The 207,500-nt window shown below is 41.2% G+C and overlaps 2 protein-coding genes across 2 annotated transcripts; both read left to right on the top strand.

Moving 5' to 3' along the window:
- The first annotated feature begins 51,835 nt into the window (after nucleotides 1–51,835).
- LOC133544571 (sodium/potassium-transporting ATPase subunit alpha-1) lies at nucleotides 51,836–107,126 on the top strand. Its single transcript, XM_061890053.1, has 23 exons — nucleotides 51,836–52,000; nucleotides 52,225–52,335; nucleotides 64,673–64,732; nucleotides 71,521–71,622; nucleotides 71,702–71,803; nucleotides 71,865–71,978; nucleotides 72,775–72,909; nucleotides 72,985–73,102; nucleotides 74,921–75,189; nucleotides 75,261–75,569; nucleotides 76,799–76,933; nucleotides 78,737–78,929; nucleotides 81,500–81,675; nucleotides 83,856–83,992; nucleotides 85,805–85,955; nucleotides 86,020–86,188; nucleotides 86,267–86,421; nucleotides 89,111–89,234; nucleotides 89,338–89,483; nucleotides 89,584–89,714; nucleotides 95,642–95,743; nucleotides 98,223–98,314; nucleotides 106,949–107,126. Exons 1-23 carry the CDS (start codon nucleotides 51,989–51,991, stop codon nucleotides 106,975–106,977), a joined length of 3,072 nt encoding a protein of 1,023 aa, XP_061746037.1. The 5' UTR covers nucleotides 51,836–51,988; the 3' UTR covers nucleotides 106,978–107,126.
- Nucleotides 107,127–119,983: 12,857 nt separating this feature from the next.
- LOC133544570 (sodium/potassium-transporting ATPase subunit alpha-1) lies at nucleotides 119,984–172,012 on the top strand. The gene is made up of 23 exons (XM_061890051.1): nucleotides 119,984–120,183; nucleotides 148,816–148,929; nucleotides 149,182–149,241; nucleotides 152,712–152,813; nucleotides 152,904–153,005; nucleotides 153,092–153,205; nucleotides 154,450–154,584; nucleotides 154,658–154,775; nucleotides 154,875–155,143; nucleotides 155,214–155,522; nucleotides 155,870–156,004; nucleotides 156,075–156,270; nucleotides 156,341–156,516; nucleotides 156,593–156,729; nucleotides 156,891–157,041; nucleotides 157,134–157,302; nucleotides 157,379–157,533; nucleotides 157,605–157,728; nucleotides 164,170–164,315; nucleotides 164,384–164,514; nucleotides 164,593–164,694; nucleotides 164,773–164,864; nucleotides 171,664–172,012. The coding sequence occupies exons 1-23, from the start codon at nucleotides 120,172–120,174 to the stop codon at nucleotides 171,690–171,692; spliced, it is 3,078 nt and encodes a 1,025-aa protein (XP_061746035.1). The 5' UTR covers nucleotides 119,984–120,171; the 3' UTR covers nucleotides 171,693–172,012.
- The last annotated feature ends 35,488 nt before the right edge of the window (nucleotides 172,013–207,500 follow it).

Genomic DNA, 207,500 nt, shown 5'->3' with positions numbered 1-207,500 from the left:
TTTTGGTCGCTAATAAAAAAGTCTTGCTTGTACCGGAAGTAGCAGACGATGTGCGTGTTATGTCACGGGTTGTGGAGCTCCTCACATCTGAACATTGTTTACAATCATGGCCACCAGCAGCTAGAGCGATTCGGACCGAGAAATTGACAATTTCCACATTAATTTGAGTGAGGATGAAAGATTCGTGGATGAGGAAAGTGAGAGTGAAGGGATAGTGTTTTAGTGAGATTATATGGTCGTACCTGAAAGTCGGAGGGGTGTGGTGACCGCCAGTGTCTCCGAGGGAAGCCACGTTTCTCGACGTGGGCTGAGATATTTTTTTTCCCTTCACGGTGTAAGCATCCGACGGTCGGGGGCGGCCGGTGGGAAGAGGCAAGAGAGTCCGCAGCTGCAGAAGGAACAACGCAAGCTCTCCGCTCATGTCTACGGTAAGAGCCGACTTATTACCACCATTTTCTCACCGAAACCTGCCGGTTGACGTGTGGTAGGGAATTATGTTCGCTTGACCGCTCTGTTCCATAGTAAAGCTTCACCTTCGGGAATGTAAACAAGGAAACACCGGCTGTGTTTGTGTTGCTAAAGGCGGCCGCAATACACCGCTTCCCACCTACATCTGTCTTCTTTGACGTCTCCATTATTAATTGAACAAATTGCGAAAAGATTCAGCAACACAGATGTCCAGAATACTGTGTAATTATGCGATTAAAGCAGACAACTTATAGCTGGGATCGGTGCAGGATCAAAATGTCCGCTACAATCCGTGACGTCACGCGTCATCATACGCGTCATAAGAGCCGACTTATTACCACCATTTTCTCACCGAAAACTGCCGGTTGACATGTGGTCGGGAACCATGTTCGCTTGACCGCTCTGTAAAGCTTCACCGTCATCGTTCGGGAATGTAAACAAGGAAACAAAGAAACACCGATCGTGTTTGTGTTGCTAAAGGCGGCCGCAATACACCGCTTCCCACCTACGTCTTTCTTCTTTGACGTCTCCATTATCAATTGAACAAATTGCGAAAAGATTCAGCAACACAGATGTCCAAAATACTGTGTAATTATGCGATTAAAGCAGACAACTTATAGCTGGGATCGGTGCAGGATCAAAATATCCGCTACAATTCGTGACGTCACGCGCACGCGTCATCATACGCGTCATAAGAGCCGACTTATTACCACCATTTTCTCACCGGAACCTGCCGGTTAACATGTGGTCGGGAACCATGTTCGCTTGACCGCTCTGTAAAGCTTCACCTTCATCGTTCGGGAATGTAAACAAGGAAACAAAAAAACACCGGCTGTGTTTGTGTTGCTAAAGGCGGCCGCAATACACCGCTTCCCACCTACATCTTTTTTCTTTGATGTCTCCATTATTCATTGAACAAATTGCGAAAAGATTCAGCAACACAGATGTCCAGAATACTGTGTAATTATGCGATTAAAGCAGACGACTTATAGCTGGGATCTGTGCAGGATCAAAATATCCGCTACAATCCGTGACGTCACGCGCACGCGTCATCGTACGCGTCATAAGAGTCGACTTATTACCACCATTTTCTCACCGAAACCTGCCGGTTGACATGTGGTCGGGAACCACGTTCTCTTGACCGCTCTGTAAAGCTTCACCGTCATCGTTCGGGAATCTAAACAAGGAAACAAAGAAACACCGGCTGTGTTTGTGTTGCTAAAGGCGGCCCTAATACACCGCTTCCCACCTACATCTTTCTTCTTTGACGTCTCCATTATTAATTGAACAAATTGCGAAAAGATTCAGCAACACAGATGTCCAAAATACTGTGTAATTATGCGATTAAAGCAGACAACTTATAGCTGGGATCGTTGCAGGATCAAAATGTCCGCTACAATTCGTGACGTCACGCGCACGCGTCATCATACGCGTCATAAGAGCCGACTTATTACCACCATTTTCTCACCGAAACCTGCCGGTTAACATGTGGTTGGGAACCATGTTCGCTTGACCGCTCTGTAAAGCTTCACCTTCATCGTTCGGGAATGTAAACAAGGAAACAAAAAAACACCGGCTGTGTTTGTGTTGCTAAAGGCGGCCGCAATACACCGCTTCCCACCTACATCTTTTTTCTTTGATGTCTCCATTATTAATTGAACAAATTGCGAAAAGATTCAGCAACACAGATGTCCAGAATACTGTGTAATTATGCGATTAAAGCAGACGACTTATAGCTGGGATCGGTGCAGGATCAAAATATCCGCTACAATCAGTGACGTCACGCTCACGCGTCATCATACGCGTCATAAGAGTCGACTTATTACCACCATTTTCTCACCGAAACCTGCCGGTTGATATGTGGTCGGGAACCATGTTCGCTTGACCGCTCTGTAAAGCTTTCACCGTCATCTTCGGGAATGTAAACAAGGAAACAAAGAAACACCGGCTGTGTTTGTGTTGCTAAAGGCGGCCGCAATACACCGCTTCCCACCTACATCTTTCTTCTTTGATGTCTCCATTATTCATTGAACAAATTGCGAAAAGATTCAGCAACACAGATGTCCAAAATACTGTGTAATTATGCGATTAAAGCAGACGACTTATAGCTGGGATCTGTGCAGGATCAAAATGTCCGCTACAACTCGTGACGTCACGCGCACGCGTCATCATACGCGTCATAAGAGCCGACTTATTACCACCATTTTCTCACCGAAACCTGCCGGTTGACATGTGGTCGGGAACCATGTTCGCTTGACCGCTCTGTAAAGCTTCACCGTCATCGTTCGGGAATGTAAACAAGGAAACAAAGAAACACCGGCTGTGTTTGTGTTGCTAAAGGCGGCCGCAATACACCGCTTCCCACCTACATCTTTCTTCTTTGACGTCTCCATTATTAATTGAACAAATTGCGAAAAGATTCAACAACACAGATGTCCAGAATACTGTGTAATTATGCGATTAAAGCAGACGACTTATAGCTGGGATCGGTGCAGGATCAAAATGTCCACTAGAATCCCTGACGTCACGCGCACGCGTCATCATACGCGTCATAAGAGCCGACTTATTACCACCATTTTGTCACCGAAACCTGCCGGTTGACGTTTGGTCGGGAACCATGTTCGCTTGACCGCTCTGTAAAGCTTCACCGTCATCGTTCGGGAATGTAAACAAGGAAACAAAGAAACACCGATCGTGTTTGTGTTGCTAAAGGCGGCCGCAATGCACCGCTTCCTACCTACGTCTTTCTTCTTTGATGTCTCCATTATTAATTGAACAAATTGCGAAATGATTCAGCAACACAGATGTCCAGAATACTGTGTAATTATGCGATTAAAGCAGACGACTTATAGCTGGGATCGGTGCAGGATCAAAATGTCCGCTACAATCCGTGACGTCACGCGTCATCATACGCGTCATAAGAGCCGACTTATTACCACCATTTTCTCACCGAAACCTGCCGGTTGACATGTGGTCGGGAACCACGTTCTCTTGACCGCTCTGTAAAGCTTCACCGTCATCGTTCGGGAATCTAAACAAGGAAACAAAGAAACACCGGCTGTGTTTGTGTTGCTAAAGGCGGCCCTAATACACCGCTTCCGACCTACATCTTTCTTCTTTGACGTCTCCATTATTAATTGAACAAATTGCGAAAAGATTCAGCAACACAGATGTCCAAAATACTGTGTAATTATGCGATTAAAGCAGACGACTTACAGCTGGGATCGGTGCAGGATCAAAATGTCCGCTACAATCCGTGACGTCACACGCACGCGTCATCATACGCGTCATAAGAGCCGACTTATTACCACCATTTTTTCACCGAAACCTGCCGGCTGACATGTGGTCGGGAACCATGTTCGCTTGACCGCTCTGTAAAGCTTCACCGTCATCGTTCGGGAATGTAAACAAGGAAACAAAGAAACACCGATCGTGTTTGTGTTGCTAAAGGCGGGCGCAATGCACCGCTTCCCACCTACGTCTTTCTTCTTTGACGTCTCCATTATTAATTGAACAAATTGCGAAAAGATTCAGCAACACAGATGTCCAGAATACTGTGTAATTATGCGATTAAAGCAGACGACTTATAGCTGGGATCTGTGCAGGATCAAAATGTCCGCTACAATCCGTGACGTCACGCGTCATCATACGCGTCATAAGAGCCGACTTATTACCACCATTTTCCCACCGAAACCTGCCGGTTGACATGTGGTCGGGAACCATGTTCGCTTGACCGCTCTGTAAAGCTTCACCGTCATCGTTCGGGAATGTAAACAAGGAAACAAAGAAACACCGGCTGTGTTTGTGTTGCTAAAGGCGGCCGCAATGCACCGCTTCCCACCTACGTCTTTCTTCTTTGACGTCTCCATTAATAATTGAACAAATTGCGAAAAGATTCACCAACACAGATGTCCAAAATACTGTGTAATTATGTGATTAAAGCAGACGACTTATAGCTGGGATCGGTGCAGGATCAAAATGTCCGCTACAATCCGTGACGTCACGCGCACGCGTCATCATACGCGTCATAAGAGCCAACTTATTACCACCATTTTCTCACCGAAACCTGCCGGTTGACATGTGGTCGGGAACCATGTTCGCTTGACTGCTCTTTAAAGCTTCACCGTCATTGTTCGGGACTGTAAACAAGGAAACAAAGAAACACCGGCTGTGTTTGTGTTGCTAAAGGCGGCCGCAATACACCGCTTCCCACCTACAGCTTTCTTCTTTGACGTCTCCATTATTAATTGAACAAATTGCGAAAAGATTCAGCAACACAGCTGTCCAGAATACTGTGTAATTATGCGATTAAAGCAGACGACTTATAGCTAGGATCGGTGCAGGATCAAAATGTCCGCTAGAATCCCTGACATCACGCGCACGCGTCATCATACGCGTCATAAGAGCCGACTTATTACCGTCATTTTCTCACCGAAACCTGCCGGTTGACATGTGGTCGGGAACCATGTTCGCTTGACGGCTCTGTAAAGCTTCACCGTCATCGTTCGGGAATGTAAACAAGGAAACAAAGAAACACCGATCGTGTTTGGTGTTGCTAAAGGCGGCCGCAATACACCGCTTCCCACCTACGTCTTTCTTCTTTGACGTCTCCATTAATAATTGAACAAATTGCGAAAAGATTCAACAACACAGATGTCCAGAATACTGTGTAATTATGCGATTAAAGCAGACGACTTATAGCTGGGATCGGTGCAGGATCAAAATGTCCGCTACAATCCGTGACGTCACGCGTCATCATACGCGTCATAAGAGCCGACTTATTACCACCATTTTTTCACCGAAACCTGCCGGTTGACATGTGGTCGGGAACCATGTTCGCTTGACCGCTCTGTAAAGCTTCACCGTCATCGTTCGGGAATGTAAACAAGGAAACAAAGAAACACCGATCGTGTTTGTGTTGCTAAAGGCGGCCGCAATGCACCGCTTCCTACCTACGTCTTTCTTCTTTGATGTCTCCATTATTAATTGAACAAATTGCGAAAAGATTCAGCAACACAGATGTCCAGAATACTGTGTAATTATGCGATTAAAGCAGACGACTTATAGCTGGGATCTGTGCAGGATCAAAATGTCCGCTACAATCCGTGACGTCACGCGTCATCATACGCGTCATAAGAGCCGACTTATTACCACCATTTTCTCACCGAAACCTGCCGGTTGACATGTGGTCGGGAACCATGTTCGCTTGACCGCTCTGTAAAGCTTCACCGTCATCATTCGGGAATGTAAACAAGGAAACAAATAAAAACACCGATCGTGTTTGTGTTGCTAAAGGCGGCCGCAATACACCGCTTCCCACCTACATCTTTCTTCTTTGACGTCTCCAATATTAATTGAACAAATTGCCAAAAGATTCAGCAACACAGATGTCCAAAGTACTGTGTAATTATGTGATTAAAGCAGACGACTTATAGCTGGGATCGGTGCAGGATCAAAATGTCCGCTACAGCCCGTGACGTCACGCGCACGCGTCATCATACGCGTCATAAGAGCCGACTTATTACCACCATTTTTTCACCGAAACCTGCCGGTTGACATGTGGTCGGGAACCATGTTCGCTTGACCGCTCTGTAAAGCTTCACCGTCATCGTTCGGGAATGTAAACAAGGAAACAAAGAAACACCGATCGTGTTTGTGTTGCTAAAGGCGGACGCAATGCACCGCTTCCTACCTACGTCTTTCTTCTTTGATGTCTCCATTATTAATTGAACAAATTGCGAAAAGATTCAGCAACACAGATGTCCAGAATACTGTGTAATTATGCGATTAAAGCAGACGACTTATAGCTGGGATCTGTGCAGGATCAAAATGTCCGCTACAATCCGTGACGTCACGCGTCATCATACGCGTCATAAGAGCCGACTTATTACCACCATTTTCTCACCGAAACCTGCCGGTTGACATGTGGTCAGGAACCATGTTCGCTTGACCGCTCTGTAAAGCTTCACCGTCATCATTCGGGAATGTAAACAAGGAAACAAATAAAAACACCGATCGTGTTTGTGTTGCTAAAGGCGGCCGCAATACACCGCTTCCCACCTACATCTTTCTTCTTTGACGTCTCCAATATTAATTGAACAAATTGCCAAAAGATTCAGCAACACAGATGTCCAAAGTACTGTGTAATTATGTGATTAAAGCAGACGACTTATAGCTGGGATCGGTGCAGGATCAAAATGTCCGCTACAGCCCGTGACGTCACGCACACGCGTCATCATACGCGTCATAAGAGCCGACTTATTACCACCATTTTCTCACTGAAACCTGCCGGTTGACATGTGGTCGGGAACCATGTTCGCTTGACCGCTCTGTAAAGCTTCACCGTCATCTTCGGGAATGTAAACAAGGAAACAAAGAAACACCGGCTGTGTTTGTGTTGCTAAAGGCGGCCGCAATACACCGGTTCCCACCTACATCTTTCTTCTTTGACGTCTCCATTATTCATTGAACAAATTGCGAAAAGATTCAGCAACACAGATGTCCAAAATACTGTGTAATTATGCGATTAAAGCAGACGACTTATAGCTGTGATCGGTGCAGGATCAAAATGTCTGCTACAATCCGTGACGTCACGCGCACTCGTCATCATTCCGCGACGTTTTCAACAGGATACTTTGCTCGAAATTTAAAATTGCAATTTAGTAAACTAAAAAGGCCGTATTGGCATGTGTTGCAATGTTAATATTTCATCATTGATATATAAACTATCAGACTGCGTGGTGGGTAGTAGTGGGTTTCAGTAGGCCTTTAAGCCGTCTTCGTACTGAAGGAGGAATGGAAAAGAACATTTGTGCTGTTTTCTCACCCACAGTTGGTTTGTTGCGTGATATCGCTGCTGACCACTGAGTGTGCACGGCCATTTTGCTGCGAGGCTACCATGGAAACCTCAAGTGTCAGTTTTACTTTAATGCAGGTCATCTCTTACATTCAGACTTTTCAGATTTCGATTGCACTGCAGATCTTTTGTTCATTTCCACTCCAAATCCAGAAATCCGTTGTTGATGAGGTACGGCCCCACAAGTGTGCTTTCAACCTTGGGCCGGTTTGTCTCTGTGCGATATAGAAAATGTCTATATATCAGGGGTGTCCAAACTTTTTCCACAGAGGGCCGCACACAGAAAAATGTAAGCATGTGGGGGCCATTTTGATATTTTTCATTTTCAAACCATAACAAAATATATGGATTTTTTTTTTTTTATCCTTAGGGCTTCTGGGGAGCATAGAGGGTCTCAGTCACTAAAATGTTTAAAAATAAGTCAAATTATTATTATTTTTTTATTTAATGCTGACAGTAAATCTCTATATCAACTTGAGGTTGATATAAAGTAAAACAAATAAGGTTTTATGCCTTTTCTGTCAAAGACAACTTTGTTTTTTATAGTAAAACTGAAATATGCAGTATTTAGATGGATGGATGGATAAATTGATAGATAGATAGATAGATAGATAGATTATTGATTCCTTCAGGAGAGTTCCTTTATTTAGCAATTAAAGCCCTCAAAGATCAATAATGCAGGACACCATTGATTTTAATTATTTAATATTTTTGAGTAATCACAGTGAAAAGTTAAATAAAATCATACTAAATATATTTGAAAACCCAAAAGGTCCCCACTCATAAAGTGATGCATTTTTATTATTATTTTTTTCACTTTTAACACTTAAATTTCAAGATCAACTTCCGATATATCCGTCGATTTTAAGTTTGAACTATTATTTTGTTTGTTTTATGCTCTTTTGTCAAAACTTTGATGTTTTTATATGGCAACCACACAACATATGTAATATTTTTTCCACATAAAGCATTTTAAAGTGATAATTTCTAAGTAATAATTCATTATAACATAGATTTTTTTGTCCTTTTTTTTTGAGCAATGGAAAAAAAAAAGAAAATAAAGACAAAAGGAACAAAAAAACTGCCTGCATGGCAGCTTTGTGTCAACATTGCCACTTTTTTCTCATTAGATTTCCCCTCATTCCACTTTTTTTAAATGTATTTTTTTAATTTTTGCAATACTATCAATTTTGCAAATTTTGCAAATGTTGCAGAATGTGTGGCGGGCCGGTAAACGATTAGCTGCGGGCCGCACTTTGGACACCCCTGCTATATATGGTAATACGAGAAAAAGAAGGTACAAATCTGGTAACAAATGAAGAAAGAATTAGTTCCCAACAAAAACAGCTGCCGGTGGTTTGGCTGTCGAACCGACAACCGTAATTTGTCAAGTGTGGGGCAAAAGCATTGCTACAAAAAGTAGCATTACTGCAAATATGGAGCATCACTTGAAAAGTCACCTGCGAGAGAATGAAGAGTGCTTTCTCCGCATGTCAACATCTCAGTTCGGAGGCACACGCCCACACCATCAAAATGCTGATATTTGAAAATGCGTGTGAACGACTCTTGCCGTCGTCGCTCGGGTTCAATGGACCACCCAGGAAAGACAAGCTTGAACAGTTTTGACTCTTGTTTATTCTTTCAATAAACTTCAATTCCGGTCGGGTCGCTTTTCAGCTCCTTCTCCACTGCTCGCTTCTTGGTCGCTTTCTCCGTCTCTTGTGTGCTCTTTGGCGCTCTTGTTCTTCAGTCGCTGCTGCAGGCTCTCCAACTCCTTCTGCCCTGAAATCTCCTCCTTCTCCCCTTTTATATACTGCAAGGAGATATGTTGATTGTCTCCGGGTATGCGAGCCACGCACCTGATCTCGCTCGTAGCGTCGCTCTCCGCTCGGTCATTATCTCCGCCTCCTTGCCGCCATCTTGGGCCGGGCTCCAGCGTGCCCTACCCTGCTGCTCGTTCGCCGGCTCCGCCTCTCCACAATGCGATATAGAAAAATTACAATATCGTGATATTGGTGTATACGTTCTCACACAGTTGCTTTTAGCTGCTGGCATTACACTACAGGCTCTTTCCTTTGTTGTCACTCCTTCTCACAGACTGCACTTTACATACGTCACATAAGTATTCGCCCTCACGGAGCAGAGAGGTAGCGGCATGGGTAACGTTAGCTGTGATGCTAGCGGAGCCGTGCGAGTGGTAATACGAGAGAGAGAGAAGGTGCAAATCTGGTAACAAATGAAGGAAGAATTAATTCCCAAGAAAAACAGCAGGGGGTCCATCGTCTGGCGGTGGTTTGGCCTCAAGCGGGAAGATGTCAAACAGACAACCGTAATTTGTCAAAGTGTGGGGCAAAAGCGTTGCTACAAATAGTAGCATTACTGCTAATATGTAGCATCATTTTAAAAGCCACCCACTACAGAATGAAGAGTTCTTACTCCGCATGTCAAAATCTCCATTTCCAGATCAACACCGTACGAAAAAAATAGTCAACAACAGAAGGAGATAATGTCCGCAGGAACCTACCACATATTTGATGTCCTATTATGCAGCTCATTTTTATTTGACAGTTATTGAAATATCTTGTGTGACATCATGCACAAAAGTGCACTTTATTTGTTTTAAACTATTGTAGTGGTGTTTTGTACAAAATAGTGCACTTTGATTTAGTGTTGTTTTGATATGTCACCTTAGTGACATCATGCACAAAAGTGCACTCATAGCTTGTTTTAAAATGTCCCTGACAATCTTGCACTTTTTATGTTTGTGCCGCTGCTTAATAACTGTGTAATAAATACAGTTTTGGTCAATTGACTTAGTTGTGGTTTCCCTCTCTGCATGAAAGTTTAAAATTAGCATATATTAATTCAGTAAGAACCAGAATGTTTTAATGTAGACATATAAAATCATCATACTGCTGTGATTATATGTATCAAGTGTTCATTCAAGGCTAAGGCAATATATCGAGATGTATATCGCGATATGGACGAAAAATATCGAAAAATTAAAAAAAAGCCCTATATTAAATGTGATATTTATTAACTAACTGTGTTGACACTAATAATAGATTTTACTATGAATATATTTAAACATTTACAGTTAACACATGTGATCGGTTTTTGGTATCTGCCCATGTTACTCGTGGATGATTGGTATTAGAAATACTAATCAAATCTTGATAAAAGCATAAAACCTCGATCAAAACATCCCGAGTCTGGAGTTAGTCTCACTGACATTTCTCAACGGTGTGGACATCGCTTCTCTTTCACCATCGTAGGCCGGACCTTGTTGCCGGGCAACACCGCCCAGCATCAAAATGTCCACTCTGTACAAGCCAGATGCAGCATAGCCGCGGTCAAAAGTTTACATACACTTGTAAAGAACATAATGTCATGGCTGTCTGGAGTTTCCAATCATTTCTACAACTCTTATTTTTGTGTGATCGAGTGATTGGAGCACATACTTGTTGGTCACAAAAAACGTTCATGAAGTTTGGTTCTTTTATGAATTTATTATGGGAGCAAATCTGCTGGGTCAAAAGTATACGTACAGCAATGTTAATATTTGCTTACATGTCCCTTGGCAAGTTTCACTGCAATAAGGTGCTTTTGGTAGCCATCCTCAAGCTTCTGCTTGAATTTTTGACCACTCCCCTTGATAAAATTGGTGCAGTTCAGCTAAATGTGTTGGTTTTTTTTTCAACATGGACTTGTTTCTTCAGCATTGTCCACACGTTTAAATCAGAACTTTGGGAAGGCCATTCTAAAACCTTAATTCTAGCCTGATTTAGCCATTCCTTTACCACTTTTGACATGTGTTTGGGGTGGCTGAAATGCTCTCTGGGAGCGCATGCCAGCAGGGGCCAGTAGAGGGGGGAGGAATCCCGCCTAAGTCCAACACGGCAGAAGGGCCTCATGTGATTGCATTGTCACTATTAAAACTCAAATTGTATTCATATATTGTCTTTACTTATAACTGCCTGGAATACCATTTTTTTTAATTTTTAATTTATTTTTTTAATCAGCCGTCTCACCTAACCTGAAGTCTTCTGGCTCTTTCCTCCTTTGAAAAGCCTGCAGTACTAATGTAGGCCTATAATTAAAATATGGTTTCATGTCATGAAAAAGGGAGTTTTTTTTGTGTCGGTGCACTAAATGTAAGTGTATCTTGTGTTTTTTCTATGTTGATTAAAAAAAAAAATAATAATAAAAATGATAAAAACTTATTCTGCGGCCCGGTACCAACCGGTGGTTGGGGAACACTGGTATACAGAGCCAAACAATAATCATTGGGTACGAGTGGCTTATAAGCTCACCTTTGTGCATTCACGCACAGTATAAAACGTTTGGTGCACAAAATGAGACAAAGAAGGAGTGGAAGATTTTTCCACACTATTCTGAATTCTAGAACTGCCAAAATTAGTAGTACAAAACCATTTTTACCAAATGCTCTCATCAGTGAAGCATACACACATATTAAACACTAGGCTTTCTAACAATTGGGAAGGTTTGTGTCATGTGAATAAAAAAACATACCAAAACAATAAACAAATTTCCCCCCATATTTTTCTATTTTTAATCTTTTTTTAAAAATGCTCCAGGGAGCCTCTAGGGCGGCACTAAAGAGCCGCGCGTTGTTGACCCCCGGGTTAGGTTGATAACATTATAGTATCAAATTACTCAGTCTCGATATTTTTCAATGCCCGGAAATCAATAGTATACAGAGCCAAACAATAGTCATTGCGTACGAGTGGCATATGAGCTCACCTTTGTGCATTCACGCACAGTATAAAGCGTTTGGTGGACAAAATGAGACAAAGAAGGAGTGGAAGATTGTCATGTTTGTCCTCAAACAAAAAACATACTAAAACAATTAAATAATTTCCTCCCCGTCTTTTTCCATTTTTAATCTATTTTTTAAAATGCTCCAGGGAGCCTCTTGGGCGGCGCTAAAGAGCCGTGGGTTGTTGACCCCCGGGTTAGAGTGATAACATTGTAGTATCAAATTACTCAGTCTAGACATTTTTCGATGCCCGTAAATCCATAGTATACAAAGCCAAACAATAGTCATTGCGTACACCTTTGTGCATGCACGCACAGTATAAAACGTTTGGTGGACAAAATTATTCAAAGTAGGAGTGGAAGATTTTTCCACACTATGGTGAATTCTAGAACTGCCAAAATTAGTAGGACAAAACCATTTTTACCAAATGCTCTCATCAGTGAAGCATACACACGTATTAAACACTAGGCTTTCTAACAATTGGGAAGGTTTGTGTCATGAGAATAAAAAACATACCAAAACAATAAACAAATCTCCCCCCATCTTTTTCTATTTTTAATCTTTTTTTTAAAAAATGCTCCAGGGAGCCTCTAGGGCGGCACTAAAGAGCCGCGGGTTGTTGACCCCCGGGTTAGGTTGATAACATTATAGTATCAAATTACTCAGTCTTGATATTTTTCAATGCCCGGAAATCAATAGTATACAGAGCCAAACAATAATCATTGCGCACGAGTGGCATATAAGCTCACTTTTGTCCATTCACGCACAATATAAAACGTTTGGTGGACAAAATGAGACAAAAAAGGAGTGGAAGATTGTCATGTTTGTCCTCAAACAAAAAACATACTAAAACAATCAAATCATTTCCCCCCCATCTTTTTCCATTTTTAATCTAATTTTTTAAATGCTCCAGGGAGCCTTTAGGGCGGCGCTAAAGAGCCATGGGTTGTTGACCCCCGGGTTGGAGTGATAACATTATAGTATCAAAGTACTCAGTCTAGACATTTTTCGATGCCCGTAAATCCATAGTATACAGAGCCAAACAATAGTCATTGCGTACACCTTTGTGCATTCACGCACAGTATAAAACGTTTGGTGGACAAAATGATACAAAGTAGGAGTGGAAGATTTTTCCATACTATGGTGAGTTCAAGAACTGCCAAAATTAGTAGGACAAAACCATTTTTATCAGATGCTCTCATCAGTGAAGCATACACACATATTAAACAGTGGGTTTTCTAACAAATTGGGAAGGTTTGTGCCATGTCGAACAAAAAACATACCAAAACAATTAAAATATTTTTCCAACATTTTTTTTCCATTGTCAATCTTTAACAAAAAAATAAAAAATGCTCCAGGGAGCCACTAGAGCCGCAGGTTGCATGTCCACAACTGGATGTTAACTTTATAACTTTTGTATTCACACAATTGCCAAAGCTCATTTATGCAGGTAGGATGGCTCGGCGAGGAGAATTGAACAGACTGTGTTTAAAAAAAAAAAAAAAAAAAAAAAAAGGTGGTTGTAGTGTGAGTTTAACTCTTGGCCAACGGCTCTGTCTGTGTGTGTGTTTGTGTTTGTGTTTTTAGTTTACAGAACTCCAGACAGTCTCCTTTCTTTCTTTCATTTTAGAATACACACCATCCATAGTGTTTGCGTGTGTGCGTGTGTTTGTGTGTGTGTGTGCGTGTGTGTGTGTGTGTGTGTGTGTGTGCGTGCGTGCTAGTAGTTTTCCATGAGGGAAGCTTGCAGGGCCCAGGGGGAAAGTCTTGTACAGAGGGGAGGGGGGGGGGGGGGGGGGGGGGGGGGGAAGTTGGCAAAGGAATTTTCAACTTCTGTGTGTGCAGTGCATTGCGTATTTGCGTGCGCGTGTGGAAATGTGTTACTATCGAAATGAATAGAAAACAGGAATAATAAAATATGCTTTTTGCAGCAGAGTGGAAAAGTCCAACCATGCTATGCAATGCCTGTGTGCAGGAAATGACTGGGTTATTGAGCAACTGGCCACTGAAGTCACCCCCCCCCCCCCTTTTTTTTTTCTTCTGACATTTGGCAGCAGTGGAAAATGTATAACTTACCGTAAAAAAGATAGAAAAACTACTCAAGACGAGTGAGCACCGGACGTTGAGATGAGAGCCCAGTACAAATAGGAATGACATCACAGAAAGGATGACGCTGGACACAAGAGAGAAATGAGGGCATGTTAAAGACATTCGGACACAGAAAAACACGCCAACCACGCTAAAGTTTTCCTCGAAACAAATTTGTGGACTTCGGGCCTGATTTATCCATCCATTTCTACCGCTTAACGTGGACCCCGACTCAAACAAGTTGAAAAACGTATCCAGGTGTTACCATTTAGTGGTCAATTGTACGGAATATGTACTGTACTGTGCAATCTACTAATACAAGTTTCAATCAATCAATCAATCAATGTCCCTTTTGGGGTCGCATTCAGCTGCATTTGGGTGGAAGGCGGGCTACACCCTGGACAAGTCGCCACTTCCTCGCAGGGCCAACACAGATAGACAGACAACATTCACACTCACATTCACACACTAGGGCCAATTTAGTGTTGCCAATCAACCTATCCCCAGGTGCGTGTCTTTGGAACAAAGTAACAGAAACAAAAATGGTTTTACAGTTATGGTGTATTTTTATTTGATCAAATTCATGAAATTGGCCTAGGAAGTAGGGTAGTCTTGATATCAATATTTTATTACCGGTAACACCATGTTTCTTTTTTGAGTGTATATATGTATGTGAATGTATGTGTCTATATGTGTGTATATATATATATATATATATATATATGTATGTGCAGGGGTCTCAGATACGCGGGCCAATTGCGGCCGGCGAGACATTTCTTTGCGGCCCCCGCCTTAATATGAAAGTTTATTGTTAGTGCAGCCAGTGAGTTTTATCTAAATACCGCTTGACAGTGTTGTGTTATTTGGGTCCAAAATGGCTCTTTTAATGTTCTGGTTTGCCTACCCCTGCATTGGTGGAAAAGCGGCAAATGAGTGAAAGCGACAGAGACGTTGCCATGGAGATGAGGGTTTTCTTACGTGCCTGTCTGCAGTCACACCGTGTCACCTGTCCGTCAGTAATAAAAGTCCCTGATAACCTGGACCAATTCAAACCGTTATTTTATTTTTATTTTTTAATTCGCATTATCTCACATGATGAACACTACATATAAGACGTACTATCATACTTGCCAACCTTGAGACCTCCGATTTCGGGAGGTGGGAGGTGGGGGGGGCGTGGTCGGTGGTAGGGAGGAGGCGTAGTATGGGGGCGTGGTTTGGGCGGGAGCGTGGTTAAGAGGGGACGAGTATAATTCACCAACTCGAGTATTTCATATATATATATATATACATGTATATGTATATATATATATATATATATATATATATATATGTATGTATATATATATATATATATATATATATGTATGAAATACTTGACTTTCAGTGAATTTTAGCTATATATATTTATTTTATCATATATAACTAAAATAAATAGTTGAATTTCAGACGGCACCTATCAAATACACAGTAATAAAAACACATTTGTTCTACTTACTGTACTGTGCTTGCTGGTTACTAAAAAAAACAACAACAACACTTACCTTTCACTATTTGAGTAACCTTTGTTCTGCCATTTGCGTACTGGCGAGAGTCACTTGCCGTCAGGTGCACAACACCACATAAATCGTTGGCCAATCAAAAAGCAACCCCATAACGCTATAGCCAACATTCACCAAGAGATGGCAACAGACAACATAGAATCACTCTATTACAGATTGCGTCGCCATGGCTGTAACTTCCTCGTTCTTCTGCTTCGTCTCCTTGTGTGTGCTTTTTATTAAAATCCGTAGATGTTGTAACGTGATTGGGCAGGCAAACTGTTTGTATAACAGGAAAGCGGACGTGAAAACAGGCTGTCCCCACTCATGTCCGCATGGAGCTGGAGGGGGCGTGAATTTCGGGAGAAAATTTCTTCCGGGAGGTTTTCGAGAGAAGCGCTGAATTTCGGGAGTCTCCCGGAAAATCTGGGAGGGCTGGCAAGTATGAGTACTATACTATACTATATGACATACTATATGACGGCGGATAACACTCCGGGAGCTGTCACTTTTTTTGCGCTCGCTATCCCTGTACTTTCCCGGCTATTATCTGCCAACCGCCGTGTTGCTGTAGGGAGGAAAAGCGGAACGACACACATTGAGAAAATAACCTTAGTCTCCGTGGGTCGGCTAAATACAAATATATTCCACAACCCCAAACATGTCTTTTTCAAAGCCTGCAGTAAAGAGAAAGGTTTGTGATGAGCAAAGACAATTCCAGGAAAAATGGGAGTTGCCATATTTCTTTGTTGAGCACAGGAACACCCCGATGTGTCTTAATTTGCACAGAGAAAGTTGCGGTGCACAAGGGATACAATTTGAAACGTCATTATACAATGACGTATGCAAAAACATTTTTAAGAAAACTTTTCTTGCGGCTCAGCCTCACCCAGACTCTGCATCCAGTGGCCCCCGGGTAAATTGAGTTTGAGACCCCTGACTTAGATGAAGATATTGTATTTGCTCAACACTTGGCGACAGTTTTACAAACCTGTTTCCATATGAGTGGGAAATTGTGTTAGATGTAAATATAAACGGAATTCAATGATTTGCAAACCATTTTCAACCCATATTCAGTTGAATATGCTACAAAGACAACATATTTGATGTTTAAACTGATAAACATTTTTTTTTTTGCAAATAATCATTAACTTTAGAATTTGATGCCAGCAACACGTGACAAAGAAGTTGGGAAAAGGTGGCAAAAATTACTGATAAAGTTGAGGAATGCTCATCAAACACTTATTTGGAACATCCCACAGGTGTGCAGGCTAATTGGGAACAGGTGGGTGCCATGATTGGGTATAAAAGCATCTTACATGAAATGCTAAGTAATTCACAAACAAGAATGGGGTGAGGGTCACGACCACTTTGTAAGCAAATTGTCGAACAGTTTTAGTACATTTCTCAACCTTGCTATTGCAAGGAATTTAGGGATTTTACCATCTACGGTCTGTAAAATCATCAAAAAGTTCAGAGAATCTGGAGAAATCACTGCACGTAAGCGATGATAGTATGGACGTTTGATCCCTCAGGCGGTACTGCATCAAAAACTGACATCAGTGTGTAAAGGATATCACCACGTGGGCTCAGGAACACTTCATAAAACCACTTGTCAGTAACTACGGTCGGTCGCTACATCTGTAAGTGCAAGTTAAAACTCTACTCTTCAAAGCCAAACCCATTTATCAACAATATCCTGAAACGCCGCTGGCTTGTCTGGGCTCGAGCTCACCTAAGATGGACTGATGCAAAGTGGAAAGGTGTTCTGTGGTCTGACGAGTCCACATTTCAAATGGTATTTGGAAACAGAGGACGTGGTGTCCTCCAGAACAAAGAGGAAAAATAACCATTCGGATTGTTATAGGCGCAAAGTTCAAAAGCCAGCATCTGTGATGGTATGGGGGTGCATTAGTGCCCAAGGCATGGGTAACTTACACATCTGTGAAGGCACCATCAATGCTGAATGGTCCATACAAGTTTTGGAGCAACATATGTTGTCATCCAAGCAACGTTATCATGGACGCCCCTGCTTATTTCAGCAAGACAAGTGTTACAATAACGTGGCTTTGTAAAAAAAGAGTGCGGGTACTTTCCTGGCCTGCCTGCAGTCCAGACCTGTCTCCCATCGAAAATGTGTGGCACATTATGAAGCGTAAAATACGACAGTGGAGACCCCGGACTGTTGAACGACTAAAGCGCAACATAAAACAAGAATGGGAAAGAATTCCACTTTCAAAGCTTCAACAATTAGTTTCCTCAGTTCCCAAACGTTTATTGAGTGTTGTTAAAAGAAAAGGTGATGTAACACACTGGTGAACATGCCTTTTCCCAACTACTTTGGCATGTGTTGCAGCCATGAAATTCTAAGTTAATTATTATTTGCAAAAAAAAATTAAAAATTATGAGTTTGAACATCAAATATGTTGTGCATTCAATTGAATATGGGTTGAAAAGGATTTGCACATCATTGTATTCTGTTTATATTTACATCAAACACAATTTCCCAACTCATATGGAAACGGGGTGTGTACCTCATTCATCTTTTTTACCGACGTGTGCATTGACCTGGTCTTTCAGGCAACCAGGATCATAATTCATGCATGAACAATGCGATTCATTTTTTTGTTGTTGTGATTAATCGGATGATCTCATGCTTCAATAGCCAGGCAGACTTCTATAAAGTGGCACTAAATGCTGGCGTGGGTGTGGTCACGCATCTAATTATCTGACTGGGAGGGTCCGTGTCTCAAGTGTCCTTTTCCAAGGACGAGCAGACATCTTGCTCCCTCATGTGCGGAGACTCCGCCTCCCACCTGTGCAACCTCCAACTGACCTTTACTCAACTTGCCTCTGACAGTTTGCTACCATAGCAGTGTTAACAATTGCAACAAAGTTTGTCTCGACGCACAAAAGCTTACAATGTCACCATTTTGGTCGGCTTATCCATGTGGACGTTTTTAAAGGCCTACTGAAACCCACTACTACCGACCACGCAGTCTGATAGTTTATACATCAATGGTGAAATATTAACATTGCAACACATGCCAATACGGCCTTTTTAGTTTAATAAATTGCAATTTTAAATTTCCCGCGGAGTTTCATGTTGAAAACGTCGCGGAATGATGACGTGTGTTTGTGACGTTATTGGTTTGCGGGGACACATAAGCTCAACAAAAGTCGTCTCTTTTCATCGCATAATTACACAGTAATTTGGACATCTGTGTTGCTGAATCTTTTGCAATTTGTTCATTTAATAATGGAGACGTCAAAGAAGAATGCTGTTGGTGGAAAGCGGTGTATTGCAGCTGTCTTTAGCACCGAGACACAGCCGGTGTTTCGTTGTTTGTTGTGAAGCTTTAACACAGAGCGGTCAAGCAAACATGTTTCTCTATGTCAACCAGCATGTTTTTGGATGGGAAAATTGTGATATATATATCTTACCGGAGACATCAGTGGATTATGCGTCCTCCTGAAGTAGCCGTCAAAAAAGGCAGTTGTGAGCTTGGCTCCTCGGCTTCTCTCTGAGACACTGCCGTGGTCACCGCAGCCATCCGACTTTGAGGTATGACTTTACAATCTCACTAAAACACTATCAAAACAATAAGCAGATAAGGGATCTTCCAGAATTCTCCTAGTAAATGTGTCTTATTACATCTGTAATGCTCACACTGCCGCCGCCCGTAGCCGTCGCTTTTTTTAAAATTTTTTTTTTTTTTTTTTTAGTCCTTCACTATCAATATCCTCATCTAAGAATCTTTCATCGTCGCTCAAATTAATGGGGAAATTGTCGGGATCTTCCAGAATTATCCTAGTAAATGTGTCTAAATACATCTGTAATGCTCACACTGCCGCCGCCCGGAGCCGTCGCTTTTTTTTTTTTTTTTTTTTTAGTCCTTCACTATCAATATCCTCATCCACGAATCTTTCATCCTCGCTCAAATTAATGGGGAAATTGTCGGGATCTTCCAGAATTATCCTAGTAAATGTGTCTAATCACATCTGAAATGCTCACACTGCCGCCGCCCGGAGCCGTCGCTTTTTTTTTTTTTTTTTTTTTTTTTTTAGTCCTTCACTATCAATATCCTCATCCACGAATCTTTCATCCTCGCTCAGATTAATGGGGAAATTGTCGGGATCTTCCAGAATTATCCTAGTAAATGTGTCTAATTACATCTGAAATGCTCACACTGCCGCCGCCCGGAGCCATCGCTTTTTTTTTTTTATTATTTATTTATTTTTTTTAGTCCTTCACTATAAATATCCTCATCCACAAATCTTTCATCCTCGCTCAAATTAATGGGGAAATTGTCGGGATCTTCCAGAATTATCCTAGTAAATGTGTCTAATTACATCTGAAATGCTCACACTGCCGCCGCCCGGAGCCATCGCTTTTTTTTTTAATTATTTATTTTTTAAGTCCTTCACTATCAATATCCTCATCCACAAATCTTTCATCCTCGCTCAAATTAATGGGGAAATTGTCGGAATCTTCCAGAATTATCCTAGTAAATGTGTCTAATTACATCTGAAATGCTCACACTGCTGCCGCCCGGAGCCGTCGCTTTTAAAAAAAAAAAATATATATTTTTTTTTTAGTCCTTCACTATCAATATCCTCATCCACGAATCTTTCATCCTCGCTCAAATTAATGGGGGAATTGTCGCTTTCTCGGTCTGAATTGCTCTTACTGCTGGTGGCTCACAATATAAAGAATGTGAGGATGTGAGCAGCTCTACAACCCGTGATGTCACGCGCACATACTTCCGGTTAAGGCAAGGCTTTTTTATTAGCGACCAAAAGTTGCAAACTTTATCATCGATGTTCTCTACTAAATCCTTTCAGCAAAAATATGATCAAGTATGACACATAGAATGGACCCTCTATCCCCGTTTAAATAAGAAAATCTCATTTCAGTAGGCCTTTAAGGACACGTGTAACTCATTCGCGGTCTTCAAAGAACACTTCTCTGACGAGTACTTCTGATCTTTGACCTCTGCGAGGGCATAGGTACCGCCCCTGCAATAAAGCGCATCACAGGGAATCTTGGTGTGCAGGGAACCGGACTCATTGATGAGATTTTATGAAGCAAACACACTATAACGCTCGGCAGTCCACACAAATGCATGCACTGATTGCCAGACATTGGTTTTTTATTGCTTTTCAAGACATCAGCATTGACACACCTGCACTCCAGCAGCTAGATGCATACATTTCAGCCTGCAGGCTGTGAAGTAGAATGGACTAACCTGTTAGACCAGGATGAGCTGCATTATTAATGAAGGCAACAAGAAATATATTTTACTAGTGATTGTGGTAACGTGATAGTCACTACACTTGTTTTTTCTCACAGGAGGGTGAGAAGGTGGGAAGTTTTCATTTCTAACCCTGTCCACAAGGTCCAAAGTGAAATCATTAAGGAAAACAAAACTCCATAGCAAAGCACATATACATATTAAAACATACATCTCCAGATATCTAACAACAGAGGGAAGGGAGTGCGGGGTCATGGTGGTAGGCCGCAGCTCTCAGGCGCTGACCATCCTTTTATCAACCCCATGGAATTAGCGTTGAGGGCTAGGATAGGATAGGTCTTTATTGTCATTGCACAAGTACAATGAAACTTTGTTTTCAGCACAAACCCGTTCAAGATTAGACACACAAAACAGTGTATAGGGTTACAGAACAGGAACGCTGATGGGTGGCCACAAGGCGCCCCATAAAAGATGGGGAAAAGGTAAAACCATGTGGAAGGATGAGTAAAAAAATAAAATCCAGACTTTAGGAGCCCAGTCTGGAGTGGGAAAAAAAAACCTCCACAGCAAAGCACATTTACATATTACAATATACATCTCGAGATATCGAGCAACACAGGGAAGGAATGGTGGTAGGCCGCAGCTCTCAGGCGCTGACCATCCTTTCAATACCCCTATGGAATTTGGGTAGAGGGCTTGGGTAGGGTAGGATAGGATTGGTCTATATTGTCATTACACAAGTACAACAAAACTTTGTTTTCAGTACAAACCCGTTCAATATTAGACAGTGTATAGGGTTACAGAACAGGAACGCTGATGGGTCGCCACAAGGTGTCCCGTAAAAGATGGGGAAAAAAGTAAAACCCTGTGGAAGGATGAGTAAAAAATTAAAATCCAGACTGGGCCCCCTTTAGGGGCCCAGTCTGGAGTGGGAAAAAAAAAACCTCCATAGCAAAGCAAATTAACGACGCCCTGCGCGAAACCATTGATAACATAGCACCGCTAAAGTTAAAAAAGGCTCCAAAAAAGCGCACCCCGTGGTTTACAGAAGAAACTAGAGCTCAGAAATTATTATGCAGAAAGCTGGAACGCAAATGGCGCACGACTAAACTTGAGGTGCACCATCAAGCATTTAGTGATGGTTTAATAACTTATAAACGCATGCTTACCTTAGCTAAAGCTAATTATTACTCAAATCTCATCCACCGTAATAAAAACGATCCTAAATTTTTGTTTAGTACGGTAGCATCGCTTACCCAACAAGGGACTCCTTCCAGTAGCTCCACCCACTCAGCTGATGACTTTATGCAATTCTTTAGTAAGAAAATTGAAGTCATTAGAAAGGAGATTAAAGACAATGCGTCCCAGCTACAACGGGGTTCTATTAACACTGACACGATTGTATATACGGCGGATACTGCCCTCCAAAATAGTTTCTCTCGTTTTGAGGAAATAACATTAGAGGAATTGTTACAACGTGTAAATGGAATAAAACAAACAACATGTTTACTTGACCCTCTTCCTGGGAAACTGATCAAGGAGCTCTTTGTATTATTAGGTCCATCAGTGCTAAATATTATAAACTTATCACTTTCCTCGGGCACTGTTCCCCTAGCATTCAAAAAAGCGGTTATTCATCCTCTTCTTAAAAGACCTAACCTCGATCCTGACCTCATGGTAAACTACCGACCGGTGTCTCACCTTCCCTTTATTTCAAAAATCCTCGAAAAAATTGTTGCGGAGCAGTTAAATGAACACTTAGCGTCTAACAATCTATGTGAAACCTTTCAATCCGGTTTCAGGGCAAATCACTCGACGGAGACAGCCCTCGCAAAAATGACTAATGATCTATTGCTAACGATGGATTCTGATGCGTCATCTATGTTGCTGCTCCTCGATCTTAGCGCTGCTTTCGATACCGTCGATCATAATATTTTATTAGAACGTATCAAAACACGAATTGGTATGTCAGACTTAGCCCTGTCTTGGTTTAACTCTTATCTTACTGATAGAATGCAGTGTGTCTCCCATAACAATGTGACCTCGGACTACGTTAAGGTAACGTGTGGAGTTCCCCAGGGTTCGGTCCTTGGCCCTGCACTCTTCAGCATCTACATGCTGCCGCTAGGTGACATCATACGCAAATACGGTGTTAGCTTTCACTGTTATGCTGATGACACCCAACTCTACATGCCCCTAAAGCTGACCAACACGCCGGATTGTAGTCAGCTGGAGGCGTGTCTTAATGAAATTAAACAATGGATGTCCGCTAACTTTTTGCAACTCAATGCCAAAAAAACGGAAATGCTGATTATCGGTCCTGCTAGACACCGAACTCTATTTAATAATACAACTCTAACATTTGACAACCAAACAATTAAACAAGGCGACACGGTAAAGAATCTGGGTATTATCTTCGACCCAACTCTCTCCTTTGAGGCACACATTAAAAGCGTTACTAAAACGGCCTTCTTTCATCTCCGTAATATCGCTAAAATTCGCTCCATTCTGTCCACTAAGGACGCTGAGATCATTATCCATGCGTTTGTTACGTCTCGCCTCGACTACTGTAACGTATTATTTTCGGGTCTCCCCATGTCTAGCATTAAAAGATTACAGTTGGTACAAAATGCGGCTGCTAGACTTTTGACAAGAACAAGAAAGTTTGATCACATTACGCCTGTACTGGCTCACCTGCACTGGCTTCCTGTGCACTTAAGATGTGACTTTAAGGTTTTACTACTTACGTATAAAATACTACACGGTCTAGCTCCATCCTATCTTGCCGATTGTATTGTACCATATGTCCCGGCAAGAAATCTGCGTTCAAAGGATTCCGGCTTGTTAGTGATTCCCAAAGCCCAAAAAAAGTCTGCGGGCTATAGAGCGTTTTCCGTTCGGGCTCCAGTACTCTGGAATGCCCTCCCGGTAACAGTTCGAGATGCCACCTCAGTAGAAGCATTTAAGTCTCACCTTAAAACTCATTTGTATACTGTAGCCTTTAAATAGACTCCCTTTTTAGACCAGTTGATCTGCTGTTTCTTTTCTTTTTCTTCTATGTCCCACTCTCCCCTGTGGAGGGGGTCCGGTCCGATCCGGTGGCCATGTACTGCTTGCCTGTGTATCGGCTGGGGACATCTCTGCGCTGCTGATCCGCCTCGACATCTCTGCGCTGCTGATCCGCCTCCGCTTGGGATGGTTTCCTGCTGGCTCCGCTGTGAACGGGACTCTCGCTGCTGAGTTGGAACCGCTTTGGACTGGACTCTCGCGACTGTGTTGGATCCATTGTGGATTGAACTTTCACAGTATCATGTTAGACCCGCTCGACATCCATTGCTTTCCTCCTCTCTAAGGTTCTCATAATCATTATTGTCACAGACGTCCCACTGGATCATTATTGTCACCGATGTCCCACTGGGTGTGAGTTTTCCTTGCCCTTATGTGGGCCTACCGAGGATGTCGTGGTGGTTTGTGCAGCCCTTTGAGACACTAGTGATTTAGGGCTATATAAGTAAACATTGATTGATTGATTGATTGACATATTACAATATACATCTCGAGATATCGCGCAACAGAGGGAAGGGAGTGCGGGTACATGGTGGTAGGCCTCAGCTCTCAGGCGCTGACCATCCTTTCATCAACCCTATGGAATTTGCGTCAAGGGCTAGGATAGGATAGGTCTATATTGTCATTGCACAAGTACAACAAAGTTTTTCAGCACAAACCCGTTCAAGATTAGACATACAAACAGTGTACATGGTTACAGAACAGGAACGCTGATGGGTCGCCACAAGGCGCCCCATAAAAGATGGGGAAAAGGTAAAACCATGTGGAAGGATGAGTAAAAAAATAAAATCCAGACTGGGCCCCCATTAGGAGCCCAGTCTGGAGTGGGAAAAAAAACCTCCATAGCAAAGCACATTTACATATTACAATATACATCTCGAGATATCGAGCAACACAGGGAAGGAATGTTGGTAGGCCGCAGCTCTCAGGCGCTGACCATCCTTTCAATACCCCTATGGAATTTGGGTAGAGGGCTTGGGTAGGGGAGGATAGGATTGGTCTATATTGTCATTGCACAAGTACAACAAAACTTTGTTTTCAGCACAAACCCGTTCAATATTAGACAGTGTATAGGGTTACAGAACAGGAACGCTGATGGGTCGCCACAAGGTGTCCCGTAAAAGATGGGGAAAAAGGTAAAACCCTGTGGAAGGATGAGTAAAAAAATAAAATCCAGACTAGGCCCCCCTTAGGAGCCCAGTCTGGAGTGGGAAAAAAAAACCTCCATAGCAAAGCACATTTACATATTACAATATACATCTCGAGATATCGAGCAACAGAGGGAAGGGCGTGCGGTTGCATGGTGGTAGGCCGCAGCTCTCAGGCGCTGACCATCCTTTCATCAACACTATGGAATTTGCGTCGAGGGCTACGATAGGATAGGATTGGTCTATATTGTCATTGCACAAGTACAACAAAGTTGTTTAAGAACAAACCCGTTCAAAATTAGACATACAAACAGTGTATAGGGTTACAGAACAAGAATGCTGATGGGTCGCCATAAGGCGCCCCATAAAAGATGGGGAAAAAGTAAAACCATGTGGAAGGATGAGTAAAAAAATTCAATGCAGACTGGGTCCCCCTTAGGAGCCCAGTCTGGAGTGGGAAAAAAAAACCTCCATAGCAAAGCAAATATACATATTACAATTTACATCTCGAGATATCTAGCAACAGAGGGAAGGGAGTGCGGGGTCATGGTGGTAGGCCGCAGCTCTCAGGCGCTGACCATCCTTTCATCAACCCTATGGTATTAGCGTTGAGGGCTAGGATAGGATAGGATAGGTCTTTATTGTCATTGCACAAGTACAATGAAACTTTGTTTTTAGCACAAACCCGTTCACGATTAGACACACAAAACAGTGTACAGGGTTACAGAACAGGAACGCTGATGGGTCGCCAAAGGGCGTCCCGTAAAAGATGGGGATAAAGGTCAAACCCTGTGGAAGGATGAGTAAAAAAATAAAATCCAGACTGGGCCCCCTTTAGGAGCCCAGTCTGGAGTGGGAAAAAAAACCCTCCATAGCAAAGCAAATATACATATTACAATATACATCTCGAGATATCGAGCAACAGAGGGAAGGGAGTGCGGGGTCATGGTGGTAGGCCGCAGCTCTCAGGCGCTGACCATCCTTTCATCAACACTATGGAATTTGCGTCGAGGCCTAGGATAGGATTGGTCTATATTGTCATTGCACAAGTACAACAAAACTTTGTTTTCAGCACAAACCCGTTCAAGATTAGACATACAAAACAGTGTACAGGATTACAGAACAGGAATGCTAATGGGTCGCCACAAGGCGCCCCATAAAAGACGGGAAAAAGGTAAAACCATGTGGAGGGATGAGTAAAAAAATTAAATCCAGACTGGGACACCTTAGGAGCCCAGTCTGGAGTGGGAAAAAAAACCCTCCATAGCAAAGCACATTTACATAGTACAATATACATCTCGAGATATCGAGCAACAGGGGGAAGGGAGTGCGGGGTCATGGTGGTAGGCCGCAGCTACCAGGTGCTGACCATCCTTTCATCAACACTATGGAATTAGCGTTGAGGGCTAGGATAGGATTGGTGTATATTGTCATTGCACAAGTACAATGAAGTTTTCAGCACAAACCCGTTCAAGATTGGACATACAAACAGTGTATAGGGTTACAGAACAGGAACGCTGATGGGTCGCCATAAGGCGACCCGTAAAAGATGAGGAAAAAGGTCAAACCCTGTGGAAGGATGAGTAAAAAATACAATCTAGACTGGGTTCCTAAGGGGGGCCCAGTCTGGAATGGAAAAAAAAAAACCTCCATAGCAAAGCACATATACATATTACAATATACATCTCGAGATATCAAGCAACAGAGGGAAGGGAGTGCGGGGTCATGGTGGTAGGCCGCAGCTCTCAGGCGCTGACCATCCTTTCATCAACCCTATGGAATTTGCGTCGAAGGCTAGGGTAGGATAGGATTGGTGTATATTGTCATTGCACAAGTACAATGAAGTTTTTCAGCACAAACCCGTTCAAGATTAGACATGCAAACAGTGTACATGGTTACAGAACAGGAACGCTGATGGGTCGCCACGAGGTGTCCCGTAAAAGATGGGGAAAAAGGTAAAACCCTGTGGAAGGATGAGTAAAAAATTAAAATCCAGACTAGGCCCCCCTTAGGAGCCCAGTCTGGAGTGGGGAAAAAAACCTCCATAGCAAAGCACATATACATATTACAACATACATTTCGAGATATCGAGCAACAGAGGGAAGGGAGTGCGGGGTCATGGTGGTAGGCTGCAGCTCTCAGGCGCTGACCATCCTTTCATCAACCCTATGGAATTTGCGTCGAGGGCTAGGATAGGATAGGGTAGGATTGGTCTATATTGTCATTGCACAAGTACAACAAAGTTTTTCAGCACAAACCCGTTCAAGATTAGACATACAAACAGTGTATAGGGTTACAGAACAGGAACGCTGATGGGTCGCCACAAGGTGTCCCGTAAAAGATGGGGAAAAAGGTAAAACCCTGTGGAAGGATGAGTAAAAAAATACAATCTAGACTGGGTTCCTAAGGGGGCCCAGTCTGGAATGGGAAAAAAAAAACTCCATAGCAAAGCACATGTACATATTACAATATACATCTTGAGATATCCAGCAACAGAGGGAAGGGAGTGCGGGGTCATGGTGGTAGGCCGCAGCTCTCAGGCGCTGACCATCCTTTCATCAACACTATGGAATTTGCGTCAAGGGCTAGGATAGGATAGGATTGGTCTATATTGTCACTGCACAAGTACAACAAAACTTTGTTTTCAGCACAAACCCGTTCAAGATTAGACATACAAAACAGTGTACAGGATTACAGAACAGGAATGCTAATGGGTCGCCACAAGGCGCCCCGTAAAAGACGGGGAAAAAGTTAAAACCCTGTGGAAGGATGAGTAAAAAAATAAAATCCAGACTGGGCCCCCCTTAGGAGCCCAGTCTAGAGTGGGAAAAAAAACCCTCCATCGTAAAGCACATATACATATTACAATATATAACTCGAGATATCGAGCAACAGAAGGAAGGGAGTGCGGGGTCATGGTGGTAGGCTGCAGCTCTCAGGCGCTGGCCATCCTTTCATCAACCCTATGGAATTTGCGTCGAGGGCTAGGATAGGATAGGGTAGGATTGGTCTATATTGTCATTGCACAAGTACAACAAAGTTTTTCAGCACAAACCCGTTCAAGATTAGACATACAAACAGTGTATAGGGTTACAGAACAGGAACGCTGATGGGTCGCCACAAGGTGTCCCGTAAAAGATGGGGAAAAAGGTAAAACCCTGTGGAAGGATGAGTAAAAAAATACAATCTAGACTGGGTTCCTAAGGGGGCCCAGTCTGGAATGGGAAAAAAAAAACTCCATAGCAAAGCACATGTACATATTACAATATACATCTTGAGATATCCAGCAACAGAGGGAAGGGAGTGCGGGGTCATGGTGGTAGGCCGCAGCTCTCAGGCGCTGACCATCCTTTCATCAACACTATGGAATTTGCGTCAAGGGCTAGGATAGGATATAATTGGTCTATATTGTCACTGCACAAGTACAACAAAACTTTGTTTTCAGCACAAACCCGTTCAAGATTAGACATACAAAACAGTGTACAGGATTACAGAACAGGAATGCTAATGGGTCGCCACAAGGCGCCCCGTAAAAGACGGGGAAAAGGGTAAAACCCTGTGGAAGGATGAGTAAAAAAATAAAATCCAGACTGGGCCCCCCTTAGGAGCCCAGTCTAGAGTGGGAAAAAAAACCCTCCATCGCAAAGCACATATACATATTACAATATACATCTCGAGATATCGAGCAACAAAGGGAAGGGAGTGCGGGGTCATGGTGGTAGGCCGCAGCTCTCAGGCGCTGGCCATCCTTTCATCAACACTATGGAATTTTGTCAAGGGCTAGGATAGGATAGGATTGGTCTATATTGTCATTGCACAAGTACAACAAAGTTTTTCAGCACAAACCCGTTCAAGATTGGACATACAAACAGTGTATAGGGTTACAGAACAGGAACGCTGATGGGTCACCACAAGGCGCCCCATAAAAGACGGGGAAAAAGTTAAAACCCTTTGGAAGAATGAATAAAAAAAAAAATCCAGACTGGGCCCCCCTTAGGAGCCCAGTCTGGAGTGGGAAAAAAAACCTCCATAGTAAAGCACATTTACATATTACAATATACATCTCCAGATATCTAGCAACAGAAGGAAGGGAGTGCGGGGTCATGGTGGTAGGCCGCAGCTCTCAGGCGCTGACCATCCTTTCATCAACACTATGGAATTTGCATCGAGGGCTAAGATAGGATAGGATTGGTCTATATTGTCATTGCACAAGTACAACAAAGTTGTTTAAGAACAAACCCGTTCAAAATTAGACATACAAACAGTGTACATGGTTACAGAACAGGACCGCTGATGGGTCGCCACAAGGCGCCCCGTAAAAGATGGGGAAAAAGGTAAAACCCTGTGGAAGGATGAGTAAAAAAAAACAATCTAGACTGGGTTCCTAAGATAAAACGAAAACAAAACTCCTGTTATGTGAGTGCAATCTACACTTTTAGTAAATACTTTGAAATACAGTAAATTGTCTTTCTTTGCCTCTGACCATTTCAGCCTCATTCCTCTAATTGCAGCTATAATCCTGGGTCGGATTAGGGTGCTGCACTGGGGCCATGTGGGGTCTGTGTCACGGGTTCACATTCCATTCCCTTTATTCATGTTTGAGACCATCAACAACCCAGACCCCATTTACTGCACTTTTAATACTCAGATAAGGAATATGATGATTTATTAAAACTTGTGTGTAAACTGGGACAAAAAGAGAACTTAATTTATTTAGCGTGTTTGCACATTTTCCTTATGAAAATGCCCTGTAATCATTTAGCTCCTACATTGTGATTTAGTGTTTTGCGTCTATATTAGATTAGGGACGTCCGAACGGTCATGTCTGTGTGATCATGTTTTGTTTTTGTCATGTTCGGTTTTGTTTTTGGACTCTTTGTGCACCTTAGTTTGTCTTTGTCACCATAGCAACTCATCAGTTTTCACTTTGTCCTCGTGTCACGCACCTGTCTCACGTTTTGCACTCGCATACCTGTTTTCACTGATCATGTCACTGCTATTTAAGCCTGTCTGTTTCTGTCGTTCGTCCTGGCAACATCACCTTCTACCACCATTTATCACCCGCGATACCTCTACTCACGTCATGCCATGTTTCACAGTTCCATGGCAAGAAAGTTTTGTTTATAGTTTGTTATTCATCCCATATTTAAAGTTTTTGTTTGTTTTGATAGCCTTTTTGTACATCCATTGTGAGCGCTTTTTGTTTACTTCCTTTTTTGTAGTTGGTGTTAAAATAAAGATATGTACTTACATTCATGCCTTGCCCGCGCCAACTTTCTTTTGCCTTCTGGAAAAACAAACCCCAATGTCCTCTCCAATCGCTTTGCACCTCGGGAAAACAATCCACGCCCTAGTCTTAGTCTTGACACAAACTGGCACAGTTGGGCACAAACGGCGGAGGCATTGGGGCGAGAAGAACGATTGCATTTTTTGGGGGTCCTAGGCTGTCTACACTAAGCCGGATAACCCCTTAAATGAATAATTATATAGCCTAAACCCTGTTTCAGCCGCACTAAACTCTCGTTTAGGTTCCCCTCCTCCGACAATTTTTTACACGGGTAAGCGCGCCGTCTATTTCTTGAATCTCCGGCTCTTAGCTTCGTATGGAATCATTGATCGTTTACAAACCGAGTTCAGGGAGGAAGTGATGCCGGAAAGACCACGACCCACACAGGAAGTGACGTCAGAAAGAACGCGACACAGCCAGCTTCATAATAAAGCAGTTTCGTAGCTCGGAGCTAACCACTGTAAATGTGGAAGCGAGTCATCCAGACAGGCCCGTATTTCTCCTTCTGGCAGACGCTTGTGGAGATCACACATAAATAGCTTAAGAGAAAGGGATTGCAGCTATTTGGGATACAACACTTCTTAGAAGGCAAGAGAACTTTCCAGGTCAGCTGTGATTCCACTTAGCGAAAAACTTTGTCCATTTGTCGAAGGAGAGACAACGAGAATGCAGGTCTTGTGGATGTGATTAAAAAAGGTAGCGTGGGCTTTGTATTACCTGGCCGACGAGGGAAGACTACAGGAAGCAGCGAATGCTTTTGGACTGGCAAAGCAGACCGTATAAGTCAGGGGTCACCAACGTGGTGCCCGCGGGCACCAGGTAGCCCGTAAGGACCAGATGAGTCGCCCGCTGGCCTGTTCTAAAAATAGCTCAAATAGCAGCACTTACCAGTGAGCTGCCTCTATTTTTTTACATTTTATTTATTAACTAGCAAGCTGGTCTCGCTTTGCTCGACATTTTTAATTCTAAGAGAGACAAAACTCAAATAGAATTTGAAAATCCCATAAAATATTTTAAAGACTTGGTCTTCATTTGTTTAAGTAAATTCAATTATTTTTTTACTTTGCCTCTTATAAATTTCAGAATGACAATTTTAGAGAAAAAATACAACCTTAAAAAGGATTTTAGGATTTTTAAACACATATACCTTTTTACCTTTTAAATTCCTTCCTCTTCTTTCCTGACAATTTAAATCCATGTTCAAGTACATTTATTTTTTTTTTTTGTAAAGAATAATAAATACATTTTAATTTAATTAATATTTGTGAAATATTTGTTCAAACTTATTATGATTAAAATTCAAAAAAGTTATTCTGGCAAATCTAGAAAATCGTTAAAATCAAATTTAAATCTTTTTTCAAAGTCTTTTCCATTTCTTTAAAAAAAAAAATTCTGGAAAATCTAGAAGAAATAATGATTGGTCTTTGTTAGAAATATAGCTTGGTCCAATTTGTTATATATTCTAACAAAATGCAGATTGGATTTTAACCTATTTAAAACATGTCATCAAAATTTTAAAATTAATCTTAATCAGGAAAAATTACTAATGATGTTCCATAAATTATTATTATTAGAATTTGTTCCAAAAAATTAAAATTAGCTAGTTTTTGTCTTCTATTTTTCGGTTGAATTTTGAATTTTAAAAAGTCGTAATTGAAGATAAACCATGTTAAATTGGCTATTTCTGGCAATTTATTTAAGTGTGTATCAAACTGGTAGCCCTTCGCATTAATCAGTACCCAAGAAGTAGCTCTTGGTTTCAAAAAGGTTGGTGACCATAAATTATTATTATTTGAATTTTTTCAAAAAGATTCAAATTAGCTAGTTTTTCTCTTCTTTTTTTCGGTTGAATTTTGAATTTTAAAGAGTCGAAATTGAAGATAAACTATGTTTCAAAATTTAATTTTCATTTTTTTCCTATTTTCTCCTCTCTTAAACCGTTCAATTAAGTGTTTTTTTCATCATTTATTCTCTACAAAAAATCTTCTGTAAAAGGAAAAAAAATGTATATAAATGGGTATATAAATACCCATTTATACATATATATATATATGATGTATATATGTGTATATATGTATCTATGTATATATGTATATATATGTATATATGTATATATATGTATCTGTAATATATATGTACATATTATATGTATGTGTATATATATATATATATATATATATGTATATATATATATATATACATATATATATATATATATATATATATATATATATATATATATACATATATATATATATATATATATATATATATATATATATGTATATATATATATATATATATATATATTTATTAATTAAAGGTAAATTGAGCAAATTGGCTATTTCTGGCAATTGTTTTAAGTGTGTATCAAACTGGTAGCCCTTCGCATTAATCAGTACCCAAGAAGTAGCTCTTGGTTTCAAAAAGGTTGGTGACCCCTGGTATAAGTTATTGTCCGCCATGTATGTCGCGGACTCAACGTCTAGGTCCAGATTATAAAAAGTCACCAAAAAGGAAAGGACAATGAAAGTGAAGGCAAAAAAGTGAGTGTCCTGACCAGATATCTACATCCCTAGATTGATTGTTGTAAAATGTTCTTGATTACATTGTTTGATTAATTTATGATGGCTCAGGTGCATACTTGCCAACCCTCTCGAATTTTCCGGGAGACCCTCGGATTTCAGTGCCTCTCCCGAAAATCTCCCGATTTCCAGCCGTCCACTTTTCCTCCTTATAAACAGCGTGCCGTCCCAGTCACGTTATAACATCTACGGCTTTTATAGTTCAGTGCGCAACTGCACACACAACAAGAAGGAGACTATTATATACGTCTCCATTATCCATAGCTTTATCTATAACCCATAAAGTAGGCAGGCACGGAGCTACTTCTCAGCTATTCCAGGCGGCACGTTAATACACTGACACACAACATCCGGATTCCCATCATGCATTGCGTCAAAACTACGGCAAGTAGTAATGTCCAAAAACATAACAAGAGACAAAGCAGAAGAACGAAGAAGAGACAAACTCACTCCTTCCCTGCAAATTATATGTCACAGATGCTCCTTCAAAGGCTGTGCTACTGGCTGCAACGCATTGCACTTTCAAATACAACAATGAGTAGGGGAGTGTTATGTGTGTGTATATGTGTACATAATGAAATTCAAGTATTTCTCTTATATATATATATATATATAGAGAAAAACTTGAATTTCAGTGAATTCTAGTTATAAATATACTCCCCCTTTTGAGTTCTTAGTAGATGAGGCCCTAAGTCAGGGGTGCCCACACTTTTTCTGCAGGCGAGCTACTTTTCAATTGACCAACTCGAGGGGATCTACCTCATTTATATATATCATTTATATTTATTTATTTATGAAAGAGACATTTTTGTAAACAAGTTAAATGTGTTTAATGATAATACAAGCATGTGTAACACATATAGATGTCTTTCTTTCACGAAGACAAGAATATAAGTTGGTGTATTACCTGATTCTGATGACTTGCATTGATTGGAATCAGACAGTAATGATGATAACGCCCACATTTTCAAATGGAGGAGAAAAAAAAGTTGTCCTTTCTGTACAATACCACATGAAAGTGGTTGGTTTTTGGCATCTAATTCATCCAGCTTCCATACACTTTACAAGAAAAACATTGGCGGCAAATTCCGTAGCTTGCTTGATTGACATTCACGGCACCCGAGGGTCTTGTGAGATGACGCTGGCTGCTGCCAGTTCATTATTATGAAAAAATGACAGAGAGGAAGGCGAGAAACACTTTTTATTTCAACAGACTTTCGCGCCGTCCCTTCCGTCAAAACTCTAAAGGCCGACTGCACATTTCCTATCTTCACAATAAAAGCCCTGCTTCATGCTGCCTGCGCTAACAAAATAAGAGTCTCGGAAAGCTGGCGTGCACAAGTGATGTGCACGCCAGCTTTCTGAGGGATCGCTTGTGCACGCCAGTTTTCCGAGACTCTGTATTTAGTTAGCGCAGGCAGCATGAAGCAGGGCTTTTATTGTGAAGATAGGAAATGTGCAGTCGGCCTTTAGAGTTTTGATGGAAGGTACGGCGCGAGAGTCTGTTGAAATAAAAAGTGTTTCTCGCCTTCCTCTCGGTCATATTTTAATAATAATGATCTTGCAGCAGCCAGCGTCATCTCACAAAACCCTCCGGTACCGTGAATGTCATTTAAGTGACGTCTTGGTGAAGATTGATGATCACTAATTTTTAGGTCTATTTTTTTTAAAAAGCCTGGCTGGAGATCGACTGACACACCCCCCGCGGTCGACTGGTAGCTCGCGATCGACGTAATGGGCACCCCTGCCCTAAGTGCTTGAGTCCAGTTATAAATGATTACAGCTTAATTATGATTTTATTTCTTTATGTTCTACCAATAAATCAGTTGCATTAAATGACAATTGTTAGATGATCCATTAAACAAGCACAATCCTCTTTACAACTACATTTTTATCTTCAGTATAGGGCTGGGTGGCATCGAAATACTCGATATATCGTGGGTTTGTCTCTGTGCGATATAGGAAATGACTATATGGTGATATTGGAGTATATGTTGTCACGCAGTTGCTTTTAGCTGCTGGCATTACACTACAGGCTTTTCCCTTTCTTTGTTGTCTCTCCTTCTCACAGACAAAAAGGCGCACATTCTTACATACGTCACATACTGTCACGTCATACGTCACATACGTATACGCCCTCGCGGAGCAGAGATGTAGCGGCATGGGCAACGTTAGCTGTGATGCTAGCGGAGCCGTGCGAGTGGTAATACAAAAGAGAGAAGGTGCAAATCTGGTAATAAATGAAGGACAAAATAATTCCCAAGAAAAACAGCAGGGGGTGCATCGTCTGGCGATGGTTTGGCTTCAAGCGGGAATATGTCGAACCGATAACCGTAATTTGTCAAATGTGGGGCAAAAGCGTTGCTACAAAAAGTAGCGTTACTGGTAGCGCTGCTTTCGATACCGTCGATCATAATATTTTGTTAGAGCGTATCAAAACACGAATTGGTATGTCAGACTCAGCCCTGTCTTGGTTTAACTCTTATCTTACTGATAAGATGCAGTGTGTCTCCCATAACAATGTGACCTCGGACTATGTTAAGGTAACGTGTGGAGTTCCCCAGGGTTCGGTCCTTGGCCCTGCACTCTTCAGCATCTACATGCTGTCGCTAGGTGACATCATACGCAAATACGGTATTAGCTTTCACTGTTATGCTGATGACACCCAACTCTACATGCCCCTAAAGCTGACCAACACGCCGGACTGTAGTCAGCTGGAGGCGTGTCTTAATGAAATTAAACAATGGATGTCCGCTAACTTTTTGCAACTTAATGCCAAAAAAACGGAAATGCTGATTATCGGTCCTGCTAGACACCGACCTCTATTTAATAATACAACTCTAACATTTGACAACCAAATAATAAAACAAGGTGACTCGGTAAAGAATCTGGGTATTATCTTCGACCCAACTCTCTCCTTTGAGTCACACATTAAAAGCGTTACTAAAACGGCCTTCTTTCATCTCCGTAATATCGCTAAAATTTGCTCCATTTTGTCCACTAAAGACGCCGAGATCATTATCCATGCGTTTGTTACGTCTCGTCTCGATTACTGTAACATATTATTTTCGGGTCTCCCCATGTCTAGCATTAAAAGATTACAGTTGGTACAAAATGCGGCTGCTAGACTTTTGACAAGAACAAGAAAGTTTGATCACATTACGCCTGTACTGGCTCACCTGCACTGGCTTCCTGTGCACTTAAGATGTGACTTTAAGGTTTTACTACTTACGTATAAAATACTACACGGTCCAGCTCCATCCTATCTTGCCGATTGTATTGTACCATATGTCCCGGCAAGAAATCTGCGTTCAAAAGACTCCGGCTTATTAGTGATTCTTAGAGCCCAAAAAAAGTCTGCGGGCTATAGAGCGTTTTCTGTTCGAGCTCCAGTACTCTGGAATGCCCTCCCGGTAACAGTTCAAGATGCTACCTCAGTAGAAGCATTTAAGTCTCACCTTAAAACTCATCTGTATACTCTAGCCTTTAAATAGACCTCCTTTTTAGACCAGTTGATCTGCCGCTTCTTTTCTTTCTCCTATGTCCCCCCCTCCCTTGCGGAGGGGGTCCGGTCCGATGACCATGGATGAAGTACTGGCTGTCCAGAGTCGAGACCCAGGATGGACCGCTCGTCGGGACCCAGGATGGACCGCTCGCCTGTGTATCGGTTGGGGACATCTTGACACTGCTGATCCGCCTCCGCTTGAGATGGTCTCCTGTGGACGGGACTCTCGCTGCTGTCTTGGATCCGCTTTGAACTGAACTCTCGCGGCTGTGTTGGAGCCGCTATGGATTGAACTTTCACAGTATCATGTTAGACCCGCTCGACATCCATTGCTTTCGGTCCCCTAGAGGGGGGGGGGGGGTTGCCCACATCTGAGGTCCTCTCCAAGGTTTCTCATAGTCAGCATTGTCACTGGCGTCCCACTGAATGTGAATTCTCCCTGCCCAGAGTATACAGATGAGTTTTAAGCTTCTACCTACCACATAGCGAAGGACATACACTATTTGATTTCCTATTATGCAGCTCATTTTCATTCGACAGTTATTGAAATATTTTGTGTGACATCATGCACAAAAGTGCACTTTATTTGTTTTTAACTCTTGTAGTGGTGTTCTGTACAAAAAGTGCACTTTTTAATTTAATGGTGTTTTGATACGTCTTCTTAGTGACATCATGCACAAAAGTGCACTCATAGCTTGTTTTAAAATGTCTCTGACATTTTTGTACTTTCTGTTTTGGAACAGACACAATTGTAGCTGCAACCCCACAAGGGAATAAGCGGTAGAAAATGGATGGACGAATGTTCGTGCCACTGCTTAATAACTGCTTAATAATACACTTTTGGTCAATTGACTTAGTTGTGTTTTTCTTTTCTGCATTAAAGTTTAAAAAGAGCATATATTAATGCAGTATGAATAAGAATATTTTAATGTCGACACATAGAATCATCATACTGCTGTGATTATATGCAGCAAGTGTTGATATAAAATCGTGTATCGCGATACGGCCTAAAAATATCAAGATATTAAAAAAGCCCAGCCCTACTTCAGTATAATAATTCCTTCTTCCATGTAAATAAACCAAAGTCATTTAAGTCTCATCTTAAAACTCATTTGTATACTCTAGCCTTTAAATAGACTCCCTTTTTAGACCAGTTGATCTGCCGTTTCTTTTCTTTTTCTTCTATGTCCCACTCTCCCTTGTGGAGGGGGTCCGGTCCGATCCGGTGGCCATGTACTGCTCGCCTGTGTATCGGCTGGGGACATCTCTGCGCTGCTGGTCCGCCTCCGCTTGGGATGATTTCCGGCTGGCTCCGCTGTGAACGGGACTCTCGCTGCTGTGTTGGATCCGCTTTGGACTGGACTCTCGCGTCTGTGTTGGATCCATTGTGGATTGAACTTTCACAGTATCATGTTGGACCCGCTCGACATCCATTGCTTTCCTCCTCTCCAAGGTTCTCATAGTCATCATTGTCACCGACGTCCCACTGGGTGTGAGTTTTCCTTGCCCTTATGTGGGCCTACCGAGGATGTCGTGGTGGTTTGTGCAGCCCTTTGAGACACTAGTGATTTAGGGCTATATAAGTAAACATTGATTGATTGATTGAAAGTTGGATTGTATTGCACTGTTGTTCTTCTAATTAATTTATTTTAATTTTTATCACTGATTTTGCTTGGTTAACTAACATTCACACGCTACTGAAGTGAGACACTTTTCGGGAGAAATGTTTTAACCCGAAAACGTAAAAAACTCAACAACAGCGTCGCCCATTTTTAACACTTGACGTAGATTATTGGCCAATGTGTCAACAATTAACCAGAAATTGTGTTGATAGCAGTTTATAAATCAACTGTCTATGCTAATTGTCCTTTGAAGTCTAATACACCTTCTCATTTGCAAATTGAACATCAGCATGTGTTTACATTCAGAATAATGGAAGTGAAGCTTAGCTCAGTTCTTAGATCAATGCCAGATAATTCTATTACTTGATAGGATTCATCTGTTTTTCATTTGCACTTTTGCAGAACAAATTTACGTTTTTCCAGGTCCGCTCCGACGATCTCAGTTTAGAGCCTAAGCCAGGACTTTTGACCACGACACAGTTATATGCATTCTTGCACTTTTCTATTTGATGCGAAAACGGCTCCAAAAACCCCATGCAATTTCCTAATTGATTCAACTGCCGTGCCAAAACATTTACAACTCTGATGCAGCCCTCAGCCAAATCCACATTCCATTATTGCTCAGCTCCACACAAACACACTGTTCGGGAATTTAGAGCAGACGTGTGAGAGAATATCTTTTGAAAGGAATTTTTTGGGCCGCTCGATGGTTCTCACATAGACTACGTTTACACTGCAGGCTCTATGATTTGTTTTATTAATCAGATTTTTGCAGGCCTTATGATGTTTTTTAAATCTTTTTTTTTTGTTTGTTTACACTGCAATTAATATGTGATTATTTTTCTCAGACTCCAGTGTAAACTTGCAATGTGGCCCCAATGTGGCCCTCTTGTCACTTGCATGCGCACTTCAATAAATTGTAAACAAAGGAAAATTGACTGGTAGGAAGTTGCTACTACAAACCCCGTTTCCATATGAGTTGAGAAATTGTGTTAGATGTAAATATAAACAGAATACAATGATTTGCAAATCCTTTTCAACCCATATTCAGTTGAATGCACTACATAGACAACATATTTTAAGTTCAAACTCATAAACTTTATTTTTTTTGCAAATAATTAACATGCGCCAAAGTAGTTGGGAAAGGGCATGTTCACCACTGTGTTACATCACCTTTTCTTTTAACAACACTCAAACGTTTGGGAACTGAGGAAACTAATTGTTAAAGCTTTCAAAGTGGAATTCTTTCCCAATCTTGTTTTATGTAGACCTTCAGTCGTTCAAAATTCCGGGGTCTCCGCTGTCGTATTTTACGCTTCATAATGCGCCACACATTTTCGATGGGAGACAGGTCTGGACTGCAGGCGGGCCAGGAAAGTACCCGCACTTTTTTTTTTACGATGCCACGCTGTTGTAACACGTGCTGAATGTGGCAAGAGAAAATGCATGAATAAAACGTTAATTATTGGTCAGTTTGCTGGAAGTTTCCCGGAAGACTTAGTGCTGCAAGGGGTTCTGGGGTATTTGTTCTGTTGTGTTACGGTGCGGATGTTCACCCGAAATGAGTTTGTCATTCTTTTTTGGTGTGGGTTCACAGTGTGGTGCATATTTGTAACAGTGCTAAAGTTGTTTATAGGGCCACCCTCAGTGTGACCTGTATGACTGTTGACCAAGTATGCCTTATATTCACTTGTGTGTGTGTGTGTGTGTGTGTAAAAGCCACAAATATTATGTGACACGCTGTTAGTATGGAGGAAAAGCGGACGTGACGACAGGTTGAAGAGAACGCTAAAGGCAGTGCAATCTTCTGAGGTAAATATTAATTTTTTTTCCACAGGCTAAAATTAAATTTGAAAATAAAATAACAATAATGAATGAACCAAACATTCAAGCCTTGAAGTAGCAAGAGAAAATGCATGAATAAAACGTTAATTATTGGTCATTTTGCTGGAAGTTTCCCGGAAGACTTAGTGCTGCAAGGGGTTCTGGGTATTTGTTCTGTTGTTTTACGGTGCGGATGTTCACCCGAAATGTGTTTGTCATTCTTTTTTGGTGTGGGTTCACAGTGTGGTGCATGTTTGTAACAGTGCTAAAGTTGTTTATAGGGCCACCCTCAGTGTGACCTGTATGGCTGTTGACCAAGTATGCCTTACATTCACTTGTGTGTGTGTGTGTAAAAGCCACAAATATTATGTGACACGCTGTTAGTATGGAGGAAAAGCGGACGTGATGACAGGTTGTAGAGAACGCTAAAGGCAGTGCAATCTTCTGAGGTAAATATTAATTTTTTTTCCACAGGCTAAAATCAAATTTGAAAATAAAATAACAATAATGAATGAACCAAACATTCAAGCCTTGAAGTAGCAAGAAAAAATGCATGAATAAAACGTTAATTATTGGTCATTTTGCTGGAAGTTTCCCGGTAGACTTAGTGCTGCAAGGGGTTCTGGGTATTTGTTCTGTTGTGTTACGGTGCGGATGTTCACCCGAAATGTGTTTGTCATTCTTTTTTGGTGTGGGTTCACAGTGTGGTGCATGTTTGTAACAGTGTTAAAGTTGTTTATACGGCCACCCTCAGTGTGACCTGTATGGCTGTTGACCAAATATGCCGCAGATTCACTTGTGCGTGTGTGTGTGTGTGTAAAAGCCACAAATATTATGTGACACGCTGTTAGTATGGAGGAAAAGCGGAGGTGACGACAGGTTGTAGAGAACGCTAAAGGCAGTGCAATCTTCTGAGGTAAATATTAATTTTTTTTCCACAGGCTAAAATTACATTTGAAAATAAAATAACAATAATGAATGAACCAAACATTCAAGCCTTGAAGTAGCAAGAGAAAATGCATGAATAAAGCGTTAATTATTAGTCAGTTTGCTGGAAGTTTCCCGGAAGACTTAGTGCTGCAAGGGGTTCTGGGGTATTTGTTCTGTTGTGTTACGGTGCGGATGTTCACCCGAAATGTGTTTGTCATTCTTTTTTGGTGTGGGTTCACAGTGTGGTGCATGTTTGTAACAGTGCTAAAGTTGTTTATACGGCCACCCTCAGTGTGACCTGTATGGCTGTTGACCAAGTATGCCTTACATTCACTTGTGCGTGTGTGTGTGTGTAAAAGCCACAAATATTATGTGACACGCTGTTAGTATGGAGGAAAAGCGGACGTGACGACAGGTTGTAGAGAACGCTAAAGGCAGTGCCTTAAATGCACGCCTCCAATATAGTTGTCCAGGTGGAAATCGGTAGAAATTCGGGAGATTGGTTGCCCCTGGAGTTTTTCAAGAGGGGCGCTGAAAAAACGGGAGTCTCCCGGGAAAATTGGGAGGGTTGGGAAGTATGAGTATTAGCGATGAGTGCGGTGTTACAGCGGCATCCACTCACACCCAAAAAAAGTCTGCGGGCTATGGAGCGTTTTCCGTTCGGGCTCCAGTACTCTGGAATGCCCTCCCGGTAACAGTTCGAGATGCTACCTCAGTAGAAGCATTTAAGTCTCACCGTAAAACTCATTTGTATACTCTAGCCTTTAAATAGACCTCCTTTTTAGACCAGTTGATCTGCCGCTTCTTTTCTTTTTTTCTCCTATGTCCCCCCCTCCCTTGTGGAGGGGGTCCGGTCCGATGACCATGGATGAAGTACTGGCTGTCCAGAGTCGGGACCCAGGATGGACCGCTCGCCTGTGTATCGTTTGGGGACATCTCTCCGCTGCTGATCCGCCTCCGCTTGAGATGGTTTCCTGTGGACGGGACTCTCGCTGCTGTCTTGGATCCGCTTTGAACTGAACTCTGGCGGCTGTGTTGGAGCCACTATGGATTGAACTTTCACAGTATCATGTTAGACCCGCTCGACATCCATTGCTTTCGGTCCTGTTACGTAAATTGGAGAGTGGATCCCAAGGATGCAGAGACGTAGTATGATATAGTTAAATTCTTCCTTTATTTAGGTGGAAGTGGAACGTAGCCAAAACAAAAAGCGATGGTGGAAATACAAAACACACCATGAATAAATAACTATATCAAACAATCAAAAATTGAACAGAAAACGCTAGACGAAGCTAGGATAACTTACTTCAAAACACCAAGTAAAACAAAAGAAACAAAATGTTAACTAAAGACGCTAGACAAGGCTAGGATATAAAATAAGCAAACCTGAGAGGAGCACAAGACGGACTAGAAAGACTGTAAGTTTGTAGGAGGCCAAGACACATGCGAGAGAACTTGCAGTGGAATACAAAGTTCCGGCACTGACAGGCCGTCAGCACCCGGACTAAATAGACCACCTAATCAGCTTTCAGGTGTGCACGATTGCCCAGCGTCAGCTGCACTCCAGACTGTGGGCGAGAGCGAGAGTAAAACATGATGTGCAAAACAACACAGAAAAACATGAAAAATTCAGTTTGGGGACATCTCTACACTGCTGATCCGCCTCCGCTTGAGATGGTCTCCTGTGGACGGGACTCTCGCTGCTGTCTTGGATCCGCTTTGAACTGAACTCTTGCGGCTGTGCTGGAGCCACTATGGATTGAACTTTCACAGTATCATGTTAGACCCGCTCGACATCCATTGCTTTCGGTCCCCTAGAGAGGGGGGGGTTGCCCACTTCTGAGGTCCTCTCCAAGGTTTCTCATAGTCAGCATTGTCACTGGCGTCCCACTGGATGTGAATTCTCCCTGCCCACTGGGTGTGAGTTTTCCTTGCCCTTTTGTGGGTTCTTCCGAGGATGTCGTAGTCGTAATGGTTTGTACAGTCCTTTGAGACATTTGTGATTTAGGGCTATATAAATAAACATTGATTGATTGATTGATTGATTGATAATACCGACGGGCTACTCTAAAGTGAATTTGACACTGCCTCAAGGGCCAGATGAAATTACACGGCGGGGCCTGCGGGCCAGAGTTAGACACCCATGCTTTAAGGTGTCAATAAACTTCAGTCAATCAAAGAATAGCCATAAAATGAGATTTTTTTTTTAAAAACAGACATTTACCAGAAATTTTTCGGACAATGAGCTAAGAAACACATTTTTCTTGTCGGTATTTTCAGATAAACAAGTGATTGTAGCACAATGGAAGTCCCTTTGTATTCAGAACAAAGGCCCGGCCTGTTCGTAAGAAACTACGCATTAGAAGAAACATTGTGATTTTGATTGCGAGTCTCGAGTGTTCTATGCAAAATCATTTTTCCGGAGGTGGAGGGACAATTGCCGTGTTATTTCAGCTCATGAGGCAAAGTTTTGCAGTTGCACTGAAAAACTTCGAGCGTCATTCCATTGTGTGCCGTGCAACTGTGGAACAGTGCGGCTAATCTGCTATGATCACACACTTATAGTCAATCAGTGTCCAGGCTCTATCACATAGTTGTAAAACACAGTAACCACGGTTTGAATATTAAACGTTCTAAAAAAACCCCATACTTGGTCCAAAGTTGAAAAGAGTTCTGCAGCAGAACGAAACCTTTTTTCACATACACGATTCCTATCATTTACAAGAAATAAGCTTGCAAAGGGCACATTTCACATGGTAACTGGCATGGAACCTCTGCGTGGAAGTCTTTTGTTTGGGGTTAAACAAGCGCCACATCCGTTAGTTTCCTCCCGGCGTCATCAGCCCAGTGAGAAAAAAAACTGCAGTGGGGCAAAAAAGTATTTAGTCAGCCACTTATTGTGCAAGTTCTCCCACTTAAAATGATGACAGAAATCTGTAATTTTCATCATAAGGTACACTTCAACTGTGAGAGACAGAATGTGAAGAAAAAAAATCCAGGAATTCACATTGTAGTAATTTTAAAGAATTTATTTGTAAATTATGGTGGAAAATAAGTATTTGGTCAACCATTCAAAGCTCTCACTGATGGAAGGAGGTTTTGGCTCCAAATCTCACGATACATGGCCCCATTCATTCTTTCCTTAACACGGATCAATCGTCCTGTCCCCTTAGCAGAAAAACAGCCCCAAAGCATGATTTTTCCACCCCCATGCTTCACAGTAGGTATCAATCAATCAATGTTTACTTATATAGCCCTAAATCACTAGTGTCTCAAAGGGCTGCACAAACCACTACGACATCCTCAGTTGGCCCACATAAGGGCAAGGAAAACTCACACCCAGTAGGACGTCGGTGACAATGATGACTATGAGAACCTTGGAGAGGAGGAAAGCAATGGATGTCGAGCGGGTCTAACATGATACTGTGAAAGTTCAATCCATAATGGATCCAACACAGTCGCGAGAGTCCAGTCCACAAGCGGATCCAACACAGCAGCGAGAGTCCCGTTCACAGCGGAGCCAGCAGGAAACCATCCCAAGCGGAGGCGGATCAGCAGCGCAGAGATGTCCCCAGCCGATACACAGGCGAGCAGTACATGGCCACCGGATCGGACCGGACCCCCTCCACAAGGGAGAGTGGGACATAGAAGAAAAAGAAAAGAAGCGGCAGATCAACTGGTCTAAAAAGGAGGTCTATTTAAAGGCTAGAGTATACAGATGAGTTTTAAGGTGAGACTTAAATGCTTCTACTGAGGTAGCATCTCGAACTGTTACCGGGAGGGCATTCCAGAGTACTGGAGCCCGAACGGAAAACGCTCTATAGCCCGCAGACTTTTTTTGGGCTTTGGGAATCACTAATAAGCCGGAGTCCTTTGAACGCAGATTTCTTGCCGGGACATATGGTACAATACAATCGGCAAGATAGGCTGGAGCTAGACCGTGTAGTATTTTATACGTAAGTAGTAAAACCTTAAAGTCACATCTTAAGTGCACAGGAAGCCAGTGCAGGTGAGCCAGTACAGGCGTAATGTGATCAAACTTTCTTGTTCTTGTCAAAAGTCTAGCAGCCGCATTTTGTACCAACTGTAATCTTTTAATGCTAGACATGGGGAGACCCGAAAATAATACGTTACAGTAATCGAGGCGAGACGTAACAAACGCATGGTGTGGTGTATGGTGTTCTTGGGATGCAACTCAGTATTCTCCTTCCTCCAAACACGACAAGTTGAGTTCATACCAAAATGGATTCATGGATGATACAGCAGAGGATTGGGAGAATGTCATGTGGTCAGATGAAACCAAAATAGAACTTTTTTTTAACTAGATGGGCCTGCTATCTGTGCCCTGGACCTCTGGCCGGGGGTCGTCGGAAGCCACCGTACTTTTAAGATGGTGCCGAGTGTCTGAATCCGAGCGTTTTAAGTGTAACTGTTCAAAATGTGGCCAAAGAAAACAACCTGGAGTTGTCTTTGTTTTTAAGTTATCATGACTTGATTTTACCATTCCAGCCCACTTGGGAATAGATTTTCCTCCATGAGCTAAAATGAGTTTGACACCCCTGTGTTAGACATTTTAGAGCTTAGATGTAGCGAAAATGACTCTAACCGTCTTGGAAACAATGGTGCCTCTGAGGGATTGTTCCTCGTATCATTTACCTACATGACCTTTTTGGTGCATTTGTGTTGTTCCAGAGCACAAAAGGTGCAACTCAGCAGACCCTAAAGCAGGGGTCACCAACCTTTTTGAAACCAAGAGCTACTTCTTGGGTACTGATTAATGTGAAGGGCTACCAGTTTGATACACACTTAAATAAATTGCCAGAAATAGCCAATTTGCTCAATTTACCTTTAATAAATAAATTTATATATATATATATATATATAAAATGGGTATTTCTGTCTGTCATTCCGTCATACATTTTTTTTCCTTTTACGGAAGGTTTTTTGTAGAGAATAAATGATGAAAAAAAAATGTTACGGTTTAAAAGAGGAGAAAACTCGAAAAAAAATAAAAATTACATTTTGAAACATAGTTTATCTTCAATTTCAACTCTTTAAAATTCAAAATTCAGCCGAAAAAAAGAAGTGAAAAAACAGCTAATTCGAATCATTTTGAAAAAATTTAAAAAAGAATTCATGGAACATCATTAGTAATTTTTCCTGATTAAGATTAATTTCAAAATTTTGATGACATGTTTTAAATAGGTTAAAATCCAATCTGCACTTTGTTAGAATATATAACAAATTGGACCAAGCTATATTTCTAACAAAGACAAATCATTATTTCTTCTAGATTTTCCAAAACAAAAATTTAAAAGAAATTCAAAAGACATTGAAATAAGATTTAAATTTGATTCTACAGATTTTCTAGATTAGCCAGAATAATTGGTTTAATTTTAATCTTAAATTTGAAGAAATATTTCCCAAATATTCTTCGTCGAAAAAACAGAAGCTAAAATGTAGAATTAAATTAACATTTATTTTTTAATCTTTACAAGCTATATTTCTAACAAAGACAAATCATTATTTCTTCTAGATTTTCCAGAACAATTTTTTTTAAAGGAATTCAAAAGACTTTGAAATAAGATTTAAATTAGATTTTTTAGATCTACCAGAATAATATTTAGAATTTTATTCATAATAAGTTTGAAGAAATATTTCACAAATATTCTTCGTCGAAAAAACCAAAGCTAAAATGAAAAATTAAATCAAAATTTGTTTATTCTTTTCAATAAAAAAATACATTTACTTGAACATTGATTTAAATTGTCAGGAAAGAAGAGGAAGGAATTTAAAAGGTAAAAAGGTATACGTTTCTAAAAATCCTAAAATCATTGTTAAGGTTGCATTTTTTCTCTAAAATTGCCTTTCTGAAAGTTATAAGAAGCAAAGTAAAAAAATAAATGAATTTATTTAAACAAGTGAAGACCAAGTTTTTAAAATATTTTCTTGGATTTTCACATTTTATTGGAGTTTTGTCTCTCTTGGAATTAAAAATGTCGAGCAAAGCGAGACCAGCTTGCTAATAAATAAATACAATTTTTTAAAAATAGAGGCAGCTCACTGGTAAGTGCTGCTATTTGAGCTATTTTTAGAACAGGGCAGCGGGCGACTCATCTGGTCCTTACGGGCGTTGGTGACCCCTGCCCTAAAGGCTTTAACTGGTCGTGCAGCAAAATCAAATTGTACAAAATGTGAGGCCCCGCCCCTCCCACGCCCTGCATAGTCTGGTGACTGTAAACAGTTAGACGTTTACTACAAACACAACCAGCTACTCCCCCCCACCGACATGCTGACAGCCAACAAGGGCAACTATTCCTCCTTCTGAGGCTCACACAGCCACCTTTGTTTGCATGCCATAACAATCTGCATCCACCTGTGTGTGTGTGTGTGTGTGTGTGTGTGTGTGTGTGTGTGTGTGTGTGTGTGTGTGTTGTATTTCTAGCCTTCTTGAGACATCGACAAGGAAAAGTACCTTGGGGACGGCATGGCGCGGGTTTGGGGGAGTGGCCGCGCCAGCAACCTGAGGGTTCCTGGTTCGATCCCCCGCTCGTCACGTCCGTTGTGTCCTTGAGAAAGACCCCTCACCCTTGCTCCTGATGTGTCGGGGTTAGGGCCCTGCATGGCAGTGTGTGAATGGGTGAATGTGGAAATAGTGTCAAAGTGCTTGCATCCCTGGTGGGGAAATCTATGAAAAAAAAAAGGAGGGATTTTTCAAATTGACTGTGTGTCGGTTTTAAAAGTGCTCCCCCTCTAGTCAACATATGAAATAACAAGTGTGTGTAAGAAATTGAAATGCGCCCCCTTTGGCCAAAATTATATACATGTATATATGTATATATGTGTATATATATATATATATATATATGTATGTATGTATGTATGTATATATATGTATGTATGTATGTATGTATATATATGTATGTATGTATATATATGTATGTATGTATGTATGTATGTATGTATGTATATATATGTATATATATATGTATGTATGTATATATGTATGTATATGTATATATATATATATATATATATATATATATATATATATATATATATATATATATATATATGTATGTATGTATGTATGTATGTATATATATATGTATATATATGTATATATGTGTATATATACATATGTATATATATATATATGTGTGTGTGTGTATATATATATATATATATATATATATGTGTGTGTGTATGTATGTATGTATGTATGTATGTATGTATGTATGTATGTATGTATGTGTGTGTGTGTGTGTGTGTGTGTGTGTGTGTGTGTGTGTGTGTGTGTGTGTGTGTGTGTGTGTGTGTGTGTGTGTGTGTGTGTGTGTGTGTGTGTGTGTGTGTGTGTGTGTGTGTGTGTGTGTGTATGTGTATGTGTATGTGTGTATGTATGTATGTATATATGTATAATATATATATGTGAACGTATATATGTATGTATGTATGTATATATGTATAATATATTATATATATGTGAACGTAAATATGTATGTATGTATGTATGTATGTATGTATGTATGTATGTATATTATATATATGTGTATGTATATAGAGACATACTGTAATAACTTGAAATAAATAATGAAGACTAAAAACCTAGCACAAACACTCGACTTATTATAAAATTTAGAACAATTTGTCATATTCTTTGTTTCTGTAATATTGTAATATTTTCTCCTAAAATTTTTACTTTTTTATGAAAAATTATTATTTTAATGCAAAATGGTGACAATTGATTTACAAAATTCTGACTTTTATCACAAAAATTGCAATTTTTTTTGTTCTTGTAAAATAGTGACATTTTTTGAATAAAAAAAAGGTGTCTTGTCTTAGTTTTGCCAAGTAAAATTCCGATTATTATTATAATATTATCAAAATGTTAAGTTTTCTTATGAAAATTGTGACTTTTGACGGGTGCAAAGGCAGCAATATATGATAAAACAAGACAGGAGCTAAAGAAGGACTTCCCTATTCATCCCCGGAAAAAACCCGACAGGCGAACAGCTGGTTTTACGATTACAGGTGCTGACGTAAGACAACCCGCATCCCGTATGTGACCATACGATGAACAAATACACTACTGTACTAAGACTATAGTGGCCGTTGACAGTTACCTTCTACAGCTGGGTTGCCCAAAGTTGCGGCACAGGGGCCGTCTGTGGTCCGTGACTTGTTTGTCATCGGCCTTAAAGGCCTACTGAAATGAGATGTTCTTATTTAAACGAGGATAGCAGGTCCATTCTATGTTTCATACTTGATCATTTTGCGATATTGCCATATTTTTGCTGAAATGATTTAGTAGAGAACATCGACGATAAAGTTTGCAACTTTTGGTCGCTAATAAAAAAGCCTTGCCTGTACCGGAAGTAGCAGACGATGTGCGCATGACGTCACGGGTTGTGGAGCTCCTCACATCTGAATATTGTTTACAATCATGGCCACCAGCAGTAAGAGCTATTCTGACCGAGGAAGCGACAATTTCCCCATTAATTTGAGCGAGGATGAAAGATTTGTGGATTAGGGAAGTTACAGTGAGGCACTTAAAAAAAAAAAAAGCGACGGCTCCGGGCGGCGGCAGTGGGAATATTTCAGATGTAATTAGACACATTTACTATGATAGTAAATGATAGACTGAATGTCGGATGGCTGAGGTGAACGCCAGTGTCTCAGAGAGAAGCCGATGAGGAGCCAAGATCACAGCTGCCTTTTTAACAGCTACAGGAAAAGGTCCCATAATCCACTGATGTCTCCGGTAAGAGCCGACAATTTTCCCATCCAAAAACTTGCTGGTTGACGTAGAGAAACATGTTCGCTTGACCGCTCTGTGTTAAAGCTTCACAACAAACAAACACCAGCTGTGTTTTGGTGCTAAAGGCAGCCGCAAACCACCGCTTTCCACCCACAGCATTCTTCTTTGATGTCTCCATTATTAATTGAACAAATTGCAAAAGATTCAGCAACATAGATGTCCAAATTACTGTGTAATTATGCGATGAAAAGAGACGACTTTTAGCCGTAAGTGGTGCTAGGCTAAAATGTCCGCTACAACCCGAGACATCACAAACACACGTCATCATTCCGCGACATTTTCAACAAGAAATTTGATCAACAGCTACACAGGTCGCACTGAGGGTGGCCGTAGGAAAAACTTTAACGCTGTTACAAATATGTGCCAGACTATGAACCCACTCCAAACAAGAATGACAAACACGTTTCAGGAGAACATCCACATCGTTACACAACATAAACATGACATAACATAGGGACGGCTTGGTGCAGTAGAAGAGTGGACGTGCGCAACCCGAGGGTCCCTGTTTCAATCCCCACCTAGTACCAACCTCGTCACGTCCGTTGTGTCCTGAGCAAGACACTTCACCCTTGCTCCTGATGGGTGCTGGTTAGCGCCTTGCATGGCAGCTCCCTCCATCAGTGTGTGAATGGGTAAATGTGGAAATAGTGTCAAAGCGCTTTGAGTACCTTGAAGGTAGAAAAGCGCTATACAAGTACAACCCATTTATAATTTATAAGAAACTCCGCGGGAAATTTAAAATTGGAATTTAGTAAACTAAACCGGCCGTATTGGCACGTGTTGCAACGTTAAGATGTCATCATTGATATATAAACTTACCAGTTTTTCACATTATGAAAAGAGAAAAAATTGAGATCCCCTTTGCACCCCCTGGTGGTGAAATCTATCAAAATTAGGGTGGTCCCAAAAAGGAGTTTTTTTTTCAAATGTGTCGGTTTTAAAAGGGCTCCCCCTCTGGTCAACATATGAAATAACAAGTGTGTGTAAAAAAATTTAAGTACTCCCACTCTGGCCAACATATGTAATAACAAGTGTGTGTAAGAAATACCTATGTGCCCCCTTCGGCCCAAAAAAAAATACAAAGTATATTTATTTTATAATAAAATTATAATAATGTGAAGTAAATGATAAAGATTGAAAAACAATTACAAACAAAATTATTTTTTTTACTAATAGCTTACCCCTTTATGTTTGCATAGTATGAATGTATTATTTATGTTGTAAATACAAATCTCTATTTTTTAGAAATGGGTGGTCCTAAAGAGGTAGGCATTTTTCGGAGGCCGCAAGAAGGAAACATACAAGAATGTGCGTGTGTGTGTGTGTGTGTGTGTGTGTGTGTGTGTGTGTGTGTGTGTGTGGACAGCACTTTCAAGGACGTTTCCAGGGCACAGCGTGGCTCAGTCATTCATTAAAGCGCTCTCTGTAGCTTTATGGCTTCCTGCTTGCCTAAACCCTCCACTTCCTGTGCAAACTTCCTGCTCGAGCAACAGCTGAACTTTAGGTACAAACACAGATCTCAAGACTAAACCTGATCACTACTTTTACTACGAGCACAAACTGCGAGATATCATTGGGGTAGAGGAAGTCCAAGGTTCTTGACGTCCTCCGGCTAATTTATCACAATCACTACCAGAGATATATTCCAGCAATTTGGCTTTTTTTTCTGACTCAGATTGACCACACAGACTCGGCCTTCAACGTCTGGGAATGACACTTCAGTCTGACCTCTGACGCCTGAGATCAAAGAGTGAAAGTGGTCTTTAACCAACGTTGTCATTGCCGTGCTTTAGTTCAGTAGACTTTTACCTTCTCCCAACCTTGTCCGCCCTCGGTTTTATGTTCAACTTCAAAGCAGAACCAGGGCCCAACGTATCGGGAGCAAGCGAAGGGCAAGTTTCCCTTCCGCAGGCCGCCATTAAGTCCCCACCCCCGTTTCTACCACTCACCTGTTGGGTTTCAACGTTTACAACCGACCCTACTACGCACTGGCTCCACCCCTTCAAACTCCTCCGCCTCTCCCCTGCAGGTGGGTATAAAGCTATGCTAATGTGAGACGGCCTATCTTCTCTGCTCTGGCAAGAGAGTAAAGACATAGGGCTCGCAGAGCAAGAGAGAGAGAGAGAGCGGGTGAGAGAGCGCTAGAGGCGGAGTAGGAAGGTTGAAGTTATAAGACAATTGGATTGACTGTTCTCAGACTTGCGTTGCAACCATGGGCCTGGGAGTAAGTAGTGGAACTTGTTGCTCACATGCTTTCAATTCCTAATTTTGATTAAGAGTCACTTTTGCCTGCTTGCTTTCCGTGCGTTCAGTTGTGTTGTCAAAAACTGTTTCCTGACTTCATTCCTGGCAATAATTAACTCCCGTCTGACAGCCCGTTTGAGTAGCTGAAGAGGAAGCGGCTTCTCGCATGTGTCTCAACGTCTCCTCCTTATCTCTTCAATCCAGAGAGGGAAAAATGAGTACGAACTGGCACCAACGACCGATGGCAACAGCAAGAAAAACAAGAAGGCCAAGGAGAAAAAGAACATGGATGATCTGAAGAAAGAAGTGGATCTGGTGAGTACATAAGCGTGGAATACGCCGAGTTTACTCGATGACCGTACCCGTCCAAGGGCTGTTGTCACACCGCCGTTTTTCTGCCATTGGTCGCCGTCATGACCCCGACAAACACTCGGCCTCGACCTGACGGCGTGGTCACATGAATGGAGGCTGTGTGTGCCCTCTCTTTCACAAGAGCTGCTTTTTTTTAAGCACTTTCACGTGTTAACCGTTACAGGCTGTGAAGTTTTTCAGATCTTCGAAGGGAGCGGAAATTGAAATTTGCAGCGTAGACGTAGTTATCTGTCAGCTTTCAAAATGAAGGTCTTTGAAATGTCTTGCGCGGTCCCTTTGCGAATTTCTGTTGGTGTCAGCATTTTTTTTTTTTTGGTGGCGGACCGTGGTCGTTGGTCAAGGTCACGAGACAGAAGCTCACCATCAGGAAAACAAACGTAAATGTAAGCATTTTCCAATGTCGAGGAGGAGGCGCTGGCCAAGGTTACGTGTTTGTGGGAAACAAAAGTTTGAACTTTTTCCCCCCAGATACTTCAATGTCCTTGACAAGGTCAGGTCACGATGTTCTGGAAAGACAGCAACTTTTGGTATGGGGAACATATTCACCGTTAATTAGTTGATTATTAAAGTAACAAAGACTTAATTTAGAGTTATTTGGACACTAAGGGAACATATAACTAACCTCTTTGAAACCAAGAGCTACTTCTTGGGTACTGATTAATGCGAAGGGCTACCAGTTTGATGCACACTTAAATAAATTGCCAGAAATAGCCAACTTGCTCAATTTACCTTTAATAAATAAATCTCTATATATATAAATATATTTAAAAAAAAAAGGGTATTTCTGTCGGTCATTCCGTCGTACATTTTTTTCCTTTTATGGAAGGTTTTTTGTAGAGAATAAAAGATGAAATAAACACTTAATTGAACGGTTTACAAGAGGAGAAAACAATAACATTTTGAAACATAGTTTATCTTCAATTTTGACTCTTTAAAATTCAAAATTCAACCGAAAAAAATGAAGAGAAAAACTAGCTAGAAATAAAAGCCATATTACATACAGATAGTGTGTCATGAGATATAAATTGGATTAAGAGGACTTAAAGGAAACCAAATGAGCTCAAATATAGCTACAAATGAGGCATAATGATGCAATATGTACACATTGCTAGCCTAAATAGCATGTTAGCATCGATTAGCTTGCAGTCATGCAGGGACCAAATATGTCTGATTATCACTCCACACAAGTCATTAACATCAACAAAACTCACCTTTGTGCATGAATGCATAAGGTTAAAAGTTTGGTGGACAAAATGAGACAGAAAAAGAAGTGGCATAAATCACTTCTTAGGAAGTCGGAGAAAGTTATACATGTAAAAAAAAACTACGGTGAGTTCAAGGGCCGCCAAAATTAGTCGGACAAAACGGCGCTCGGCAAATACTTGATCAGTGAAGCATGTTTATTAAAAACAGTGTGCTTTTTAAAAATTAGCGAGGCTTTTGTCATATTTGTCCTCCTACAGAAACCATATTAAAACAAAAAATATATTTTTTTATATTTTTCCCCCTCGATCTTTTTCCATTTTTCCTAAATTTTTGAAAAAGCTAGAGAGAGCCACTAGGGCGGCGCTAAAGAGCCGCATGCAGGTTGCCGACCCCAGCCCTAGGAGTACACGTACCCCCATTTGAGAACCACTGAGGTAACACATCAATCTTTTATTTATTTATACGATTCTCTCGAGGTTCATTTTACCATTTTTTTAATTGAAACCGAGGGGTATACTAACAAAAAAAGGCCCAATGGCCCACACCAAAAATATTAAAACAAATATTTTCATAGATAAGAAAGCCAAACAAGGTAACCAAAATGATAAACAAAATGGATGATAGATAATTGTTTTTAGTGTTTTTTACAGCTGATTTTAGACACGGGTCAAAACCGACCCGTAAAAGGGGAACATTATCACAATTTCAAAAGGGTTAAAAACAATAAAAATCAGTTCCCAGTGGCTTTTGTATTTTTTGAAATTTTTTTCAAAAATGTTACCGGTCTCGGAATATCCCTAAATAAAGCTTTAAAGTGCCTTATTTTCGCTCTCTGCGAAGAGTCTGCTGGCCATTTTCCCTGTGACGTCATACAGTGCTGCCAATGTAAACAAACAATGGGAATACCACAGCAAGATATAGCGACATTAGCTCGGATTCAAACTCGGATTTCAGCGATTTAAGCGATTCAACAGATTACGCATGTATTGAAACCGATGGTTGGAGTATGAAAATATTGAAGAAGAAACTGAAGCTATTGAGCGAATAGCTATTGACGCTATTCATAGCCATAGCATGGCCGAATAGCTGCGTTAGCATCGCCGGTAAAATGTGCGGACCAAACGATCAGGACTTTCGCATCTTTTGACACTGGAGCAACTTAAATCCGTCGATTGGTAAGTGTTTTTTTCGCATTAAATGTGAGTGGGAAGAAACGTAATATAGTTGCAAATGCATCTACAGGTTATCCATACATCTCTGTGCCATGTCTGATTTAGCCCCGCCGGTAAATAGCATGTTAGCATCGATTAGCGTAGCATGTTAGCATCGATTAGCTGGCAGTCAACATCAACAAAACTCACCTTTGTGATTTCATTGACTTAATCGTTGCAAATGCATCTGCAGGTTATCCATACATCTCTGTGTCATGTCTGTCTTAGCATCGCCGGTAAAATGTGGAGACACTCCGGCACATTCAATGGAGGTCTGGCGGCAGACATTTTGGCATCTTCGGGCCAGTGGTGCAACTTGAATCCCTCCCTGTTAGTGTTGTTACACCCTCCGACAACACACCGTCGAGGCATGATGTCTCCAAGGTTCCAAAAATTAGTCAAAAAAACGGAAAATAACAGAGCTGAGACCCGGTGTTTGTAATGTGTTGAAAATTAAAATGGCGGGTGTGTTACCTCGGAGACGTCACATTCTGACGTCATCACTTCCAGAGCGATAAACAGAAAGGCGTTTAATTCGCAAAAATTCACCCATTTAGAGTTCGGAAATCGGTTAAAAAAATAGATGGTCTTTTTTCTGCACCATCAAGGTATATATTGACTTTTGCATAGGTCTGGTGATAATGTTCCCCTTTAACATAAGAGATGGTAACAGAAAGTTAACACAAGAGGAAGGTTAATAATGACTAATTAAGAGCCAATATGTTACCGATTTGCATGTTAATTAATGGTGAATATGTGTTCCCCATACTTAAGTGATACCAAATTATTTAATGAACGAATATTCCTTAGTGACAAAATACTGGTAACAAAATGCTATAATTATACTTGAGGGTGTTTCAAAACTTCCCATGTCAGAGTCTGCCCTCAAAAGTGGCACTGAAGGTTGCCAAATGTGGGTGAAATATTAATGATTATGAGACAAAGTTTGTCTTAACTAGAACTCAAAGTCCTATCGCCACTGAAGGACGTAGCCATAGTATAACAGTCATAATGGAAACAATCAGAGGTGGGTAATAACGCGCTACATTTACTCCGTTACATCTACTTGAGTAACTTTCGGGATAAATTGTACTTCTAAGAGCAGTTTTAATGCAACATACTTTTACTTTTACTTGAGTATATTTATAGAGAAGAAACGCAACTTTTTCTCCGCTCCATTTATCGACATTCAGCTCGCTACTCGCTACTGATTTTCATTGATCCGTTAAATCACGCTTTGTTTGTTTTGGTTTGTCAGACAGACCGTCAAAGTAGGATCTATCACAAGCCTGCGTTTCACCAATCAAATGCAGTCACTGGTGACGTCTGACACCGTTTCACCGATCAAATGCAGTCACTGGTGACGTTTGACTCCGTTTCACCGATCAAATGCAGTCACTGGTGACGTTTGACTCCGTTTCACCGATCAAATGCAGTCACTGGTGACGTTTGACTCCGTTTCACCGATCAAATGCAGTCACTGGTGACGTTTGACTCCGTTTCACCGATCAAATGCAGTCACTGGTGACGTTTGACTCCGTTTCACCGATCAAATGCAGTCACTGGTGACGTTTAACTCCGTTTCACCGATCAAATGCAGTCACTGGTGACGTTTGACTCCGTTTCACCGATCAAATGCAGTCACTGGTGACGTTTGACTCCGTTTCACCGATCAAATGCAGTCACTGGTGACGTTTGACTCCGTTTCACCGATCAAATGCAGTCACTGGTGACGTTTGACTCCGTTTCACCGATCAAATGCAGTCACTGGTGACGTTTGACTCCGTTTCACCGATCAAATGCAGTCACCGATTTGACTCCGTTTCACCGATCAAATGCAGTCACTGGTGACGTTTGACTCCGTTTCACCGATCAAATGCAGTCACTGGTGACGTTTGACACCGTTTCACCGATCAAATGCAGTCACCGGTTTGACTCCGTTTCACCGATCAAATGCAGTCACTGGTGACGTTTGACACCGTTTCACCGATCAAATGCAGTCACTGGTGACGTTTGACTCCGTTTCACCGATCAAATGCAGTCACTGGTGACGTTTGACTCCGTTTCACCGATCAAATGCAGTCACTGGTGACGTTTGACTCCGTTTCACCGATCAAATGCAGTCACTGGTGACGTTTGACACCGTTTCACCGATCAAATGCAGTCACCGGTTTGACTCCGTTTCACCGATCAAATGCAGTCACTGGTGACGTTTGACACCGTTTCACCGATCAAATGCAGTCACTGGTGACGTTTGACTCCGTTTCACCGATCAAATGCAGTCACCGATTTGACTCCGTTTCACCGATCAAATGCAGTCACTGGTGACGTTTGACTCCGTTTCACCGATCAAATGCAGTCACTGGTGACGTTTGACTCCGTTTCACCGATCAAATGCAGTCACTGGTGACGTTTGACACCGTTTCACCGATCAAATGCAGTCACCGGTTTGACTCCGTTTCACCGATCAAATGCAGTCACTGGTGACGTTTGACACCGTTTCACCGATCAAATGCAGTCACTGGTGACGTTTGACTCCGTTTCACCGATCAAATGCAGTTACTGGTGACGTTTGACTCCGTTTCACCGATCAAATGCAGTCACCGGTGACGTTTGATTCCGTTTCACCGATCAAATGCAGTCACCGGTGACGTTTGACTCCGTTTCACCAATCAAATACAGTCACTGGTGACGTTTGACTCCGTTTCACCGATCAAATGCAGTCACCGGTTTGACTCCGTTTCACCGATCAAATGCAGTCACTGGTGACGTTTGACACCGTTTCACCGATCAAATGCAGTCACTGGTGACGTTTGACTCCGTTTCACCGATCAAATGCAGTCACTGGTGACGTTTGACTCCGTTTCACCGATCAAATGCAGTCACTGGTGACGTTTGACTCCGTTTCACCGATCAAATGCAGTCACTGGTGACGTTTGACACCGTTTCACCGATCAAATGCAGTCACCGGTTTGACTCCGTTTCACCGATCAAATGCAGTCACTGGTGACGTTTGACACCGTTTCACCGATCAAATGCAGTCACTGGTGACGTTTGACTCCGTTTCACCGATCAAATGCAGTCACCGATTTGACTCCGTTTCACCGATCAAATGCAGTCACTGGTGACGTTTGACTCCGTTTCACCGATCAAATGCAGTCGCTGGTGACGTTTGACTCCGTTTCACCGATCAAATGCAGTCACTGGTGACGTTTGACACCGTTTCACCGATCAAATGCAGTCACCGGTTTGACTCCGTTTCACCGATCAAATGCAGTCACTGGTGACGTTTGACACCGTTTCACCGATCAAATGCAGTCACTGGTGACGTTTGACTCCGTTTCACCGATCAAATGCAGTTACTGGTGACGTTTGACTCCGTTTCACCGATCAAATGCAGTCACCGGTGACGTTTGATTCCGTTTCACCGATCAAATGCAGTCACCGGTGACGTTTGACTCCGTTTCACCAATCAAATACAGTCACTGGTGACGTTTGACTCCGTTTCACCGATCAAATGCAGTCACTGGTGACGTTTGACTCCGTTTCACCGATCAAATGCAGTCACTGGTGATGTTTGACTCCGTTTCACCGATCAAATACAGTCACTGGTGACGTTTGACTCCGTTTCACCGATCAAATGCAGTCACTGGTGACGTTTGACTCCGTTTCACCGATCAAATGCAGTCATTGGTGACGTTTGACTCCGTTTCACCGATCAAATGCAGTCACTGGTGACGTTTGACTCCGTTTCACCAATCAAATGCAGTCACTGGTGACGTTTGACTCCGTTTCACCGATCAAATGCAGTCACTGGTGACGTTTGACTCCGTTTCACCGATCAAATGCAGTCACCGGTGACGTTTGATTCCGTTTCACCGATCAAATGCAGTCACCGGTGACGTTTGACTCCGTTTCACCGATCAAATGCAGTCGCTGGTGACGTTTGACTCCGTTTCACCGATCAAATGCAGTCACTGGTGACGTTTGACTCCGTTTCACCGATCAAATGCAGTCACTGGTGACGTTTGACTCCGTTTCACCGATCAAATGCAGTCACTGGTGACCTTTGACTCCGTTTCACCGATCAAATGCAGTCACTGGTGACGTTTGACTCCGTTTCACCGATCAAATGCAGTCACTGGTGACGTTTGACTCCGTTTCACCGATCAAATGCAGTCACCGGTGACGTTTGACTCCGTTTCACCGATCAAATGCAGTCACTGGTGACGTTTGACTCCGTTTCACCGATCAAATGCAGTCACTGGTGACGTTTGACTCCGTTTCACCGATCAAATGCAGTCACTGGTGACGTTTGACTCCGTTTCACCGATCAAATGCAGTCACTGGTGATGTTTGACTCCGTTTCACCGATCAAATACAGTCACTGGTGACGTTTGACTCCGTTTCACCGATCAAATGCAGTCACTGGTGACGTTTGACTCCGTTTCACAGATCAAATGCAGTCACTGGTGACGTTTGACTCCGTTTCACCGATCAAATGCAGTCACTGGTGACGTTTGACTCCGTTTCACCGATCAAATGCAGTCACTGGTGACGTTTGACTCCGTTTCACAGATCAAATGCAGTCACTGGTGACCTTTGACTCCGTTTCACCGATCAAATGCAGTCACTGGTGACGTTTGACTCCGTTTCACCGATCAAATGCAGTCACTGGTGACGTTTGACTCCGTTTCACCGATCAAATGCAGTCACTGGTGACGTTTGATTCCGTTACACCGATCAAATGCAGTCACTGGTGACGTTTGACTCCGTTTCACCGATCAAATGCAGTCACCGGTGACGTTTGACTCCGTTACACCGATCAAATGCAGTCACCGGTGACGTTTGATTCCGTTTCACCGATCAAATGCAGTCACTGGTGACGTTTGACTCCGTTTCACCGATCAAATGCAGTCACTGGTGATGTTTGACTCCGTTTCACCAATCAAATACAGTCACTGGTGACGTTTGACTCCGTTTCACCGATCAAATGCAGTCACTGGTGACGTTTGACTCCGTTTCACCAATCAAATGCAGTCATTGGTGACGTTTGACTCCGTTTCACCGATCAAATGCAGTCACTGGTGACGTTTGACTCCGTTTCACCGATCAAATGCAGTCACTGGTGACGTTTGACTCCGTTTCACCGATCAAATGCAGTCACTGGTGACGTTTGACTCCGTTTCACCGATCAAATGCAGTCACCGGTGACGTTTGATTCCGTTTCACCGATCAAATGCAGTCACCGGTGACGGTTGACTCCGTTTCACCGATCAAATGCAGTCACCGGTGACGTTCGACTCCGTTTCACCGATCAAATGCAGTCACTGGTGACGTTTGACTCCGTTTCACCGATCAAATGCAGTCACCGGTGATGTTTGATTCCGTTTCACCGATCAAATGCAGTTACCGGTGACGTTTGACTTCGTTTCACCGATCAAATGCAGTCACTGGTGACGTTTGACTCCGTTTCACCGATCAAATGCAGTCACTGGTGACGTTTGACTCCATTTCACCGATCAAATGCAGTCACTGGTGACGTTTGACTCCGTTTCACCGATCAAATGCAGTCACCGGTGACGTTTGACTACGTTTCACCGATCAAATGCAGTCACTGGTGACGTTTGACTCCGTTTCACAGATCAAATGCAGTCACCGGTGACGTTTGACTACGTTTCACCGATCAAATGCAGTCACTGGTGACGTTTGACTCCATTTCACCGATCAAATGCAGTCACTGGTGACGTTTGACTCCGTTTCACCGATCAAATGCAGTTACTGGTGACGTTTGACTCCGTTTCACCGATCAAATGCAGTCACCGGTGACGTTTGACTCCGTTTCACCGATCAAATGCAGTCACCGGTTTGACTCCGTTTCACCGATCAAATGCAGTCACTGGTGACGTTTGACTCCGTTTCACCGATCAAATGCAGTCACCGGTGACGTTTGACTCCGTTTCACCGATCAAATGCAGTCACTGGTGACGTTTGACTCCTGTTTCACCGATCAAATGCAGTCACCGGTGACGTTTGACTCCGTTTCACCGATCAAATGCAGTCACTGGTGACGTTTGACTCAGTTTCACCGATCAAATGCAGTCACTGGTGACGTTTGACTGCGTTTCACCAATCAAATGCAGTCACTGGTGACGTTTGACTCTGTTTCACCGATCAAATGCAGTCACTGGTGACGTTTGACTCCGTTTCACCAATCAAACCGAGCCAGGCGGTCACATGATTAACTGCACTTTTTTTTTCTTTTTTTTTCCATAAACCTTTATTTATAAATTTCAACATCTACAAACAGTTGAAAATAATAATCAAAGTAAGTACACAAACAGTACAAAACAGTATAAAAACCGTACAAAACGGCGCCAGGGGTTGTAAATTCCAAGTAACTAAAATAGAATTCAAAAAATATATATATATGTATAAAATAAACAAAGTGCAAAGTCATAGGCTCACTCAATTTCAGTCAATAACTTAAATTTGGAACACAGCATCGTCGTTTTCACAGCTTTTTGGTTGTTAGAGGTAGAGTGTTTTAATGTAGAGTTCTAAATCTTTTTTAAAGGCACAAAAAACAGGTCGGGTATTGAGAAACTTACATTTATAATAATATAAAACTTAGCCAATAGTATAATGAGCTTGCAAAGGTAAAATTAATTTTGTATTTTTTTTTCAACACTGTAAAACCAAATAAATATTATTTAATATATATTATTGTTTTAGTTGTTTTAGAGATATTCCTGGCTCTGAAATTGTTCATTGCTATTTTTCTGTTTTTGTGCATTACTTGTTGCCGTCATTAAACGAACAGATTACTCAGTACTTTTTTCACACCATCCTTTTTGTACTTTCCTCAAGTAAATATTTGGGTGACTACTCCTTACTTGTACTTGAGTAATAAACCTCTAAAGTAACAGTATTCTTACTTGAGTACACTATCTGTCTACTCTACCCACCTCTGTCCTCATGTCATGCACCTGATTCCTTTGGACTCATGCGCATGTTAATCACCACAGCACCATTTAAGCCTGTAGTTGCCAGGCAGTCCACCTGGCGACATCACCCACCTCTGGAAACAATACGGCGTCACCTTGATGCCTTACGATTAGTTACTAAAGCCCTGTAGGTGGGAATGGTTAAGTAATAAAACCCTGCAACGATATATTATTGAGAAGAGTGAGAATGTGGCAAGGCCACGCCGTCACCGTCTCGAACGAGAAAAAGTTAACCGTCGACATTCTCTCGTCAAAAACTGGTCTATGAAAGTTCAATGTTACTTCACGACGAGGCAAAGGAACCGAATTAGTCAAACAGTAGTCGCTCTGTTAATAATTGTTTCATCATCTCGTGAACTACATCTTGAAGTGTCAAAGTCCTGCTAGGGGAAAAAAAAATCAAGATGGTTTCCGTGGCGACAAAATGTTTCCTTCATCAGGGCTGAGGCATAATTCTTAATAATGTTTGAATAAAAAAAAAATTTAAATTCCTTAATATTTTGTTGCATATCCGTAACCAAAAGTTGAGTATTTCACATCCCTTTCATGTGCCTCACTTTTTTTTATTCCAAACTCATTGGCAGTCATTGGTTGTGTTTATTTAGCTAAACAAATACTAGAAGCAGCAGAGCGACAAAGTTGGCTTCCCTGCTGGTAAATGTCACGCAAACGAGCTGTCTTTCAGCACAGGAAACGTTCTTTGGGGGGCGAACGCTGATTCGCTTTGGCAGCCGATATCATTTTCTGACAGCCGTAGACCACGGCGCTTACAGTCTGGCCCACGCGTTTCACTTTTTTAATCAGTAGCAGACACTTTTACTCAAAAGTCTGCTTGGACTAGCGTAGTTTTGGGAGTATAAGTTGCACCTGGCGAATATGCATAATACAGAAGAAAAAAAACATATATAAGTCGCATTTTTGGGGGAAATTTATTTGATAAAACCCAACACCAAGAATAGACATTTGAAAGGCATTTTAAAATAAATAAAGAATAGTGAACAACAAGCTGAATAAAGTGTACGTTATATGACGCATGAATAACCAACTGAAAAGGTGCCTTGGGTACTGATTAATGCAAAGCATTAATTAGTACCCAAGTACCCAAGTACCCAAGTACCCAAGTACCCAAGTACCCATTAATGCAAAGTTTGATACACACTTAAATAAATTGCCAGAAATAGCCAATTTGCTCAATCTACCTTTAATAAATAAATCTATAGATGTATTAAAAAAATGGGTATTTCCGTCTGTCATTCCGTCGTACATTTTTTTTCCTTTTACGGAAAGTTTTTTGTAGGGAATAAATGATGAAAAAAACACTTAATTGAAGGGTTTAAAGGAAGAGAAAACACACAAAAAAATGAAAATGACATTTTGAAACATAGTTTATCTTCAATTTCGACCCTTTAAAATTCAAAATTCAACAGAAAAAATTAAGAAAAAAACTAGCTAATTTGAATCTTTTTGAAAAAATTAAAAAAAAAGAATTTATGGAACATCATTAGTAATTTTTCTAGGTTGAGATACATTTTTGAATTTTGATGACATGTTTAAATAGGTTAAAATCCACTCTGCACTTTGTTAGAATATATAACAAATTGGACCAAGCTATATTTCTAACAAAAACAAATCATTATTTCTTCTCGATTTTCCAGAACAAAAACTTTAAAAGAAATTCAAAAGACTTTCAAATAAGATTTCGATTTGATTCTACAGATTTTCTAGATTTGCCTGAATAATTTTTTTGAATTTGAATCATAATAAGTTTGAAGAAATATTTCGCAAATATTCTTCGTCGAAAAAAAAGAAGCAAAAATGAAGAATTCAATTAAAATGTATTTATTAATCTTTACAATAAAAAAAATAAATAAAATACTTGAACATTGATTTAAATTGTCAGGAAAGAAGAGGAAGGAATTTAAAAGGTAAAAAGGTATATGTGTTTAAAAATCCTAAAATCATTTTTAAGCTTGTATTTTTCCTCTAAAATTGTCTTTCTGAAAGTTATAAGAAGCAAAGTAAAAAAAATAAATGAATTTATTTAAACAAGTGAAGACCAAGTCTTTAAAATATTTTCTTGGATTTTCAAATTCTATTGGAGTTTTGTCTCTCTTAGAATTAAAAATGTTGAGCAAATCGAGACCAGCTTGCTAGTAAATACATAAAATTTGAAAAATAGAGGCGGCTCACTGGTAAGTGCTGCTATTTGAGCTATTTTTAGCGGGCGACTCATCTGGTCCTTACGGGCTACCTGGAGCCCGCCGGCACCGCGTTGGTGACCCCTGGTAAAGAACATGCTATATGTTTACCAAACAATCTGTCACTCCTAATTGCTAAATCCGATGAAATCTTATACGTCCACAAAACATTTTTCTTTTCAGATTTCTGCATGTTTACATTTTCAGACTATTTTGTTACTTTTTTAAGAAATTTCTTACGTCTTCCTCATTTTTGCATCTCAGCTTAAAGAGGTTGTTTAATGATCAATTTGATTTTACAGTGTTTTTTACATTGTTTTCCATGTTTGCGTTGACTTTATCTTTCTTTTCTAGTCTCTTATGTGAATGAGCTAAATAATATTATTTGATATTTTACATTAATGTGTTAATAATTTCACACTTAAGTCGCTCCTGAGTACAAGTTGCACCCCCGGCCAAACTGTGAAAAAAAACTGCAACTTATAGTCCGAAAAATACGGTAATTTTTTGTATTGCGTTGAATTCCCCAACACACAACATTATTTTGCCTTGTCATCGAGTTCCCTCTGAAGGACATAAGAGGATGTTTTTTTTTAATCTTCCAAATAGATCATGAATACAAAAAAAATAATAATCCCTCCTGTCTTTTCATCCATAGGACGATCACAAGCTCACCTTGGATGAACTTCATAGGAAGTACGGAACCGACCTCACCAGGGTGAGTACTCTGACATTTCTGGTTTTGCAAATGCAAACATTTTCCTTTTTGACTGACACTTTTAAATGAGGCGTTCATATAACAATGTTTATAATTGTGCTTGTAGTTTGCGGTGGTACAGAACTCTGAGATATTTCCACACTGCAAAAAGTCGGTCTTCAAAAACAAGGAAGAAAAAATACAAAAATTGAACTAAGCAAAATTATCTACCAATAGAACAAGAAAATGTGGCTTGTCAAGACTTTCCAAAACAAGTCAAATTAGCTAACCTCAATGAACCCCAAAATACCTTAAAATAAGTATATTCTCACTAATAACAAGTGCACTTTTCTTGGTAGAAAAAACAAATATGAGACCTTTTTTTCCCAGTATTTTGAAAAATATTCTTAAATTAAGTAAATGTTAGTGCCATTATCTTGACATAATGATATGTGCTCGGCATTACATTTCTTGAAACCAGCAAACTTATACTAAAAACTAGTTTATTTTTCTTAATAGAAAGGCAACAAGGCAACCGCTCGTGTGTATATATATATATATATATATACGTATATATAATATATATACATAGACATATGTATATATATATGTTATGTATGTATATATATGTGTGTATATATGTATACATATATATATATGTGTGTGTATATATATATATATATATATATATATGTGTATATATATATATATATATGTATATATATATATATATATGTGTGTGTATATATATATATATATGTGTATATATATATATATATATATATATATATCTTTATATGTGTGTGTATATATATATATAATATATATGTGTGTGTGTATATAAATATATATATATGTGTATATATATATAATTTTTCTATATATATATATATGTGTGTATATATATAATATATATATATATATATATATATTTTTTTTTTTTTTTTTTTTTTTTTTTAATTGTGATTTTGAAGAATTTATATGAATGTGCATGAACTATTTCTGTTCAAAATTGTCAGTTTACTGTACTGTGCCAACTGTACTACAATAAGAGTACATCTTTTCTATTGTTTCATTGAAAATAAAACAGCAAAGACCATTTGGCTGTCATCTGTTTTTAATATGAGACAATTGTGTCAAAAGTCATGATTTTTATTTCATGCTTGATATAAGAAATTATTACTTTAAAAAAGCAGTTTTATACTTGTGAGTGTTAATGACACAGTTTTGCAACAGTTGATATTCTCGTTTCAAGCATGTTTTACTCAATATAGGTCATCAAATCTCAGCAACAAGCTGTAATATCTTACTGAGATCATTTAGGACCAAAACCCTTAAAACAAGTAAAATACTCTAACTAAATCTGCTTGGTGAGAAGAATTATTTTATCAGACAGAAAATAAGCAAATATCACCCTTATTTGAGATATTAAATTTTACTTAGATTCTAGTTTTTGCAGTGTAATCAGGCCGACTAGTGTTCAGCCGCTAAATAATGTGTCTCGGGTATGGAATAAATCATTAATGTAACCGTCCGTGTCAACTCCATCCATCCATCCATCCATTTTTCTACCGCTTATCCCTACTGGGGTCGCGGGGGGTTGCATTCGGGCAGTAGGTGGGGGACAAGTCGCCACCTCATTACAGGACCAACACAGATAGACGGACAACATTCACACACTATGGCCAATTTAGTGTTGCCAATCAACTTATCCCCGGAAGCCGGAGTACCCGGAAGGTCACGGGGAGAACATGCAAACTACACACAGAAAAATCCTAAACCCAGGATTGAACTCAGGACTATTCAGGACCTTCGTATTGTGAGGCACATTCACTAACCCCTGTTTGTGTGTGACTGCAGCCAGGCACGTAAGAAAACCCTCGTCTCCATGGCAACGTTTCTGACGCTTCCCCTCATTTGCCGCTTTTACACCAATGCAGGGGTAGGCAACCCAGAACGTTGAAAGAGCCATTTTGGACCCAAATAGCACAACACTGTCAAGCGCCATTCATATAAAACTCGCGGCCTGCACTAACATTAAACTTTTATATTAGGGTGGGGGCCGCAAAATAAGGTCTCCATGGCAACGTTTCTGATGCTTTCACTCATTTGTCGCTTTTCCACCAATGCAGGGGTAGGCAACCCAGAACGTTGAAAAAACCATTTTGGACCCAAATAACACAACACTGCCATGCGCCATTCATATAAAACTTGCGGCCTGCACTAACATTAAACTTTCATATTAATGTGGGGGCCGCAAAATAACGGCGGGCCACATGTCTGAGACCCCTGGCTTAAGCACACACTTCACTTCCATCCATCCATCCATTCCTACCACTTATCCCTTTTGGGGTTATGGCGGGTGCTGGAGCCTTTCTCAGCTGCATTCGGGCAGAAGGCGGCATACACCCTGGACAAGTCGCCACTTCATGACAGGGCCAACACAGATAGACAGACAACATTCTCACACAGTAGGGCCAAATTAGTGTTGCCAATCAACCTTTACCCAGAAGGGAACCCACGCAGTCACAGGGAGAACATGCAAACTCCATACAGAAATATCCCGAGCCCGGGATTAAACTCAGGACTACTCAGGAACTTCGTATTGTGAGGCACATGCACTAACCCCTGTGACACCGTGTTGCTGTCAATTCCTACTAAGAAAAATTGTTGATTAGTAAGATGTGCCTAATGTTGTAGGAAGTGATACATGGAGCAATGTTGTGGTCGTGATAGATTTCGCACGATATCAACTTGTAAAATGTGAATTGTGAATGATTTTTATATAGCGCTTTTCTCTAGTGACTCAAAGCGCTTTACATAGTGAAGCCCAATATCTAAGTTACATTTAAACCAGTGTGGGTGGCACTGGGAGCAGGTGGGTAAAGTGTCTTGCCCAAGGACACAACGGCAGTGACTAGGATGGCGGAAGCGGGAATCGAACCTGCAACCCTCAAGTTGCTGGCACGGCCACTCTACCAACCGAGCTATACCGCCCCTATCAAAGCTATTCGCACGGTTTGTCACTTCTGTCATTCATGCGTAATTTATACACCGCAAAAACGGAAATCCCAGTGGCTTGTTGTATTTTTTGAAATTTTTTTCTAAATTTTACCGGTCTTGGAATATCCCTTAAAAAAGCTTTAAAGTGCTTGATTTTCGCTATTTGTGATGCGACTATCCATTTCCCTGTGACGTCACACAGTGCTGCCAATGTAAACAAACAATGGGAATACCACAGCAAGATATAGCGACATTAGCTCGGATTCAAACTCGGATTTCAGCGATTTAAGCGATTCAACAGATTACGCATGTATTGAAACAGACGGTTGGAGTATGAAAATATTGAAGAAGAAACTGAAGCTATTGAGCGAATAGCTATTGACGCTATTCATAGCCATAGCATGGCCAAATAGCTGCGTTAGCATCGCCGGTAAAATGTGCGGACCAAACGATCAGGACTTTCGCATCTTTTGACACTGGAGCAACTTAAATCCGTCGATTGGTAAGTGTTTGTTTCGCATTAAATGTGGGTGGAAGGAAACGTAATATAGTTGCAAATGCATCTACAGGTTATCCATACATCTCTGTGCCATGTCTGCTTTAGCACCGCCGGTAAATAGCATGTTAGCATCGATTAGCGTAGCATGTTAGCATTGATTAGCTGGCAGTCAACATCAACAAAACTCACCTTTGTGATTTCATTGACTTTATAGTTGCAAATGCATCTGCAGGTTATCCATACATCTCTGTGCCATGTCTGTCTTAGCATCGCCGGTCAAATGTGGAGACACTCTGGCACATTCAATGGGGGTCTGGCGGCAGACACTTTGGCATCTTCGGGCCAGTGGTGCAACTTGAATCCCTCCCTGTTAGTGTTGTTACACCCTCCGACAACACACCGACGAGGCATGATGTCTCTAAGGTTCCAAAAAATAGTCAAAAAAACAGAAAATAACAGAGCTGAGACCCGGTGTTTGTAATGTGTTGAAAATGAAAATGGCGGCTGTGTTACCTCGGCGACGTCACATTCTGACGTCATCGCCTCCAGCGCGATAAACAGAAAGGCGTTTTTTCACCAAAATTCACCCATTTAGAGTTCGGAAATCGGTTAAAAAAATAGATGGTCTTTTTTCTGCACCATCAAGGTATATATTGACGCTTACATAGGTCTGGTGATAATGTTCCCCTCTAAGATCTAAAATAAGGGTAATATTTGCTTATTTTCTGTCTGATAAGATAATTCTTCTCACTAAGCAGATTTTATGTTAGTGTGTTTTACTCGTTTTAAGGGTTTTGGTCCTAAAAGATCTCAGTAAGATATTACAGCTTGTTGCTGAGATTTTATTGACTTGAAACTAGAATATCAAATGTTGCAAAGCTGTGTCATCAACACTCACAAGTAGAAAAGCACTTTTTTTAAAGTAATAATTTCTTACTTCAAAAACAAAAAAAATCATGATGTATGCATATCATTATGTCAAAATAATGGCACTAACATTTACTTAATTTAAGAATATTTTTCAACATATTGAGCAAAAAGGTCTCATTTTAATTAGTGGGAATATACTTATTTTAAAGTATTTATGGGTTCATTGAGGTTAGCTAATTTGACTTGTTTTGGAAATTTTCTTGTTCTATTGGCAGATAATTTTGCTTAGTTCAAAAAAACCACCACTCGTTTTTGTATTTTTTTTTCATGTTTTTGAACACTGACTTTTTGCAGTGTATCCTTCATATAATGTAGATGATTATTGTTTTCAACTGATCAGTTTATGTATGATGGCGAAGACATCCTCAGCATGAGGGTCACACGGCTGAGGACACACGATATCGAGTTACAACGCACAAAACAGCCTCACACACATCAAGGGCTTGACTGATACTGATTATCTTCCTGAGACCTGATCTGCCTGAGTTTGGCCCTAAACAAAGTATTCATTCTCATTGACGCTGTCAACCTTTTTTTTTTTTTTACTCCCTGAGAATGTGTGACCTTGACTTTGTTCGAGTACAGAGTGTTCACTGAAAACTCCGATACAAAGTCTTCTTTGACTTTATCACGCATTTTCTTTTACAAGCCCATTAGAGCCGCAACATCTTATCATTTTTCATTTTAATTAAATTTGAATCCGCCTCCTAAAGAGCTGCTTCTCTCCAAAGTACAAACCCTGTTTCCATATGAGTTGGGAAATTGTGTTAGATGTAAATATAAACGGAATACGATGTTTTGAAAATAATTTTCAAACCATATTCAGTTGAATATGCTTCAAAGACAAGATATTTGATGTTCAAACTGATAAGAATTTTTTGCACATAATCATTAACTTTAGAATTTGATGCCAGCAACATGAAACAAAGAAGTTGGGAAAGGGGGCAATAAATACTGATAAAGTTGAGGAATGCTCATCAAACACTTATTTGGAACATCCCACAGGTGTGCAGGCTAATTGTTGCAATTGACTGATGCAAAGTGGAAAAGTGTTCTGTGGTCTGACGAGTCCACATTTCCAATTGTTTTTGGAAATATTCGACATTGTGTCATCCGGACCAAAGGGGAAGCGAACCATCCAGACTGTTATCGACGCAAAGTTCAAAAGCCAGCATCTGTGATGGTATGAGGGTGTATTAGTGCCCAAGGCATGGGTAACTTACACATCTGTGAAGGCACCATTAATGCTGAAAGGTACATACAAGTTTTGGAACAACATATGCTGCCATCTAAGCGCCATCTTTTTCATGGACGCCCCTGCTTATTTCAGCAAGACAATGCCAAGCCACATCGAAAATGTGTGGCGCATTATGAAGCGTAAAATACGACAGCGGAGACCCCGGACTGTTGAACGACTGAAGCTCTACATAAAACAAGAATGGGAAAGAATTCCACTTTCAAAGCTTCAACAATTAGTTTCCTCAGTTCCCAAACATTTATTGAGTGTTGTTAAAAGAAAAGGTGATGTAAGACAGTGGTGAACATGCCCTTTCCCAACTACTTTGGCACGTGTTGCAGCCATGAAATTCTAAGTTAATTATTATTTGCAAATGACAAATAATATGTAGAGCTTCAGTCGTTCAACAGTCCGGGGTCTCCGCTGTCGTATTTTACGCTTCATAATGCGCCACACATTTTCGATGAGAGACTGGTCTGGACTGCAGGCGGACCAGGAAAGTGCCCGCACTCTTTTTTTACGAAGCCACGCTGTTGTAACACGTGTTGAATGTGGCTTGGCATTGTCTTGCTGAAATAAGCAGGGGCGTCCATGAAAAAGACGGCGCTTAGATGGCAGCACATGTTGTTCCATTTCAGCATTAATGGTGCCTTCACAGATGTGTAAGTTACCCATGCCTTGGGCACTAATGCACCCCCATACCATCACAGATGCTGGCTTTTGAACTTTGCGTCGATAACAGTCTGGATGGTTCGCTTCCCCTTCCCGATGTCGGATATTTCCAAAAACAATTTGAAATGTGGACTCGTCAAGACCACAGAACACTTTTCCACTTTGCATCAGTCCATCTTGGATGATCTCGGGCCCAGAGAAGCCGGCGGCGTTTCTGGATGTTGTTGATAAATGGCTTTCGCTTTGCATAGTAGAGCTTTAACTTGCACTAAGTAAAGATAATTATTATTTGCAAAAAAAAAAAAAAAGTTTATGAGTTTGAACATCAAATATCTTGTCTTTGTATTGCATTCAATTGAATATGGGTTGAAAAGGATTTGCAAATCATTGTATTTTGTGTATATTTACATCTAACACAATTTCCCAACGGGGTTTGTACACTCACTTGCGTATTTCATTCCTGTGCAGGGTCTGACTGCCACCAGAGCAAAGGAGGTGCTGGCCCGTGATGGCCCGAATGCTCTCACCCCTCCACCCACTACACCCGAGTGGGTCAAGTTCTGCAGACAGGTAAACTTGATTTCCAATTGCATTCATTAATGAAATAATAAATAATGTTCATTCTGAGGCCTAAATGTCTCCTTTCCAGCTTTTTGGCGGTTTCTCCATGCTTCTCTGGATCGGCGCCGTCCTCTGCTTCATCGCATACGGAATCCAGGCGTCCTATGAAGACGAACCCCAGAATGATAACGTAAGGCAGCATTTGCGAGTGTGTACTGGGCAGCGTGTGTGAATCAGTCTTCTTCTTTTAGTTGTACCTTGGCGTTGTGCTCTCTGCCGTCGTCATCATCACCGGCTGCTTCTCCTATTACCAAGAGGCCAAGAGCTCCAAGATCATGGAGTCGTTCAAAAACCTGGTCCCACAGGTAAGCTTCTGCAAACCCGAGCATGCAACGAAGCAACAGAGACTCTAAATCGAGGTCGGGAACCTTTTTGTCTGAGAGAGCCAAGAAGCCAAATATTTGAAAATGTATTTCCCTAAGAGCCATATAATATTTTTTTTAACACTGAACACAACTAAACGCGTGCATTTTTAAGTAAGACCAACATTTCATGTCTCTTATTCTTTCTAAAAACATTGTTATTCTGAAGCTAAATGTGGAGGGGGTGTGGCCTTCGGGCCTGCAGCGAAGCAGGGTGTTGCCAGGACCGGCCTCGAAATCAGCGACAGATGCGTAGATGGCCCAGCCGGGCCTTGTTATCTAATCACTTGTCGCTCTGTTTAGAAGCAGCAGCTAGGAGGAGAGACGGGGTCGGGGCTGGAGCCAGAGTGCGAGCGAGAACGAAAGAGAAAAAGACAAATGCTGGAAAGCAACTGAGAGACTTACTGAAAAATAAAACAATATTGTAACCCTGAAACAGGCTCTCATGTCGGTGCTTGGTGGTCTGAAGAACCCCCAGGAGGGCAAGCCCCACACCTACCAATGATGAATAACTTACTTCTTACCATTAACGCAACTTCTTGAACATTAAAATGCATGAGAATGTTTTATATTTTGAACGTTATTTTTCATTATAATTGGAATTATTCATTACTTATCGTGTTAAGCAGCGTCAGCTCAGATTTATCCAAGAGCCATCAAAAGAGCCACATCTGGCTCGCGAGCCATAAGTTCCCTACCCCTGCTCTAAATATTGTGTATGTCGCTCATTATTCTGTAGCAAGCTTTGGTTATTCGTGACGGAGAGAAGAACAGCATTAACGCTGAGGACGTGGTGGCTGGAGACCTGGTGGAGGTGAAAGGCGGTGACAGGATCCCTGCTGATCTGCGAATCATCTCCGCCAATGGTTGCAAGGTCATTTCCTCAGAAATCATCCCATAAAAACGAACATATGTTTGGACTCCTAATTTTCCTTCTCTGTATTTGCAGGTGGACAACTCTTCTTTGACGGGTGAATCCGAGCCACAGACCCGTACTCCAGATTTCTCCAATGACAACCCACTGGAGACCAGGAACATTGCTTTTTTCTCTACCAACTGTGTTGAAGGTATTCATTGTAAAAAAAAAAAAAAAATTAATTACAAATCCCGTTTCAATATGAGTTGGGAAATTGTTAGATGTAAATATAAACAGAATACAATGATTTGCAAATCCTTTTCAACCCATATTCAATTGAATGCACTACAAAGACAAGATATCTGATGTTCAAACTCATAAACTTGATTTTTTTTTTAGAATTTCATGGCTGCAACACAGGCCAAAGTAGTTGGGAAAGGGCATGTTCACCACTGTGTTACATCACCTTTTCTTTTAACAACACTCAATAAACGTTTGGGAACTGAGGAAACTAATTGTTGAAGCTTTGAAAGTGGAATTATTTCCCATTCTTGTTTTATGTAGAGCTTCAGCCGTTCAAGTGAAGTGAATTATATTTATATAGCGCTTTTCTCTAGTGACTCAAAGCGCTTTACATAGTGAAACCCAATATCTAAGTTACATTTAAACCAGTGTGGGTGGCACTGGGAGCAGGTGGGTAAAGTGTCTTGCCCAAGGACACAACGGCAGTGACTAAGATGGCAGAAGCGGGAATCGGAACCTGCAACCCTCAAGTTGCTGGCATGGACACTTTACCAACCGAGCTATGCCGCCCCAACAGTTCGGGGTCTCCGCTGTCGTATTTTACGCTTCATAATGCGCCACACATTTTCGATGGGAGACACGTCTGGACTGCAGGCGGCCCAGGAAAGTACCTGCACTCTTTTTTTACGAAGCCACGCTGTTGTAACACGTGTTGAATGTGGCTTGGCATTGTCTTGCTGAAATAAGCAGGGGCGTCCATGAAAATGACGGCGCTTAGATGGCAGCATATGTTGTTCCAAAACCTGTATGTACCTGGTGCCTTCACAGATGTGTAAGTTACCCATACCTTGGGCACTAATGCACCCCCATACCATCACAGATGCTGGGTTTTGAACTTTGCGTCGATAACAGTCTGGATAGTTCACTTCCCCTTTGGTCCGGATGACACGATGTCGGATTTTTCCAAAAATAATTTGAAATGTGGATTCGTCTACCACAGAATACTTTTCCACTTTGCATTAGTCCATCTGTGATGATCTCGGGCCCAGAGAAGCCGGCGGCGTTTCTGGATGTTGTTGATAAATGGCTTTCGCTTTGCGTAATAGAGCTTTAGCTTGCACTTACACATGTAGCGACCAACTGTATTTAGTGACAGTGGTTTTCTGAAGTGTTCCTGAGCCCATGTGGTGATGTCCTTTACAGATTGATGTCGGTTTGTGATACAGTGTTGGTTTCCGGCCGTGGAGTGATTTCTCCAGATTCTCTGAACCTGTTGATGATATTACGGACCGTAGATGTTGAAATCCCTAAATTTCTTGCAATTGCACTTTGAGAAACGTTGTTCTTAAACCGTTTGACTATTTGCTCACGCAGTTGTGGACAAAGGGGTGTACCTCGCCCCATCCTTTCTTGTGAAAGACTGAGCATTTTTGGGGAAGCTGTTTTTATACCCAATCATGGCACCCACCTGTTCCCAATTAGCCTGCACACCTGTGGGATGTTCCAAATGAGTGTTTGATGAGCATTCCTCAACTTTATCGGTATTTTTTGCCACCTTTCCCAACTTCTTTGTCACATGTTGCTGGCATCAAATTCCAAAGTTAATGATTATTTGCAAATAAAATATTTATCAGTTTGAACATCAACTATGTTGTCTTTGTAGCATATTCAACTGAATATGGGTTGAAAATTATTTGCAAATCTAACACAATTTCCCAACTCATATCGAAACAGGGTTTGTGTTACGTTTTTTAATTAATAATCACCTTGGAAAAACTTTTTCTAGGCACGGCCAAAGGAATCGTCATCAACACCGGAGACCGCACCGTCATGGGTCGCATCGCCACACTGGCTTCCAGCTTGGAAGGCGGAAAAACTCCCATCGCCGTTGAGATTGAGCACTTTATCCACATCATCACTGGTGTGGCCGTATTCCTGGGCGTGTCTTTCTTCATTCTCTCCCTTATACTTGGGTACGGGTGGCTGGAGGCGGTCATCTTCCTTATTGGAATCATCGTTGCCAACGTTCCAGAGGGTCTACTGGCAACCGTCACCGTGAGCTTTGCCGTTCAGTTCTCAATTCCAAACACTCTCTTGATTGCCAGCATAACACTGATTGTCTCCAGGTATGTCTGACTCTGACTGCCAAGCGTATGGCCAAGAAGAACTGTTTAGTAAAGAACCTGGAAGCCGTTGAGACGCTGGGGTCCACGTCCACCATCTGTTCGGATAAAACCGGCACCTTGACCCAAAACAGGATGACAGTGGCGCACATGTGGTTCGACAACCAGATTCACGAGGCTGACACCACCGAGAACCAGAGCGGCACATCCTTTGACAGGAGCTCTGATACCTGGTCTGCCCTATCCAGAATTGCTGGGCTCTGTAACCGAGCTGTCTTCCTGGCCGAGCAAGGCAACGTTCCAATTCTGAAGGTATCAACTTCTATAGAAACCTTGAGATCATCAGGCACTGAACGTTTTGGTCTATTTCCATCCATCCATCCATCATCTTCCGCTTATCCGAGGTCGGGTCGCGGGGGCAGCAGCCTAAGCAGGGAAGCCCAGACTTCCCTATCTCCAGCCACTTCGTCTAGCTCTTCCCGGGGGATCCCGAGGCGTTCCCAGGCCAGCCGGGAGACATAGTCTTCCCAACGTGTCCTGGGTCTTCCCCGTGGCCTCCTACCAGCTGGACGTGCCCTAAACACATCCCTAGGGAGGCGTTCGGGTGGCATCCTGACCAGATGCCCGAACCACCTCATCTGGCTCCTCTCGATGTGGAGGAGCAGCGGCTTTACGTTGAGCTCCTCCCGGATGGCAGAGCTTCTCACCCTATCTCTAAGGGAGAGCCCCGCCACACGGCGGAGGAAACTCATTTCGGCCGCTTGTACCCGTGATCTTATCCTTTCGGTCATGACCCAAAGCTCATGACCATAGGTGAGGATGGGAACGTAGATCGACCGGTAAATTGAGAGCTTTGCCTTCCGGCTCAGCTCCTTCTTCACCACAACGGATCGATACAACGTCCGCATTACTGAAGACGCCGCACCGATCCGCCTGTCGATCTCACGATCCACTCTTCCCCCACTCGTGAACAAGACTCCTAGGTACTTGAACTCCTCCACTTGGGGCAGGGTCTCCTCCCCAACCCGGAGATGGCACTCCACCCTTTTCCGGGCGAGAACCATGGACTCGGACTTGGAGGTGCTGATTCTCATTCCGGTCTATTTCCCATCTATTTAACTGCAACAATCAATCAATCAATCAATGTTTACTTATATAGCCCTAAATCACTAGTGTCTCAAAGGGCTGCACAAACCACCACGACATCCTTGGTAGGCCCACATAACTACCGCATTCTTTATTTTCATGTCTCATTCAGCAAAAAAATCTCAAATTCCATTCTGTTTTTAAGGCGGTCTGCCTTAACGTTTTTAGCTTTCAATCATTATTGTGAGGTTTTGTATTAATGTTCCTAAAAATAGATACCCCGGACACACTGTATTTTTATCTAAATCCGTCCCACCGATTAAAATAATTGCCCAGGCCTGCTACACAGCCTTTATTTTTTGGCAGATAATGTGGACCAATGAGCATTCATGAAACTATATCCCTGAGGCGTTCTTAAGTGAGTACACTGATTTTTCCTGACTTCCAATCGACAGAGGGACGTCGCCGGTGATGCTTCTGAGGCTGCCTTGCTCAAATGTATTGAGTTGTGCTGTGGATCTGTCAAGGGCATGCGAGAAAAATATTCCAAGCTTGCTGAAATACCCTTCAACTCTACCAACAAGTACCAGGTAAACAGCAGAAAACCACTCACAGAAACTGCTCACTTGTGCTCTCTTGTGTTCAAATTATTCATAACTTCATCATTGGGCATATTTCTTACAAACCCCGTTTCCATATAAGTTGGGAAATTGTGTTAGATGTAAATATAAACAGAATACAATGATTTGCAAATAATTTTCAACCCATATTCAGTTGAATATGCTACAAAGACAACATATTTGATGTTCAAACTGATAAACATTTTTTTTTTTGCAAATAATCATTAACTGTAGAATTTGATGCCAGCAAAACGTGACAAAGAAGTTGGGAAAGGTGGCAATAAATACTGATAAAGTTAAGGAATGCTCATCAAACACTTATTTGGAACATCCCACAAGGTGTGCAGGCTAATTGGGAACAGGTGGGTGCCATGATTGGGTATAAAAACAACTTTCCAAAAAATGCTCAGTCTTTCACAAGAAAGGATGGGGTGAGGTACACCCCTTTGTCCACAACTGCGTGAGCAAATAGTCAAAACAGTTTAAGAACAACGTTTCTCAAAGTGCAATCGCAAGAAATTTAGGGATTTCAACATCTACGGTCCATCACAAGGTTCAGAGAATCTGGAGAAATCACTCCACGTAAGCGGCATGGCCGGAAACCAACATTGAATGACCGTGACCTCCGATCCCTGTATCAAAAACCGACATCAATCTGTAAAGGATATCACCACATGGGCTCAGGAACCCTTCAGAAAACCACTGTCACTAAATACAGTTTGTCGCTACATCTGTGAGTGCAAGTTAAAGCTCTACTATGCAAAGCGAAAGCCATTTATCAACAACATCCAGAAACGCCGCCGGCTTCTCTTGGCGCGAGATCGTCTAAAATGGACTGATGCAAAGTGGAAAACTGTTCTGTGGTCTGACGAGTGCAAATTTCAAATTATTTTTGGAAATATTCGACATTGTGTCATCCGGACCAAAGGGGGAAGCAAAGTATCCAGACTGTTATCGACGCAAAGTTAAAAAACTAGCATCTGTGATGGTATGGGGGTGCATTAGTGCCCAAGGCATGGGTAACTTACACATCTGGGAAGGCACCATTAATGCTGAAAGGTACATACAGGTTTTGGGACAACAAATGCTGCCATCTAAGCGCCTTCTTTTTCATGGACGCCTCTTCTTATTTCAGCAAGACAATGCCAAGCCACATTCAGCACGTGTTACAACAGCGTGGCTTCGTAAAAACAACAGTGCGGGTACTTTCCTGGCCCGCCTGCAGTCCAGACCTGTCTCCCATCGAAAATGTGTGGCACATTATGAAGCGTAAAATACGACAGCACAGACCCCGGACTGTTGAACGACTGAAGCTCTACATAAAACAAGAATGGGAAAGAATTCCACTTTCAAAGCTTCAACAATTAGTTTCCTCAGTCCCCAAACGTTTATTGAGTGTTGTTAAAAGAAAAGGTGATGTAACACAGTGGTGAACATGCCCTTTCCCAACTACTTTGGCACGTATTGCAGCCATGAAATTCTCAGTTGATTATTATTTGCAAAAAAATAAGTGAAGTTTATGAGTTTGAACATCAAATATGTTGCCTTTGTAGCATATTCAACTGAATATGGGTTGAAAATTATTTGCGAATCATTGTATTCTGTCTATGTTTACATCTTAACACAATTTCCCAACTCATATGGAAACGGGGTTTGTATGTTGCCGGCCAACTACGACCACCAACAAGGCAAAAGGAAACTCGAGCATTTCTAAACACTGCAGTAGTTGAGATTAATTTCCCTGACTTCAACAAGCGTGTGTTTTGTTGTCAGCTCTCCGTCCATAAAAACGCAACCCCAGGAGAGACCAAGCATCTGCTGGTCATGAAAGGTGCTCCCGAGAGGATTTTGGACCGCTGCTCCACCATCCTGTTGCAGGGCAAAGAACAGCCGCTGGATGAGGAAATGAAGGATGCTTTTCAAAACGCCTATGTGGAGCTCGGAGGACTTGGAGAGAGAGTTCTGGGTAAGCACTTGTTCAATCCTAGTTTTTTTTTTTGGTCTGGGAATGACTGTAGACATAAGCTCGGTTACCCTCTGCTCCTTGTATCATCAAGTGGTGACAACGTTCAATCAATCAATGTTTACTTATATAGCCTTAAATCACTAGTGTCTCAAAGGGCTGCACAAACCACTACGACATCCTCGGTAGGCCCACATAAGGGCAAGGAAAACTCACACCCAGTGGGACGTCGGTGACAATGATGACTATGAGAACCTTGGAGAGGAGGAAAGCAATGGATGTCGAGCGGGTCTAACATGATACTGTGAAAGTTCAATCCATAATGGATCCAACACAGTCGCGAGAGTCCAGTCCAAAGCGGATCCAACACAGCAGCGAGAGTCCCGTTCACAGCGGAGCCAGCAGGAAACCATCCCAAGCGGAGGCGGATCAGCAGCGCAGAGATGCCCCCAGCCGATACACAGGCAAGCAGTACATGGCCACCGGATCGGACCGGACCCCCTCCACAAGGGAGAGTGGGACATAGAAGAAAAAGAAAAGAAACGGCAGATCAACTGGTCTAAAAAGGGAGTCTATTCAAAGGCTAGAGTATACAAATGAGTTTTAAGATGAGACTTAAATGCTTCTACTGAGGTAGCATCTCGAACTGTTACCGGGAGGTCATTCCAGAGTACTGGAGCCCGAACGGAAAACGCTCTATAGCCCGCAGACTTTTTTTGGGCTCTAGGAATCACTAATAAGCCGGAGTCTTTTGAACGCAGATTTCTTGCCGGGACATATGGTACAATACAATCGGCAAGATAGGATGGAGCTAGACCGTGTAGTATTTTATACGTAATTAGTAAAACCTTAAAGTCCCATCTTAAGTGCACAGGAAGCCAGTGCAGGTGAGCCAGTACAGGCGTAATGTGATCAAACTTTCTTGTTCTTGTCAAAATCAATCAATCAATCAATCAATGTTTATTTATATAGCCCCAAATCACAAATGTCTCAAAGGACTGCACAAATCATTACGACTACAACATCCTCGGAAGAACCCACAAAAGGGCAAGGAAAACTCACACCCAGTGGGCAGGGAGAATTCACATCCAGTGGGACGCCAGTGACAATGCTGACTATGAGAAACCTTGGAGAGGACCTCAGATGTGGGCAACCCCCCCTCTCTAGGGGACCGAAAGCAATGGATGTCGAGCGGGTCTAACATGATACTGTGAAAGTTCAATCCATAGTGGCCCCAACACAGCCGCGAGAGTTCAGTTCAAGCGGATCCAAGACAGCAGCGAGAGTCCCGTCCACAGGAAACCATCTCAAGCGGATCAGCAGCGTAGAGATGTCCCCAACAGATACAGGCGAGCGGTCCATCCTGGGTCCCCAAGAGCGGTCCATCCTGGGTCTCGACTCTGGACAGCCATCGGACCGGACCCCCTCCACAAGGGAGGGGGGGACATAGGAGAAAGAAAAGAAGCGGCAGATCAACTGGTCTAAAAAGGAGGTCTATTTAAAGGCTAGAGTATACAGATGAGTTTTAAGGTGAGACTTAAATGCTTCTACTGAGGTAGCATCTCGAACTGTTACCGGGAGGGCATTCCAGAGTACTGGAGCCCGAACGGAAAACGCTCTATAGCCCGCAGACTTTTTTTGGGCTCTAGGAATCACTAATAAGCCGCATTTTGTACCAACTGTAATCTTTTAATGCTAGACATGGGGAGACCCGAAAATAATACGTTACAGTAATCGAGACGAGGCGTAACAAACGCATGGATAATGATCTCAGCGTCTTTAGTGGACAGAATGGAGCGAATTTTAGCGATATTACGGAGATGAAAGAAGGCCGTTTTAGTTACGCTTTTAATGTGTGACTCAAAGGAGAGAGTTGGGTCGAAGATAATACCCAGATTCTTTACCGTGTCGCCTTGTTTAATTGTTTGGTTGTATATATGATATGTGTGTATGTATATGTATATATTAGGTAGATCACCTCGACCTGGTCATTTATTAAATAATTGATTAACGTTGAAAAACTTATTGGGGTGTTACCATTTAGTGGGCAATTGTAGGGAATATGTACTGTACTGTGCAATCTACTAATACAAGTTTCAATCAATCAATAAATGCCTACTGAGCCTATGGTGCTGTTTAGTTATTGTGGCTCAATTTCCCTTAATTTTTTTTTATTTTAATGTATTATTTATTTCATATATAATATTGTTTTAGTTGCTTAAGAGATATTCCTGGCTATGAATTTGCTCATTGCTATTTTTATGTTTTTGTGCATTACTTGTTGCCGTAATCATTAAACAAACAGGTTACTCATCAGTTACTCAGTACTTGAGTAGTTTTTTCACAACATATTTTTTTCTTTTACTCAAGTAAATATTTGAGTGACTACTTCTTACTTTTACTTGAGTAATACATCTCTAAAGTAGCTGTACTCTTACTTGAGTACAATTTCTGGCTACTCTACCCACCTCTGATGTTCAATAAAGAATTTAACGTAGGAGCGTACCTGAGCCCTGTGATTGATTGCTGATCTGGATGAATAGGAAATGTCTAAATGATCAACACTTCTGTAGGTTTCTGCCAGTTCAACCTGCCCGACGACCAGTACCCAGAGGGTTTTGAATTCGACACCGAAGAGGTGAACTTTCCCACTGAGAAGTTGTGCTTCGTGGGCCTCATGTCCATGATCGATCCTCCTCGTGCGGCCGTGCCGGATGCTGTTGGCAAATGCAGAAGCGCTGGAATCAAGGTAAAATTAAAACCTGAGACTTCATAAGAACACTGAAAAAAAATGAAATCTAAGTCAGATTAAATATCTCAAATAAGGGAGATATTTGCTTATTTTCTGTCTGAAAAGATAATTATTCTCACTAAGCAGATTTTATGTTAGTGTTTTACTTGTTTTAAGTGTTTTGGTCCTGAATTATCTCAGTAAGATATTACAGCAGGGTTGTCCAAAGTGCAAAATTTGCGGCCCGCAGGGTATTTTTTATTCTAAAAATACAATTAAAAAAAATACAAAACATAAAAAGCGGTATAAAAGAGCAAAGAGGTGAAATTTAACAAAAAAAAATGTTGCAATGTTGACTCTAATAACATTCCTTCTTAAAAAAAAAAATAATGAATCAACATCAACGTCATTGTGAATTATATTTTATATAGCGCTTTTCTCTAGTGACTCAAAGCGCTTTACATAGTGAAACCCAATATCTAAGTTACATTTAAACCGGTGTGGGTGGCACTGGGAGCAGGTGGGTAAAGTGTCTTGCCCAAGGACACAGCGGCAGTGACTAGGATGGCGGAAGCGGGAATTGAACCTCCAACCCTCAAGTTGCTGGCACGGCCAGTCTACCAACCGAGCTATACCGCCCATTATGAATCATTGACCTACTCAAGGCTCCAATTACGTCACATTAAATATTGCACTTTGGGATATTTTGGGGGGTAAAATGCTGCATATTTTGTGTTTGCCACAGGTTTTTGTTTCAAAACGAACAATCAAAAAACATAACATTAAAACTTAAAATTGACGGATGGATCTGAAGTTGAGCTTGAGATTATTGTGTTGAAAGTAAACAAAACCATTATAATTTCTTTTTTAACACTTTATGAATAGGACCGTTTTGGATTTCCAATAATTTTACTATGATTTTTTTTTTTTTAAGTGCCATTGCTCAAAAAATAATAATGAATTTAAATCAATGTTGTTATGACTTATTGACCCTTTTAAAGCTACACTTATTATATAATCTAAAATATTCCACTTAAAAATGTTATCGGGTGAAAATATTGCATATTTTGTCTTTTTTCTATAAAAAAATAGTTTTCTTTGACAAAAAAGAGTATACAACTTAATTTTTTTTTTAAATGTTATATTGACAGACAGACCTAATGTTGATCTATATCAGGGGAGTCGAACTCAAATACAGAGTGGGCCAAAATTTAAAACTGAACAAAGCCGCGGGCCGAGGTTGAACAAATTAACCTTTTAATAGGGACCCAAACAAATTTTGCATTGAATCTTGAACAAGCAAGGCTTACAGTTTATAAATTTATAGTGACATGCAAAATCGGGTTTCAAATAATAATAATAATTAAAAAATATCAATGGCATATCAAATAAAATGTAAATAAAAATGGAATGCCTCTTTTCGGCGGCAGGGTTGAGGTGGACGGGGTTTGGTGATAGCGGTGGGGTGTATATTGTAGCGTCCTGGAAGAGTTAGTGCTGCAAGGGGTTCTGGGTATTTGTTCTGTTCTGTTTATGTCGTGTGACAGTGTGGATGTTCTCCCAAAATGTGTCATTCTTGTTTGGTGTGAGTTCACAGTGTGGCGCATATTTGTAACAGTGTTAAAGTTGTTTATACGGCCACCCTCAGTGTGACCTGTACGGCTGTTGACCAAGTATGCCTTGCATTCACTTGTGTGTGTGTGACTGGGCCGGCACGCTGTTTGTATGGAAGAAAAGCGGACGTGGAGACAGGTTGTAGAGAACGCCAAAGGCAGTGCCTTTAAGGCCCACCCCAAATATTTCGGGAGGGACACTGAACTTCGGGAGTCTCCTGGGAAAATCGGGAGGGTTGGCAAGTAAGAGTATTAGCGGTGAATGCGGTGTTACAGCGGCGGGCCAGCTCTAATGTTAATGTGATATTGCCTCAAGGGCCAAGTGAAATTACACGGCGGGCCAAATTTGGCCCGCGGGCCAGAGTTTGACACCCATGATCTAGAGATTTAAGCCTATACTAATAATAATACTGAATAATGACACATGTTTTTATAATTTTTTGACCAAAACCCTTTGGTGTCACCAGGATCAAGCCTGATGTAAAAAAAATTATATTTTTATACATATATTGTATTGGTTTTTAAAATAAAAAAATATAAAAATGGCCCCAGCTGACTTTGTTTCCCTTTTTTCTCTTTCCGTAGGTTATCATGGTAACTGGCGATCATCCAATCACAGCCAAGGCAATCGCCAAGGGCGTAGGCATCATCTCAGAGGGCAACGAGACGGTCGAAGACATCGCGGCTCGCTTGAACGTCCCAGTGTCGGAGGTCAATCCCAGGTTCGCACAAACCTCCAACCTCGTGGCTGAGGTTTTAAATGCTGATAAAATAGCTTTGACTTACACAGTCAGTCAAAAAGCCAATCAGCTAAAAGGCAACAACCCCCTGATTCAGTCCGGACAAATACATCTGAACTGTCACAAACACGTTCATCATTCGGCCGTGCCTCCGGAATTTATGACTACATTGTGTGCGAAATATTACAGTATTGCAAGATAAAATATTGCAACTTCCTCTGGAAGGTCTGCTAAGTGACAAATTGCCAGCATTTAAAAGATTGCTCCAAAATACATCAAGTCCGTGTGTGGCCTAGACTAGTTCCTCTTCTTATTTTTCCAGGATGTTGATTATCATTTTTGGACAAAAGCAGTGTTGTATGGTTTTCCCATTTCACTTAAGTGCTGAAAAGTTCCATAGTATCTATTTTAACTTCAAACAATGGTGATTTTAAATAGTGCTTATTTTCTTCTTTCCATTATTATTTGTTTTGATTCCACTGACAACATTGATAGGATTTTTTTTTTTAATGACCGTCCACTACACCAAAAAAATCCATACAGCACAATTGATATTGAACAAATGGCCGCTTTGCAGTCTCTAACCCTCACTCTCAATCAATCAATCAATGTTTATTTATATAGCCCTAAATCACAAGTGTCTCAAAGGGCTGCACAAGCCACAACGACATCCGTGGTACAGAGCCCACATAAGGGCAAGGAAAAACTCACCCCAGTGGGACGTCGATGTGAATGACTATGAGAAAACTTGGAGAGGACCGCCTGTGTGGGCAACACCCAGCCCCCCCCAGGGAAGACCGAAAGCAATGGACTTCGAGTGGGTCTAACATAATATTGTGAAAGTCCATTCCATAGTGGATCCAACATAAATCCCTGCACGTAAGCCATGATAATATTACAGACCTTCGATCCCCCAGGCGGTACTGCATCAAAATGGGACATCCGTGTGTAAAAGATATCACCACATGGGCTCAGAAACACTTAAGAAAACCACTGTCAGTAACTACAGTTGGTCGCTACATCTGTAAGTGCAAGTTAAAACCCTACGATGCAAAGCGAAAGCCATTTATCAACAACACCCAGAAACGTTGCCGGCTTCGCTGGTCCCGAGCCCATCTGAGATGGACTGATGCAAAGTATGAGATTGTTCTGTGGTCTGATGAGTCCACATTTTCAATTGTTTTTGGACACTGGACGTTGTGTCCTATGAAACAAAGAGGAAAATAACCTATCATCAAAAAGTTCAGAGAATGTGGAGAAATCAGTCGATAGTGGATCTAACGAAAGTCCAGTCCATAGTGGATCCGACACAATAGTGAGAGCCCAGTCCATAGTGGATCTAACATAATGGTGAGAGTCCAGTCCATAGTGGATCCAACATAATAGTGATTGGCCAGTCCATAGTGGATCTAACATAATAGTGAGAGGCCAGTCCATAGTGGATCTAACTTAATAGTTAGAGGCCAGTCCATAGTGGATCTAACATAATAGTGAGAGGCCAGTCCATAGTGGATCTAACATAATAGTGAGAGGCCAGTCCATAGTGGATCTAACGTAATAGTGAGAGTCCAGTCCATAGTGGGGCCAGTAGGAGACCATCCCAAGCGGAGACGGGTCAGCACAATGCACAGGCGAGTGGTCCACCCCAGGTCCTGAATCTGGACAGCCCCCCACCCCCAATAAAATAAAATACTCAATAAAATACTCTGACATAGTTTCGACTTAAACGCTTCTACTGCGGTAGCATCTCTAACTGCTACGGTCTGTAACAGCCTGCTGTGCTTTCCTCTTCAGGGACGCAAAGGCCTGCGTGGTCCACGGTGGCGAGCTGAAGGAGATGACCACCGAGCATCTTGACGATATTCTGAAGTACCACACTGAAATTGTCTTCGCCAGAACCTCGCCGCAGCAGAAACTGATCATTGTGGAGGGCTGCCAGCGACAGGTATGAAATTTGCTTCTCTTCCAAATATACTACAAAGCTCAACCTTTTTGCTGACTCTTGAAAGGGAGCCATTGTTGCTGTGACCGGTGATGGCGTCAACGATTCTCCAGCTCTGAAGAAGGCTGACATTGGTGTCGCCATGGGGATTGCCGGATCTGATGTCTCCAAGCAAGCGGCGGACATGATCCTGCTGGATGACAACTTTGCTTCCATTGTTACAGGAGTGGAAGAAGGTAACGTAGAGCTTTTAAACTGCACATTTGATTGGACTTGTCCCTGATTAATATATTTACATGTATGACGTCGTGTAGGCCGTCTGATCTTCGACAACTTGAAGAAGTCCATCGCTTACACTCTGACCAGTAACATCCCTGAGATTTCACCCTTCCTCCTCTTCATCATCGCCAACATCCCCCTGCCTCTGGGAACCGTCACCATCCTCTGTATCGACCTGGGAACTGACATGGTGGGTTGATGATATTATGTCCTCTTCAATTGCATTTTTTTTATGCCTCGAGATCTGCGTACAAATAAGTAGCGTTGTTGCAACCTGCTCAGTGGCCTTGTAGTTAGTGTTCGCCCTGAGATCAATAGGTTGTGAGTTCTTCCCCCTAGACCTATTAGCTGCCAGCATCAAGGGTTGGAATAGTTGGTTCAATCACCAAAATGATTACAGAGCACGGCCACCGCAGACATAGTCTTCCCAACGTGTCCTGGGTCTTCCCTGTGGCCTCCTATCGGTGGGACGTGCCCTAAACACCTACCTAGGAAAGCATTCGGGTGGGACCTCATCTGGCTCCTCTTGATTTGGAGGCGCAGCTTCACTTTGAGCTCCTCCAGGATGACATAGATTTTCCACCCTCTCTTTAAGGGAGAGACCCGCCACCCGACGGAGAATACTAATTTCGGCCACTTGTACCCGTGATCTTGTCCTTTCAGTCATAATCCAAAGCTCATGACCATGGGTGAGGATGAGATCGAATGGTAAATTAAGAGCTTTGCCTTCCGACAACGGCATCAAGCGTTGGAATTGGTGGTTAAATCACCAAAATGCTTCCAGAGGACGACCACCGCAGACATAGTCTTACCAACGTGTCCTGGGTCTTCCCCGTAGCCTCCTATCGCTGGGACGTGCCCCAAACACCTCCTTAGGGAGGCGTTCGGGTGGAACCTCATCTGGCTCCTCTTAATTTGGAGGAGCAGCTTTACTTTGAGCTCCTCCAGGATGACAGAGCTTCTCCACCCTATCTCTTAAGGGAGAGCCCCGTCACCCGACGGAGAATACTAATTTCAGCCACTTGTACCCGTGATCTTGTCTTTTCGGTCATAACCAAAAGCTCATGACCATGGGTGAGGATGAGATCGACCGGTAATTTAAGAGCTTTGCCTTCCGGCTCAGCTCCTTCTTCACCACAACGGATCGATACAGTGTTTGACTATCAGTGGTACTTTAACTTTGTTTGCGATCTCCCATGAATCTTACCATGAATTGATTAATGTGTACCCCGACTTTAAACAAGTCGAAAAACTTATTCGGGTGTTACCATTTAGTGGTCAATTGTACGGAATATGTACTGTAGACTTGGACTCAGACTTCCTTTTTATTGTCATTCAAATTTGAACTTCACAGTACAAAAACGAACAAAATTTCGTTGCATTAGCTCATGGTAGTGCAGGATAAAAAAAAGCAATAAGGTGCCGATATAAATAAATAGATAAATGTATTGCGCTTTTGCATATGCATCCAGGTTTATGGATGTATGTTATATTGTTTTTTTATTCCAGCGAGTTAATCCATTTTGTGGGGAATTGATGGGATAGTTATGATGCGTTCAAGAGTCTTACGGCCTGAGGGAAGAATCTGTTACAGAACCTGGAGGTTCTGCTTCGGAGGCTGCGGAACCTCTTCCTTGAGTCCAGCAGTGAAAACAGTCCTTGGAGGGGGTGGGAGGAGTCTTTGCAGATTTTCTGAGCTCTGGTCAGGCAGCGGCTTTTTGCGATCTCCTGGATAGGAGGGAAAGGAGTCCTAATAATCTTTTTTTTACCGTCCTCACCACTCTCTGGAGAGATTTCCAGTCTGAGGCATTGCAGGCTCCAGTCCAGACAGAGATGCTGTTGGTCAATTACTCTCTATAGTGCCTCTGTAGAATGGGGCGAGAATGGGGGAAGGAGCTTTGCTCTTTTCATCTGACGCAAAAAGTGCATGCGCTGCTGAGCTCTTTTTACAAGAGCTCCGGTGTGTAGGCACCAGGTTATATTGTGCAATCTACTAATACAAGTTTCAATCAATCCATAAATCCCAGTGAATGGTGAGGTCCTCAAAGCTGCTGAAAAGTTTGTCTACCTGGGTAGACGAGGAAGTCACCCATAGGATAGCGCATGGAAGTGCTGCATTCGGCCGACTCCGCAGTTCTGTCTGGGAGCGCAGAGGGCTCAGCCTACGGACCAAACTAAAGGTCTATCGTGCTGTTGTCCTACCTGCCCTGCTGTATGCCTGTGAGACCTGGACTGTATACAGCCGGCATGCTAAACAACTTAACGCCTTCCACATGAGATCCCTCAGGAAGCTGCTCAATATCAGGTGGCAGGACAGGATCCCAGGCACTGAGGTCCTCCACAGGGCTGAGATGGAGAGCATCTATGCCATCCTCAAGCGTTCCCAGCTGAGATGGGCTGGCCTTGTCTGCCGTATGTCAAACGAACGCCTACCAAAAATGCTTCTGTACGGTGAACTGCACCATGGAAAGCGCTCACGCGGCGGACAGCAGAAACGCTTTAAGGACACCCTAAAAAACAGTCTCAAGGGCTGTGGTCTGGACCCAGAGACCTGGGAAGCCGTTGCCCAACACCGTTCAAACTGGCGCTCTGCAGTCTGGCATGGTGTAGCAGACTTTGAGGAAAAACGGATCCATGAAGCCGAACAGAAGCGACAGCTCCGCAAGACAAGAGACTGTTCCTCCTTCTCAGCCAGCCAACCCCCAGCCATAACCTGCCCTCATTGCAGCCGGTCATTCCATGCAAGGATTGGCCTCATCAGCCATCTTCGCACACACAAATCAACGTGAAGTCACCTGGTCATCTTCGAAAACGAAGGACGAACATGATGATATTGTGCAATCTACTAATACACGTTTCAATCAATCCATAAATCCCAGGTCCCTGCCATTTCCCTGGCTTACGAAGCTGCTGAAAGTGACATCATGAAGAGACAGCCCAGAAACCCCAAAACGGACAAACTGGTGAACGAAAGGCTTATCAGCATCGCCTATGGGCAGATTGGTAACTTTATTTCCAAACATAAACTAAAATCTTTCCACTTTCTGGTGGCTTTTCAGTGTTTTCTTTCGTGTTCCAAACTTCTTTGCTTCCATCCTCCTCCTAGGTATGATGCAGGCCACAGCCGGCTTCTTCGCATACTTTGTAATCCTGGCAGAAAACGGCTTTCTGCCCATGGATCTGCTCGGACTTCGAGTTCTCTGGGATGACAGACATGTGAATGACCTGGAGGACAGCTATGGGCAGCAGTGGGTCAGTACTTCTCCCAAGCATTGAATCCAGAACATGAAATTGCAAATGTTGCAGGGAAAGTGTAAAGGTTATTGTGTTTTGTTTCGATTGATCAATTCAGACGTACGAACGCAGAAAAATCGTTGAGTTCACCTGCCACACAGCCTTCTTTGCCAGTATTGTCATCGTGCAGTGGGCTGATCTGATCATCTGCAAGACAAGAAGGAACTCCATCCTGCAGCAGGGAATGAGGTATGATCATTTTTCTTTTTGCAAAGGGACTCAATTATGCAAAACCAAACTTTTTTAGACCTGATGGTAACTGCTTATGTGTATGTAGGATCTGCATAAACTCAGAATATTTGAAATCAAACTGGAGGCATTTCAGGGGTATTGATAAAACAACCTTGCTTCTTTCCTAGTTTCCATTGAAATAACTTACTCTTTAACCGTAAGTCAATATTGCTTGTCTTTCTCTCAGACAGACAGGGCTTTGCTGTCCGTCCGTAACACACACACACACTGCACAGTGAGCTAGCTAACCCTACGCTAATAGCTAATTCGCCTTCACCTCAAGGACTGCGAGCGAGCTGAGCTGCCGTTTATGTTTCTAGAACGTCAACGGGCTCATAGTGATGTTACTAGTAGTTGACTGGGAGGTGTATATTATCATTTGGGGAGAATGCTAAAAACACCTTTCTGCTCACACCACCTTACATGTGCTCTGAATACGCACTGCTGATTGGCTGTTACCGCTCTGCGTGTAACCAATCAGATGGTTCGGTGGGTGCGGACAATGCTGGGTGTTGCAGAGACATACTGACACAGGCAGACGCAGAACTCGGAACAGACGGATATCATAGATCCGCTTTAAAAATATCACAAGTATATGATCCATCCATCTATCCATTTTCTACCGCTTGTACCTTTCGGGGCAGCCGGGGGAGCTGGTGCCTAGCTCAGCTACAATTGGGCGGAAGGCGGGGTACACCCTGGACAAGTCGCCGCCTCATCACAGGGCCAACACAGATAGACAGACAACATTCACACTCACATTCACAGAAAGATCCCGAGCCCGGGGATTGAACTCAGGACCTTCGTATTGTGAGGCACATGCACTAACCTCTGGTCCATCGTGCTGCCCCACAATTAAAAAGAATAATAAAATGTTTATTTAAAACAGGGGTAGGGAACCTATGGCTCTCGAGCCAGATGTGGTTCTTTTGATGACTGCATCTGGCTCTCGGATAAATCTTAGCTGATGTTGCTTAACACGATAAGTAATTAATAATTCCGCCGGTAATCACAGTGTTAAAAATAACGTTCAAAATATAAAACATTCTCATGCATTTTAATCCATCCATCCGTTTCTACCGCACCTGTTCAAGAACTCGCATTAATGTTCAAGAGTATTTTATTAATTATTGGTTAATTTCAGATTAACAATGTTATTAAAAAGAATAAGAGATGCACGCATTTAGTTGTTAGGAGGCATAGAATTAAATAAATAAATAAATGGGTTGTACTTGTATAGCGCTTTTCTACCTTCAAAGTACTCAAAGCGCTTTGACACTACATCCACATTTACCCATTCACACACACATTCACACACTGATGGAGGGAGCTGCCATGCAAGGCGCCAACCAGCACCCATCAGGAGCAAGGGTGAAGTGTCTTGCTCAGGACACAACGGACGTGACGAGGTTGGTACTAGGTGGGATTTGAACCAGGGACGCTCAGGTTGCGCACGGCCACTATCCCACTGCGCCACGCCGTGGGATAGTTCTCTTGTGGGACGACACTGTACAAGGGTTACAGGTCTACGGTTTCTCCTCATTGAGCTAAATTGAATCCGGTCTCTGTTTAATTCCTTGCTTCTTGTCTGTTCAATAGATGTCATCAGTGTTTGTACCTGACAGTTGTATTCAGTGTTAAAAATATTATATGGCTCTCACGGAAATACATTTTAAAATATTTGGCTTTCATGGCTCTCTCAGCCAAAAAGGTTCCCGACCCCTGATTTAAAAGAAAGAAAAGGTAAAGTGGAAAAAAACAAAACAATTAACCTTGTTAATGTATGAAAGTGTCATAACGTGGACTATGGGGTGGTTGTTTTCCCGAGATGCAAGTAAACTTGGACCGGACATGGCGTGAAGGTAATGATTTTTATTTTAACACTAATAAAAGGAATAAACAAAAGGCGCACACAAGGGCGGAAATAAAAAATTTGGCGATAAAAACAAAAACTAGCACAAAGGCAGAACTATGGACCAAAAAAGCAAAAGACACTAACTGTGGCATTAATAAACAAAACTTACTTGCGATGACGTGAACAGGGCAGCATGGACTATGACACAAGCAGCGGGAACTAAGCATGGAACCGTAAACATGACATGAAGCAGAGTGATGTCGTCAGAAAGACAGCCTGGCAACTGGAAGCTTAAATAATAGTGACATGATCAGTGACAGGTGCGCGAGTGCAAAACGTGAGACAGGTGCGGGACATGAGGACAGGTGAAAACTAATGGGTAGTCATGGAAACAAAACAAACAAAGTGCAAAAACAGGAAACAATGGAGTCTTAAGCAAAACAGAACATAACTATAGGAGCAGGCATAGCTCGGTGGGTAGAGTGGCCGTGCCAGCAACTTGAGGGTTGCAGGTTCGATTCCCACTTCCGCCATCCTAGTCACTGCCGTTGTGTCCTTGGGCAAGACACTTTACCCACCTGCTCCCAGTGTCACCCACACTGGTTTAAATGTAACTTAGATATTGGGTGTCACTATGTAAAGCGCTTTGAGTCACTTGAGAAAAAGCGCTATATAAATCTCATTCACTTCACCAAAAACAAACTAAACCTAACTTCCTAAAAAAAAAAAAAGAAATTTTGTGAAAAGGTGAAAAACCATTGATTAACTCCTAGCACACTGCAAAAATTTAATTGTAAGTAAGATTAAATATCTCAAGTAAGGGTGACGTTTGCTTATTTTCTGTCTGATAAGATAATTATTCTCTATAAGCAGATATTATGGTAGTGTTTTACTTGTTTTACGGGTTTTGGTCCTAAATGATCTCAGTAAGATATTACAGCTCGTTGCTGAGATTTGATGACTTATATTGAGTAAAACATGCTTGAAACGAGAATATCAACGCTGTTTCATCAACACTCACAAGTACAAAACTACTTCTTTAAAGCAATAATTTATTACTTCAAGCAATATCATGATGTACGCATATCATTATGTCAAGAAAATTACATATTCTTCAACATATTGAGCAAAATGATCTCATTTTTTTTCTACCAAGAAAAAAAATTTGTGAGAATATAGTTATCGTATTTCCTTGAATTGCCGCCAGGGCTGCTAATTAATTTAAAACCTCTTCTCACTCCTGCGCTTACCAAAGGCATGCGGTAAAAGTAAGCATGCGCTAATTATTTTAAAACCTCTTCACACTCCGGCACTTACCAAAGGCTTGCAGTAAAAAATTTGAGTGTGATGTAAGCTTGGACCTTCAATCCTACTGAATAGCTCTTAATTTTCTTCCCTTTATGCGACTTCAAAATACCGGTATTGAAATCAGCCTCATCAACACTCACAAGTATAAAACTACTTCTTTAAAGGAATAATTTATTACTTCCAGCAATCTCATGATGTACGCATATCATTATGTCAAGAAAATGACATATTCTTCAACATATTGAGCAAAAAGATCTAATTTTTTTTCTACCAAGAAAAAATTTGTGAGAATATAGTTATCGTATTTCCTTGAATTGCCGCCAGGGCTGCTAATTAGTTTAAAACCTCTTCTCACTCCTGCGCTTACCAAAGGCATGTGGTAAAAGTAAGCATGCGCTAATTATTTTAAAACCTCTTCACACTCCGGCACTTACCAAAGGCATGCAGTAAAAAATTTGAGTGTGATGTAAGCTTGGACCTTAAATCCTACTGAATAGCTCTTAATTTTCTTCCCTTTATGCGACTTCAAAATACCGGTATTGAAATCAGCCTCCATGACGGGGGAAGTGTCACTCGTGACGTCAGGAGTTTGACCAGGCGGTAAAACTAAGCATGCGCTAATTCAAGGCAGGCGCTTATTATATACCCTGCGGCAATTCAAGGAAATACGGTATTAAGGTATTTTTGGGTTCATTGAGGTTAGCTAATTTTACTTGGTTTGGAAAGTCTTGACAAACCGAATTTTCTTGTTCTATTGGCAGATAATTTTGCTCGGTTCAAATAAAATACCCCTAATTTTAGGTTTGTTTTTTTTCTTGTTTTTGAACACCAACTTTTTGCAGTGCAGTTTCAGCACTCTAATTACAGTGGTCCCCAACCACCGGGTCGTGGCCCGATTGGTACCGGGCCGCAGAATCATTTTTTATACATTTTTATTTAAAAAAAAAAATATATATATATATCAGCACCTCCAAGTCCGAGTCCATGGTTCTCGCCCGGAAAAGGGTGGAGTGCCATCTCCGGGTTGGGGAGGAGACCCTGCCCCAAGTGGAGGAGTTCAAGTACCTAGGAGTCTTGTTCACGAGTGAGGGAAGAGTGGATCGTGAGATCGACAGGCGGTTCGGTGCGGCGTCTTCAGTAATGCGGACGTTGTACCGATCCGTTGTGGTGAAGAAGGAGCTGAGCCGGAAGGCAAAGCTCTCAATTTACCGGTCGATCTACGTTCCCATCCTCACCTATGGTCATGAGCCTTGGGTCATGACCGAAAGGATAAGATCACGGGTACAAGCGGCCGAAATGAGTTTCCTCCGCCGGGTGGCAGGGCTCTCCCTTAGAGATAGGGTGAGAAGCTCTGCCATCCGGGAGGAACTCAAAGTAAAGCCGCTGCTCCTCCACATCGAGAGGAGCCAGATGAGGTGGTTCGGGCATCTGGTCAGGATGCCACCCGAACGCCTCCCTAGGGAGGTGTTTAGGGCACGTCCAACCGGTAGGAGGCCACAGGGAAGACCCAGGACACGTTGGGAAGACTATGTCTCCCGGCTGGCCTGGGAACGCCTCGGGATCCCCCGGGAAGAGCTAGACGAAGTGGCTGGGGAGAGGGAAGTCTGGGTTTCCCTTCTTAGGCTGTTGCCCCCGCGACCCGACCTCGGATAAGCGGAAGATGATGGATGGATGGATATATATATATATATATACATATATATATTTTTTTTTTATTAAATCAACATAAAAAACACAATATACACTTACACAGGGGTAGGGAACCCCATCTGGCTCTCGGATAAATCTGAGCTGACATTTCTTAACACGATAAATAATGAATAATTTCACTTGTAATCACAATGTTAAAAATAACGTTCAAAATATAAAACACTCATGCTTTTTTTTATGTTCAAGCAGTTGCGTTAATGGTAAGAAGTCATTTATTTATTATTGGTCAGTGTGGGGCTTGCTCTCCTGAGGGTTCTTCGGACCACCAAGCACCGCCATGAGAGCCCGTTTCAGGGTTCCAATATTTATTTTTCAAAAAGTCTTTCAATTGCTTTCCCGCAATTGTATTTTTCTCTTTCGTTCTCGCTCGCGCTCCGGCTCCAGCCCCGACCCCGTCTCTCCTCCTGGCTGCTGCTTATAACAGAGTGACAGGTGATCAGATAACAAGGCCCAGGTGGGCCTTTTGCGCACCTGTCGCTGATTTCGAGGCCGTTCACGGCACACCCTGCTTCGCTGCGGGCCTGCAGGCCACGCCCCCTCCACAATTCGCTTCAGAATAACATTATTACAAAGAACAAGAGACTTATTGTACTCTAGAAATGTTGGTCTTACTTAAAAATGCACGCTTTTAGTTGTGTTCAGTGTTGAACAAATATTTTATGGCTCTTACGGAAATTTGTTTTGAAATATTTGGCTTCTTGGCTCTCTCAGCCAAAAAGGTTCCTGACCCCTGCTCTTACAATTAGTGCACCAACCACAAAAACCTCCCTTTTTCATGACAAGGAAAAAAATAAAAAATAAAAAATAATAAAAGGACATCCCCCCCACCCCCCACCCGGGCCGCGGGACATATTAATAAGCGTTGACCGGTCCCCCTTATACAAAAAGGTTGGGGACCACTGCTCTAATAGACTCAACGGTAGAAAATGGATGGATGGAAATCATTTTTGCGATTGAATTGAGTCTAAATAACAACTTTAGAGCTAATTATGTTGATCATTTTCCTCCACAGAAACCGCATCCTTATCTTCGGACTGTTTGAGGAGACCGCCCTGGCTGCCTTCCTGTCATACTGCCCCGGCATGGACGTGGCCCTCAGAATGTACCCCCTCAAGTGAGTAAATACGCACACTTTGCACAATGTACCGATATCACGTCTCAACATCGTATCGTCGGGTTTTGTTCACGGGAGAGGATGGTGAAGTTGACCGATCGGTACTGAGTTCATCCGTTTATTTATGTCAGGGGTGTCCAAAGTGCGGCCCGGGGGCCATTTGCGGCCCGCAGCTAATCATTTACCGGCCCACCACACATTCTGCAAAAAATTGCAAAATTGATAGTATTGCAAAAATAAAAAATAAAACATTTAAAACAAGTGGAATGAGGTGAAATCTAATGAGAAAAAGTGGCAATGTTGGCACAAAGCTGCCATGCAGGCAGTTTTTTTTTCCCTTTTGTCTTTATTTTCTTTTTTTTCTATTGCTCCAAAAAAAAAAAGACCAAAAAAAACTGTTAAAATGAATTATTACTTAAAAATGATCACTTTAAAATGTTCTATATGGAAAAAATATTGCATGTGGTTGCCATATAAGAACATCCAACGTTTTGACAAAAGAGCATAAAACAAACAAAATGATAGTTCAGACTTAAAATCGACGGATATATCGGAAGTTGATCTTGAAATTTAAGTGTTGAAAGTTTAAAAAAAAAAACTAGCCGGTATAGGGGCGGTATAGCTCGCTTGGTAGAGTGGCCTTGCTAGCAACTTGAGGGTTGCAGGTTCAGTAAGCAAAAAAAGGCTCCTAATTAGTCTGCTAACAGATGCAGTAACATATTGTGTCATTTTCCATTCTATTATTTTGTCAAAATTATGAAGGACAAACGGTAGAAAATTAATTATTAATCTACTTGTTCATTCACTGTTAATATCTACTTATTTTCTCTTTTAACAAGTTCTATCATTAGTTTTGGATGATACCACAAATCTGGGTATCATTCTGATACCAAGTCGTTACAGGATCAGACATTTGTCATATTCAAAGTCCTCATGTGTCCAGGGACATATTTCCTGACTTTATAAACACAATATACATTATAAAAAGATGTTGTAATGCCAAAACATACACATAATCATAGTAGTATCGACTAGATACACTACTGTACTTGGTATCATTACACTGGATGTTAGGTATAGATCCACCAATGGCGTTTGTTTACATTTTGACACCTGTGAGCTACGGTGTGTAGTGAAGCATGTTTAGCTAGTCCTTGTCCTGCAGTGATAATATTACTTGAAAGAAACTTATTTTATTTGTCACCATGGAGGCGGATCGGTACTTTTCGGAAGCGGTATAGTACCGAATATGATTCATTAGTATCGCGGTACTATACTGATACTGGTATACCGTACAACCCTACTCTGTACTTTTGTTTTATTCACTAGTACTTTGGTTTTGGTAATCTGGGGCGGTATAGCTCAGTTGGTAGAGTGGCCGTGCCAGCAACTTGAGGGTTCCAGGTTCGATCCCCGCTTCCGCCATCACTGCCGTTGTGTCCTTGGGCAAGACACTTTACCCACCTGCTCCCAGTGCCACTCACACTGGTTTAAATTGGGTTTCACTATGTAAAGCGCTTTGAGTCACTTGAGAAAAAGCGCTATATAAATATATAATTCACATAACCACTTTGTGAACAAATGCGTGAACAAATTGTCCAACACTTTAAGAACAACATTTCTCAACCAGCTATTGCAAGGAATTTAGACATTTCACCATCTACAGTTTGTACAAAACCAAACAACAAAATAAGTAAAATAACATATAAAACAACAAATCAATCAATCAATCAATGTTTATTTATATAGCCCCAAATCACAAACGTCTCAAAGGACTGCACAAATCATTACGACTACAACATCCTCGGAAGAACCCACAAAAGGGCAAGGAAAACTCACACCCAGTGGGCAGGGAGAATTCACATCCAGTGGGACGCCAGTGACAATGCTGACTATGAGAAACCTTGGAGAGGACCTCAGATGTGGGCAACCCCCCCCCCCTCTAGGGGACCGAAAGCAATGGATGTCGAGCGGGTCTAACATGATACTGTGAAAGTTCAATCCATAGTGGCTCCAAGACAGCAGTGAGAGTCCCGTCCACAGGAAACCATCTCAAGCGGATCAGCAGCGTAGAGATGTCCCCAACCGATACAGACGAGCGGTCCATCCTGGGTCTTGACTCTGGACAGCCAGTACTTCATCCATGGTCATCGGACCGGACCCCCTCCACAAGGGAGGGGGGGACATAGGAGAAAGAAAAGACGCGGCAGATCAACTGGTCTAAAAAAGAGGTCTATTTAAAGGCTAGAGTATACAGATGAGTTTTAAGATGAGACTTAAATGCTTAAATAAGTTTCTCAGTTCCAACGTTAAGTTCCTGGTCTTTGCAGTCTATTCAATTGAATGTGAGTTGAAAAAGGATTCGCGAATAATTGTATTCTGTTTTTATCCATGTGCCAACTTCACTGGTTCTTGGGTTTCGCATAAGAACATTTCAGCAAAACACTTAAGTCCTATGTTTGTGTCCCTCCCCCTTCAGACCATACTGGTGGTTATGTGCCTTCCCATACTCACTGCTCATCTTCCTCTACGATGAGGCCAGAAGATACGTCCTCAGACGCAACCCAGGCGGTAAGACACTTTTCCCCGTGTGCTTTTTTTCCCCCCATGTATGATCGCAGTTCAAGGAAATCAGGGGCCGTATTTACCAAGCTTCTTAAAATTACTCCTAAGAAGTCTGCTAAGAGGGGACTTTTTTAAGGACTTAAGTGTAAAATGGCCCTGCGATGAGGTGGCGACTTGTCCAGGGTGTACCCTGCCTTCCGCCCGATTGTAGCTGAGATAGGCGCCAGCGCCCCCCGCGACCCCGAAAGGGAATAAGCGGTAGAAAATGGATGGATAAGTGTAAAATGGCACTCTAAGACGCTTGATAAATACAGCCCCAGATCTTTAGACATGTGTTTAAAGGGGAACATTATCACAATTTCAAAAGGATTAAAAACAATAAAAATCAGTTCCCGGTGGCTTGTTGTATTTTTTTTTAGTTTTTTTCAACATTTTACCGGTCTCGGAATATCCTTAAATAAAGCTTTAAAGTGCCTTATTTTCGCTCTCTGCGAAGACACTGGCCATTTCCCTGTGACGTCACACAGTGCTGCCAATGTAAACAAACAATGGGAATACCACAGCAAGATATAGCGACATTAGCTCGGATTCAAACTCGGATTTCAGCGACTTAAGCGATTCAACGGATTACGCATGTATTGAAACAGATGGTTGGAGTATGAAAATATTGAAGAAGAAACTGAAGCTATTGAGCGAATAGCTATTGACGCTATTCATAGCCATAGCATGGCCGAATAGCTGCGTTAGCATTGACGGTAAAATGTGCGGACCAAATGATCAGGACTTTCGCATCTTTTGACACTGGAGCAACTTAAATCCGTCGATTGGTAAGTGTTTGTTTCGTATTAAATGTGGGTGGAAGGAAACGTAATATAGTTGCAAATGCATCTACAGGTTATCCATACATCTCTGTACCATGTCTGCTTTAGCACCGCCGGTAAATAGCATGTTAGCATCGATTAGCGTAGCATGTTAGCATCGATTAGCTGGCAGTCAACATCAACAAAACTCAACTTTGTGATTTCGTTGACTATCGTTGCAAATGCATCTGCAGGTTATCCATACATCTCTGTGCCATGTCTGCCGGTAAAATGTGGAGACACTCTGGTACATTCAATGGGGGTCTGGCGGCAGACACTTTGGCATCTTCGGGCCAGTGGTGCAACTTGAATCCCTCCCTGTTAGTGTTGTTACACCCTCCGACAACACACCGACGAGGCATGATGTCTCCAAGGTTCCAAAAAATAGTCAAAAAAAACGGAAAATAACAGAGCTGAGACCCGGTGTTTGTAATGTGAAAATGAAAACGGCGGGTGTGTTACCTCGGCGACGTCACGTTCTGACGTCTTCGCCTCCAGCGCGATAAACAGAAAGGCGTTTAATTCGCCAAAATTCACCCATTTAGAGTTCGGAAATCGGTTAAAAAAATATATGGTCTTTTTTCTGCACCATCAAGGTATATATTGACGCTTACATAGGTCTGCTGATAATGTTCCCCTTTAATGCTACAGAACATGCTGCTGTGGTCCGTTTAGGTATAAATGGACGCTCTGTAGGACTTGACTTGTTTGCAAATACTGTGCAGCTTGTGCACTTCCTCTCGGCCGCAGTTACATCATCCAAGCGTCATAGTGAAAAGACAGTCGAGCTTCGGGTTGAAACATAAAGAGGATGTGCACACGTTTGCCGCTCGATGCCACAGTGCGGATCAGCCAGCTGGGGTTGATGGTGTGTGGCCTTGTGGGATTTGAACTCTCAACTCAGCTATTGTTTGATTCCACCGAATTCACGCCCGCTTGATTATGCAGCTTCGTTTTCACTGTGAATGTAGTTTAGAGCAGGGGTCACCAACGCGGTGCAAGCGGGCACCAGGTCGCCCGTAAGGACCAGATGAGTCGCCCGCTGGCCTGTTCTAAAAATAGCTCAAATAGCAGCACTTACCAGTGAGCTGCCTCTATTTTTTTAAATTGTATTTATTTACTAGCAAGCTGGTCTCGCTTTGCTCGACATTTTTAATTCTAAGAGAGAAAAACTAAAAAAGAATTTGAAAATCCAAGAAAATATTTTAAAAACTTGGTCTTCACTTGTTTAAATAAATTCATTTATTTTTTTACTTTGCTTTTTAGAGAAAAAATATAACCTTAAAAATGATTCTAGGATTTTTAAACACGCTTCTTTCCTGACAATTTAAATCAATGTTCAAGTAAATAATTTTTTTTATTGTAAAGAATAATAAATACATTTTAATTTGATGGCCCGGTGATGAGGTGGCGACTTGTCCAGGGTGTACCCCGCCTTGCGCCCGATTGTAGCTGAGATAGGCGCCAGCGCCCCCCGTGACCCCAAAGGGGAATAAGCGGTAGAAAATGGATAGATGGATGGATTTTAATTTAGTTCTTCATTTTAGCTTCTGTTTTTTCGACAAAGAATATTTTTGAAATATTTCTTCAAACTTATTATGATTAAAATTCAAAAAAAATATTCTGGCAAATCTAGAAAATCTGTGGAATCAAATTTAAATCTTTTGAATTTCTTTTAAAAATTTTGATCTGGAAAATCTATAAGAAATAATGATTTGCCTTTGTTAGAAATATAGCTTGGTCCAATTTGTTATATATTCTAACAAAGTGCAGATTGGAATACAACTTTAAAAATGATTTGAGGATTTTTAAACACATATACCTTTTTACCTTTTAAATTCCTTCCTCTTCTTTCCTGACAATTTAAATTAATGTTTTAAGTATTTTTTTTTTTAAATTTGTAAAAAATAATAAAAAATGTTTTATTTAATTCTTCATTTTAACTTCTGTTTTTTTTTTTTATGAAGAATATTTGTGTAATATTTCTTCAAACTTATTATGATTAAAATTAAAAAAAAAAATTCTGGCAAATCTAGAAAATCTGTAAAATCAAATTTAAATCTTATTTGAAAGTCTTTTAAATTTATTTTAAAATTTTCATTCTGGAAAATCTAGAAGAAATAATGATTTGTTTTTGTTAGAAATATAGCTTTGTCCAATTTGTTAAATATTCTAACAAAGTGCAGATTGGATTTTAACCTATTTAAAACATGTCATTAAAAATCTAAAATTAATCTTAATTAGGAAAAATTACTAATGATGTTCCATAAATTCTTAAATTTTTTTCAAAAAGATACGAATTAGCTAGTTTTTCTCTTCATTTTTTTCGGTTGAATTTTGAATTTTAAAGAGTCGAAATTGAAGATAAACTATGTTTCAGAATTTAATTTGATTTTTTTTCATGATTTTTCCTCTTTTAAACCGTTCAATTAAGCGTTTTTTTCATCATTTATTCTCGACAAAAAACCTTCCGTAAAAGGAAAAAAAAATGTACGACGGAATGACAGACAGAAATACCCATTTTTAATACATATTTTTTTTTTTTTATTAAAGGTAAATTGAGCCAATTGGCTTTTTCTGGCAATTTATTTAAGTGTGTATCAAACTGGTAGCCCTTTGCATTAATCAGCACCCAAGAAGTAGCTCTTGGTTTCAAAAAGGTTGGTGACCCCTGGTTTAGATTAATTCATGGATAAATGATATTACACATTTAGGGATGGCCCGATACAACTTTTTTTCTGGATTGATGCTGTTATTGTAACAGTCTATATCAAACAATACGGATTATCCAACACCGATACCAACATTTTTTTTACTCCGTACTGGTGTTGTCCTGTTACCATTATTTTGGTACCAGTACCAACATTATTTCGATACTTTTCAGTACTTTTCGGTACTTTCCTAAATAAAGGGGACGACAGAAAATTGCAATATCGGCTTTATTATGACAAACAAATCTTAGGGTACATTTTGATATGTTTCTTTATCCAAGTTTGTCCTTAAATATGATAGTGAACATACATGACAACTTGTCTTTTAGTAGTAAGTAAGCAAAAAAAGGCTCATAATTAGTCTGCTGATGTATGCAGTAACATATTGTGTCATTTTCCATTCTATTATTTTGTTAAAATTATGAAGGACAAACGGTAGAAAATAAATTATTAATCTACTTGTTCATTCACTGTTAATATCTGCTTACTTTCTCTTTCAACATGTTCTATCTACATTTCCGTTAAAATGTAATAATCACTTATTCTTCTGTTGATACTTTACATTAGTTTTGGATTATACCACAAATCTGGGTATCATTCTGATACCAAGTCGTTACAGGATCATACATTTGTCATATTCAAAGTCCTCATGTGTCCAGGGACATATTTCCTGACATTATAAACACAATATACATTATAAAAAGATGTTGTAATGCCAAAAAATACACATAATCATAGTAGTATCGACTAGATACACTACTGTACTTGGTATCATTACAGTGGATGTTAGGTGTAGATCCACCAAAGGCGTTTGTTTACATTTTGATGCTGGTGAGCTACATTGTTTAGTGAAGCATGTTTAGCTAGTCCTTGTGCTGCAGTGATAATGGTACTTGAAAGAAACGTATTTTATTTGTCGCCATGGTACTTTTCAGAGGCGGTATAGTACCGAATATGATTCATTAGTATCGCGGTACTATACTAATACTGTTATACCGTACAACCCTACTCTGTACTTTTGTTTTATTCACTAGTACTTTGGTTTTGGTAATTTGGGGCGGTATAGCTCGGTTGGTAGAGTGGCCGTGCCAGCAACTTGAGGGTTCCAGGTTCGATCCCCGCTTCCGCCATCACTGCCGTTGTGTCCTTGGGCAAGACACTTTACCCACCTGCTCCCAGTGCCACCCACACTGGTTTAAATGTAACTTAGATATTGGGTTTCACTATGTAAAGCGCTTTGAGTTACTAGAGAAAAGCGCTATATAAATATAATTCACTTCACTTCAAAATTACAAATACGGAATTATACGGAAACTAAACAAGTTTTCCCATAAGAAATCGTGCAAATCCAATTAATCCAGACCCTCAAAATAGTACCACAAAACACATTTTTATTGATATTTGTAGTTTGACATGCATAATATAAATATAAGTGACAAATAAAAAGGATAAGTGAACATTTAACATCATTTTTACTTTAATTAGTGTTAGAACCTTCGAGTTTTGCTGGTTATTTCTTGAACTCAACAGTGTTTCTCACCTTCTTTATCAAAGTGGCAGGTGTTTGACCTCATGGTGGCTTATTTCACAGTCATACTTAATATATAAAAAAAAAAATACCAAAAAAAAATCACCAGCAACTCCTGGGATTCTTTATTTGAGCACTCGATTCCACGGATGGATACGATAATTGAGAGAGCATACGAAAACGCCGCAAAATTATGAGGGAAATGTTTAACCACTGGAAAAGTGTGGTACATTGTATCATCAACAATAAAAGAAAAATATGTTAGAAGTGGGCAGTAATAGTTTGTTCCCTTGAGGTCATACTTGCCAACCTTGAGACCTCCGATTTCGGGAGGTGTGGGGATAGGGGGCGTGGTCGGGGGTGGGGCAGAGGGCGTGGTTAGGGGCGGGGCGTGGTGTGGTTGGGGAAGTGGTTAAGAGGGGAGGAGTATATTTACAGCTAGATTCACCAAGTTAAGTATTTCATATATATATATATATATATATATATATATATATATATATATATATATATATATATATATATATATATATATATATATATATATATATACATATTTCTTTTATATAAATAAAAGAAATACTTGAATTTCAGTGTTCATTTATTTACACATTTACACACACGTAACACTCATCTACTCATTGTTGAGTTAAGGGTTGAATTGTCCATCCTTGTCTTTCTAACCATATGCATGTACAGTAAATGGCAGTATTGTCCTGTTTAAGAGTGTCACAAAATTGCTTTTTACGGCAGACGAACTGCTTTACGGTAGACGAAAACGGACTGCTGTTGTTGTGTGTTGTTACCGCTCTGGGAGGACGTTAATGAGACTGCTTTCTGCTTTATGGTAGACGAAAACGGACTGCTGTTGTTGTGTGTTGTTACCGCTATGGGAGGACGTTAATGAGACTGCCTTCTGCTTTACGGTAGACGCAAACGGACTGCTGTTGTTGTGTGTTGTTATCGCTCTGGGAGGACGTTGATGAGACTGCCTTCTGCTTTACGGTAGACGAAAACGGACTGCTGTTGTTGTGTGTTGTTACCGCTCTGGGAAGACGTTAATGAGACTGCCTTCTGCTTTACGGTAGACGAAAACGGACTGCTGTTGTTGTGTGTTGCTACCGCTCTGGGAGGACGTTGATGAGACTGCCTTCTGCTTTACGGTAGAAAATCTAGGAAGGTTGGCAAGTATGCTTGAAGCTCTAATAAATGTGCCATGGTAACATGATTTACGTTACGCAGTCATGTAAATGCCCTTAGCTTTTATTAGCATTTTTGATTGAAAATAAAATTCAATTCTAAGATTGAAAAACAAAATTAAATGAGGGAAAACTTTGTACACAGGGTTAAATCCCAGTCCTAAATCTAATAAGGCCTACTCAAAGAAGGAGTTTCAATGTTCCCTCCAACAGTAAATAGTGATGACTCGGCATTCAAATAATAGCATATCGCCTTGAAAATGTACGATGGCGTACAAAGGGTATCACTTCAGCATGAGAGGCATATTGTTTTTCAGAAAGTTGATTATTTCGGCATCAGCACTTCAGTCATTGTGCTCATCTCTTGACGGAGAATAATAGGGCTATGCCGAGGAGACTCTCGCTCTCTACACTCGTTGAAGTTGCACGGAGGAATCTTCCAAAACAAGCAAAGACTGGAATCGCTTACCCTTTTTATATTAGCATTCGTTATGTCGGGAAAAAACACAGAGGCTATTTTATTCCTACAAGCCAAGCCTGTAGGGATGAAATCCCCTGAAGAGCAGGGAAACCTGCAAAACAGGCTTGTAGGGATGATGTGTTTTTTCTTGACATAACGTATATTCTGCTCTACCCCGGTATTGAGCACTTTATAACGGATAAACCACAGAAACCTCGACCATATATATATATATATATATATATATATATATATATATATATATATATATATATATATATATATATATATATATAGCACAGTACAGGCCAAAAGTGTGGACCATTTCAATGTGTTCTCTTTATTTTCATGACTATTTACCTTGTCACTGAAGGCATCAAAACTATTAACACCTGTGAAGTGAAAATCATTTCGCGTGACTACCTCTTGAAATTCATTGAGAGAATGCCAAGAATGTGCAAAGCAGTTCTCAGAGCACAGGGTGGCTAAACTATAATATAGAACATGTTTTCAGTTATGTCACCTTTTTTGGTGAAGTACATAACTCCACATGTGTTCATTCATAGTTTTGATGCCTTCAGTGACAATCTAAAATGTAAATAGTCATGAAAATAGAGAAAACACATTGAATGAGATGTATATATATATATATATATATGTATATATATATATATATATATATATGGCTTTTTATTTATTTATATATATATATATACGTATATATATACATATATATTAACATATACATATAAACACACGTATACATATATACACACACACATATATATGTATATATAGATATATATATGTACATATATATGTGTGTGTATGTATATATATATATATATATATATATATATATATGTATATATGTATATATATGTGTATATATATGTATATATGTGTATATATATATATATATATATATATATATGTATATATATATGTATATATATATACATATATATATATATATATATATATATATATATACACATATATACATATATATACACATATATATACATATATATATATATATACATATATATATATATATATATATATATATATATATATATGTATGTATATATATATATATATACATATATATATATATATATATATATATATATATATATATATATATATATATATATATATATACATACACACACATATATATGTACATATATATATCTATATCAATCAATCAATGTTTACTTATATATACATATATATGTGTGTGTGTATATATGTATACGTGTGTTTATATGTATATGTTAATATATATGTATATATATACGTATATATATTTATATATATATATATATAAATAAATAAAAAGCCATATATATATATATATATATATATATATATATATATATATATATATATATATATATATAACCCGACCCCCAGCCAAATCGTTTTAACCCAATGCGGCCCCTGAGTCAAAACGTTCGGGGACCCCTGCACTAGAGAATAAGGCTATATAAATATAATTCACTTCACAAGAGCTATAGTGATGCACTATGAATTTTTACTGCCAACATCAACTACTGAGTTGACATTTTTTTATGTTTTCTCCTGGCGGCGTGCCTCCGCATTTTTTCAATGAACAAAAATATCCCAAAAAGGTAGAAAAACACTGGATTAGAACAATGAAGGTTTTCCTCTCCGACCCCCGAGGATGATTTAATTACCTCACCAGCATCCGCAAGACAGATGCCGCATACTGCGTTTCACAGCAGGACTAATCTTTTAATAACTGTCACTACAACAGTGGTCTCACTCACGCTGTTTTTTTTCTTTTTTAAGGGGAATCCATATAAAAGTCCCTCCGGCAAAAGTCGCTAATTGTGTCTCCTTTGATTTCCAGGTTGGGTGGAGAGAGAGACGTACTACTGAGTCGCAAATGGACTTTATTTACTGCCATGTTACAAACTAGTCCGAGGCGCCACTCAGGACGGCAAAATCACGGATGAATAACGTCTTGATATACATGTCAATAAAAACATCACCCAACTATTATATAAAACAAGGCTGCTTGCAACTGATTTTTGTCCGCGTTCTTTCATTGTTGTTAAAGCAGACTTTAAGGTCATACAAACCCCGTTTCCATATGAGTTGGGAAATTGTGTTGGATGTAAATACAAACGGAATACAATGATTTGATGAATCACTCCACATAAGCGGCATGGCCGGAAACCAACATTGAATGACCATGACCTTTGACCCCTCAGACGGCACTGTATCAAAAACCGACATCAATCTCAAAAGGATATCACCACATGGGCTCAGGAACACTTCAGAAAACCACCTTCACTAATACAGTTTATCTCTACATCTGTAAGTGCAAGTTAAAGCTCTACTATACAAAAGGAAGCCATTTATCAACAACATCCAGAAACGCCGCCGGCTTCTCTGGGCCTGAGATTATTTAAGATGGACTGATGCAAAGTGGAAAAGTTTTCTCTGGTCTCACGAGTCCACATTTCAATTTGTTTTTGGAAATATTCGACATCGTGTCATCCGGACCAAAGGGGAAGCGAACCATCCAGACTGTTATCGACGCAAAGTTCAAAAGCCGGCATCTGTGATGGTATGGGGGTGCATTAGTGCCCAAGGCATGGGTAACTTACACATCTGTGAAGGCACCATTAATGCTGAAAGGTACAAAAAGGTTTTGTAACAACATGCTGCCATCTAAGTGCCGTCTTTTTCATGGACGCCCCTGCTTATTTCAGCAAGACTATGCCAAACCACATTCAGCACGTTACAACAGCGTGGCTTTGTAAAAAAAAAGAGTGCGGGTTCTTTACTGGCCCGCCTGCAGTCCAGACCTGTCTCCCATCGAAAATGTGTGGCGCATTATGAAGCGTAGAATATGACAGCGAAGACCCCGGACTGTTGAACGACTGAAGCTTGACATAAAACAAGAATAGGAACTAATTCCACTTTCAAAGCTTCAACAATTAGTTTCCTCAGTTCCCAAACGTTTATTGATTGTTGTTAAAAGAAAAGGTGATGTAACACAGTGGTGAACATGCCCTTTCCCATCTACTTTAGCACGTGTTGCAGCCATGAAATTCTGAGTTAATTATTATTTGCAAAAAAAAGTTTGAACATCAAATATCTTGTCTTTGTAGAGCATTCAATTGAATATGGCTTGAAAAGGATTTGCAACTCATTGTATTCCGTTTATATTTACATCTAACACAATTTCCCAACTCATGTGGAAACAGGGTTTGTATTAAGAGTCAGCGGTTACGCACCAGTGAGTCACGTCTGGTCAACAAGCAGCGGGATTATCCGCCTCAGCTGCTTCTAAAAATTTGGTCCTGGAATTGTGCACGGAATGAACGGAGAGCTGAGTTCAACAAAGATCAAATGAGTCTGTTAGTGCGTTAATCATCCCATCTGCTAATCGTGTCAGCGTTATCTCTCCCGACCAGAAAGACTGGGCTTTTGCAGAAGTGTGTCTATTATCTCAAGGGCCAGTGTTTGCAAAGGGGGGCCCTTTTAGAGCACTGACGCAAGGAGGCCCCTCAGTGAAAATTAACTCTTTTGCTCTCCTTGTTTACCTTGTTCATCATTGAGGCCCATAACCCCTCTTTGTGGGGGTCTGATGGCCAGGTTCACACTCTTATCATTAACACACTGCGACCGTTCACTAAACCTGGCCTCCATTCACTTTAGAGTGTTTTATTTTCCTATGTTCAAACACAAGTGTTATCGTTTAAACCAGGGGTGTCAAACTCATTTTAGCTCTTGGAGGAAAATCTATTCCCAAGTGAGCCGGAATGGTAAATTCGTGGCATGTTAACTTAAAAACTAAAGACAACTCCCAAGTTGTTTTCTTTGTTTGACTTTGGCCAAAAATAGAACAGGCACATTCTGAAAATGGACAAATAATCAAAACACTTCAAGTTTGTTGACAATTCCGAGGAAATTGATGCAGATTCTAAAGCACACTGACTTTGGATTTGGTCTACAAAGCCAGGATTAAACTTTAACTCACAATCTTTCGGGGTTTATACAAAAAACACAACATGTAAAACTCTTCTACAAACCCTGTTTTTGTATGAGTTGGGAAATTGTGTTAGATGTAAATTTAAACAGAATACAATGATTTGCAAATCATTTTCAACCCATATTCAATTGAATGCACTACAAAGACAAGATATTTGATGTTCAAACTTTTTTTTGCAAATAATAATTAACTCAGAATTTCATGGCTGCAACACGTGCCAAAGTAGTTGGGAAAGGGCATGTTCACCACTGTGTTACATCACCTTTTCTTTTAACAACAATCAATAAACGTTTGGGAACTGAGGAAACTAATTGTTGAAGCTTTGAAAGTGGAATTAGTTCCTATTCTTGTTTTATGTCAATCTTCAGTTGTTCAACAGTCTCCGTTGTCATATTCTTAGCTTCATAATGCGCCACACATTTTCGATGGGAGACAGGTCTGGACTGCAGGCGGGCCAGGAAAGAACCCGCACTCTTTTTTTTACAAAGCCATGCTGTTGAATATGCTACAAAGACAACATACTTAATGTTCAAACTGATAAACATTTTCTTTTGCAAATAATCATTAACTTTAGAATTTGATGCCAGCAACATGTGACAAAGAAGTTGGGAAAGGTGGCAATAAATACTGATAAAGTTGAGGAATGCTCATCAAACACTTAAATGGAACATCCCACAGGTGTGCAGGCTAATTGGGAACAGGTGGGTGCCATGATTGGGTATAAAAACAACTTCCCAAAAAATGCTCAGTCCTTCACAAGAAAGGATGGGGCGAGGTACACCCCTTTGTCCACAACTGCGTGAGCAAATAGTCAAACAGTTTAAGAACAACGTTTCTCAAAGTGCAATTGCAGGAAATTTAGGGATTTCACCATCTACGGTCCATAATATCATCAAAAGGTTCAGAGAATCTGGAGAAATCACTCCATGTAAGTGGCATGGCCGGAAACCAACATTGAATGACCGTGACCTTCGATCCCTCAGACGGCACTGTATCAAAAACCGACATCAATCTCTAAAGGATATCACCACATGGGCTCAGGAACACTTCAGAAAACCACTGTCACTAAATACAGTTTATCTCTACATCTGTAAGTGCAAGTTAAAGCTCTACTATGCAAAAGGAAGCCATTTATCAACAACATCCAGAAACGCCGCCGGCTACTCTGGGCCTGAGATTATCTAAGATGGACTGATGCGAAGTGAAAAAGTGTTCTGTGGTCTGAAGAGTCCACATTTCAAATTGTTTTTGGAAATATTCAACATTGTATCATCCGGAACAAAGGGTAAGCGAAGCATCCAGACTGTTCTCGACGCAAAGTTCAAAAGCCAGCATCTGTGATGGTATGGGGGTGAATTAGTGCCCAAGGCATGGGTAACTTACACATCTGTGAAGGCACCATTAATGCTGAAAGGTACATACAGGTTTTGGCCTAAGCGCTGTCTTTTTCATGGACACCCCTGCTTATTTCAGCAAGACAATGCCAAGCCATATTCAGCACGTGTTACAACAGCTTGGCTTCGTAGTAAAAGAGTGCGGGTACCTTCTTGGCCCGCCTGTAGTCCAGACCTGTCTCCCATCGAAAATCTGTGGCACATTATGAAGCGTAAAATACAACAGCGGAGACCCCGGACTGTTGAGCGACAAACTCTACATAAAACAAGAATGGGAAATAATTATACTTTCGAAGCTTCATCACTTAGTTTCCTCAGTTCCCAAACGTTTATTGAGTGTTGTTAAAAGAAAAGGTGATGTAACACAGTGGTGAACATGCCCTTTCCCAACTACTTTGGCACATGTTGCAGCCATGAAATTCTAAGTTAATTATTATTTGCAAAAAAATATTAAGTTTATCAGTTTGAACATCAACTATTTGCCTTTGTATCGCATTCAATTGAATATGAAAAGGATTTGCAAATCATTGTATTCCGTTTATATTTACATCTAACACAATTTCCCAACTCATATGGAAACAGGGTTTGTAATTAATAACAATAATTAGCTCCATTGTCTCCAAGGAGAAATTTGTCTTGGACATCACGACACAGTGTTTTACTTCCGACAAAAAACCGCGGATCCAACGTTGGACATCAACGTTGTCTTAATTGACAAAAAACAACTATTCTGCAACGTGGTTTCCAAGCCAGTTTTAAAGAACATGCATGCAAAATCAACGTTGCATCAATGTCCTGCACCTGCTTGGGACGATATCAAACGTTGAGTGTACTTGAAGAGCCAAGTGTTTTCTGGAGTGACGCTTGGTGAAAAATTTCGAAAACCCATCCATTTTCCATCCATTTTCTACCGCTTATTCCCTTTTGGGGTTGCGGGGGGGGGGGCGCTGGCGCCTATCTCAGCTACAATCGGGCAGAAGGCGGGGTACACCCTGGACAAGTCGCAGGGCCAACACAGATAGACAAACAACATTCACACTCACATTCACACACTAGGGCCAATTTAGTGTTGCCAATCAACCTATCCCCAGGTGCATGTCTTTGGAAGTGGGAGGAAGCCGGAGTACCCGGAGGGAACCCACGCATTCACGGGGAGAACATGCAAACTCCACACAGAAAGATCCCGAGCCTGGATTTGAACCCAGGACTGCAGGAACTTCGTATTGTGAGGCAGACGCACTAACCCCCAATTTCGAAAACCCCTGCGATAAATAAACATTGCAATTTGAAGTCGATGTCAGACAATCCCCGGAAGCAACACTTTAACCACCCGATATGAGACGGGGGGGGGGAGATGCAACAAATGGACGTGTTATTAATGGCCGCATTTGGCTGCGAGTTTTTCGGCTGAGAGAGAGAAGAGAAGCCAGAGAAAGAGAGAGAGAGAAGAAGGCTGACATTATCATGCCTACACCCTCCCGTTCACGAGCCCCTGAACGTGCCTGTTGCTATGGAAACCCACTTGAGAGCCCCCTTCACTCTCTCGCTCTCCTTTCCTCTCTCCAACATCTAAATAAAATCGTCGCTATTTATAGAGCAAAACTGACAACACGCGAGCCACACGCGTGCTCGCCAATGCGAAACAACGATTGCGCCACGCACGCTGCGCACCCATCTGCGCGCCACGTCCACCCGGGGGTCGCGTTCGGTCTTTTTCTGCGTTATCCCGGCAACGCCCCCGCATTAATCCCCGAGTCCCGTGATAAGGTCTCTTAGCATACACAAGAGAGCATGCTAAGAGAACCTGTCGCAGTTTGGCAACTACTCATGAAAGCCAGCGCTCGGCCCGTCACGTGTTTCGTCGGCAGCTTGCAACCTCCAGCCTTGCATCTCCGCGGGGGCGTCCGTGCTCTTTGCGTCCTGGGGTGCGGCAAAGCACAGCGCTGCGCTATTTGAGGCACAGAATCGTTGAAGGAAAAAAATAATAAAAACAATGAGCAGGGCCTCCACTGTAGTGGGGCCCCATAGCTAGGAGGGGCCTGTTTGTGTCATTGCAAATTCCCACTTTTTGGACCCGTTGGTCATCGACGTGTGAATTGGAATATGGAGACAAGCACGGTGAGCACCACACTGCAAAAAGTCAGTGTTCAGAAACAAGAAAAAAAAAATACAAAAATGAGGGGTATTTTATCAATCAATCAATCAATGATTACTTATATAGCCCTAAATCACTAGTGTCTCAAAGGGCTGCACAAACCACCACGACATCCTCAGTAGGCCCACATAAGGGCAAGGAAAACTCACACCCAGTGGGACGTCGGTGACAAAAATGACCCAGTGGGACGTCGGTGACAATGATGACTATGAGAACCTTGGAGAGGAGGAAAGCGATGGATGTCGAGCGGGTCTAACATGATACTGTGAAAGTTCAATCCACAATGGATCCAACACAGTCGCGAGAGTCCAGTCCAAAGCGGATCCAACACAGCAGCGAGAGTCCCGTTCACAGCGGAGCCAGCAGGAAACCATCCCAAGCGGAGGCGGATCAGCAGCGCAGAGATGTCCCCAGCCGATACACAGGCAAGCAGTACATGGCCACCGGATCGGACCGGACCCCCTCCACAAGGGAGAGTGGGACATAGAAGAAAAAGAAAAGAAACGGCAGATCAACTGGTCTTGAACTAAGCAAAATTATCTGCCAATAGAACAAGAAAATTTGGCTTGTCAGGACTTTCCAAAACAAGTAAAATTAGCTAACTTCAATGAACCCCAAAATACCTCAAGATAAGTATATTCTCACTAACATGATACTGTGAAAGTTTAATCCGCAATGGATCCAACACAGTCGCGAGAGTCCAGTCCAAAGCGGATCCAACACAGCAGCGAGAGTCCCGTTCACAGCGGAGCCAGCAGGAAACCATCCCAAGCGGAGGCGGATCAGCAGCGCAGAGATGTCCCCAGCCGATACACAGGCAAGCAGTACATGGCCACCGGATCGGACCGGACCCCCTCCACAAGGGAGAGTGGGACATAGAAGAAAAAGAAAAGAAACGGCAGATCAACTGGTCTTGAACTAAGCAAAATTATCTGCCAATAGAACAAAAAAATTTGGCTGGTCAGGACTTTCCAGAACAAGTAAAATTAGGTAACTTCAATGAACCCCAAAATACCTCAAGATAAGTATATTCTCACTAATAAGAAGTGTACTACTACAGTATACAAGTACGAATTTTCTATTGTTTCATCAAAATAAAAACGGCAAAGTCTATTTGGCTGTCATCTGTTTTAACCTTCGTCTTGTGTTAGAGTCGGCACTGACCCGTTTTAGTTTTTAAATGCATAAAAACACCACATACATTTATTTTTTTGCATCAAAGCTTTGTCAGGAACCTCTTTGTCAACAAAATAAAACATTTTAATTTTTTTCACTAAATTATAAAATGCTCTGGTAGAAATTATGCCCTTGGTGTTGTTAAAGTCGGTTTTGACCCCGTTATAAAAATAAGATGATAAAGCAATGATACGAGCCAAAACTGAACACACTGACAGCCAGCTCCTCTCCCAATCATGTGAGCTTCAGTGGATTCTCATTTTACCTTGTTATCCTGTACAAAAACAAACAAAAGACGAACACTAAAAGTGTCACTTTTTGCCACTCTGATTTAGTTTTTTATTAGTTTTGGAACTAGTAATCTATTTCTCTTGGTTTCATTTGCTTGATTGGTTGTTGTTTGTGTGATGTTGGATTTCTGTTGCTGAAAAAAATACTTTTTAGCCTTTTTCTTGAAGTAAATATAAATGGGTCGAAATTGACCCGTAACACCATAGATGTTACTGTAGTTAAAATTCTTAAAATGAAAAAATATATAAAACACATTTATTTAAGAGATGTGTTCTAATACCCCTTAGTAATTGTTAGGTAACACAACAACCTTTTTTTTATTTATATAATTCTCTTGAGGTTCGTTTTACCGTTTTTAAAAATTGAAATCGAGGGCTATACTGACAAAAAAAAGGCCCAATGGCCCAAACCAAAAATATTAAAACCAATATTTTCAAGGATAAGGAAGCCTAACAAGTTAACCAAGAGACGACAAACAAATTGGATGATAGATAATTGTTTTTAGTGTATTCTACAGCTGATTTAAGACATGGGTCAAAACCGACCCGTTAACATAAGAGATGGTAACAGAAAGCTAACACGAGAGGAAGGTTAATATGAGAAACAATTGTGTCAAAGTCATGATTTTGTTTTACATTCTTGAAATAAGAAATTCTTACTTTAAAAAGTAGTTTTATACTTGTTAGTGTTGATGACACAGCTTTGCAACACTTGATATTCTAGTTTCAAGCATGTTTTACTCAATATAGGTCATCAAATCTCAGCTACAAGCTGTAATATCTTACTGAGATCATTTAGGACCTAAACACTTTAAACAAGTAAAACACTCTAACATAAAATCTTATGTATGGCCGCGCAAGTCCCGGGATGCCCTAAATGTTCATAACACACCCAGCCGAGTCCCATGGGGAGAGGGGATGAAAGTTGGAAAAGTCAGCAAAAGTCCCAAAAATTTTCAAAATACCTACACAGGTTCGAGTCCCACAAGTTCCGCCGCCGGCCGGGATGCCCAAAATGTCCAAAACCCGCCCAGCAAAGTCCCACGGGAAGGTGGGGAGAAAAGTGAGAAAAATTGGGGAAATGTTCAAAAGTCCCACCCGGGTTCGAGTGTGCCCTCAAACTCAAACTCGAACCCGGTTGGGACTCGAACCTGGGTAGGTATTTAGAAAATTTTGGGGGACTTTTGCCGACTTTTCTCATTTTTCCCCCCCTACTTCCCGTGGGATTTTGCTGGGTGCGTGTTGGACATTTTTTGTATCCCAGGACTTGTGTGGCCGGCGGCGGGACTCGTGGGACTGGAACCCCGGGGAGGTATTTTGGACACAATTGGGACTTTTGAACATTTTGCCCGCCTTTTCCCCCTCTTCTTCCCCGCCTTCCAGCGCACCATTGCTGGGTGTGTTTTGGACACTTGGACAAAAATAGTTTCAAGCTTATTTTACTCAAAATAGGTCATAAAATGTCGGAAACAAGCTGTAGTATCTTACTGAGATCACTTAGGACCTAAACACTTAAAACAAGTAAAACACTCTAACATAAAATCTTATGTATGGCCGCGCAAGTCCCGGGATGCCCTAAATGTTCATAACACACCCAGCCGAGTCCCATGGGGAGAGGGGATGAAAGTTGGAAAAGTCATCAAAAGTCCCAAAAATTTTCAAAATACCTACACAGGTTCGAGTCCCACAAGTTCCGTCGCCGGCCGGGATGGCCAAAATGTCCAAAACTCGCCCAGCAAAGTCCCACGGGAAGGTGGGGAGAAAAGTGAGAAAAATCGGGGAAATGTTCAAAAGTCCCACCCGGGTTCGAGTGTGCACTCAAACTCAAACTCGAACCCGGTTGGGACTCGAACCTGGGTAGGTATTTAGAAAATTTTGGGGGACTTTTGCCGACTTTTCTCATTTTTCCCCCCTACTTCCCGTGGGACTTTGCTGGGTGCGTGTTGGACATTTTTTGTATCCCAGGACTTGGCCGGCGGTGGGACTCGTGGGACTGGAACCCCGGGGAGGTATTTTGGACACAATTGGGACTTTTGAACATTTTGCCCGCCTTTTCCCCCTCTTCTTCCTCGCCTTCCCGTGCACCATTGCTGGGTGTGTTTTGGACAGTTGGACAAAAATAGTTTCAAGCATATTTTACTCAAAATAGGTCATAAAATGTCGAAAACAAGCTGTAGTATCTTACTGAGATCATTTAGGAGCAAAACCCTTAAAACAATTAAAAGACTAACATAAACAGCCTAAGCAGGGAAACACAGACTTCCCTTTCCCCAGCCACTTCGTCTAGCTCTTCCCGGGGGATCCCGAGGCGTTCCCAGGCCAGCTGGGAGACATAGTCTTCCAAACGTGTCCTGGGTCCGCCCCAGTGGCCTCCTACCGGTTGGACGTGCCCTAAACACCTCCCTAGGGAGGCGTTCGGGTGGCATCCTGACCAGATGCCCGAACCACCTCATCTGGCTCCTCTCGATGTGGAGGAGCAGCGGCTTTACAGGTGGCATCCTATGACAGTTCCTCTTTGCACTATGTGCTTCAGCATCTGCTGACCCCTCTGTCAATTTACGCGGCCTACCACTTGGTGGCTGAATTGCTGTTGTTCCCGAAATATTGTATTTTCGTATAATAAAGCCGACAGTCGACTTTGAAATATTTAAGAGCGAGGAATTTTCACGACTGGATTTGTTGCACAGGTGGCATCCTATGACAGTTCCCCTTTGCACTATGCGCTTCAGCATCCGCTCACCCCTCTCTGTCAGTTATGCGGCCTGTCACTTGGTGGCTTGAGTTGCTGTTGTTCCCGAAATATTACATTTTCTTATAATAAAGCCGACAGTCGACTTTGGAATATTTATGAGCGAGGAAATTTCACGACTGGATTTGTTGCACAGGTGGCATCCTATGACAGTTCCTCTTCGCACTATGCATTTCAGCATCCACTGACCCCTCTCTGTCAGTTATGCGGCCTGTCACTTGGTGGCTTGAGTTGCTGTTGTTCCCGAAATATTAAATTTTCTTATAATAAAGCCGACAGTCGACTTTGGAATATTTATGAGCGAGGAAATTTCACGGCTGAATTTGTTGCGCAGGTGGCATCCTATGACAGTTCCTCTTTGCACTATGTGCTTCGGCATCCGCTGACCCCTCTGTCAGTTTACGCGGCCTACCACTGGGTGGCTGAGTTGCTGTTGTTCCCAAAATATGCCATTTTCTTATAATAAAGCCGACAGTTGACTTTGGAATATTTAAGAGCTAGGAATTTTCACGACTGGATTTGTTGCACAGGTGGCATCCTATGACAGTTCCTCTTTACACTATGCGCTTCAGCATCCGCTGACCCCTCTCTGTCAGTTTACGTGGCCTACCACTTGGTGGCTGAGTTTCTGTTGTTCCCGAAATATTCAATTTTCTTATAATCAAGCCGACAGTCGACTTTGGAATATTTATGAGCCAGGAAATTTCACGACTGGATTTGTTGCACTGGTGGCATCCTATGACAGTTCCCCTTTGCACTATGAGCTTCAGCATCCGCTGACCCCCCTCTGTCAGTTATGCGGCCTGTCACTTGGTGGCTTGAGTTGCTGTTGTTCCCGAAATATTAAATTTTCTTATAATAAAACCGACAGTCGACTATGGAATATTTATGAGCGAGGAAATTTCACGACTGGATTTGCTGCGCAGGTGGCATCCTACGACAGTTTCTCTTTGCACTATGCGCTTCAGCATCCACTGCCCCTTCTCTGTCAGTTTACGTGGCCTACCACTTGGTGGCTGAGTTGCTGTTGTTCCCGAAATATTAAATTTTCTTATAATAAAGCCGACAGTCGACTTTGGAATATTTATGAGCGAGGAAATTTCACGACTGGATTTGTTACGCAGGTGGCATCCTACGACAGTTTCTCTTTGCACTATGCGCTTCAGCATCCACTGAACCCTCTCTGTCAGTTTACGTGGCCTACCACCTGGTGGCTGAGTTGCTGTTGTTCCCGAAATATTCCATTTTCTTATAATCAAGCCAACAGTCGACTTTGGAATATTTATGAACCAGGAAATTTCACGACTGGATTTGTTGCGCAGGTGGCATCCTACGACAGTTTGTCTTTGCACTATGCGCTTCAGCATCCACTGACCCTTCTCTGTCAGTTTACGTGGCCTACCACTTGGTGGCTGAGTTGCTGTTGTTCCCGAAATATTAAATTTTCTTATAATAAAGCCGACAGTCGACTTTGGAATATTTATGAGCGGGAGGCGCTGGTGCTTATCTCAGCTACAATCGGGCGGAAGGCGGTGTACACCCTGGAAAAGTCGCCATCTCATCACAGGGCTCTTTCACAAATGTTTGTGGGAAAACAGTCTCCACACCAAGTGATTAGGACACCTGATTTTGATCATTTGGACTGGTGGCCAAATACTTTTGGCAATATAGTGTATTTGCGTGTGCAAATGAGCCATTCAAAAATCACCTCTGAAAGGCCTACTGAAACCCACTACTACCGGCCACGCAGTCTGATAGTTTATATATCAATGATGAAATATTAACATTGCAACACATGCCAATACGGCCTTTTTAGTTTACTAAATTGCAATTTTTAATTTCGTGCGAAGTATCCTGTTGAAAACGTTGCGGTATGACGACGCGTGCGCGTGATGTCTCGGATTGTAGCAGACATGTTCTTCCAGCCCGATCCCAGCTATAAGTAGTCTGCTTTAATCGCATAATTACACAGTATTCTGGACATCTGTGTTTCTGAATCTTTCGCAATTTGTTCAATTAATAATGGAGACGTCAAAGAAGAAAGATGTAGGTGGGAAGCGGTGTGGCAACACAAACACAGCCGGTGTTTCCTTGTTTACGTTCCCGAAGGTGAAGCTTTACTATGGAACAGAGCGGTCAAGCGAACATGGTTCCCTACCGCATGTCAACAGGCAGGTTTCGGTGAGAAAATGGTGGTAATAAGTCGGCTCTTACCGTAGACATGAGCAGAGCTTGCGTCGTTCCTCGTGCAGCTGCGGACTCTCTTGCCTCCTCCCACCGGCCGCCCCCGAACGTGAGATGCTTCCACCGTGGAGGAGAGGGAAAAAAAGCCTGCCTTTGCTTGGCCTCGTCGAGAAACATGGCTTCCCTCAGAGACACTGGCGGTCACCACACCCGTGGCCACACCCCCTCCGACTTTCAGGTACGACCATATGATCTCATTAAAACACTAGTAACACAATAAACAGATAAGGGATTATTCAGAATTATCCTAGTAAATGTGTCTAATAACATCTGAATCGCTTCCACTGCCCTGTCTTTTTTTTTCTCTAGTCCTTCACTCTCACTTTCCTCATCCACAAATCTTTCATCCTCTCTCAAACTAATGGGGAAATCGTCGCTTTCTCGGACCGAATCGCTCTCGCTGCTGGTGGCCATGAACAATGTGAGGATGTGAGGAGCTCCACAACCCGTGACGTCACGCGCACATCGTCTGCTACTTCCGGTACAGGCAAGGCTTTTTTTTATCAGCGACCAAAAGTTGCAAACTTTTATCGTCTATGTTCTCTACTAAATCCTTTCAGCAAAAATATGGCAATATTGCGAAATGATGGAACTGCTATCCCCGTTTGAATAGGAAAATCTCGTTTTAGTAGGCCTTTAATATTGTTGCCACTTCATTTGATTTCATTGCATTCCCTAACGAGCTGTCTGTTCTGTGTTGCAAAGGCAAGCCACAAAAAAACACATGGTTAAGGGGAGAGAGAGAGAGAAAAAAACGCCCAATAAATGAGAACGCCCCGCCCTCAACCGTGGGGTTGCCATGGCGACGTGCGTGACGTCACAATGGAAGGAACGCCGTCTATAAGTAATGGAGGGTCTGCCGCGGCTGGCGAGCTCGCGTAAGAGGGCCAACACGTGCTGAAGGAGGACTTTCTCTCAAATTAAAAAAAATAAAATTTGAGTCCATTTTTATGTTTTTTTAATCAACTTTGATTTTGAGGTGCACTTCTGCGTGTCAATTTCCAGCCGGGGGGAGAGAAAAGAAAAAGAAGATTAAAAAAAAAAGCGTCGTCTCATCAACCATGGGAAGAGGAGTGAGTACAGCATCTTACATTTCTTCCATTAAACGCGTCGTGGTTGAGAAATAATGTCGTCAAGGAACAACCTGTTGATGTTGGCTCGAGTGCGAGGAGACTTTATTTTTTTGTTGTTTTGTTTTGTTTTTTCGTGTCAACACACTTCCGTGTTTTTCCGGAGCCTCGCGGCGTTTTCGCGCCCTACAGTAAATCACTCCTGTTGCATAACGGGTGGTGCTGCTGGATAATCTTCTGTTTTATGCCGGTTTTCCTTATAAATGGATGGTTTTTGTGTTGCACAATTTTGGGGCCACTTTTTTAGTGCCGCTGTGGTTCTGGTGGGAGGGATGTGTTAAAGCAGAAGTCCAACCCATTCATTGAAGAACTGTGTAATGTCCGCACTCATCTGCATCACTTCTGCAGCTGCACCTCATCTCGATGCTTTCCATCACGTCATCTGATTTAAATGCCAGTTTTGATTGTAAATTGAGCTTTTTCTAAAAAAAAAATGCAATATTATATTTCACAGTGGCATACTTGCCAACCTTGAGACCTCCAATTTCGGGAGGTGGCGGATGGGGGGCGTGGTTGTGGGCGTGGTTTAGAGAGGAGGAGTAAATTTACAGCTAGATTCACCAATTCCAGTATTTCATATATATATAAATATATATATCCATTTTCTACCGCTTATTCCCTTCGGCGTCGCAGGGGCGCTGGTGCCTATCTCAGCTACAATCGGGCGGAAGGCGGGGTACACCCTGGACAAGTCGCCATCTCATCGCAGGGCCAACACAGATAGATGGACAAAATTCACACTCACATTCACACACTAGGGCCAATTTAGTGTTGCCAATCAACCTATCCCCAGGTGCATGTCTTTGGAGGTGGGAGGAAGCCGAAGTACCCGGAGGGAACCCACGCATTCACAGGGAGAACATGCAAACTCCACACAGAAAAATCCCGAGCCCGGGATTAAACCCCAGACTACTCAGGACCTTCGTATTGTGAGGCAGACGCACTAACCCTTCTGCCACGGTGAAGCCCATAAATATAATATATATATATATATATATATATATATATATATATACATGTATATATGTGTGTATGTGTATATATATGTATGTGTATATATGTGTGTATGTGTATATATATGTATGTGTATATATGTGTGTGTATGTGTATATATATATATGTATGTGTATATATATATATATGTATGGGTATATATATATATGTATGGGTATATATATGTATGTGTATATATATATATGTATGTGTATATATATATATATGTATATATATATATATGTGTATGTGTATATATATATGTATGTGTATATATATATATATGTGTATGTGTATATATATATGTATATGTGTGTATATATATATATGTGTATATGTATATGTGTGCGTATATATATATGTGTGTATATATATATATGTATATGTGTGTGTGTATATATATATGTGTGTATATATATATATATATATATGTGTATATGTATATATATATGTATATATATGTGTATATATGTATATATGTATATATGTGTATATATGTATATGTGTATATATGTATATATGTATGTATATGTGTATATATATATATATATATATGTGTGTGTATATATATATTAAAAGAAATACTTGAATTTCAGTGTTAATTTATTTACACATTTACACACACATAACACTCATCTACTCATTGTTGAGTTAAGGGTTGAATTTTCCATCCTTGTTTTTCTAACCATATGCATGTACAGTAGATGGCAGTATTGTCCTGTTTGAGAGTGTCACAACACTGCCGTCTACGGCAGACGAACTGCTTCACGGTAGACGAAAACGGACTGCTGTTGTTGTGTGTTTTTGCCGCGCTGGGAGGACGTTAATGAAACTGCCTAACAATAAACCCACATGAGAAACCAAGAACTCGCCCTCGATCTTTCTGCAGTTATAACGTCATTGGGCGGACACGCTCTTTCTATTGTGGAAAAGCGGACGTGAAAACAGGCTGACGACACGTCACTCGGGTCCGCATGGAGCTGGAGGGGGCGTGGCTTTTCGGGAGAAAATTTGTCCCCGGAGGTTTTCGGGAGAGGCGCTGAATTTCGGGAGTCTCCCGGAAAATCTGGGAGGGTTGGCAAGTATGGGCAGGGGTGGTGAGTTTCCCACCTAGGCATTCAGTGATCTCAAACTGGAGCCTATCTCAGTTACAATAGGTCGGAAGGCGGGGTATACCCTGGACAAGTCGCCACCTCATCTTCAATGATTACCTCTCAAAATCCCATAATTGATGTCACTGCATGATCATTGCTGGAGAGATACTATACAGCAGGGGTCTCAAACTCAATTTACCTGGGGGCCACTGGACGCAGAGTCTGGGAAAATATTTCTTACAGCATGTCTAATGTATAATGACGTTTCCAATTGTATTCCTTGTATTTCTCTGTGCAAATAAGACACATCGGGGTGCCCCTGTGCTCAACAAAGAAATATTGCATCTCCCACTTTTCCTGGAATTATCTTTACACACCACTAACCTTTCTCTTCACGGCAGGCTTTGGAAAAGACATGTTTGGGGTTGTGGAATATATTTGTATTTAGCCGACGCACGGAGAATAATATTATTTCCGCAATGTGTTTCGTTCCGCTTTCCCTCCCTACAGCAACACGGCGGTCGGCGATAATAGCCGGGAAAGTAACGGGATAGCGAGTGCAAAAAATTGACAGCTTCCGGAGTGTTATGCGGCATTATATAGAAATATATGTAGTGTTCATCGTGTTAAGATAATGCAAATTAAACAAAAAAAAAAATACAGGTGTCGCGGTGTGACTGCAGCCAGACACGTAAGAAAACCCTCGTCTCCATGGCAACGTCTCTTGTCGCTTTCACTCATTTGCTACTTTTCCACTAACGCAGGAGTAGGCAACCCAGAGCGTTGAAAGAGCCATTTTGGACCCAAATAAGCGCCATTCATATACAACTTGCAGGCCGCACTAACATCAAACTTTTATATTAAGGTGGGGGCCGCAAAATAACGTCTCGCGGAACACATTTACGTCCTACAGCAGGCCTGGGCAATTATTTTGACTTGGGGGGCAAATGTAGAGAAAAAAATGTGTCTTGGGGCCGATATATCTATTTTTAGGAACATTAAAACAAAACCTGAATGAATACTAAAAACGCAATAACAAACCTTCTTAAAAAACGCAATGGAATATATTTTTTTTTCACTGAATGAAACACCCAGGATTTACATTAAAATAAAAAATATGGGATTTACAATATTGACTATGAACGATAAAACAATGAATATTGACAACATATCAACGTCACACCACCTCTCAATCGACATATTTTACAATCAAGCGAAATGCACCAAAAATCCACCAAACAAAGCGAAATGTGAACGCGAAAGGTAAAAAAAAAACACCCACAATATGAAACTTGGTTGTAAAAATCTGGCCGCTCTGGAAACACTCTGTGGAAACGCTCCCGGCCCACACTACTTGGTGCCTCGTCTGAACTGCTGTCACTTAAATGACCATAGTAACCAATTACATGACCATAGTAACTAATTACATTACCATAGTGACTAGTATATCATGCAAAAGCGCAGATTCCAACCATGTAAATACTTTCTATAGTTCAAGACATTAGAAAACAGCACTGCACATCATAAAGGCAGCTACATTTTCCATCTTAAAGATCTAAAAAAAATTATTTGGGAATGTCCGGCGGGCCAGATTGAAAAGCTTAATGGGCCGCATGTGGCCCCTGGGCCTTTATTTGCCGAGGTCTGCCCTACAGGATATTGAATCACATCAACATTGTAGAACTTGAAAACGGGTTATTTTCTGGCGCATTTAAAAAAAATTTGGTAACATTTCAGTATGGGGAACACCCATTCATCCATCCATTTCCTACCGCTTGTCCCTTTTTGGGGTCACGGGGGGTGCTGGAGCCCACCTCAGCTGCGTTTGGGCGGAAGGCGGAGTACACACTGGACAAGTTGCCACCTCATCGCAGGGCTAACACAGATAGACAGACAACATTCACACTCCCATTCATACACTCGGGCCAATTTAGTGTTGCCAATCAACCTATCCCCAGATTCATGTTTTTGGCGGAGGGAGGAAGCCGGAGAACCCGGAGGGAACCCACGCAGTCAAGTGGAGAACATGCAAGCTCCACACAGAAAGATCCCGAGCCCGGGATTGAACCCAGGACTGCTCAGGACCTTCGTATTGTGAGGCACATGCATTAACCCCTTTATCACCGTGCTGCCTTATGGGTAACACATTTACCAATAATTGGTTGCTTAGTACCTAGGAGTCTTGTTCACGAGCGAGGGAAGAGTGGATCGTGAGATCGACAGGCGGATCGGTGCGGCGTCTTCAGTAATGCGGACGTCGTACCGATCCGTTGTGGTGAAGAAGGAGCTGAGCCGGAAGGCAAAGCTCTCAATTTACCGGTCGATCTACGTTCCCATCCTCACCTATGGTCATGAGCTTTGGGTCATGACCGAAAGGATAAGATCACGGGTACAAGCGGCCGAAATGAGTTTCCTCCGCCGTGTGGCGGGGCTCTCCCTTAGAGATAGGGTGAGAAGCTCTGCCATACGGGAGGAGCTCAAAGTAAAGCCGCTGCTCCTCCACATCGAGAGGAGCCAGATGAGGTGGTTCGGGCATCTGGTCAGGATGCCCACCGAACGCCTCCCTAGGGAGGTGTTTAGGGCACGTCCAACCGGTAGGAGGCCACGGGGAAGACCCAGGACACGTTGGGAAGACTATGTCTCCCGGCTGGCCTGGGAACGCCTCGGGATCCCCCGGGAAGAGCTAGACGAAGTGGCTGGGGAAAGGGAAGTCTGGGTTTCCCTGCTTAGGCTGTTGCCCCCGCGACCCGACCTCGGATAAGCGGAAGAAGTTGGATGGATGGATGGATAGTTGCTTATTGAAATGCAAATTAGTAACATATTGGCTTCTAATTAGTCATTATTAAGTACTTATTAATGCCTTATTATGCATGGCCTTAGTATACAACCAGTAAGCCATTAACTACGAGTCTTCCCTCAATAACCTCAGAATTATTGCTTATGAGTAACCCTAACCCTTGCATGTTCCCCTAGTGTCCAAAAAACTCTAAATTGAGTCTTTGTTACTTTAAAAAACAAATAATTAATGGTGAATATGTTCCCCATACTAAAGTGTTTCCAAAAAATCAATTGAAACGTAAATAACACCGTCAATTTTCTCTGTTTGGCTTATGCAACTTCCGGTCAATAGAGTTTGATTCAAAGTACACACTTCTCGAATATATAATTACTGCCCTGACCACATAATAGTGACAAATATACACATAAAAATGTTAATTAAATGACAAGCATGACACACTTTAACAACAAGAGTTCACAACTTCTAGTCGTAACAGAACAGCTAATGTCAACATCTGGTGATCTGATTGGCTATCGCAACTGTCTATCAACTGTATGTTTTCCTAAATTCATCCGCGAACGATCCCGGTAAGTATCCAATCACCATCCATCCATCCATTTTTTACTGCTTGTCCCTTTTGGGGTCGCATCACAGGACGCGTAAATGTCACGTTTAACGTGAGGCCATCTCGAAGGTCTTACTGACAACAACTCTTGATTTGATTGGCTATGGCAACTGTCTATCAACTGTATGTCTCCGTTCACTGTTGATTTTGAAGCCGTCTGTCAGATTTGGTACAGCATGGCAACATAAGATAGCTGAATTCTGATTGGATACAAACTAAAAACAAGGTGAATATGACATGAAGAGAATATGAATACTTTTAGATATTTAAGGAAAGTAAATAAAATAATACTTTTTATCTTTAATTAAGATCATGATTTCTGGTGATGTTAGGCCAGCAGAGAAAGCCTTGCTGGCCCTGACGGCACACCACTGTTTATTCATGAGCCTGTCTGCTTATAATTGTCCCCAAAAACTGTTTTTGATGAAGTTGCTGAGCGAAGTGTCAGCGGTTGCCACACCCCACCATGCTGCACCACAAACATCAATATGGATTCAGTCTACAGCCCAGGAGACATGAAGAAAACGAAGATGTGGAACAGTTTGGCTCCTTTGAGCCCTCCTTTTGTCTCGCTCGGCGATGCCCCTGCAAATCTGTAGTCGCTCCGCATTTCGGTCAATAGCCGCTGCTATTTTTCTTTCCTCCCATAGCTGGCGAAAAGCATGCCCTGCCCCCATCTACGTCCCCACAGAGCTTCTTCTCCTCGCTCCTCTCAAATAGCCACACTTGGAAGTGGATGATCGCCGCCACACAGCTCTCTCCTGGCGTGAGAAGGCGGGTGGTCAGAGCCAGAGGATTGTTGTTTTTAGGCTCTTTCCTCATACCGGAGAAGATAATACTCTCCCTGGCCTTTTCGTCTGTTCCCCACGTCTGTCTTGAGTTGCAATAAACAGGTATAAAAAGTGAGCGGAGAAGGAAAACGGGGAGGGTGGTGATGTAAGGCGACTGCCTGTTGCCGCATTGCCGCCGCCGACTTTTCCAGCAACGTTAGGTAGAAGTGTCCTTTTAAGAACCATCAGAAGCAGCCTTTCTGAATTCTTAATCATGGAGCTCAGCAGTTGATTTGGACACACGTGTCTGGAAGGTAACATTTGATGGAAAAAATATCCCCCCACAAAATGATCGGGAATGAGAGAACTTCTCATGAAAATATGCATGGTTAATTAATGGTCGACTATCATAGCATTCCTCAGACAGCTAAACCTCCTGGGCATGTAACCGCTACAATACCCGTCAATTGAAATACCCCCCTTTTTTTTTTCCAGAGGTAAAAAGCTGCTTTTACAAGGTTTTACTGCAATAAGACAGCATCGACTACATTTGCAGGCTGTTTTTGCGTCACATTCCGTCACCTAAATGTCTCAGTGCAATTAAAATGTGCTTTTCAGTTGAGATAGTTTTAAAATTAGCAAAACAATGAGCATTGACAAGTCTCTTGCAATGAAACGTAAATAAGATTAGACATGTTTGTGCTTCCAAATTTGTGGGAACCTTTTGGGTTACAAAGGCTGTAAATACATTAAATTAGTCTGGTGGTGTAAGAACCATAAAGCCCTCACTTCAAATTTGTCAAACAGAATGAAAGCGATTACAGCACAGATTGTGACGAAACTTAAAGGCCTACTGAAATGAGATTGTCTTATTTAAACGGGGATAACAGGTCCATTCTATGTGTCATACTTGATCATTTCGCGATATTGCCATATTTTTGCTGAAAGGATTTAGTAGAGAACATCCACGATAAAGTTTGCAACTTTAGGTGCTAAGAGAAATGCCCTGTCTCTACCGGAAGTAGGAGACGATGACGTCACGTTTGATGGCTCCTCACATATTCACATTGTTTTTAATGGGAGCCTCCAACAAAAAGTTCTATTCGGACCGAGAAAACGACAATTTCCCCATTAATTTGAGCGAGGATGAAAGATTCGTGTTTGAGGATATTGATAGCAACGGACTAGAAAAAAAACAAAAAAAAACGTGATTGCATTGGGATGGATTCCGATGTTTTTAGACACATTTACTAGGTTAAGGTTAGGGAAACCCCTTATCTTTCTATTGTGTTGCTAGTGTTTTAGTGAGTTTAATAGTACCTGATAGCCGGAAGGATGTCTCCACGGGTGTGTTGACGCCATGTGTCTCGGGGGAGTCGAAGGCAGCTATGGACGGCACAAGCTCAGCTTTTATCCAGTAAGAACTGACTTTTTAACCACAATTTTCTCACCGAAACCTGCTAGTTGACATGTGGTCGGGATCCATGTTCGCTTGACCGCGCTCTGATCCATAGGAAAGTTTCACCTCCAGGAATTTTAAACAAGGAATCACCGTGTGTTTGTGTGGCTAAAGGCTAAAGCTTCCCAACTCTAGCTTTCTACTGTGACTTCTCCAATATTAATTGAACAAATTGCAAAAGATACAGCAACACAGATGTCCAAAAAACTGTATAATTATGCCGTTAAAGCAGACGACTTTTAGCTGTGTGTGTGCGCAGCGCTCATACTTCCTAAAAACCCGTGACGTCCTGCGTACACGTCATCATTACACAACGTTTCGAAGGCGAAACTCCCGGGAAATTTAAAATTGTAATTTAGTAAACTAAAAAGGCCGTATTGGCATGTGTTGCAATGTTAATATTTCATCATTGATATATAAACTATCAGACTGTATGGTCAGTAGTAGTGGGTTTCAGTAGGCCTTTAATTGACCACTGACTTCCAAAGCCAAAAACAAAATTGTTGAAAGGATTTCCAGTAGAGTTGGCTATTGAACAGCCAATGTGGAAACAACACTGGCCTTGATGGATATTTTGGTTCTGTTCTCATCATACCATTCCACCTTTTGGAGCTCCAGTTTGTCCAAAAAAATGTTGAATGGTAGAGCTGACCAAAGCCATGTTAACATGAATAAGGCTTTTTTTTTTAAAAAGGGACATATTATACAAAATATACTTTTCTTACTTATTGGTACTTGTTTTGTGTAGTTGGGTTCTGCATAAATCCTAAAATTTGAAATCAAACCATGGAGACATTGTGAAGATGCCTATCATACCTCCTCCAAACGAGCTGTTTGGAATTTGGCCAATTTGTGACGTTTTTCTCAGCTGTTATGTCAACGGATGTCTCCATATATGGTAAACATTTACCCGAAGAGCCATTGTAGCCTGTAGTTGTTGTCATTAAGTTCCTATTTTGTTCTATCCTCTTGTCGTGTTGCTGACTGCCTCGCAAATGCACATGCATCCTCCGCTGTTGCCATTTCTAATACAATGTATCATGAAGAGATGGTTATAAAGACAGTCTGTAAAACAATGCAACATTTTGACCAAAGGACCACCATTTATTTGATGTAGACTACAAAGTAAAAAACTAAACAACATAATATAATTTTGGCCTCTGTCCCCACGCAAACATAGGTTTTTGTTCTTAAAAACTGAGCCGTTCAAAAAGTCTTGCCAAAATGGAGAGTTTCAAAAACTCCAGATTAACGTGTCTGTGGACGGTTAATCTGAGCGTTTTGGTTTGTTATCCAGCAACAAAAAAGGAAGTAATTGATTTACGGGTGTTGGTTTAATTGCATGCAGCGGTAGGTAATGTCGGGGATTTTACAACTACTCCCAATTTCAATTTCTGGGGTAAATAATAATTTCTTGATTGAACACAATCCTCAATTCAAATTGATTCTGGCAATAGTTTTGGGTACAAAAATATAAAACGTTTTCTAAACAGGTTATAGGTTATGGATGCTCTTCTTGGTTGCTAGTGCATCTCAATTCTCAAATTATTAATTGATTTAGAATAAGAATCGCGATTCGGATGTCAACCTTTTTTTCTTCTTCTGAGCACCCCTATTGGATGGGGGTGCGTGGGCTTTCCAATTCGCACATAATTGATCAGGCATGTCTATGAACAGTCAACACTTCGAAACAGAGTAGTCTAGTTCTACAATCATCCTCGCAAATATGTTGTCGGACATTGAGACACTTACGTTTACATCTTTTAGATCAGGGGTGCCCATTACGTCGATCGTGAGCTACCAGTCGACCGCGGGGGGTGTGTCAGTCGATCTCCAGCCAGGCTTTTAAAAAAAATAGACCTAAAAATTAGTGATCATCAATCTTCACCAAGACGTCACTTAAATGACATTCACGGTACCGGAGGGTCTTGTGAGATGACGCTGGCTGCTGCAAGATCATTATTATGAAAAATGACCGAGAGGAAGGCGAGAAACCTTTTTTATTTCAACAGACTCTCGCGTCGTACCTTCCGTCAAAACTCTATAGGCCGACTGCACATTTCCTATCTTCACAATAAAAGCCCTGCTTCATGCTGCCTGCGCTAACTAAATACAGAGTTTCGGAAAACTGGCGTGCACAAGCGATCCCTCAGAAAGCTGGCGTGCACATCACTTGTGCACGCCAGCTTTCTGAGACTCTTATTTTGTTAGCGCAGGCAGCATGAAGCAGGGCTTTTATTGTGAAGATAGGAAATGTGCCGTCGGCCTTTAGAGTTTTGACGGAAGGGACGGCGCGAAAGTCTGTTGAAATAAAAAGTGTTTCTCGCCTTCCTCTGTCATTTTTTCATAATAATCAACTGGCAGCAGCCAGCGTCATCTCACAAGACCCTCTGGTGCCGTGAATGTCAATCAAGCAAGCTACGGAATTTTCCGCCAATGTTTTTCTTGTAAAGTGTATGGAAGCTGGATGAATTAGATGCCAAAAACCAACCACTTTCATGTGGTATTGTACAGAAAGGACAACTTTTTTTCTCCTCCATTTGAAAATGTGGGCGTTATCATCATTACTGTCTGATTCCAATCAATGCAAGTCATCAGAATCAGGTAATACACCAACTTATATTCTTGTCTTCTTGAAAGAAAGACATCTATATGTGTTACACATGCTTGTATTATCATTAAACACATTTAACTTGTTTACAAAAATGTCTCTTTCATAAATAAATAAATATAAATGATATATATAAATGAGGTAGATCCCCTCGAGTTGGTCAATTAAAAAGTATCTCGCCTGCAGAAAAAGTGTGGCCACCCCTGTTCTAGATAGTCAAGTTACTTTTTGTCGTCGCTGCGCCAGAACCAATGTCGAGCCTGGCGAGGCCGATTGGAGGAACTCTCTAAACTATCCAATCGCAATCTTGCATATTTGTTTATCTGAGTGTTATAGCATTTTTGAGGGTAGGAAAAGCGTTGTTTTTTTTCCGGATCCCAGTAGCTAACATTCATGTAGTATACATGCGATGGATCGCCGACTGTGGGCAGAATCTAACCAATTGGATTCAACTCTCAGAAATATTTCTAGAGTGAAAAATTGGTGGTCAAAATTGGATCTCAAAATGATCATTCACGTGTTCGTTTCATCTCACTTTGACCATTGCAATTCTCTTTTCACTCTCTTCAACAAGTCAACGCTAAAGAAATTTCAGATGGTACAAAATGCGGCTTCCAGACTTATGACCGGTGCACCCAGAGCAGACAATATCACCCCCGTTTTATTCAGTCTTCATTGGCTTCCAGTCAAATTTCGCATGGAGATTAAGGTGGCGACTTGTCCAGGGTGTACCCCGCCTTCCGCCCGATTGTAGCTGAGATAGGCGCCAGCGCCCCCCGCGACCCCGAAAGGGAATAAGCGGTAGTAAATGGATGGATGGATGGATTAAGGTTTCTAGTCCCGACTTTCCGTGTGTTGCATGGTGGGGCCCCTCAGTACATCACTGACTTGCTATGCCCCTACTCTTCAGGGCGCAGCTTCCGGTCTTCAGACCAGGGTCTTCTAAAGATCCCCAAAATTTGTTTTAAAACCCGTGGAGACCTGGCTATAGCTCCCAGACTCTGGAACAACGTGCACCAGTCCCTCCGTGATCTTGACTGTGTTGAAACTTTTAAGAAAAACATTGAAAACTTCTCTTTTTTGTAAAGCTTTTAGCTAATGCACCTTTTAACTATAATTTTTAACACACTTTATCCTTTGTATGATGTTGCCCGTGTTGTTTTAAATGGAATTGTTGTTTTACCTCACCTATATTTTGTACAGCGCTTTGTTATTTTATCTGTGAAAAGTGCTTTATAAATAAAATGTACTTACTTACTGACTTCAACAATTCTTTCTTAGGTTGCATGAAAGTGTGTGGTGATTATAAAGGTAATGCACATGCCATTGTTCGCGTATTAACAATGTTTTTCAACCATTGTGCCACAGCACACTAGTGTACCGTGAGAAAATGTCTGGTGTGCCGTAGGAAATGTCAATTCACTTAATTGGGTTAAAATTATTTTTTGCAAACCAGTATTTATAATCCGCAAATAATGTGCCGTAGTTGAGTGTCAGTGCTGTCTAGAGCGCAGCAGAGTAACCGTGTAATAATCTTTCATATCTGTAGGTGGCAGCAGGTAGCTAATTGCGTTGTGGATGTCGGGAACATGGTTAGTCGTGATCACAATATGCCGACGACAGCGGGAGGCAGTGTGCAGGTAAAAAGGTATCTAATGCTTAAACCGAAAATAAATAAAAGGCAAGTGTCGCTTAGGGATGGCTACGCAAAACGAAACTAAAGCTGAACTGGCTGCAAAGTAAACAAAAACAGAATGCTGGACGACAGCAAAGACTTACAGCGTGTGGAGTAGCAGACGGCGTCCACAAAGTATATCCGTACATGACATCACAATCCACAACAAAATAGTAGCTCAATACAAGAACTAAAACATTACACACAGGAAAAAAATCCAAGAACCCCAAATAAGTCGCGGCGTGACTTGACCGGTCGTGACAGTACATCTACTTTGAAACGAGCTATAGTGATGCATGGTTGGTTATGGTCTGTATTTATATCCAACAATTGTGAGAAGACCTTTTTACTGTCAATATCGGCTGCTGAGATTAATTGTTTTATGTTTTCTGCTAGTGGTGTGTCTCAGGATTTTTTCAATGAAAAAATGTGCCGTGGCTCCAAAAAGGTTGCAAAACACTGCTGTATTATATCGCAATATTTATAAACAGAACCAGTGATTTTGTTTTTATGTGGGCAGACATTTTTTAACGTCACTTGGGTGGAGGGAGTGTTTTTTTTTCCATCCCCGGTGTGGGTTAAATGTTCGTTTTTGAAAATAAGTGTTCGCGTGGACATGACTCAAATCCCAAGACACGATTGTCCATGTAAGGGGCCCTGTTTGTTGTTTTTTTCCACTGACTGAGTATGTCAGCCACGGGCCACATGTATTCTCAGCCGAAGGGGGACTACACCTTCACATCCATTCTTTACACTTTGTTTCCCTCTCTGTTCCTACCTAGCTCCCCTCCCACTTCTCCCCGGGGATTTTACCTTCCTTTCCTCCTTGCGGGGGTTTTTGTCTCATAGTGGCGCTCATCTGTGACACAACACACTTTTCCTCAGCTCTGCTCAGACCTGGTTTCTCTCTCAGGCAAGCTGTTGCCTCCCGTTTCGGCGTTTTACCCAAGTTAGCCCTAACCAGACCGTGATGATCCAATTCCCGGCCATTTGAGGCCCAAAAGGTGTGGCCAAGGCTAAGAAAAGTGAAAGAGAGCGGAAGAAAGGGTCTCTTATTTGTTTGCTTCATTCATTCTGACGGTGGCGTCCCGTTCCACTGTGCTTAGTTGGAAATGCCGGCTAAGAGAAAGCCGATTTTTGACCTAAAGTCCACGTGGTGGCTCCTCCTCCATTCCTCCACATGCTTTTCACATTAAGTGTCGCTGTTTTGAAGGGCCGGTTGTGTAAATCTCGATCCCATGAAGCGAGCTGCCCCTACAACAACAAAAGCCATTGATTCATTTGGCGCCTTTTGTTCCTGATTCGGAGTACTGAAAGTTGCACGGGACGTGATGCGAGTGTTAAAACTCTGCACACTTTTCTTTCCCCCATTAGACAGAAACTTGATGGCTGAGGGGAAGTGGAAGGAGGGGGGGAGGAGGGGTTAAAACATGTGACAGGACTGCTCATTCACATATCTCTAGGGGCGTGGCTTTGGTCGCCGATAGCAACCGGGCACAGTCCCAGGAGTGTGTGTGCGCGCCTGCATTGTCCAGCACAGCTGAATGAGCAGCTTGTATATCTGACACTAACCAGGTCTGTCCATAGGAATTTTGGCCAGTAAAGTGCTTTAAAACATGCAAATGTACCATGAATTGATTAACGTGGACCCCAACTTAAACAAGTTGAAAAACTTATTCGGGTGTTACCATTTAGTGGTCAATTTTACGGAATATGTACCGAACTGTGCAATCTACTAATAAAAGTTTCATTCAATCAATCAATCAAACCGAAGTCTCCTTTCTGATACTTTTCTTTGTACAAAAGTATCATCAACTTTGTTTGGCATTTAAACAAATATGTTCAACTGTCCATAGTGCGGCTTTGGGGTAATTTGTGGTCTGCATTGTAGTTTTGTTTTTCTTCTTCTTGGCCTGCGGCACACTCTAAAAAAATATAGGAAACCAATAAAACAAAAAAAAAATGCAAAAAAAAAAAAAACGAGAAAAAGTGTTGGTACTAATAACTCTAATAATAACTGTTTTGTCATCTATAACTGGGACTGGGAGATATGGCTGAAAACTATCGCAATATACGTATTTCATATTGATCAATATCGATAATTTTTCATACTTTTATGACTTATTTAAGCCTGGCAATAAATACAATACAACAATTTATAACTTACCAAAGGTGATATTTATCAGTGGAGGTACTGTTGTCCAGATACCAATATTTGGTACAGCTCTGGATATTTTTCGGTACTTTTCTAAATAAAGGGACCCATAAAAATTGCATTATTTGCTTTATTTCAACAAAAAATCTTACGGTACATTAAATATATGTTTCTTATTGCATGTTATTGAACACCGCACAGAATAGTTTGGGAAGCTACTCATTAAACACCCATTGAAAGGGTCAGGATGTTGTCGCACCTTCTGCATTAAAACCGACAAAACTAAAGGCGAGTTGGATACATCAAGATATTACAGTTTGTTTTCTCACTCCATGCAGTGAATCCACAGCGAGACGGAAAGACGGCGCAAGCAAATTTGGTAGTCGATATTGTTGTGTTTGTGTTCTGTTTCCTGTTGGCTGTGTTCCCAAAGCACGAGTGACTGCATGGAATAAATCTTGCCTGACAATTTCTGGTTTCTTTCGACCCAAAATTTTAAAATATATATTGAATATTTTATTGAACGCATTTTGTATATATATCGATTGTGTTTATCGCGATATACATTGATATCGTTTTATCGGCCCAGCCCTATCTATGACGCAACGGTGAGATGATTTGTTTCAATACCTTTACCATCTTTACAGAGTGTTGGATTACAGAGTTTCACCAAGATTGCAAAAATACCTTTGGCGGCGGGGTCGTGGTTAAGGCCATTGTGCGGGCATGTTCATCATGACATCAACGTATAATATTATTTTCTTTAAAAAGGCTAAATGTACACCTACTATTAAAACAAAAGTATTCTTAATTAGTGTTAACACATTTTTTATATAATGTTGCTTTATTTTCAATTGTTGCTGCCTTTTTTACAATATACTTTGAGTGTTAAGAGACTTTTAGTGACTTTTTCGTTCTAAAAAACGACTAGCAACAAATTTTGCATCTTTTTCTGGTGTTATCATTGATTATATTCTTGTGTGGAGACTCTTTACTTCTGTCCTTTAATGTTGGCAGTGAGCATGTCACACTTGCTTTGCACTGCTGCTACAATTGCACTTTCTCTCTTTAAAAGCCGCATCTGTCCTAATAATATTTAAGCTTTTTGTAGATAGCTGTCCGTGGGTATGTCTGAAAGAAATTAAAATACGTCCATATGCAGACATTCTGCATCTGCTCCAGACAATCCAGTGTATTTTCCTACTTCATCACAACATCCGGTTTCGGTAGCGCTGTTGCGGGGGTCTAAGTCTTTTTTTGGCCATGTCAATAGTGCACAAACATTAGGCTAAAAGTCTCCATTTATACTGTAACGACCTGCTGGTGTTTTGTTTTATGTTCGTGTGGTTTTTCTGTTCAGAGTTCTCATGATTGCGAACACAGCGTCCATGCCTTGGATTCGCAGAGAGTGAGGAAGTGTTCTTGTGTGTCTGATGAAGCACGGAGGCAGGAGGGATTTGGGCCGGTTGTCAGCATAAGATTGGCAATAATATTTAAAAAGAGCGCCAAACTTTGACTTTTTATGGAGGTACCAATACAATATATAACGTGATACTAATACATTTTTTTAAAGATGTGGTGGCTATTATTTTGCTGTGGTGGTGTACCACGATCAGTTACACTAATGGGAAACCTTAGCTTAGATTTTTTTTTTAAACACTTCAATGTGTTGTCATAACATGTATTGCTGATTTTTTTTTTTTGGGTCAAAATTTTGCATAGATTTTGTTTTCCAGACAGTCTTCAAGCTGTTTTCTGGCCGTCTATTTAAAATATGCTGTTTTATGAACTTGTCTTAATAGTTTAGTCTTTATTTGAAGGGACAATGCACAGAAACATTAAGATCAAAGACAGATATGTTCTGTACCAGATTATAGCCAAATAGCTCATCTCCATCTGCAGTCCCTGGCTACCTAAATTAAAGGGATACAAAAATCATGCAATAAAATTATCACAATAAAATCATACCATATCACGTAATCAAATTAAGAAAAGTCATAAAATGCCCTTTCATAGACACATACTTAATATACAATACAACCACATCTCATTTACATCATCACACAAAGACAATACATGCTCTTGTTCACATCTGTCATCATTTGTAAAAACAACCATGATTTTAACAGACACACCTCACAATTTACAACAAAAATGCTGTCATGGATGAATATATTACACATTAAGTTGATCCGTCAAACATAGTGGCCACCTTAGTGACCGTGTGAGCAGCTTTGATTGCTCCAAAGCCACTTTTCAACTTCAATTTACATGAATAGTAATCTGTTAAACTTTTCAAGTTTGTTGTGAGGTTGTTCCATTCCTTTATGACTTTATGTGAAAAGGCTGATTTTGCAAAATATGTTTTACATCTGGGTACTCTACACTGCCCCCTGGTGGAGGCTTGTGTGTTTTCTAGTTGTCACAGCAGATGTAAACTGGACAAAGTGCCGAAGTGGCGCTGGTGCAGTGTTATTTAGGATTTGATGGACCATTCGTATTGATGCTAATCTTTGAATATTAGCTAAGTTTAACAATCTATATTTTTTGAGAACTAAACAGTGATGGTAGTGTTGTAGTTTTCGGTCAAGGATTTTGAGCGATTGTTTGTGCAAAGTTTCCAATGGCCTCAGAGTCATTTTGCTTGCTGCGACCAACATGTTTTACAATAATAAAAACGAGACATAATCATTGCATTTGCATCGCTCCACTACGACATCGTTTTCTCCCCGTCATCCATGTAGTAGTTTTTAGCCCTTCCATAGCGTGACTACTGACAGACAGGAATTCGAACTTTACGATAGTTTGTAGTAGAAAAGGGAACAGGGAATGATGCAGGTGCATGTACGAGGCAGTCTGCCCCACAACAAGAGGATGGCGGAAAAGGAGGTTATTGACTACAATGGCAGACTCGCGCAAAACAGCTTGGGTAAATCGCTACCATATATGGATATTCCGCTGATGTAACACCTGGGAAAACTTCACACTTGGGGGAAATTCCAAACAGCTTGTTTGGAGGAAGTTAAATCCTCCTTTGTGGTTTAATTTAAAACTGTTTGAACTTGTGCAGATCTCAAATACATAAAATCCGCTACCAATAAATAAGAAAAGTAGTTTTGTGCTCTATAGAGCCCCTTTTAAGACAAATATAAATGTAATTAGATTAATCTTTTCTTTTAGTATGTGGCCCTTGATCCGAAAAGTTTGGACAACCCTGCTATAAATTATACATTCGATCTAATAGGCAGTTTGCAACAAATTTGCATTTTCCTTAAAGTGCGCTAACTTTCAAACGTGCTGCACGTGTATCTCGCCACCCTCGTTCTGCTCCAAACATGTAATGAACACCCTTACAGTATAAAATACAGTACGCTTGTGTGCATTAGTTAGGTTTGTTGTCAGCTGATTTGGCAATGTTTACCGAGTATCATTAAATGAAATTGCCTATCTTAACACTTCTTGATTCGGACTCTTTTAAGAGGCACGTTAAAAAATATGCAATTGAAGTGAAGTGAATTATATTTTATATAGCGCTTTTCTCTAGTGACTCAAAGCGCTTTACATAGTGAAACCCAATAACTAAGTTACATTTAAACCAGTGTGGGTGGCATTGGGAGCACGTGGGTATAGTGTCTTGCCCAAGGACACAACGGCAGTGACTAGGATGGCGGAAGCGGGAATCAAACCTGCAACCCTCAAGTTGCTGGCACGGCCACTCTACCAACCGAGCTATACCGCCCCAATTCTCATATTCTCATTGGGCTATTTTCAACTAGTATAAACATATCAGTCATTTGAACTTGAATATATATAAATGTTATGTTTCTTTCCACAAAAGTTTAACTTTGTTTTTGAAAGCCTCATAACCAAACAGTAAGACCAATCCTGTATATATATTAGCGATAGGGGTGTTTTAATCAGGGTTTTATTCTGATACGAATCATCCACTGGTGAAATCTGCCTATACCGATCACATGTTTTTACTATATTTTATTTGATCTTTTTTAATGGTGAGTGCTATATTCAGTGTACAAATATCAACCTAATATCCAAACTAGTTCCTGATTTTATTTTATTACATACAATTGTTTGTTGTTAGCCAAAAAAAGAACTAGTTGGAATATTGTGTTTATATCAATAGACTCACAATAGCATTCATCATAAATAAATAAGACAAATAGTCACACTTAACACTTGTGATCCGGATTGGCGGATTTCTCTCATGGATTAACGGTTTCCAAATTTGCAGCATAAAACTCTGATCGGAACATCCCTATTTACAACAGATAAACAAAAGGATTTGTGTCCAGAGACTTATGCCCTGAATTTTTAAACATTAACAAACACAACAAAAGCAACAACAAATATTGAAAATAAAATGATTGATAACTGTACTGTTTATCATGTACTATATCAGTCAACGTTTATTTATACAGCCCTTAATCACAAATGCCTCAAAGGGCTGCACAAACCACAATGACATCCTTGGCGCTGATCCCACATCAGGGCAGGAAAAAAACTCAACCCGGTGGGAACAATGAGCAACCTTGGAAGGGACCGCAAATGTGGGGGGTCGCTTAATGCAACAGGGCAGTCCAAGAGTGATAAATTATTCCATCCCTCGATTTAAATAATCTTAATTAATCTACTTGTTTATAGCATCTTACTTTCTTAAACGTTACATTAGTTAACATAGTTATTGACTTTGGGGAGTAGTTGCACATGGTGTACGGAGATACAGTCTAAGGCCCCTTCTACACTAAGGTTATCCAGGATAAATCCCACCTAACCTTATCCTTGTCCACACACACACAATGGTCGTTTAAGACTGGTATTTTGGCATTTCAATTAACTACAATCCAATATGCTGTGGGGACGCTATTGTAGTGAATCAAACCTGACCCATCATAAATTAATCAAATGTTTAATGGACATGTGAAAGTAAACAATGTGATCAAGAACATTTCACGTCAATCAATCCAGGGATCTGGTCAGGACACTCCTCACTCTTTTGCCTTCACCTTCATTGTCCATTTGTTTTTAATGACTTTGTATACTCTGGAGCTAGGCGTTGAGTCCGCGACATACATGACGGACAATAACTGATACAGTCTGCTTTGGGACCTTAAACTATGGTTTAGTGTAGCTGACACGGTTCTTAGGCTGAATAATTATTTGTTTAAGGAGTTATCCGGCTTAATGTAGACAGGGCCTAAGGCAGCTATCATTTCCGGTCAGCGGACTGATCATCAAAAATAGGGATTGTTTAAAAATGTGGACTGTTTCCAGAGAATCGGAATGAAAGTCCCGTTTCCCATTCATGCTGTACGCCCAACCCTATTTCTATATTTAATGGTTTACATTTTAATTTTGAACCTGTGACCTTACACCGCATAGTTAACGCCAATAGTATCAAAATTAGTGAATCCCTGCTTTGCTAGCAAACAACTCTGAACAACTCACCAATATATTGTTATGCATTTGATTGTGTTGAAGAAAATGTAAAAAGTTGTCATGAAAACATTAACAGACTTTGTGTCTATCTGAATCAGTTCCACCAAAGGCCCGTTTTGCGTTTTTCGATTAATTTTGATATCTATTCCCTTAAGATCAGAAACAGTCAGAGGTGGGTACTACATTTACTCTGTTACTATCTGTGTTGGCCCTGCGATGAGGTGGCGACTTGTCCAGGGTGTACACCGCCTTCCGCCCGATTGTAGCTGAGATAGGCTTCAGCGACCCCAAAGGGAATAAGTGGTAGAAAATGGGTGGATGGATGGACATTTACTCGAGTAACTTTTTGTATAAATTATCTTGAGTACTTTAAATACAACATACTTTTACTTTAGTATTTTTGTGAAGAAACAACGCTACTTGTACTCCGTTACATTGAGTGTTGCACCCATCGTTACAATTATGTATATCATTATTTATCATCTATTTAGAAGATGGATGTATGATGGATGGATGATTAAAGCTTGCGAAGAGGTTTTAATTTGGCTTTTCGGAGAGCTTTCTTCAGGCAGGCACTGTCACATGACCGTTTCACCAATCAAACGTAGGGACTCGTGACGTTTCACTCCATTTCACTAATCAAAGAAAGCCTTGCATACTAAATTATTTGCAGGTGAAAAATAAACTAAATAAATACATTTCTTTTTTTACTCAAAGCAATAAAAAAGTACAGTTATACAAGCTGAAATAAGTCAATATTTCAAAAGGTTAAGTTAAAAACTGACTTGTCTAAAACCGTCAGAATACCCTCAAAGAAGACACTCTAATTACATGAAATGATGCCAGCACATCCCTGCTAATGGTAGAGAACCAATAGGCAGAAATTTCTTAACATAATTTTGAACCTTAAACTTCTTTATATACACAACACAATGGATTGCAGAGTAAAAATACGCTATATTGCCAAAAGTATTTGGCCACCCATCCAAATGATGAGAATCAGGTGTCCTAATCACTTGGCCCGGCCACTGGAGTATAAAATCAAGCACTTAGACATGGAGACTGTTTGTTTCCATAAACATTTGTGAAAGAATGGGCCACTCTCTGTAATTTCCAGCGTGGAACTGTCGTAGGATGCCACATGTGTAACAAATCCAGTGGTGAAATTTTCTCGCTCCTAAATATTCCAAAGTAAACTGTCGGTTTTATTATAAGAAAAGTTAAGAGTTTGGGAACAACAGCAACTCAGCCTCAAAGTGGTAGGCCGCATAAACTGACAGAGTGGTCAGCAGAAAAATTATGGTGTGAGGTTGTTTTTCAGGAGTTGAGTGTGGCCCCTTAGTTCCAGTTAAAGGAACTTTGAATGCTCCAGGATACCAAAACATTTTGGACAATTCGATGCACCCAACCTTGTGGGGACAGTTTGGAGCGGGCCCCTTCCTCTTCCAACATGACCATGTCCATAAAGACATGGATGACAGAGTCTGGTGTAGATGAACTTGACTGGCCTGCACGGAGTCCTGACTTGAACCCGATAGAACATCTTTGGGATGAAACAGAACGGAGACTTGAGAGCCAGGCCTTCTCGACCAACATCAGTGTGTGACCTCACCAATGCGCTTTTGGAAGAATGGTCAACAATTCCTATAAACACACTCCGCAACCTTGTGGACAGCCTTCCCAGAGGAGTTGAAGCTATAATAGCTGCAAGAGGTGGACCGACATCATATAGAACCCTATGGGTTAGGAATGGGATGGCACTAAATGTTCATATGTGAGTCAAGGCAGGTGGCCAAATACTTTTGGCAATATAGTGTATGTGCCCGGTTTATGTTTCGGTATTCGTTAGTCAGTAGATAACAATGTTTAATAGCGATAGATTACATGACTTCAAGACAACATCGATCATATTCATTTATATTATTCAACACAAATGTAAAGATGTAAAAATCTAATGTTCAAATAAAACATTTCAGACAACTTAATTGACATGTAAACCAGCAATAAAAAATTATTCACTTGGAAGTTAGAATTAACAGGAAATAGTCAAATCGTTCTCCCCAAAAAACAATCTTTATGTGTCTGGCAATCATAATAACCACACATGTAGTTTATTTATTATTAAAACATTATTAAAAACACAAAAAGCAGTAAAAGGTTGTAGTTATCTGTTAGAGCCGGAGCTCGACAGTTACTAGCACCACCTTTTTAGCAAATAGCATTCTCTCCTCTGCGATGAGGTGGCGACTTGTCCAGGGCGTACCCCGCCTTCTGCCCGATTGTAGCTGAGATAGGCGCCAGCAACCCCAAAAGGGAATAAGCGGTAGAAAATGGATGGATGGCATTCTCTCCTGCTGTATTTACATTCCCACATAGCTAAACAAGCTGGAATGACCTCAGTCGCCCCCAAGTGTACAAGAGGCGCACTGCGTATGGCCAACAGTCGCATTACAGGTAGAGCATTGAAACTAGAACTTCGCATGTAGTTCTAAAAAAATTATTGTCTGATTATTTGACAAATCAGACTAGGTTTGCATGGTAAACAGACGTCATATCAGCATCAAAGTTTTGATTAGTTATATAAGGCAGTGGTTCTCAAATGGTCGTACGCGTACCCCTAGGGCAGCGTTTTTCAAAGTGTGGGGCGGGCCCCACTGGTGGGGAATAGAGACATGACAGGTGGGGCGCGAAGAACGGGAGGAAATTTCACGAAAGTTTGACAGACATAGCAACAGTAACTAATGGGGGCGGGGCTAAGCGGAACAAACTTTCCCGCGGATGGGTAGCAGGCTAATGTGTGGACCACAATTACACAAAATGGATAAATTTGTTACTTGCACCTCAAAGGTCATTGAACCAGACCCAGCGCCTGCAGAGAAACAAAAATCTGAGGGCCTAATCAACCAAAAACTTGATGTTATTTTATGTTATTGAGTTTGAATGAATACAACTTGATGTTACTTGATGTTCAATAAATTTGAAAATGTTAAGCTTGGCATTAGCGTTCTGTTGGGGTGATGGCGGCAGGTGGGGCTTGACAACTCACCCTTTTCCAAAGTGGGGGATGACAAAAAAGTTTGAGGACCACTGCCCTAGGGGTACTTGAAGGTATGCCAAGGGGTACGTGAGATTTTTTTTTAAATATTCTAAAATTAGCAGCAATTCAAAAATACTTTATAAATATATTTATTGAATAATACTTCAACAAAATATGAATATAAGTTCATAAACTGTGAAAAGAAATGCAACAATGCAATATTCAGTGTTGACAGCTAGATTTTTTTGTGGACATGTTCCATAAATATTGATGTTAAAAGATTTTTTTTTTTTGTGAAGAAATGTTTATAATTAAGTTCATGAATCCAGATGGATCTCTATTACAATCCCCAAAGAGGGCACTTTAAGTTGATGATTACTTCTATTTTCATATCTTTTTTTCCAAATAGTTCAAGGAAGACCACTACAAAGGAGCAATATTTTCCACTGTTATACCATTTAATAAATCAGAAACTTAGATTAGATTAGATTAGATAGTACTTTATTTATTCCGTCAGGAGAGTTCCTTCAGGAAAATTAAAATTTTCAGCACAATCCCATTCAAGATCAGACAAACATTACAGGGAGACAGAACAGGATCGCTGACGGGTCTGCCGGCTTCCAGCGCCCCTTACAAAAAAGATGACATACAGGTAAACAAGGTTTGATGACATAGCTGTATTTTACTTCTTTATCTCTTTTTTTAAACCAAAAATGCTTTGTTCTGATTAGGGGGTACTTGAATTAAAAACATGTTCACAGGGTGTACATCACTGAAAAAAGGTTGAGAACCACTGCTATCAGTTAATGGCAAGAGGCAAGGTTTTTCTTTTTTTTTGGCAGTCACATTTGAGTGACGGACATGTTCGCCAATCTGAATGGTTGAGCCATGAATTGATTTACAAGTTGGAAAACTTATTCTGGTGTTACCATTTAGTGGTCAATTGTACGGAATATAAATGATAAATGGGTTGTACTTGTATAGCGCTTTTCTACCTTCAAGGTACTCAAAGCGCTTTGACACTACTTCCACATTTACCCATTCACACACACATTCATACACTGATGGAGGGAGCTGCCATGCAAGGCGCTAACCAGCACCCATCAGGAGCAAGGGTGAAGTGTCTTGCTCAGGACACAACGGACGTGACGAGGTTGGTACTAGGTGGGATTTGAACCAGGGACCCTCGGGTTCCGCACGGCCACTCTACCACTGCGCCACACGGTACTGAACTGTGCAATCTACTAATAAAGCTTTCAATCAAGCTTTCAATCAATCAATCAATCAAAAACACGTTTCTTTCTCTTAAGCTTCAAAATGGAAGAAAGAGGTCCCACTTTGTGCATAGCTCTCAGCATCTGAGCGTATTTATTTACACACGCACGCACACGATGCGTAGACACAGAACCTCACAACTTGTTAGTAGGAAGTTCCGCAAAGTAACACAAATTACCAGGAAAAAATGTAATTATAAAGCCAATTGTCCCGTTGTGGTAATATTTCAGCTTCAAATTGGATGGGCAATATGAGTCCATCAACACGGATGAAGGAGCGAGAATTACATTATGGCAACGAACAAAAAGACAACGTTCGACCTTCCCCAGTTTTTCCAACTGGGGAAGAATGCTCTTTAAAATGTTCAATGTTTATTTAGGGTAAATGTTTGCTTTCAGAGTTGAGGTAATTTTTTTGTTTTGTTTATTTAGTTAGGATAACAAGGTTATTTGTCTTCCCATTACAGTTCAATGTTAAAAAAATCTACAGTGGTGAGAAATAAAAGGTTATATCATTTTAAATGGCTTCTTGCTTTAATTATTATACATTATTATCACGTTACATTATAATCACTGTATAGTATTTATCGATTATTTCTTCAGTTTAATAGCAATAGCTCTGAGTCTGTCTGCATCAAGCCAATTATCTTTTAACATTTATTTAAGATTATTTAATAATGTTTTAATGTGTAACACCTTCAAACAAACTAATGTTAATTGGCAGTCTAAAAGTAACATATCTTTCTTCACTAATTTTTTTTTGCAGTTTTATGAAAATTGTTTTAAGGATATAACAATGTAAAATCACAACAACAATTCTGTAGATACAAATCTAAATCAATTTTTTCTCAAAATTGTGTGGCCCTAAATCAGACTAATTTATTGCATGGACACTTACTGACAGTTCAAAGTGACAACGTCAGACAAGACAGCACAACTCTCTAATGTTTACTTAAAAAAAAGGGAAAGTAACATTTCTATCTTGCCGTCATGTATGTCAGAAATGTTGACATTTGGGTCTACAAGAATTCCGCTTCTTACTCGAGAAAACATGTTGCAGTAAATTGTAAATGTTTCTTTTACAAAACATCAACTACAGTAGGAGTTCAAGGACCATTAAAAATAGCTACTAAATAAATCCGAAGTCACTCACAAGTTACTTAGTACTCGAGTTTTTTTTTTTTTTACAGAATATTTGCTTACTCTTTCTCAAATCATTATTTGGACAAGTTATTTTTACTTGTACGTGAGTCACGATACTCGTATTTAAGTACAATGTTTGCTTAGTCTACCCACCTCTGCAAACAGTGGCCTACAAAGCAAAGGAATCGTTGTCAGTGCAGTACAAGAATGTTTGTCATATAAGACATTTTTAAGCAGTGCCAGAGAACATCTATAAATTAATTATTAATTATTATAATTATCAATAATAACTTAGTTGGTCCACCATTCTCTTATGTGAGGCTTTAAAGGTACTTATATGTCAACAGACAGGTGTGATTTGCTGCTGCTGACCCTTGCCATGCACTTTGGACACCGCTGGTTTACAGCTTTTTATTTTATTAAATGTTTTTTAATAGAAAACTGCAAGTCCGCTTATAGCAATTTGAACAGTGTTGTGAATTTCTATTGCGTTTTTTGTCAATTAAAATGTTCCCTTGGCTGAAGTGCAGGATTAATAATACAGCTTGTGGTCATGTTCTTGATCCAGCACTTTGTTTCTGAATTATTCTCTTGCATTTGTTCATTTACATATTCCACCTGATGTGCTCAGAAACCGAGACATTAACGACAAAAGAGGGTCTCGAGGCTTGGGATTCTCTCCCGCTACTCAAAGGCTGGGTTGAAGTATTTTTTTCCGCCTTGATCTCGGGTTTTACGCTGAATGTCTCGCCTTTGCATACGCTTTTAGGCTTGTGGAGGTGCATCACAACGTTCAATGTAGACTTCCTGTCCCTCCGCCTAGATCTCGGATTTTATGCTGAATGTCTCGCCTTTGCATACGCTTTCAGGCTTGTGGAGGTGCATCACAACGTTCAATGTACACTTCCTGTCCCTCCGCCTAGATCTCGGATTTTACGCTGAATGTCTCGCCTTTGCATACGCCTTCAGGCTTGTGGAGGTGCATCACAACGTTCAATGTACGCTTCCTGTACCTCCGCCTAGATCTCTGATTTTACGCTGAATGTCTCGAATTTGCATACGCTTTCAGGCTTGTGGAGGTGCATCACAACGTTCAATGTACACTTCCTGTCCATCCGCCTAGATCTCGGATTTTACGCTGAATGTCTCCATTTGCATACGCCTTCAGGCTTGTGGAGGTGCATCACAACATTCAATACACTTCATGTCCCTCCGCCTAGATCTCGGATTTTACGCTGCATGTTTCGCCTTTGCATACGCCTTCAGGCTTGTGGAGGTGCATCACAACGTTCAATGTACACTTCCTGTCCCTCCTCCTAGATCTCGGATTTTACGCTGAATGTCTCGCCTTTGCATACGCATTCAGGCTTGTGGAGGTGCATCACAACGTTCAATGTACACTTCCTGTCCCTCATTACAAATGTGACCGTGTGGGATATCGGTACTTAGGTGTACCGAGGCTATATACCAGGGGTGTCAAACTCAAATACAGAGTGGGCCAAAATTTAAAACCGAACAAAGCCGCGGGCCGAGGTTGAACAAATTAACCTTTTAATAGGGACCCAAACAAGTTTTTGATTGAATATTGAACAAGCAAGGCTTATATAACTTTATAGTGACATGCAAAATCAAGTTTCAAATAATAATAATAATTAAAAAATATCAACGGCATCCATCCATTTTCTACCGCTTATTCCCTTTCGGGGTCGCGGGGGGCGCTGGCGCCTATCTCAGCTACAATCGGGCGGAAGGCGGGGTACACCCTGGACAAGTCGCCACCTCATCGCAGGGCCAACACAGATAGACAGACAACATTCACACTCACATTCACACACTACGGCATATCAAATAAAATTTAAATAAAAATTGAATACCTCTTTTCGGCGGTGGGGTTTGGTGATAGCGGGGGGTGTATAATGTAGCGTCCCGGAAGAGTTAGTGCTGCAAGGGGTTGTGGGTATTTGTTCTGTTGTGTTTATGTTGTGTTACGGTGCGGATGTTCTCCCGAAATGTGTCATTCTTGTTTGGTGTGGGTTCACAGTGTGGCGCATATTTGTAATAGTGTTAAAGTTGTTTATACGGCCACCCTCAGTGTGACCTGTATGGCTGTTGACCAAGTATGCCTTGCATTCACTTGTGTGTGTGTGTATAAGCCGCATATATTATGTGACTGTTTGTATGGAGGAAAAGCGGACGTGGAGACAGGTTGTAGAGAACGCCAAAGGCAGTGCGCATTGGGAGAGTGGCCGTGCGCAACGCGAGGGTCCCTGGTTCAATCCCCACCTAGTACCAACCTCGTCACGTCTGTTGTGTCCTGAGCAAGACACTTCACCCTTGCTCCTGATGGGTGCTGGTTGGCGCCTTGCATTGCAGCTCCCTCCATCAGTGTGTGAATGTGTGTGTGAATGGGTAAATGTGGAAGTAGTGTCAAAGCGCTTTGAGTACCTTGAAGGTGGAAAAGCGCTATACAAGTACAACCCATTTTAAAGCCCACTCCAAATATTGTTGTCCCGGATGAAATTCGGGAGGGGCACTGAACTTCAGGAGTCTCCCGGGAAAATCGGTAGGGTTGGCAAATAAGAGTATTAGCGGTGAATGCGGTGTTACAGCGGCGGGCCAGCTCTAATGTTAATGTGATATTGCCTCAAGGGCCAAGTGAAATTACACGGCGGGCCAAATTTGGCTCGTGGGCCAGAGTTTGACACCCATGCTCTGTACTGTAAAATCTAAATACAGGTACCAGTAGCGTTACATACTAAATCAACTTCTAAAAGAAGTTGATTTAGTATTTCATTAACACTGAAAACGAACCCCAAAATATTAATACTACTTTTATAATAAAGAACATTAGAACTTATCTCGTAAATCAGTCGATTTTTTTTCTTAACCACCGTGGAATTATTTGTCCAAAGCCAGGTGGCCTCTAAGGCCATTGAGTGTCCAGAGGCTCATATCTGGCCGCAGTGATCAAAAACCAGTGTTTTCCCAGCTTAGCTGACTGGGGGGGTCGCGCAACAATAACAACATGTGCTGGGATCACACACTCTGCTCCAGCGACTCCCTGGGAAACTTTCGAGAAACATTATTAGTTTGCATATTTCCATGACAGGGGATTGTCTGCAGTATTTGGTAGGCCGCACTCTAGGTCGTGTTGGATCGAAAATATCACCATCAAGATGGCGGCTACACAGCATATCCGTGCCGGTGTACAAATGGCTCATTAATTGGTGCTTCACCGCCAACATGAACACCTCTGTTCCCTGTGCAGCTTTGTATTATGCATGAGTCTTAACCCTTAATCAATGTTTGCTCGTGCGGATATTTGCTCTGGGAAACACTCAAACAAACAGATCCTGTGGTTGAACTTCTATTATTGGTTTTGTCCATGTCACCAGGTTCATTTCCAGTCTTGTTTTATTTTTTTATTTTTTTATGTACGCATTGAAACTGGTATTGCGAGTTAGTTTACTTAAACCTTCTTATTTGTTTTTTTTTTTCATTTCCAGGAAGGACGAGAACAATATGAGCTGGCTGCCACCTCTGAGCAGGGAGGCAAAAAGAAGGCGAAAGGGAAGAAGAAGGAGAAAGACATGGATGAATTAAAGAAGGAAGTGGACATGGTGAGTGTCCGGTTGTTTAGGAGAATGACTGGACAGCTTCCAATGAGCCTCCATTATTTTTCCTGTCAAAGCGCCCCTTTGTTGTCTGTGTTGTACATCTTTTTCCATACATCCTCCCCTCCTCGTTTTGTCTTATCGTTCCTTATCCATTCACAAACAGTCGATATACAACCATGATGCCAATGCATAATGTGCTGTAAATGTCATCGATATTTGGCGCTTAAATCTTGTATTCTTTGCTTTTCTTTGCAGGATGATCACAAGCTGACCTTGGATGAGCTCAATCGGAAATATGGAACAGACCTCACCAATGTGAGATGTGTTTCTCTCCACATCTGATATAACTTTACCTGCAAGATGATAGACACCTCCTGTTTGCCAACAACACAATCTGCTTGAAAGTAATTTATATGCGCGGTAAAAGTGCTGCGATTCAGCTCAAGTACAACAGCTCCTTCAAACCAAGAGGGATAATTTCAGCATTAAATAAATGGAAGATTTTTGTTGATGCCTTGTTACCAAAAAGCATTGACTTGGTGAGACTGGGCTTGCACAATTCTAACATAAGACAAAGCTTTGAACTACAGTTGTGCGATACAGATGATATATGGTAGAGCTTTTGACATTATCGTTATAGATAATTCATGTTAAATTCACATTCTCTCTGTGTCCTGCAAATTTCACAGTGGCAAGCAAACGAATGCGCCCTCTGCACTGTATCATTCTTGCTAGCGGTTAATGTCCCTCCCTCCACAGTGCAAAGCCACTTCTAAGTCGGCAATAGTCACCTAAATGATGGCAAATAAACTATGTTTCATACAAGAATCAATCCTAGAGGACGAGGAATAACTGAACATGTTACACTCCACAGCGTAGGAGGATTTGCTAATACAATACGCCCCCCCTTAGAAGAAAAACAAATCTGTGCTCCCTCCTGACTACAAATAGTATGATGTACACCTCTGAATAACATTTTAACTTTATTGACATGAGACAAAAGAAAGAAATATAGATCAATTTACCACAAATAACTTTATTGACATTGTTTTTTTTTGTCTGTAACAGACACAGTTTGCATCAATTTGCCTGAAATTCCCCCAAAATGTTTAATCCCTTTATACTCGTTTTGACCGACTTGAGCCATTTGATACTAGAAAAATGCAATTGAATAAACTTAACAAGTAGTAAAAATTTCAAACTGATCAGCAACATGAACTTAGGAGCTCAATATATCAGACACTTTTACAAAAGTGAATGAAAAAAATTGTGCTGATTATTTTTTTTATTAGAATGAAGTCAGGATTGATGGTTACAATGTCAAAATTTTTTTAATGCACAGCTTTTCGAAGTGGGATTTGAAGCATGACATAGGGCTGTACGATTTAAAAAAACAAAAAAACAACCTAATTGCAAATCAATTATCGATTTTTATATTTTTTACATACAAATGCCTACAACTGCGAAAATTAGTGAAGGAAGAGATGTTACTTTTAGAATGCCAATCAACATATTCTTGTCTCAAGGTGCCCACACATTAGAACAATGTGCAATAATTTACTTTGGAAATATTTGGGTTTATGCATGCAGACAAACTCAGAGCTTTTGTCTACGTCATGCTCTGAAACTGAAATTAACTGGCTCACTCTGTTTAGTTAATTCCGTTTTAAAATACAATTGCTAAGGTGCTGATAGTGATGCACAGAGTGACACCTCTTTTTCCCTGTTTGACTTAGGAAACAAAGATACAGGCAAACATATTTTGACTTCAATTTCATTTATTGTTCATTTGATTGACTTAACTATCGACCCTAGTCAGCATTAAAATGTTTCCATGTAGCAAGTGGTGTTTATTATTAGCATACTGGCTGCCTCCATTGCAGAGCACACACACTTGCTGTTTCCTTAAACATTTTAGATTGGCCTGGAGGCAAAAGACGCAAGGCTCAACAATTCTTATTGGCGAACATGTCTGTCACTCAAATGCCAGTGACGGCCGATTATTAAAAATGATATCCCCCTCTTGCGGTCATTTATCACAGGGGTCCCCAACCTTTTTTGCACCACGGGACGGTTTAATTCGGGCATTATTTTTAGGGAACAGCTTTACACTTGTGCCAGATAAATACAGCAAAAATACAACTCTCTATAGCACTGAATGAGTTTGAGCTCTGGGCTTGTTTCTTTGCAATGAGATCCCAAGCAGGTTACCATCAACCTGCTGGGGACTGCTGATGGAAATCAGCCTTTGGATACTATTTTTCACATTTATATTTGATATGTTCATTAATGTGCATTGTATCATGTCACCAAGTTATAACGAATGGCAACTTCCTATGAGTAGTTTTACTATACATGTATAAACAATCTTATTTCTGTATATAGTGGGACAGGCGTAAGTTAGTCGGAGAAAATGCTGTCGTTTATAAATTATTTAATGTTTCTGCGTCCCCAGACTGGTGGTTGGGGACCATTGATTTATCACACTGATTAAAACCTTAATGTCGATTCTATGTCGATTAATCGTGCAGCCTTACCATTATACTGATAAAGCATATTCCCTGGGGTCACACGCGACCCCCCGCCCCGCTCCCAGCATCCCGTCCCCCCCACAATTTGAGAAGAACTTCTAACTTCGCAAGCTAGAGCTCTTGAATGTAAACAAAGGTAGGCGGCTCGATACAAATATAGGCACTAACAATACTTAGTATATGGTCAATGCAATGCTGGTTAGATCGATATTTTTCATCATCAGAAAATCCTTTGTCATTTTTGTTGTTGTTAACTAAGTAAATAAGTTCTGGACAGGGGATGGCTATACAGGCAAAAACTAAGGATTTGAATCAGAGCCGATAGTGGTAAAAAAAAATTTAATAGATATTGTTACACCGCCATTCTGTGTTTTTGTCTGATTAGAATTGTGATCAAAAATGTAATTATTCAATGATCTTCAACATATTAAGTACTGGTATGGGCAAAACAGGTCTGTAACTGCCTGGTATTGGATTAATATCCAAATTTCTAGTATTACCCAAAACTAATGTGTTCTCCACATTTTAACAGAATTTTAGATAGAACCATGTTTCAAAAGAAAGTAACCTGCTATTAACGGTAAATTAGCAACTCGATAATAGTTTCGACAAATTAATATAACTGGAAAAGATGCAATATGTGTCCGCATACATCAGCAGCTAAATTTGGAGCATTGTTTTAAATGGTTGCATTGTATTATCATTTGCATACCAAATAATATATTGTGATGTATATTTTTATCGCAGGACGCTGCAATATATATCACGATATAGATTTTAGACCATCCCAACTTTGAAGATACATTTGATTTTATACCTCCTGAAATTAACATCCTGACGAGCCTCAATTCATGCAAATTTGCTTCTGGGCATGCAATGAAGATCAAGGAGAATAGATCATCAGTGTCTTTATACATGGGGTCTCCTAGAACTGCACATGCATGTGTCCCTGCACACGCAGTGGCAAAGTGAATAATTTATCAGCCGCAAAAGCCCCCGTCTGTCCTGATTTTTTTTCAACGACACTACTTTATCTTCTCCCTTCACCTCCTCTCTGTGCTGATTAAGGAGGGGGTAACCCTTGTTTTCTGTTGCTATGCGAATAGTAGAACCTTTGGTCCCCCTGAACATTAATATGTGCCAGTGCATTGGCATGCTCACAATGAGCTACAGAATAACTGAAGTTCTTTATGGTTGATCTGTGGGTGAAAATGGTGAGAAGATGGAAAACTCTAGAGCTTACTCTCTCCTTAGGGTTTGACTAGTGCTAAGGCAGCTGAGAATCTGGCTCGAGATGGGCCCAACGCCCTCACTCCTCCCCCGACCACCCCGGAGTGGGTCAAGTTTTGCAAACAGGTAACCCCTGTCTCCAAACTATCGTATGCTTTGTGATATTTTAGTCTGAGAAATGCATGCGAGCTCTGAGGCTGCCTTTGCTTCATGCAGATGTTTGGAGGTTTCTCCATGCTCCTGTGGACTGGGGCTATCCTCTGTTTCTTGGCCTACGGTATCCAGGCAGCCATGGAGGATGAACCCGCCAATGATAACGTATGAACTGCTCTACAAAAGGCGAAATGAAGCAGTGAGCTGGTTATTAAAAAGGTGATGAAGGTCTAAATGTTGTTTATTTGCAGTTGTACTTGGGTGTTGTGCTTTCTGCTGTTGTCATCATCACTGGTTGCTTCTCCTACTACCAAGAGGCCAAAAGTTCCAAGATCATGGACTCTTTTAAAAACCTAGTCCCACAGGTACCCAATTATTTTCTTTTACAGCACCTTTTTAAATGGGAACCACGCTTATTTTTAATTTTGCCTATCATCCACAACACATGTTTAAATAGTGAAAACTACTAGGAAAAGGGGACTTGCAATTAAAGTAATATATATATATGATTTATTACATCCATAAAGCCCTATAAAACTGTCCAACACAGTTTTATATACAGGTACTCGCTGTAAGTGTGTATATAATGTAGTAACGGGCACATTCATGATAACATGTAATACTTACAGTATTTTAGTAATTTTAAGCATTACCATAAATTATTTCCTGGGTACATTGATTTCATAGAGCGCACAGCATTGGTATTGTTTGTTGCTACGCGCACTGTGAAAGCAATGTCAACAAAAATATAGAAAGCACTTTCTGGTTTTGCTAATATTAATTGCAGACTTTGTGAGAGCCTCGGAGCATTATCGTGTCGCACTATTGCTAAATGTTTAAAATAAGAACGTAAAATGGTGACTTAGAATGTTAACTGGGATGCCGACTGATGGGATGTTTGTATCTTTCAGCACAGGACTTGTGCTCTACATGAGCTGGTAAAATCTGAATAATCCTCTCTCCTCAGATAAAACAAAAATCATTCCTAGCATTGTTGAGATGGTTGAGAGCCATATAGTTTTAAGTTGGTAGCATGTGGATTTACAAACTTCCTGTCATTCTACTCCAGGTAAAAGTCATGATTTATAAACTAGCATTAACTTTTCCTAACTCAAAGGCAATAGAAAATAAGCAGTTTAAGCTATTTTTTATTTTATTTTATGACGGATCGGAACTAACATTATTGGCACCTCGAGCTGGTAGCCAGCTACTTGCTCGTGGTTGGAGAAGCAGTGAAAGCAATGATTTATGATGCCAGAAAAGAAGCTCCTCTGTTTTGGCTTTTACAATCACAGTGTTGCTATAGCTTGGTTAATATGAAGGACATGGCATGTAAAAGGAGTGTTGTCGGCCATTGCTGGGTGTTTTTTAAGAGCACTTTATAGACAAAGTAGATTGATTCCATTACTTGCGTTGTTTGCTGCCTCATACCAGGAGTAGTCTTTATTATTTGGTAGGCACATAAAAGAGAAAGACATGTGTTCTTGTCTCACATAAACATTGTGGATTATGGGCAAAATACGAAAAAGTACAATTCCCCTTTAATGTTTCATAATTTACAGATAAAGACGATTCTTAAGTGTCTGTGTCAATCGTGCCCGTCTCATAGCAAGCACTGGTTGTCCGTGATGGTGAAAAGATGAGCATCAATGCCGAGGTGGTAGTGGTTGGAGATTTAGTGGAGGTTAAAGGTGGAGACAGGATCCCTGCTGATCTAAGGATTATTTCTGCTCATGGCTGCAAGGTAAAAAAAATTTTTAAAAATATATTTTTTTCTGTTGTGTTTGTGCTATAATTCACAATGTGATTATTCCTAGGTGGACAACTCCTCCCTGACGGGTGAATCAGAGCCTCAGACCCGAACTCCAGATTTCTCCAATGAGAACCCTCTGGAGACCAGGAACATCGCCTTCTTTTCCACCAATTGTGTAGAAGGTAGCAACCAAGCTTCTGTCGAGCAAACAGAAATTAAGTGTGTTCAAAGAAGAGCAATACACCAATGAAAATGTGAATTTTTTTTTACCTTCCCAAAAGGAACTGCCCGAGGTATCGTGATCAGCACCGGTGATCGAACAGTCATGGGTCGTATTGCCACGCTTGCCTCTGGACTTGAAGTTGGGCGCACCCCCATTTCCATCGAGATTGAGCACTTCATCCATATCATCACTGGTGTTGCTGTCTTCCTGGGCGTGTCTTTCTTTGTCCTCTCTCTCATCCTTGGGTATTCCTGGTTGGAGGCTGTCATCTTTCTCATTGGCATCATTGTAGCCAACGTGCCAGAGGGTCTCCTGGCTACCGTTACTGTGAGTTCTTGCATTACATTTATAAACCTTCTCCGGCCTCCAGGTCTCTGACCAGGTCTCTCTTCTCCAGGTATGCCTGACACTGACTGCCAAGCGTATGGCCAAGAAGAACTGCTTGGTAAAAAACCTGGAAGCTGTGGAGACCCTGGGGTCCACCTCTACCATCTGCTCGGACAAGACCGGCACCTTGACCCAGAATAGGATGACAGTGGCTCACATGTGGTTTGACAACCAGATCCATGAGGCTGACACCACTGAGAACCAGAGCGGGACCTCATTCGACCGAAGCTCCGCCACCTGGGCTGCTCTTGCCAGAATTGCTGGCCTCTGTAACCGTGCTGTTTTCCTGGCAGAGCAGAGTGGTCTTCCAATCCTGAAGGTAGGATTGTTGTTTTCATATTCTTTCCGCTTTGAAATTGACAACAAAGCCATATTCCGCAGGGACATAATTAACTTGTGGAACAAAAATCCCGAATGTTATTTTCCAATAATAGAAAGAGTGGTGTTGGATGTTCATTCCAATGTTTGTTGGCATCACTTCTGTTTTATAACAGCAAATATAAACAGTACCACTAATAACCTTTGTGCTTTTTATCCTCTCTCTAATTTTCATGAAAAATAGTTGGATATTTCCTTCCTTACATTTCAAACACCACTCTTTATTTTTCCCATCTGCAAGGCTTGCACTTTGTCTTAATGGCAGGTGGTTAATGTTTTCTTCTCCAGAGAGATGTGGCTGGTGATGCATCCGAGTCCGCCCTCCTCAAATGTATTGAGCTGTGCTGTGGATCAGTCCAAGAAATTAGGGAGAAAAATACCAAAATATCAGAAATCCCTTTCAACTCCACCAACAAGTACCAGGTAGATGGAGAGGCCAGTTTAGAATGAGAAAGTGTCCGAATGCTCCAACTAATGCTCCAACTGTTCCCAGCTGTCTATACATAAAAATTCCGCGGCTGAAAGCGAGTCCAACCATCTGCTGGTCATGAAAGGTGCCCCAGAAAGGATATTAGACCGCTGCTCCTCCATCATGATGCACGGTAAAGAACAGCCTTTGGATGATGAGATGAAAGACGCCTTCCAGAACGCCTACCTGGAACTGGGAGGTTTGGGCGAGAGAGTTCTGGGTAAGGACAAGTGGAATAGTGAAACTCATTATTCATGCAGCAAAAAGACTGATGAGCTATTTTTTTTTAGGTTTCTGCCATTTCAACCTGCCGGATGACCAGTTCCCAGAGGGCTTTGCTTTTGACACTGAGGAGGTGAACTTCCCTACGGAGAACCTGTGCTTCATCGGCCTCATGTCCATGATCGACCCTCCTCGAGCCGCCGTACCCGATGCTGTCGGCAAATGCAGGAGCGCTGGAATCAAGGTATGCTTTTGGTACTCCACTATTTTGGTCAATACAGCTTTGCAGTTTTACAAGATTTGACACTTCTTTTTTGTAGGTGATCATGGTAACCGGTGATCATCCAATCACAGCCAAGGCCATCGCTAAGGGTGTGGGTATAATTTCTGAAGGCAACGAGACCGTTGAGGACATCGCTGCACGCCTCAACATCCCAATTAATGAGGTCAACCCCAGGTACTGGTTGAAGGAAACCCAGATACATACCATCTTTATGTCTCATCCAGAGTACATCAACCCCCACGTAATTAAAATATCATATATAATTCCACACATACTATCTTTTAGTGCATGCAGAACTTTGAATAGGTGAATAGGTGACCTAAAGTTTGCTATAGGGACGCGAAGGCCTGTGTTGTCCACGGTGGGGACCTGAAGGATCTGAGCCCTGAGCAGCTTGACGACATCCTCAAGTACCACACTGAGATTGTCTTTGCCAGAACCTCACCACAGCAGAAACTGATCATTGTGGAGGGCTGCCAGCGACAGGTGCAAAATTCAGTAGTCTCTGTGCGACATTAACACCCAAGAACCTGTCGCGCAAAATCTCTATTGGTCTTTGCTCCTTCCTCACCCTGCAGGGAGCCATTGTTGCCGTGACTGGTGATGGCGTCAATGACTCTCCAGCTCTGAAGAAGGCCGATATCGGCGTTGCCATGGGGATTGCTGGATCTGATGTCTCCAAGCAAGCGGCTGACATGATCCTGCTGGATGACAACTTTGCTTCCATTGTGACAGGAGTGGAAGAAGGTGACTTGTCGCCCCCAAGCTGACTAAGCTATACATATATTTATTTATTCATGAACATTTGCCTTCTAATGAACAGGTCGTTTGATCTTTGACAACTTGAAGAAGTCTATCGCTTACACTCTGACCAGTAACATCCCTGAGATCACCCCATTCCTCCTTTTCATCTGTGCCAGCATCCCCCTGCCTCTGGGAACTGTCACCATCCTCTGTATCGACCTGGGAACTGACATGGTGGGTGTCTTCTTGAGTTGCTGTTGTATGTTTGAGTTGTGCATAGCTAAAGTGTGTAATTTGTGGCCAAGGTTCCTGCTATTTCATTGGCTTACGAAGCAGCCGAGAGCGACATTATGAAGAGGCAGCCCAGAAACCCCAAAACAGACAAACTGGTGAACGAGAGGCTCATCAGCATCGCTTATGGACAGATTGGTAACGTTTATAATCCTTACTAATAATTCTGTATATTTTGCGAGATTCTTCTGGCGTCTAGTTATCAATGTCCTAGATAACTAAAAGAGCGGCACACACCAGAAATAGGCCAGTGCTGATAGAGAGCTGTGTGTTTGGAGATGATCACCACTTTGGTCACGAAGGCAGAAATAGTTTGGAGTCAAGCTGTACCTTTTTTTTTTTTATAAATAAAATACAGTCAGGCAACAGGCTTATACTGAACATTAGCTGTATTATTCCTTAATTTTTTTAACATAATTTAATACAGCGTAACCTCCATTTACTAACTTAATTGGTTCTCGAACATGGTTTGTAAATAGAGTGCATAAATGAAAGCAAATTTCTTCTTAAGTTGGCTTCATCTGGCCGGGATCTTCAGCTCTCACTGGATCGGTTCGCAGCCGAGTGTGAAGCGGCCGGAATGAGAATCAGCACCTCCAAATCCGAGTCCATGGTTCTCTCCCGGAAAAGGGTGGAGTGCCATCTCCGGGTTGGGGAGGAGACCCTGCCCCAATTGGAGGAGTTCAAGTACCTAGGAGTCTTGTTCACGAGTGGGGGAAGAGTGGATCGTGAGATCGACAGGCGGATCGGTGCAGCGTCTTCAGTAATGCGGACGTTGTACCGATCTGTTGTGGTGAAGAAGGAGCTGGGCCGGAAGGCAAAGCTCTCAATTTACCGGTCGATCTACGTTCCCATCCTCACCTATGGTTATGAGCTTTGGGTCATGACCGAAAGGATAAGATCACGGGTACAAGCGGCCGAAATGAGTTTCCTCCGCCGTGTGGCGGGGCTCTCCCTTAGAGATAGGGTGAGAAGCTCTGCCATCCGGGAGGAACTCAAAGTAAAGCCGCTGCTCCTTCACATCGAGAGGAGCCAGATGAGGTGGTTCGGGCATCTGGTCAGGATGCCACCCGAACGCCTCCCGAGGGAGGTGTTTAGGGCACGTCCAACCGGTAGGAGGCCACGGGGAAAACCCAGGACACGTTGGGAAGACTATGTCTCCCGGCTGGCCTGGGAATGCCTCGGGATCCCCCGGAAGAGCTAGACGAAGTGGCTGGGGAGAGGGAAGTCTGGGCTTCCCTGCTTAGGCTGCTGCCCCCGCGACCCGACCTCGGATAAGCGGAAGAAGATGGATGGATGGATGGATGGATGAAAGCAAATTTCTTCTTAAGAAACCATGTAAACGTGAAGAATGGGTTCCAGCCAATGTTTCCTCTAATTTTTCATGTGTGTAAGCCAACGCAAAAACTCCCTGAGCATTCAGTGGAGCACGTGTGAGCATGACGGAATAAATAAAGTACTATCTAATCTAATCTAATCACCAGACATGCACACTGTGGCCACACAAGCAGCACACCTGTCCCAAACATGACTAAATAACAAGTTACATTTTTTAATATTATAAACAAAGGACAGCAGTAATTTCCATTACATTACTTTCTAATACAAGTGTTTTGGCCCACTTACAATGACAATAACAAAAAATGTTGTTTTTCATGAGCTGTGTACTAGTGTTGTACTTCTGGGTGGGGGTCCTGCTTTGGAATTAATTTGTACCCCTTTCAGATATCGCATTTAGTTCCCATTAAGACATTCACATGTTGCACAATGAGACGTAAGCTTGTAATCATGTGTACATTAATTTATGTTTGTAAAATATATATTTGTATTAGTATTTCTTTAATATAATAACAGCATTTCATGATTAATATTTGTAAATTGAGATTCTTAATAAGTGACATTAGAAAAAGCCCATTTTGTTGGTAAATCATAATGTAACGACCTAGCATTACACAATATGTGTGGTGTTGGAGTTCTCTTTTTGTGTGGCTGCAAATGCATCACTAGCTAAGTGCCATATGTGCATGTGTTGGCGCAAGTGAGAAAGAGCGAGCGGCTGCTGTTGTTATGACGGATGACAAATTTGATTTGGGTCGGGTTTGGATAGCAGAAAAAGACCAGTTTTGCTAGATGGAAATGTTTTACCAATGTCTTTAGTAATATGTTTATGGCCGACAGTTGAGAGTTTTGTTCAATAAAGGGATCAATGGATGTCATGTCCTCCTTAAAGCGTCTCAACAGACGTTATAATAATTGGACAGTGATGACTAAAACTGTTTTCTCTGTTGTGGCCGCTTGTCAGTTACTTTGAAAACTGTTATGCGCTTATTTTTTTATTTGATTTTGTGCGTGGCAGAGATTTTCCGTGTGCAGAGAACGCGTGAGCAATGCGCAAGTGCACACCTTAGAGCAGGGGTGCCCACACTTTTTCTGCAGGCGAGCTACTTTTCAATTGACCAACTCGAGTGGATCTACCTCATTTATATATATCATTTATATTTATTTATTTATGAAAGAGACATTTTTGTAAACAAGTTAAATGTGTTTAATGATAATACAAGCATGTGTAACACATATAGATGTCTTTCTTTCACGAAGACAAGAATATAAGTTGGTGTATTACCTGATTCTGATGACTTGCATTGATTGGAATCAGACAGTAATGATGATAACGCCCACATTTTCAAATGGAGGAGAAAAAAAGTTGTCCTTTCTGTACAATACCACATGAAAGTGGTTGGTTTTTGGCATCTAATTCATCCAGCTTCCATACACTTTACAAGAAAAACATTGGCGGCAAATTCCGTAGCTTGCTTGATTGACATTCACGGCACCCGAGGGTCTTGTGAGATGACGCTGGCTGCTGCCAGTTCATTATTATGAAAAAATGACAGAGAGGAAGGCGAGAAACACTTTTTATTTCAACAGACTTTCGCGCCGTCCCTTCCGTCAAAACTCTAAAGGCCGTCTGCACATTTCCTATCTTCACAATAAAAGCCCTGCTTCATGCTGCCTGCGCTAACAAAATAAGAGTCTCGGAAAGCTGGCGTGCACAATTGATGTGCACGCCAGCTTTCTGAGGGATCGCTTGTGCACGCCAGCTTTCCGAGACTCTGTATGTCATTTAAGTGACGTCTTGGTGAAGATTGATGATCACTAATTTTTAGGTCTATTTTTTTTAAAAGCCTGGCTCGAGATCGACTCACACACCCCCCGCGGTCGACTGGTAGCTCGCGATCGACGTAATGGGCACCCCTGCCTTAGAGGGAATGTTGGTTCCAGCGTCGACAAAAGTCCATATTTTAGTGAAAGTTGAACACTTTTGAACACAATGTAAAGTGTTAAACAGTACTGTTGGGGTCGCCAACCCGTCGTTCGCGATTGAGAGTCGATCTTTGGGACCCTACCGGCCAATCGCAAAAGTATTAAAAAAAAAATGTTTTAATATGACATCAGCAATACCCCACGAGAGTGACAAACAGACCCACCAACAGTTAGCTTCTACAGTTGTTGTTCCCAAAGTGCAGCACAGGGGCCTGTCACTTGTTTGTCATTGGCCATATGGGCACGTTACAAAAAACACCAATAAAAATTGTGAAAACAGCAAAAAACACAATGAGAAAAAGGTATATCCATCCATCCATTTTCTACCGCTTGCCTATCTCAGCTGCATTCGGGCGGAAGGTGGATTACACCCTGGACAAGTCGCTACCTCATCACAGGGCCTATATATATATATATATATATATATATATATATATATATATATATATATATATATATATATATATATATATATTTATTTATATATATTTATATTTATATAAACATGGGTAGCGGGGGTAGATTTTTTTTTTATTTTTTTTTTTTAGACTGAGCCCTGGGATCTTGGGCTCAAAAAGGTTTGCGACCACTGCCGTATTAAATATCAAACAAACATAATGGGAATGATGGATACATTTTTTTATTTATTTAAAAAAATCAAAAAGCAACTACCGGTATAGCTCCGTTGGTAGAGTGGGCGTGCCAGCAACTTGGGGGTTGCAGGTTCGATTCCCACTTCCACCATCCTAGTCACTGCCGTTGTGTCCTTGGGCAAGACACTTTACCCACCTGCTCCCAGTGCCACCCACACTGGTTTAAATGTAACTTAGATATTGGGTTTCACTATGTAAAGCGCTTTGAGTCACTAGAGAAAAGCGCTATATAAATATAATTCACTTCAATTCACTACCTTAACTGTCCCCCGCTTGACATAACAAATGAGCAGAAGCCTCTCATTCATAAGAAGTGCCTATTTTTTTTAACTAACACAACTACTAAGCAAGTTATACAATCTCTTGTTTTGTCACATCTTGACTACTACCCAGCAATCTGGTCTAATGCATCCAAACAAGAACTAAATAACATCCAGCTTACCCAAAACAGAGCTGTTAGACCAGATCGCCATTGCCGATTTCGGACCGGCATTGAGATGATGCATAATGAACTGTCATGGATGAGAGTTGGTGGAAGACTAAAGCTTGTAATGGTAAATGGTAAATGGGTTGTACTTGTATAGCGCTTTTCTACCCCTCTTTTTAAGGAGCCAAAGCGCTTTGATTCTATTTTTTAAAAACATCTATACATACTATAAACCTGCTTATCTGAATTCTTAGCTGTTGTTTGCTCGTGACAGTCACAACTATGGTACCAAACTGATGTTTTGAAAAAGACTTATGTATAACAAAATCACTTACTGAAATCGACTTCCACAATATCTGGTATCAATCACCAGCATAGTGGGTTTTAAGAATAGACTGAGAGAATTATTGCAGAAAGATTATTGTAGATTGTACCTAATGTCATGACTGGTTCGTTTATCTTCTTTTGACTTATTTTTCGGCGAAATTCATTCTTGTTTCTGGTTATCGTTTTGATATTGATATTATTTTGATTTTGTTTGTACTTTTTCATATTTTATCCATTATTGTTTGTCTTTGATACACTAATGTGTATATTATAGGCCATTGGTTCCTTTATTTTTGCAACCAAAAAAAAAGTATATATATATATATATATATATATATTTTTTTTATGTTGCTCTTTTTATATTTGGTATGAACATTTTATGTAAACTCGAAGTTTTTTTTTAGTTTGTTTTTGCTATTTTTGTATTACTAAATCTATTATTGATCATGTTATACTGAACTTGTAATCTTTTGTTTTGTGATTGTGTGATGTTTTCTGCCTGGACCCCAGGAAGAATAGTCTCCACTGCGGTGTAGACTAATGGGGATCCTAATAAACTTAACTATACTAAACTAAACAAGTAACAAACGCACACACACGATCGCTAGACATGTGGTGCACAATATATAATCACAAAACTCCTTAACTTCAACAACCAGGTTGCTCCAATGATTAGGAATAAAAAATAACATCCTCTTTACTTCCTCTGTCAATCTTATTTACTTGCTGCAGAAGGAAAGTGGGAAGGTCAGGGGAGGAGGCAGTATTGACAACGCTGTGGATATCTCTTAAATGTTTCAAACCACACTTTGCTTTGTTTGGACTCATATTGAGTAGTAAAAAGGCTAAAAAAATACTTAAAATCAAAAAGTAGCACAATTACTAAGAGCAGCACTTGTGCTGACCGAATAAGCACAGAGATCCCATAATCAATGGGGCAGCTTAGCTCGGTTGGTAGAGTGGCCGTGCCAGCAACTTAAAGGGTTGCAGGTTCGATTCCCGCTTCCGCCATCCTAGTCAATGCTATTGTGTCCTTGGGCAAGACACTTTACCCACCTGCTCCCAGGCCACCCACACTGGTTTAAATGTAACTTAGATATTGGGTTTCACTATGTAAAAGCGCTTTGAGTCACTAGAGAAAAGCGCTATATAAATATAATTCACTTCACTTCATCAATAGATGGACGTACATGGAGGATAGATTCAAACACCGAAGCATGTTTGTATTTGGTCTGTGATTTGTAAATCTATAAGTTCACACAATGAGGAGTGCGTAAAACAAGTGTTTACTGTGATTTGATTAAAAGGCCTTTAAAGGGTCAAAAAAATGTTACTATTATTGTTTAGGGCTGAAGTCGATTGAGATGTTTTAGCTAAGAAAGAGTATATTTTTTGGAATGTTTAATAAATGAAGCACTTGTATGTCCTGTTTGGCCTTGAAGTATTCTGTACCAGTTTTTCACTGGCATTTTTAAATATAACTTGACAAAACCTTCTTAGGAAAAATAATGTATACTAGAGTAACACAACACACAATATAGCCAAAACTACAGAAATAATTGACTAAAAGGACAAACTAGTCTGCCTTTGTCCCTTGAGGGTTAAAACCAAACTGTCCTATTATTCATCTTACAGGATTCTTATAATTCCTTGCACTGGAAGACTGATTAATGTTCCCACTCTAATTTGCCCAAAAGACCACCAGACTAATTGGCTAACATTATCACGTATTGATCTTGCATTCAGTTTCAGGATACGTCGTTTATCAGAAGTTTTCTACATCATTAATTGTCCTTCTGCCAATTGTTGTGATGTGTTTTCTGCCTCCAATGATGTCACCGCTGGCAGGCATGATCCAGGCGCTTGCAGGCTTCTTCACCTACTTTGTGATCCTGGCTGAGAACGGCTTCCTGCCTATGACGCTGCTCGGAATCCGCGTTTCCTGGGACAACAAGTACTGCAACGACCTGGAAGACAGCTATGGGCAGCAGTGGGTCAGTGCAACCAACAGCACATATTGTTTTGTCACGATGGCAGGTCCTTATTTTTCCTGTCCTTATAGACCTATGAGCAGAGGAAGATCGTTGAGTTCACCTGCCACACGGCCTTCTTCGCCAGCATTGTGGTGGTACAGTGGGCCGATCTGATCATCTGCAAGACCAGGAGGAACTCTGTCTTCCAGCAGGGCATGAAGTCCGTAAAATCGAACACTTGAAGCTTGGTCAGTCTTTCTGACTGTATTGATGCTACCATGATGTTTACATCACTCAGGAACAAGATCTTGATCTTTGGTCTGTTTGCGGAGACTGCCCTGGCGGCCTTCCTCTCCTATTGCCCCGGCATGGACGTCGCCCTCAGAATGTATCCTCTCAAGTGAGTAGGGACGCCATAAAGTCATGTGATCGGCACACAGGATCTAATTACGTCGTGTGTACGTACCCGTTTTTCCAGGCCCAACTGGTGGTTCTGCGCCTTCCCGTACTCCCTGCTCATCTTTATCTATGATGAAATCCGCAAGCTGATCATTAGACGCAGCCCAGGAGGTGAGCTCATGAACTTATTATTCCAACAACCTTCTGCCGACTTCACAAGCTCTCGTAAAGTTGAAGTAGGACTGGGCGATATGGCATTTTTCGATATTTTCAGGCAATATCGCGATACACAATATGTATCTCGATATTTTGCCTTAGCCTTGAATTAACGCTTGATACACATAACCGCAGCAGTATGATGATTCTATGTGTTTGCATTAAAACATTTTTTCTTCATACTGCATTAATATATGTCCATTTTAAACTTTCATGCAGAGAAGGAAATCAGAAACAAGTCAGTTGACCAAAACTGTATTTATTAAACAGTTATTAAGCAGCGGCACAAACATTCATGTCCTTTCAAAACAGAAAGTGCAAGATTGTCAGAGACATTTTAAAACAAGCTATTAGTGCACTTTTGTGCATGATGTCACTATCAATAAATCAATCAATGTTTACTTATATAGCCCTAAATCACTAGTGTCTCAAAGGGCTGCACAAACCACAACACAAACCACTACGACATCCTCGGTAGGCCCACATAAGGGCAAGGAAAACTCACACCCAGTGGGACGTCGGTGACAATAATGACTATGAGAACCTTGGAGAGGAGGAAAGCAATGGATGTCGAGCGGGTCTAACATGATACTGTGAAAGTTCAATCCATAATGGATCTAACACAGTCGCGAGAGTCCAGTCCAAAGCGGATCCAACACAGCAGCAAGAGTCCCGTTCACAGCGGAACCAGCAGGAAACCATCCCAAGCGGAGGCGGATCAGCAGCGCAGAGATGTCCCCAGCCGATACACAGGCAAGCAGTACATGGCCACCGGATCGGACCGGACCCCCTCCACAAGGGAGAGTGGGACATAGGAGAAAAAGAAAAGAAACGGCAGATCAACTGGTCTAAAAAGGGAGTCTATTTAAAGGCTAGAGTACATGTCACTAAGAGTCACTAAGATGACATATCAAAACAACACAAATTTAAAGTGCACTTTTTGTACAGAACGCCACTACAATAGTTTAAAACAAATAAAGTGCACTTTTGTGCATGATGTCACACAAGATATTTCAATAACTGTCAAATAAAAATGAGCTGCATAATAGAAAATCAAATAGTGTTCGTCCTTCTCTATGTGGTAGTTTACTGCGATAATTATCTCCTTTTGTTGTTGACTATCTTTTTTCATTGGGTGTTGATCTGGGAATGTTTGCCTCGGCATTTTGATGGTGTGGGCGTGTGGCACCAAACGGAGATGTTGACATGCGGAGTAATCACTCTTCATACCTGAATAATTTTGGTAGCGGTACCAAAATATTAGTATCGGGACAATAATAGTTTGAACATAAATATGCTGCTCTTTTACCTCAACATTAATAAAAAGGTACATCGAAATGGGTTTTGCGACACTCAGCTGTTTCGGATATGATTGCTGTCGAGCTTCCAGCTGATGGAACAACTTTGATAAGCAAGACTTTTTGCTCTCTGTCATAAGAAAGGCGCAACATTATCTTATTTTTTTTAGTCCAGTTCCATCCATCCATCCATTTTCTACCGCTTGTCCCCTTGCCTGTGCGACTGTGCTTGCGCTTAAAAAACTGTAGCGTCCACTTGTAGTGTGTACTGATGTTAAAGACAATACACACTTCTTTACACATCTACCATTTCACTGTATCCATGATTAAATGCTGTATAATTCCTTTAAACATGCAAAATGGTTTCCTTGGCTCGTTAGTGCGTGCTGATGTTAGAAATAATGTACACGTCACTGCACATGTAATTACATCACCATGTTGCTGAACATGTGTTAATTCTATGAGTGTTGGTTTTCTGCAGCACAGGCGTGCACTCGCTCTTTAATAATGTTCCCAGGATTCTGTGCACATGCGGGCTGGTTTTAAAGATAATGCACGTGCCATTGCACGTCTAGTACTGGGGTCGGAAACCCAAAATGTTGAAAGAGCTATATTGGACCACAAATACAAAAAAGTAATCTGTCTGAAGCCACAAAAAAATAAAACACTTATATAGGTGTTGTAATGATGGGAACAATGATGTAAGTAGCTAATTAGCTATATTAGCCTACTATCAAAATGACTATGTGTTGCCGGCTAACGCAAATCTTCGTTGACAGAAATGTTGAAATGTAATATTTATTCTACACATTTTTACAACATTGGAAAACATTTGTAAAACTACTCAGAGGGTGAGAACTTCTGGAAAGGACTGTCTTAGAATGGCCAAAGGTATAGATGTGTGTGTCCAAGTTAAAGGAAACAGCAGGCTGTTTTCTTCTAATGGATTTATGACAATCTTTGCAAGCTGGATAACGTTTGCTGAGGTCTGGAACAACATGGCACACAAAACAACTATCAGACATGCAGCCAATATTGCATACGGATAATGTGTCATGGAACATGGAAAAATAACCTAAATACACAGAGGACATAAGTAAAGGAAATTAAATATAGCTACAAACGAGGAATAATGATGTAATATGTACATACAGCTAGCCGAAATAGCGTGTTTGCCTCGATTAGCTTGTGACCAAGCACTCCAATAAGTCAATAACTCACCTTTGTGCATTCACGCACAGTATAAAACGTTTGGTGGACAAAATGAGACAAAGCAGGAGTGGAAAATACACGTCTTTCTGTGGCAGCGTCGGAGAAGGTTATGCATGTAAACAAACTAACGGGGAGTTCAGAGGCTGCTAAAATTAGTGGGACAAAACAGCGCTCGCCAAATACTCTCATCACTGAAGCATAAACACAATCCTATTAAACAGTGGGCTTTCTTACAATTGGGAATGTTTGTGTCATGTTTGTCCTCCTACAGAAACCATATTACAACAAAAAACATATTTTTCACCCTATTTTTTTTTCCCCATTTCCATACATTTTTGAAAAAACTCCATGGAGTCATCAGGGCGCCGCTAAAGAGCCGAATGTGCCTCTAGAATCTAGAGTCTGGTATATCAAAATAAACATAATAGGAGTTGTATTGCTGCACCAACTCAGCTATTGCTGCTTTTTTCTGGCTTCTGATTGGACAAAAAGTGCATGACAGCAGGTGTACGCGTTTATATGTAAACTAGTGCTGGGCGATATACTCGCTATATCGCGGGTTTGTCTCTGTGCGATATAGAAAATGACTACATCGTGATATTCGAGTATACGTTCTCACACAGTTGCTTTTAGCTGCTGGCATTAAACTGCATGCGTTTCTCACTCTTTCTTGTCTCTCCTCACAGAGACTTAAAACAAGCGCACCTTCTTACATACGTCACATACTGTCACGTGAAGTTGCGACATGGTAACATTAGCTGTGATGCTAGCGAGTGGTTGTACGAGAGAGAGAAGGTGCGAATCTTGTAACAAATGGAGGAAGAATTAATTCCCAAGAAAAACAGCAGGGGGTCCATCGTCTGGCGGTGGTTTGGCTTCAAGCGGGAATGTGTTCAACATTTATGCAGTAGAAGCGTTGCTACAAAAAGTAGCATTACTGCTAATTTGTAGCATCATTTGAAAAGTCACCCGCTAGAGAATGAAGAGTGCTTACTTCGCATGTCAACATCTCCGTTCGGTGCCACACCCACAAAATGCTGAAACAACTATTTCCACATCAACACCGTAGGACATACACTATCTGATATGCAGCTCATTTTTATGTGACACTTATTGAAATATCTTGTGTGACATCATGCACAAAAGTGCACTTTATTTGTTTTCAACCACTGTAGTGGTGTTCTGTACAAAAAGTGCACTTTAATTTAGTGTTTTTTTGATATGTCATCTTAGAGACGTCATGCACAAAAGTGCACTTTATTGGTTTTTAACCACTGTAGTGGCGTTCTGTACAAAAAGTGCACTTTAATTTAGTGTTGTTTTGATATGTCATCTTTGTGACATCATGCACAAAAGTGCACTTTATTTGTTTTTAACCGATGTAGTGGCATTTTGTACAAAAAGTGTACTTTAATTTAGTGTTGTTTTGATATGTCATCTTTGTGACATCATGCACAAAAGTGCACTTTATTTGTTTTTAAACACTGTAGTGGCATTCTGTACAAAAAGTGCACTTTAATTTAGTGTTGTTTTGATATGTCATCTTCGTGACATCATGCACAAAAGTGCACTTTATTTGTTTTAAACTTTTGCAGTGGTCTGTACAGAAAGTGCACTTTAATTTATTGTTTTTTGATATCTCATCTTAGTGACATCATGCACAAAAGTACACTTTATTTGTTTTAAAATTTTGTAGTGCTCTGTACAAAAAGTGCACTTTAATTTAGTGTTGTTTTGATACGTCATCTTAGTGACGTCATGCACAAAAGTGCACTTTATTTGTTTTCAACCACTGTAGTGGCATTCTGTACAAAAAGGGTACTTTAATTTAGTGTTGTTTTGATATGTCATCTTTGTGCCATCATGCACAAAAGTGCACTTTATTTGTTTTTAACCACTGTAGTGGCATTCTGTACAAAAAGGGTACTTTAATTTAGTGTTGTTTTGATATGTCATCTTTGTGCCATCATGCACAAAAGTGCACTTTATTTTTTTTTAACCAATGTAGTGGCATTCTGTACAAAAAGTGCACTTTAATTTAGTGTTTTTTTGATATCTCATCTCAGTGACATGCACAAAAGTGCACTTTATTTGTTTTAAAATGTTGTAGTGCTCTGTACAAAAAGTGCACTTTAATTTAGTGTTGTTTTGATGTGTCATCTTGAGTTTGAGTTTATTTCGAACATGCAAGCATACAACATGATACATCACAATTTCCAGTTTCTCTTTTCAACATGTTCGAAAAGGAGTAGGAAGAAGCAAAGCTTATTTAATCCTACCCCTTTTCTTTTACATAACAGTTGCTAAAACTTTTGTTCACTTCCTGTTCTCAATGTATTCACAACGTATACTCCATAAGTAATAAGTAATCACAATAAAAATAAATAATTGGTGAAGTAAGTTTTATTCCATACGATGAGATAAGTAAAAATATTTTGAGAATGAATGGATGAATAAAATCAGAATGTTTATCATCCATCCATCCATCCATCCATCCATTTTCTACCGCTTATTCCCTTTTGGGGTCGCGGGGGGCGCTGGCGCTTGTCTCAGCTACAATTGGGCGGAAGGCGGCGTACACCCTGGACAAGTCGCCACCTCATCGCAGGGCCAACACAGATAGACAGACAACATTCACACTCACATTAACACATACTTTGTAAACACTTCCAGTTTGAAGAGTTTCTTGAAGTGACATCATGCACAAAAGTGCACTATTAGCTTGTTTTAAAAAGTCTCTGACAATCTTGCACTTTCTGTTTTGAAATGACATGAATGTTTGTGCCACTGCTTAATAACTGTTTAATAAATACAGTTTTGGTAAATTGACTTAGCTGTGAATTCCCTCTTTGCATGAAAGTTTAAAAGTAGCATGTATTAATGCAGTATGAAGAAGAATGTTTTAATGTAGACACATAGAATCATCATACTGCTGTGATTATATGCAGCAAGTGTTCATTCCAGGCTAAGGCAAAATATCGAGATATATATCGTGTATCGCGATTTAGGCCTAAAAAATATCGAGATGTTAATAAAAGGCCATATCGCGCAGCCCTAGTGTAGACACTTGACACTACACTTATGTGGATGGAGATGGTTTTAACTAGGGATGCACCGATTAATTGGTAACCGAATATATTCGGCCGAATCTGGCAAAAAAAGCCACATTCGGCCTTCGGTGGAATGAATTAAAAACAAGGCCGAATAGTGGCGTGTGACGCAATTTTTTGACGCGGTGACGCAATCAACCAACGTGCAGTGACGCGGTGACGTTGGGATATGTTGTGTACCTGTATAAGTGTATGAGGTTACAAGCACACACTTATTGAGATTTAGTGGGGCCTCTGTTTACATTATTAGCCTGTTGTGTAGGCTACCTGTATAAGTGTATGAGGTTACAAGCACACACTTAATGAGATTTAGTGGGGCCTCTGTTTACATTATTAGCCTGTTTTGTAGGCTACCTGTATAAGTGTATGAGGTTACAAGCACACACTTATTGAGATTTAGTGGGGCCTCTGTTTACATTATTAGCCTGTTTTGTAGGCTACCTGTATAAGTGTATGAGGTTACAAGCACACACTTATTGAGATTTACTTGAGCCTTCTGTTTACATTACTAGCCTGTTGTGTAGGCTACCTGTATAAGTGTAAGAGGTTACAAGCACACTCTTATTGAGATTTAGTGGGGCCTCTGTTTACATTATTAGCCTGTTGTGTAGGCTACCTGTATAAGTGTATGAGGTTACAAGCACACACTTAATTGAGATTTACTTGAGCCTTCTGTTTGCATTATTAGCATATCTACTGTGGCTAAGCAGATTTTTGCCAAAAAGACAATAATTCATTTGTTGTGGGTTTATCCACTTTAATGCACTTTATTTTTTTTTTGGAATGCATTTTTTGTTTGAAGGCCTGATATAAATGAAAAACTGTGCTTTTTTTGAAAAGCAAAGGCTACTGGAATATTAAAAAAATGTCAATATTCAATAAACAATTTATTTGAAAAACATGTGTAAACATTTATTCTAGGCTATGTATGCAGTATTTAAAAAATTGTGAAAAACTGCATTCATTATTTGGTATTCGGCCTTCGGCCAAGCGTTTAAATTTTATTCGGCTTCGGCCACAAATTTTTAATTTCGGTGCATCCCTAGTTTTAACCCCAATATGTGTTTTTGAAAGTCTCCGCGTTGGCGTGGACACGGCCTCAGTCCGACGTGTGTCTTCTCCTCTCATCTGCAGGTTGGGTGGAACGAGAGACCTACTACTAAAGACACATCAGCCTGTCAGCTTGCATCTACTCCCCGTCGTTGCATGAATATTGTCTTGCTGCTCGGAATAAAATGTTAACCTCTGTGGGAATAAACCCCCCTCCCCCCCGTCGGAACGTGTTTTTATATTAGCGAATGCTTGATACTACTATTAGATAAAAACCGAGATGGAACGTGCTGATATATGATAATGCTAATAATGACATGAACACTGAACATTGACTTTGACTATGCGTGCCTTGTTTCTGAAACAGGACCAATTTTATACATGTTTTTAACAGTTATAAACGTTCAATAAAATGCGCTTGAGTCAGGTCCCACATGTTTCCTGGTGTTTGTTTTTTGGAGGGGGGTTTTCAGCTACTTAGTTCACGACATGAGTCAAAAAAACATTCAGGATATGGGATAAAGAACAATTTGATTATGGAGGTGGTCTGGATAATTCATACTATGTCACTTTACAGTGCAACTCTGCAACTTTATATTCCAGCGGTCCCACCTCCACCCACAGAGACAAAAAGCGAGTGGATGACTGACGAGAGAGTTCACTTCATTTATTTAATCTCGCTATAGACCATCCTGGACAATTATTTTGACTCGGGGGGCCACATTTATAGAAAAAAAATTGTCTGGGGGTCGGTATCGTACTTGCCAACCCTCCCGGATTTTCCGGGAGACTCCCGAAATTCAGCGCCTCTCCCGAAAACCTCTCGGGACAAATTTTCTCCCGAAAATCTCCCAAAATTCAGGCGGCGCTGCAGGCCACGCCCCCTGCAGCTCCATGCAGACCTGATTGACGTGTATATAGAGCGTGTCTGCCCAATGACGTTATAACTGTAGAGTGATCGAGGGCAAGTTCTTGGTTTCTTATGTGGGTTTATTGTTAGGCAGTTTTATTAACGTCCTTCCAGCGCGGTAAAACAACACACAACAACAGCAGTCCATTTTCGTCTACCGTAAAGCAGTTCGTCTGCCTAACACCAATGTTGTGACACTCTTAAACAGGACAATACTGCCATTACTGTACATGCATATGGTTAGAAAAACAAGGATGGACAATTCAACCCTTAACTCAACAATGAGTAGATGAGTGTTATGTGTGTAACACTGAAATTCAAGTATTTATTTTATTTATATATATAATAAAATAAATATATATATATATATATATATATATATATATATATATATCCATCCATCCATCCATCCATCCATCCATTGTCTACCGCTTATTCCCTCTTTGGGGTCGCGGGGGGCGCTGGTGCCTATCTCAGCTACAATCGGGCGGAAGGCGGGGTACACCCTGGACAAGTCGCCACCTCATCGCAGGGCCAACACAGATAGACATACAACATTCACACTCACATTCACAGACCACACTCACATTCACACACTATGAAATACTTGACCTGGTGAATCTAGGGGGAAATATACCCCTCCCCCCTTAACTGGTTGATTCGAGGGGAAGGGACGGGCAAACCATTTCACTGCCAGGACAGCTAAACTCGTTTCCGGGGTCGGCAGACCTCGTTTCAAAAGATCTAGTTTCCCTTTAAATATCCTTCTTGAAAATGCCCTTGCAAATATATGCCCCCTAATCCATGTTTTGCTTTGCTTCTTTGTTGGTTAAAAAAAGGGAATACCACTGATTTCTCCGCTGGCCGGGTATGGCTCCGGTGCCACTTTCTGCTTTTGTAAATCATAACTTGAGAGTGGATACTTGGGCGTGACAAGTATCCAATCACAGTCACGTTCAACGTGAGGCTACCTTGATGGACTACTGTCAAAAACTTGTGATCTGATCGGCTATCCCAACTGTCAATTGTAGGGTTGCAACAACTACAGTACGGATAGTTCAGCTGAGAAACATCTCGAGGTATTGCTTCAATGGAGAAAAGTGTACGACATATGTCGTCCAAAGTGTCGGAAGACTTTACTTTCAAGACTTGAAGGAAGATCGTTTTCTTCAAAACGTGCAGCATGGACGTCGCGTGGTGCGGAAGGACAACATTGCTTCGGCAGCACCTGAAGAGGAGCCATAGATGAAGGGAAGAACTCAGGTTAGTAACTTTTTTTAGTCCATAGTCCGAGTATATTGATCCGTTGTGTCGGTCTTTGTGTGTTATTAATCTTTTGTTAACGAGGAGATTTTTTTTTTAAGGAAGCGCAGCAGCAACTGTTGTGTATTAACTTTCAGAGTGTTAGGAACTTTTTGGATAGTGCGCCGTCTTAACAAGTTCAGCTTTTTTTCTGAGTAACGTTAATGTTATGTCTTTGTTGCAAGGCGGGGCTGATAATGTGTCTACGGCACATTTGACTCCATTTTGAGAGAGAAAACGCACGTTTACCAATTTTGAAATAAACGTAACGGACAGAAATATCTCAGGTTGGTTTCATAATGGAAGAATGCAGCCGGGCCCAATAAAGCTATAAAAATCTATTTACTTGAGTGACACTTTAGTATAACTAAACGTTTCGAAGGTGCTGGAATATTTCATGCTATTAATCACAGGCAGCCTAATTATTCAGAACAGAAACGTGTACTATATCTGATCCAGTTCTGATCTGATGTTATTATTGTTGTATTCTGCAACTCCAATGTCCATTTATTTAATGTAGCTGTTTTTTCAATGTGGTGGCGTATTTGTGTTCTACGTCAGAAATTCATAATTAAATCAACTGGGTATGTATTGAGTTACATGTAAATGATGCTACTATGTACGTCCATAATATGGTTTCTCTCATTTCAGAAAGAAACAAGCCAGCATTAGAGACTTGGTACAAAGGAAGGTGTGCACACCACGGCAAGCCGCTGCATTGACTGATGATATCCTGATCATGTTGGTAACTGACATGAGGCGACTATCAATAATGGAGGATGAAGGTTTTAGACAAATGATTCACGTCCTCAACCCTGGTTGCACTCTTCCCTCGAGGACCCATTTTACCAAACTGATGGAGAGGAAGTACGAGCAGACATTCATGCAGTGTAGACTGACATAAAAGCATCATTTACATGTAAATGATGCTACTATGTACGTCCATAATACGGTTTCTCTCATTTCAGAAAGAAACAAGCCAGCATTAGAGACTTGGTACAAAGGAAAGTGTTCACACAGCAGCAAGCGGCTGCATTGACTGATGATATCCTGAATATGTTGGTAACTGACGTGAGGCGACTATCAATTATGGAGGATGAAGGTTTTAGACAAATGATTCACGTCCTCAACCCTGGTTACACTCTTCTCTCGAGGACCCATTTTACCAAACTGATGGAGAGGAAGTACGAGCAGACATTCATGCAGTGTAGACTGACATAAAAGCCACCCAGAGCAAAATTGCTCTCGCTACTGATGTGTGGACAAGTGTTGCCTACCTTGGCAATACATGCCACTACATTGGAGACAAATCGAACATGAAGTCATGCCACTAGAGGAAAGACATTCAGCATCCAACATTGCAGAATGGTTGAAATAGGTTGAAATTCTCCTAAGCAAAATTATTGCTATTGTGCAGGACAATGGTGCACTTTATAAAAAAAAATTAAATTTTTGTAACATTTGCCTTGTTTTATTTGGCAAGTCTAAGGGACATGGTGCGAGTATGCTGTTGTTTAAAATAAAGTATTGGAAAGGATAGAAATTTAGTTTGTCTCTTTTATCCGATTATTAATCAAAGTCATAATCGACAGATTAATCGATTATCAAAATAATCGTTTGTTGCAGTCCTAGTCAATTGTGCATTTTAGTGTATCCATGCATCTGGCACTCACAGCCTCCCTCATTGCATTTGCAGTTCTTGCCAATTTGTGACGATAATCTCTGATCATCTCAGTAGTTGGGTTTTATATACGTGTGAGCAGTTAAGTACAGCTCCTGAGATTTTCATCTTTTTTTTTTTTTTATTGAGCGTCAAACAATTTCCCTAATGTCTAAGTATACTGCGAGGCTTTTGCTCCGCTCATCCTTGCAGCGCCCCCTATTTGCAGTAGCCCACATGGCCGATACCAGGGGTCGGCAACCCACAGCGTTGACAGAGCTATATCGGACCAAAAATACAAAAAAAAAATCTGTCTGGAGCCGCAAAAAATACAGTCCTATTTCAGTGTTATGAGGGCAACACATGATGTAAGTGTCTATATTAGCTATATTAGCCTACTATCAAAATGACTTTAAAAGTCTAATATACAGTAAGTGTTATCATGAAGACAACACCTGACCTAAGAGTCTATATTAGCTATAATAGCCTACTATCAAAATGATTATGTGTCGCAGGCTAAAGCACATTTTTGTTGACAGAAATGTTGAAATGTAATATTTATTTTACACATTTTTACAACTTTAGAAAGCATTGGTAAATCAGAGGCTACTCAGAGGGTGAGATAACTCCTGGAAATGACTGGCTTTTAATAACTAAAGGTACAGATGTGTGTGTCCAAGTTAAAGGAAACGGCAGGTTGTCTTCTTTTAATAGATTTATGACAATCTTTGGCAAGCTAGGTAATGTTTGCTGTGGTCTGGAACAACATGGCACACAGACAACTATCTGAAATGTGTCATGAGACATGCAAAACTAAATTATACACAGAGGATAAAAGTAAAGGATATTAAATGAGCTCACATGCAGCTAGCATGTTAGCATTGATTAGCTGGCAGTCATGCACTGACCAAATATGCCTGATTAGCACTCCAGCAAGTCAAGAACATCAACAAAGCGCACCTTTGTGCATTCACGCACAGCATACAACTTTTGGTGGACAAAATGAGGAGTGGGAGATTTTTTTTACATGTAAACAAACTGTTGCTTCACAGTCCACACTATGGTGAGTTCAAGAACCACCGAAATTAGTAGGACAAAACGATGTTCACCAAATCCTGTCAGTGGGCTTTTTAAACAATTAGGAAGGTTTGTGTCATGTTTGTCCTCAAACAAAAAAACATACTATAACAAAAAAATGTCAATCTTTTTTGAAAAATGCTCCAGGAAGCCACTAAATAGCCTTAAACACAGTTTAAAGGACATCTTTTACTACTTATTCTGTGTTTTATCATTAATTGGTAAGGCTCATGCCACACCCTCCACTGATGGCCAGCCAATCACAGGTCACATTTATATTCACATTCACGGATACACAAGTTAGAGTCACCATTTAGCCAAACATGCATGGCTTCAATTGCAACCTCGGGTCTGTTTGGCAAATAAACTACTCGAGCTCTAAATAATACTTAATATGAGAGTAACTGCACACCACGTAAAAATGGTCTGTAATTCACAAACAAGGATGGGGCGAGGGTCACCACTTAGTGAACACATGGGTAAGCAAATTGTCGAAGAGTTTAAAAACATTTCTCAACTAGCTATTGTAAGGAATTTAGGGATGTCACCATCTAAGGTCTGTAATATCATCAAATGGTTCGGAGAATCTGGAGAAATGACTGCACGTAAGCGACAAAGCCCATGACTTTGGATACCTCAGGCGATACTGCATTAAAAACCGACATCAGTGTGTAAAGGATATCACCACATGGGCTAAGGAACACTGCAGAAAACCACTGTCAGTAACTACAGTTTGTCGCTACATCTGTAAATGCAAGTTAAAACTCTACTATGCAAAGCGAAAGCCATTTATCAACAACACCCGGAACTGCCGCCGGCTTCCGCTTGGCCCGAGCTCATCTAAGATCGACTAACGCAAAGTGAAAAAGTGTTCTGTGGTCCGACGAGTCCACATTTCACATTGTTTTTGGAAACTGTGGACGTCGTGTTCTTCGGCCAAATAAAACATTTAGTACACACACTAAAAAATCGAATTGTTGCTGAAAACCCAACTTTTATTGCATGGCTGTTATATTGGAACGTCACAGGGTCGTGCAGATCCAACAAGGATTTGAAACGTTAATTCGTAATTTTAGAACTTATTCTAATGAGTTATATGTTGTTGTTGATTAGGGATGTAGAATTCAGCACAGATGAGACACACAACCCTCCACATAATTGGCCCACGAGCAGATGTTGACAGCTGTCTCTCGTTCCCATGAAACAATCTTATATGGTTTGAGTTCGGCTGACCTGGGAGCTCATTAAGTAAGGAAGGGGGGACATTGCGGGAACAAGAGGGGGATAAGACAGAGAGACAACAACAACGAACACAACAATAACAGTAACAACTATTGATAATGAATAATAACAATAATTACCTGTATTATCAAAAATACATATGTTCAAATGCAACAATACATATATGTGATGATAACTTCAAATACAAAGAGCAGATACATGGAGGGGAAAAAGGAGAAGCGAAGTGTATTAACCTTGTAGATTGTTATAGTAACAATATGTTAAGCTTTGCCAGTGTGCCATGTCTTACCCAGTTCCCTCTAGGGCGGGGGTCGACAACCCCTTCCGCGCCGTCCTAGTGGCTCTCTGGAGCTTTTTCAAAAATGTATGAAAAATGGAAAAAGATGAAGGGAAAAAATATATTTTTTGTTTTAATATAAATGATAAATGGGTTGTACTTGTATAGCGCTTTTCTACCTTCAAGGTACTCAAAGCGCTTTGACATTACTTCCACATTTACCCATTCACACACACATTCACACACTGATGGAGGGAGCTGCCATGCAAGGCGCTAACCAGCACCCATCAGGAGCAAGGGTGAAGTGTCTTACTCAGGACACAACGGACGTGACGAGGTTGGTACTAGGTGGGAATTGAACCAGGGACCCTCGGGTTGCGCACGGCCACTCTCCCCACTGCGCCACGCCGTCCCTAATATGGTTTCTGTAGGAGGACAAACATGACACAAACCTCCCTAATTGTTATAAAGTACACTGTTTGTATCAAACATGCTTCACTGATTCGAGTATTTGGCGAGCGCCGTTTTGTCCTACTCATTTTGGCGGTCTTTGAACTCACCGTGGTTTGTTTACATGTACAACTTTCTCCGACTTTCTAGGACGTGTTTTATGCCAATTCTTTTTCTGTCTCATTTTGTCCACCAAACTTTAAACGTTGTGCGTGAATGCACAAAGGTGAGTTTTTGTTGATGTTATTGACTTGTGTGGAATGCTAATCAGGGATATTTGGTCCCTGCATGACTGCAAGCTAATCGATGCTAACATGCTATTTAGGCTAGCTATATGTACACATTGCATCATTATGCCTCATTTCTAGCTATATTTGAGCTCATTTAGTTTTCCTTTAAGTCCTCTTAATTCAATTTATATCTCATGACACACTGTCTGTATTTAATATGGCTTGTAAATGTGTTTTGGGGCTCCAGACAGATTTGTTTTTGTATTTTTGGTCCAATATGGCTCTTTCAACATTTTGGGTTGCCTACCTGTGCATTCGTGGAAAAGCGGCAAATGAGTGAAAGCGACGGAGACGTTGCCATGGAGACGAGGGTTTTCTTACGTGCCTGGCTGCAGTCGCACCGCTACACCTATCCGTCAGTAAAAATAGTCCCCGATAACTTGGACCATTTGTTTTTTTAATTTTTTTTAATTAGCATTGCCTCACATTCATTCATTTATATTTATGTTTTAACTTTGTGTTGAAAATAAGAATAAAGACTTTTAAAAATATATATTTTTTAAGAAATATTTTCTTCCGGCCCAGCCTCACCTAGACTCTGCTTCCGTTGGCCCCCAGGTGAATAGAGTTTGAGACCCCGGGTGTTAAACAGAGCGATGTCCCCATTAAGTAAGCTTTGCCAGAACACACACACACACACACACACACTGTAGGACAGGGAAATGTAGGATTATGTGCCAGCCAAGTATTCATCTCTGTCGAAATATCAGTGTCTGATACAGTCTCTTCTATGACCTCTGTGGCTTCTATGCCTTTGGTGGCGTGCTGTTTCACGGTATGTCATTTCTGCGGTGCCCCGCATGTTGTGTGAAGAGGCTTAGTTTGTGGTGACAGATGTCATATAAGCTGGAGAGGAAACGCCTTCTAGAGAAGCGGTGGATCATAAGAGACTGCAACTCTCATCAAACCACAGTCTGTCCAAAATGTTGCGTGCATTTAGAGAAGGAATCCCTCGATAACGCAGCTGGTCTTTACTTATCTTGGAGACACATTTGTCCACTAAAGACGCCGAGATCATTATCCATGCGTTTGTTACGCCTCGTCTCGATTACTGTAACGTATTATTTTCGGGTCTCCCCATGTCTAGCATTAAAAGATTCCAGTTGGTACAAAATGCGGCTGCTAGACTTTTGACAAGAACAAGAAAGTTTGATCACATTACGCCTGTACTGGCTCACCTGCACTGGCTTCCTGTGACTTTAAGGTTTTACTACTTACGTATAAAATACTACACGGTCTAGCTCCATCCTATCTTGCTTATTGTATTGTACCATATGTCCCGGCAAGAAATCTGCATTCAAAGGACTCCGGCTTATTAGTGATTCTTAAAGCCCAAAAAAAGTCTGCGGGCTTTAGAGCATTTTTCGTTCGGGCTCCAGTACTCTGGAATGCTTTCCCCGGTAACAGTTCGAGATGCTACCTCAGTAGAAGCATTTAAGTCTCACCTTAAAACTCATTTGTATACTCTAGCCTTTATATAGACCTCCTTTTTAGACCAGTTGATCTGCCGCTTCTTTTCCTTTTCTCCTCTGTCCCCCCCGGTCCGATGACCATGGATGAAGTACTGGCTGTCCAGAGTCGAGACCCAGGATCTACCGCTCTTTGGGACCCAGGATGGACCGCTCGCCTGTGTATCGGTTGGGGACATCTCTACGCTGCTGATCCGCCTCCGCTTGGGATGGTTTCCTGTGGATGGGACTCTCGCTGCTGTCTTGGATCCGCTTTGAACTGAACTCTGGCGGCTGTGTTGGAGCCACTATGGATTGAACTTTCACAGTATCATGTTAGACCCGCTCGACATCCATTGCTTTCGGTCCCCTACAGGGGGGGGGGGGTTTGCCCACATCTGAGGTCCTCTCCAAGGTTTCTCATAGTCAGCATTGTCACTGGCGTCCCACTGGATGTGAATTCTCCCTGCCCTCTTGGTGTGAGTTTTCCTTGCCCTTTTGTGGGTTCTTCCGAGGATGTCGTAGTCGTAATGGTTTGTACAGTCCTTTGAGACATTTGTGATTTAGGGCTATATAAATAAACATTGATTGATTGATTGATGATTGATTTACCTGATGTGTTGTCTTTTTACAACGTAAAACAGACCTCGGACACGCTGCAGGGATTTCAGCTCTCAGCTGGCCTAGAAACACTACTAGGATTGTGATCCTTGCGACATTTATATGCTGAGGAAAATGGATAGGAGGTTGGGTCATACTTGCCAACCCTCCCGGATTTTCCGGGAGACTCCCGAAATTCAGCGCCTCTCCGAAAATCTCCCGGGACAAATTTTCTCCCGAAAATCTCCCGAAATTCAGGCAGAGCTGGAGGCCACGCCCCCTCCAGCTGTATGCGGACCCGAGTGACGTGTCGACAGGCTGTTTTCACGTCCGCTTTCCCACAATATCAACAGAGTGCCTGCCCAATGACGTTATAACTGTAATATGATCGAGGGCGAATTCTTGGTTTCTTATGTGGGTTTATTGTTAGGAAGTCTCATTAACGTCCGCCCAGCGCGGCAACAACACACAACAACAGCAGTCACGTTTTCGTTTACCGTAAAGCAGAAGGCAGTCTCATTAACGTCCTCCCAGAGCGGCAACAACACACAACAACAGCAGTCCGTTTTCGTCTACCGTAAAGCAGAAGGCAGTCTCATTAACGTCCTTCCAGAGCGGTAACAACACACAACAACAGCAGTCCATTTTCGTCTACCGTAAAGCAGTTTGTCTGCCGTAAAAAACAATGTTGTGACACTGTTAAACAGGACAATACTGCTATTTACTGTACATGCATATGGTTAGAAAGACAAGGATGGACAATTCAACCCTCAACAATGAGTTGAGGGTTGAATTACGTGTGTGTGTAAATGTGTAAATAAATGAACAATGAAATTCAAGTATTTATTTTATTTATATATATATATATACATATATACATATATATACATATATGTAGCCAGAATTCACTGAAAGTCAAGTATTTTCTTTATATATATATATATATATATATATATATATATATATATATATATATATATATATATATATATATATATATATATATATATATTTTTATATATATATATATATATATATATATACATGCATGCCGTGAACAGCAATGTTGTGACACTCTTAAACAGGACAATACTGTCATCTACTGTGCATGCATATGTGCATCTACGGCAGTGGTTCTCAACCTTTTTTCAGTGATGTACCCCCTGTGAACATTTTTTTTATTCAAGTACCCCCTAATCAGAGCAAAGCATTTTTGGTTGAAAAAAAAAAAAGATAAAGAAGTAAAATACAGCACTATGTCATCAGTTTTTGATTTATTAAATTGTATAACAGTGCAAAATATTGCTCATTTGTAGTGGTCTTTCTTGAACTATTTGGAAAAAAAGGTATAAAAATAACTAAAAACTTGTTGAAAAATAAACAAGTGATTCAATTATAAAGATTTCTACACATACTGCGATGAGGTGGCGACTTGTCCAGGGTGTACACCGCCTTCTGCCTGATTGTAGCTGAGATAGGCACCAACAACCCCAAAGGGAATAAGCGGTAGAAATAGGATGGATGTACAGCTTTAAATATACTCCTCCCCTCTTAACCACACCCCCAACAACGCCCCGCCCCCAACAACGCACTTCGTCCAACCCCCGACCACGCCCCCCACCTCCCGAAATCGGAGGTCTCAAGGTTGGCAAGTATGGGTTTAAAACACTTTCAAAACACTGCAGTACTTCACAAGTTAAAGCAGTTGTATTGGAGTGTTTCATTTCCTCTAAGTCCAGATCTCACATAATCATCCATTCATCTTCTTCCGCTTATCCGAGGTTGGGTCTCGGGGGCAGCAGCCTACGCAGAGAAGCCCAGACTTCCCTCTCCCCAGCCACTTCGTCCAGCTCCTGCCGGGGGATCCCGAGCCGTTTCCAGGCCAGCCGGGGGAGACATAGTCTTCCCAACAAAGTCCTGGGTCTCCCTACCTTTCCCTAGGGAGGCATTCGGAGGGAAATCCTAACCAGATGCCCGAACCACCTCGTCTGGCTTCTCTCGATGTGGAGAGCAGCGGTTTTATTTTGAGCTTCTCCCAGATGGCAGAGCTTCTCCCCCTATCTCTAAGGGAGAGCCCTCACCACACGGCATACGAAACTCATTTCAACCGCTTGTACCCGTGATCTTGTCCTTTTGGTCATAACCCAAAGCTCATGACCATAGGTAAGGATGGGATTGTAGACCGACCGGTAAATTGAGAGCTTTTCCTTCCGGCTCAGCTCCTTCTTCACCACAATGGATCGGTACAGCGTCCGCATTACCGAAGACGCCGCACCGATCCGCCCGTCGATCTCACGATCCACTCTTCCCTCACTCGTGAACAAGAATCCAAGGTACTTGAACTCCTCCACTTGGGGCAGGGTTTCCTCCCCATCCCGGGCGAGAACCATGGAATCGGACTTGGAGGTGCTTCACACTCGACTGCGAACCGATCCAGTGAGAGCTGAAGATCCTGAAGCCATGATTAGGACCACATCAACGGCAAAAAGCAGAGATCTAATCCTGCAGACATCGAACCGGATCCCCTCAACGCCGTGACTGCGCCTGGAAATTCTGTCCATAAATATTGGTAAGGTGGTAAATTAGTGGACTTAGAACGCCACATACACAGAGGCTACTAAAGGTTTAGGAACTGTTGCGACTCTCTTTTTTTCAGGAATTATTCGTCCCTGGTTCTTTCATTTTAAGACTTTCCAATGCTGTTTTTTTTTTTAACCATAGTGGTCATTGTTGGACCGTGAACGCCCCCTAGCGGGCCGCCAAATGGTATCTGTTTCTCAGCTGTGGTCCGTATGGGCCGCGGGTAGTACTCAGTTGTAATATACTTTTCCACCACTTGCGGCAGTAATGATAATATCAACTGAACATAAGAACTCGGGAGCTAAAGTCAAAGAGAAGTTTATGCGCAAAAAAATATGACTAAAGTGGACAAGCTGTATTTTCATTTGCACTTGACAGATTATATAAGACTGTGACAGTCTCTTGCTGTCGTGCGGGTTCTCAGGACCACCGAGGAAGGACATTGTGGCGCAGGTTAGACTTTATTTTATTTTTCAATAACATAAAAAGTCTCTACGGGTTGCTTTTCAGCCTTGCCGTGTCCTGCCTCCTCTGCCGCTCCACCTTTCTAGTCACGCGCATCTTCGTCTTCCTGTATCTCTCTCTCGCTCTTGTTCTCTTCCTTCTGGCTCCTTCTCACTTACCAGTGAGCTGCCTCTATTTTTTAAAAAAAATATTTATTTACTAGCAAGCTGGTATCGCTTTGCTCGACATTTTTAATTCTAAGAGAGACAAAACTTAAATAGAATTTGAAAATTCAAGAAAATATTTTAAAGACTTGGTCTTCACTTGTTTAAATAAATGTATTTATTTTTTTACTTAGCGTCTTTTAACTTTTAGGAAGACAATTTTAGAGAAAAAATATAACCTTAAAAATGATTCTAGGATTTTTAAACACTCTTCTTTCCTGACAATTTAAATCAATGTTCAAGTGTATTTACTTTTTTTATTGTAAAGAATAATAAATACATTTTAATTTGATGGCCTGGTGATGAGGTGGTGACTTGTCCAGGGTGTACCCCGCCTTGCGCCCGATTGTAGCTGAGATAGGCACCAGCGCCCCCCCGTGACCCCAAAGGGAATAAGCGGTAGTCTGGGACTGGATCCGGCCAGTCTAAGTCTGGGACTAGAGCTGACCAATCTTAGTCTGGGACTGGATCTGACCACCCTAAGTCTAAGATTATATCTGACCATTCTAAGTCTTGGACTAGAACTGACCAGTGTAAGACTAGATCTAGTCTGACCAATCTTAGTGGAAGACTAGATCTGACCAATCTAAGTCTAAGACTATATCTGACCATTCTGAGTCTAAGACTAGATCTGACCAGTCTAAGGCTATATCTGACCAATCTTAGTCTAAGACTAGATCTGACCAAACTAAGTCTTTGACGAGAGCTGACCAGTCTAAGACTAGATCTGACCAATCTAAGTCTATGATTAGATCTGACCTAAATGGATGGATGGATTTTAATTTAATTCTTCATTTTAGCTTCTGTTTTTTCGACGAGAATATTTGGGAATTATTTCTTCAAACTTATTATGATTAAAATTCAAAAAAAATATTCCGGCAAATCTAGAAAATCTGTGGAATCAAATTTAAATCTTATTTTGAATTTGTTTTAAAAAAACTGTTCTGGAAAATATAGAAGAAATAATGATTTGTCTTTGTTAGAAATATAGCTTGATCCACTTCGCTATATTTTCTACCAAAGTTCAGATTGGATTTTAACCTATTTAAAACTTTTTCAAAATTCCAAAATTAATGTTAATCAGGAAAAATTCCTAATGATGTTCCATAAATAATTGTTTTAATTTTTAAAAAAAGATTCGAATTAGTTAGTTTTTCTCTTCATTTTTTTCGGTTGAATTTTGAATTTTTAAGAGTCGAAATTGAAGCTAAACTATGTTTCGAAATTGAATTTTCTTTTTTTTCGTGTTTTCGCCTCCTTTGAACCGTTCAATTAAGTGTTTTTTTTTCACCATTTATTCTCTACAAAAAAACCTTCCGTAAAAGGAAAAAAAATATACGACGGAATGACGGACAGAAATACCCTTTTTATTTATTAAAGGTAAATTGAACAAATTGGCTATTTCTGGCCATTTATTTAAGTGTGTATCAAACTGGTAGCCCTTCGCATTAATCAGTACCCAAGAAGTAGCTCTTGGTTTCAAAAAGGTTGGTGACCCTTGGTCTAAAGCAGCGTTTCGCAAAGTGTGGGGCGGGCCCCACTGGTGGGGGAATAGAGACATGACAGGTGGGGCGCGAGAAATGGGAGGAAATTTTACTTTAATTGTCTTTATTTAAAAAAATTTTTTTATATTCTTAGATTTTTTTTTTACAACCCCATTTTCTATACAAACTGTAAATCACTGTCAAACGACACAGTTGCGAGACGTATATGCGACATTGCAAGTGATCTTGAGGAACAACTCGAAGAACAAATTAAAAGAAAGTCGTTTTGCTTTACAAGTGGACGAAGCTACTGACGGCAATAAAGACTGCCTGTTCATCGCATACGTGATACGTCCGCTTTGTGAATGGCGAGTCACTGTGCGAGGATTTGCTGTTTTGCAAATACAAAAAAAAAAATAGAGCCAGTGCTGATGAGCTGTTCAAGATAATGGACATTTTCCTCAAAGAACACGACCTTAAATGGGAAAACTGTGTGGCTTTTTGCTCTGATGGCCTAATGCGCATTGGACACATTGTGTCATTCACCGGGAAGCACTCGCGTCAAGGCAGCTCAGCCCCGAACTCAATGAGGTTTTAACAATTGTTGTGAGCGTGGTAAATTTGATCAAAACACAAAAAAGTGGCACTTTTAATTAATTTATTATTGAACTTAAATAAATAATAAATGGGTTGTACTTGTATAGCGCTTTTCTACCTTCAAGGTACTCAAAGCGCTTTGACACTACTTCCACATTTACCCATTCACACACACATTCACACACTGATGGAGGGAGCTGCCATGCAAGGCGCCAACCAGCACCCATCAGGAGCAAGGGTGAAGTGTCTTGCTCAGGACACAACGGACGTGACGAGGTTGGTACTAGGTGGGAATTGAACCAGGGACGCTCAGGTTGCGCAAGGCCACTCTCCCCACCGCGCCACGCCGTCCCCTTGATGCAAGTTATTTGATATATTATTGAACTTGATGCAAGTTACACCACAGCTGCACAGTTATTTGATCTAATATTGAACTTGATGTTATTTTATGTTATTGAGGCTCACCTTCCCTTTATTTCAAAAATCCTCGAAAAAATTGTTGCGGAGCAGTTAAATGAACACTTAGCGTCTAACAATCTATGTGAAACCTTTCAATCCGGTTTCAGGGCAAATCACTCCACGGAGACAGCCCTCGCAAAAATGACTAATGATCTATCGCTAACGATGGATTCTGATGCGTCATTTATGTTGCTGCTCCTCGATCTTAGCGCTGCTTTCGATACCGTCGATCATAATATTTTATTAGACCGTATCAAAACACGAATTGGTATGTCAGACTTAGCCCTGTGGTTTGTGCAGCCCTTTGAGACATTAGTGATTTAGGGCTATATAAGTAAACATTGATTGATTGAATGTATACAACTTGATGTTACTTGATGTTCAATAAATTTGAAAATGTTAATCTTGGCATTAGGGTTCTGTTTGGGCGATGGGGGAAGATGGGGCTTGAAAACTCCCCCTTGTCCAAAGTGGGGGATGACAAAAAAAGTTTGAGACCCACTGGTCTAAAGAATAGGATAGGATAGCCCTTTATTCGTTCCTCAATCAATCAATCAATCAATCAATGTTTACTTATATAGCCCTAAATCACTAGTGTCTCAAAGGGCTGCACAAACCACCACGACATCCTCGGTAGGCCCACATAAGGGCAAGGAAAACTCACACCCAGTGGGACGTCGGTGACAATGATGACTATGAGAACCTTAGAGAGGAGGAAAGCAATGGATGTCGAGCGGGTCTAACATGATACTGTGAAAGTTCAATCCACAATGGATCCAACACAGTCGCGAGAGTCCAGTCCAAAGCGGATCCAACACAGCAGCGAGAGTCCCGTTCACAGCGGAGCCAGCAGGAAACCATCCCAAGCGGAGGCGGACCAGCAGCGCAGAGATGTCCCCAGCCGATACACAGGCGAGCAGTACATGGCCACCGGATCGGACCGGACCCCCTCCATAAGGGAGAGTGGGACATAGAAGAAAAAGAAAAGAAACGGCAGATCAACTGGTCTAAAAAGGGAGTCTATTTAAAGGCTAGAGTATACAAATGAGTTTTAAGATGAGACTTAAATGCTTCTACTGAGGTGGCATCTCGAACTGTTACCGGGAGGGCATTCCAGAGTACTGGAGCCCGAACGGAAAACGCTCTATAGCCCGCAGACTTTTTTTGGGCTTTGGGAATCACTAATAAGCCGGAGTCCTTTGAACGCAGATTTCTTGCCGGGACATATGGTACAATGCAATCGGCAAGATGGGATGGAGCTAGACCGTGTAGTATTTTATACGTAAGTAGTAAAACCTTAAAGTCACATCTTAAGTGCACAGGAAGCCAGTGCAGGTGAGCCAGTACAGGCGTAATGTGATCAAACTTTCTTGTTCTTGTCAAAAGTCTATCAGCCGCATTTTGTACCAACTCTAATCTTTTAATGCTAGACATGGGGAGACCCGAAAATAATACGTTACAGTAATCGAGACGAGGCGTAACAAACGCATGGATAATGATCTCAGCGTCTTTAGTGGACAGAATGGAGCGAATTTTAGCGATGTTACGGAGATGAAAGAAGGCCGTTTTAGTAACGCTTTTAATGCGTGCCTCAAAGGAGAGAGTTGGGTCGAAGATAATACCCAGATTCTTTACCGTGTCGCCTTGTATAATTGTTTGGTTGTCAAATGTTAGAGTTGTATTGGTACCCTTTTCCTCGAGAAATAAAGTACATGCAAAATGTGTGTATTTGTAAGAGATAGAAAACACAAGGTAGATTCATTGTTTAGTCCTTGAACATAATGTACTGCTCATGCAGTGAAAACTGATGTACAGTTCTCTCTGTCCCAAGGTTGGAAAATATTCTCCTTACAGAACTCAAAGGCAATTGAGAAGCTCAACAGGGGGGACTTTTGATAAGTATTGGAATATTCCAGTAACTTCAATGAACATAAAAAACACTTTGCCTACATATGAATGTGGAAGGAACAACATTTGGACAAAATGTTGACCTACCTGAGATGACATTATCAGAGGTGTAGGACCAAATTCTAGGCCAACGTACACAAGATTCCACCCTAAACCCAGACCTCAACACAACATAAGGTTTTTGACTTTCTTAAATGGGATTAACAGATCTGGAACATATATAGATACAACCTCTTTAATCAATAATGAATAAAGCAAAACATGTTCTAGACCAGGGGTAGGGAACCTATGGCTCTAGAGCCAGATGTGGCTATTTTGATGACTACATATGGCTCTCAGATAAATCTTAGCTGACATTGCTTAACACGATAAGTAATTAATAATTACGATGGGAATCACAGTGTTAAAAATAACGTTCAAATGATAAAACATTTTCATGCATTTTAATCCAACCATCCGTTTTCTACCGCACCTGTCCAAGATGTCGCATTGATGGTGAAAAGTCATATATTTATTATTGGTTTAATTTAAAATACCAATGTTATTAAAAAGAGTAGGAGACTTATGATACTCTAAAAATGTTGGTCTTGTCAAGACCTGGACTATGGGTGTGGTTTGTTTTCCCGTGGTGCAAAGCGATTGGAACGGACATGGCGTGAAGCTAATGACATCTTTAATCTTAACTCAAAAATATTACAAAAACAAAGGCGCTCTCAGTGGAGGTTAAAAACTTGGCTATGAAAACTAAAACTCGCACAAAGGGAGAACTATGAACATAAAACAAAACGTATAAACTATGGCATGAAAAACTTACTTGGACCGAAAAAGAGTATGGATCATCAGCATGGATAATATAAGTGTGTAGAGGGTGAGTAGAAGGTGATGTCACCAGGCTGACTGCCTGGCAACTGCAGGCTTAAATGGCGATTGACAACAGGTACATGAGTTCAAGTAAATTGGGTGTGTGAGTCGTGAAAACAGGTGAACTGATTGGTAGTCATGGAAACAAAAACCAACCAGGGTGCGCAAAAACAGGAACTAATGGAGTCAAAAACAAAACAGAACATAACTAAACAGAACATGATCACAAAGAAATGACAGGTCTTACTTAAAAATGCACGCATTTAGTTGTATTCAGTGTTTAAAAAATATTATACGGCTCTCACGGAAATACATTTTGAAATATTTGGCTTTTATGGCTCTCTCAACCAAAAAGGTTCCCGACCCCTGTTTTAGACCAAAAATAACGTCAGATACTCTACTGCTCTCTAGTGTTACATATCTGATTTATTGTGCCGAAATATGGGGAAACTACAAATGTGCGCTTAATTCACTAACGGTGTTACAAAAATCAATTAAAATAATACATAATGTTGGAAATAGAGAAATTCAACAATTTGGTGCGTTTTCAATCATCTAAAATGATGCACAAAGCAGATTATAACCTGCTACCTGTCATGGTCCGTGGTCATGTTTTTGTTATGTTCTGTTAGTTCTGGACTCTTTTAGTTCCTGTTTGACACCTGAGTTTGGTTTGGTTGCCAAGGCTACTTATGATTTTCACCTGCCGCTGGTGTTCGGGATGCTCACCTGGCTCTAATTAAGAGACACTATTGAAGCCTGTCTTTGCCAGTCAGTCGTCCTGCTGTCATTGTTTGTTTCGTGCAACGCCATAGTTTTTGCTAAGTGTTTGTCTCATGTACAAGTAAGTCTTGCTCGTTTCATGCCACACTTCCCTGAGTGTTCCAGGCCATAGTTTGCTTCATGCCCTCGTCACGTCTCTTGTCCTCTAGTCCATGCTAAGTATTTAGCTTTAAGTGTGACCGGCACCTTGTTCCTTTGCATTGTTTTCCGTTTTTTTTTTTTTTTTGTACCTTTTTGAGTTTTGTTCAAGATTAAATCATGTTCCTACCTGCTAGTCCTGTCCGGAGTGATCCGTTTGCATCCGAGGGGAACAAACCCCCGTCGTGACACTACCCAAGAATTTTCAACGATTCATCTCAACAAAAGAGGAGAAATATAACCTTAGAGGAAAATCGAATTTCTAACACTTATAACGTTTAGTATATCAGTATGTGGAATTACAAAGTACATAGAACTATAACCATGGTGAACATCTTGAACCCGTTTTGTTTCTTTTGAGATAAATATTATTTATTTATTATTTTTTTAAATTATTGACCAAGGTGTATCATTTATTCATTATTTATTTATTCACTGGATGAAATTGTTTTGGTATGAAAAGTTGGGTAGTGTCACGACGGGGGTTTGTTCCCCCTGGATGCAAACGGATCACTCCGGACAGGACTAGCAGGTAGGAACATGATTTAATCTTGAACAAAACTCAAACTTAGATCCGCTTTGGACTGGACTCTCGCGACTGTGTTGGATCCATTATGGATTGAACTTTCACAATATCATGTTAGACCCGCTCGACATCCATTGCTTTCCTCCTCTCCAAGGTTCTCATAGTCATTATTGTCACCGATGTCCCACTGGGTGTGAGTTTTCCTTGCCCTTATGTGGGCCTACCGAGGATGTCGTAGTGGTTTGTGCAGCCCTTTGAGACACTTGTGATTTAGGGCTATATAAGTAAACATTGATTGATTGATTGATTGATGAAAAAGAGTAGGATTAAACAAGCTCAGCTTTGTCCTATTCCTTTTCGGACATGCTGTAATGAAACGACTGGAAATACTGTATGTGATGCATTACACTTTATCGTATGCACGTTCCATATAAACTGAAACAGAAATGGACCGAAAGCTGAATAAAAGAGAACTGCAACAGCCCTATGGTAAACGGGCGACCACCGTCAAGGCTGAACAGTAAAGTGTTTCTGACATGTGACGGCAGGGCAGATATGAATTAATTAGATTCTCCTAATCAAGCTCAGTTTTGATTAACACCATCAGTGTGGTATTTATTTATTTAGACTTTTCCCACATACAGGTCCTTGAACACCAGACAAACTTGCAATAAGAAACATATGTTTAATGTACCCTTAGATTTTTTGTTAAAATAAAGCTAATAATGACATTTTTTTTGTGGTCCCCTTTATTTAGAAAACTACCCAAAAGTATCGAAATACATTTTGGTATCGGTACTAAAATATTGGTTTCGGGACAACACTAGTCCGGTACTACATTTACTCTAATCTAGAGACATCATTTAAGCCCGTCTTTGCCAGTCAGTCGTCCTGCCGTCATTGTTTGTTTCGTGCAACGCCATAGTTTTTGCTAAGTGTTTGTCTCATGTACAAGTAAGTTCCCTGAGTGTTCCAGGTCATAGTTTATGCTAAGTGTTTGCTTCATCCTCTTGTCAAGTCTCTTGTCTTGTAGTCCATGCTAATTATTTAGCTTCAAGTGCGACCGACACCTTGTTCCTTCGCATTGTTTTCCGTTTTTTTTTTGTACCTCTTTGAGTTTTGTTCAAGATCAAATCATGTTCCTACCTGCAAGTCCTGTCCGGAGTGATCCGTTTGCATCCCGGGGGAACAATCCTCGCAGCAAGCTTTGGGGTCGCGGGGGGCGCTGGTGCTTATCTCAGCAAAAATGAGGCGGAAGGCAGAGTACACTCTGGACAAGTCGCCACCTCATCGCAGGGCCAACAGAGATAGAAAAACAATTACAATTAGAATAATAATAATAATCTCAAGTATTCTCAATCAGGACACTTATGCTAAGTGTTTGCTTCATGCTCTCGTCACGTCTCTTGTCTTCTAGTCCATGCTAAGTATTTAGCTTCAAGTGCGACCGGCACCATGTTCCTTCGGATTGTTTTCCGTTTTTTTTGTACCTCTTTGAGTTTTGTTGAAGATTAAATCATGTTCCTACCTGCAAGTCCTGTCCGGAGTGATCCGTTTGCATCCCGGGGGAACAAACCTCGCAGCAAGCTTTGGGTTCGCGGGGGGCGCTGGTGCTTATCTCAGCAAAAATCAGGCGGAAGGCGGCGTACACTCTGGACAAGTCGCCAACACAGATAGAAAAAAAATTCCAATTAAAATTATAATAATAATAATAATCTCAAGTATTCTCAATCAGGACTTAATGAAATTTAAGAGGGCACAGACGAAATTGGAAATAAATAAAACAGTGATAGATGATAGAGAATAGCAACAGTCACACAAACATTTATCCATCCATTTCCTACCGCTTGTCCAAGTCACTGAAAACAGGTGGGCGAGGGAGAAAGAAGGGGCTGAGATGCAGCAACGTGTTTTGAAAGCATCGGTTTTATTAATTTCGGGCGCAGGAGCAGCAGGGGATAATGGATTTTTATTGGTGAATCCATTTGTGCGGTGTAGGCACAGTTGGCATCTGGCCGTGACACCTAATCAGGGGACCTGGGGATGGATAAGGAGCGAGAAGAGGGCAGACAAAAACAGCAGCTGTGTCAATATCATTGTCGCCTGCTCATACTTAGTATAATGGCAGGAACGTTGTTTTAAGTTGCTTGTTTCCAACAGAATGTCAAGACGTGGACTACGGTGAGGTTTGTTTTTCCGTGGTGCAAATCGACTGGACCGGACATGGCGTGAAGGTAATGACATCTTTTATTAATTAACTCCAAAAAGGCACAAACGAAAGGCGCTCTCAGCAGAGGTTCAAACCTTGGCTCTGAAAACAAAAACTCGCACAATGGCAGAACTATGGACAACAAAAACGAAAACACTTACTGTGACGTGGAAAGCATGAATCTATGGCAAGAAGTGAGCAGTTGGGTGTGTAGAGGGTGTTGTCGCCAGGCTGACTGCCTGGCAACTACAGGCTTAAATAGTGCTGTGATTATTGACATGTGCGTGAGTCCAAACAAATGAGCAAGGTGAAACTGATGGTTGTCATGGAAACTAAAACAAACCAGGGTGTGCACAAACAAGGGACTAATGGAGTCAAAAATAAAACAGAACATTACTAAACAGAACATGATCACAAAGACATGACACAGTAAAAGTTAACATTTTGGATAATATTAATTTGAGATAAAATTAAAATCTCACAGTTCGATATTATCGCAGTATGAAGGACATGGTACAGAAATTAAAAGAATCCGAATCAGAATCAGAAATACTTTATTAATCCGCGGGGACAACAAAAACGAAAACACTTACTGTGACGTGGAAACCATGAATCTATGGCAAGAAGTGAGCAATCGGGTGTGAAGGTAATCACATATTTTAATCTTAACTAAAAAAAAGGGAACAAACGAAAGGCACAGAGGAGGTACAAAAACGTGGCTATGAAAACTAAAACTTGCACTAAAGCCAAACTATGGACAACAAAAACGAAAACAGTTACTGTGACTGAGAAAGAGCATGGATCATCGGCATGGATAACATGAGTGTGTAGGAGGTGGGTAGAAGGTGATGTTGCCACCCTGGCTGCCTGGCAACTAAAGGCTTAAATAGTGCTGTGGTCCTTAACAAAAAAAAAGGTGCGTGAGTTCAAATGAACCAGGTGCGTGACATGACAGCTGAAAACTAATTGGTAGTCATGGGAACTAAAACAAACCAGGGTGCGCAAAAACAGAAACTAATGGAGTCAAAAACCAAACAGAACATATCTAAACAGAACATGATCACAAACACATGACAAAAGACATTAAAAGAGCAGAACTGATGCAACCAGCCACTTCTACATACAGCTACAAACATATACACTGTGGTGGCCTCTGCGGTGTTCCATGCCATCGACTGCTGGGGTGGGGTGAGCATGACCAGAGACAGGAGCAGACCCAACAAGGCAACCAAGAGAGCCGACTCCACCCTCGGCCGGCCACTAACTCTCGGCCAGTGTCCAGTCCGCCTGGATGAGACAGATGCGTCCGATACACGCTCATACAGCCAAGACACTGTAAAGTTTGTCCGTCCCAGCTCCACAGCCCCGTCTCTTCATCCGCATCTCCCCCCCAGTACTTTAGTCATCAACAATTGCATCAACAGAGAAATGGACATTGAAACAGTGTAGGTCTGACTTAGTAGGATATGTACAGCCAGCAGAGAACATAGTGAGTTCAGATAGCATGGAGGAGGGTATCAGTAAAGGGTTGAAGTTGCCTGGAGGTGTTGTTTTAGAGCGGTATTGAAGGAGGATAGAGATGCACTTACTTTTACACCTGTTGGGAGTGCATTCCACATTGATGTGGCATAGAAAGAGAATGAGTTAAGACCTTTGTTAGATCGGAATCTGGGTTTAACGTGGTTTGTGGAGCTCCCCCTGGTGTTGTGGTTATGGCGGTCATTTACGTTAAGGAAGTAGTTTGACATGTACTTCGGTATCAGGGAGGTGTAGCAGATTTTATAGACCAGGCTCAGTGCAAGTTATTTCACTCTGTCCTCCAACCTGAGCCAGCCCACTTTGGAGAAGTGGGTTGGAGTGAGGTGTGATCTCGGGTGGAGGTCTAAAAGTAACCGGACTATCTTGTTCTGGGATGTTTGGAGTCTAGATTTGAGGGGTTTGGAGGTGCTGGGGTACCAGGAGGTGCAAGCGTAATCGAAGAAGGGTTGAATGAGAGTTCCCGCTAGAATCCTCAAGGTGCTTTTGTTGACCAGAGAGGAGATTCTGTAGAGGAATCTCGTTCTTTGGTTGACCTTTTTTGATTACCTTGGTTGCCATTTTATCAAAGGAAAGATTAGCCTCTAGAATGGAACCTAGGTAGGTGATCTCATCTTTCCAGGTGATAACAATGTCACCCACTTTTATAGTGAAGTCACTGACCTTCTTAAGGTGGATGCGGGATCATGGCCGGCTCTAAATGTCTTGCCCCCTCAAATCAAAATTTGAGAAAGCAAATTTTAATAAACTCACAAAATTACTACATTACAAGTTGACAAAATTATCTGCACTAGCGGACGGCATGACGCAGTGGGTAGAGTGGCCGAGCGCAACCCGAGCGTCCCTGGTTCAATTCCCACCTAGAACCAACCTCGTCACGTCCGTTGTGTCCTGAGCAAGACTCTTCACCCTTGCTCCTGATGGGTGCTGGTTGGCGCCTTGCATGGCAGCTCCCTCCATCAGTGTGTGAATGTGTGTGTGAATGGGTAAATGTGGAAGTAGTGTCAAAGCGCTTTGAGTACCTTGAAGGTAGAAAAGCGCTATACAAGTACAACCCATTTATTTATTATTTATTTAAAAATCCGCCGAAAAAGGGACACACACAATATAGTAGTGTCGGCTTCCCTCTCATTCCTCCCTCCGTTGTGCGTGTATTCAACATTCCACAGGCTGCGCAGCAGACACACACCCGCACACACTCCTCAGCCCTCAGTAAACATCCAATCACTGTTGCAGTATGAAAGTAAAAGAAAAGGAAAAGTTGTCTACATTTATCATATACTTGTTAGGATGGGTGTATTTGTGTAGTCTTATCTGTCATAAACACGTTTATCGTCGAGGACTTTCGGTGCTATGGAGTTCCTTTTTTTTTTTTTTTTTTTAAATATAGTAAGTATTTTCCGAGTGCAAACAACAATGTTCTCTCACGGCAATTTGGCATTGACTGCATCGTATTAAAGGGGAACATTATCACAATTTCAAAAGGGTTAAAAACAATAAAAATCAGTTCCCAGTGGCTTGTTGTATTTTTTGAAGTTTTTTTCAAAATTTTACCGGTCTCGGAATATCCCTAAATAAAGCTTTAAAGTGCCTTATTTTCGCTCTCTGTGAAGACACTGGCCATTTCCCTGTGACGTCACACAGTGCTGCCAATGTAAACAAACAATGGGAATACCACAGCAAGATATAGCGACATTAGCTCGGATTCAAACTCGGATTTCAGCGACTTAAGCGATTCAACAAATTACGCACGTATTTAAACAGATGGTTGGAGTATGAAAATATTGAAGAAGAAACTGAAGCTATTGAGCGAATAGCTATTGACGCTATTCATAGCCATAGCATGGCCGAATAGCTGCGTTAGCATCGCCGGTAAAAATGTGCGGACCAAACGATCAGGACTTTCGCATCTTTTGACACTGGAGCAACTTAAATCCGTCGATTGGTAAGTGTTTGTTTCGCATTAAATGTGGGTGGGAGGAAACATAATATAGTTGCAAATGCATCTACAGGTTATCTATACATCTCTGTGCCACTTCTGCTTTATAATAATAATAATAATAATAATGGATTAGATTTATATCGCGTTTTTCTATTGTTAGATACTCAAAGCGCTCACAGAGAAGTGGGAACCCATCATTCATTCACACCTGGTGGTGGTAAGCTACATCTGTAGCCACAGCTGTCCTTGGGTAGACTGACGGAAGCGTGGCTGCCAGTTTGCGCCTACGGCCCCGCCGACCACCACCAATTGTTCATTCACCGGTGTGAGCGGCACCGGGGGCAAAGGGTGAAGTGTCCTGCCCAAGGACACAGCGGCAGCGACTTTGATGTCCATAGGTGGGAAGCGAACCTGCAACCCTCAGGTTTCTGGCACGGCCGCTCTACCCACTACGCCATGCCGCCCCTAAATAGCATGTTAGCATCGATTGTCTAACGTCACCCAGTTGCTTGGTTTATGAAAATTTTAATAACAAATTGGTAATGCAGAGAACTCCTACTCTTGTTTTAGAATGTAAAAACATTTTTCAATTGTTCCTCATCCAGTTACGTCCTAGCTGGACGATTGTGGCTTGTGCAGCCTTTTGAGACACTTGTGAGTAAGGGCTATATAAATAAACTTTGATTGACTTTGATTGATTAGCTGGCAGTCAACATCAACAAAACTCACCTTTGTGATTTCGTTGACTATCGTTGCAAATGCATCTGCAGGTTATCCATACATCTCTGTGCCATGTCTGCCTCAGCATCGCCCGTAAAATGTGGAGACACTCTGGCACATTCAATGGGGGTCTGGCGGCAGACACTTTGGCATCTTCGGGCCAGTGGTGCAACTTGAATCCCTCCCTGTTAGTGTTGTTACACCCTCCGACAACACACCGACGAGGCCTGATGTCTCCAAGGTTCCAAAAAATAGTCCAAAAAACGGAAAATAACAGAGCTGAGACCCGGTGTTTGTAATGTGTTGAAAATGAAAATGGCGGGTGTGTTACCTCGGCGACGTCACATTCTGACGTCATCGCCTCCAGCGCGATAAACAGAAAGGCGTTTAATTCGCCAAAATTCACCCATTTAGAGTTCGGAATTCGGTTAAAAAAATACATGGTCTTTTTTCTGCACCATCAAGGTATATATTGACGCTTACATAGGTCTGGTGATAATGTTCCCCTTTAAAACAGGAGGGCTGTGTGATAATTCATCACGTGACCGATTCTTCCAGTCCGACCCCCACCAGCGCCACAGCTGATTGTCGCCACTTCGGAGAATTCATTTGATTCCGTCTCAGACGCTTCAGCTGTGGCCCAGATCGCAACTCAGTTTGAAGAAATATTCTCTGACATGCACTCAATCTTGAAGGATCTCAGACCTCTGGGCTCAGCCGGCGGGTAAAGAGCGTCCTTTAAAGGGATTAGGACATGTGAGCAAACATACAGAAGACGCAGTGCAGACGGAACAGGCAAGAGACGTGCAGGCTGATTCGATTCTTACATATAAACATGAAGGCAGGGAGGGTGGAGGCAAGGGAACGCTCGAGAATACAACGTTGGAAATATTCCAAATGTAAGGACTTTGTTTTGCTCGGTTGGTAGAGCGGCCGGGCCAGCAACTTGAGGGTTGCAGGTTCGATTCCCGCTTCCGCCATCCTAGTCACTGCCGTTGTGTCCTTGGGCAAGACACTTTACCCACCTGCTCCCAGTGCCACCCACACTGGTTTAAATGTAACTTAGATATTGGGTTTCACTATGTAAAGCGCAGTCAAGGCGTTGAGGGGTTCCGGTTTGGTGGCCACGGGATTAGGTCTCTGCTTTTTGCAGATGATGTGGTCCTGATGGCTTCATCTGGCCGGGATCTTCAGCTCTCGCTGGATCGGTTCGCAGCCGAGTGTGAAGCGACCGGAATGAGAATCCGCACCTCCAAGTCCGAGTCCATGGTTCTCGCCCGGAAAAGGGTGGAGTGCCATCTCCGGATTGGGGAGGAGACCCTGCCCCAAGTGGAGGAGTTCAAGTACCTAGGAGTCTTGTTCACGAGTGGGGGAAGAGTGGATCGTGAGATCGACAGGCGGATCGGTGCGGCGTCTTCAGTAATGCGGACGTTGTATCGATCCGTTGTGGTGAAGAAGGAGCTGAGCCGGAAGGCAAAGCTCTTAATTTACCGGTCGATCTACGTTCCCATCCTCACCTATGGTCATGAGCTTTGGGTCATGACCGAAAGGATAAGATCACGGGTACAAGCGGCCGAAATGAGTTTTCTCCGTCGAGTGGCTGGACTCTCCCTTAGAGATAGGGTGAGAAGCTCTGCCATACGGGAGGAACTCGAAGTAAAGCCGCTGCTCCTCCACATCGAGAGGAGCCAGATGAGGTGGTTCGGGCATCTGGTCAGGATGCCACCCGAAAGCCTCCCTAGGGATGTGTTTAGGCCACGTCCAGCTGGTAGGAGGCCACGGGGAAGACCCAGGACACGTTGGGAAGACTATGTCTCCCGGCTGGCCTGGGAACGCCTCGGGATCCCCCGGGAAGAGCTAGACGAAGTGGCTGGAGATAGGGAAGTCTGGGCTTCCCTGCTTAGGCTGCTGCCCCCGCGACCCGACCTCGGATAAGCGGAAGATGATGGATGGATATGTAAAGCGCTTTGAGTCACTAGAGAAAAGCGCTATATAAATATAACTCAGTTCAGTTCAGTTCAGAATCCGGCAAATATCTGTAAACCAACTGAAAATGAGTTAAAAAAAACAATTTCATGACCTAAAAGGTGTAAATGATAATTTCAGGGATTATGTTTTAGTCTGTTTTATGTACCGGATTATAAGGCGGACTGCCGATGAATGGTCAACTTTCGCTCTTTTTTCATTATAGGGCGCCTTAAAGTGAAGTGAAGTATATTTATATAGCGCATTTCTCAAGTGACTCAAAGCGCTTTACATAGTGAAACCCAATATCTAAGTTACATTTAAACCAGTGTGGGTGGCACTGGGAGCAGGTGGGTAAAGTGTCTTGCCCAAGGACACAACGGCAGTAACTAGGATGGCACAAGCGGGAATCGAACCTGCAACCCTCAAGTTGCTGGCACGGCCACTCTACCAACCGAGCTATGCCGCCCCTAAAGGTCTACTGAAACCCACTACTACCGACCACGCAGTCTGATAGTTTATACATCAATGTTGAAATATTAACATTGCAACACATGCCAATACGGCTTTTTTAGTTGACGAAATTACAATTTTAAATTTCCCGGGAGTTTCGTCTTGGAAACGTCGTGTAATGATGACGTGTACGCAGGACGTCACGGGTTTTTAGGAAGTATGAGCGCTACGCACACACACAGGTAAAAGTCGTCTGCTTTAACCTCATAATTACACAGTAATTTGAAGATCTGTATTGCTGAATTTTTGCAATTTGTTCAATTAATAATGGAGACGTCAAAGAAGAAAGATGTTGGTGGAAAGCGGTCTATTGCGGCCGGCTGTAGCAACACAAACACGGCCGGTGTTTCTTTGTTTATATTCCCTAAAGATGACGGTGAAGCTTTTTTTATTAGCGACCAAAAGTTGCGAACTTTATCGTCGATGTTCTCTACTAAATCCTTTCAGCAACAATATGACAATATCAGAATTACACAGTATTTTGGAGATCTGTGTTGCTGAATTTTTGCAATTTGTTCAATTAATAATGGAGACGTCAAAGAAGAAAGATGTTGGTGGAAAGCGGTCTATTGTAGCAACACAAACACAGCCGGCGTTTCTTTGTTTACATTCCCTAAAGATGACGGTGAAGCCTTAATATTGACCAGAGCGGTCGAGCGAATATGGTTCTTACCACATGTCAACCGGCATGTGGTAAGAAGTCAGCTCTTACCGTAGACATGAGAGGAGCTTGTGTCGTTCCTCCTGCAGCTGTCAATGAGGCAGCTGCGACTCTCTTGGCTACTCCGTGGCTTCCCTCAGAGACACTGGCGGCCACCACACCCCTCCGACTTTCAGGTATGTCTATATAATCTCACTAAAACACTAGTAACACAATAAGAACATAAGGGATTTTCCAGAATTATCCGAGTAAAATTGTCTGATAACATCTGAATCGCTCACACTGCCCTCGTCTTTTTTTTCTTCTTCTAGTCCTTCACTCTCACTATCCTCATCCATGAATCTTTCACCCTCGCTCAAATTAATGGGGAAATTGTCCCTTTTTTAGGTCTGAATTGCTCTAGCTGCAGGTGGCCATGATTGTAAACAATATGAGGATGTGAGGAGCTCCACAACCCGTGACGTCACGCGCACATCGTCTGCTACTTCCGGTACAGGCAAGGCTTTTTTTTATTAGCGACCAAAAGTTGAGAACTTTATCGTGGATGTTCTCTACTAAATCCTTTCAGCAAAAATATGGCAATATCATAATTACTCAGTATTTTGGACATCTGTGTTGCTGAATTTTTGTAATTTGTTCAATTGATAATGGAGACGTCAAAGAAGAAAGATGTTGGTGGAAAGCGGTCTATTGCGGCCGGCTGTAGCAACACAAACACAGCCGGTGTTTCTTTGTTTACATTCCCTAAAGATGACGGTGAAGCCTTAAAATGGACCAGAGCGGTCGAGCGAATATGGTTCTCTACCATATAGATAGATAGATAGATAGATAGATAGTACTTTATTGATTCCTTCAGGAGAGTTCCTTCAGGAAAATTTAAAAAAATGTCAACCGGCATGTGGTAAGAAGTAAGCTCTTACCGTAGACATGAGCGGAGCTTGTGTCGTTCCTCCTGCAGCTGTCAATGAGGCAGCTGCGACTCTCTTGGCTACTCCGTGGCTTCCCTCAGAGACACTGGCGGTCACCACACCCCTCCGACTTTCAGGTATGTCTATATAATCGCACTAAACCACTAGTAACACAATAAGAAGATAAGGGATTTTCCAGAATTATCCGAGTAAATTTGTCTAATAACATCTGAATCGCTCACACTGCCCTCGTCTTTTTTTTCTTCTTCTAGTCCTTCACTCTGACTATCTTCATCCATGAATCTTTCATCTTCGCTCAAATTAATGGGGAAATTGTCCCTTTTTTTATAGGTCTGAATTGCTCTAGCTGCAGGTGGCCATGATTGTAAACAATATGAGGATGTGAGGAGCTCCACAACCCGTGACGTCACGCGCACATCGTCTGCTACTTCCGGTACAGGCAAGGCTTTTTTTATTAGCGACCAAAAGTTGCGAACTTTATCGTGGACGTTCTCTACTAAATCCTTTCAGCAAAAATATGACAATATCATAATTACACAGTATTTTGGAGAACTGTGTTGCTGAATCTTTTGCAATTTGTTCAATTAATATTGACGCAGTCACAGTAGAATGATGGAGTTGGGAAGCTTTAGCCTTTAGCCACACAAACACACGGTGATTCCTCGTTTAAAATTCCCGGAGGTGAAACTTTACTATGGATCAGAGCGCGGTCAAGCAGACATGGATCCCGACCGAATGTCAACCAGCAGGTTTCGGTGAGAAAATTGTGGTTAAAAAGTCGTCACTTACCGGATATCAGCTGAGCTTGTGTCGTCCATACAGCTGCCGCCGACATCCGTGGATACACCCTTCCGACTATCAGGTACTATTAAACTCACTAAAACACTAGCAACACAATAGAAAGATAAGGGATTTCCTATAGTTATCCTAGTAAATGTGTCTAAAACATCGGAATTCGTCCCAATGCTATCGCGTTTTTTTTTTTAACTCGTTTTTTTTTTTTTTCTAGTCCGTCGCTATCAATATCCTCAAACACGAATCTTTCATCCTCGCTCAAAATTAATGGGGAAATTGTCGTTTTCTCGGACCGAATAACTGTTTTTGTTGTAGGCTCCCATGAAAATCAATGTGAATATGTGAGGAGCCATCAAACATGTGACGTCATCGTCTGCGACTTCCGGTAAAGGCGAGGCTTTTCCAGGAAGTACCAAAAGTTGCGAATTTTATCGTGGATGTTCTCTACTAAATCCTTTCAGCAAAAATATGACAATATCGCGAAATTATGAAGTATGACACATAGAATGGACCTGCTATCCATGTTTAAATAAGAAAATCTCATTTCTGTAGGCCTTTAAAAAGAGTCATATTATTATTATTTTATTATGGAATACTTCCTTGTGGTCTACATAACATGTAGTAGTAGTTCTTTGGTCAAAATGTTACATAGATTATTAAAGTTAAAGTTAAAATACCAATGACTGTCACACACACACTAGGTGTGGCAAAATTATTCTCTGCATTTGACCCATCCCCTTGTTCAACCCCTGGGAGGTGAGGGGAGCAGTGGGCAGCAGCGGTGGCCACGCCCGGGAATCATTTTTGGTGATTCAACCCCCAATTTCAACCCTTGATGCTGAGTGCCAAGCAGGGAAATAATGGGTCCCATTTTTATAGTCTTTGGTATGACTCGGCCGGGGTTTGAACTCACAACCTACCGATCTCAGGGTGGACACTCTAACCACTAAGCCACTGAGTAAAGTTTGTTTTACAGATCATCTTCAAGCTGCTTTCTGACAGTCACTTCAGGATCCATCCATCCATCTTTTTCCGCTTATCCGAGGTCGGGTCGCGGGGGCAGCAGCCTAAGCAGACTTTTATGCAAGTAAAATTACAAATATTGTCACCATCTTATTCAAGTAAAGTGACAAATATTCTCACCATTTTATGCAAGAAAAATGACACATTTTCTCACCATTTCATGCAAATAAAATTACAAATATTTTTTACCATTTTATGCAAGTAAAATGACAAATATTCTGACTATTTTATGCAAGTAAAATAAAAAATATTCTCACCATTTTATGTAAGATAAATGACAAATATTTTCACAATTTTATGCAAGTAAAATGAGAAATATTCTCACCATTTAATGCAAGTAAAATGACAAATATTCTCACCATTTAATGCAAGTAAAATTACAAATATTCTCACCATTTTAAGAAAGAAAAATAACAAATACTCTCACCATTTTACGCAAGTAAAATTACCAATTTTCTCACCATTGTATGCAAGTAGAATTACCAATATTCTCACCATTTTATGCAAGTAAAATTACAAATATTCTCACCATTTTATGCAAGTAAAATTACAAAAATTCTCACCATTTTATGCAAGTAAAATTACAAATATTCTCACCATTTTATTCAGGTAAAATTACAAAGATTCTCACCATTTAATGCAAGTAAAATTACAAATATTCTCACCATTTAATGCAAGTAAAATTACAAATATTCTCACCATTTTAAGCAAGAAAAATAAAAAATATTCTCACCATTTTACACAAGTAAAATTACCAGTTTTCTCACCATTGTATGCAAGTAAAATTACAAATATTCTTACCATTTTATGCAATTAAAATGACACATTTTCTCACCATTTTATGCAAGCAAAATTACAAATATTCTCACTAGCGTTCTAGTGGTTAGAGTGTCCGCCCTGGGATCGGTAGGTTGTAAGTTCAAACCCCGGCAGAGTCATACCAAAGACTATAAAAATGGAACCCATTATCTCCCTGCTTGTTACTCAGCATCTTAGGTTGGAATTGGGGGTTGAATCACCAAAAATTATTCTCTGGCGTGGGTACTGTTGCTGCCCACTGCTCCCCTCACCTCCCAGGGGGTGATCAAGGGTGCTGGGTCAAATGCAAAGAATAATTTTCACCACACATATTGCGTGTTTGACAATCATTGGTACTTTAACTTTCTTAAAATGTGTGTTGTGTCCATATTTTTGGGCGTCTGAAATGAATTAGCTGGATTTTGTTATGGGGAACAAATTACATCAGTAATCCAAGGTTCCTCCGCACTATTACAAATCAGCGTTTTGACATTTCCGCTTCATCTCAAATCCAGCTTTGTGCCTTACGTGTGAAGAAACCTAAGCCGCGGTCCAAAGCGTGAGGACGTTAACACGCACTATTTCAGGCTAGACAAAGCCCGTACAAGCAGAAAATGACACAATAAATGGACTCTTATGAGTTTATGGCTCTCGCTGGCATCCTTGCCACAGGCAGGCCCTTGTAACAGATGTGACCCGCCACTTTTAAGAGGGCTGAATGAGCCAGAAAATGTGTCAAGAGCAAAGAAGACCACGTTACTGTTTATAATAGCGAGTGTGTGTAAGCGTGATAGAGGGAGGGAGAGAAAGTGAGCATATGGGTTTATTCGTAGCTGAACTGAGTGGCATAAAATGAGTTGGGGCCCTGGGCTTTTTATCTTCTGTGCTTATAAGAGGCACCAGGCAGGCCTGAGACCCCCCTGGCAGAGGTCAGTGTGTTGGCAGCTGCGGCTTTAAGACTTACACACTCGTAGTTTTCAATTAAACAGACCATGTTGTGAGAGAGGGCTTCACAGTGGCAGAGGGGTTAGTGCGTCTGCCTCACAATACGAAGGTCCTGCAGACCTGGGTTCAAATCCAGGCTCGGGATCTTTATGTGTGGAGTTTGCATGTTCTCCCCGTGAATGCGTGGGTTCCCTCCGGGTACTCCGGCTTCCTCCCACTTCCAAAGACATGCACCTGGGGATAGGTTGATTGGCAACACTAAATTGGCCCTAGTGTGTGAATGTGAGTGTGAATGTTGTCTGTCTATCTGTGTTGGCCCTGCGATGAGGTGGCGACTTGTCCAGGGTGTACCCTGCCTTCCGCCCGATTGTAGCTGAGATAGGCGCCAGCGCCCCCCGCGACCCCGAAAGAGAATAAGCGGTAGAAAATGGATGGATGGATGTTGTGAGAGAAGCAGGACTGTAATATTGTTTGCGTTCCCCATCCATCCATCCATCCATCCGTCCATTTGTTTTCCATTCTACTTATCCAGTGCAGGATGAACGTACAAGTTGCTTTTTTGGGGCAGTTCCAGATGGTCACGGAAATTTCATGGTTGTGGACTATAATTTTCCTGAGGGAACTCTCCTTAAGGAATCAATAAAGTAGTATCTATCTATCTACAAACCCTGTTTCCATATGAGTTGGAAAATTGTGTTATATGTAAATATAAACGGAATACAATGATTTGTAAAACCTTTTCAACCCATATTCAATTGAATGCACTACAAAGACAACATATTTGATGTTCAAACTCATAAACTTTATGTTTTTTTTTTTGCAAATAATAATCAACTTATAATTTCATGGCTGCAACACGTGCCAAAGTAGTTGGGAAAGGGCATGTTCACCACTGTATTACAACAACTTTTCTTTCAACATGTTTGGGAACTGAAGAAACGAATTGTTGAAGCTTTGAAAGTGGAATTCTTTCTCATTCTTGTTTTATGTAGAGCAGGGGTAGGGAACCTATGGCTCTAGAGCCAGATGTGGCTCTTTTGATGACTGCATCTGGCTCTCAGATAAATCTTAGCTGACTTTACTTAAAACGATAAGTAATGAATAATTCCGCTGGTGATCACAGTGTTAAAAATAACGTTCAAATTACAAAACATTCTCACCCATTTTAATCCAACCATCCGTTTTCTATCGCACCTGTTCAAGATGTCGCATTAATGGTAAGAAGTATTATATTTATTATTGGTTAACTTTAGAATAACAAATTTATTATAAAGAATAGGGGACTTATTATACTCTAAAAATGTTGGTCTTACTTAAAAATGCACACATTTAGTTGTATTCAGTGTTAAAAAATGTTATATGGCTCTCACGGAAATACATTGTGAAATATTTGGCTTTCATGGCGCTCTCAGCCAAAAAGGTTCCCGACCCCTGATGTAAGTTGTTCAACAGCCCGGGGTCTTGTTATCGTATTTTACGCTTCATAATGCGCCACACATTTTCGATGGGAGACACGTCTGGACTGCAGGCGGGCCAGGAAAGTACCCGCACTCTTTTACTACAAAACCATGCTGTTGTAACACGTGGCTTGGCATTGTCTTGCTGAAATAAGCAGGGGCGTCCATGATAATGTTGCTTGGATGACAACATATGTTGGACCATTAAGCATTAATGGTGTCTTTACAGATGTGTAAGTTACCCATGCCTTGGGCACTAATACACCCCCATACCATCACAGATGCTGGCTTTTAAACTTTGCGCCTATAACAATCCGAATGGTTATTTTCCTCTTTGTTCTGGAGGACACCACGTCCACAGTTTCTAAATATAATTTGAAATGTGGACTCGTCAGACCACTGAACTTTTTTCCACTTTGCATCAGTCCATCTTAGATGAGCTCGGGCCCAGCAGAGCCGGCGGCGTTTCTGGATGTTGTTGATAAACGGCTTTCGCTTTGCATAGTAGAGTTTGAACTTGCACTTACAGATGTAGCGACCAACTGTTGTTTCTGACAGTGGTTTTATGCAGTGTTCCTCAGCCCATGTGGTGATATCCTTTACACACTGATGTCAGTTTTTGATGCAGCACCGCCTGAGGGATCAAAGGTCCGTAATATCATCGCTTACAAGCAGTGATTTTTCCAGATTCGATGAAACTTTTGATGATTTTACGGACCGTAGATGGTAAAATCCCTAAATTCCTTGCAATAGCTTGTTGAGAAATGTTGTTATAAAATTGTTCGACAATTTGCTTACGAATTGGTGACCCTCGCCCCATCCTTGTTTGTGAAATACTTAGCATTTCATGGAAGCTGTTTTTATACCCAATCATGGCACCCACCTGTTCCCAATTAGCCTGCACACCTGTGGGATGTTCCAAAAAAGTGTTTTATGAGCATTCCTCAACTTTATCAATTTTTATTGCCAACTTTCCCAACTTCTTTGTCACCTGTTGCTGGCATCAAATTCTAAAGTTAATGATTATATGCAAAAAAAAATGTCAATCAGTTTGAACATCAAATATGTTGTCTTTGTAGCATATTCAACTGAATATGGGTTGAAAATGATTAGCAAATCATTGTATTCTGTTTATATTTACATTTAACACAATTTCCCAACTCATATG

Source organism: Nerophis ophidion, linkage group LG27 (genome assembly GCF_033978795.1).
Source record: "Nerophis ophidion isolate RoL-2023_Sa linkage group LG27, RoL_Noph_v1.0, whole genome shotgun sequence".
In the NCBI taxonomy this organism is placed as follows: Eukaryota; Metazoa; Chordata; class Actinopteri; order Syngnathiformes; family Syngnathidae; genus Nerophis; species Nerophis ophidion.
The sequence above is the reverse complement of the archived record's forward strand: the minus strand, read 5'-3'. Positions and strand labels throughout refer to the sequence as shown.

What these genes read in the sequence shown, in the direction of transcription:
- LOC133544571 (XM_061890053.1), top strand. An exon ending in ACAGCTATGGGCAGCAGTGG is followed by an intron (nt 89,484 to 89,583) that starts GTCAGTACTTCT and finishes TGATCAATTCAG; the next exon opens with ACGTACGAACGCAGAAAAAT. An exon ending in ATCCTGCAGCAGGGAATGAG is followed by an intron (nt 89,715 to 95,641) that starts GTATGATCATTT and finishes TTTCCTCCACAG; the next exon opens with AAACCGCATCCTTATCTTCG.
- LOC133544570 (XM_061890051.1), top strand. An exon ending in ATGGAACAGACCTCACCAAT is followed by an intron (nt 149,242 to 152,711) that starts GTGAGATGTGTT and finishes CTCTCTCCTTAG; the next exon opens with GGTTTGACTAGTGCTAAGGC. An exon ending in TGTGACAGGAGTGGAAGAAG is followed by an intron (nt 157,303 to 157,378) that starts GTGACTTGTCGC and finishes TCTAATGAACAG; the next exon opens with GTCGTTTGATCTTTGACAAC.